This window comes from Pongo abelii, chromosome 8 (assembly GCF_028885655.2).
Source record: "Pongo abelii isolate AG06213 chromosome 8, NHGRI_mPonAbe1-v2.0_pri, whole genome shotgun sequence".
Lineage (NCBI taxonomy): Eukaryota > Metazoa > Chordata > Mammalia > Primates > Hominidae > Pongo > Pongo abelii.
The window spans coordinates 108,286,044-108,519,682 of NC_071993.2; the positions used below are offsets into that span (position 1 = coordinate 108,286,044).

The 233,639-nt window shown below is 40.6% G+C and overlaps 1 protein-coding gene and 2 non-coding genes across 20 annotated transcripts; 1 reads left to right on the plus strand and 2 right to left on the minus strand.

Moving 5' to 3' along the window:
* Nucleotides 1-11,881: 11,881 nt before the first annotated feature.
* BTRC (beta-transducin repeat containing E3 ubiquitin protein ligase) lies at nucleotides 11,882-216,520 on the plus strand. Of its 18 annotated transcripts, none has more exons than XM_009245710.3 (15): nucleotides 11,882-12,044; nucleotides 89,944-90,051; nucleotides 121,550-121,627; nucleotides 139,014-139,103; nucleotides 183,641-183,872; nucleotides 187,971-188,157; nucleotides 193,634-193,730; nucleotides 194,710-194,847; nucleotides 195,440-195,558; nucleotides 197,131-197,380; nucleotides 197,821-197,939; nucleotides 199,021-199,131; nucleotides 200,771-200,849; nucleotides 212,996-213,188; nucleotides 215,453-216,520. In XM_009245710.3, exons 1-14 carry the CDS (start codon nucleotides 11,997-11,999, stop codon nucleotides 213,155-213,157), a joined length of 1,818 nt encoding a protein of 605 aa, XP_009243985.1. In that variant the 5' UTR covers nucleotides 11,882-11,996; the 3' UTR covers nucleotides 213,158-213,188; nucleotides 215,453-216,520.
* On the minus strand, nucleotides 22,673-22,863 carry LOC112135363 (U2 spliceosomal RNA). The gene has a single exon (XR_002916655.1). It is a non-coding gene; the product is annotated as a U2 spliceosomal RNA (small nuclear RNA).
* LOC112135352 (small nucleolar RNA U13) lies at nucleotides 29,527-29,625 on the minus strand. The gene has a single exon (XR_002916648.1). It is a non-coding gene; the product is annotated as a small nucleolar RNA U13 (small nucleolar RNA).
* Nucleotides 216,521-233,639: the final 17,119 nt, after the last annotated feature.

Sequence of the window (233,639 nt, forward strand, 5' to 3'; positions counted from 1 at the left end):
GCATTTTTAGGAGGGAAGGGGTATCCAACGAAATATAGCTGCAGATGATGTAAATGTCTGGGAAATTATAGCAGCCAGATAAAGGAAATCACCAGCTTGAAGACATGGTAGTGGGGGAGTCTGGACAAATGCCAGTTAAAGATAAAACAATCTGTTCAAACTTTGACTAAACTATACAAAATAAAGTATGTTAAACAATGTTGGTCAAAAAGTGTCTAAGAAATCCAGGCACAGAAAGCATGGGAAACATAACTTTGTCAGCACTGAAGACTAAAAACTGATTAATCTCCCAACCTGGGAAACATATGTAGCAAATATATGAAGTATATCTTTATAACCAAGGTGAATACTCTTTTTGTTTGTTTAGACATGAATTCCTGCTTTGGATACATGTGTTAGTAAATAAAAAACACTGTCACTGCATTTAAGATCTGGAGTTAGACAACCTGTAAAAGAACGCTGGTTCCATAAGATATTACAGAAATGATGGAAGGTGATGCCCAAGGCTAGGTTATACAAGATATTGTGGCTTCTGCCTCAGTCTGGGAAAAATTAGCCACCATGTTGTGAGGTCCCATAAGCAGCCCTATGGAGAGGTTCACATGACAAGGAACTAAAGTATTCTGCCATCAGTCACCCCCAAATTGCCAGCCACATGAGTGAGCCATATTGGAAGGAGATCCTCCAGCCCCAGTTAAACCTTCCGATGGCTAGAGCCCTGGCCAACACTGACTCCAATCTTGTGAGACACTGGGTAGAACACTCAGCTAAATCGTTCCTTAATTTCGAATGCATGTCAGATTTAAAAAGATGCTTATTATTGTTTTAAGCTGTTAACTTTCAGGGTTATTTGTTATGCAACAATAGATAACGAATACAGATGCATACCCTGGATCTAATGATGAAGAAACATCACAGCCAGGCACGGTGGCTCATGCCTGTAATCCCAGCAATTTAGGAGACCGAGGCGGGCAGATCACCTGAGATCAGGAGGTTGATATCAGTCTGGCCAACATGGTGAAACCGTGTCTGTACGAAAAATACAAAAATTAGCCAGGCTCAATGGTGGGTGCCTGTAATCTCAGCTACTCAGGAGGCTGAGGCAGGAGAATTGCTTGAACCCGGGAGGTGGAGGTTGCAGTGTGCTGAGATTGGGCCACTGCACTCCAGCCTGGGCAACAAGAGTGAGACTTCATCTCAAAAAAAAAAAAAAAGGAAACATCAGATAAATCAAAATTAAGGAACATTCTACAAAATAACTGGCCTGTAAGCTTCAAAAGTGTCATGAAAGTTAAAGAAGAGATGAAGGAATTGTTTCATATTGAAGGAGACCAAAGCTATATGACAGCTAAATATAATTTGTGATTCTGAACTAGATCCTTCTGCAATAAAGGACATTATTGGGACAACTGGCAAAACTTGAGTGGAATCTGAGGATTAGATGGTAGGTATGTATCGATGTCAATTTCCCAGTTTTGGCGGTTGTATACTAGTAACATAGAATGTATTCGTGTGTAAGAAATACTAAAGTAGGCCAGGCGCGGTGGCTCATGCCTGTAATCCCAACACTTTGGGAGGCCGAGGCAGGTGGCTCACGAGGTCAGGAGATCAAGACCATCCTGGCTAACACAGTGAAACCCCGTCTCTACTAAAATAAATAAATAAATAAATAAAATAAAAATTAGCCGGGCGTGGCAGCGTGCTCCTGTAGTCCCAGCTACTCCGGAGGCTGAGGCAGGATAATGGCGTGAACCCGGGAGGAGGAGCTTGCAGTGAGCCGAGATCGCGCCACTGCACTCCAGCCTGGGCGACAGAACGAGACTCCGTCTCAAAAAAAAAAAATAGCCGGGCGCGGTGGCTCACGCCTGTAATCCCAGCACTTTGGGAGGCCGAGGCGGGCGGATCACGAGGTTAGGAGATCGAGACCATCTTGGCTAACACGGTGAAACCCCGTCTCTACTAAAAATACAAAAAATTAGCCGGGCGCGGTGACGAGTGCCTGTAATCCCGGCTACTCAGGAGGCTGAGGCAGGAGAACGGCATCGACCCGGGAGGCGGAGCTTGCAGTGAGCCGAGATCGCGCCACTGCAGTCCGGCCTGGGTGAAAGAGCGAGACTCCGTCTCAAAATAAATAAATAAATAAATTAATTAATTAAAATAAAATAAATAAAAGAAATGCTGACCGGGCGCGGTGGCTCACGCCTGTAATCCCAGCACTTTGGGAGGCAGAGGCGGGCGGATCATGAGGTCAGGAAATCGAGACCATCCTGGCTAACACGGTGAAACCCCGCCTCTACTAAAGATACAAAAAATTAGCCGGGCGTGGTGGCGTGAGCCTGTGGTCCCAGCTACTCGGGAGGCTGAGGCAGGAGAATGGCGTGAACCCGGGAGGCGGAGCTTGCAGTGAGCTGAGATTGCGCCACTGCACTCCAGCCTCGGCGACAGAGCGAGACTCCATCTCAAAAAAAAAAAAAGAAAGAAATCCATTTCTCACAATCTCCCCCGCCTGCACTTCTTTTTTGAGACGGACTTTCACTCTTGTTGCCCCAGCTGGAGTGCAATGGTGCAATCTCGGCTCACAGCAACCTCTGCCTCCCGGGTTCAAGCGATTCTCCTGCCTCAGTCTCCCGAGTAGCTGGGATTACAGGCATGCACCACCACGCCCGGCTAATTTTGCATTTTTAGTAGAGACGCTCTATGTTGGTCAGGCTGGTCTTGAACTCCCTACCTCAGGTGATCCGCCGGCCTCGCCTCCCAAAGTGCTGGGACTACAGGCATGAGCCATCGCACCCGGCCCCCTGCCTGCATTTCTTTACCCCATGGAAGGAAGTGCAGGTGATGACGTTTGACAGGCCTCTGTGCAGACCAGACTGTACCTTCAGTAACTTCTCATGTACTTGCATTTCTTTTTCTTTTTTTTTTTTTTTTTTGAGACAGGGTCTCACTCTGTCACCCGGGCTGGAGTGCAGTGGATCATAGCTTACTGCAGCCTCGACCTCTGAGGCTCAAGCAATCCTCCTGCCTTAGCCTCCCGAGTAGCTGGGACTGCAGGGATGTGCCACCATGCGTGGTTAACTATTTTTGTATTTTTTTGTAGAGATGAGGTCTTGCTATGTTGCCTACCTAGGCTAGTCTTGATCTCCTTAGCTCAAGTGATCATCCTGCCTCTCTGCCTTCCAAAGTTCTGGGATTACAAGTGTGAGCCACTGCGTCCAGCTGCATTTCTCTTTTTATTTGTTTGTTTTGAGATGGAGTTTCGCTTTTGTGGCCCAGGCCAGAGTGCAATGATGCCATCTTGGCTCACTACAACCTCCGCCTCCCGGGATTCAAGCAATTCTCCTGCCTCAGCCTCCCGAGTAGCTGGGATTACAGGCGGCCACCACCACACCTGGCTAATTTTTGTATTTTTAGTAGAGAAGAGGTTTCACTATATTGGCCAGGCTGGTCTCGACCTCAGGTGATCTGCCTGCCTCGGCCTCCCAAAGTGCTGGGATTGTAGGCATGAGCCACCATGCCTGGCCATGGCCACACACTTCTTAATAATAGGCTGCCACACTAAAAACAAACAAAACAGGTGCTCACACCTATGAAGACAAAGTGTTAGCAAAGAAATAGTAAACAAAGTGTAATTAGTCTTTATCCTTTACAGTTCAGTTCAAATATTACTGCTTTTGTCTTTTCCTATTTCCCAAGCAGAGCTAGTTAACATCCTATTGGATGCTACCATAGCATTTCCCACACTCTTCACTCATAGCGATAATCACAACATATTGTAGTCTTGGTTTTTTTTTTTTCTTCCCAGTTTTCTCATAGACAGTGAGGAAGCAAATGTCTCTTGTTTCTCTGTGTACCCTTCATGGCAGAGAGTTAATCATTACAATAATAATGGTTAACACTTACTGAGTTCTTAGTATGTACCGATGCTCTAAGTGTGTTATGTTTGTAAATTGATTTCATTCTTAGAGCAATCCTATGAAGAGGTTACTGTTATAATCATTATTTTACAGATAAGGAAAATGACACACAGGAACAGAAGTCAGATTTGAACCTAAGTAGTCTGCCTCCAGAGCCCAATGCTGTTAAACACTGTCGTATATTGTACTGTATAAAATAAGTTTGTAGTGAATGGATAAATGAATGATGACTCATAATTACTCGTTTTGTTACTTAAAGTCACCTGGGGCATGAATAGAGTTATATTTGAGTTTCAATATACGATTAATAATATTTTGGACAGCCTTGGTTTAGAACAGGGTTTCTCAACTTCGGAGTTATTGACATTTTGGGCTGGACAATTCTTTGTTGTGGGGGGCTGTCCTGTGCATCATAAGATGTTCAGCAGCATCTCTGGTCTTTACCCACTAGATGCCAGTAGCAGCTCCCATTGTCCCTAGTTGTGACAACCAGAAATATCTCTAGACATTACTATATGTCTTCCAGGGAACAAAATTGCCCCCAGTTGAGAATTACTAGTCTAGAACAGCACTAATCTAAAAAAAGCTACTTGTTTGTTTGAGACGGAGTTTCACTCTTGTGGCCCAGGCTGGAGTGCAGTGGCGTGATCTTGGCTCACTGCAACCTCTGCCTCCTTGGTTCAGGAGATTCTCCTGCCTCAGCCTCCCAAATAGCTGGGATTACAGGCGCCCCCCACCATGCCCAGCTAATTTTTGTATTTTTAGTAGAGACGGGGTTTCATCACATTGGCCAGGCTGGTCTTGAACTCCTGACCTCTGGTGATCCACCCACCTCGGCCTCTGAAAGTGCTGGGATTATAGGCATGAGCCACTGCGCCTGGCTGGAAAGCTACTTTTGGATCCAGCAATCCCACTTCCCAAATGAATTGAAATCAGTGTGTCTGTCAAAGGAATATCTGCACTCCCATATTCCTTACAGTATTATTCATAATAGCCAAGATATGAAATCAACCTACGTATCCATCACCAGATGAATGGATAAAGAAAATGTGATTATATATACACACATATGTATATACATATACATACACACATATATACATATACATATATATATATTTTTTTTTTTTTTTGAGATAGAGTCTCGCTCTGTCACCCAGGCTGGAGTGCAGTGGCACTATCTTGTCTCACTGCAAACTCCGCTTCCACGTTCACACCATTCTCCTGCCTTAGCCTCCCGAGTAGCTGGGACTACAGGGGCCTGCCACCACGCCTGGCTAATTTTTTGTATTTTTAGTAGAGACGGGGTTTCACCACATTAGCCGTGATAGTCTAGATCTCCTGACCTCATGATCCACCAGCCTCGGCCTCCCAAAGTGCTGGGATTACAGGCGTGAGCCACCATGCCCGGCCCTTTTTTTTTTTTTTTTTTGAGACTGAGTCTCGCTCTGTCACCCAGGCTGGAGTGCAGTGGCATGATCTCAGCTCACTGCAACCCCCGCCTCCTGGGTTCAAGTGATTCTCCTGCCTCAGCCTCCCAAGAGGCTGGGACTACAGGCGCACACCACCATGCCCGGCTATTTTTTTTTTTTTTTTTTTTTTTTTTTGAGACGGAGTCTCGCTCTTTCACCCAGGCTGGAGTGCAGTGGCACGATCTCGGCTCACTGCAGGCTCCGCCCCCCGGGGTTCACGCCATTCTCCTGCCTCAGCCTCCCGCGTAGCTGGGACTACAGGCACCCGCCACCTCGCCCACCTAATTTTTTTTGTATTTCTAGTAGAGACGGGATTTCACCGTGTTAGCCAGGATGGTCTCGATCTCCTGACCTCGCGATCCTCCCGCCTCGGCCTCCCAAAGTGCTGGGATTACAGGCGTGAGCCACCGCGCCCGGCCAATTTTTTTGTATTTTTAGTAGAGACGGGGTTTCACCATGTTAGCCAGGATGGTCTCGATCTCCTGACCTTGTGATCCGCCTGCCTTGGCCTCCCAAAGTGCTGGGATTACAAACAGGCCAGCCAAATGTGGTATATATACACATTAAATACTATTCAGCCTTTAAAAAGAAGGAAATTCTGGCCGGGTTACATAGTAGGGTAACTATAGACAATAGTAATGTGTCGTATATTTCAAAATAACTAAGAGTAAATTTCACATGTCTCATCCCAAAAAAGGATAAGTAAGTGAGGTGATGGATATGTTAATTAGGTTAATTTAATCATTCCACATTCTATACATATATCAAAGCATCACATGGTACTCCATCAATGTATACAATTACGATCTCTCAATTTAAAACAATATTAATTTAAAAAGAAAAGCGACTTTTCCACTAATTGTGCTAATAGAAGAAAAGAGAAAAACATAATCCAGAAGAACAGAAAATACAAAAATTTCATTTCTTTGTATGGCAGAAATTGTTAGTTGCCTATTGCAACACCTATTAGAAGGGACTACCTCGGCCGGGCACAGTGGCTCATGCCTGTAATCCCAGCACTTTGGGAGGCTGAGGCAGGTGGATCACAAGGTCAGGAGTTTGAGAACAGCCTGACCAACATGGTGAAATCCCGTCTCTACTAAAACACAAAAATTAGCCATGCGTGATGGTGTGTTCCTGTAATCCCAGCTACACAGGAGGCTGAGGCAGGAGAATCGAACCAGGGAGGCAGAGGTTGCAGTGAGCAGAGATCGTGCCACTGCACTCCACTCCAGCCTGGGCAACAGAGCAAGACTCCATCTCAAAAAAAAAAAAAAAAAAAAAAAAAAAAAAAGGAAGGGACTACCTCAACCTTTCTCTGCCAATTCTAAACTTAACTGCATTTGTCCTCATACGCTCCTCCTCCTGTCTCTCAGAGGAGGCTAATCCCTCCATCTGTTCCTAGATCCCTTTCTGTCCTGTCTTCTCAGGAACTGTTGCCATCATTATCCTCTTTCTTTTATCCTTAGCCTTTCTCTAATGGACCCTTTCTATCAGCATTTAAATATGCTCAAGTATCTCACTTCACTTTATTCCCCTTGTTTAAATTTTGGAAAATTTCAAACCCTCAGAAAAGTTGCAAGAAGAGTACAACAAATTCCCACAATCCTTCACTTAGATCCATCAATTTTTTTTTTTTTTTTTTTTGAGACAGCGTCTCTCTTTGTTGCCCAGGCTGGAGTGCAGTGGTGCGATCTCGGCTCACTGCAACCTCCACCTCCCGGGTTCAAGGGGTTCTCCTGCTTCAGCCTTCCATGTAGCTGGGATTAGAGGCACACACCACCATGCCTGGCTAATTTTTTGTATTTTTAATAGAGACGCCATTTCACCTTGTTGGGCAGGCTGGTCTGGAACTCTTGACCTCAAGTGATCTGCCCACCTTGGCCTCCCAAAGTACTGGGATTATAAACGTGAGCCACCACACCCAGTCAGATCCATCAATTCTTAACATTTTGCCACATTTGCTTTAGTTGTCCCTCTCCCTCCCTTCCTCCTTCCCTCTTTCTCTCTCACTCCACATAGACACCTTTCTTATTTCCTAAACCAATTGAGAGTTAGCTGCAGGTATCATAACATTTCACCCTAAATACTTCAGCATGTATCGTCTAAGACATTCTCTGATTTTCTTATTCTCACAGTTATCACACTCAGAAAACTTAACATTGATAAAATACTGTTATCTAATACACAGCCCATATTCAGTTTTTCCCTGACTGTTGCACTAATGTCTTTATTTATTTAATTTTATTTTTTTAAGAGCTGGGCATGGGGCATGGTGGCTCACGCCTGTAATCCCAGCATTTTGGGAGGCCGAGGCGAGTGGATCACTTGAGGTCAGGAGTTCGAGACCAGCCTGGCCATCATGGTGAAACCCTGTCTCTACTAAAAATACAGGCTGGGCGCGGTGGCTCACGCCTGTAATCCCAGCACTTTGGGAGGCTGAGGCAGGTGGATCATGAGGTCAGGAGATAGAGACCATCCTGGCTAACACGGTGAAACCCTGTCTCTACTAAATATACAAAAAATTAGCCAGGCAAGGTGGCAGGTGCCTGTAGTCCCAGCTACTCGGGAGGCTGAGGCAGGAGAATGGCGTGAACCCGGGAGGCAGAGCTTGCAGTGAGCCGAGATCGCACCACTGTACTCCAGCCTGGGCAACAGAGCGAGACTCAGTCTCAAAAAAGAGAGAGAGAGAGACAAGGTCTTGCCAGGTTGCCAACCTGGTCTTGAACTTCTGGGCTCAAGAGATCCTCCTGCTTTGGCTTCCCACACCTGTGTGTGAGCCACCGCACCTGGCCCTATTAATGCATTTTATAGCTGTTTTCTCTGCTGTGTATCAGTGTCAGTATATGTGTGTTGTTCCTGTGTCCAATCAGGGATCATTCATTGCATTTAGTTGCCATGCCTCTTCAATTTCCTTTGAACTAAAATCTTCCTTCTTTCAAACAAAACAATGCTTTCCTTAGACTCTCAACTTCTACATCCCACCACTGTGCTAGCTTTTCTCTCCTTCCCTAGATAGCCACATGTTTTGTAAAGAAGAGACTCAGCAGTCTTCATATCCTCACCTCCCTCTTCAACATGCTGCAGTGTGGCATCTGTACCCCCTAACCCCTTCATGATCCTCACTCACCAGACTTTCCTGCTACCTCTCTGGTCACTTCTTGGGCTACTTTGTAGGCTCCTCTTCCTGTGCTCATCCTATAAATCTTACAGTTCTTCAGGACCCTGTCCTAGGCCTGTTGCTCTTTCCACTGTTTATGCTTTCCCTGGGTGATTTCTTTTCTTTCTTTATTTTATTTATTTATTTTTTTGAGACAGAGTCTTGCTCTGCCACCCAGGCTGGAGTGCAGTGGTGTGATCTTGGCTCACTGCAACTTCCACCTCCTGGGTTCAAGCGATTCTCCTGCATCAGCCTCCCAAGTAACTAGGACTACAGGTGAGCACCACCCCACCCAGCTAATTTTGTATTTTTCGTAGAGATGGGGTTTCACCATGTTGGCTAGGCTCGTCTCAAACTCCTGACCTCAGGTAATCCACCTGCCTCTGCCTCCCAAAGTGCTGGGATTTCCAGTGTGAGTCACCATGCCCAGCTCCCTGGGTGATTTCATTCTTTTTGGGGGAAGAAGCGGGAGTGGGGTTTCATTTACCACCTACATGCTGGAATCCCTATTTGTATCCCAGGTCTTTCTCTCCAACTTCAGTTTCAAATATCCAATGGCCTCCTCAACATCTGAATCCACTTAGAAATCTCACAGGCACCTTGAAGCAATATGTCCAAAAAGAGAACTGATTATCCTCCTACCACCTCTACTGTGCTTTCTGTCCAAATAAATAAATAAATAAATAAATAAATAAATAAATAAATAAATAAAAAATATATATATGGCATCCCTCATTCGTCACCTGAGCCAGATACGCAGAAGTCATCTTTGACACATCCTTTTTACATCATCCATGACACATCTAATCAATCACCACACTCCACTGATTCTATCTCCTTAGTATCTCTGGAATCCATCTACTTCTTTCTGTTCTCACCACCACATTCAGGCTGCCATCATCTCTCCCAGGAATATTTCAGCAACCTCATAATCCTTTCCCCAAGCTTCCAACTGTGCTCCATTTTAATCTCTCCTCCACCCTGGACTCTGAGTGATTTTCTGAAAATGCAAATCTGACCATTTTTAAAATTGTTCAGTTAGTTTCTCACAGCTCTCAGCATACAGTCTAAATGACTGAACTAGGCCTATAAGCTGGAGTGAAAGTCAAGGTATTTTATAGCTGGTAAGGTACAGGCCCTGATGCCAGTTTAGAAAGCATGTCAGCTGATTCATCTGACGAGTTTATGCCAGCTAAATAATGGCTTGCCTATAGAGTCCCATACTCTTCTACAGTCTCATGTAGGGCCACTCTTCCTCTAAAGTCCCACTGACCTTGTTTTGGTTCTCAGAATCAATCACCAAAAATGCAGTTACCTTTGCCTGGAATACTCTTTTCCAGTGGCTGCACCATCATCCCACCTTACCTTTTAGTTTATTTATTTATTTATTTATTTATTTTTTGTAACTCCATCCTGTTACTGCCTTAGTCCTCTGAAAACTTCCAGCTAGTTTTCATACGAATGCGTTTGAAGTCTTCTCCATTTTGCACTTGTGTAGAATTTTTTAAAAAATTCAAGAACAAAACTTTTTATTAACTGAAAGCCTATTATGTATTAAGTATCATGCTGAGTTTTGTGGACATAGGGGCTAGGACAAAGTATCAACAGGGTAAAAGTGTAAGCTCCGCAAGGAAATAACTGGGTCTGTCTTGTTCATTAATGAATCCCCATTTCTTTTTCTTTTTGCTTAATTAATTACTTTTATTTTTATTTCAATAGTTTTTGGGGTACAAGTGGTTTTTGGTTATACAGATGAATTGTATAGTGGTGAAGTCTGATATTTTAGCCACCCAAGTAGTGATGAATCCCTATTTCTTGAGATGATGTCTGCACATGGTTATATACTTACCATTTGTTGGATGACTGAGTGAATAAGATAGTTTAAAATGGAGATTTTTTTCCTATAAGTGAAAAAGTATTTTCCTAGTTCATTTATTTTATAAATTCAGATATTTTGTACAAGGCTGTCACAATCTAACTCACTTTTTTTTTTTTTTTTTTTTTTAGACAGAGTCTCGCTCTGTTGCCCAGCCTAGAGTGCAGTAGTGTGATCTCGGCTTACTGCAACTTCCGCCTCCCGGGTTCAAGCAATTCTCATGCCTCAGCCTTGAGAGTAGCTTGAATTACAGGCGTGTGCCACCAGGCCCGGCTAATTTTTGTATTTTTAGTAGGGATGGGGGTTTCTCCATGTTGGCCAGGCTCATCTCGAACTCCTGACCTCAGGTGATCCACCCGCCTTAGCCTCCCAAAGTGCTGGGATTACAAGCGTCAGTCACCGCGCCTGGCCCTAAATCACTTTTGTTGTTGTTATTGTTGTTGTTATATCGTTCTTTTTCATTGCTAAGTAATATTCCACTGTGCTACATATGGAATATGCTACAATTTGTTCATACAACCACCTGCTGAGGGGTATTTGGGTGTGTGTTAGTTTTTTAGGCTGTATATCCAAGTATCACAAACATAGCAGCTTAAAACAACCTAAATCACTTTTAACCGAACCCTAGTTTTCTCCTCCTAAGGTAGACCCAATTTCCAAAATAAACCCATATTGTACCTTTTCAGGCCAAAGAAAATATTTATATGCTTTATTTGCTGGAGGCCATTATATTCCACCGTTGAAGGACTTTTGTAAGTACCTGTTTGACCCTTAGTGCAGGGCTTACATCCCACAGTTAGCAATAGCAAGCTATGTGCTTTTTGAGCTCTAAACATTGAGAATTTCTTGAACCGAGTTCTATTCGGCCCTGACTTGCTGTGGGGGAGAAAAGATTCCTCGGGAGAAGTGTGGGTGGCGATAGCTTAGGAGGACCTTGAAATTCTGCATTTGTCTGTGAGCTGCTGCCAGGTGCCCATTGGCCCAGCTACTCTGGGTCGCAAACCTGCAGACGCCAGATACATGAAATTCGGGGACGTTCAGCTTCCTAAAACCACAGTTAGGCAGGTCCTAGGACCCGTGATTCTTGCCACAGTTTTTCTTAGTATTTGGGCTACAAGTGAGGCATTGGCCGCCATCTTGATATCAAATGCCAGGCAAGCCGCTACTGGCGTCGCTCGGTAACCACGGAGACACCCGTGCCCCCTCCCGTTTCTCATCCTTAGAGGCTGTAAACTACAATTCCCATCAGCCAATTTCCTCTGCTTAATGGCAAGTTATCTAAATCTGGCTTGTGGGCAACCGCAACGCTGCCGCAGTGAACTGTGGGAGTTGCGGTTCACGGCGTAGCCTCAGTTTTTTTCTGCAGGAAGTTTCAGAACTACAAATCCCGTGAGCCAGAGGGCTTTCGCCTGCGCACGGAGAAGCCGATTCTCCTTGGCCCCTCAGCCTGCGCCTGAAAGGTAAGAGAGGGCGGGGGAAAGAAAGAGGAGGCGGGATCCGGGCGCTGCGTTGGCTGCGGCCTGGCACCAAAGGGGCGGCCCCGGCGGAGAGCGGACCCAGTGGCCTCGGCGATTATGGACCCGGCCGAGGCGGTGCTGCAAGAGAAAGCACTCAAGTTTATGGTGAGGAGACGGTGGAGGCCGGGGAACGGCGGAGGCGCTGGCGTTGGCGGCGTCGTTGAGCTTGGGCCTGGGCCGCCAGCCCACTGCGGGACCGGGCAGCGGGACCCTGGGCCGAGGCTGGCTGCGGGGCGGCTGGAGGGAAGGGATGGGAGCTCCAGAAAGGAGGCTGGGGGTTGCGGAGCGGACCCAGGGGTGGGGGCAGCAGCTCCGCCATCTTGTGGATGAGAGGCCAAGTGACAGCGGGAGCTTAATCGAGGAGGGGGCTCCAGGCGGCGCGCGGGGCCCTGGAGGGAAAGGGGCGTGGGGACTGTTACTGAAAAGCGGAGGAAGCTCTCTGGAGAAACGCCGTGAGGCCGCTGGCGGGGCCTTCCTGGTGTCCGGGTTACCGGTAAGGCCCGGGAGAGGAGGTGCATTCACGACTGGGGAAGGGAGCGCGGGATAGAGTGAAGACAGATATGGTGGGTAGAGGGGAACGGGCAGGGCTGGATGCAGATGGATTTAAGGGTGGAGGAGGGAACGCTAGGGCTGGTGAGAGGCTTATAGTTTTGTAGAATGAGGAGGGAGGATAGCCTTTGCCTTGAGGGTGGAATCCCAGCTTGGCCAAACTACTGTTGACAAACTCTGGAAGGGAAGAGGCCTCACTAAAGAAGATAAGGACTGGGAATGAGGACCTAGGGCTATAATGACAGTCCCTGTGGGAGGGGAAAAGGGTGTTGACTGTAAGCTAGAATTACAAATGTGAGGGAGAGGGGTACATAACGCTACTTTGAAAGGAGAAGCTAAATACTGTAATAAGGACAAGGTGATGAAAAGTAAGAGCAGATTGTCAGGGAAACATGGGTACAGGAGACTGAGGCAAAATGAGTATCTAATAGGGTAAGCAAAACAAAATTTAAAGGTAAATTGTGCGACGGTAAAATGTGGAGGCCAGGTCCTTTGTATCATTTTCTGGGAAAGGAAAGGCCGTGGAGATGAGAGTTGCAAAGACCCATAAGAAGTTAGGAGATCAGTTGAGAAATTTAGGAGATAAAAAGGGTGGAGGTGGGTAGAGGGAAGTAAGGCAGGGATAAGTCAGGATTTGTGGTTACCCGTCAGTTTTAGGTTGAAGCACAGTGTGAGCAAAGATTGGATTTTGTGGGTGTGCTTAAACCCCTTGGAACATATTTCTTTAACTTTGTATCACGCTTTTCTTGTTGCTGTGCTTATATTTGGCAAACTTGTATAGTCTGATATTTGATGCTTTTAATCTGATGCTTTTTGTATTTCCTAGGTGTAAAACAAGACTTTGTGGTTACAACTAAAGAATGATGGAATGCATAGACTTTAAGCTTAACAGGTGGCCTTAGGGACATTGATATTATTTGCAGTCCAGTCTTGCTTTTTCAGAAGTTATTGTGACTTGTCACTCCAAATCTTACTCCTTTGCTTAAAAAAATAGTTATTTTGTATCTTTGCCTAAAATACCATAACAAATCCAGATAAACATGGATACTAACGAAACTGAATTTTAGGCTTTAAACGGCCCCATTTATAAGAATACTTTTTTGGAATCTAGTCAAATTCACTAAAAGTTTATCTTGCATTAGTGTTTTCGAAAACACCTAATTAAAGTTCAAGGGTATCATTAACAAAATTTCATTGAGCCTGAAGAAGGTTCTTGGATTTCTGCCCAACATTAAAATTCTAAATATGAAGAAGAGACCTTGAACTTTTACTGGACTTTAGAAGTAAGTGAAGGTTACTAGACTTAAGTTAGAAAACTGTTACTGCTTATTTTTGTTTTCCTACTTAGAGGGTTGACTCCTTTTTTTTTTCTTTTGAGATGGAGTCTCGCTTTGTCGCCCAGGCTGGAGTGCAGTGGTGCAGCCTCAGCTTCCTGGGTTCAAGCGATTCTCCTGCCTCAGCCTCCGGAGTAGCTAGAACTACAGGTGCAGGCCACCACACCTGTCTAATTTTTGTATATTTAGTAGAGTCGGGGTTTCACCATGTTGGCCAGGATGGTCTCATCTCCTGACCTCGTGATCTGCCCACCTTGGCCTCCCAGAGTGCTGGGATTTCAGGTGTGAGCCACAGCGCCCAGCAGAGGGTTGAATCTTAATCCTAATCCTGACACTTGTGTCAGATTTATGGAATAATGTGCTTTACAGATCATAAAGAGACATTATGAGATCATCCTTTTTACTCTCAGTTAGACTTCAGCCTAGTAACATTCTCAGCTACTTAATCTCTGCTTTGTACCAGTGAGTTATGTTTTAATAATGGCCTCGTGGTTGAGTTAAAGTGGACTTGGAGATGACCATGTAGTAGTTGCAGCTTTTAGGGCACCACACATTATTAAATCTTGAATCAGTTTCCATAGGGAGAAGCCAATTTTTTCTTTTAATTTTAGTTACTTTCATTATTGACCTTGCCTGCTGTTTTGGTTGCCATTTGAGAAAAGGTCAACTAGAAGAGGGTCACCAGAATGACACCTTAATAAAAGAAACAGAGAATGGAGAGTTTGAGATTGGGTATTCTCTTTCAGTGCAGTAACAGTCTTATGAATCTGAGTAAGTCACAACTTCCCTTTGGTGCCATTTACCCTGCTATAACGTGTCTGTTTATTCAGAGTCAGTTTTAAGAAAGGAAGATAGGCCGGGTGCGGTGGCTCATGCCTGTAATCCCAGGACTTTGGGAGGCCGAGGCAGGCGGATCACAAGGTCAGGAGATTGAGACCATCCTGGCTAACATGGTGAAACTCTGTCTCTACTAAAAACACAAAAAATTAGCCGGGTGTGGCAGCGTGCGCCTGTAGTCCCAGCTACTCGGGAGGCTGAGGCAGGAGAATGGCGTGAACCCGGGAGGCGGAGTTTGCAGTGAGCCGAGATTGCGCCACTGCTCTCCAGCCTGGGCGACAGAGCAAGACTCCGTCTGAAAAAAAAAAAAAGGAAGATATTGGCCGGGCGCGGTGGCTCATGCCTGTAATCCCAGCACTTTGGGAGGCTGAGGCAGGCGGAACACGAGTTTGAGACCATCCTGGCCAACATGGTGAAACCCCGTCTCTACTAAAAATACAAAAATTAGCCAGGCCTGGTGGCGTGCACCTGTAGTCCCAGCTACTCGGGAGGCTGAGGCAGTAGAATCACTTGAACCCAGGAGGCGGAGGTTGCAGTGAGCTGAGATCGTGCCATTACACTCCAGCCTGGATGACAGAGCAAGACTCTGTCTCAGAAAAAAAAAAAAAAAGGAAGCTATTTGAGCTAGCATCAAATAATTAGTGCACAGTACACATGGAAGAACTATCCTTTTAATCAAACGAACATTTTTATTACTATTTGGCTTTGTTCTGGTCTTAACCTTTCCCTCAATTGTGAATCGCTAATGACAACTTTTATACAGATGTCATGATTTCCATGGTTTAAACAAATGTAAAATTAGTTTAAAATGCCAGAATGAAATGGATACTCTCACAAATTTGCTCATTGCTATACTAATGTGCCTTGATAAAGAATTTTACAATAAAATCCTATTAATAAGACTGCTGATTCAGAGATGACCATAATTCACACGTGATCGAGACTTAACACTTATTGTTTTACTTGTGAAAAAATAGTTTAAGCAGAATGTTTAACTTTTAAAAACAAATAAATGACATTGAAAGCAACCGTTTACGTTAACTTATGTGCTAATGTCTCTCATTCAGCTTTAGCAGGTCCTCAAGGACCTTTCTTAATACTTTTTTGGTTAACAAAAGTATAAACGGAAACTTGAAGAGAACCTAAAAAGAGAAATGAAAATGATTGAGGGAATATAGACCCAAACACACAAACACACACACACACACATTTAAGATAGGGATTGAAAAGACATGCTGAGGAGGAATTTGAACCTTATTTTTGTTTTCACCTTTGAGACAAGGTCTCACTATGTTGCCCAGGCTAGAGTGCAGTCATTGCTTGCTGCAGCCTCAAACTCCCAGGCTCACATGATCCTCCTGCCTCGGCCTCTCAAGTGGCTACAGGCACACACCACTATGCTGGCTATTTTTTTTTCTTTTTTGTTTTTGTAGAGATAGGGGTCTCCCTTTGTTGACGGGTGGTTTTTGAACTCCTGGGCTCAAGGGGTCCTCCTGCCTTGGCCTCCCATTGTTGGGATTATAGGAGTGAGCCACCTTGCCAAGCCATGTTTATTTTTAAAAACAGGATAAATATATTCTTGTCCAGCCAATCCCAGAATCAAGTACAGTAGCTTGAAATGGATGAAATAATTTTAGAATGTATGTAAGTTTTATTTGTAGAGCTGATAGATAAATGAAACAGTATAAGGGGTAAATATTTGCTGTTTAACAGACAACCTCAAAACTTAGCTTAAAAAAAACAATTATTTTTCCCCTCAAATCTGATGGTTTTTCTGCTTCACTTGGTATTGGCTGAGGTGTGGGAAAGACCTTCACTTCTCCTCTATATGGGCCTTTCTCTACCTGGCTGCTTGGATTTCCTTAAAGTGTATGGTGGCAAGGTTCTAAGAAGGGGCATTCCAGGAGACAGGAAGTAGAGACTGCCAGTCTTCTAAATCCTAGATTTGGAAGTCTGAGAATGTCACTGTGGGTCAAAGCCAGTCAAGGCCAACTACAGAGGAAGGAGAAATAATCTCTACCTATTGATGGGAAGGGTGGCATGCATAAACAGGGGAGGGGGAATTGCTGGGGGCCACCTTTTGAGACTTGCTACTGTAGGTGCTATGCTAGTTGGATGTTCAGGCTAAAAATAAAAATGATATCAGCCAAGTTTGTGGGTCATAATGCTAGGAATGTTTAGGAGGCATCTCTTTTTTTGAGGTTAACTTGGGAAGGCACTAACATGATCTCCTGCATGACTTCCCTTAATGATGTCACTGTAGACATAATACTGGGTGAATTAATGTGATTCAGTAAGCTTGCTTACTTACTTCAGGAAACATAGGTATCTAAACACAGATTACATTTTAAAATAAATTGTCAGATGTTTCACTGTAATGGAATTTTCTTTACATCAGTGAAATTGATTACCAGGTAGTGGGATGAACATCTGAAACTAGTTCTTAGTTTAAGTTGTCAGAGTTTTTGTGTATACTTTACTTATTCCCAGTTTAAATTGGCTTTCAAACAGTTTCTTTTCTGGGTACTCTTATAGGTGTTGGGGTATGAAATTAGTGGTAATTCTTTTTGCTAATTTTCTTTTTTTTTGTCTGAGATACCCTGAGTCTCGCTCTGTTGCCCAGACTGGAGTGCAGTGGCACAATTTCGGCTCACTGCAACCTCCGCCTCCTGGGTTCAAGTGATTCTCCTGCCTCAGCCTCCTAAGTAGCTGGAATTACAGGCATGTACCACCTCGCCTGGCTAATTTTGTTTTTTTTTTTTTTTTTTTTTTTGAGATGGAGTTTCGCTCTTGTTGCCCAGGCTGGAGTGCAATGGTGCAATCTCAGTTCACTGCAACCTCTGCTTCTGAGGTTCAAGTGATTCTCCTTCCTCAGCCTCCCCTGTAGCTGGGATTACAGGCATGCACCACCACACCTGGCTAATTTTGTATTTTTGGTAGAGACAGGGCTTTTCCATGTTGGTCAGGCTGGTCTCGAACTCCCAACCTCAGGTGATCCGCCTGCCTTGGCCTCCCAAAGTGCTGAGATTACAGGCGTAAGCTGCCATGTCCGGCCTCTTTTTGCTAATTTTCTAAATTTATGTTTATAGTAGATTTTCATAAATTATCTAAAGTGAATTATTAGATGTGGAGTAAAAATTCAACTTTGAGTAGTTTTAGAAATTATTTATTGCTAAATTAGAAAATAAACTTTCAAAAGAGATCTCTTATTTTTTTAAAAAACTTAATTGAGACAGGTTCTCACTCTGTCACCCAGGCTGGAGTACAGTGGTGCAGCCTTGGCTCACTGCAGCCCCTGCCTCCTGGGTTCAAGCAATTCTTGTGCCTCAGCCTCCCAGATAGCTGGGACTACAGGCATGCGCCACCACGCCCAGCTAAATTTTGTGTTTTCAGTAGAGACGGGGTTTCACCGTGTTGCCTGGGCTGGTCTTGAATTCCTGACCTCAAGTGATCCGCCCACCTTGGCCTCCCAAAGTGCTGGGATTACAGGTGTGAGTCACTATGCCTGGCCTAGAGATGGGATCTGCTTTTTTTTTTTTTTTTTTTTTTGAGATGGAGTCTTGCTCTGTCACCCAGGCTGGAGTGCAATGGCACGATCTCAACTCACTGCAACCTCCACTTCCCGGGTTCAGGCAATTTTCCTGTCTCAGCCTCCTGAGTAGCTGGGATTACAGGCACCTGCCATCATCCCTGACTAATTTTTGTTTTTTTGTAGACGGGGTTTCACCATGTTGGCCAGGCTATTCTTGAACTCCTGACCTCAGGTGATCCGACGGCCTCGGCCTCCCAAAGTGCTGGGATTATAGGCATTAGCTACTGCATCTGGCCTCTAGAGATGGGATCTTGCTGGCTCTGTTGCCAGGCTGGCCTTGAACTCAGGCTAGGGTTAAGTGATCTTTCTGCCTCGGCCTCTCCAGTAGCTGGGACTACAGGTGCGTGCTACCACTCGCAGCCTAAAATACTTTTTAAATCTCACCTACTTTCTAGCAGTATTTTATTTTATTTGGGCGCAGCTCTGCCATCAGTAGGCTGAGCTCACTGCAGCCTCAAACTCCTGGACTGAAGCAATGCTCCTGCCTCAGCCTCCTGAGTAGCTGGGACTACAGGTTTGTGCCACCACACCTGGCTATATTTTTATTTTTTTGTAGAGATGGGGTCTTGCTGTGTTGCCGAGGCTGGTCTGGAACTCCCGGCCTCAAGTGATTCTCCTGCATCAGCCTTCCAAATTGCTGGGATTACAGGCTTGAGCCACCATGCCCAGCTCTAGCACTTTTTGTTTTGCGACGGAGTCTCGCTCTATTGCCCAAGCTGGAGTGCAGTGGTGCGATCTCAGCTCACTGCAACCTTAGCTTCCTGGGTTCAAACAGTTCTCCTGCCTCAGCCTCCCGAATAGCTGGGATTACAGGCACGTGCCACCATGCCTGGCTAATTTTTTGTATTTTTAGTAGAGATGGGGTTTCACCGTGTTAGCCAGGATGGTCTTGATCTCCTGACTTTGTGATCCACCCGCCTCGGCCTCCCTAAGTGCTGGGATTACAGGCATGTGCTACCGCACTTGGCCAGCAATATTTTAATATAGCACAGAAGTCCTTTCTAAATGTGTATAGTGAGAATCCATTGAGGATGAAATAGAAAATATTTACCAAAGTTTAACGGCTTAGTCAATAAAAATAAAACTTTCTCTTTCCATAATAAATCAATCTCAGCATTCTAAAATAGGCAATGGAGGGGGGAAGAAATCTCTATGGGAAGGGTCTACTGGATCTGAACAGTTTCAACTAGTGTTCCACAATATTTCCGCTGTACTTGGGGGGAATTTCTGGATAATTAGAATAGTCTGCGGCTTATTCCTTTTAGTTTCCCGTAGCCTGATTGAGATAGAGCTATAAGATCAGCTATAACATTGTACAGAAGACTCAGAGATAAACAAGTGAAAAAGATAACTGAGATTAATGTTGAACTAAGAATATGATTGTTCTCTGAGGCACTACCTGCTAGTTCCTGGATTACATTTATATGTGGCCAAGATGGGGATTGGGAAGCAAGGGAGCAAAAGCCCCAGAGCTAAGGGAGAGAGAATTTCTGCCTGCCTAAGATGAACCTTCTGAGTTGGATATTTTTTTTTCTTCCCCCTTGAGACAGAGTCTCACTCTGTCGCCAGACTGGAGTGCAGTGGCATGATCTCGGCTCACTGTAACCCCCGACTCCCTGGTTCAAATGATTCTCCTGCCTCAGCCTCCCGAGTAGCTGGGATTACAGGCACGCACCACCACACCCAGCTCATTTTTGTGTTTTTGGTAGGGGTGGGGTTTCACCATGTTGGCCAGGATGGTCTCGATCTCCTCCTCGTGATTCACCTGCCTTGGCCTCCCAAAGTGCTGGGATTATAGCTGTGAGCCACCGTGCCCGGCCTTGAGTTGGAATTTCTTTCTGAAGTCTTGCTCCTTTCTGTAGTTTGGCTTTCCTTTCAGGGTATCTAATTTTGCCTTCCTGCTCCTAGGCTTGTGACCTGACCTGGTGCTGTCAATTACAGGACAGTGCAGAGGTGCAAGAAATTTTTTTTTTTTTTGAGATGCAGTTTTGCTCTTGTTGCCCAGGTTGGGGTACAATGGCATGATCTTGGCTCACAGCAACCTCCGCCTCCCAGGTTCAAGCAATTCTCCTGCCTCAGCCTCCCGAGTAGCTGGGATTACAGGCATGCGCCACCACACCCAGCTAATTTTGTATTTTTTAGTAGAGACGGGGTTTTTCCATGTTGGTCAGGCTGGTCTCGAACTCTCGACCTTAGGTGATCCGCCCTCTTCTGCCTCCCAAAGTGCTGGGATTACAGGTGTGAGCCACCATGCCTGGCCAGAAGAAATTTTTTGTGTTTTGTTAATACAGTCAGCCACGAATAGCTAACAGCTCTTACAGCTGGCCCCTCATATTCGTGGGTTCCATATCTGCTACTTTAACCATTGATTGAAAGTATTCAGAAAAAGAGACCACAATAAAAAATAACAATATAACAATAAAAGTAGGAATTAAAAACAATATAGTATAACAACTACTTACATAACATTTACATTGTATTATTATATGTAACCTAGAGATGATTTAAAATATATGGGAGGATGTGTGTAGGTTATGTGCCATTTAATATGAGGCACTATAAGAGACTTTTGAGTTATCTGTGGATTTTGGTATCCGATGGGAGGATCCTGGAACCAGTTCCCTGCAGCTACGGAGTTTGACTATAATTATTTAGCATGTACTATTTGCTGTTCTAAATATACTGTTCTAAGCTCTTTATATATATATTATTTCATTTAATCCTCCCAGTAATCCTGTGAGATAGATTCAGTATTGTTATTATCCCCATTTCTCATTTAAGAAAAATTATTCCAGAGAGGTTAAGTAACTTGCTCAAAGTCATGCTAGCAGGTATCCTGAGATTAAATCCAGGCAGTCTGACTTGAGAGCCTTACTTCTGTGCAGTATACTTCATCTTTGAAGAGCAGGAAAACTGTGGGATATGGTGGCATGTTTCCTTAATATCTGTTAAGGCACACTTTGGTAAATGCTAAAATAGAAGCACAAAGTGCTGTAGAATTTAAGGGAGGGGAAGTTCGTTTTTGTTTTTGTTTTTTTTTTTGAGATGGAGTCTTACTCTGTCACCCAGGCTGGAGTGCAGTGGTGCAATCTCAGCTCGCTGCAACCTCCACCTCCCGGGTTCAAGCAATTCTCCTGCCTCAGCCTCCTGAGTAGCTGGGACTACAGGTGTGCATCACCACGCCTGGCTAAGTTTTGTATTTTTTAGTAGTGCTGGAATTACAGGTGTGAGCCACTGCGCCTGGCTGGGAAGTTCGTTTTAACTGAAGAGCTCTTTAGCAGCTTTGTAGAAAAAAGCTTCATATTAGATCTTGATGAATACATAGATTTTGACAGATATCTCTCTGAGGTAGGCAGTCAAGCAGTGGCCAGAGTGGAAGAATTACTGTCCAGATTTACATATAGGTTCCCTGATTATTTAAATTACTGAAGTGCGGTAAGACTCTACTTTTGTCACAGTATCATTTCAGTTAGCTATTGGCATTTAGAATCACAAAATACCAGCATCTTACAATGATAGGTATTTATTCTCTTGAAATTGTGGGTTTGCTAGGTAGTGGATGATCTAAACTTGGCTTACTCAAAGTCAAAAGCCCAAAGTCAAGCAGGGCAGGGAGTAACTTGCACAATACTACAGTGACAGTAATCTACTGCAATGATCTAGTACAGTTGATTTAGAGAAGAATGGTAAGTTGCTTATTATGACAACTATTGTGCTTTCTTCTTTCTGCTGTCCATTGTTGACACTATCCTGATAGCACTTTTTCATTTTGGTTGCTGAATAATACCTGTTGATTGGATACTCCTAGAATCACAATGTAATACAGCAGATTTCTTCTCTTCATGTTATGTAGAAAAAAAGCAATAATCAGAATCTTGACTATTCCACAGTGATGCCCTGAAAAGTTCAGCAATATCATGGTGCTATTCTTCTATCTTTGGGACTGATAAGCTTGATGTCACTGGAATGGCATTTGTAACAGAATTTGAACTGTAACAGAATTTGAACTGTAACAGAGTTTGCATCAAGGTCATACATAATAACCCAACAACTCCTTTGTTAACAGTTTTAAGAGCTTTTCCATCTCTTCACTGCACCTAAACTTAAAGTTGCAAAGATCGGGTGCTGATATATTTAGATGTCTGGAAAACTTTCATACTTTCACTGAAAAGTCATAGAGACAGATAACCAGGAATTATAGTATGTGGATAAATGTTTTTGTAGCACAGATTCATAAATCCTTGTATGTAGGAAGTACTACACCAAACTGTTAATGTGGTTATTTGTGAGTTGCTGGATTATGGGTAATATTTCAAAATATTTAATGGTATTCTGAAAATATACTAGTAAATACACAGAAAAGCATTATTTAGGTGATATTTCTTTTAATTCTTTTTTTTTTTTTTTTTTGGTATCCCCGGAGCGGGTGCACCATTCCTGGAGGTACTGCAATACCAGGTCGATGCGTGGAGTGGACGGAGCAAGCTCCTATTCCATCTCCTTGCTCCAAAAATCTATTTAATATATTGTCCTCGGATAGAGGACATATCAGATACTAAACTGATGAGAACAGATACTACACTTGATCTTAGCCAAAAGGCCGAGAAGCTATTTTAATTCTTTTTCTTTTTAAAATTTTTTAATTTTTATTTTGAGACGGAGTTTCGCTCTTGGTGCCCAGGCTGGAATACAATGGCGCGATCTCGGCTCACTGCAACCTCCACCTCCCGGGTTCAAGTGATTCTCCTGCCTTAGCTTCCTGAGTAGCTGGGATTACAGGCATGCACCACCACACCCAGCTAATTTTGTAGTTTTAGTAGAGACGGGGTTTCTCCATGTTGGCCAGGCTGGTCTTGAACTCCCGATCTCAGGTGATCCGCTTGCCTCGGCCTCCCAAAGTGCTGGGATTACTGGCGTGAGCCACCGCGCCTGGCCCTTTTTATTTTTTTAAATTTTTTTATTTTTTGAGACAGTCACACTCACTCTGTCACCCAGGCTGGGTGATATTTCTTTTCTTTAATTCTTTTTCTTTTTTTCTTTTTAAAATTTTTTAATTTTAATTTTAATTTTTTTTGAGACGGAATTTTGCTCTTGTTGCACAGGCTGGAGTGCAGTGGTGCAGTCTCGGCTCACTGCAACCTCTGCCTTCCAGGTTCAAGCGATTCTCCTGCCTCAGCTTCCCGAGTAGCTGGGACTACAGGTGTGCATCACCACACTTGGCTAATTTTTGTATTTTTATTAGAGACAGGGTTTCACCATGTTGGCCAGGCTGGTCTCATACTCCTGACCTCAAGTGATCCACCTGTCTTGGCCTCCCAAAGTGCCGGGATTACAGGCGTGAGCCACCATGCCCAGCCTTCTTTCAATTCTTTTATGTTTTACAGATTTTCTACAGCGAATATATATCATAATCGGAAAAAGTAAAATTTAGTATATTGAGTATATGCATTTATAAAACAAAATGATCATGGACTACATTGTAGCAAGTATACTGGCCAGTGGGCTGACAGTGGCTGCTTGAACAGACTCCTCACTCTGAGCTCCAGTTTTCTTAACCAGAAAATCGGCTATTGTTAATTTTACCTACTTAAAAAGGGTCTCTCTCTGTTTTTCCTTTCAATTCATGTTAATTTCTAAATTGCCATGTATAAGTAAGGGGTTCTCAATTTACACCATAAAACCCCTTTATATATCCAAGGTTTTCATAGGAAATTTAGGACTGTATGATCCTAAATTGTGCTGGAGTACCACATTTTCTGTTAAGTAGTACTTGGCAATAAAGTATAGGAAAAAAAAAATCAGTGGGTTGACAAAGAGAGGTCATGATAGTGTACCTGTAAAGTAATTTGATAAAAAATGTGAGCCTGAACTGATTGCAAAGCATTGTTACATATAGGGGAAGACATTATGGGAGCAGAGGGAAGTGAAGATACAAAGTTGAATAAAACTTCTCTAGAGCTTCACAATCTAATAAAATAGGCATTTATAAATATCTCTTAAGGTGCACTTTGTTAAGTGCTAAAATAGTGGTACAAAGTGCTATAGAATTTAAGAGAGGCAACAGAAAAAAAAGTAAATTGAGTTAAAGGAAGGAGAAATTAGTTTTAACAAGAGATTTTTTAGAAGCTTTAAAGAAGAAAGTTTTGTATTGGACCTCGAAGAGTAGATAGATTTTGACAGACTTCTGTCTGAGGTGGGCAGTTCCAAGAATAGGAAGTAGCTTGGGTAAAGGCCAGGAGATCAGAAGTTGGGCAGGTGCAGTGAGTTATAGGTGGGTAGATAGGTATAATTTGAGTATAGCAGATAAGGAAAATATAAATTGGAGGCCCAGGGAGTTTGGACTTAATCTAGTTTTATATATATATATATATATATATATTATATATAATATTATATATATATAATATATATAATATATATATTATATATATATATAATATATATAATATATATATATAATTATTATTATTTTTTTTTTTGAGATGGAGTCTCGCTCTGTTGCCCAGGCTGGAGTGCAGTGGCGCGATCTTGGCTCACTGCATCGTCTGCCTCCCAGGTTCAAGCCATTCGCCTACCTCAGCCTCCCGAGTGGCTGGGACTACATGCAGGCACCACCACGCCCAGCTAATTTTTGTATTTTTAGTAGAGACAGGGTTTCACCATGTTGGCCAGGATGGTCTCTGTTTCTTGACCTTGTGATCCGCCCGCCTCGGCCTCCCAAAGTGTTGGGATTACAGGCGTGAGCCACTGCGCCTGGCCTAGATCTATATTTAAGAAGAATGTTCTAGTGTACTTTATGTATGTGTTAATGTGAGCTTTTTTACTAAAGTAAAATATATATACAAATAGTTACATATTTTTAATATGTACAAATAATTATATATAGCTCAGTGAGTTTTTACCTAGTGAACATATCTTCGTAACCATTATCTAGATCAGGAATAGAACTTTGCCAGCACTCCACAAGTTGCCTTCATGCCCCCTTTAGTTACTAACTCCCTACTCCCAAGGGAAACCACTCTCTTATAATATCTGTAGATTAGTTTTACTGTTATTGGTATGTAAGCTCATCTAAATGGAATCATTCCAGGGTGTATTCTTTGGTGTCTGGTATCTTTTGTCCCACATTGTTTGTAAGATGATTCATTCAGGTTGTTGTGAGAGGTGTGGTGTGTTTATTCTTGTTAATGTATTCCACTGTGATTAATCCTTCAGATTAGTCATTCTATTTTTGATGGACACTTGGGTTATTTCCAGTTTTTGGCTACTTTAAATTGTGCTATTATAAATAATCTTGTACAGTCTTTCCTTAAACATATGTACATATTTCTGTTGGGTAGGTACCTGAGAATGGAATCGCTGGGTCACAGGGTGTGAAAATGTTTAGCTTTATGCTATGGTTTGAATATAGCTTGTTTGGCTCTGCCAAGTCTCATGTTGAAATTTGATCTCCAGTGTTGGAGGTGGGGCCTGGTGGGAGGTGTTTGGATTATGGAGATGCATTCCTCATGAAGGGCTTGGTGCCATCCTGTTGGAAATAAGTGTGTTCTCGCTCCATTAGTTCCTGCCAGAGCTGGTTGTTTAAGAGTCTGGCACCTCCCTCTTCTCTCTTTTGGTTTCTCTCTTGGCGTGTGATTTCTGCACATGCAGCTCCTATTCGCCCTCCACCATGAGTGGAAGCTGCTTGAGACCCTCACCAGGAGCAGATGCTAGCACCATGCTTCTTGTACAGCCTGCAGAACTGTGAGCCAAATAAACCTTTTTTTATTATGAATTACCCACCCTCAGGTATTCCATTATAGCAACATAAATGGACTAAGACACATTAGTGGAACCTATGCAACTGTTTTTCTTTTTCTTTTTTTTTTTTTAGAGACAGGATCTCACTCTGTTGCCCAGGCCGGAGTGCAGTGGCATGATCATGGGTCACTGCACCCTCGAACTGCTGGGTTCAAGCTGTCTTCCCATTTTAGCCTCCTGAGTAACTAGGACTACAGGCATGTGCCACCACACTCAGCTAATGTTTTTCATTTTATACGTTGTTTAGCAGTGTATGGGAGTCCCAGTTGCTGAACATTCTTGCAGTGCTCACTTAATATCATCTTTTTTGAGGCCGGGTATAGTGGCTTATGCCTCTAATCCCAGCACTTTGGGAGGCTGAGGCAGGTAGATCGCTTGAGGCCAGGAGTTCGAGTCTAGCCTGGCTAACATGGTGAAACCTCGCTTCTACTAAAGGTACAAAAGTTAGCTGGATGTGGTGGCGGGCACCTGTAATCCCAGCTACTCAGGAGGCTGACGCACGCGAATTGCTTGAACTTGGGAGGCGGAGGTTGCAGTGAGCTGAGATGGTACTACTGGACTCCAGCCTTGGTGACAGAGCGAGACTCCATCTTAAATAATAATAATAATAATAATAACAACATCGTCTTTTTTGTTGTAGCCACTGTAGTGGATGATGGTACTATCCCACCGTTTTAATTTGTGTTTCCTTAATGACTACTGTAAATAAGCACCTTTTTAGGTTTGTTGACTGTTTAGACATAGTCTTTTGTTGAAGTGTTTATTCAAGTCTTGGCCTTTTTTCCGGTATTGGAGTATTATTATTATTATTATTTTTTAAAGAGATGGGATCTTGCCCTCTTGTCCAGGCTCTGGAGTACACTGGGGTGATCATAGCTCACTGATCATAGCTCACTGCAGCCTCCAACTCCTGGGCTCAAACATCCTCCCACCTTGGCCTCCCAAAGCGCTGAGAGACATGAGCCTCATTATTTTTTGTGTGCCTGGCCTCATTATTTATTTTGATACTTGAATTGTTCCCTATTTGGCCAGTGGGACGTGCATTCAAACTGCTTCCTCTGTTTTTTGGTGTCACTGAGCATTTTCTTGTTTACTGAAAGATACTCCAGGCTCTTGTACTTTTTTTGCCCTTAGCCCTGGAATTGGTGATTTCTCCGAGAAGCTCTTTTAGAAGTTTCTTTTAGTAGAGAGTGACATGTAGAAGTCCAGATCTGGGTGTTAAGTGTGCTCATTGCTATTGGGGTGTCACTGCTCACAAGCCATCATACTGGACACACCACACACACAGGTGCACATTGCAAATTTACATTGTTATTTTATCTTACGTATTATTTAAAACCATGAGTTCACTCTGATATCCCCAATTCCAGTCTAATACCACAGGGTTCGTTCAATAATTTCATAATTGTAACTCCGTTTTCTGACAGTGAGTAACTTGGCTTTCGTTATCCTCAACATATTTTCTTAGTCAGTCAGCCCCTTTCTATGTGACCACTCTCATGTTGCTGCTGTTCCCCACACCCACTATATAGATGCCATCCTTGACTTACTTAGGCTCCAAAACCCCATGTCAGATTGCTGGTCTCCACCCTTCCATGAACACCCTTGTCGGATACCTGTGCTAGATTGCTTTTCACATCACATTTGGACTTCAACACTCTGTGCAGGGCTGCCATGTTGCCTGCCATATTTCTGTATGGACATATCCCTTATCCTGTTTTTTTGTTTGTTTTGAGACAGGGTCTCACTCTTTTGCCCAGGCTGCAGTGCAGTGGCACATTCACAGCTCACAGCAGCCTCACTCAACCTCCTGGGCTCAGGTGATCCTCCTGCCTCAGTCTCCTGAGCATCTGGGACTACAGGTGCTTGCCACCACGCCTGGCTAATTTTTTGTAGAGATGGGGTTTCCCCATGTTGCCCTGGCTGGTCTCAAACTCCTGGACTCAAGTGATCCTCTCGCCTCGGCCTCCCAAAGTGCTGGGATTACAGGTGTGAGCCATCGGGCCTGCCCCTTCTTCCTTATCCTGATGGTACTCTGTCATCCTGTACTAAGACCTCTGCTGATCCTGCAGATGTCTGTTTTGCCTGGCCCTGACAAAATGAGTAGAGGTTTATTGTAGTCAAAACGTAGTCAAGATTTTCAATTTTTTAATTTATGGTTAGCACTTTTTCTCTTTGCTTATCCCGAGATCATACAGATCCTTCCCTCCCTCCCTCCCTCCCTCCCTCCCTTTCTCCCATCTAGGCTCACTGCAGCCTTGACCTCCTGGGCTCAAGCGATCCTCCCACCTCAACCTTCCCGTAGCTGGGACTACAGGCATGTACCACCAAACATCGGCTAATTTTTTTGCATTTTTAGTGGAGATGAGGTTTCTCCATGTTGTCCAGGCTGGTCTCGAGCTCCTGGGCTCAAGTGATTCACCTGCCTCAGCCTCCCAAAGTGCTGGGATGCTGAGGTTACAGGTGTGCACCACTTCACTGGGCCAAGATGTTGATTTTATTTATCTACACACACAGACACACACACACAGACACACAGACACACAGACACATGTACATATATACATACACACACATATAAGCTTCATTTAAACATTTTTTATTGTGGTAAAATACATGTAAAAGTTACCATTTTAACTATTTAAAATGTGTAGTTCAGTAGTGTTAAGTATATTCACACTGTTGTGCATATATAATCTCTAGAACTTTTTTGTCTTGCAAAACTGAAACTCTATACCCATTAGATGAACTATCCATGTCTCCCTTATCCCAGCCACTGGCAACCACTATTCTTTTTTTTTGTTTGTTTGGTGTTTTTTTTTTTCCCCCGAGACGGAGTCTTGCTCTGTTGCCCAGACTTGAGTGCAATGGCGCCATCTTGGCTCACTGCAGACTCCGTCAAGCAATTCTTCTGCCTCAGCCTCCTGAGTAGCTGGGACTACAGGTGTGTGCCACCACGCCAGCTAATTTTTGTATTTTAGACGAAGTTCATCATGTTGGCCAGGCTGGTCTTGAACTCCTGATCTCAGGTGATCCACCCGCCTCAGCCTCCCAAAGTGCTGGGATTACAGGCATGAGCCACTGCACCCAGCCTTCTATTTTTTTTTTTTCCTATGAATTTGATTCCTCTAGGTACCTCATATAAGTAGAATCATACAGTGTTTGTCTTTTTGTGACTAGCTTATTTTACTTAATGTCCTCAGGTTTCATCCATGTTCTTCCTTTTTTAAGGCTGAATAACATTTAATTGTATGTATATACCACATTTTATTTGTTGTCAACGGACACTTGGGAAGCTTGTACGTTTTGACCTTTGTGAATAGTGCTGCAATTTGTATATGTTACAAGTACCTCTATCAAGTCCGTGAGAAGTTTTATTTACCATTTGCATTTAGCTCTGCAATCCATCTGGAATTAATTTTTGCATATGGTGTGAGGTAGAGGTCAGCATTCTTTTTTTTTTTTTCTTTCTCCATGCCAGAGAGGTAATGTGCCTGTGTAACAAGGTTTGAGGGAGGCACACCTCACACGAGGCTGAAAACCCAATCGTCATGCTTACAGACTACAAAAGGCTCAGAATTCTTTTTTTCCTTTTCTTTCTATAGCCAACTTATTCAGCACTATTTATTGAAAAGATTGTTCTTTTTCTATTGCAGGGTCATTTTTGTCATATTAATGTCTATATATATATATGTAGGCCTGCTTTTGGGATTTTCTCAGTAGCTCCATTGGTCTATTCTTGTGCCAATACCACACTGTCTTAATTTCTATATTTTTATATAATAACATTTCTTGATATCTGATAGTATATGCCCGTCAGCTTCCCCCTCCCCCAAGATTGCATTGGCTATCTTGGCCTTTTGCATTTTCTTTTTCTTTTTTTCTTTTTTTTTTTTTAAATGGAGTCTCGCTCTGTCATTCAGGCTGCAGTGCAGTGGCGCAGTCTTGGCTCACTGCAACATCCGCCTTCCAGGTTCAAGTGATTCTCCTGCCTCAGCCTCGAGTAGCTGGGATTACAGGCACACACCACCATGCCTGGCTAATTTTTGTATTTTTAGTAGAGACGGGGTTTCACCATGTTGGTCAGGCCGGTCTCTAACTCCTTGACCTCATGATCTGCCCGCCTCGGCCTCCCAACGTGTTGGGATTACAGGCGTGAGCCACTGTGCCCGGCCTGCATTTTCATGTGTATTAGAATTAGCTAGGCCGGTTGCAGTGCCTCATGCCTGTAATCCCAGCACTTTGGGAGGCTGAGGCGGGTGGATCACCTGAGGTCAGGAGTTGGAGACCAGCCTGACCAACATGGTGAAATCCCGTCTCTACTAAAAATACAAAAATTAGCCGGGCATGGTGGGGCATGCCTGTAATCCCAGGTACTCCAGGCTGAGGCAAGAGAATTGCTTGAACCTGGGAGGCAGAGGTTGCAGTGTGTGGAGGTCGTGCCACTGCACTGCAGGCTGGGCAACAGAGCAAGACTCCATTTCCAAAAAAATAAAAAAGAATTAGCTAGTCAGTTTCCACAAAACATACTTTTATGATTTTTATTGGAATTGCATTGAATCCATATGTAAGTTTTGGGAGAGCTGAGATCTTAACACTATTGAGTTTCATAGTCCACGAAAATGATGTGTCTTTCCATTTATTTAGGTTTTGAATTTCTCTGTTTAGAGGTCTTTATATATCTTTTGTTAAATTATTCCTAGGAATTAGATGTTTTTAGGTGTTATTTTAAAAATTCAATCCTCTTTGTTGCTGATAGTGCAGAGGTTTTAAATCTGAGGTCTGTGGCCCCTGTACAAGCTATAAACATGTGAATACTTTTTCCTGAAAGATCTGTAATTTACATTTGAATCTGATTCCCACTGGGGGCAATAACAACAAAGATGAAAGAGCACTTAGTGCTTTAGAGTGGATTAGGCTAGGGAGGGGTACCGGAGAGGCAGGGAGGCCATTTAAAGTATGTAATAGTCTAGGCAAGAGACTGGGCTTGAGCTAGGGCAGTAGGTATGGAAAAGGACAAAAAGACATTCAAGGATATTCTGGAGACAGAATGAAGAAGGTTGCTGAGAGTAGGGTAGAACAAATGAAGAAAAAGAGTAAAATATAGCTGACATCAGTCATGTTAAGGGCAATTAGAGGGTTATCAAAGCAGTAGGTAGGTAAGGGAAAATGAGTGTTTGGTGGGTGAAGATATTGGGATAGTCCCTAACTATAATAAGGAGACTTCGAATTTAAGATATATTCGTATAAATAAAGACAGGCAGGGCCGGGCGCGGTGGTTCACGCCTGTAATCCCAGCACTTTGGGAGGCCGAGGCGGGCGGATCACGAGGTCAGGAGATCGAGACCATCCTGGCTAACACGATGAAACTCAGTCTCTACTAAAAAATACAAAAAATTAGCTGGGCGTGGTGGTGGGCGCCTGTAGTCCCAGCTACTCGGGAGGCTGAGGCGGGAGAATGGCATGAACCAGGGAGGTGGAGTTTGCAATGAGCTGAGATCGCGCCACTGCACTCCTGCCTGGGCGACAGAGCGAGACTCTGTCTCCAAAACAAAACAAGACAGAAAAAAAAAAAAAGATGGGCAAAGTGATAGAATATATGAGATTTGGAAGGTGGAAAGCTGGGTGATGATTAGATGGAGATTATATATTATTCTGTACTTTTTTGTGTATTTAAAAGTATCTATAGTAAGAGGTTAAGAAAAGTTTATCCGCATAAAAAGTAGGCTGAACTGAAGATCTCTGGACCAGCTGTACTCAAATTGTTATGTGAGAGAAGTATCAGGATTTGGTTTTGAGTAATTGCATAACCACTGTCTATTGGGGACACAGTTTTATCAAGATCTGCCAGATAAGGAGGCACAAATCTACAGAGGCCAGGTGCTGTGGGGTGGCTAGGAGTTGGGGAAAAGAAATTGACTAGGTGTCTGTTGGCAACTCAACCAGGTGTGTGGACTCGGGAATTTAGCAAGGGAAGGTGATATGATTTGGCCCTGTACCCACCCAAATCTCATGTCTAATTATAATCCCCAGTGTTGGAGGTGGGGCCTGGTAGGAGGTGTTTGGATCATGGGGGTGGATTTCCGCCTTTGGTGCTGTTTTCGTGATAGAGTTCTCACAAGTTCTGGTTGTTTAAAAGTGTGTGGCACCTTCTCTGCCTCCCTCTCTTCCCCCCTCTCTTCTTCCTGCTTCGGCCATATAAGATGCACCTGCTTCCCCTTTGCCTTCTCCCGTGATTTTAAGTTTCCTGAGGCCTCCCCAGAAGCAGAAACCATCAGAAGCAGAATTCACTATGCTTCTTGTACAGCCTGCAGAACCGTGAGCCAATGAAACCTCTTTTCTTATAAATTACCCAGTCTCAGGCATTTCTTTATAGCAGTGCAAAAATGGACTCATATACAAGGGTATACGTTCAGCGGGAGAATAATGGCAGGGAGTCTGGGGCAGATATTCTGGGGAGATCAATAGGCAGAAAGCATCAGTGAATACTAGAAACAGGTGGCAAAGCATTGCTTCAAGCTTGAACTCAAAAGTGGAACTGGGAAACCCAGCAAGGAACTAAATAATTGATTCATTCAGCCTATACTGATTAGTGTCTATTGTAATAGTTCTACACTTTACCCTGTATAGGAATTATTTGGAATGCATGTTAAAATGTAGTACAGATTCTTAGTTCTTTTTTCCCCCTCTTCCCCTTTACTTGTTACGCCTAAAAAATTGGCATGTTCAACAAGCATATCAGATGTTTCTGATACTGGTGTTTCTCAGGATCATGCTTTGACAAAATATCTAGTCCACTGTATATCTGGCCAGTGTATCAACACAGGGGAAGTGGGGGAAATGATGTGGCTAGAACCAGAGTAAAAGGTGAGGCCTTGTACTTGGGAAACACAGCAGGAAGGAGCTGAATTAACTGGAATCAAAAGTGATGGCAGGCCAGTTGCAGTGGCTCACGCCTGTAATCCTAGCACTTTGGGAGGCTGAGGCAGGCGGATCACCTGAGGTCAGGAGTTTGAGACCAGTCTGGCCAACATGGTGAAACCCCGTCTCTACTAAAAATAAAAAATTTAGCCACGCATGGTGGCCCAGGCCTGTAGTCTCAGCTGCTTGGGTGGCTGAGGCCAGAGAATCGCTTGAAACTAGGAGGCGGAGGTTTCAGTGAGCCAAGATTATGCCACCGCACTGCAGCATGTGCAACAGAGCAAGACTCCGTCTGAACAACAAGAAGTGATGGCAGAAAGAGACAAATCTCATGGCAAAGGCTTGGATTCTCTGAATTCCAACTAGTTGGTTTCAGAAAACAGTTTACTTCTGTAAGCTGTTTGCAGCTAGAGAAATAGTGAACCATGGGAGTAGGAAAATAAGCAAGCTTTGACACTTAGAAGAGGTATATCTAGTGGAAGGACAATAGCAACGTCCCAGAATGTGGCCACTGAGGTACTACATTAAAATCACATCACAATAAAACTGGTAGTTCTTCCTAGTACTATGAACAGATTGTGTATCATCTTCATTTATTTTAAAGATGCTGTGGCTGGTCCCTCAGCTCATAATCACCATCAGCCATGGCATCTTTACATAGAGGAAAAAGATGTAATTCAGTACAATTAAATAAGGTAAATGTAAAGGTGCTTTGTAGGTCATAGGGTAAGGTGGTGGTGGTGGTGGTGCTTTTACAACAACATTCTAACACAAAGCAATTCATACAGACTCCCAAAGTTTATTGAATAGGTATTCCACTCTCATTCCATTTTACTCTTTAAATATATATTTATTCATGCCTGCTGTATGCAAATTTTTGATTCCAATATTTTTTTAATGAACATAACAGTAAAATGGATTTTTCTTAGTGTACACAGTTTTAGGAATTCTAATATGTGTCGATTCATGTAAACCACAATCAGGATAAGAACAATTGTATCATTCCCCCGCAAAAAACTCTTATACTGTTCCTCCACCTCTAACCCCCTCTTCCTCACTTCATTTTATGTTTTTGAGAATGTCATATAAATGGAACCGTGCAATATGAAATCTTCTGTTACTGACCTCTTCCGTTCAGCATAATGCCTTTGAGCTAGATTAATCCATGTTTTTGCATGTATCGGGAGTTCACGTCTTACTATTGTTGAGTAGTATTTTATTGAGTAGTGTACCAGACTTTGTTTATTCACTCCTGAAGGACATTTGGGTTGTTTCTGGTTTTGGTGATTATAAATAAAGCTGCTATAAATAAACACTTGTGTATAGATTTTGTGTGAACATTTTCATTTCTCTAAATACCTATGAGGGAGAATTGCGTGATAAATGTAGGTTTAACCTTTTTAGAAATTGCTATTTTCCAGAGTGATTGTACCAGTTGGCATTCCCACAAGCAATGGGTGAGAGTTCTAATTGATCTGCATCCATGTCAGCATTTGAGATTATCAGTATTTTTAATTTTAGCCATTCTAATAGGTGTATAGTGATATCCTATTGTGGTTTCAATTTGTATTTCCCTAATGCATTCCTCGATTCTTGATGCTTTTATTGATGGAGGATCCAACACAAAAGATAATGCATGGTCATGGGAACAAAATATTTGATATGCCTAACTTTAACATTCTATGAAAGATTCATGAATATTTTTAAAAAGGAGTTCGTACTATTGAATATTCATGGTTTTTCAGTGAAGTTTGAGGTACTCTGAAACCTATCTACAAAGTTTTAAGTAAGCCATGTGACAGTGTGGGTAAGAGAGTGACTTCAGAGCATTTTTTTTTTTTCTGGTGACCTTTGGTGTGTAGAACACTTGTGGCCTTTAATAAACTGAGGAGATAGGATGATAATTTTTTTTTATATGCCTATAATTTTTTTAAAGCAGAAATAAGTGAGAAATGCTTATGGACACTGTGATGAAGATCGTGAACAAGACCATGATATACATTTACTGATTTCATGTTCCTGGTAGCATAGATCAATGGTATGATTTTAATAACTCTTATTCAGGGAAGTAATTTAGATGGAGGCAAGGAAGGCTTTCCCTTGAGTAATATATTAATTTGGCTCCATCTATCTCTTCTCCCTTTGTAGATCATCCCAAGCAGCAGTCTGTATTATAAGAAGCAAACTAAATGATTGCTAATTAAATGTTTAGTGTTTTTTCTGAGTTGGTTATTAGTTTGAGGTTAAATTTGTTTAATGAGTGAATATGGAAGAATTATGTTTTTCACATTGGAATGCATACTTGCTGATCATTGGTATGTGACTCCCATTTTATGAAGCTGGAACATAATTTCCTTCTTTTTAATGATTTTGAGTTTTACAGTTATTGAATCTTTGTTTTGGTGGTGTTAGTCATGTCAGTACTTTATTTGCTACCGAGTTCTCAGTTAGGAAATAGGCTCCCAATTATAATTTTTTTTTTTTTGAGACGGAGTCTCACTCTGTCACCCAGGCTGGAGTGCAATGGAGCGATCTTGGCGCACTGCAACCCTCACCTCCCACGTTCAAGCGATTCTCCTGCCTCAGCCTCCCAAGTAGCTGGGACTACAGGAATGTGCCACCACGCCTGGCTAATTTTTGTATTTTTAGTGGAGATGGGGTTTCACCATGTTGGCCAGGCTGGTCTCGAACTCCTGACCTCAAGTGATCCGCCCACTTCGGCCTCCCAAAGTGCTAGGATTACAGGCATGAACCACTGTGCCCAGCCCCAATTATAACTTGTTTCCATGGGAAAACATCCGCTTTGAGGCAGTATTCAGTAATACATTGAAATGAGAAATAGGCGGTCAAGCAGTGATTCAGGTTTACTGTTCAGTGTAATTAAGAAAAGGTGACTTAAGTTGAAGAACATTGATGTATCTGTTTTTAAATTGCACCTAATTATAATGACAACTTACAAGATCTCTTTCCTTCCTTCTCTCTTGGAATGTTGACTATAAATTTCACATAATTTAAAAACAATTTAAAAGCTAGTCAAATTAATTGAGAAGAATCCTGCTTTATCAAATTTTGCCTGTAATCGTATCCAGACATGGCATTTTGAAAATCAGAAAGGATTGCTTCCACTTATATCAGAATTTGAAAGTAGAAACTCTTTTCATGTAGGTATGGGTCACCTTTGATTATATGGTAGTCTTCTGAATATGGTCCTCTTACCTGACACATATCCACCTCATCAATAAACTACATACAATTCTTAGGTTTATATGTGGTCATGTTACAAAGGATTTCTTAAGTACTCTTAAATGTGTGTTACTAATGTCTTGTGGAAAAATATAATCTTTTGAAAGCATTCATGTTAAAAAGAATTAGACATGTGATTTATCTCATTTGGACCTGTTCTTTTTCAATGTGTCTTTAAAATGTAGGTATAGTATATAAGAATTCATACTAAAGGATCAACCGAGACTTTGATTTAAATATGTTATAAATTATAATATGGAGGCCTGCGTAATATACTACGTATTTTTTTTTTCCTAAGAAGCTTATTTAAATGGTTCTGTTAAGTGTAGGAATGTTCTGATGATTATCTTTTTAATTAAAATGAGAAATCTTTGTTTAAAGTGGCACTCGTTTTTTTACGGCCTGTTACAGTCTCTGTAACAATCATTTCTTAAGTCTGAACGTTTTATTTCCAGGAATCCATTTATATAAAACTATGTTTAGACTTAATTAAGGAACGATTCTCACAAAGCTTGTAAATAGCCAGGAAAAAAGGGACCGAAAATAAAACTGACATTCACATTTAACAAAATGATTGTTACAAGGTATGTAATAAGCTATAAAAATACAATAAAGCCCTTTTTATAAGAGTTCATATTTTTTGATCCTTGTTTTCCAAGGTATTTAAGAAAAATATCAAAGCTTTGCAAAGTGACATCTGTTTGCTGAATGGATTAGTTATAACTTCTTTTGTTTATAACTGACAATACGGGACTTCTACCTGTTTTGTTAGTGTGTCTTCTTTGAAATACCTTATAATTAGTTTAGATTGGTAGGTAAATTTTACATTGTACCATAGTGAAAACAAGACCTGGTTTTCAGGTTCTGCTTCCTAGACATCATAGATATTGGGCATGTTGCTTAACCTCCTTGAGTCTCACTTTCCTCATATAGAAAGCAAAGATAATACCTACTTTTGTACCTCAAAGAGCTGTTATGAGGAGTAAATGAAATTATTATAAATACAGCAAATATTTTGGAAATTATAAAGGACTGTAAGCATCCAGATCATGTGTCTCTTAAAGATGAATTAGATTTAACAACCTCTCTTTTTTTTTTTTAATTAAAAAGTAAACTTTAATGTCAAAAATGCAAACTTGGGGAGGGCAGAAAGATCACACCGAAGGCTGTCCCTTCACACTTGGAGTGTTGCTCAGCAGCCGGGCAGAGGCACTCCTCACTTCCCAGACGGTGGGGCGGCTGGGCAGAGGCACTTCCCACTTCCCAGACAGGGCGGCGGCTGTTAACAACCTCTTTTAATTAGCAAACTTCCTTCTCTTGTTCATGCATTCTGTCATGTACATATATGTACATCCTTTTTGAAATGACACTTATTTTTCCATTTCCTTGTCTAAGTATAAGTGATTGAAACCACTATTGGCATAGTGGAAATTACACAAGAATTGGAGTCAGAAGACCTGGTTTCAAGTCCTGTCTTAACTACAGTCATGCATTGCTTAACAATACGTGATACATTATGAGAAATACATTGTTAGGTGATTAAGTGGTTGTGTGAACTTCACAGAGTGTACATAGACAAATCTAGATAGTATACTTTACTATACACAAATGCCATGTGATATAACCTGTTGCTTGTGCAGTTTGTTACTGTACACTGAATCCTGTAAGCCATTGTAACACAATGGTATTTATGTATCTAAACATAGAAAGGGTAAGGTAAAAATACAGTGTTATAATTTTATGAGACCACTGTTGTGTATCTGACCATACTTGACTGAAGTGTCATTAGGGGGCGCATAACTGTATTTTTACTTATTCTCTGACCTTATTCTTGGGTGGTGATAATAATAAAATAACAATAATAATGGCAGCCAACACTTGTAGCTCAGTATATACCATGCAGGATTCTAGAACTATATATATTAACTCACTTGATCCTCTCATCTTATTAGGTATGTATTATTAGTATCATCCTGATTTACAAATGTGGAAACTGAGGCACAGACAGGTCGTTACTTTTTCCAGATCAAACAGTTTGTGAATGGCACAGCTGGTATTCCAGCTCAGACATTCTAGCTCCAGAGTGAGTGTGGTTAATCATTGTGCTATACTAACCATGTTCCTTAATTTCCTCTTCTCTAAAATGAGAATAACAATAACTGTTCTATCTACTGGGTTGAAGATCCAGTAAGAGAGTACACATAAAAGCACTTTGACATCACAGTGTACCATAAATAGAAGTTGTATGTGAACTGTAGAATTAGCATGTACCTTAGAGTAGGTATTTTATAGTTTTTTGGTGGGTGAGGGATGTTATCTTTTGACTTATTTTTGAGAAATATAATTTTGAAGAGAGGTGTGGATGGTGTCATTCTTTTTTCAACTCCTCAGAAAAATTATGAGAAACACATAATGATAACTCATATATCCCTCACCTGAATTATCTAATTGTTAACATTTTGCCACATTTGACTTTTCCTAGTATATAGTTATACCTTCTTTCTAAATTATTTGAGAGTTGCAGACATGATATTTCACCTTCTGCATGTATTTTCTAAGAACAAGAGCATCCTCATTCCTTACCTCAATACAAGATCCCACTCAGGAAATTTAACACTGATCACTGATAACCTTTTATTATTTAATATACAGCTCATATCCAGAACCCCTAGTTATCCTAAGAATGTCTTTTTTTTTTTTTTTTTTTTTTTTTTTGAGATGGAGCCTTGCTCTGTTGCCTAGGCTGGAGTGCAGTGGCATCATCTCAGCTCACTGCAACCTTTGCCTCCCGGGTTCAAGTGATTCTCCTGCCTCAGCTTCCCGAATAGCTGTTATTACAGGCACCTGCCACCATGCCCGGCTAATTTTTGTATTTTTAGTAGAGATGGGGTTTCTCCATGCTGGCCAGGCTGGTCTCGAACTCCTGACCTCAGGTGATCCACCTGCCTCAGCCTCCCAAAGTGCTGGGATTACAGGCATGAGCCACCACGTCCGGCCCCTAAGAATGTCTTTTACATCTCTTTAAAAAAAAATCCAGGGTCCAATCATGTTATATATAATATCTCTTTAGTTTCCTTTAATTTACAGTAGTTCCCTCCTGGTTTTTATTCATGAAATTGACATTTTTGAAGAGTTTGAGGTAGTTTTACAGAATGTCCCTCATTTGTTTTTGTCTGATTGTTTTTCCATGACTAGATCAGGGTAAAAAAATTTGGCAGGAGTATAATATATGCTGTGTTTTTTTTTTCTTAGTGCACTACTACATCAGAAGGCATATAATGTCAGTTTGTTCCATTATTGGAGATATTGTTTGATCATTTATTAAGGTTGTATTCACTAGATTTCTCTGTTGTAAAGGTATATTTGTAAGTATTCAGAGGAGCAAACTTGGAGACTGTGTAAATATCTTATTTCACAACATTGTTTCACCCACATCCATTGGTGATTATTCTGTGGTAGTTGTAAAATCAACCTATTTATTTTTAGGTAGTTCTAAATAATTTTTTTCTTTCTCAATTTTGAAATGGTGACTGTTTCCTATTTTGGAAAGACATTATTACATGGGCTTTATCATCTTTATTTCACTTTTGAACTTAGACCAATTAAAGTGTACTTTTTACATTGTAAAAAAGATAAAGATAACTTTTATCTTTAGTGGAAAACACTACTAAAGCTGCTTAGAGAATTGAGTTAAGTTTTTAAGGGCTTTTTGTAACAAAAAGTACGTCTGAATTCCCTGGAGGACTTGTTGGGCCTTCCCCGGAGCTTTTTTTTTTTTTTTTTTTTTTTTTTTTCTGAGACAGGGTCTCACTCTTTCTCCCAGGTTGGAGTGCTGTGGTGCTATCACAGCTCACTGCAGCCTTGACCTCCCAGGCTCAAGTGATCCTCCCACCTCAGCCTCCTTAGTAGCTGGGACTACAGGCATGCACCACCACCACGCCTGGCTAATTTTTGTGTTTTTCATAGAGACGGGGTTTTGCCCATGCTGAGTTTGCCATTCTTTAGGCCTGGGTTGGGGCCTGAGAATTTGCATTTCTAACTAGTTTACAGGTGATGCTGCTGGTTCTGGGACTACACTTTGAGGACTGCTGTGGCTTCTGTAAGTCTTCTTTTTTTTTTTTTTTTTAAAGGCTAGTCAAGTTCTGAAGCAATTAGTTGTGAACACCTGCACTTGCCATTCGAGCAGATATTTTGCTCATGATTATTTGGGCCGTTTTCTTCCTTTCTTCTTTTCTTTCTTCCTTTCTTTCCTTCTTTCCAGGCTGGAGTGCAGTGGTTCGATCATAGCTTATTGCAACTTTGAACGCCTAGGCCCAGGGAGCCCTCTCGCCTCAGCCTCCTAAAGTGCTGGGGTTACAGGCATGAGCCACTGTGCTGACCTTGGGCTACTTTTCTACTTGTTTGCTTTCTTTAATAGATATGAGAATAATATGGATATAGTATAGCAGAGTAAGTTGAAGTTTGTATTAGGGGATTTTGATCAATTTTGGGAAAATTTTGGCAATTGGCTAAATTACTGAATAGGATCTCATTAACCTAGCTAATTCAAAATTATCTATGTTGTAATGAAAATGGTTATAGGGTATTTTATCCATCTATTTATTTGTTTTTTAGAGATAGAGTCTTGCTATGTTGCCCAGGCTGGACTCAAACTCCTGGGCTCAAAAGTGATTCTTCCGTCTCAGCTTCCCAAATAGTTGCCGGTACCACAGGCTTGTATCACCATGCCCTGTCTAGGTTATTGTAAAACATATTTGTAGCATTTATATTTGTTGAATCTTCTTTACTTCGCTCAATGAAGTAACCAAATTAGGTATCCATAGTGATCAGTTTGTGCTTTCAGTATTTAAGTAATCTCTGTTATACTTTAGCAACTGGTTTTGTTAAGTCTGTGCAATTAGTAAAGCAAGTGACAAATTTGTTACATTATAGAGATTATTTTCACTTTTACAGAAGTTGGCTATCAGCCCTCCTTCTTTGATTCCCCTATTAGAAATACTATAAACATCAGAGAGAAGAGGATGACCTTAATATTTGCTTCCCAGGCTAAATCACAGCCTTGAAGCAGCTATTTCTTTCCGAATAAAAATTTAATTTCACGCCCTGATTAGTGCCAGTACGTGCAGGTAGATACTTACATTATGTAGCTAAACTGATTTGCCTTTGCAAATTACTTGCCAGTCAGCAGAACTATAGTTTCTTATGAGTAGTTTATGGTAAATTATAGTTCTAGTTAGTAAGTTCTGTGTGTTTTTCTAAAGTGTGTATTTATGAAATACGAGTAGGAATCAGTCACTAAATTTTGGCCAGACTAGCAGTTGACTAACAGCTTTTTTCAAAGGCTCAGGTTTGGACTAACAGTCCAGCCAATTAGCAGTAGGAAAGCGTGAGATCTTATTTTCAGTTGATTTGAAAATGTACACAGGACCTAGAAAGAGTGGTTTCTGATGGAAAAGACCTAAGGAGAGATTATTTTTCTTATTGAGAAGTAAAATACATTGTAGTTAAAAATTGAGACCTTTGAGAGGCTTAAAAGATAGGAAGATCAACTGAGGACAAGACATAGAAGGTTTTGAAATCGTGGGACGCTACTTAACTGAATTTTTAATTGCTTAATTGAAACCATGGAGTTTTAAAAACTTTTAAGATGAACTGGGGCCAGGTTTGGTGGCACCTGTAGTCCCAGCTACTCAGGAGGCTGAGGCAGGAGAATGGCGTGAACCCGGGAGGTGGAGCTTGCAGTGAGCTGAAATCGCGCCACTGCACTTCAGCCTAGATGACAGAGCGAGACTCCATCTCAAAAAAAAAAAAAAAAAAAAAAAGTGAAACTGACTTTTTTTGAACTTGGATGAAGGATAGATGAGATGAATTAGAAGGAAGCAAAATACTACTTCCTTAATAAATGTATCATTTGCCTTATCTAAAATGTCACTAAATTTGCATGGAGTCATAGGATTTAAGAGTCTAGAAGGACCATCTAATTCAAGGCTTCTTTTTTTTTTAATTTAGTTTTTCTATTTTCTTTTGTTCTTTCTTTCTTTTTTTTTTTTTTCGCATGTTCTTCTACTTGATAATTCAAGGCTTCTTAACCTTTTTTTTGGTTATGGACTTCACTGAAAATCTTGTATCACAGGATCCTTCCTCTTCCCAGACACACACACACACACACATATGTTTTGTACAAAATTTCAGGAGGTTCAGAGATCCCTGAATCCTATCTATGGACCCTGGGTTAAGAACCCTGATCTAGCTTGTTTTTTGATTCTTGCATAGTATATTTTTATTTAAAAGGTTTTGCTGATAATTATTATTTTAATATAACTAAGTTGTGACCTGTTTTAATAAGGGTCTGACTGTAAAACCTGAGCTTCATCATAAAGTGCCTTTTTGAGAAGCTAATGAAATGTTGAGTATGTTGCCTAGTAGTGTCAGGAAAAATGGTACAGAGATGACTTGGCTGGTAGTTATCAAAAATCCTCCCAGAACATCCTGTTCTCATTCCCCTAGCTATTCAGGCAAGCAGCCACAATTAATCCCTGTCTATGATGATGTAATTTTACTTTTCAGGATATATGGACAGATACACTTAAATCCTTTGATTATTATTCTACTGATGTTTCCAGGACCTTTCTATTTTTATAAGTTTTATTAAAGATGTAGTATAATCAAGCAAATGCCCAGCAAGGTCAGTTTACTCTAGTAAGTACACTCTGCATCTAGAAGCATGTGGAATAAACTCTGTTCTGTCAAGGTCAGCCTTAAACATTGTCAACATGTTCACTTATTTATGCTCTGCAGTTCTGGGGAGGCCTGGGAAACATTTATCTTCTTTTCTTTTTCTTCATCCTCTTAAGGTATCAACACTGACAATGCTATCTATCTAATTAGCTCATTCAAGAAAGACTTTTTTGTGATAATTTTAGATCAGCAGTACACTTTGGCCAGAAAACCTGGTTTGGATTTTATCTTATGTTATCCCACATGCTACTTAGAAAAACAGTTTTTATGAGATATCAATAAAAAAGTATTGTGGTATACGTCTTCTTTTTAAAAATGAGCACATGAAGAACCAAAGACTTGTTTGACTTGCCAGTGTCACAATTGATGACAGCCTGAATTAGAGCCCACATTTCCTAAGTCCAAGTCTAGTTGGTGCTTTTCCGAGTCTTTGTTTTGTTTGTGGTTTAGCTCGTGTTTCTTCTACTGGATATGATTGATAGGTGAATTGATGGGGGGTGTTTTTAATTAGTACTTTTGTGATTTGTTTAAGAAAGCCTTCCCTACTTTAAGATCATGAAAATAGCCTCATATTTTCTACTAGAGACTTTTTGAGTTTTGGTTTTTACGTTTAGAATTTTAGTCTTTCTAGAATTGATTTTTGGGTTTGATGTGAGGAAGGGATTCCATTTCACTTTTTTCCATATGGATTTACAGTGGCCCCCAGCATCATTTATTGGAAGAGCATGCATTCTCCACCAATCTGCAGTGTTATCTCCCTCATAAATCATGTCATTACATGCATTGATCAGTTTTTGGACTCATTCTGTTCTATTGTTCATTTATTTATATCAGTGCCATACTATCTTATTCATATAGCTTGTTTTTGGCAAATCTTTTCTATTTTAAAAAATTCATTAAAAATTTAACATAATAAGTACATATTTATGGGGTGTATAGTGATATTGTTATACATATGGTGATCAGATTAGTAATTAGCATATGTATCTCAATCATTTATTTTTTTTTGTATTGGGAACATTCAATATTCTCCTTCTAGCCATTTGAACTATATAATATTTTATTGTTAATTATTGTCATTCTATAGTGCTATAGAACACTAGGACTTATTCCTCCTATATAGCTCACACTGCTTTATAATACACCTTTTTTATGGTAGTTAAGGTCTCATACCTTATTTTCTTGGCTATTTGTGGCTTTTTATACCTTCATGGGACATTTTTTTTTTTTTTTTTTTTTTGAGATAGCCTCACTCTGTCGCCCAGGCTGGAGTGCAATGGTGCGATCTTGGCTCACTGCAACCTCTGCCTCCTGGGTTCAAGCGATTCTCCTGCCTCACCGTCCCGAGTTGTTGGGATTATGGGTGCCCACCACCACACCCAGCTAATTTTTTTTTTCTTGAGATGGAGTCTTGCTCTGTCGCCCAGGCTGAAGTACAGTGGCGCAAACTCTGCTCACTGCAACCTCTGCCTCCCAGGTTCAAGCGATTCTCCTGCCTCAGCCTCCTGAGTAGCTGGGATTACAGGTGCGTGCCACCATGCCCAGCTAATTTTTGTATTTTTAGTAGAGATGGGGCTTTGCCATGTTGGTCAGGCTGGTCTTGAACTCCTGACCTCAGGTGATCTGCCTGCCTCGGCCTCCCAAAGTGCTGGGATTTCAGGTGTGAGCCACCATGCCCAGCCTTTGGAAATTTTTATAGCTAGCTTGTCAAGTTCAAAAGCAACAAATATCTAAAGGTAAAAATATACTAAACCTACTGGGATTCAAGTTAGTTGATTCTTGATAGAAACCAAAGTATGGAGTTACTTCAAAATTAAAAACTAAAATTTGAGAACTTTTAGCTAGGAAAGATGGCTTTCTTTTGTTTTGTTTAGAGGAGAATCTTGCTGTGTTGCCCAGGCTAGAGGGTAGTGGTGCAATCATAGCTCGTAACATCAACCTCCTGGGCTCAAGTGATCCTCCTGCCTCAGCCTTCCAAGTAGCTAGGACTACAGGTAACACCACACCACACCCAGCTAATTTTTATTTTATTTTATTTATTTATTTTTTTGTAGAGACAGGGTCTCTCTCTGTTGCCCAGCTGTTCTCGAACTCTTGGCCTGAAACAATCTTCCTGCTGTGTCCTCCCAAAGTGCTGGGATTACAGGCATGTGCCACCGCCCCGCCTGTGTTTATTGATTGATTGAGACAGGGTCTCATTCTGTTGCCCAGGCTGGAGTGCAGTGGCATGATCTCAGCTCACTGCCACCTCGACCTCCTGGGTTCAAATGATCCTCCCACCTCAGCCTCCTGAGGAGCTGGGAGTATGGGTGCCCACCACCACACTTGGCTAACTTTTTTGCATTTTTGTGGAGGTGGGGTTTTGCCATGTTGCCTAGGCTGGTCTTGAACTCCTGGCCTCAAGCAATCTGCCCACCTCAGCCTCTCAAAGTGCTGGGATTACAGGCATGAGCCACTGCACCCAGCCCAGCCTGTTTTATTCTTAATGTTAAGAGATAGTTGGATATGATGAAAGAGCACTTTATTGAGCCAGATCACTTAATAAGCATTTGACCTTTAGACAAGTCTTTTATTTATGTTAGAGTTTCTTAGCCCTTGGGCCTTGGCCCTCTTCTCTTTCCTGTCTACACTTTGTTCCTAGATGATCATCTGTTCCTTTTGCTTTGAAATACCATCTGTGGGCTGATGATTTCTAATGGGCTAATAGTCTCTAACCCATCCTTTTACTGTGACTTCTACCTTTATGTATTCAACTGATTATCCACTTGAATGTTGCATAATTATGATTTTTTGTGTTTTGTTTTTTTTTTTTTTTTTTTGGAGACAGGGTCTTTCTCTGTTGCCCAGGCTGGAGTGCCATGGAATAAACACAGCACAGCTCACTGCAGTCTTGACCTCCTGAGCTCAAGTGATCCTCATGCCTCAGCCTCTGGAGTATCTGAGACCACAGGTGCACGCCACCATGCCTGGCTAATTTTTAAATTTTTTGTACAGACGGGGTCTCACTATGTTGCCCAGCCTTGTCTTGACCTCTTGGGTTCAAGCGATCGGTCTATCTCAGCCTTCCAAAGTGTTGAGATTATAGGTGTGAGCTAAATTTGCCAAACTCTTGCAAGACCACTATAAGGCCTTTGCATTGGCTGTTTTCTCCAACTCTGACTTTTTGCTTGAGTCCTTCGTTTATCCTTTATATCTCAGTTCTAATCACCTACTTAAAGCCTACCGTATCTAAAGTAAATGCCCCTTTCCTTATTTGTCTATTATTTCTACTAGAAAAGAAAATAAAGCCCATAATAGTAAAATTTTGTGTTTTACTCTTGAGTATATCCCAGTGCATGACATGTGGTAGACAATAAATACTTGTGAAGTCACTCACTTTCTTTTTTTTCATTTTGTAAAATGGAAGCTGATGATAAACTGCCCATCCTGCTTCCTGGAGTCATTGTAGGGAATAAATCAAACAATGTTTATGGGAATAAATCAAACAATGTTTATCAGTTTTGATGTCCTGGTATGATTTTTTTTTTGAGACAGAGTCTCGCTTTGTTCCCCAGGCTGGAGTGCAGTGGTGCAATCTCTGCTCACTGCAAGCTTCGCCTCCCGGGTTCACGCCATTCTCCTGCCTCAGCCTCCTGAGTAGCTGGGACTACAGGCGCCCGTCACCACACCCGGCTAATTTTTTGTATTTTAGTAGAGACGGGGTTTCACCATGTTAGCCAGGATGGTCTCGACCTCCTGACCTCGTGATCCACCCGCCTCGGTCTCCCAAAGTGCTAGGATTACAGGCGTGAGCCACTGCGCCCGGCCTGGTATGATAATTTTTGATAAATGAGCTTTAGTTTTTTAGAAGACATTAGAGCGAATTTGAGAAAGTACAAAATAAAAAAAAGCACCCTGCCATCCCACACAACCACTTTTGTTTAACTTTGTCTTAAAAAAAAAAAAAAAAAACACACACACAACTTTTAAGGGTGAATGTACTGTCCAGCACTCTCTTCTTTCTAACTTTCCTGTCCCAAGCAGCTTCCAAACACTTTAAGGATGTGCATCAGTTAAGATAGATTAATTTTATACTTTTTAAGACTTGTAGGGAATTCATTTATGTATTTTGAAACTTGCGTGGAAAGAAGTAAATACAAATGGTTCTTTCTCAAATTTAGAAATTTTACTCTTGATAATTAAAGTTTTTATAAGAATTTTGCCTAAAGAACTTTTCTTGAAACTAGCCTGTATATAATCAGGTTTTCTTGATATGGAATACAATCTGATTTGTCTTTTAAAACAACTTGTACAGGTTACTATTTATCCCGTGTGGTAACTACTGCTCCTGCTGTGATTCAAATATTTCAGCCCTTAAGCAGTTATATTAGGCTTGGGGAATAATGTAATTTGAAGCCCTTGGAACATCTCTTTGAATTAGAAAAGCAATTCTCAAAATAAATGTATTCAACTGGGAGAACTACTTTTTTGAAATTTATTACTTTGGAATATATAAAGTTTGGTCATCTTTGGAAATAAGAGATCTAATTTACCAGCAAATGGAGTTTATAATACTAAAATATAGTATCGTTTGCAAATAAAATTCTTTGTTTTTGTGTCTTAGGTTAATAAATTGTCTCTGAGTCAATTGTTACAACAAATACCAAATGGAAAAATTGCTTTCATTTCTTAGCATAGGCACAACCTTCGTAGTTCATCCTTCCCAAAATGCTGTTTGTTCATCTGGTGTATGTTGGAGCTGATTCAGAGACTCTTTATAAAAATGGCAATGTTGACATGTACCTTAATTTGCTATGTTCTTTTAAAAATAAATTTGAGAAATTTGCTGTCTAGAACAGTAGCCTCCTAACCCATCAGAAACATTTTAAGGACTTAACCTAAATATTTTTACTTCTAAATTTGCAAATTGCAAATTGTACTCATGCCCTGCCATTGTTAGCTACTATATTAAGGCACAATATATACACTTAGGGTAAATAAATATCAGTAAGTAAATATACATGTGTAAATTGTGTCCAGATAGTTGTAATGATAATGTCTTTGGTTTATTCACGTGTGGTTAGTTCAATATTATTTTTACCTTGTAAAGTGGCTAATGAAGGGCTTGTGTAAAGAATTAGAGAAGAGTCAAATGACAGTTTACTTAAAACTAACTAATATTCTTTTTTTTTTTTTTTTTTTTGAGATGGAGGCTTGCTCTGTCACTCAGGCTGGAGTGCAGTGGCACTATCTCAGCTCACTGCAACTTCCGCTTTCCAGGTTCAAGTGATTCTCTTGCCTAAGCCTCCCATGTAGCTGGGATTACTGGCACGTGCCACCACGCCTGGCTAACTTTTGTATTTTTGATAGCAAGACTGGGTTTCACCATGTTGGTCAGGCTGGTCTCAAACTCTTGACCTTGTGATCTGCCCGCCTTGGCCTCCCAAACTGCTGGGATTACAGGCGTGAGCCACTGCGCCCAGTGAAAATATTCTTAAATTCTGAGCACACTTCAGTTTTTTGCAATATGCCCAAAGAGAATGAATGAGGAAAGAAACCATTGGCAACTCCTTTGTGTTGTGGAATTCCCAATCGTCAGTAAGTGACATTTAACCATCTAACATCAGATTAGGGGAACACATATCAAAAAAAATTTTAAAGGTTATTTTTTAAACTAAAAATTAATTAAAAGTTTTTTTTTTGTTGTTGTTGTTTTCTTTTTGAGACAGAGTTTGTTCTTGTTGCCCAGGCTGGAGTGCAGTGGCGGCACGGTCTTGGCTCACTACAACCTCCGCCTCCCAGGTTCAAGCGATTCTCGTACTTCAGCCTCCCAAGTAGCTGGGATTACGGGTGCCCACCACCACATCTGGCTAATTTTTTTGTAGTTTTAGTAGAGACAGGGTTTCATCATAGTAGAGACAGGGTTTCACCATGTTGGCCAGACTGGTCTCGAACTCCTGACCTCAGGTGATCCACCTGCCTCGGCCTCCCAAAGTGCTGGAATTATAGGTGTAAGCTACTGCGCCCGACCAATTAAAAGTTTTAATATTCCCCCTATGGTGTTATATATGTATACATAGGTTTTCATCCATGGTCCTGGTTCATAACTCGCATATCCCTTTTTATGGTCTTTTGTTAATAATGTTGAGTGTGTTAGGCCTCAGCCGCAGACCTCGGGAAATAGTCTGTCTCCTGCCCTTCTTTCACCTGCCCCAGGGTAGGACTCTAATCTCCCCCCACCTCCTTTCTGATGTGGATCTTAAGACCCTCCACTGAGAGGGTCCCACCTCATACCCTCGTGGGAGGAAGGAATGCTTCCATAAAAACTCAAGAGGACTGGATTTGGAAAGCTTCTGGATAGCTGAACACATGGAGATCCCTGGAGGGTGGTGAGCCCAGGGAGTCATGGCAGCACTGAGCGCCTTCCCCCATACCTTGTTCTATGGGTCTCTTCATCTGTATTCTTTGCAATATCCTTCATAATAAACCAGCAGATATAAGTAAGTGTTTCCCTGAGTTCTGTGAACCACTTCAGCAAATTAATTGAACCCACAGAGGGGATCATGATAACCCCAACTTGAAGCCAGTCAGTCAGAAGCTCCAGAGGTCCAGAGTTGTGACTGATATCTAGGGATATGGGGGACAATCTTGGAGCTCTCAAGATGAGGCCCGAGGCTCTCTTTTAAGGGGTGTTCTGGATAAGTCGTAGCAGTTAACAAGAATGCTAGGACATACAGGGACACATAATTCATCAGTCCTGTCAAAGTACATCACAAAAATCCAGTATCATGATTCCAACAGCATTTCAGTCTTGGGGTTAGGGTTGAAGTTAGACAAAACAAAAACAAAAACAACCCACATTTGTTCACAGAGAAGTCTTCTGTGTTGATGATTATTGTAGTGTGAGAGTAGTGGAAAAACACAAGGTTGGAAAGAGTCTTTCCTTACACACTCCCCCACCCTGGAGGATCATCTTGCCTACCTCCTGGCATGTGTACACCCTTCTTTGGAAACCACCTTGCCTCACACAAGGGATGAAAATGCATTGTGGCAGAATTGAGTTCTTTGTCTTTTCTCATTTTCTCTCCAGATTTCATATATTGTTGAAAAGCAGTTGAATGAGAAAACTAATCTTTCAAATAAGCATAGCCAGTGTAATGCAGACTTCGTAGACTGTAGAGCATGTCCCTCTAAAACTGAGTGTATAATTGATTCTGTGCCTAGGACTTCCAGGGCTTTTAGTAATTAAATGATAGATTTTATAGAACGCAGACATTGTTTAGCTAAAAAGAGATATTTCCATCTCAATTCTATTTAGAAGATATTATGGAGCTAGAGGTGGAGATCTATGACTAAGGGTATGTTGAATTTTTTTATGAAAGAAGGGGACTCTGGTAGTTTATTTTTTATGATAATGCATTCTTTCAATTTGGAAATGGTTGGAGTAGAAACTCAATTATTTTCAAATATAAATTTTGGAAACGGGATATTTTTAGATCTAATTGCCAATGACTAATATAATGAATCGTTATAAAAATACTATTTTGTATCCTGGAGGTTGGGGGACATATAGATGTCCCTTAAAATCATTGAAAATGTACTCTTTTTGCAGCATCCTGCTTGCCTGGCTTGTGGATTTCACCTTGTTTCTGTTGGGGATATTAGTTTGTTTCTTAAATAAGGATTTTGTCTATTTAAAGACTCAGTTGTCTAGTTTCAAAGGTAAAGCTTAAAGCAGGTCCTTCTTCTGCTTCCCCACTCCACAAAATACATAGTCACAGACTGACTAGTTATAAGTAAAACAAAAGCAAACTGCCTCTTAATCTAGGAACAGAGAAGAAATAAAGAAGTCCCTATTTCAGAGAGAGTAAGGGTTAAAATTCTTACCAGTCTGGGCGGGATATAACACTCTTGAGAAGAGTGATAAGGGCTTTCCCAGTAGCCTGCAGTTCCCTGTAGAGTAGTACATGGCTGGACTTGTCAGATTAGGGCAAGAATAGCAATTTGACCAGTGAGTTCCAGCAGGTGTAACAGCAAAAGCACAGATTTCTTACACATACATGTAATGCATGTCTGCTTGTAGCGGACAGCCCTTGAGATGAGGCCTGAGGTGTTCTCGATGAGTCATAGCAGTTACCAAGAATGCTAGGACATGCATGCACAGATAATTCACCAATCTTGTCAACGTGCATCACAAAAATCCAGTCTCACATGATTCCAACAGCAGTAGCGCCTAAATTCATGTTATTGCACTGTAACAAAATTGTATCTTGTGTATAGCCTAGAATCTGCTGGCTTCAGCTAATGTAGAAGTCATTATCACTAGGTGGCATTTGCTTGGGGAGTTGAGGCCTCACACAGAGGGATTTTCCTGAGGTTTCCTACCAATACAGCAAACTAAGGAAAGAAGAAGGTAGGGTTGGAGAGAGATGGGGTTTGGTATATTATTTCAGCCCATTCTGTTGGTTTAATTTTCGTGTGAGAGTCTAGCCAGGCAGGCTAGAATTGGAAATTATTTTGTCTGACTCTTTGCCCCCCTTTTTTCCCAACACCCTCTGTGCTGCTGTTCTTCCTCCCTTGACTGTAAGTAGTGTAACCCTCCCTTTTGCTCCAGCTGCTTTATTTTCATTATCATTATCTATGAGTTCCTCATTTTCCTGAGTGTGGAAAAGATTCTAAAGAAAAGACCTTGATCCAGTAATTAATTTTTCTCTTAACATTTACAGACCCTTCCTCTCCTTAATATAAATGGCTAAAATACAAATTGTTAAATTGTTATTTCAGAATTTGAAATAACAGTGGATTTTTTTCTTTAAAAAATAAACAAGAAAATGATCATGCTATGAAAGATCTTAGATTTATTTTTGATTCTCTGATTTGGTTAATAAATTATATTTTTCAGTTCATTGCATACTGCAAAATTTATTAAATTATCTCAGCTGTGATTAAAATGTATCGTGTTACATTAGTATGTGAAAATTAGTTCTGTCCTGTAAAAATACTACCATATTATGAATAATCTTTTACATGCCTGTAGGGGACTAATGGGAAATTCAGTAATATTTGCATATTTTTTCCTTAAATAGTAGTAATATTTCCATGTTTTGTTTGTAAGCAACAAATATGTGTATATATATTCATAGGTATTTTTTATATGATGGGAGAAGGTTTTGTATTTTTGTTTTTTGCCTCAGCTTTCTCAGCTGTAGGGAGAGGTTTTTAATATATCTTTGTTAGTTGATCAAAGTTATAAGGGATCTGAACTTACTGATTTAAGCTATTAAAGATAACCTTTTGCATACACAAAGTTCTGTTATAGCGAATACTGGTACAACAAAGAGTCATAACAGTAGAGTTCTTTAAAAAACACACTGTCTTTGCTCTCATTTCCCAACATGATGGACCTAGTAATGGATATGGTGATCTAGTAGCCAGAATATTTTAAAATTTTTATACTGCCAATTAGAATAATGCTTTTCTTTAATTTTTGTCAATGAATGTGAGTTTTTATAAATGCTCATTTTATACTGTAAAAGTAGTTGAACTTTATGAATTTCTGCAAGATTCTGCCACTATGTGAAAACTTGAACGGGAGGTGAAGTTTTTTTTTTTTTTTTTTTGGTTAGAGACATGGTCTCACTGTGTTGCCCAGGCTGGTCTCGAGCGAGGTAAAGATTTTAAATGGAGTTCAGCTAGTATTAAGCCCACTACTCACTTGTTCTGTGGTACTCTTAACAAATAATGTTGGATTACGACAGCAAAATATATGGTATAGAACTATTTTCGTTTTTGATCTACTTAGGACAGGTATTAATAATGGACACTTTCTCATAGCTCATAATCATGTTGGTATTGCTATCTCTTGTTTGTGAAAGTCTGTGGAAACATCAGTCACTACTAACGGTAGACAGTCTTTAGATTTCAGCAGATATTCAGCAGGGTTTGTTGATGTTTGTTTTTACGTGATGAAAGTCCCTATCAAAGTAATTCTATCTCCAAAGTTGTGTTTTGTTTTGTTTTTTTTTGAGATGGTGTCTCACTCTGTCGCCCAGGCTGGAGTGCAGTGGCATGATCTTGGTTCACCGCAACCTCCACCTCCTGGATTCAAGCAATTCTCCTGCCTTAGCCTCCAAAGTAACTGGGATTACAGGCGTCTGCCACCATGCCTGGCTAATTTTTGTATTTTTAGTAGAGACGAGGTTCACCATGTTGGCCAGGTTGGTCTCAAAGTCCTGACCACAGGTGATCCACTCACCTCGGCCTCCCAGAGTGCTGAGATTACAGGCATGAGCCACTGCGCCCAGCCTCTCCAAAAGATTTTAAAGTTGGGTGTTATGTTATTGAAATAAAATTCTTATATAAATTCTCTTATTTACTTTGTTAGTGGGGAAATCCAGTATCCTTAAGAATACAATCCTAAAATAAAGTTGTTACATACTGGAGAAAGGCAGAGTGATTGTGTTGTTATGGCAACTCAAATGGGGAAAATGAAAACAGCACAGATAAGCTGCATCCTGTTGTCATGGCAACCATAGTTGTGGAAATGATTAAAGCTAGTCTAGAAAGGATGTATTGCAGCTTTAGTCTATTGAAAGTAAATAGTGTAAGAAAAGACAGGGAGAATTGGTTTTTGACAAAAGTTAAATCCCTCTGGTGCCACAAGTTGCTAGTACCACCATGTGTAGACAGATCTCTGTCCTTTCTAATTGTGTTTCAACTCAATTTTATTGCCTCAGATTGTAATTCTGCTACGAAGGAAAGAAATGTAATAACTATGAAAAGCTTGTGAATAATGATTATTTTTGGTAGCAAATTTAGAAAGCAAAGTTAGGAAATTTAATTATTGAAAATGACTTTTAAAAAGTAGAGTGTTTTCCTTTCCTCTTTCCCTCATTTCTCACCCAGTGCTTAATTTTCATTTTTTTCATACCCTCTTACTGTATCATTTTAGTCTTAAGTGTTGAATTGTAATGTAAATATCTAATACCGTGGCAATTGGTAAGGCATCACATGCAGCATTATGATTGCCTATGAACAGATGGATTTGATGATAAATGATAAACATCCTGTAAGTGTGAATAAATTTATTTTAGCTCTATCTTTCAAACTTTCTCTGTAATCAAAGCTTAAGTGTTTTTAAAAATGTCATTATTTCCTTCCCAAATTCCACTTGCTCATCATAGCAAGATATTTCATCCTAGTGGAGTGGAGACATGTTAGGAATAAACCTGATGAAAACTGTGGTCTTTGTTCAGCAGCTGGCTGCTTGCACAGGTTTTTGTGGTAATGGAATCGGCATCTCTGTATTAGAGTATTGATCTGCTGTTTGGTAGGTACTGTGTAAAATAAGTCTTCTAGTAAAGATGTATTAAAGTGGTTTAAGAGCAGTTTATATTACAAATAAGGTGGAAGAAGATGGAGTTCTGTAAGACTGGACACATGCTATAAATATCCATAAAACTAAGTATTTTATCTAAAAATGTGTGTTGAAATTTTCTTTTTTTCTTTTTCTTTTTTTTTTTTTGAGATGGAGTCTTGCTCTGTCGCTGGAGTATAGTGGCACGATCTCGGCTCGCTGCAAGCTCCGCCTTCCGGGTTCACACCATTCTCCTGCCTCAGCCTGCCGAGTAGCTGGGACTACAGGTGCTCACCACCACACCTGGCTAATGTTTTGTATTTTTTAGTAGAGACTGGGTTTCATCGGTTAGCCAGGATGGTCTCAATCTCCTAACCTCGTGATCCGCCTGCCTTGGCCTCCCAAAGTGCTGGGATTACAGGCATGAGCCACTGCGCCCAGCCGAAATTTTCTTATTTCAATTCATATTTAATTGCACATAGTTGAACATTATCTGAGTGTGAGTTGCCTACACTAATAATACCATCATCCTTTGCCCTTTAGTGGAGAATTTTATATTTGATGTTCCGTGTTGTGGTTGAAAACTGCGTTGTGAACTTGTCAGTTATGAGAAATAATATTGACCATAGGAACAGTGTTTTAAAGTAATCCATTGAATATTTTCATGAAAATCCATGTTGATTTTGCCTGAGCATAAGTTGGTTTTCATCAATAACCTCTTCACTGTATGCATTGCCTGGTTTTGCCTGGCTAACCGAAATCTGGCCTTTCATGTACGTATAGAGAAGAAACCTTTTTTGGTTTTGTTTTTTTTTTTTTTTGAGATGGAGTCTCACTCTGTTGCCCAGACTGGAATGCAGTGGTGCGATCTTGGCTCACTGCAACGTCCGCCTCCTGGGCTCAAGCGATTCTCCTGCATTAGCCTCCTGAGTAACTGGGACTACAGGCATGCGCCACCATCCCCAGCTAATTTTTTTGTATTTTTAGTAGAGATGGGGTTTCACCATGTTGGCCAAGCTGGTCTTGAATTCCTGACCTCAAATGATCCACCCACCTCAGCCTCCCAAAGTGCTGGGGTTACAGGCGTGAACCATCATGCCTGTCCAGAAACCTATTTTTAAAAAGAAGAAAAAGATGGAGGAGGAGAAGGGAGGAACTATAACTAGAATCACCTTTTTTTTTTTTAGAATTTTTAGAAAGCTCATTCCTTTTTGCTGTTATTTAGTGGTAGCAGGTCATGTGTGTCTCATGACTTAGGTCATACAACTTAGGCTATTAAATGGTTCAGATACCCAGCAAACAGTTCAAAGATTGCATTAACAAGCTAGCTAACATTTTGTAAAGGAGTTCAAAATGAAAGACTGTCAGTACCTATATTCCATGTGCCTAGCTATTGTTGCCCCACTGGAATGTAACAATGCAAGGATGTGAATCTCCCTTTCTCCTAACAGAAGTTTTTAAAGCTAACAGATTTTAATAGATTTGCAAACAGAAGTTTGTAAGTCTGTTAAAATGTTTTACATTAAAGTTTGATGCACTGATTTTTAGATTGGTGTCTAAAGTAGGCAATATCATCAGGTTGTGCATTTGAGATTTACCAGTTTACATCTTGGCTTATGATAAATTGGATTGGAAGATCAGGTACTTTGTTTTCCTGGAAGAAAAAAAAATTAGGTATACTCATCACTCCCATTTCACAATTTCTTGTCATATCTCACTTGCTTCAGAAATATTCATTTTGGATCCTTCTTGTGAATATGTAACTCTTAATACTAATGTCCTGAGAGAAAGGAGAATTTCTTGTCTAACCTCAGTAATAACCATACCATCACAAAAAAAGGCCTCATAACATATCAGGCAATCAAATAGCCAATAACCTATTCTCCTGCTAAATTCTATAAACTGGATGGGGAGGGTAGATAATGTTCATTTTTGTTACTTACCGGGGAACATGACACTTGGTCTTTGTTATTTATTTCATATATTGTAGCTGCCAATCAATCAGTGATTTGCAAATAGCAAAGTAAATACCCTGCTGAAAATGAGTTTCTTCTTTGTGCTGATCTGTGGTGCCCGGGAAATCAGATGTAATATGGTTGCATTTATTTATGTAGGCATTTATTCTCTTTCTTAATGAGCAAGTAATTTTCTTTTCTCTACTCCTACACTAAAGTTAAATTAAAGAGTACCCAAGAGGGCTGGGAAACTTGGTTTGCAGTCATTGAAATACTGCTGAGTATCAGGGGATCCTTTCATGAGTGGAGTTTCCCTTTCCTTAAGAAGAAAGCTCCAGATAGCTCCCTTTTGAACTCATTGTTAGAGCAAACACATCTGTAGAGGAAGATGATCCTTAAGTCTAATGCTAAGGATTTGCCTCCTCTCCCTATCAATGAGAAGGGTTTGCCTCCTCTCCCTGTCAAAGGGTTTTACTCTGGCTTATTTGGCTGTTTTTGCTTGGGAAGTGAGGGGCAAGAGCTCTGATCTTTTCTATGATGGCCAGCCTGGCCTTAATATGTAGATTATTAACATGATACTAGCCTCGTTGAGTCATAGTAACTGCTATGAACAAACATGTAAATCCATCTAGGGGAAGAAAAGAGTGTTGCAAATGCCTTTCATCAAAGTGGGAAGACTACTTCAACTTCTATTTGCTCTTCTTGTTATAACCAAGCTTTTTCTTTTTTCATTTTCCTCTGCCTTCCTTTCCCTCCTTTTTTCCGTCCTCACTATCCTCCATCTCTCAGAAATATCAAAAGCTGAATCTTCCCACTGAACACTGCAATCATTTGAAATTTGTGTATAGGCCAGCTTCACATCATCAGAAATTGTGTAACCCCATGATTCCCAGGCCTCAGCTGGTAGCGTAGTTATTTCAAATAATATTTAACGCAGTAAATTCTATGGCAATAAAAGAATTGGGACAGTCCCTTCGAACTTATTGCAATGAGATTTGACTTGAATTTAATACAATGAAATTTCAGAATAGCCAAGTAATTTTTTTGTGGCATGATTTAAAGGGTATTTAAGTACAGGTATAGGTGATTGAGTTTGTAAAACCTAATCAGAGGTTAATTGCAGTTTCACTCTTATCACGTGAATGAGCATTCAAAAATACAGAAATTCTTTACTTAGCGTAAGGTGATTTTTAACAGTGTGGCAAAGAGTGTAAGTGAACATCCTTAACTTTTTGTTCTGCCAAGGGGAGAATAAAGATACCACCTGGCTGTATATATAAATTTGCTTACTAAGATGGTTGATTTCTTGTAGGTGGGTATTAAAAATGGCTTTTTTGGTATAGAAAACATGTAGCATCAAGGCATTGTTGTGATGCCCTGCTGTCTTCTGATGTTGAATATTTTATGGGATTAAAAACAATCGTTTTTATCTTACTCTTTCAGATTCAACAATCTTAAAGTAAAAGCAGCCATAGACCAAATATTTAGAATTTATTATGTTGATACAAATGAAAGAAACATAAAATACAAATATTGAGTAAATTAAGAAAAAGAGGCTGCGTGCAGTGGCTCACACGTGTAATCCCGGCACTTTTTGAGGCTGAATCGGGAGGATCTCTTGAGGCCAGGAATTTGAGGCTGCAGTGAGCTATGATCATGCCACTGCACTCCAGCCTGGGTGACAGAGCGAGACCTCATCTCAAAAAAAAAAAAAAAAAAAAAAGAAAAACAATGTTTCTTTCTAGAGTGCTTAGCAGGGCAAAAAAAGAAGGAAAAAAGAAAAACAAAATGTTGATGTTAGAAAAATTTGGTTATTGTCTTATGCTCTGGAGTTCTTACGTCAAGCCAGTGACTTTTAAGATCTTTTGTTTTCTGTACTGAAGCAGAATAGTGAAAATGTTTTTATAGGAAGTTATGAAAAAAAGTCTGTATTAATTTGCTTTGGGTCATTCTAGTCTCTCTGGTAAATTCATAATTAGGAAGGCCTTTTTAAGGCTGTATGCTAGTCTCACAGGTATACAGCTACTTCATATCTGATAAATCTAAATTCATATGTGAGGAGGTTATGTTTTTTTAAAGCATATTATTTACACAATTCACTGGAATGGCTCCTTTGGAAGTTGGGTGGCTCTCTTATGTAATTATGTACTTAGTAACCCTGTTATACAAAGCAGTAGAAATTCAAGTAAGAATAATTTACTGCTTATGCATAGTTATTAGAATTTTAAAGCATTTGTTTGTTCAAAATTCTAGTTTATCAGTGTTATATTTGACTAATTGCCTACTTAATAAATAATAATATAATTTATTTTAGAAGGCACCCAACTTTTAACAATTGTAAATAAACATTAGGAGCTGCTCCCCCTCTTCACTTTCTTATTTAAAGGGATTCTCATCCCTTTAGTCCAAATTTTGTGGAGAAAATAATTCCTATTTTAAAAATTCTGTATTAGAAGTATTATAGATGGACTTAAATTACAGAATTGTGGAATTTTATTGCTGTAAGGTAGTTAGAAATATCTTATTCTATCCATTTTACCAGCAAAGAAGGTGAAGTGTATAGAAATTAAGTGAACTTCTCAAAGTCATACAGTTGGTTTGAGGACAAGTCTGTTCCACAACCTGATATGTCATGCCTTCTCAGTTGTCATGATAATTCAGCAGTTCATTTCACCAGGGATTCCTTGAACACTGCTATGTGTACAACAGTGAGCTAAGCATCCAGAGGTTATAACAATAGTGTGAGTTTATATGGTCTAACAATAATGATATCAGACTAGTAATGTTTTACATTTGAATCTCAGTTTTATCTGGTGTTTTCTAATGTTTATAAATGTTAACATGTGGTGGCTAAACCTTTAAATCTCTTTTTCTCTACTAGATTATAACCTCTTTAAAAGCAGGGACTCATTTAGCTTTTGTAAAGTCAATCCAGTTTCATTTTTAAAGACGTAAATTAAAATTTCTAAGCATTGATGGCATTGTTGGAATAAGTGTAGCTTCCTGAGGTGTCTTCTCTGGGGACGATACACATTTTAAAATTGTATTTCTGTCTTCATCAAGTACTTTTCATTTCAAGTAACAGATTGCTTCATTCCCCCTTTAAGCAAGAAGGGAAAGTATTTTAAAGGTACAGAGATAGCTCATGGAACTAAAGGGAAAAAGATGTCCAGTAAGGCCCCATAAGGACTTGCAGGCAGGCATTGGAATACCTTTAGGACACAAGGCAGCCGCCCTTGCATTCCTAAGATAAATCCTACTTAGTCATGGTGTATATTCCTTTTTCTGTGTTGCTGGATTTTATTTGCCATTATTTTGTTGGGGATTTTTGCCTATATGGCCATAAGGGATACTGGTCTGTAATTTCCATTCTGCTATTGAGACCATCCAGTGAGTTTAAAAATTTTATTTTCAGTTTTCACGTTCCCATTTAGTTCTTCCCCTGACCCCCTTTTATTACTTCCCCACTTTGAGACAGGTCTAGCTCTGTTACCCAAACCAGAGTGCAGTAGCTCTGCAGCCTCGACCTCTCACTGCATGGCTCACTGCAGCCTCGACCTCTCAGGCTCAAGAGATCTTCCCACCTCAGCCCCTCAAGTAGCTGGGACTACAGGAATGTGCCACCAGGCTTGGCTAATTTTGTTAGAAATTTTCTGTAGAGACAGGGTCTTGCCCTGTTGTTCAGGCTCGTCTGGAACTCCTGGGCTGAAGCAGTCCTCCTGCCTTGGCCTCCCAAAGTGCTGGGATTATAGGCGTGAGCCACTGCACCTGGCCCATTTAGTTCTTTATGTCTATTGTTTCTTTGCTGATACTCTCTTTCTTTCAAGAGTGTTTTTAGTTATTGGAACATTTTAATCCTAGCTATGTGTGTATATGTGTGTGTGTGTGTGTGTATATATATATATATATATATATATTTTTTTTTTTTTTTTTTTTTGAGTCAGAGTCTCGCTCTGTCACCCAGGCTGGAGTGCAGTGGCGCATCTCAGCTCACTGCAAGCTCCGCCTACCGGGTTCACGCCATTCTCCTGCCTCAGCCTCTCGAGTAGCTGGGACTACAGGCACCCGCCATCATGCCCGACTAATTTTTTGTATTTTTGGTAGAAACGGGGTTTCACCGTGTTAGCCAGGAGGGTCTCAATCTCCTGACGTTATGATCCACCCTCCTCGGCCTCCCAAAGTGCTGGGATTACAGGTGTGAGCCACCGCGCCCAGCCAATCCTAGCTATATTATAGTCTTTGCCTTTAAAGTTAATTTCAACATCTATGCCATCTTGATATTGGCATCTATTGATACCAGTTGAACTTTTCCCCTTTTTAGTATGCCAAGTAATTTTGGGGTTATATCCTTGGCTTTTTTAATATTATGCAACTCAGTTTTGTTTAAATTGTATTGAAAATGTTGATATTTTTGTCAGGCATTCAACCCAGTTGGCTTCAGTCTACAAGTTCAGATTTCTGTAGGATGGTGGTTTCAATGTCTGTTACATTTTGAAAGCCTTTGCAGTTCTATTGAGATATATTCCGTGTGTGCCACTTGATGGCCATGGAATCTGGATGATAGTCCATCTCGTAGTTCAGTTCTCAAAGTCTATGCCTGGCCAGGCACGGTGGCTCACACCTGTAATCCCAGCACTTTGGGAGGCCGAGGCGGGCGGACCACGAGGTCAGGAGATCGAGACCATCCTGGCTAATATGGTGAAACTCCATCTCTACTAAAAATACAAAAAATTAGCCGGGCGTGGTGGCAGGCGCCTGTAGTTCCAGCTACTCGGGAGGCTGAGGTAGGAGAATGGCATGAACCCGGGAGACAGAGCTTGCAGTGAGCTGAGATGGTGCCACTGCACTCCAGCCTGGGTGACAGAGCTAGACTCCGTCTTAAAAAAAAAAAAAAAAAGCCTATGCCTTACTGTTTTGGGTTATATCCACCCATGTGCAGCTTGGGGGTGAACATAGGAGTTCATTAACCACTTTATGAGGCCATTTTCCTGAGTTCCTCCCTCTGCACAATCTCCCCAGTACTATCTGGTTCCCTGGGGCCCCCTTTTTCAGTCCTCCAGCCAGAAAGCTAGGACTTTATTTAATCCTGCATCTGTTACTGCATATGGGGCTACACGATGGGAGGCTAGAGGAAAAAAAAAAGCAATGAGGTTTTGTCTCACTCTTTTAAGATCACAACTCCTCTGATTGGAGAGGAAGGTTTCCTTACTTCAGAGTTTTAGGCTTCTTTGGGTCTTTGCTTCTGCTGTGGCTTTCCTCATGGAAATGCTTTGAGAGAATAACAAGAACTGTAAAGAAAAATGGGAGATTTTTGCCATTCTCTCTGAGTGTTAGGATACTCCTTCTGCACTCCTTAAGCTAGAACTAGAGGGCTTTTCCGGGAGCTCTCTTTACTGACACCAATACCCACTTTTGGGTTTCAGGCAGCAGTCCAGGCTGGTGGATACTGGAGGAGTAATAAAAAGATAAATTCATTATTGGTTCAGTGTTATGTAAAAGTCTTCTCCAATTACTTGCTAGTATTTAATTTTTTGAGTCTTCAAATAGTTGTTCTATATGTTCTGTCCATTTCTTAGTGGTTGCCTTCAGTGGGAAATACAGGATGGAGTGCACTTACTCCATCTTACATGGAACTAAAACCCCTTCTAGTTAATTATCCTTTTGATATTGATTTCTGCTAGTCAACAACATACACTGCAAGTTCAGTCCTTTGAACTTCCTTCATGGCCCATCTTAAGGTCTGTTTCGGTAAAGTGTAGCAAGTGTGCTTGAAAAGAATGTGTGTGTATACTGCAGTTGTTGGGTGAAGTGTTCTAGATAAATCATTACATCAAGTTTATTATTACTGTGCTTGTCACTTCTTTGTTGCTTATTCTGTCAATAGCTGAGAGTTATGTTAGACTCTCAAACTATGTAGATTTGTGTATTTTCCCTTTAGTTCTGAGTTTTTTGCTTATTTTGAAATTTTGTTAGTAGTAGTACATATACTTTTAGGATTATTCTCAATGAATTAACCTTTTTATAATTATGAAATAGTCGTCTTTATTACTGCTTATACTCTTTTTTTTTTTTTTTTTGAGACGGAGTCTCGCTCTGTCACCCAGGCTGGAGTGCAGTGGCGCAATCTTGGCTCACTGCAAGCTCCGCCTCCCGGATTCATGCCATTCTCCTGCCTCAGCCTCCCGAGTAGCTGGGACTACAGGCGCCTGCCGCTATGCCCGGCTAACTTTTTGTGTTTTTAGTAGAGACGGGGTTTCACCGTGGTCTCGATCTCCTGACCTCGTGATCCGCCCGCCTCGGCCTCCCAAAGTGCTGGGATTACAGGCGTGAGCCACCGCGCCCGGCCTACTGCTTATACTTTTTGTTCCGAGGTGAACTTTCATGTTAACATAGCCATCTCAGCTTTCTTTTTTTTTTTTTTTTTTTTTGAGACGGAGTCTCACTCTTTCACCCAGGCTGGAGTGCAGTGGTGTGATCTTGGCTCACTGCACCACCACCTCCTGGGTTCAAGAGATTCTCCTGCCACAGCCTCCCAAGTAGCTGGGGTTACAGGCACGTGCCATCACAGCTAGCTGATTTTTGTGTTTTTAATATAGACAGGGTTTCGCCATGTTGGCCAGGCTGGTCTTGAACTCCTGACCTCAGGTGATCTACCCACCTCAGCCTCCCAAAGTGCTGGGATTATAGGCGTGAGCCACCATGCCCGGCCTCAGCTTTCTTATGACTGTTTTTATGATACAGCTTCTTTAAGCTTTTTACTTTTAAATTATTGGTATACATTAATAGATAATTATGTCTGGTTTTTAAATTAATCATCTGTCCTGATCATCTGTCCTTCTTTGTTTGTACTTGCATTGTTCAATAGAAATGTTTAGCACAGATGCCAACCAAGTATATACTTTTAAGTTTTCTTGTAGCCACATTGAAAATGTAAAATGAAGCTGGGCAAGGTGGCTCATGCTTGTAATCCCAGCGTTTTAGGAGGCTGAGGTGGGAGGATCACTTGAGGCCAGGAGTATGAGACCAGCCTGGGTAATATAGCAAGACCTCGTCTCTACCAAAAAAAAAAAAAAAAAATTAGGTGTAGTGGTATACACCTGTAGTCCCATCTACTTGGAAGGCTGAGGCAGGAGGATCTCTTGAGCTCAGGAATTTGAGGTTCCAGTGAGCTGTGATCATACCACTGCACTCCATCCTGGTTGACAATGAGACCATGTCTCTTACAAAAAAGTGAAAAGAAAGTTGAAATTTTCATAATGTATTTTATTTAACACACTAATTTTTTATTTTTGTTTTTATTTTTTTGGAGACAGTCTCGCTTTGTTGCCCAGGCTGGAGTGAAGTGGTGTGATCTTGGCTCACTGAAAACTCCGCCTCTGGCTTCAAGTGATTCTCGTGCCTCAGCCTCTGGAGTAGTTGGGACTACAGGTGTGCGCCACTACACCCGGCTAATTTCTGTATTTTTAGTAGAGATGGGGTTTTGCCATGTTGCCCAGGCTGGTCTTGAACTCCCGAGCTCAGGCAATCCGCCCACCTTGTCCTCCCAAAGTGCAAGATGACAGGCCTGAGCCACCGTGCTCAGCCTAACACAGTGTAGTTTAAACATTAATTTTTTTCTTTTTCTTTTTTTTTTTTTTGTGAGACAGAGTCTCGTTCTGTCGCCAGGCTGGAGTGCAGTGGCGCAATCTCAGCTCATTGCAACCTCCACCTCCCAGGTTCAAGCAATTTTCCTGCCTCAGCCTCCCAAGAAGCTGGGACTACAGGTGCGCACCACCACGCCCAGCTAATTTTTTGTATTTTTAGTAGAGACAGGGTTTTACCATGTTGGCCAGGATGGTCTCGATCTCTTGACCTCGTGATCCACCCACCTCGGCCTCCCAAAGTGCTGGGATTACAGGCGTGAGCCACTGCGCCCGGCCTAAACATTATTTCAAAATATAATTAATATAGAGTTATGAATTAGATATTTTACTTTTTTGTATTAAGTTTTTAAAAATCAATGGGTATTTTAAAGTTATAACATATTTCAATTTGGACTAGCCACCATTCAAGTGCTCAGTAGCCGTATATGACTAGTGGTTATTGTATTGGAGAGTATGTTTAGACCATACGTTTAGTGTAGTGATCAGTATGGTTAAATTTAAATTGATCATTTTGCTATTTGTTTGTTTTTTCCCATCTGTTCTTTTTCTCCTTTTTTAAAAATTTATTTTCCTTTTCTGAGGCAGGGTCTCACTCTGTCACCCAGGCTGAAATGCAGTGGAGTGATCTCTGTTCACTGCAGCCTTGACCTCCCAGCCTCAAGTGATCTCTCATCTCAGCCTCCTGAGTAGCTGGGACTATAGACATGCGCCACTATGCCTGGCTAATTTTATTAGCCGGGCGTGGTGGTGGGCGCATGAAATCCCAGCTATTTGAGAGGCTGAGGCAGGGCAATCGCTTGAACCGGGGAGGCGGAGGTTGCAGTGAACCAAGATTGTGCCACTGCACTCCAGCCTGGGAGACAAGAGCAAAACTCCATCTCAAAAAAAACAAAAACAAAAACAAAAACAAAACACACAAAACATTGAGGTAAAGTTCACATAATATAAAATTAACCATTTTAAAGTGAACAATTCTGTGTAGTTTAGCAACTACTACATCTATCTAGTTGAAAGACATTTACATCATTCCAAGTAAAAGCTTTTATCCAGTAAGCAGTTTCTTTCCATTCCCTTCCTTCAGCCCTTGGCAATCACCAATCTGCATTCTGCCCATATGAATTTATCTATTCTGGACATTTCATATAAATGGAAGCATACAATATGCGACTTTTTGTGTATGACTTCTTTCACTTAACATATTTTTGAGGTTTAGTCATGTTATAGCATATATTAGTACTTTATTTTTATGGCTGAATAATATTCCATTGTATGTACATACAGTCATGTGTCACTTGATGGGGATACATTCTGAGAAATGTGCCATTAGGTGATTTCAACATTGTGTGAACATCATCTAGTGTACTTACACAAACCTAGGTAGTGTAGCCTACTATACACCTAGGCTATATGTTATAGCTTGTTGCTCCCAGGCTACCTGGACAGCATGTTACTGTACTGAATATTGTAGGCAGTTGTTACACAATAGGGAGTATTTGTGTATCTAAACATACTTAGACTAGACAAGATGTAGTTAAAATGTTGGTATTATCATCTGTGGGACCACCATGGTATATGCAGTTCATTGTTGACTAAAAATGTCGTTATGCAGTGCATGAGTTACCAGAATTTGTTTATCTGTTTATTCATTGATAAGTATTTTTGGGCTGTTTTCAACCTTTTGCCAATTTTGAATAATGCTACTATGAACATGTGTATACATGTATTTGTTTACCTGTTTTTAATTCTTTGGATATATACCTAGAAGTAGGTTTATACCAAAATTGCTATCGTAGTTCTATGTTTTATTTTTTGAGACACTGCCAAATTGTTTCCCATGGTTACTGAACTATTTTAAATTCCCACCAGCAATATATGAAGGTTCCAGTTTCTCCACATCCTTGTCAGCACTTGTTGTTTTCTTGTTTTAATTGTAACTTCAAAAGCTTTTGAGACTGGACAGGAGTTTACTGATAAAGCTTCTTCTAGTACATCTGGATTTCCTGGTATGCTTCTCTCCTAATATATCTGGATGGCTGCTTTTTAGCTTTCTTTGGTTCTTTTTTTAAAATTACCATACTAGTGGGTGTGAAGGGTACATTATTGTGGTTTTGATTTTCATTTTCCTAATGACCGCTGATGTCAAGGAGAGTACCCTGGCTGCGCAGGGTGGCTCACACCTGTAATTCCAGCACTTTTGGAGGCCAAAGTGGGCGGATCATGAGGTCAGGAGTTGGAGACCAGCCTGGCCAACATGGTGAAACCCCGTCTCTACTAAAAATACAAATATTAGCCGGGCACGATGATGCGTGCCTGTAATCCCAGCTACTTGGAGGCTGAGGCGGGAGAATTGCTTGAATCCGGGAGTCGGAGGTTGCAGTGAGCCGAGATCATGCCACTGCACTCCAACCTGGGTGACAGAGCAAGACTGTATCTTGGAAAAAAAAAAAGAAAGTACCCTTTTAATGTGCTGTTGAGAGCAATATCTTTTCAGTTCATTTGCCCATTTTTTGAGTTGTCTTTTTTTTATTTTTTATTTTTTTGAGTTGTAAAAGTATATTCTGGATAGTCAACTGTTCTTAGAGATATGATTTACAAAACAATATGCATCTTTAACTTAACACAGCCTGGAAATATTTCGCTTCACATATACTGTATTTTCAGTTTTCTACATTCCTATCCTTTGTGTTATTATTGTCATACGTTTTGTTTTCACATATAGTATGAACACTGTAACTTATTATTTTTGCTTAAATTGCTTACTTTTTAAAAAAATTTTAAATGAAATAATTTTTAAAATATTGACATATTTGTATTTCTGGCACTTTTTTTTTTTGAGACCGTCTCACTCTGTCGCCCAGGCTAGAGTGCATTGGCGCAATCTCAGCTCACTGCAACCTCCGCCTCCTGGGTTCAAGCAATTCTCCTGCTTCAGCCCCCTGAGTAGCTGGTATTACAGGTGCAGGCCCCTACACCTGGCTATTTTGTTTTTTCAGTAGAGACGGGGTTTCGCCATGTTGGCCAGGCTGGTCTCGAACTCCTGACCTCAAGAAATCTACCTGCCTCGGCCTCCCCAAGTGCTGGGATTACAGGCATGAGCCACTGCACCTGGCCATTTCTGGCACTTTTTATAGTTTTGTATAGGTTGTGTCTATCATCATTCTTCAGATATATTTGGAAATATGCATTTTCCAAATATATTTTCTGCTTCTGCCCATCCCTTTTCTCTAATTTTCTTTTGAGACACCAGATATACATATGTTAGACCACTTACAATTTCCTATAGGTTACTGAAGCTTTGTTCAGTTTGTTTCCTCAGTCTTTTTTCTCTTAGTGCTTTATTTTTGCTTCCTTGGGTTCACTGATCTTCTACAGAGTTTAAATCTGCTGCTAGTCCTATTTCATGAAATTATCATTTCAAACATTGTATTTTTCATTCTGGAACTTTTTATTTCATTCTTTTTTTATACCCTACATCAGTATGTTCATGTTATTATAGCTGTTTTAATTTTTAGGTCTGCTAATTTCATTGTCTCTGTCAGTTTTTTTTTCTGGGTCTGCTTCCATTGACTGATAGTCCTCCTAGTTATGAATCATATTTTGTGCCTCTTGTCTTGTAAATTTAGATTTAGTTGTAGACATTGTGATATTACGTTATTGAATATTTGTATTTTTAAAATCTTTTTAAAAGGATGTTGAGTTTATTTTGGTGCTCTTAAGTTTTTTGCAGATCAACTTGATGCTCTTGTGGCTGATTTTAAGCTTTATTGTGATAGTTTTAGTGTAGCTTTTATTCTAGTGTAGTTCATCCCAGCAACTGAGATGTGAGCTTTCTAAGGCTCCTAGAGAATGTCATAAGTATTCATTAGGCTTCTGAAATCTGACCAGTCAGAACAGAAATGTGCCCCAGGTCTGTATAGTTTCTAGTTGTTGAGCTTATAGTTCTGTTGTAGTTTTTTGCCTAGTGTTGTGGAATTTCACTGTATGCATACAGGACTTAGTATTCAGGAACTGAATCAGGGGTGTCCTCTTCAGCTATATGGAACCTTTTTCTACATAATTCATTCTTCAGTATTCTGCCTAATTCTTTTTAGCCTTCATATATTTTGTTTCCTCAAGTAAGTGGTCCCATTGTACTCTGTTTGAGTTCCGCTTTCTTGTGCAGCAGCCTGGACAGTACCTTCAGGTAGAAGACTAGGATAATTTTAAGGGTCACCTTATTTGTTTCCTGTCATTCAGGGATTACATTCTGGCATTGTTTGTTGTTCAGTGTCTTGAAATATATGTTTCACATATTTTGTTCAGTTTCTTGATGGTAGGAGGATAAGTTTGATACCAATTATTGCCTTATGGTAGAATCTAAAGTCTAGTGCTTGTTTTTACTTAAGAGTTTAATTTTATTTAAACTTAATGTACTAGAAGTCCTCATGTTACGTATTTCTAATGTGCATAAATTTCAGTTAGTACAGTTTAGTTAAATGACACTAGTCACCCAACACCATGGTTCCAATTTCTGTTACCATAGTATATTAACTATGAGTAACTATGTAAAGTACAAACTTCATTGCTAGTACTCCAGTCCACACATGACTATGTGAAAAACGTACACATTAGTCTGTTTATTTCAAGGTCTGTTGGCGATTAAGTTTATATACAGACAATAAAGTGTCTAGTTGTATTATCTTTCCCAATGTTAAGCCCACATGATATTTTATAGAAATAGATAATCAAAAGTGGAAATTGGCCAACAGATATGAAACAAAGTAGCAAAAAATGATAACACTTTCATTGAAATTTGAGAGAAATGTAAATGAAGTTATAGAAGACATAGTTGACCATAGGAAAATTGACACTGTCACCATTTGATAGACTCTAGATATGCAGCCAGAGGAACTTACTGAAGGTGAACTTATTAACATAAATGAGGGAAGTGGTTTTTTTGTTTGTTTGTTTTTTGTTTGTTTTTGAGATGGAGTCTTGCTCTGTCGCCCAGGCTAGAGTGCAGTGTGCAATCTCGGCTCACTGCAACCTCTGCCTCCTGGGTTCAGGCAATTCTCCTGCCTCAGCCTCCTGAGTAGCTGGGATTATAGGTGCCCGCCACCATGCCTGGCTAATTTTTGTTTTGTTTTGTTTTGTTTTTTTGACAGAGTCTCGCTCTGTTGCCCAGGCTGGAGTGCAGTGGCGCAATCTCAGCTCACTGCAAGCTCCGCCTCCTGGCTTTACGCCATTCTCCTAGCTCAGCCTCTCGAGTAGCTGGGACTACAGGCGCCCGCCACCACGCCTGGCTAATTTTTGTATTTTTAGTAGAGATGGGGTTTCACCATCTTGGCCAGGCTGGTCTCAAACTCCTGGCCTCAGGTGATCCACCCGCCTTGACCTCCCAAAGTACTGGGATTACAGGTGTGAGCCACTGCGCCCAGCCTGAGGGAAGTGGTTTTGATGCAAAAGATGAAGATGTCCCAGAGGAAATCTTTACATTAAAGGAAAAAAAACTTTACATTAAAAGATCTTGAGATATTTCACAAAATTGAAAGTACAAAGGATAAAATGTTAGAATGTGATCTTGCTTTGTTTCTAATCTTCTCTTAAACCAATCTAATGAATTCTTAATTTCAACTTTTGTATTTTTTTATATACAGGATTTTCATGTTATATATTTTAAATTTTAGATTCCAATTTTCTGGTGTAACTTTTAAATCTATTTTGTTGAATATCTTAAATATGGTTATTTTAAAGTCTGTGATTACTTATCACATTGGGGGCTGTTGTTTTTAACTGTGTTAATATGTACATACCATAAAACTGACCATGTTAACCATTTTTAAGTGTACAATTCAGTAGTTTTAGCACATTCACATTATTGTGCAACCAGTCTTCAGAACTTTTTCCTCTTGCAAAACTGAAATTCTATACTCATTAAATAACAACTCCCCGTTACCCATCACCTCTCAGCTCCTGGCAACCACCATCCTACTTTCTGAATTTGACTACTCTAGGTAACTCATATAAGTCGATTTATACAGTACAGGCATGCACTGTATAATGACATTTCAGTCAGTGATGGACTGTGTACACGATGGTGGTCCCTTGAGATTATAATGGAGCTGAAAAATTCCTATCGCCTAGTGACATTGTAGCCAATGTAACGTCATATAATGCAAGGCATTATTCAGGTGTTTGTGGTGATACTGGTGTAAATGAACCTGCTGCACTGCTAGTCATAAAAAAGTGTAGTACGTACTAGTATGTACAGTACATAACACTTGATAATAAACAACTATGTTACTGGTTTATGTACTTACTATACAGTATTTTTTATTGTTATTTTAGAGTGGGCTACTTCTACTTATTAAAAAAAAATTAACCGTAAAACAGCCTTAGGCAGGTCCTTCAGGAGGTATTCCAAAAAAAGGCATTGATGTCATAGGAGATGACAGGTCCGTAGATGTTAATTGCCCCCAAAGACCTTCCAGTGCCATAAGCTGTGAAGGTAGAAGACAGTGATATTTATGATCCTTACCCTGTGTAGGCCTAGGCTAATGTAATGTGTGTGTTCATGTGTTGGTTTTTAACAAAGATGTTTAAATAATATATATAATATGTATTTTTTAAATAGGAAACTTATAAAGATGTAAGGAAAAATATTTTTGTACTGCTGTATAATATGTTTGTGTTTTGAGCTAAATGTTATTACAAAAGAGTCAAAAAGTTTTTAAAAATTAAACAAATTTATAAAGTGAAAAAGTCACAGTAAGCTAAGTTTATTACTAAAGAGACAAAAGTATGTTTTAATAAATTTAGTCTAGCCTAAGTGCACAGAGTTTATTGGCCATCTTAACCGTTATGAAGTCTATAGTAGTGTACAATAATGTCCTAGGCCTTCATGTTTATTGACCACTCATTCAGTGACTCACCCAGAGCAACTTGCAATCCTGCAACCTCCATTCATGGTTAAGTGCCCTATATAGGTGTACCATTTTTTATCTTTTTGCCCTTTTTTTTTTTTTGAGACAAGGTCTTCTGTTGCCTGGGCTGGAGTGCAGTGGTGAGATCTCGGCTTACTTCAGCCTCCACATTCCAGGCTCAAATGATCCTCCTGCTGCAGTCTCCCGAGTAGCTGGGACTACAGGCATGTGCCACCATGCCTGGCTAATTTAAGTATTTTTTGTAGAGATGGGGTTTCACCATGTTGCCCAGGCTGGTCTTGAACTCCTGGACTCAAGGGATCAGCCCACCTTAGCCTCCCAAAGCCACCACACCCAGCCACCATTTTTATTTTATGTTATGTTATGTTATGTTATGTTATGTTATGTTATGTTATGTTATGTTAATTTGAGACAGAGTTTCAGTCTTGTTGCCCAGGCTGGAGTGCAATGGCGTGATCTCGGCTCACTGCAACCTCTGCCTCCTGAGTTCAAGCGATTCTCCTGCCTCAGACTTCCGAGTAGCTGGGATTACAGGCATGCGCCACCATGCCTGGCTAATTTTGTATTTTTAGTAGAGACAGGGTTTCATCATGTTGGCCAGGCTGGTCTAGAACTCCTGACCTCAGGCGATCTGCCTGCCTCAGCCTCCCCAAGTGCTGGGATTACAGGCATGAGCCACTTCTCCTGGTCCTTTTAATCTTTTATACTGTATTTTTACTGTACTTTTTCTGTTTAGATACACAAATCTTTCCACTATATTGCAGTTGCCTGCAGTATTCAGTACAGTAACATGCTGTCCCTGCTTGTAGCGCAGGAGCAATATGCTCTACTTATAGTCTAGGCATGTAGTAGATTATACCTTCTAGATTTGTTTAAGTACACTGTGATCACACAGCTGAGAAATCACCTAGTGATGCATTTGTTAGAATGTATCCCCTTTGTTAAGTGTCACATGACTGTATTTGTCTTTTTGTGACTGGCTTATTTCACTCAGCATAATGTCCTCAAGGTTCATCTATGTTGCAGCATGTGTCAGATTTTCCATCCTTTATTAGGCTGAATAATATTCCATTGTATGCATATACTAGATTTTAGTTATCTACCCATCTGTTGATGGCCATTTGAATCTGTCTACTTTATTGTTTGCCTTTTCCCCTGGTTTTTGTTTGTTTTTTAATTTGGCCATTTGATCCCTTTGCTTTGAATGCTTCATAATTATTCACTGAGAGCTAGATATTTTTTAATGAAAATGTTAGAGACTCTGAAATCATTTTTCACAGGGTGTTGAATATTCTTTTCACAGACATATCCCTTTGGTTCAGTTGAGGCATCTCTGTTTTTGGTGCCCTTAATTGTTCTGGTTCATGTAACTCTTCCATGGTGTCAATTGAAAGCCTGAGTTTTTGTTGTTGTTGTTGTTTTTTACCAGCGTACCTTGTGCTATATGCACCCTATACTCCAATCTTTGGCTCCACAGCATCATGAGACTGCTGAAATACACTTCAGACTTGGTTTTTCAGCATCTTACTCTCTGCGTGTAAAATTTAGGAGTCAGCAAATGCTGTAGGGGAAAAATTATACCCAGAATATCAGGTTAACCATAATGCATTTCCCTTCTGCCTAGGATCTTTGCCCCTAAAGTTTTGGCTGTATTAGTTGTTCTGTCTCTCATGCCTTCCATTTTCTATATTTTATTTAGCTTCTGTAATTTTCTGCATGAAATTTAGTCTGATAATAATTACTACATTATGACCAAAAGCAAAATCCCAGTATGTATTTTTATTAATTAATATTCCATGTTTTATTTTTTTATTTTTATTTCTTTTTATCATTATTATTATTATTATACTTTAGGCTCTATGGTACATGTGCGCAACGTGCAGGTAAGTTACATATGTATACATGTGCCATGCTGGTGCACTGCACCCACCAACTCGTCGTCTAGCATTAGGTATATCTCCCAATGCTATCCCTCCCCCCTCCCCCGACCCCACAACAGTCCCCAGAGTGTGATGTTCCCCTTCCTGTGTCCATGTGTTCTCATTGTTCAATTCCCACCTATGAGTGAGAATATGTGGTGTTTGGTTTTTTGTTCTTGCGATAGTTTACTGAGAATGATGATTTCCAATTTCATCCATGTCCCTACAAAGGACGTGAACTCATCATTTTTTATGGCTGCATAGTATTCCATGGTGTATATGTGCCACATTTTCTTAATCCAGTCTATCATTGTTGGACATTTGGGTTGGTTCCAAGTCTTTGCTATTGTGAATAATGCCGCAATAAACATACGTGTGCATGTATCTTTATAGCAGCATGATTTATAGTCCTTTGGGTATATACCCAGTAATGGGATGGCTGGGTCAAATGGAATTTCTAGTTCTAGATCCCTGAGGAATCGCCACACTGACTTCCACAAGGGTTAAACTAGTTTACAGTCCCACCAACAGTGTAAAAGTGTTCCTATTTCTCCACATCCTCTCCAGCACCTGTTGTTTCCTGACTTTTTAATGATTGCCATTCTAACTGGTGTGAGATGGTATCTCATTGTGGTTTTGATTTGCATTTCTCTGATGGCCAGTGATGGTGAGCATTTTTTCATGTGTTTTTTGGCTGCATAAATGTCTTCTTTTGAGAAGTGTCTGTTCATGTCCTTTGCCCACTTTTTGATGGGGTTGTTTGTTTTTTTCTTGTAAATTTGTTTGAGTTCATTGTAGATTCTGGATATTAGCCCTTTGTCAGATGAGTAGGTTGCGAAAATTTTCTCCCATTTTGTAGGTTGCCTGTTCACTCTGATGATAGTTTCGTTTGCTGTGCAGAAGCTCTTTAGTTTAATTAGATCCCATTTGTCAATTTTGGCTTTTGTTGCCATTGCTTTTGGTGTTTTAGACATGAAGTCCTTGCCCATGCCTATGTCCTGAATGGTGTTGCCTAGGTTTTCTTCTAGGGTTTTTATGGTTTTAGGTCTAACATTTAAGTCTTTAATCCATCTTGAATTGATTTTTGTATAAGGTGTAAGGAAGGGAACCAGTTTCAGCTTTCTCCATATGGCTAGCCAGTTTTCCCAGCACCATTTATTAAATAGGGAATCCTTTCCCCATTTCTTGTTTTTGTCAGGTTTGTCAAAGATCAGATAGTTGTAGATATGTGGCATTATTTCTGAGGTCTCTGTTCTGTTTCCATTGGTCTATATCTCTGTTTTGGTACCAGTACCATGCTGTTTTGGTTACTGTAGCCTTGTATAGTTTGAAGTCAGGTAGCGTGATGCCTCCAGCTTTGTTCTTTTGGCTTAGGATTGACTTGGCGATGCGGGCTCTTTTTTGGTTCCATATGAACTTTAAAGTAGTTTTTTCCAATTCTGTGAAGAAAGTCATTGGTAACTTGATGGGGATGGCATTGAATCTGTAAATTACCTTGGGAAGGATGGCCATTTTCATGATATTGATTCTTCCTACCCATGAGCATGGAATGTTCTTCCATTTGTTTGTATCCTCTTTTATTTCCTTGAGCAGTGGTTTGTAGTTCTCCTTGAAGAGGTCCTTCACATCCCTTGTAAGTTGGATTCCTAGGTATTTTTTTCTCTTTGAAGCAATTGTGAATGGGAGTTCACTCATGTTTTGGCTCTCTGTTTGTCTGTTATTGATGTATAAGAATGCTTGTGATTTTTGTACATTGATTTTGTATCCTAAGACTTTGCTGAAGTTGCTTATCAGCTTAAGGAGATTTTGGGCTGAGACAATGGGGTTTTCTAGATGTACTATCATGTCATCTGCAAACAGGGACAATTTGACTTCCTCTTTTCCTAATTGAATACCCTTGATTTCCTTCTCTTGCCTAATTGCCCTGGCCAGAACTTCCAACACTATGTTGAATAGAAGTGGTGAGAGAGGGCATCCCTGTCTTGTGCCAGTTTTCAAAGAGAATGCTTCCAGTTTTTGCCCATTCAGTATGATATTGGCTGTGGGTTTGTCATAAATAGCTCTTATTATTTTGAGATACGTCCCATCAATACCTAATTTATTGAGAGTTTTTAGCATGAAGGGTTGTTGAATTTTGTCAAAGGCCTTTTCTGCGTCTATTGAGATAATCATGTGGTTTTTGACTTTGGTTCTGTTTATATGCTGGATTACATTTATTGATTTGCGTATATTGAACCAGCCTTGCATCCCAGGGATGAAGCCCACTTGATCATGGTGGATAAGCTTTTTGATGTGCTGTTGGATTCTGTTTGCCAGTATTTTATTGAGGATTTTTGCATCAATGTTCATCAAGGATATTGGTCTAAAATTCTCTTTTTTTGTTGTGTCTCTGCTAGGCTTTGGTATCAGGATGATGCTGGCCTCATAAAATGAGTTAGGGAGGATTCCCTCTTTTTCTGTTGATTGGAATAGTTTCAGAAGGAATGGTACCAGCTCCTCCTTGTACCTCTGGTAGAATTCGGCTGTGAACCCATCTGGTCCTGGACTTTTTTTGGTTGGTAAGCTATTGATTATTGCCACAATTTCAGCTCCTGTTATTGGTCTATTCAGAGATTCAACTTCTTCCTGGTTTAGTCTTGGGAGGGTGTATGTGTTGAGGAATTTATCCATTTCTTCTAGATTTTCTAGTTTATTTGTGTAGAGGTGTTTGTAATATTCTCTGATGGTAGTTTGTATTTCTGTGGGATTGGTGGTGATATCCCCTTTATCATTTTTTATTGCATCTATTTGATTCTTCTCTCTTTTTTTCTTTATTAATCTTGCTAGCGGTCTATCAGTTTTGTTGATCCTTTCAAAAAACCAGCTCCTGGATTCATTTATTTTTTGAAGGGTTTTTTGTGTCTCTATTTCCTTCAGTTCTGCTCTGATTTTAGTTATTTCTTGCCTTCTGCTAGCTTTTGAATGTGTTTGCTCTTGCTTTTCTAGTTCTTTTAATTGTGATGTTAGGGTGTCAATTTTGGATCTTTCCTGCTTTCTCTTGTGGGCATTTAGTGCTATAAATTTCCCTCTACACACTGCTTTGAATGCATCCCATAGATTCTGGTATGTTGTGTCTTGGTTCTCGTTGGTTTCAAAGAACATCTTTATTTCTGCCTTCATTTGGTTATGTACCCAGTAGTCATTCAGGAGCAGGTTGTTCAGTTTCCACGTAGTTGAGCGGTTTTGAGTGAGATTCTTAATCCTGAGTTCTAGCTTGATTGCACTGTGATCTGAGAGATAGTTTGTTATAATTTCTGTTCTTTTACATTTATTGAGGAGAGCTTTACTTCCAAGTATATGGTCAATTTTGGAATAGGTGTGGTGTGGTGCTGAAAAAAATGTATATTCTGTTGATTTGGGGTGGAGAGTTCTGTAGATGTCTATTAGGTCTGCTTGGTGCAGAGCTGAGTTCAATTCCTGGGTATCCTTGTTGATTTTCTGTTTCATTGATCTGCCTAATGTTGACAGTGGGGTGTTAAAGTCTCCCATTATTAATGTGTGGGAGTCTAAGTCTCTTTGTAGGTCACTCAGGACTTGCTTTATGAATCTGGGTGCTCCTGTATTGGGTGCATATATATTTAGGATAGTTAGCTCTTCTTGTTGAATTAATCCCTTTACCATTATGTAATGGCCTTCTTTGTCTCTTTTGATCTTTGTTGGTTTAAAGTCTGTTTTATCAGAGACTAGGCTTGCAACCCCTGCCTTTTTTTGTTTTCCATTTGCTTGGAATGTTAATTTTTAAACATTCTCAAAGTACAGAAGAGTTGCAAGTAAAATGCAAATTATGTTTTTTTTCCATAAACCACTTGAGAATAAGATTCTGACATGATGTCCCATCAGCTCTGAATTCTCTGTGTATTTCCTGCAAACCAGAACATTCTCCCATATGACCCAATAACAACCATCAGTATTAAGGAAATTATTATTGGCATATTATTTTGTCATCTAATCCACAGACCCCATTCAAGTTTCTCTAGTAATCTCAATCAATGTCCTTTATATAATAGCATAAACATCTAGTTCAGGATCACATGGTACATTTAGTAGTCATACCTCTTTAGTCTCGTTTACTCTGGGACAGTTCTTCAGTCTTTCCTTGGCTTTCATAACATTGACATTTTCGAGGATTACACGCCAGTATTTTGCAGAACATTTTTCAAATTGGGGTTTTCTGATGTATTCTCATGATAAGATCCAGATTAGGTATCTTCGACAGGAATATCACAGAGGTCATGTTGTGTTTTTATTGAATAGTATCAGGTGACACATAATGTGAATTTCTTCCAATATTGGTGATATTAATGTTGATTACTTGATTAAGATACCAGGGTTTTTTTTCCCACTATAGAATTAACTTTATATTTTTCCAATTAAAATGAAGTAGTATTTTGTGGGGAGGTATTTTAAGACTATTTAAGTATCCTCCTCCTTATCAAACTTACAATTTATTTTGTTTCGTTTTATTTCATTTTAGAGATAGAGTCTTGTTCTTTCACTCAGGGTGGAGTGCAGTGGCGTGATCCTCATTGTAGCACCTGGGCTCAAGTGATCTTCCTGCCTCAGTCTCCCAAGTAGCTGGAACTACAGATGCATGTCACCATGCCTTCTTTTTTTCCCCTTAATTCTTTTTGTAGAGGCAGGATCTCAAAATGTTGCTCTGACTGGTCTCTAATTCCTGGCCTCAAGCAATCTGCTGGGTTACAGGTGTGACCTACCATGCTTGTCCCCAGTTTATTTTTTATATCATTAATGGAGTCATAGATTTCAACTTTATTCAGTGGCTTATTTTATTAGTTATCTATTATTACATAACAAATTACCTCAAATTGAGTGGCTTATAATAACACACACATTTAGGCTGGGCGCAGTGGCTCACACCAGTAATCCCAGCACTTTGAGAGGCCGAGGCAGGTGGGTCATTTGAGGCCAGGAATTCAAGACCAGACTGGCCAATATGGTGAAACCCCATCTCTACTAAAAATACAAAAAATTAGCTGGGTGTGGTGGCGGGTGCCTGTAGTCCCAGCTACTCAGGAGGCTGAGGCAGGAGAATCGCTTGAACCTGAGAGGCGGAGGTTGCAGTGAGCCAATATTGTGCCACTGCACTCCAGCCTGGGTGACAGAGCAAGACTCTGTCTCAAAAAAAAAAAAAAAACAAGTATACAGACATTTATATTTTGGGGGGGGGGGCGATTTACAAGTGAGTTGTATTTAAACTTTAAATGGCGAATAGTTATTACAGTATTAAATTTTTCAAAAATATATAGAAAAATGAAAACTTAATACTTATTTTCAATAAATTTTTATGAGCTCCAATATTTCAGAGTGCCACCTCCCAAATTGACAGCATGATATACCTTGGCAATAGTTTAGACCTCTTCTAGAATTTTCTCACATCTGCTTTTTTTTGCCAAACATATATATGTTCATATTTTTTCTCCCTGGCTGTATTGCTGTATAATTGGCAAACAAAAATTATTTTTTATTTTATTTTTTTTTTATGTTCTCAGTACATGTGCAGGATGTGCAGGTTTGTTACGTAGGTAAACATATGCCACGGTGGTTTGCTGCACCTATTAACCCATCACCTAGGTATCAAGCCCAGCATGCATCAGCTCTTTCCCCTAATGCTCTCCCCTGACCCGCCCTCCTGGCAAACAAAAATTATATTTAAGGTGTACAACATGATGTTTTCATATACATATTCATTGTAAAATGCTTGTCTCAGTCAAGCTAATTAACGTATCTGTAACCTAGCATACATGTAATACCTCACAGTTTCTTTCTTTCTTTCTTTCTTTCTTTTTTTTTTTTTATACGGAGTGTTGCTCTGTCGCCCAGGCTGGAGTGCAGTGATGCAATCTTGGCTCACTGCAACCTCTGCCTCCCAGGTTCTGGCAATTCTCCTGCCTCAGCCTCTGGAGTAGCTGGGATTACAGGCACACACCACCATGCCTGGCTAATTTTTTTTTTTAGTGGAGACAGGGTTTCACCATGTTGACCAGGCTGGTCTCGAACTCCTGACCTCAGGTGATCCATGCGTGTCGGCCTCCCAAAGTGCTGGGATTACAGGTGTGAACCACTGCATCTGGCCAATACCTCACAGTTTCTTTCAATCAGGAGTCTGGGCACAGCTGACCTGGGCCTTCTGCTTTAGAATCTCTCTCACAAGGCCATAATCAAGGTGGTGTGCAGGGCTCAGGTCTCATTTGAAGGTTTTATTTCGAGAAAAAGCCACTTCCAAGCTTACTGTTGTTGGTGGTGGTGGAATTCTTTTCTTCAAGGGCTGTTGGACTGAGCCTCAATTCTTAGTTGTTTGTTGACTGGGTCACCGCCAGGTCTGTGCCATGGGGACATCTACAGTATGACTGCTTGTTTCATCAAAGCATGCAAGCCAAGAAGGCAATAGAGTCTGTTAGCAAGATGGAAGTTGCAGTCTTAACCTAATTAGGAAAATGGCATCCCATCACCTTTACCAAGGGCATGCATACCAAGCGGTGGGAAATATAGGGGGGCATGTTAGAGTTTGCCTGCCACCATTATCCATTATTATCATTATTTAGTTTGATATTCCAATTTTCTCAGATGTAGCCTGCCTTAGCCTTTCACTCTGGCCCCTGTATTATTTTGACATCTCTGTCATTCATTGAGCACCTCAAGAAGATATTCCAAGCTCCTCTTAAACTTTCCTGTCCAAGCCCTCGCATTGCTCTAAGGAGCTCTGGTTCCTTTTAGTGGAGAGTGATATTTTGAATCATTAAATGTGTTTGTTGCTATTAGGTTGCTCCTAGACCCTCTCAGTTGGTAGTCAGTCTGTGTGTGTCTGTGGGTATATGTGTACATATATATATCATAAATATATTATTTACCTAGGAATTTCTTGGTGTAATACATTGTAAGCTTTCAGCTTACAACAACATCCTCAATTCTAGTTCAGCAATGTAATATTCATTCTAGTTTTCTTCCTTTCTGTACTTGTAACTTGTTTTTCTGATTATGAGAAACTAGCTCTTATTAATTATCCTTTGTATTTGATCTGCCACCTTTATTTGATCAGTCTTCCTGTATAATCCATCTCCTGTTGCTGACATATCTCTGGCTCCATTTCTCACCGCATACTTCATATGCACGCCTTCCTCACCCTTTTGGGATCCGACAGCTTGCACTTACTTGGCTGCCCCTTCCACCCTCCTCACTCCACTGGGTCTGAAACTCACTGCTGGACCACTGCCTCTCCCTCTGTTAATGCATGCCTTCCTCTGCCGACATGGGGAACCCTCACTGCCATCCCCCTACCCTCCACTGCCCTGTGTGGATGTGGACATCCTCATCATTCTGCTCACTGCTGTTACAGTTCCTACATGGTAGCCTTCCTTGTTCCATTAGGGCTCTATCACCTCATGCTGGGTCCCCCTCCCAGCAGATTTTTTCCTATCACTCTGCTTAGGCCCTGAAACTCTGTGCCCCGTCCTTTTCCCTCTCAGGAATACCCTTCTCTTACCACTTGGACTCCAAAAGCCTGTTTTGGGCCACTGTAGTCAACTCTCTGCCACTTAGCTTGATGCCTCCTTTGCCTGTACTCACCTAATGGCTATTGAACTGTTCAGGTAGGAAAGGAGAAGAGGGAGAGGTATCAGTTAAATTTTATTTTTGAAAAACTCATTGGTATTTTTACCACAAGTGCTTTTAACTTTGTTTGTTATTACTTACATAGAATTCAGTTACTCCCATATCTCTGTAATCGCTACAGGTTTATACTCATATTTTCATGCCATATTTTTCTTACATACTAGATAGAGGTTTACTATCACATCAGATTCATGATTTCTGAACTTGGTTACTCCCTGCACTCTCCAAACGAGTTTCAGTTTACCAATGTCTGTCACTACCACTACTATTCTTCTAGTCATTCAAGTTAGAAATGTTGAGGTTAATTCATTTTTCCTTATAATCAGTTATCCAGTCCTGTTGATCCTTCTTTTGATGTACATTATCTTCTCCATGGCCATTACTTTAATGAATATAATAACCTCTTGGGTGCGATTTCTTTCTTTAGTTTGTGTAGTCATTCCTGTGCCCCTAAACCATCTTGGCTTCCCATTTCTTAATGAGTGAGGTAACTCCATGTTTAACTTTTAAAGTGCCGTTTTAATGTAACACTATTCTAGATAGTCAGAATATCTAGTTTTGACTCCCATGTTTGCTACTTACTAACTACTCATCAACGTGTAATTTATTTAACCTCCCTGGGTCTGTTTATTTTTATTTTTATTTTATTATACTTTAAGTTCTAGGGTACATGTGCACAACGTGCAGGTTTGTTACATATGTATACATGTGCCATATTGGGGTCCTGCACCCACTAACTCGTCATTTACATTAGGTATATCTCCTAATGCTATCCCTCCCCCGTCCCCCCACCCCACAACAGGCTGCAGTGTGTGATGTCCCCTTCCTGTGTCCGAGTGTTCTCATTGTTCAATTCCCACCAAGAGTGAGAACATGCAGTGTTTGGTTTTTTGTCCTTGCAATAGTTTGCTGAGAATGCAAACTATCCCTACAAAGTTCATGTCCCTACAAAGGACATGAACTCATCCTTTTTTATGGCTGCATAGTATTCCATGGTGTATATATGCCACATTTTCTTAATCCAGTCTATCATTGTTGGACATTTGGGTTGGTTCCAAGTCTTTGCTATTGTGAATAGTGCCACAATAAACATACGTGTGCATGTGTCTTTAGAGCAGCATGATTTATAATCCTTTGGGTATATACCCAGTGGGAGGGCTGGGTCAAATGGTATTTCTAGTTCTAGATCCCTGAGGAATCGCCACACTGTCTTCCACAATGGTTGAACTAGTTTACAGCCCCACCAACAGTGTAAAAGTTCCTATTCTCCACATCCTCTGCAGCACCTGTTGTTTCCTGACTTTTTAATGTTCACCATTCTAACTGGCGTGAGATGGTATCTCATTGTGGTTTTGATTTGCATTTCTCTGATGGCCAGTGATGATGAGCATTTTTTCATGTGTCTTTTGGCTGCATAAATGTCTTCTTTTGAGAAGTGTCTGTTCATATCCTTTGCCTGCTTGTTGATGGGGTTGTTTGTTTTTTTCTTGTAAATTTGTTTGAGTTCATTGTAGATTCTGGATATTAACCCTTTGTCAGAGGAGTAGATTGCAAAAATTTTCTTCCATTCTGTAGGTTGCCTGTTCACTGTGATGGTGGTTTCTTTTGCTGTGCAGAAGCTCTTTAGTTTAATTAGATCCCATTTGTCAATTTTGGCTTTTGTTGCCATTGCTTTTGGTGTTTCAGACATGAAGTCCTTGCCCATGCCTATGTCCTGAATGGTGTTGCCTAGGTTTTCTTCTAGGGTTTTTATGGTTTTAGGTCTAACATTTAAGTCTTTAATCCACCTTGAATTAATTTTTGTGCAAGGTGTAAGGAAGAGATCCAGTTTCAGCTTTCTACATATGGCTAGCCAGTTTTCCCAGCACCATTTATTAAATAGGGAATCCTTTCCCCATTTCTTGTTTTTGTCAGGTTTGTCAAAGATCAGATAGTTGTAGATGTGTGGTATTATTTCTGAGGGCTCTGTTCTGTTCCATTGGTCTATATCTCTGTTTTGGTACCAGTACCATGCTGTTTTGGTTACTGTTGCCTTGTAGTATAGTTTGAAGTCAGGTAGCATGATGCCTCCAGCTTTGTTCTTTTGGCTTAGGATTGACTTGGCAATGCAGGCTCTTTTTTGGTTCCATATGAACTTTAAAGTAGTTTTTTCCAATTCTGTGAAGAAAGTCATTGGTATTGATATTGATTCTTCCTATCCATGAGTTTTTTTTAATTAAGTTAAATTTTTTTATTTTACAATTTTTAATAAAAATAGAGGTGGGGTCTAGTTATGTTGACCAGGCTGGTCTTGAACTCCTGGTCTCAAGCAGTCCTCCCACCTTGGCCTCTCAAAGTGGTGGGATTATACACATGAGCCACCTTGCCTGACCCTCTCTGGGTCTTATTTACCTTACTAGTTTGTTATGCAGGTGAATGAATTGCGGAAGAGCTTGTTCCACAATCATTGCCAAACAATGAATTGTTAGACTGACAAAGCTAACTAACAAAGCTTGTTAGTTTGTTATACAGAGAATGTTATACAGATGCAGCTTGTTAGTTTGTTATACATATAGTAACAAGTGCTACAATAAAATTAAAGTCTGTGACTGAGCTTTTCTAAATATTTGAAAATTTACCTAAACTTATAGTAGCTGTTGTTTAATGCAATTTAGTACATTGTTAAATTTTTCCTTGTAGTTACTATTTGTTAGTAATTTATCTCCTTGAAATAGAGTGTAAACTACTTGAGTCTGTGGATTTGTGGAGACAAACACATTTGAGTATTATTTCTGCCATTGTCATTTAGGCACTATAACTTCGCTGAACTTGAGTGTACTCTCTTGTTAAGGCGAAAGTACTCATAATTCTTTGACAAGAAGGTAATGCTTAAATGAAATAATGTACTTAAGGGATCTAGTACAATGCCTGGCGGACAGTTTATTCCCAGTAAACTTTACTTATCCTCTTTTTGTACTCTACCTGTGCCCACTTTGGTAATGAAAAAATAAATGGCTTCCCAGAACACTTTGAAATGCAAGTGGCATTCACAGAAGCCTATTCCTGGTGATGATGCCATTTATATTTTTTCCTTTTGCACTTTGCAGCTTTTAGAATCCTTATTTTAGCCGGGTGAGGTGGCTCATGCCTGTAATCCCAGCACTTTGGGAGGCCAAGGCAGGTGGATCATCTGAGTTCAGGGGTTCGAGACCAGCCTGGCTAACATGGAGAAACCCCGCCTGTCTCTACTAAAAATACAAAAATTAGCCAGGCGTGGTGGTGCATGCCGGTAGTTCCAGCTATTCGGGAGGCTTAGTCAGGAAAATCACTTGAACCTGGGAGGCGGAGGTTGCAGTGAGCCGAGATCATGCCATTGCACTCCAACCTGGGCAACAAAAGTAAAACTCCGTCTCAAAGAAAAAAAAAGAATCCTTGTTTTAGTTTTACCACAGCCTTGTGCAATAAGGCTGGGCAGATATGATTATCCTATCTGACAGGTGGGAGTTTTGTTTTTGGAGTGAACTAAATTGGGATTCTTAAGAGGCAATCATTGGATTTGTAGGTAAAGTCTGAATGTATTACATGATTATGGAATACTGCATTTCTCTGAATTTCTTAGTTGTTATAGTAGTGAAAAGGGAATTCTTCTATTCCATGGCTTAAGGATACGTAAACTCTCAGTACAGCAATCTTTTTATTGTTGATTATTATAGCTTCTGTTACTCCTAGAAGTTGACCAACAGGGACCTTAATTTAGGAGATTTTGTCATTCGGCTTTCATATAGTAAATGCTGAGGCTAGCCCTTTGCCTGCAGGGCTATCAGTGAAGAGGATCTGTGACATTACTCCAGACAGCCAAGTGTAGGGGGAAGAGTTGAGATTTTCAGTGTTCTCTGTGTAAATTAATTGTGCCATTAAACCTGATGGGCACTAGATACTATATTCTTCTTGAAGCACCGGAGGCCCTTCATTGCAATCTTGTTTTTTCAACTTTTATTTTAAAATTGGGGTATATGTGCAGGTTTGTTACAGAAGTATACTGCACGATGCTGAGGTTTGGAGTCTGAGTGAATCTCACCCAGGTAGAGAGCGCAAAGTACCCATAGGTAGTTTTTTCAAGCTTTACCCCCTTTGTCCTCCCACCTTTTGTATTCCTCAGTGTCTGTTCCCTTCTTTATGTCCATGTGTACTCAAGGTTTTGTTCCTATGTATAAGTGAGAATATGTGGCATTTGGTTTTCTGTTTCTGCATTAGTTCGCTTAGGATAATGGCTTCCAGCTGCATCCATGTTCTGCAGAGGACATGTTTTCATTATTTTTTATGGCTACTTAGTATTCCATGGTATATGTGTACTGCATTTTCTTTATCCAGTCTTCCATTGATGGGTACCTGGGTTGATTCTATGTCTTTACTATCGCTTTGCGACATTTTGATTTTTTTTCTGATTCAGGTAGTAGAAAACATGTTCAGTCTTATTTTTTTCTGTGCTGTGTATGCTTTTTAAAGGCTAGTGAAGTCATTCAGTTGGATAACAACAATTGTAATACATTGTATGCTCTTCAACTTTCTTTGATTTTGCAAAGGAGAGTCAATTGGGGTGAGGTTAGGTGGGAACTGAGCTGAAGAAACTAATATGTGCTGTGCAGGGCTGGATTTGTGTAGGATGCAGTCATTATCTGTTAACTTTGTCATAGCTTTTGAGACTGCATGTAAGGAGTAGGTGATTTGCAAGTTATTTAACAGTTAACAAAAGTTAAATATTTAAACAGGAGAATGCATAGTTGCTGCTTAGTTTAGAACCTGCTTTTTTTTTTTTTTTTTTAATTAAAAAAAATGTTTTTTAGCCAGGCGTGGTGGTGCATGCCTGTAGTCCCAGCTACTGGGCAGGCTGAGGCAGAAGGATTGCTTAAGCCCAGGAGTTCAAGGGTGCAGTGAGCTGTGATCGTGCCACTGCACTCCAGCCTGGGCAAGAGAGTGAGACTCTGTCTCAATAAAAGGAAAGAAAGGAAAAAAAAATATTAAGTATAGAAAGAAAATTTTAGGAATTTAAATATAATTTGCGAGGAAAAATAACAAAAACAGTCCAAACTTTCAGTAGAAAACTATGTGCTTTTCAGGTATTTTAAAGGTAAATTTTAAAGGGCATTATTTATTAAATGTTGAAGGACAGAAAACGTCTTACATATCTGTCAGAAACTGACCAATCAGAATGGCCCTGAAATGTATAGAATTAATAAGATTAGTAACCAAAATAGCAGTCCTTTCCACTCTGTTCCTCATTGCCCAAATTTCCTATTTTCTCCTTCTTTTACAAAATGCTTCTAAATGTGAAGATAGAAGGGAAAGAGGTAGAGTAAAAGTTATAGCCCACTCCATTTATTTTGTAATAATATTTTTTTCTCAGTGTTAAGTGGCATTTACCAGTATGGATAAGATTAATTGTTACAATACAAACCAATTTGAAGATTAGTTTTTAAATTGAGCCATAATATATAAAAATCTTATGGTAATGTGCAGATCTGACTATATTCAAGTGCAGTTTTCATACCCATACCAATTGTCTTGTAATAATCGGGAATGCATCCTCTGTGTGGTGTTTGCAAGTTAATGCTATTTTGGAAATCACACCGGTATATCTAGTGGCTTTCCTGGGTGTATGTGGCTCATTATTGATTATAATTTTCTTTGGGAATTTTAGTTTAAGGGAATGGGGTAAGCACTTTCAAATTCTTCGTTGTTAGTAGTTTTGATGGAGGGTAGGGATAAATGAATGAGGAAGAGTGTTAGAAAAAGTAAGTAAACTCAGATAATTTATCAAGTACATACTACAAAAATAACACAGATTTTTATGTAAAATGGAGGAGACAAATCATTCACAAGAGGAAAGCCTTAAAAACTTACCAAGGAACATTCACAAAAATAAATATGTATATTTTAATTTAAAAAAGAGCCCCAAGTCTGTGAATGAAAGGGTTCTGGTTGGTTTCTAGACCCAGTTGGGTTTGCTGTATGTCATGCAGGTGGCTTTAGTATGGTTAAAAGTGTCGCCTGCCCTCTTGTGAAGGGAAGCAGGAGAAGTGACAAGCTATCTTCCAGTGCCTCCTCGATTTTCTTCCACTATTTCCTTTGTCCTTTTCCTGTGTTTTCATGCTCTTTTTATTTACACCCACTTCTGACTTCTTTTTTCTCAGATTCAATCTTTCCTTCTGAATGACTGTGAGATTTTTTTCTACCCAGCATACACAGAAACTTAACCAATTGCATATTTACAGCATTTCCATTTCTTTTTTCTTTCTTTCTTTTTTTTTTTTTTTTTTTGAGACAGAGTCTTGTTCTGTCGCCAGGCTGGAGTGCAGTGGCACAATCTCAGCTCACTGTAACCTCCGCCTTCCAGATTCAAGTGATTCTCCTGCCTCAGCCTCCTGAGTAGCTGGGACTACAGGCCTGCACCACCATGCCCAACTAATTTTTGTATTTTTAGTAGAGACGGGGTTTCACCATGTTGGCCAGGATGGTCTTGATCTCTTGACCTTGTGTTCCACCCACCTCGGCCTCCCAAAGTGCTGGGATTACAGGCGTGAGCCACCGTGCCCAACCTGTGTACAGCATTTCTTGTAACAATGAGTTACTTTTATGTTAAGGTTTTTTTTTTTTTGAGATGAGTCGCTTCCTTCCTTCCTTCTTCTCTTTCTTCTCTTACTTTCTTCTCTTTCTTCTTTCTTTCGACAGGGTCTTGCTTTGTTGCCCAGGCTGGTGTGCAGTGGCATGATCACCACTCATTGCTGCCCTGATATCCCTGGCTCAAGTAGTCCTCCCATCTCAGCCTCCCCAAGTAGCTGGGACCACAGGCATGTGCCACCATGCCTAGCTATTTTTTAAATTTTTTCTAGAGATGGGGTCTCTCACATTGCTGAGGCCTCTCACATTGCTGAGGCTGGTCTTGAACTTCTAGGCTCAAGGGATCCACCTGCCTCGCCCTCCCAAAGTGCTGGGATTATAGGATTGAGCCACCAACCACATTTGGCCCCAGGACAGTGTCTACTACCAGAAAAGCATTTAATAAGTATTTATTGAATAAATGATTAAAATATTAGCCTTAAGAAAATTTTAATATCATTTACTTACAAAAATTAGCAAAGTATTCTTAATACTTATAGGGAAGTAATATGAGTAGAATGTGATTCTCAGCAGCAAGGAAGCTTTTTTTACACTATTTTCTCCATTCTCTTTCTGTTGTCTTCTCCTTCCAATATGAGAATCTCTGCTATTAAGAACCACTGGCAGAGACTGAAATTAGTATACATATAATTCTAAGGAGATATTGATGTAAATGGTCGATATGGATTGGCAGGATGACAGGGAGAAGGAAATTATAAGTTTAAAGACGTAGGGGTGAGATGAGTATTTGAACAAAATATCAAGGTAGGTAGTTAGCTAGAGTGCCAGGGCCAATTAGAAGATTAGAGAAGGTGAGTTGATGTTGGCAGTGGGGGAAACGCCAGATTGATAGAGTGCTTGGATTTCATACAGTAGATATAGGGAGCCCTTATGAATTATTGATGAGAGTGACATGACAACAAAGTGAAGACAATTATTTTTCTATTTAGCTGCTGTTTATAAAATGGATCATAGCTTGAGGTGAGGAAACATTGGAAACAGTGAACAAAGTTCGGAGATTGTTGGAGTAATTCAAAGCAGTTTAGCTGTTATGCTTGGTATGTTATCTAGTGATGCCTTTAGCAGATACCCTTCTTTTGAAGCCCAGTGTCCACTTTAAGACCGAGGGATGGATGGAGGCAGGAGGAAGAGTTCTGCACTAGAAAGCAACAGGCCAAGATTCTAGTCTCTACTTCCCTACTTTGTAAATTCATAATCATGGATAAATACTTAATTTTTCCTGGGCATCAGTCACCTTACCTATAAAATGAGGATAATGTATTAAGCGTAGTCCTATGGGTGGTAAATAAAATGAGGATAATGATCTAAAAGCAGGGGATCTATATAGATGTCCTTTGGATTTATTTGCAGCCCATTATCTATCTATCTTTATTTAGATAAGAGACAGGATCTTGCTGTGCTGCCCAGGCTGGATTTGAACTCCTGGGCTCAAGCGATCCACCCATCTCAGTCTTCTGAGTAGCTTGGACCACAGGCACAAACCCCTTGCATGGCTCTCATTGTCCTTTTATCAATTTTAGATGGTGTAAACAGTGAATACCATATTTTGCTTCCCAATATTACTTTCTACAACTATATTGTTTTAAGGAGAAAAAAGTCTATGACAATATAAAATATTTCAAAGTCTGTAATTTTAAGGTTTAATGTTACCTGTATCGACTACTATATTTTAAAATATGTATCCCTGTTTTTATATGTGCCATGATTATGTATTTAGTTTTTTAATTATTATTAGACTGTAATAGCACTCAACTTGATGGATAAAACTTCATCCTGGGATACTTTTAGAGAAACATGAAGAATATAAAAATAGTTTTGAAAAGTATGGTTTCTTACAAAGCTATAGGTGCAATAATACTAATGTCAGTTACTTAGAGCTACTAGAAATGTGTAATTTCTACCTTTGACTACTGTATACACCATATATATTATATATATGTACATTCTTAGGTATTTTGTTTGTTTGTTTAGAAGGTTTTAATACCAACAGCTTTCTAGATGTCTCTTCTTCCTCTTCCTCTTCCTTTCCCCTCCGCCCTCCCCTCCCTCCCCTCCTCCTCCTCCTCCTTTTTCTTCTTCTTCTTCTCTCTCTCTCTCCTTTCTCTCTCTTCTTTTCTCTCTCCTTTCTCTCTGTCTCTCCTTTCTCTCTGTGTGTGTCCCTGTCTCTCTTTGTTGTTATTTTCCCTTCTGTTTGGGTTTTTTCTTCTTCCCACCTTACACCCCCCACCCCCCACAGACCCCAATCCATCTGGAAAGATGAAGAGGCAGCTGCTATGGTAACTGTGCATTTTGGTTAATGAATAGCAGACTAACAAGATACATAAAACATACGCAAACTGTGCAGAGTTTGTTGCTGTTAAAGCCGTAGGGATACAATACTGTTTCTTTTCCTTCTTTAAAAAAAAACAAAAACAAAAACAAAAAAACCCTCTTAACTGTGGTGTTTTGTTTTCTAATTTACCATTCCTAATATTGTAATGTTTCTGAGAACTCCTCCTCTTTCTGCTTAGTCTGCACAGTATTACACCCTGTGGTGAGTTTATGGGAGCTGAGTTGAGATGCATAGAGGAAAATAATCGATCAACTGGATTAAGAAGTAAATTTCCTTTAGACTGATACATAGAAGAATAGGGACAACATTTTTTTGACTAAATGTTTGGTTTTTTGAACGATAACTTCTTTTTTTACCTCCTTGCCTTTTGGCCACTACTGCCCCTTTTGGGTTTCTCTCTGGGGTTAAAACCAGTAAGCAGTGTGTTTCTTAAAGATGTTTCTATCATAAATGTCAGCTGCAACTGGAATATTGCATTCAGCCAAGCCTAAAAAATTCCTGTAATCTGTGCCATCCTGTCTCATACTGTCCCATCTCATAGTTGTCCTCTCTCTGCAGTGCTCTATGCCCAGGTCTCTGTGGCTGGGCTGCTCCAGCCTGGCGGACAGCATGCCTTCGCTGCGATGCCTGTATAACCCAGGGACTGGCGCACTCACAGCTTTCCAGGTACTTTCTCTGTCTCTGTGGGTTATTTGCGGGCATTAGTGTATGTGTCTAATTCATTAGTATGTGCCTCCTCCTTTCCCATGCTTTACTTATATTCATCTTTTCTCCTTCATATTGCCTGTATCTCACATCACTCAGTACTCCTTTAATGATTAGTTTATAATGTAGATCCAGACTGATCCACTCTTAAGACATTTTCATCATGATTGGTTACAAAAATTGACATAGTACAAGCTTGACTGTTGGCTTTCAGATCAAGTAGAACTATGATAGTGAGTTATCTCAATAAATAGCAGTTCAATATGTAATATTTGCCTGGACCTACATAAAGCCAATTAGTATAATCAATCAATTAATTACAATCAGTTTCCTGAACATTTTCTTATTTTTTTTTAAATGATTACTCAAAGTATAAAGTGCTCTCTTCAGAGTATCTTCTGGTAATTATACTACTAAGTATATATTTTTTATAACTGTTTTATTTATATCTTGATTAACGTTTCTAATTTCTAGGTGGAAAAACATTTGAGACCTTTAGGTACAGTATTCACCTTGAGACAGTCTAGCTAGTGTTACATGAATTAACAGATTCCAGTTCCCCTCAGCCTTTCTTTCTTTTTTTTTTTTGTTGTTGTTGAGATGGAGTCTTGCTTCATGGCGCAAGCTGGAGTGCAGTGGCGTGATCTCAGCTCACTGCATCCTCCGCCTCCCGGGTTCAAGCAGTTCTCCTGCCTCAGCCTCCTGAGTAGTTGGGATTACAGTTATGTGCCACCACGCCTGGCTAATTTTTGTATTTTTAGTAGAGACGGGGTTTCACCATGTTGGCCAGGCTGGTCTTGAACTCCTGACCTCAGGTAATCCACCCACCCTGGCCTCCCAAAGTGCTGGAATTACAGGGAAGAACCACCGCACACAGACCCCGTCAGCCTTTCTTAGAAGCCAGGATGTCAGTTCCAGGATGTGCGAGAAACTTATAGAGAAATAATGTGGAAAATTGTAGACAAAAACGTAGGAAAGAGTTTGGTGCTCATTGCTTACAGATTAGGGTACCATACATGATTGTTTTCTTGGCTGAGTCTTATCTACGTACCTCAGGTATTTGGAATTTGTGTTTAGCATTTTATAGTAATACACGACAAATTAGTTTTTATATTAATATTTGCCTGCTTTTAACCTCTTGTTCATATCTATTTAGAAGAATTTCAAAGATAGGCTATAAGTGTCAGAATGCTTGTGACTAAATTTTAGCTAAAAGAGGGGAACTTAGGTTTTCCACATTCCTATCCTATGCTAAGAGTTAATTTTTAATGATACTATTTAGTGATCATAAAGCTGGAGATTTTCATTTTTCCTTTACAAAATTTAATATCTTAAGATTTTCAGTTTTCCTTTACAAAATTTAATATTAAACTTCCTTGGCTTATACTATGAGATACAATATAGTGTAAAGCATGCAGGTTCTAAAATTAGCTAAATCAAGTCTGAATACTGTCTTTGTCACTAGTGGTATGATCCTGAACTTATTTCCTTATCTGTAAATGGATACTATAGTAAGGGCATGCAGTGATGGTTGCTGCTTTTATCATGATCGTTATAAACATTATTGCTATTATTGGAGAGTAATTGATATCCTGAGACTGCTTATTTATTTCAAAGCGAAATATCTTTTTTTTTCTTTTTTTTTTTTTTGAGACAGTCTTGCTCTGTTGTCCAGGCTAGAGTGCAGTGGCAGAATCTCGGCTCACAACAACCTCTGCCTACTGGGCTCTAGTTATCCTCCCACCTCAAACTTCCGGGTAGCTGAGACTACAGGCACACGACCACACTTGGCTCATTTTTGTATTTTTTTTGTAGAGATAGGGTTTCACCATGTTGTCTAGGCTGGTATTGAACTCCCCAGCTCAAGTGATCTGCCTGCCTCAGCCTCCCAAAGTGCTGGGATTACAGATGTGAGCCACTGTACTTGGCTATATCTTATATTTTTAACTACATATCATACTGACAAGGTTCTGCCATTGAAGAATCCATAGTCTAGTTTGTTTTTTTTTTTTTTTTTTTTTTAACCTTTTCGGTGTTGCAGTTAGTTTAGGCGATCTGCAAAGTCTGAGGGAATTGTAGTGCCTAAAAGGCTGCTCCTACTTCAGAAACTAGTTTCATGTTTAGAGGCCCCCACAACCACTCTTAGGTTTGATAACTTGCTAGAAAGGACTTAGAACTCACTGAAAACAATTATACTCACGGTTTATTACAGGGAAAGGACACAGGTTAAAATTAGCCAAAAGAAGAGACACATAGGGCAGAATCTGGGAAGGATCCAATTGTAGAACTTCCTGTCATCCTCTCCCCGTGGAGTCATGGATGGCATTACTGCCTCCCAGCCACAGTGTGTGACAATACTCACAGAGTATTACCAGCCATGAAATTTACCTGAGGCTTTGGTGTCCAGGTATTCACTGGGGCTCTATCACATACTGCTCACATGGCAGACCTCTAGTCTCTTATTTCCTCCTGGTGTTGCAACTTACAGGTATGGTTTAGTGCCCCCAACATGAATCACATTGGTCCAGTTGCTAAATCTCTCAGGCAAGCAGAGATACTCTCACCAGACAAGAAGTTCCAGGGGCCCAGAGACCGCTTTCCAGTAGCCAAGAGCAAAGGCCATTCCTTTCTGTGGTGAAGAGTAATTCTTCACTACACAGGGGTCATGGATCTCTTTGGGAATCTGATGAGAACTATTGATCTTGGGTATTTGGCAACATTGTGTTGAATACTTTACATGCGTATATAGATGTTTATTATATTTCTATTTTGTGAAATGATTGAGAGCTATTAAATCACATAATTCTAAAAGTGTAATCTCCCAAGCTGATAAATTCTAGGAAGGGAATGTTCAAGGAGCTGTAAGAATATATAAAAGAGGGACCCAATCTAACCTGAAGTTTGAGGTAAAGAAGATCAGATAATCAATGTTTAAGAGCTGAAGGATGAATAGGAATTAACTCGATAACAGGGAGGAATGGAGGAGAAGGAGGACATTTCAGGCCTAAGGAAGAGTCATTGCAAAGGCCCCAAGAGCCAGTGAGGCTTGGTGCATTTAAGGACCCTACTGAAAACAAGACTGTTGTTTCAGAGAATAAAGAGAAAGGGGAAAATAGAGTGAGAAAAGACTGGGGAAGCTTGATCACTCAGGTCTTATGGGCCATTCAAAGTATGTAGTTTAGTCTTGACTCTAAGAATAGTAAGTCACTGAAAGGATTTAAGCACAAGTTTTACCTGATCTGATTTGCATTACTCTGGCTATAAGAAGATGCATTTAGATATGTTACTCTGGCTATAAAAAGGATAATTTCAGTAGTTGAAGAGAGAGATGATGGCAGCTTGGTTTTGGACCCAGGATCTTTAAATTCTTAAAAAATTATTGAGGACCCCAGAGTGCTTTTGTTTGTATGGCTTATATCTATTGATATTCACTATATTTGTAATAGGAATTAAGAAAAAAATTTAAATATGCTTTAATTCACCTAAAGACTATAATAAACCTGTGGCATATAATGCAAATAACATTTTTATGAAAAATATATTTTTCAAAAAAATTAAGACTACTGTATTACATTTTTATGAATCTCTTTAATGTCTGGATTAAGAAAAGACAGCTGGATTCTCATGTCTGCTTCTGCACACAGTCTATTGTGGTTTGTTATTTTGGTTGACATATGTGAGTAATATCTGACCTGGCATAGGTATATAGTTTGAAAGGGAAAGATATTTTAATACCATTTTCAGGTAGTTGCAGTTTCTTGAAGATTAGTTGCAGTATAGTATCTGAAGCCTTATCAATGAACTTCCTCTGTTATTGTATTAAAATCCATTGGTCTCAGTTTTTTTCAACAAATTGTGCTGGAACAATTGGATATCCTTGTGCAAAACAATGAACCTCAACGGTTATACTGCACTATATACATAAATTAATTTGAAATGGATCATAGACCTAAATGTGAGTTAAAATGTATAAAACTAATAGAAAATGATTAACAAAAATAATCATTGTGACTTTGGGTTAGGCAGAGATTTCTTAGCTAAGACACAAAAAATATGAACCATAAAAGAAATAACTGATAAATTGGACTTCATCACTGTTTAAAAATTCTGTTTTTCAAAAGACACTTTAAAAAAATGAGCAGGAACCAGGTACAGTAGTGCATGCCTGTAGTCCCAGCTACTCAGGAAGCTGAGGCGGGAGGATTGCTTAAGCCCAGGAGTTCAGGGCTATATTGCCTGTGAAAAACCACTGCTTAAGAACAGCCTGACCAACATGGCTGAAACCCCGTCTCTACTAAATTTGCGTTTTTAGTAGAGATGGGGTTTCAGCCATGTTGGCCAAGCTGTTCTTAAACTCCTGTCTTCAGGTGATCTGCCCATCTCGGCCTCCTAAAGTGCTGGAATTACTGGCACGAGCCACTGCACCCGGCCTCAACAAGATTATTATTATGTCTTACGTAGCAAAAATGGGCTTATGTACTGGTTTTATCCTATCAATTCAATAATTTGTTCTCTGTCAGGTTCAGCACACGCAGGTGCTTGATAATGCTGGCTGACTAATAGGCAGAAACTGGATTTGAATCTAGTATCTTCTGTGCCCACCTACTGGAATTACAGCAGTCCTAGTGCATTTGCATCCTTCTGGTTTAGGTTTTCTTTTATTTACCTAGGTTTTTATTTAGGTAAATTATTTACTTAGATTTTTATTTAGATAAAATTTACATACAGTGAGATACATAGATCATAAGTGTACTCTTAGGTGAGTTTTGACAAATATATACTTTTGTGTAACCTTCAATTTCAAGATACACAACAGTTTCATAATCTGAGAGAGTTTCCTCATACTCCTTTCCAGTCTGTACCCATCCCCCATATGCAATTACTGTTCTGATTTGTCACCAAGAATTAGTGTTGCCTATTCTTGAACTTCATATAAATGCCGTCGTATAGTATATATTCTTTGTGTCTGTTTTCTTTCAATCAGTATGATGTTTTTAAGATTTATCCATGTTACGTATATCAGTAGTTCTCTTTTATTGTTAAATATATTTCATTATATTAGTACACCACAATTTGTTTATCCATTCATTTATTGATAGGTATTTGGATTGTTTCCAATTTTGGCCTATTATGAATAAAGCTACTATAAACAGTTTTGTATAAGTCTTTTTTTGGCATGTATTTTTATTTCTCTTAGGTACATGTCTAAGAATGGAATTTGTTGGGTCATAGAGTAAGTGTATTTTTAACTTTAAAAGAGACAGTGAAGCAATTCTTCAAAGTGGTTGTCACAGTAGGAATACCCATTTTTACTAATATTGACAAACATGTTTAATGAAATGTCTCATTTAATGTAATGGCTTCATGGCTTTTTTTTTTTTTTTAATCATTGGATTCTTTTAGTAAGTTTGAAGCATCTTAAGTCAAAATTCTTACGGCAATAAAGAAGAAGGAGCTATGGAGTCATTGCTGAATTTGTCGGATTATTCCTAGTAGCTCAAATTGAAACCACAGCATTGAGATGGTTTGAAAACTAGTGACAGGGAAGATGCTGAAAAAAGTTGTTAGAATAAATTCTATGGGATTATGTTTAGTTTGAAGATATTTTTATTTTCATCATTCCATTGATTTATCCTGGAAAGTGTATGAGTGATTAGAAGATTTCTGTTGATTACCAGTAGATATATTTGATGGAATCATTTGCTCATTCCCAGCAAATGGTGATCCTATAATCTATAATATTAAATGAGAATGAGCAATAGAGTTAAAGTAATTAAAAACAGCTGAGTAATTAAGATTCTTTATTTTGCTTTAGATATTGAAAGAGAAGAGAAATGAAATTCTGACTGTAAGAATATAAGTAAGGGGCCGGGCACAGTGATGCACGCTTGTAATCTCAGCACTTTGGAAGGCCAGGGCTGGCGGATCACCTGAGCCCAGGAGTTCGAGACCAGCCTGGGCAACATAGTGAGATCCTGTCTCTACAAAAAATTAGCTGGGTGTGGTGGTACTCACCTGTCCCAGCTATCTGGAACGCCAAGGTGGGAGGTCAAGGCTGCAGTGAGCCATGATTGCAACACTGCATTCCAGCCTGGGTGACAGAGTGAGACCCTGTGTCAATTAAAAAAAAAAAAATCTATCTATCTATCTATATATATAGATTTATATGGCCCTAGAATACTTTAGGTATCAAGTATAACTAGTAATTTTAGGAAAATCTTGAGCTAAGTGAAATATTAGCTAGGGTTCCATGTCAAAGGTTGAAATTATATTGAATTCAGGAGAGATGTTGTATTTTATTACTTAAAAATGCTTACAAGTCTACTGAATTTTACCATGTACAAAGTGAAATGTTAAAATGGAACAATACTAGGAAAATTAAGCATTATTCATTATATATGGAAAACTTAATTTTACATTTGAGATTTTAGAGGAATATGGATTATCAAATTGAATATACATTAACACCCAAATTCTATTACAAAACAATACTATAAGGAAAATTATCCTGTGACAGAAATGCTTCTCATTCTGTAGCTGATACCCCCTCTATTGTATATGAATAATTTCAGTGTAGCACAATTTCTGTATAATAAATGTAGTTATTTTTATGTATGTGTTAACATTTGACTTGTATTTATCCCAGCTACACCCTTCACCTTAGGGGTTTGCAGGGAATGACAAATCAAACATGTTTTTATTTGTTTGTGCAGAAATTTTTTGTTCTCCTAATAAAATGAATTATTGTTTATTATGCAATATATACGTCATTTGGTAAATATATAAACAAGAGTATCACCCACATGCCTTCCACTTTAAGATAATTATTGCTAAATTAACATGTTAGTGTCCTTTGATCTGGAATGACTTATCCATCCATGTGTGCCTGTGCGTGCACACACACACATGCCCAAATAATGGTTTCGTTTTTAAGTATTTTTATTACCATTTAATTAAATTAGGAGATATACAATTAAAACATTTAATATTCATTGTAGAAAGTACAGAGAAGTAGAAAGAAGGAAGGATTTTAAATGTCCTCCCAGAGATTACCATTTCAGTGATACTAGTAATTTCTGAATTTCACCTATATCATATTGCTCAAATTCTACATTCATCATCTGGTAATACTGATTTTGGTCACTGTTTATCTCATAGATAGCTGCTCACATCTTTTTGAATTGAACAAAGTTTGAATTTGGCTTATATCTGACCACCACCTCCCTCTCATGTAATTGTTAGTCATTTCAAATTTTGCAGTTCCCCAAAGGTGCAGTGTTCTTTTATATATCTGTGTCTTTGCATATACCATTCTGCTTACCTGAAAAACCCCTCCACAAACACCTGTTGTCCCTTACCCACTCTCTGCCTTTGTCTACCTAATCTTCAAGATTCAGCTCAAGCTGAGCTAGAATTAAAGTCTTCCCTGATCTTTATCTTCTCTCTCTTAAACTAGTCAGAGGATCTGTGCCCAGAGCATGCATGGAATTCTGTGCCCTGTAAAATTGACGTGAAGAAAAGGAGTATTCATTTTCGTACTTGATTCTTTAACAAAAAATTCCTGATTGGGTCTAACTTTTTACGTGTGTTGGATTAGATGGTCATATACAGAAGGGAAAGAATAGCAATATAAGTCTTCTCACGCCTGTAATCCCAGCACTTTGGGAGGCCAAGGAGGGCGGATCACAAAGTCAGGAGATTGAGACTATCCTGGCTAACGCGGTGAAACCCCTTTTTACTAAAAATACAAAAATTAGCCAGGCGTGGTAGCGGGCGCCTGTAGTCCCAGCTCCTCGGGAGGCTGAGACAGGAGAATGGCATGAACCCAGGAGGCGGAGCTTGCAGTGAGCCGAGATCACGCCACTGCACTCCAGCCTGGGCGACAGAGCAAGACTCCGTCTCAAAAAAATAAATAAAAATAAAAAAAGTCTTCTCATTAGCAATATAAGTAATCTAATTTTATGTTTTTATGTCTCACACATACACATACATATATACTACATTATGTCAAATTAGTAAGTACAAAGCTTTTGTATATGAATTTAAGTTTTCTATTTAAAAGAAAGTACATAATTAGTTTTACCAAAATATAGTTGCTACTGTTCATTGTAGCTTCTACCCTTTATATGAGCCATTGTTTGGGGGAGTACTTGTTTTGTTACTGGTAATAAACTACAAGGGAAATTTGTAATATAATATTAGTATATTTCCCCTAGATTTTTAAAAAGCAGGTCATTATTTTTTTAAGCATTTCAGCTGCGGCACAGTGCAATCTTTTGGGGAGAATTGGTAAAATGAGGATAACATGAGTACAGGATTCCAGCAGCTTGAAAATAACACAATATTTGACCAAAATCTCTTTTGTATTCCCTACTCTGGTTCAATTCCAGTAGTCCTGGAAATGTGCCTATGGACTATTTACAGTGAGATTATAAAACTGAATCATGATTTTGGTGAATAGAAGCCAGAGCATGTGGCTACAGCACCCCAGCTGGCAGTAAGCTCTCCCTAGGTTTATGAATGTAGTTAGATGGTCCCCAACTGTTTACAAGACAGCAGAGGTGAGATCTTTGATTGACAAGTCAGAAATGCATTAGATCATTCTCTCTGCCAGTCTCTGGTTCATGCTGTTAAAAATGTCAGCCTCCAAGTTTGAATGGCAGCCTGAGGGCCTTAGAAGCTTTTTGTTTTCTGAGATGGAAACACAAATTGGATGTGCGCCTGAGTGCTTCATCCTGGGCTGTAATTTCATCTTTTAGCTAAGAACCACAAGGTACACGAGCAAAGCACCCTGTAAACAATAATACTGTGGAAAAAAAATAAACAAGGTCGTGTTTCTGGTACGTTGATCCGATGGTGTCCTGACCTCTATCACGTTGAACATCTCCACTCTGATTGTTGTTCCCTTTGGCATTACAATGAGAGAAAGAGAGACTGACATAGGAAGAAAAGATTTAAAGTTGCAGTGTCGTTGCACATTCCTTGTATTGGCTATGAAATATTGAACTGTCAGAATGTGACACTTGGTTTTTTAAGCAACCTTTCTTGTTTGAGGTGTTTGCAGTTCATTCCTTTCTCCCCCATTTGTCTGCTTTCGTTGATAGGGTTGGAAGTAGTTGCCTTAAATGCATGAAAAGGGACAGTGTTAAAGAGAAGTGGTGCTGATGGAGCCAAACAAACTTAACACTGGAAAATAAATGCAGGCTGTGGGGCAAAGGAGATAAAGTTGGGTTAGTGTATTATTAGTAGTGGAATTTATGGAACACCCTATTGTAAGGAAGAATCAGGTTAGGTCCCAGTTCTGTTTTTGTGGAGGCAAGAAGTTGGGAAGATGGTGTTGGGTAAAGAGATTCAGTGACATAGTTTGTTAAACTGATAGCCTACTATATGGCAGTATTGCCAGGCCAATCAAAATTCACCCAGCTATTTTATTTACTGCTCTTATTATCCAGTGTCTTTAACAAGTGGTCAAATTATAGAAGACTTTAAAATTTGGGGAAGAAAAATATTTTTTTTAATGTGGAAAACGTGTATTTATAGTAAGAAAGCTCATTAGGTAATGTGGAAGAAACATTATGCTTATATTAGTCCAGCTTATGCCAAATGAATGGAAAATCTTCCTTGTAAAAGCCACCATATATTTCTTGGAAAATATTTTGTAGTAATAAAATGAATTTTCTATTATGTTTTAAATTACATCTTTTTTTCAAGCTATGAGTAGGAGTTTATAAATTACAATACATCTTAAAACAACATATATTTTTTTAAAAACTTTTTTCTTCTAAGGAAGCACTATTGATGTATGCTTTCATTTTCATCCATTTTGGGGCATTGAATTTACAAGTAAAGTTTTAACTGAGAATGAATGGCCTTTTGCATTTCTTCTGGAGTATGGAAAAGAGTTTGTATTGAAAGTTCCTCAATGGCTGGGCACTGTGGCTCATACCTATAGTCTCAATACTTCGGGAGGCTGAGGTGGGTGGATCACTTGAGCTCAGAAGTTCGAGACCAGCCTGGGAAACATGGTGAAACCCCATCTTTACCAAAAATACAAAAAATTAGCCAGTCATGGTGGTGCCAGTCTGTGGTCCCAGCTACTCGGGAGGCTGAGGTGGGAGGATCACTTAAGCCTTGGAGGTGGTGGTTGCAGTGAGCCGAAATCATATCACTACACTCCAGCCTGGGTTGACAGAGAGAGACTCCATCTAAAAAAGAAAAAAAAAAAAGGCAACTATTTAGCTTAGCCCTCTCCTCTGAAAATGTGAAAGGCAAGAGCTGTTCTGCATCAGTCCAGTGAAATGCACTGGAAAAATGGTGTTGGTAATTCCTGCTTTGAGGTCATGCTAGAAAGAGAGAAGATAATACTTGTAAAATATAAGTCCTGCTCGTTTGTAGCCAGATTTTTGTCCTTACTTAAAAATATTGTGCTCAGAAAGTAATACCAAAAGGAGAGATGTTAAGAACTAGTTATTGTTGTTTTTAAGTATTGCTCTGAATTTTTAAAGCATAAACATTGATGTAGATTTGCATTTAAGCTATGAGAACCCACTGTCTTGACTCAGTGGGGGAGTTTTCAAAAATCATTCTTGTAGAAATTGATTTCTCATTGGCTGATTTCTACAGGATGAATGAAGACAAACCATTTTTTGCAGTCTTACAAGAATAAGAGGAATGCAAGTGTTTAAGAAATGAGACTGAAATGTGCTTTTATGGAGTTCTCTAAATCTAGTACAAAGAAACTACAAAATTTCTTCTTGGTGTATTATGCATCAATACAGTGAAAATGCCTCACAGCTTATGGGCTTTTTACAACCACACCTTCACAATTAATGATTAGCTTTATTATTTAAACTCCAGGCTTGCCTCATGAGCAAACATCAGTGTATTCATAGAACCACAGAATTTCAGCATTGGACCAGACATCAGAGGCCATCTAGTCACATACGTCTCATAATATAGAAATCCTTTATGAAATGTGTTTGGAAGGGAGTCATCTAATCTCTCCCTGATCACCACCACTATTGGTGAATCAAACTTCTTGAAGCATTTTGCTTTTACTTTGTTGGTTCTACTAGAAAGTTTTTTCTTGGCCGGGCGTGGTGGCTCATGCCTATAATCGCAGCACTTTGGGAGGCTGAGGCGGGCGGATTGCCTGAGCTCACGAATTTGAGACCAGCCTGGGCAGCATGGTGAAACCCACTCTCTACTAAAAATCCAAAAAATTAGCCAGGCGTGGTGGTACATGCCTGTAACCCCAGCTACTTGGGAGGCTAAGGCACGCGAATCGCTGGAACCTGGGAGGCGGAGATAGCAGTGAGCCGAGATCACGCCCACCGCACTGCAGCCTGGGCGACAGAGTGAGACTGTCTCAAAAAAAAAAATAAGTGTAATAAGTCAGAATACAGTGTAGACACTTGTTTTGAACACACATGTTTTGAACACAATTTAAATAATGTAATTTAATTACTGCCTAAGATTGCATATACTTCTTTGTTTTGAATGATGGAAAAATTTCTAGGAACTTAGCCTGGGTTTGTTTCCTCATCTTTTCTTTGAAGCCAGAAAAGCATAGAAAAGCATATGTAAGCACTTTGACAAATGACATAATGTAGTGGCATATCAGAGTGGCACAGGTATTTTAAACCTAGCTCCAGTTCCTGAAGATGGTGAACATCTGCTTAGAGGTACTGTAGAGCTCCACAATGCACTAATTGAATTACTCTTTTCTGGAGTTGCCGACTGCACTAATTGAATTAGAATCTCTCTCTGTGTGTGTGTGTGTGTGTGTGTGTGTGTGTGTGTAAATGAGATAATTCCAACCTTAACAGGAGAGACTATGAGAGTCATGACTGATGGTGTGTACTGTGCTGCTATCTAATGGCAGCCTATGGAACTACTACATGGTCTCCAGGGAAGAGAAAATATAGTATGACCTCAGTCTAACCCCATCCAGTTTAGTTCAGAAGGTCCCAGGATGTAATTTTGTAATTCTAAATTGAAAAGGAAAGAATGTGATAAATTTCTTTATTAAAAATTAAGATATATTTTATTAGGCCTAAAGTTTTTAAGTACTAAGTTACAAATATTCAACTGAATTAAAAATTTCCTTTAACTGGTGAAAAAAAATTGAGTTGGTGGGTCATCTTTTTTCTCATTTTGCCCTTCAGTGACATAAACCTAAAAAGGAATTAACGTTTTTGAAATGTCTTAGCATCATAGAAAGGATAAATGATATAGGGCTTGTTCATATTTTTAAATACAATTTTTTTCCTGGTTGTCAGAAATAAGGTGTTACCAGATTTTGCTTATATATGATTATGCTTATATTAATTATAGCAGTATCAAAGTAAGTTGTACAGATCTCACTTGTTCTTGTTCTTTTTTTTTTTTTTTTTTTTTCTTGAGACGGAGTCTCGCTCTGCCATCTCGGCTCACTGCAAGCTCTGTCTCCCGGGTTCACGCCATTCCCCTGCCTCAGCCTCCCGAGTAGCTGGGACTACAGGCACCCGCCACCATGCCCGGCTAATTTTTTTGTATTTTTAGTAGAGACGGGGTTTCATCATGTTAGCCAGGATGGTCTGGATCTCCTGACCTCGTGATCCGCCCGCCTCGGCCTCCCAAAGTGCTGGGATTACAAGCATGAGCCACCATGCCTGGCCTCTGCTGTTCTACTTAATAGTTTAAAAATTAACTTTACCACAAATTTCGGCAAGTTTTAAACCCTCCTAAGTGAAGTCAGTTATTTTGTTCCTTTAAAAGAAAACAAGAATCTTAGTCACAATTTACTGATTTTTGTAAAACATCATGCAAATGTAGTCCTGCGCAACATTAAAAGCAAATACACTGAGGACAACTCAACATGAAATATATTTTGATTCAGTTTAATTCTAGGCATTCTAACTTGTAAAAATGACCCTTACAGAAAAATACATATGTATAATCACTTGATTTATAGAATGTGTATGTGTGCATACAAAACCACTTCAGTAATAGAAAAGTGCTGTTGGTTACCATTCTGAGCATTTAAAATGATCATTTCCATTTGATCATATTAAAGATATAGAAACAAGTATATAGCATAGAAAAGTTTTAATTCTATGTAATCTTCATTATTAAAATGTTTGAATATGCCATTATTTTGTAGGCTAATTTGTTCTTCATTGTGAGATTGAGGTACTTAGATTTCTTGTATGAATAGCTCTCACTAAAATGACTATAATTTGTACTTTTTATATTGTCCTTAGGGACATTTTACTGATTTAGAAAATCCTTTTGACGTCAAGTAGATGTAAGGCTTTACAAATAACATGGCCATTCACAACTAGCCACAACTCCGATTCGATTCACATAGAGTACCTTTTATTTGCCAATTACTGTACAAAGTCTTGGGCATAAATTAAGATTCAGAACCTATCCTCAAGGAGCTTATAGTTATTTATTATACATGTATTAAGTACTTATATACCAGTCACTATGCATATAACTACTAGTGTTAACCATTAGTTATATGTATTTTTTTCTGATTTATTGAGCTAGAGGTCTGGCTTAGTAGCAGTCCTAAGGAAGTGGTATACTTATGTTCATATCAGATATATCTCATCTCAGCAAAAAAGTGATAATGTATATTTCAGACTAGTCTGTGTCTTAAATGGTTTTCTCTCTGCCTTTACATACCTTCTAAGGGAACAGTGATGTTTGTGATAGCTGTACATGTAGCTTAAAAAGAGATGATAATATTTGTTACAATGCCTCCTACTGGTTGATCGTAGATTTTCAATCCTTGTTGTCTTCAGAACTGGTAGTTCCCCCTGGTGATTTGATAGTTAGTTTGGGGCTTCTACTGAGGCTATAACTGAGAAAGAGTCTATTGCATACAAGGTATAAAGTGCTTCTTTAAACAATCTGTTTCTAGAACCTAAATTGTCCTGGGACCAGCTCTTGATATAAAAATTCATAGAAACCTGTTTTTCACAGAGTGTGGTAACTCCTTGCCATAGTGCTGTAGTGTTAAAATTCACATTGGCCAGGTTGTTCTGTAAATTAAACACTGACAGCTACCCTCAGGGGAACAGCCAATGTATTTATGATGATGTGCTGATTACACAAAATACACTGCAAGCAGAAAACAGCTGCAGAGAATAAACCTCTTAAAAAGAATACAATTACAAATAGCACCCTCAGTATTTCTAGTGGTGAGTGTAGAATACAGCATGCTAATGCAAGTTTCTTACTTAGTCCTCCTGAAAACAAAAAATCTGAAGGAGATAAGTTAAATTATGGTTGAATGCACATGCGGTGCCAGCATAGCAGTGAACAAATTTCCTTTTTCAAGAGCATGGCTGTAAGTGCAAAGATTTCAGGCGTGGAGTAGTCTAACCACCCTCCCTCATTTTGTTAGTAGGTTTTATTAGTGGTTTTCTCATATATAGTAGGGCATGGCCTTGAGGTTATAGGGGTTCTAGACATTTGAAAGATATTACACAATGAATGGGGCAGGAAGGTAACTAAATTGTGGTTACAAATTTCTGGTAGAAACTCGATATGTTAGGGTTTAGTTATCGACATTTCATTTGAAGATACAACTATATATTTTCAGTGTTATTAATGGCATTGAAAATGGTGCCCTTGGAATTAATAAAAGGAGTCATGACTCTGTGGTAAGATCTTGCTGATTTCTTAGATTCTGTTTTTCAAGAATAATGATGTTTTAGGACATTGGAATAGCTGATTGTCTATTTGTAGGCGTATCAGCTCTCAAATATGTCCCTTTTCATTCCTGCATCTTACTGGTCACATGCATACAGGTAAGAAGATTAGAAAAAAATTTTAGTTTTCCCTATTTGAGATTCTCTCTGTTAGAGCTTAGGGTCAGTATCTATAAAATATATTTCAACTGCTGGGCATGCTAGCTTCTGTTTAAATCAGTAGAAAATATGTTGATCTTTCAAGACATAAATTTACTCAAGCCACAGCTGTAAGGTATAGCGCAGGGACATAGTGATTGGAAACAGTTCACTTCACCCGCCTGAAACTAAGAATCAACTCTTCAGTATATGGATCACTGGTATGTAATAATCGACTATTATCGGTCTGTCTGTTGGTCTCTTTTTAAATCAGTTTGGAACCTCCTGGAGTTATTTTCTTGCTCTACTGACATCAATCCCATGTGGCAGAGGAGTTGTGTATAATCGCTTTGGTTTAATCAATAGAATAATTGATAAACCAGATAAGATTTAAACTGATTATAGCCCCAGCAGAATTCCCCAGAGGCCTTGGACTCGCTTAATTTTGACATGTGTGTTGTGTACCCTGAGGATGAAGTGCAGTTTGAATTATCTGCTTTTATTTGCTTAATGATGGGGAGGGTGTTAAAGTCAAATGTTTAATTAACCCAGCAATGGGCTGCGTTGTCACTTACACACAGCTGATTGAGATATCTCATGGAGAATACTCAATAGGAATGATAATGTGGCACTGGGACGGAAGATTGCTTTTTCAATCCATTTGCTGGGTCACTGCTTTGAATGTCTTATTGGATGAAAGGCATTCAGCCTGGAGAAAAAATTCAGCATTTAAGTACATTTTGTTCTCTTTCCCCCCCACCCCCCCAACCCCCTCCCTGCTCAGAAGTTAACTAAAACAGTTATGTTCTAGGTTTAATAAGCCATCCATGTACTAGTAAGAGATCAGGATAGCAAGTAGCCTCAAGCTACATAATTTCCTGTGGAAACGGAAGAATCCTACTAGCCTCTAAGGTATTCTAAATGTGAGCTCTTTTGTCCCTCACATCCTGTGTCCCTTGCCATTATTGTGAGGTTGTCTTTGGTTACTTGTCTCTTGCCTTTTTCTGTAGTGTTTGCTAGATGTGCAGCTACCTCTAGGGCCAAAGGCAGACCTTTTCCTCCCAAAGAAGCAAATGAATCCAGTACATTTTTTGCTATTTGATATACCTGGCTTCTATTTGGTTGTGATTGTGACTGAGAATTATAGTGAGACTGTTGAACTATTCAGAGAGATGAAAATTTGAGGCATTACAGATTCTTGCTTTTTTGGCTACTGCTATTATAAAAACAGTTGATGCTGTGTATATTTCATTTTGTTGAGAGGCACTTTGCTTTCTGTATGGACTGAAAAATTAGGCCAGGAAAGATTGCAGTATTCAACACCATCAAAAATGCATTCTAGGCAACTGGAGTTATAATGACTTGCTGCCCACAAAAAAATCCCTGACTGGCTTTATAATGGAATGTAAAAATTCATTGAAGGCATATGAGCAAAACTTTAAAAAAAAAAATTAACCATGACTTTCCTTCTCTGTAGTTCTTATGTTTCTTCCCTCTATCCCCCAAAGATCTAAACCAGGAATTTACTAATTTTTTTCTTTGCTTTAGTCATTTGTATTCCAGAGAGCACAATAGGGAGAAGGATACAAGATTGATTTTTTATGTGTGTCCTCTTGAAAGCAGAGTCTGGGGCATGAATACTGTGGGGCCGGTGGGGGGCCGGTTACAAAGCAATAGAAGCATGCAGCTAGTGTTCGCGTGCAGGTTGGACTTTTGCAGGTCAAGGCAGACCAGACGAGTAGCTTATCTTGAGGGACACAAGTAATAGACCAAATATAGAGCAGCTATTTCAGGAATCATGTAGGTCATTTAATTATCCATTATGATTGAGTGGCTAATGCTCTTTTGGCAATTACATGACCTCTGTTATTCTTGAAACCTATCCAGGCCGTCGTGGGTCGAGTGACCCACAAGTCAGTGCTCTCAGACTTGATTCCACTCAGAAGGAAAGGAGATGTTGGGAACCACTGGCGTTTAGAAATGACCATGCTTTCTTTACTGACCACTACCCAGAATGTCCTTTGTACAGCAGTGATAGGCAACTGGTTTTGAAGTCAACTATTCCTTCATTGTATATAGGAGCAAAAGATGCATGACACATTGGTTTCCACAAGAGGGTATTTTGGCAGGAGATACTTTAATACCACAATTAGCTGTTATGGTATTCACTAATTCTGTACTGTGAGAACAACTACTATGATATTAAAATTAATGTTTGATATCTGTCAAACCAATTATCTATTACCAAACTCTGTAGTGGTATTTTCCATTCCATAATGCAACAAGTGCTATTGATGATAGCTAATAACAGATATTAGTATATTATTAATTACTAATAGTAATTATAGTAACAGAGATTAGTAATAATAAAATGCCATTGATGATAGCTAATAACAGATTTTAAAATATCATTCATTAAAATTAGCCCAATTTGAATTTCAGTGCTACAATGATTATTAAATTAAAAGACCACTTTAAAATTAGGTTCTGGTCAAAGACAGAATGATTTGGAAACATCTTGATTGTTTATCACTTATTTTTTTCTTTAAATCAACCAAGTATTATTAATATTTCCCAAAAAAAATTTCTGCGAAATGATAGTAAAATGTTCTATAATTTAGTGACTTGTGGGATAATTTTGAGAAAAGAAAATGTACATTTCTTGTGATTCTTTAAATCGAAGATAGTTACGGTGTGGAAAGTAATGGCAGCATAATCAAATGAATTGTGGGATTTGTCAGAAATGCACAAAATTCTGTATAGTTAGCAAAATGGTAGATTAGAGGTATACAGCCATTCTCCAGCATTCCAATAACTTAAGACCTTAGGCTTAAGAGAAATAATTTTGGTATTCTTTAAGTAGAAACTATTTGCATTGCTATAGAAAAAGGCAGTTCCTTCTATTGGAGAAAAAACATCTTTTAAAAATTTGTTACTTACACATCAAAGAGCATTGCTTTAAAACAACAACAACAAAAACCCAACAAGGTTGTTTATCCCTGGAGCAGTAAAATTAGCCATCCTTCCCAATAAATTTATTAAATTACCCCTGGTAGAACTCCAAGCTAATCTGTTTTGGTTTTATTTTCATTTTGTTGTTTGGTGATGTTAACAAATGAAAAATTGAAGACATGAATTGGTGTTTATAACCTTTGACCCTTCAGAAATAGAAGACTTCTCACTCAAATTTTAAATCCTTAGGCCAATACTACCTTAGGGTCTGGCTACTTAGAGACCCATGAGAATGCAGTTAATCTGAGTTATATTTGCTGTTTTCTGTTTAAAAACATATTTTCTCTCATTCTAGTTTTTTCATTTCTGTAGTAGAGATGAACAGAAAATGGAAAGCAGGATTTACAGCAGAAGTTACAGATTAAACTCAAGTATCCCAAATAAGGAGTATAATTAGTCTACTTACCATTTTAAGAGGAAAGCAAGGGATATAATGTATGGTATATGATTTTTTTTTTTCTCCCTATATGTTACTTTTCTTTAAGGCATACCCTTCAATATCTATGCTGAGACATGTTTTTCAGCCTTGGGAACCAAACATTTATGGAAATAGGTGAGAGGAATGGTATTTGTAATTTTAAAGACCCGAAGAGACATTAAGGCAGTATCATTAGTGGGGAAGGACACAGTACAATAATAAGCCTATATAATAATTTCTTAATTAGGAAAAAAAATAATGATTAAACAAGACCAGTCCATATTAGAGACATACACCTAAACACAGATCTTAATCTAGCCCAGTCTAGCTTTCAGAAATGTAGTTTATTTACTTGGGATGGTTTTACATCTCAGGATATTAGCTTTTATCAAGTTTAAAGGAATCTTAAATTTCTTTCAAGATATTGTTGAATTGTAATAAAATGGTAACACCAAAGCAAGGAAGATATCCAAGGGGATGAAAGTCATTTAGCAAAAAGAAACAAAAAACCAGGAAACAAGGATGACAGAAAAAAAAAATTCATCAGAGAGAAAGAATTTTGTCATACATCCTAAGGGTTCTATAGTTCTCAGTCCTATTTTGATCAAAAAAAAAAAACTACATAAGAAAATCTACAGAGGTCTTTGAGTTACAAAAATAACCAGATGTGCTTATTAGTAGAAGCAAATGTTTGCCTCTTAATTTACACAAAACTATATGCAGAGGATCTCTGGATGAAATATTTTTGTGAATATGGCAGCAAAGAAAATCATGGCACAAAAAAATCTGTCCAAAACACATAATCGTGAAGGTAATGTCTTAAAGAGGAAAGCAGTTTTTTAAAAGATTCCTATAGATTTAAAGGGAAAAGGTAAGTTAAGCTAGTTATATTTTGGTTTACATGGTACGTATTCTTGGCTTTTTATTATGTATGTCTTTCTATCTCAAATTCCCCTGGTGAATTTTAATTCATTTTGCCTTGCTTATTTCTCTACTTTGTACATTGTTGTTGCATTTTGAACAGTGTAAACGTATGTGTGAATTGCTTTTTTTTTCCCTGAAAGAATGGTTGTCCTTTTAGTTCCGTCACGAAAAACACAACCTACAGTAGTATAAGATGTCTGCTTTGCAAGCCTGTTTGGGATTTTAAAATATTAACCCACATTTTAATAAATAAATGTAGTTTTGTAATTGCATTCATACATTAAGCAGGATAAAAATGTAAAAAAAAAAAAAAAAAACTACTTGAAAGGGTAAGGTAGGAAGTGTTTTTTTTGTTTGTTTTTAAATCAAGGCTTTAGAGCCAAAAAAAAACCTTTAAAATTTAAGTGGACTATTACTTCTGATGTGGAGCATATTAACATAATTACAAACTCTTTTATATACTCATAGTCATTGCTAAGTTGATGTTCAAACCTTTGATTAACAAGTCACAAAGCTGACTGTGTTCAGACAGCTATGTAATATCGCTCCTATTCACAAAAGAGATAACTGTTTTAGCCCCCCCTTTTTTGGTCCCCATATTTATTGCTACAAATTTGTCTTTCTCCTATAGCTAGACTTTTAATTAATGGTGAAACATTAAAATGTTGTATTGTGATATTTTCGGTGACTTGAAAGTTAACAGAAAGCAACCCTGCTCATTCATGCCCTTGCATTGTCACTCCCTGGTGCAGTTCATCTCTTCTATCCTTCTTATCAGAGTATCTCAGTGCTTAGTTGAGCTTGTTTATCTTAAAAGAGCAGGAGGCAGGCTTTTAGGGAGTAAGCTACATGTTCCAGTATAACAGGCACCAATGCTGTTTGACTTGAAAAACACTTGATCTCTTACATTAACAGCCCATGTCACTGTAATAGGTACTACAGCCGGGTTGTTCAGTTTTCTATTATTTTAGCTTTGAAATAACTGTTAGTGCTGCCCCAAAATCTTCGTGTATAAAATTGTATATTGGCTGTCCCCCCAGGACTCGTAAGTAAACAAGGTGATATGTGTGGCCAGAGGGAGGATATTTGTTGGCTTTGTTTTAGATAATAACTGATCCTATCTAAAGATGTTTTCTGTCTGATCCCTGATAGTGGGTGCTGCATGACATTGTGTAAATTCGCAGACCTAGCAATATTTTAAGGCAGATTTCTGTTTGTTACTAATATATGTGCTCAGTAACTATTAATTATGAACTTTCATTTTTTCTCTGATAATGAAACGTTTAGTTTTTATGAAGCTTAATGTCAAAGATCCTGCACAATTTTCCTAAGTATAGCAGGTTGCACAGCAGTTGTTGAAAATGGGCAAGCAAGAATTTAAAGGCAATGTTTGTTAGACTTAAAATATTACTTTATTTAAAAATAATTCAGTTGTGGATATAATTTCTGTGCCAGGAACAGTTTGACAGTTGTAATCAGGTAGCAGTATTAAAAGAACAGAAAACAAAATTCGTGTAATCAGGTTGATGTTTTCTTCCTCTTTAAGAGTGCTTCTCCTTTTAATAGTGGTAGAATGGCAGCAAATAATTTTAATCCTTCCTTTCTTCCTTCCTCTATTTTCAAGAATCTGATTTTTCTCATTCTTATTTTTTTCTGTTACAGCATTACCAGGCCACCCAGTTACTTTCTTCGAATTTAACCTAAATTAGATACATCAGCCAGAACAAGCATAATTGGTTGAAAGGCAGCCATCTATCTAGGGAGTTCTTCTAAATACTGAATGTGTCATGCGCTTTGACATGACATATCTGTAATCTCTGAATACAGAAAGCACTTTCTGTGTTAGCTGTAGGTGTTAAAGCAGTAGTGTGTTTTAAGAATGTGTGCTGTGCAAATTCTGGCTTGTAAGGTAATGACAAGTGTTTGCCTGCATAGACAATATATTTTTTCCCCCTGAGGTCCCCACACACCTAGTTTCCCTCAAGCTCATCATCTCTGTCAGGTTAATCAATAGGCACCGTATGGCAGAGGGTCAGTAATCAGTGTCATCGTGCCTTTAAATCGTGTTGAAAATTTGCTTAAAGCCTGGGCCAATTAACATCGAGATGATGAATGGATGGGAAGATGGGAAGAGCCTGCCGCTCAGGGGCTTTGTGAGGAGGAGATGCTCAGCTGTTGAGCAGCAGACACCAGCGAATAAAATCAGCCATTCATGTGAGCTCAGTCCACCCACTCTTAATGATAATGTCAATCTAGCAAAATATATACACATTGGAGTTGTCACGAGTTCATAAATCAAAGGAGTTTGTCAAAGGCATTCAGATTAACGAGGCAGCAGCAATAACAAGTCAAATTTGCATAGAGAATTGCTCGAATCTCAGTAAATTATGATCCTGTTTTTCATTTGATTATTTGCTAATGTCTCAAGAGGGAGAATGATTATATTAGCATGCAAAATCTACTCCAGAAGTAGAAATCTGAGGTATAGAAGACCAGTGCACTATGACAATTAATCAGTTTCTGCATACTAGCATAAATGCACAAGGCCCAGAAATGAACTTCTTTTTTATTATTATTTCTCCTTGCTACTGATCCAAATGGTTCAGCTTGACAGAGACTTTATATTGCTTTAACAGTGTTCTGAATTGTGCCTGCAGGCAAGACATAGTTATGCAGCTATAACCAACCTATCCATCTGCCAACCAGATTGGAATTCTCCTATCCAAGGCTTCCATTAACCCCCACTGACAGCTCCAAACAGGATTAAGAATTTGGAAGCATAAAAAATAGTTGTTCTTTGCAAATATACACAATCCCTCTGCATTTTGAGAAAGGATGCATCTGTAGTGTTTTATGATTAGTGTTGGACAGTGTGGCGGGGAAAAAGCCTGCTTGGCAGTTTTTTGACTTCTGTCACGGGGAGTAAGGCAGTGCTAATGGAAGTCCTCTTTGGTTGTCCCAGAGAATGTTGTCCATTCTATCTGGTTGTTAGCACTGTGCTTGGAATTGGTATATTACTAGAAAAGAGCACTCCTTGAAAGCCTTAACTGGTGGATCTGTTGAGTTTAGCAGTATAGGGAGGCCTTGATGTGGTTGTGGTTTAATAGAGTATGTCAAATGATAAACATGCTGGAGAAGCAATGTGCATGAAAACATGCCAGAGAATATCTTAGGAGGACACTTTAGGTCCTCCCTAAAATGAGTCCTTGAATAGGATTTTCCGAACAGCTTCTGAACTTAAATGACCTAAGTTTTCCCTGTTGTATCCTAAAAGGATTAATTAAAATTCGTTTAAACACACACACAGTGTTTTTTAATGTCACCTTTCATAGAAGAGTTTGAGTGATTTTGTCCATGTAGCTAAAATATCCGTTAACCTTGTAAAATAATAATTTATGTTTTTGTAAATTGTAAATGTATATTTGGAGGCTAAATTAGCTCCAAGTCACATAATAAGTTAATGGGAAAAAGTATTAATCCAATTACTAATTTACCATTGAAGTTCACTATACTGTGTTTGCAATTAATTACTAGAAATTGGTCTCAAGATTTTTTCCTTCATGTGGGTTGTCATTCTACACGATGATGAGCAGATGATTTCATTTTTAAAATGTGTTCAAAATCAGAGTTATAATCCACCACAATTTACCTGCTTTGCCAAAATGATAGAATTATCCCAGTTACAGAGTCCTTCGAATCCTCCCAGTGAAGTATGTGGCATTGGTGGGAAATGTTAGCTTGTAGCTTTGGAGCTGGTTATTTTATTTATAACAGATGTCTCTTCAAACAGGCTCAGGCTCTATTGCACCATCCAGCCTTGAGCAAGATGCTTACTCAAAGATTACTGTAAGTCATTATGAGTGGCTTGACTTTTCATCACTGTGTAAATTAGTTTAATTTTTTATTTGATTATATAATCAACTCTTAATTATCCATTTTATCAGGAGTTGTGTGTTCAAATAGATAACTGAAAATAGTAAATAAGCCACTTACTAGGTCATGGGGAATATTGCCCCAGCTATGAACCTGCTGTGTGCTGCCATCAAAACATCTTTACTTCTTGAATTGGGCAGTCAAAAATACAAACAACCTCAAAATTAGGAATGCTTTGGTTAAGTAAGGGTTGCCAAACTTTGTCTGTAAAGGGACAGATAATAAACATTTGAGGCTTTGTGGGAAATAGGATCTTTCTTGTGGCCGCTTACCTCTTCCATTGTAGTGTGAAAGCAGCCACAGACGAATTGTAAATGGATGGGCATGGCTATGGGCCAGTTAAACTTTGTTTGCAAAAATATGTGTCAGGCCAGAGCTTGTAACTGCTGTTAACTGATCATACTGGCATTATAAGTATCGGGACAGTAGGACTGCAGTTGGGCTGCCACTGAAGTTCCTCTGCTATTAAAAACAAAACAAAACTTTTTTTTAAGCTAGCTGGACAGCCTGGGTTTAGGGTTTCAATTATTCATTGAGCATCTATTATCTGTATACTTACGTAATGTGTTAGTGGGTAGAGGGAGCTACAAAGACTTTTCCCAGTAATCTTTCAATCTTATTGGTTAGTCAAAAGTAACAATGCAGACATTTATCTAATTAAGTGCCAGTTGTGTGGATCAAGATTAAAATTTAGTTAGGAAATTTCCAGTAGAGTAAGGTGGAGTAGTTTTATGGTTTCTTAGAGAAGATGACAGTTAAACCTCATTTTAAGAATGTGTAAGACTTGAATAGATGAGATAATCTTGTGTTTATAATTGTTGAGTGAACTAGACTGGAGTTAAGAATCCTTCCAGGCCAGGCTCTGTAGCTCATGCCTGTAATCCCAGCACTTTGGGAGACGGAGGCGGGAGGATTGCTTGAGGCTGTGAGTTTGAGACCAGCTGGGTAATATAGTGAGAACCCCTGTCTCTACAAAAAACAGAAAAATTAGCCTGGTGTAGTGGCGTACACCTGTAGTCTTAGCTGGTAAGGAGCCTGAGGCAGAAGGATTACTTGAGCCCAGGAGTTGGGGGTTACAAGGAGCTATGATCATGTCATTGCACTCCAGCCTGATGTGATAGAGCAAGACCCTGTCTTTAAAAAAGAATCCTTTCAACCCCGAAATTTCAAGATCATATCACCTGTTGGTGAGACTATGAAGAAACTTGCTTAACTGGGGCAGAAAAGATGTGTTGTGGAAAATAACTTGGTGTAATATAGTAGGGAATTCTGGACGGTCCTGAAAACCAGGCCTAGAACTTCATATTTGATTTCATAGAAATAAAGAGCCACTAAAAATATTTTAGGGAAAGACTATTATGACAGTAGCAGTGTTAAGAAAGATTAACCTGGCAATAATATTCAATCCAAGAAATTTTTTTTTTTTCTTTGAGACAGGGTCTCACTCTGTCATCCAGGCTAGAGCACAATGGCATGATTACACCCCAAACTCCTGGGCTTAAGCGATCCTCCTGCCTTAGCCTCCTGAGTAGCTAGGACTACAAGCATGTGCCACTGTGCCCAGCTAATTTTTTTTTTTTTTTTGTAGAGGTAGGGTCTTGCTATGTTACCCAGGCTGGTCTTGAACTCCTGGCCCCAGGCAATCCTCCTGCCTCTACATCCCAACAAGAAAACACTTTAAAATTCACATTGTATTCTCTAGCTTTGTGCTGAACCTCTGAAATATAAGATGAAACAGAAACCGGCCCTGCCTTGAAGGAATTTACAGTGTAGCGTGGGGTGGGAAGCATGTTCATGTAGAGATATAAAGAGATATAAAGAATGAAGTGCCAATTGGAAGTGAAGTTTTTCTTCGGAGTAATTAATTCTAACTGCAGGTTAGGCATAAGGGGATAAACAAAGGCTTCTCAGAGAAGGTATCATTTTAGCTGACTCTTGAATCGGGATTTTTAGTAGATGAAGAGATTGGGAAAGAAGCCTGTTACATGTTGAGGGACTAGGATTAACAAAAACACAGAGATGAAGGAGTGGTTTCCTTATTTTGGTGAATGATAAATAATGTCATGTAAATGGTACAGAGACTTTGATGGAGTGTTAAGTTGGCTGTCTTATGGATGCTGTACTAAGAAGTTTGGGTTTATCCTGTTATTGCCAAAAAGCTATAAAAGGCTTTTCAAAAGGAAAGTAACCTTTTTAGAATGATGATTCTAATGGCCGGGCATGGTGGCTCACTCCTGTAATCCCAGGACTTTGGGAGGCCAAGGTGGGTGGATCACTTGAGGTCAGGAGTTCGAGGCTAGCCTGGCCAACGTGGTGAAACACCGTCTCTACTAAAAACACACACACACACACAAAAAATTAGCTGGGCATGGTGGCGCATGCCTGTAATCCCAGCTACTCGGGAGGCTGAGGCAGGAGAATCACTTGAACTCAGGAGGCAGAAGTTGTAGTGAGCCGAGGTCGCCACTGCACTCCAGCCTGGGTGACAGAACGAGACTCTGTCTCAAAAAAAAAAAAAAAAAAGAAAGAAAGAAAAAGAATGATGATTGCCACTCTAGTGTATAGAATATATCAGATATAGATTTAGGCAAGGATGTCAGAAGGCGGTCTCAATAGTAATAGCACTGGTAAGAGGTGTTGTGGGTCTGGACTAGAGTAGAAGCAGTAGAAATGCAAAAGTAGGGTCAGATGTATTAAAATAGATGATTCAAAGAAAAAGTTTGTAGACCGGAAATTAGCTAGATATGTTCAAAGAAAAAAAAGGAATGAGTAAAAACTGACTCTGAGGATTTAAGTCTAGGATAAAAAGAAAAGTTGGGAGGAAAAGAGCTGACCTAGAAATGAGTGAAGATGGTGAAATAGTGCTTTAAATTTTGATGTGTTGATTTTGAGACAGTTTAAGCTTATCACCTGAATACTTTTTTAATATAATTACTTTCTTTTTTATTCACCCAGGTTGGTTGTGGAAACATCCACAATGCATCCCTGAGGTCTAATGCAAGAGCTTTAGCAGTATTTCCTTTATTGACCTGTTCCTACCCAAATCTCTGTTACTGTATCTGCAGGTGTTACAGCCCAAATGCATCTAGTTTGAAGTTAAATTCAAAGTTGACACGGAGACTTTTATTCTGCCCTTTCAATTCTAAGCTAGTAAGCACTGAGCTAAGAAATAAATATTTGAGTTAATATAAAAGGTAACAAGTTGTGCACTGCGCTAAGAAATAAATACTTGAGTTAATATAAAAGGTAACAAGTTGTGTACAATCTTTTACAGAAATATTTTAATATACTATAGTCCCCACTTATTCATAGGGGATATGTTCCCCAGTGGATGCCTAAACCACAGATAGTTCTGAACTCCATGTATACAACGTTTTTTCCTATGGACACATACCTATGATAAAGTTTAATTTATAAATTAGGCATAGTAAGAGATTAACAACAATAAGAATAAAATAGAACAGTTATAACTACACTGTAATAAAATTAACATGAATGTGCTCTCTCAAAATATCTTACTGTACTGTACTCACCCTTCTTATGATGATGTGAGACAATAAAATGTCTATGTGATGAGATGAAGTGAGGTAAATGACTTAGGCATTGTGACACAGCATTAGGTTACTACTGACCCTTTGACAGCATGCTACCTGCTTCAGGTGATCCTGGATTATTGAGCCGTGAAGATGCTGGTGGTGGGATGTCAGGAGCAGACAATGTCAATGACTCATGGTCGAGTAGCATGTACAGTGTGGATACACTGGACCAAGGGATAATTCACATCCTGGGCAGGACAGAGCTACCAGAAAGGCGCACAATTGAAAACTATTTCTAAAAATTTCCATTCAATATTTTAGGACCTCAGTTGACTGTAGTAACTGAAATTGTGTGAGTGAAACTGTGGATGAGGGAGGACTACTGTAATGCTATTCATAGACTATTATTACTCAAGGACTACAAACACATTCTGCAATTTATTTACTGTAATGAAACTTCCCATCTGAGTATTGGGAATCTGTTGTTCTGAGCAGTCAGGTTTGCTTAGGGTTGGTTTAAAGTTAAGCAGTGGAATATAACGTTAATTACATTTGATGGAATTTTCCCCCTAAAATTTATTTTTCACTTAACTTTTCTCCCATTTCTAAACATTTTATTATGGATTTAATTAATTAATTTTTTATTTTGACATAACTTCAGATTTATAGACAAATGAAAAGAATAGCACAAAGAATCTCCTTACACCCTTTCACATAGATTACCTAATGTTAACATGTTACCACATTTGTATTATATCTGCTTATAAATACATATACACACACACATCCATTTATGTATTGTTTTTTCTGAACAATTTGAAAGTTACAGACGTAATGTTCCATCTCGCTAAATGTTTCAGTGCATGTTTCCAGAAGAACAAAGACATTTTAATAAAAAATAATCACAGTACAAATTATCAAAATCAGGAAATTGAATGGATAAACAAAACTGTGGCACATCCATACAGTAGATAATACTACTTGGCAATAAAAGGAAAAGAAATACTGGTATTTGCAACAACATGAGTAGATCTCAGATATTTTATGCTAAGTGATAAAAGCCAGATTCAAAGGTTACATACAATATAATTCCATTTATATGACATTCTGAAAACGGCAAAAATTATTGAGCCAACAAATCAGTAATTTTCAGTGGGGAGAGGGTTGACTATTAAGGAGAACTTCAAGAGAATTTTGGGAGTGGTGGAATTTTTCGTTTTTTAATGGTGGTGTTATACAACTGTATGTTTTTGTCAAAACTTACAGAGCTATATACCAAAAAGGGTGAATTTTTCTGTATGTAAATTTTAATGGTGGGGAAATAATCAGGAAATTAATATTGATACAGTGTTATTAGTTCACCTACAGAACTTTACTAAAAAGTTCCCAGTTGCCTCAACAGTGTGTGCTATACCTCTTTAGTTTCCTTTAATCTGAAACAATTCCTTAGTCTGTTTCATGGCCTTGACATTTCTTAGGTACAAACTAGTAACTTTATGGAATGAAATACTCATTTTTGGGTTAGCCTGATGTTTTCTTAAAAGTAGATTTAAGTTTTGTGGTTTTGACAAGGCTACCTCACAAGTGATGTGCTGTTTTCAGTACATCATATTAAAAGGCACATAATGTTAAGGTGGCGTCTGCTGGATTTCTCCACTGTGAGGTTACTCTTTTTTCATTGTAACTATCAAGTATCTTATAGAAAAAATATTTTGAGATTATGTGACCATCCTGTTAACTTGTCAAACTTTCACTCATTTATTCTAGTTTTAAATTTTTCTTAGGTTTTTGAGATGGTGTCTTGCTGTGATGCCCACGCTGCTCTCAAACTCCTGGACTCAAGCAGTCCCTCTGCCTCCACCTCCTGAGCAGCTGGGATTACACACACATGCCACAGTACTAGGCTCACTTGCTAATTTTAGGACCCAATGATGATTCTTACTTATATTAATCACTTATCCTTAAATAGAATTTATTGGATATAATTTAGCCTGATGATCTAGGAAAATTATGCACATAGCTTATTGGGAATCCTCATAGATAAAGATCCAAGAAATAACTGTGTTGCTGAGCTCTCCTGGGTTATGTTGGACAGGCTTTGAGAACTATTGAGGTGACTACTTAGGTATACGTGGCTATTTCATCATTACCCCTTACCCTCAAGACTGTAGACCTAGTCATCTCATTCACTGGCATTCTGCTTCTACTCTTTAGTATTAGGAGGGTTCCTAATCCTTGTTCCTGATATCATGACTGTTTAATGTCCCTACCTCTGTTTTTCTGTAACAACATTATACGTTGGATTTTTTGTTTGATTTGATTTCTCATGATGGATGGCCCAGAGTAAAAGTGTTGGGTTAATCTGTATTAAAAGAACATACCAATGTTTATGGGTTTCCCCCATTTTTTGTTTAAGAGTTATTTTTAACAATACCATTTAAATATTCTTTGCCCTAGTGGGATAGAAAGGGGAAAGGAACTCCTAAGGAGCTCTGTGTTCTATGTTATGTTAGTAACACCTTTTAAGCTCCCTTTGTGTTTTCATTCTTTAGACATTTTCATAATGCCCACCCAGTAGTTATCCATCTAAATCTGATAAAATAGAGGGTCTGTAAAAAGAAAATTGTGAATATGGGCTAGTCACTACTCAGGCTGTTAGGTTGAGATGACTATTTTTCACTTTATAATTCAGTCTGGAAGAGTTTGCCAGCAATTGTGTACCAGCCCAGTATAAGAAAAATGTGATTTATAGTATCTTTGGTATGACAAACTTCCAGCAAAAAGTAATTAGGCTTCCAAGTTATATGATAACATTTCAAAAAACATAATTAATTTTGAAATACAGGATCTTACACTGAATTAAACAAGTTTAGTTTATCTGATCTTTTTTTTTTTGTTTATTTAAAGGAGGAATTTCATGACCTGAAAGAGAGTTACTTGCAAATTCTAAGTTTATAATTGGATACTGGCTTAAGCTTCTGTTATATAAGGCATTTAATTTTGGTGTTTAAAACATTGATCTTTACATTTTAAAAAAAAGTTAAATATACAACTTGATGTTATGGGGTAAATGTTGACCTTTCCCTTTCTTTGTTTGATACTCTTACATAGCATGTATTGCCAGTTGCCTCATTTGTCAAGCTTTGTAGTCACTAATTCAATTATATCCTTCCTCCATTTTTTGGTAGATGGTCTCCGTTCCTTTTTTTCCCAAACAGGGAGGAAAAGAAGTTAGAACTCTGAAGTTTTTGAGTCTCTGTCCCTTTCTTTGTAATATAGCATGCTTTTTCTTTAATTTTAGGGACTTTTACAAGGGATCATGACAAATGTAAAATATCAAGTTAAACCTCATAAGATATTTCTGCCCAAAAGAAACACATTAGGGTATGGCCTGTCAGGGTTACTAAAGGTGACACATGACTAAAGGTGACACACAGGTGTTAGCCACAGAGGTGAAAGGGCCTCAGAATGACACAGTATATTTTTTATCTCTCAGTATCTTTCAAAATGTAATATCTAATACAAACCAAAAAAGTGAAACTTACATGTAGGTTTAGAACACAGTAATGATTGTTTATTAATAATTTCATGCTTGTATGAAAATTTTCAGATGAACTCTCATGTTAGAAATAATTTCTGAACCTACAAATAAACTAACTCTCCTGTTAGAATGTTATGACTATATGTAATGTAAAGAATATATTAACTGTAAGTTTTTTATTGTTGTTGTTTTGAGATGGAGCCTTGCTCTGTCACTCAGGCTGGAGTGCAGTGGCGTGATCTCGGCTCACTGCAACCTCGGCCTCCTGGGTTCAGGCGATTCTCCTGCCTCAGACTCCCGAGTAGCTGGGATTATAGGCACCCACCACCCACACCTGGCTAATTTTGTATTTTTAGTAGAGACACAGTTTCAGCATGTTGGGCAGGCTGGTCTCAAACTCCTGACCTCAGATGATCTGCCCGCCTTAGCCTCCCAAAGTGCTGAGATTACAAGTGTGAGCCACTGCACCCAGCACAACTGCAGGGTTTTAAATGTTAATGTTATTAATGTTACTAATGTTGTTGCTGAAAATGGAACTCAAATAATATGTAATTTGGATTTGCTGTATTTTGCCTTGTAGATAGTGATTTACATATATTGACTAGCAGATTTTTAGTACTTATGAACTCATTTTCAATTGGATTGTTGTTTTTTCCCCCTCCTAAGTATATAAAAACCCCACTGACATTTTAGGGCCTCTAGCTGCTGTTTGAGGTGACAGTGCCAAGGAATGGACTCTAATCCTAAACTACTGAGTAAATGTTTTTTTAAGTCCTATGCTACTTTTATCAAAGAAAATAAAATCAAATCTGAGAAGAGGGGGAAGAGAAATAACTATCTTTAGGACCTAGACTTGGAGATCTGTGCCAGTCAAACATTTACTATAATCGAGAGAAGGTAATAATCATGGTTTTAGTTGTCATCAGCTAAGTGTGGGCTGGAACTTTCTTGTATCCAGTGTCAACCTGTGTCAAAGTGCAAGCTAGAGATCTAATGAATATGATCTCCTACACAATGCTTAAAGATACATGAAATACTTCCCATCTAAATCCTTACGTAATTTATTTATATACATGGGCATATGTTTTCTTTTACATGTGTGTATATCTGTATGTATACAAATCTTCAAGTGAATAATTATATAAATAGATGTATGTTCTAACTTACAGAATTAGAAATGTAATTCAGTTTACTCCCAAAGAATAAGATTGAAGATAATGAGAACTGAATTAAAGCTTACTTTCTTTCACAGAATTCCTCAGAGAGAGAAGACTGTAATAATGGCGAACCCCCTAGGAAGATAATACCAGAGAAGAATTCACTTAGACAGGTATGAAATTCAGCCTTACTTAAAATAAAAAGCTACCAACAACAAAACAAAAGACAGGAAACCCTTGATTTGCCATTCTTTAAGCACTGGAGCTTATATTAAGAGTACTGTGACATTGGCCTGGCCATAGCCATCACTTTCAATCAGGTGACATGGTTTTCCCAGTTATTTAAAAAACATTCTAGGTATACATGTACAGGACAGCTGGTTACATGTAGTGAATACAAAAATCAAAAGAGTTCTTATTCAGGAAAAGTAACTTTAAATGCTTCTTAAGTGTAGATGGTAGAATAGTTGACTTTAACCCCTATTTTCCTGTTAAGATTCTTCAGGCATTTTTTAAAAAGTATAAAAACAGATCTGCCTGTAATAAAGTTAGCCCTTTTAGTATGAGCAATATTTTGTTTGCTTTTTCTAGAAGGAAAGGCCATTATTAATAATAACTTAAAAAAACAGCAGCCAGGCAAGGTGGCTCACGCCTATAATCCTACCACTTTGGGAGGCTGAGGCAGGCGAATACCTGAAGTTGGGAGTTGGAGACCAGCCTGACCAACATGGAGAAACCCAGTCTCTACTAAAAATACAAAAATTTGCTGGGCGTGGTGGTGCATGTCTGTAATCCCAGCTACTCAGGAGGCTGAGGCAGGGAATCTCTTGAACCCCAGATGCAGAGGTTGCGGTGAGCTGAGATCGCGCCATTGCACTCCAGCCTGGACAACAAAAGCAAAACTCCGTCTCAAAAAAAAAAAAAAAAAAATTGCTCACCACTGTGCCCCAATAGAAGGTAACACATTTTACTTGTGAAAGTTGAATACCATTGTGTTCTTGTAAAAATTAGAATGTCCTTGGCAAAAACAAAAAACACAAGTTCTTATGATGTTGCCAGAGAATAAGTGTGCCACCTATTCATTTTTATTTATTTTATTTTATTTTTATTTTTGAGACAAAGCCTCACTCTGTCGCCCAGGCTGGAGTGCAGTGGCGTGATCTCGGCTCACTGCAACCTCCACCTTCTGGGTTCAAGCAATTCTCCTGCCTCAGCCTCCTAAGTAGCTGGAATTACAGGCACCTGCCACCATGCCTGGCTAATTTTTGTATTTTTGGGTTTTTTTTTTTTTGAGACAGAGTCTTGCCCTATCACCCAGGCTGGAGTGCAGTGGTGTGATCTTGGCTCACCGCAACCTCCACCTCCAGGGTTCAAGCGACTCTTCTGCCTCAGCCTCCTGAGTAACTGGGACTACAGGTGCCCGCTACCACACCTGGCTAATTTTTGTATTTTTAGTAGAAACGGGGTTTCACCATGTTGGCCAGGCTGGTCGCAAACTCTTGACCTCGTGATCTGCCCACCTCAGCCTCCCAAAGTGCTGGGATTACAGGCATGAGCCTCTGTTCCCGACCTAATTTTTGTATTTTTAGTAGAGACAGGGTTTCACCATGTTGGCCAGGCTGTTCTCAGACTCCTGACCTCAGGTCATCTGCCCAGCTTGGCCTCCCAAAGTGCTGGGATTACAGACATGAGCCACCACACCTGGCCCTGTATTCATTTTTAATATAAAATTGGATACAATGAGCCTGAGCAGCAGTAAAAATAATTCTAATTTACTTGCATTTACGTCATTGTTCTAGGAAATAGGAGATCTAATATTTGTTGAGCACCCACCGTGATACATGATGCTTATTTGATTTAACCCTCACAATAACTCTGTAAAGTTTTTAGATATGATGTGATTTCCAGTTTATAGATGAAGAAAATGGAGGGTTAGAGAGGTTAGATGACTTGTCTAGCTAATTAGTGATTTGATATAAGATCTCAGTGTTTCCAAAGCGTTTCTACTTGTGCCTTCTGACTTCAGTTTATATACAGTGTTTAGAGGGAAAGTACTTGAAACTGTGACATTCATTTTTTAATTTACTATATGTTAAATGTTTTTTGGATGAACACTTCTTTTTTTTTATAAAAATAATTGTTTAGTAAATAGAATTGAATCATCCAGGAAGCTTTTAAAAAAAACAAACAAAAATCCACAAATGATCAGTAATTGATGTTGAGACAGTTACAATTTTAGCTGTTTGGAGAATCAACACCTGATCTGTTCATCTAAATCAGTAGGACAATACTGAATAAGATAAATTGGGAAGTAGGAACACTCTGCCCACTATACAGAAACAACTGTCAGAAAACAATGACACAACAAAAAGTTTTGGCAACTTTATTTAAGCTAACAAACGAATTTTCTCTCTGCAAAGTTATAAATTAATTTTAATAGGCTGATCCAGATGGTCCATTTGGAAAATGGATAGGCTGATCTGTTGAAAATTAAACTAAATTTATCTCTCTCATACTTCAAACTGAAAGAAGAGAGAGAATCATGTCTATTAAGTCCAGCACATACAGATGGACCAGCAGGTCACACATGGGACTAATCTGATTCATTTTAGAAATAAATGCATACATTATTGAATCATTTTCTACTTGCAAGATCTGTTATGTGCAGTATTCGAAAGAGATTTAATGTTGTTTTTTTTCATTGCTGTTTTAGCAGGTTCTCTTCCCCACTCCCCCTGCCCACTTTAACAACCTTTTTTTCCCCCCCTCATGGTGCTCTGAAATGATTTTTCTAATATCTGTCATTCAGTGTTGAGATCCAAGCTCTGGAGATTAATTAGGTCATGAGGCATTTTCTCCTCCCTTCTTTGTAAAGGGTTTTATCTCCATTCTCTTTGTGAAGAGCATGAACTCAATGTTCTTGGAAAGAGAAATGGCCTTTAGAAACAGGGAAGTAGGAGATCCTCCTGGGGCCCTCAGAGTCTTTTAGCTTCTGGGTGTTTTAGCAGCCCCATGAATGCAGATTTGTAAATTTATTGCAGTGCCATCTGGTTTTTTGGTCGAACCAGATTACTGTTGGCTTGTGTCTGTCTATTGTGGTGGTCACTCCCTAGGAGCTTGCCCTGTCTATCTTAGGGAAGAGTGATGAATAGCAGGGGTCAATAGAAGCGGGTCACAGGGCAGCTGTCCAGGACAGCCCTGAACTTGATTACCCCATTGCTGATTTTTTTTTAAGGTAGGACATAGTATATAAGCTGTTTAAACTCCCTCTTTTCTCTATTGCATATGACAATAATGAAGTCCCATTTGCTATTTTGTTTTTTTGTTTTTGTTTTGTTTTGTTTTTCCTGTAGTCAACTTCTGTAGACAAAAAAATGTCAAGGCCACCTTATACCTAGTGTTGATACAAGTAGGATTTGCATCTCATTAACTTGAGATTCTTTTGCAGATATTTCTAACGGGATTTCAGAAACTCTTGATTATAAAAAGTTCAGTTATCTTCTAGCAATTTAGCATTGTTTTTAACTAATATTATAGTTGACATATATTATTCAAAAATAGTGTTTTGCCATTGTTGATAGGACATAACTACTACATGTTAATTTGGAGAGCTATCTAAATATTGGAGGAGCAAACAACTTTATACCAAAAATTTGGCAAGTTGAACAAATTCCTTGAAAAATACAACTTACCAAAACTCAACGCAGGGTGAAGCAAAATTTGAATAGCCCGATGTCTATTAAATAAATTTAATTAATCATCAGAAGGGACATGTGGTTTTACTGGTGAATTCAACAAATATTTAAGGAAGAAATGATACGAATTTTATGCCAGACCTTTTCACAGAATAGAGAAGGAAAGAACACTTCTTGACTTATAAATCCACCATAACAGTAATTCGAAAACCCGACAAAGATATTACCAGAACAAGAAATAATGAAGGTGGAAATTAAGAGACACTGTTCCCTGTGTCTGTCACCAAGTCATTTTGTATACCTGCTTTTTCGTTTCATTTCCAGCATCTGAAGGTGGAAGAGTTTGGGGTAGGGAGAGGAAGTAGAGCAGTATATCCTTGTAAAGAAAGTTAGTTTTCTTAGTTTCAGAATAATCTCATTTCTTGGCATTAAATATGAACTTTTATCTAAAGGATGTACAAAATAGCTACAATTTTTGTTTTACTCCTAAAAATGTGAATTCAAGGAAAGGATAGCCACTGTTTTCCTACCTTTTATTCCTATCTGAAATCAAGGGCAAAGGCCTGGGAGGATACATGAAAGTACTCATTACTTTTTGAAAATGTGGCATTACAACGTTCAGCTCTTTGCTTCTCATTGGTGCTAATAGGATCTGTCAGCCCTGCCTTTCTCTGTAATTGAGTAAATTGTGACTGTTGTCTAATCCCTCTCCCATCCCCCATTTCCTTTGTGTATGTGTCCGCTTACCATCCTGAGAACGTGGGCAGTGATAAATAAAGCATTGAGTAGAGCTCTCTCAACTCTTTGAAAGCAGCATGGTGCCAGCCCTCTAGTTATATTTCTTTAAGTATTTACGTTTTTCTGTATTCTTTCTCTTGTGTAGCTGGAACCCTGGGGATGCAAAGCCATGAGAGAGGCCAAGAAGCTAACAAAGTAGCTGTCTCCCTTGTTAGCTTGTTCCTTTATTCTTTAAAAACAAGATAAAAACCATCTGGCTCAGGGCATTACATTTTCCTCCCCCATGCACCTCTATAGATGGAGACTTCACCTGCAGTGAGGGTTTACATTGATTAGGGAGGGAGCAGTAATTCAAGCTTCCATCCTCTTCAAGGATACTTTGCAGTCTTTAAAGGTGCTGACCCACTGAGTTAAACTGTCAAGGGAGGATAAAAAAGTATCTTCATCCCAGGAGGTAACAGCTGCCAGGTTTTCAACACCTTACACGCTGCTGGAAAAATGTCGCAATTGTCAGCTGAAAGAAAAGTGACTGTGTTGTCATCTTCTGTTAATGACTGGGCCTTATAAAAGGAACTACGTAAGTCTTTTAGAAGGAATAAGTAGCTGTTTTCCTTTTCTACCATATTCCCCTCCCCTGAAAAAATTCCTGCGTTCTAAACATTGCCTTGGAGTAGATCCACAAAAAGCAGCAGTGAAGAACTTAAATCAGCCAGTATAAGCATGGAAGTCTGATGGGCATAGCTCCTTTATACAGTTGGATGAGTAGGAGGAAAAAGCACATCACTGACACAGAAAATGACATAGTGTGTATTAACAAAACAACAACAACAACAAAAAGTCATTCATAAGCCAGTGAACTGAGAGAAAACATACTGTATTTCTGTTCTTTGGAGGACAATTTATTTTCAAGCAGCATCCAGATGGGTAAATACCAAGACATTTCTTTCTTCAAGAGAGCTCCTTTTCTTCCTTTAAAAAAAAAAAAAACACAGAATTTGCTTCCTTTAATAGCTCTGTAATGTTCATATATGATGGCATTCCCTTCTTTCTGATTTGATTGATGAGGGAAAAAGGTTTAATGAAGTCGCTGATATCAGGCAGGCAGGGTTTTTTTTTTTTCTTTATTTGTTTTAGGTTAGTCACTTTAATTGTATTGAGTAATTAGAAGGTACACACAGCCAAGGGAGCTTTGTTCTGATAATTGCTCAAGAAAACCCATTGCCTATCTGCCGTTGCTTTGTGTTAAGACATTTCTCCCTCTAGTGGCAATAGTAAGCACTTTGGCTTGGCAGTAGGCAAGGTGTAATTGCAATATGACAAACTATGCTTAAGGGACTGTCTTGTAAATACTTTCGTTTGGGGTTTGGCATTATTTTATTATATATGTGTGGTTGTTTGTTGTTGTTGTTGTTTTTTACTCTATAAAACTTGCTACCTCTTTTTGCCCCCCTAAAGTGCTTTGGGCTTTGGGTAAAAAAAAAAAAATTGCCTGAGATGTTTATTAATAAAAAAATCACAATGCATTCTGGGTAATGTTTTGCAGCTTGACTTAATTTTAGTCATCTGTTTTAATTACCTATTTTATAAAAACGCTTTTGCATTTGTAAACATTATTTAATACTTTGGAAGAAGCACCTCATTTGAAATAAATAAATAAATTGTACTTATTTTAAATAGTCCATGTAAAAGATCTTAAAGGTAATTAATGTAGGTCTCTTAAGTAAGACAAAAGTGATCTTTCCAAATCTGATGAAGTGATTTGTTTATATAACTTCCCACTTCTGTTGAATCCTTTAGAGTCTAATAACTTTTTTAAGAAAACACGGTTTGGCAATTTGTGCCTAGCTACAAAAACACTTCTTCAAAAAGGAGCAATTTAATAACCGGCTTTCTTAAAATTACTTTGAGGAAGGAAGACCATGTAGGGGGTTGGTGCTTTGTTTTATTTGTATTTTAATATAATCATTCTTTGATAAATTGTGTAATCACTGACTTAGTAGAAAAAATATTATTGAACTCCTGGGTTGCAATGACCATAAAGAGTGTATTTTCATATAGAGAGTTGTGATACTGGGAATAAATTATAAAGGAAACAGTTTATATGCTGGTCAAAGTCCATATGGGCCCAATTCATTTTGTTTTCAGTGCTTACTCTGGATGTACCATTAAAAAAGGCGGGGGGATGGGTGGGAGGAAGCCTGTTGTGCTCATCTGCATGAGCCCTAAAAAAAAATCTGCCCTAAAAACAACATGGAATGATAGCAGATACAGCTTTGCATCTATTGAACAAGATTCAGTAGCATCTGTGTGGCATTTTTAAAACCCACTTCCAGCTTCCTTAGATGTCGCTTTTTGGTTTGCTTTTTCTATACCATATTCTTGTGTGGGACATGATTTGATGTTACCATATATCTGGAAGTCCCTGTCTTCCTATACCCCCACTCCCAGTCACTAACGATTTTCATTATACTATATCTTGTTATGCTATAGGGCTGCTGAACACATTTCTTAAGCAGCTTTTTGCAAGGTTAAAACAATGCAGCCCAGTAACAAGTATGTGTCATTTTAAATATATACCTTCTAGTAAATAAGGGCATGTCTGGCAATCAATCCCTTTTAGTGTGTTATATGTTTCACCTGACAACTAAACCTTCTATTGATTAGCCATTACTTTGTTAGATAATCCTATGTCATTGAATCCATTGTAAAAAATTAAAGTCTTTAAAATGTTTTACCCTAGCAGCAGTGTGAAAATTGAAAACTTGTTCAGAATTACAGCCTGCTTTCACAAAGAAGGTAGTTTTCAGCAAGGCATCTTACTAGTTTATGCTTATGTGCTTTATATGCGATATAAAAATGTATTAAAGTACTCCAGTGCAAAACTCTCTGCCTCTGGTTCAGCAATGAAGCTACCTTTTCAAGTGTTGCATGGGGACAGAACCTGTCTTGCCTGTGGCTATTATGTTCACTAGTTGGATTTCAAACTGGAGAGAGTCTTACAGGAAAATATTGGATGGAAAATATTGAATGTTTTAGCCTTTTAATTGCAGAGTGTGGTAAAGGAACTATGACAAATTTTAGTTTCTTAATCTGTGTTACTTCCTTGGGAGATAAGCAAAGTCATTTACCCATTTTACAGATGGAATGTCTAGAAAATGAAGTCCTATATATAGCCCTACTCTGGAAACTCCCTCAGGCCTGGCACAGAGTTTCTGAATCTGTCTAATGTTCCCCTAAATATGTTATTACGTATTCATTCATGAAGGGAAAAGAGGGTAGTTTTGAAGGAAAACAAATTTTCTTTTTGTAACAGTATTTTCAGAAAAATAGCATGATACATTTATTGATGACTGGACAAACCTCTGTAAAAAATTTACTCCTAAAATACTTTTACTGGAAGTTTTTGTACAGTGAATTTTACAGATATTAATTGTATAAGTCTGAATTTTTGATAAATCTAACCACCTGTGTAACCACCACCCTAATTAAACTATAGAATATTTTCATAACCTAGGAATGTCTCTTGTTCTCCTTTATACTTATTTTCCGCACCACCAATGGGTCAAGTACTGATCAGCTTACTGTCACTATAATTTTGCCTTTTCTAGAATTTTGTGTAATGGAATTCTACATTTTTGAGGTCTGACATTCACTTTGCATAATGTTTGTGAGATTCCTCTATGTTTCTGTGTATATCAGTAGTTTATTCTCTTTCATTGAGTTGAATAAGTATATTGTAGTTTGTTTTCTGTCTCCTTTTGGTGGGTATCTGAGCCATTTCCATCATTATAAGTGAAGTTACTATGAACGTTCTTCTATAAAGGTTTTTGGTGAGCATATGTTAAGTACTTTTTCATGTGCTGATTGGTTATTCAGACATTTTCTTTGTGAAGTATCTTTTAAGTTTTTAGCCATTTTTAAAAATTGCATTGTTTGCCTTTTTTATTATTGAGTTGTAGACTCAACTATATTGAATTCTGGATACCATTCATTTGTCAGATATATGTACTCTGATTATATCTCACAGTCTATGGCTTGCCTGTTTACGGTGTGTTTTGATGAGAAGTTTCTAATATTTGGATGAAATCCAGTTTACCAATTTTTTCTTTCTTTTTTTTTTTTTGAGACGGAGTCTCGCTGTGTCGCCCAGGCTGGAGTGCAGTGACACGATCTCGGCTCACTGCAACATTTGCCTCCCTGGTTCAAGCAATTCTTGTGCTTCAGCCTCCTGAGTAGATGGGATTACAAGCATGCGCCACCATGCGCTAATTTTTGTATTTTTAGTAGAGACGGGGTTTCACCATGTTGGCCAGGCTGGTCTCGAACTCCAGACCTCAGGTGATCTGACCGCCTCAGCCTCCCAAAGTGCTGGGATTACAGGCATGAGCCACCGCGCCTAGCCGGTTTTTTCTTTTAGAAGGGATACTTCCTTTGGTCCTACCTAAGAAATCTTCTTTGTCTACCCCATGATTGTGAAGATATTCTTCTAAGTTTTCTTCTGGGAGCTTTATAAGTTTACTATTTATACTTAATTCTGTGATCCATCTCAAATTAATTCTTATACATGCCATGAAGTAGAGTTTGGGCTTCATTATTTTTGCCATAATTTCATTCAGTTGTTTCAGCACCATTGTTGAAAAGACTTCCTTTTCCCCCATTGAATTACATGAATTCATTTGTCCAAACCATTTAGTTATATAAGAGTTATATTCTCGAACCTCCTGAAGAAAATGTTGCTGCTGGACCCAGAGCAGTGGGTGACAGTGCCTAAGGCACTGACCCATCCCTATTTTATGTCCCTGTAGACAAGGAGGACAAGAAAAATGATAGGTGTCTATCCTTGCACCAAATACCATAGTGTCTTGATTATTGTCGTTTTATATGATGGGCCATGAAATCAGGTAGTGTGAGTTCTTTAGATTTGTTGTTTTATTTTTTGTTATTCCAGATAGTCACATTTCTGTGTAAATTTTAGAATCAACCTAGCACTTTCTATTGAAAAGAAGTCTGTGAGGGGCTGGGTGTGGTGGCTCACACCTGTAATCCCAACACTTTGGGAGGCCAAAGTGGGAAGATCGCTGGAGCCCACTGAGTTGGAGGCTGCAGTGAGTTATGATCACACCACTGCACTCCAGCCTGGGCAACAGAATGAGAAACTGTCTCCAAAAATAGACAGACAGATAGATAACTACTTTTTTTTTTCATCTGAGATATATCATATAGGATTTTGCCCCCTTTATTCTGTTAATACAACAAATTACCTTGATTTTTGTTAAGAGTTTTTGTGTCTGTTTCATGTGAGGTACTGGTTTGCAGTTTTCTTTTTTAAGTGTTTGCCAGGTTTTGGTATCAGGGTTATGCTGGTCTCGTAAAATGAATTGGGAAATCTTCCTTCCATCCTCCTCTGTTTTCTAAAAGCACTTGTGTATAATCCTGGTGGTTTCTTCCTTCAGATTTCATAGAATTCACGAGTGAAACCACTTGGGCCTGTAGTTTTCTTTGTGAAAGATTTTTTAAACTTATTATTTAAATTTATGTGGCAAGATTTTTTAGAGCAATTTAAATTTCTTTTAGAGGTATAGAGCTGTTCAGATTTTCTGTTTCATGTGTCAATTTTGGTAATTTGTGTTTTTGAAGAAATGTTTCCTGTTTATTCAACAGATTATAATATGTTAATATCTTTTATTTTAATACTGTGATTGTTTCATATTGGGCTACTGAAAGCCTCTTTAGGCAGGCTTCCATGCCCCCTTTGACATATCTTCATCATTCTCTGAGTATTTCCATCTTATAGTTTCCCTGGTCAGTCCTGGAGTCAACCATATTTCCATGAATGTATGATTCCCTTTAGTGCAGAATGGTATTTAGAAGTCAAGATTCAAACACAGACTTTTCTTTTACATCTATATTTATATACTTTGAGAACCATTAGTTCACATTGATAACTCCAATTCTAATTCAACCCCACAGGGTTTGTTCTAGATTTCTTTCTTTCCATATTTCGTTTTTCTCCCTTCCTTCCTTCCTTCCCCTTCCTTCCTTTTTCTTTTCTTTTCTTCTCCTCTCCTCTCCCCTCCCCTCCCCTCCCTCTTCTTTCTTTCTTGTTTTTGGTAGAGATGGGGTCTCTCCCTATGTTGTCCAGGCTGGTCTTGAACTCCAGAGCTCAAGCAATCCTCCTGCACTGGCTTCCCAAAATGTTGGGATTATAGGCATGAGCCACCCCACCCCTTTCCTAACATAGGAAACCTGGTTTAAGATTTATTTCCTTTCAGCACTTTAAAAATATTGTTCCAAGCTGGGCGTGGTGGCTCATGCCTATAATCCCAGCACTTTGGGAGGCCAAGGTTGGGTGGATCACCTGAGGTCAGGAGTTCGAGACCAGCCTGGCCAATATGGTGAAACCGTGTCTCTACTAAAAATACAAAAATTATCTGGGCATGGTGGCGCACACCTGTAGTCCCAGCTACTTGGGAGGCTGAGGCAGGAGAATTGCTTGAACCCGGGAGACGGAGGTTGCAGTGAAATAAAGATATTATTCGCTTGTCTCTTAGCCTTCATTTTTTTATGAAAAGCCTGACATTATTTATATCATTACTCCTAGATACATAACATCCCCTTTTTCCTTGGCTGCATTCAAGGTTTTATCTTTGTCACTCGTTTTCAGCAGTTCTGACTGTGATGGGCCTATATGTGGTGTTTTCTTTGTATTTTTAATATGACTGGGGTTTCCTGATCTTAAATCAGAAAGCCACTAGTTTTCACAAAATTTGGGGAAGTATTTGATCACTATTTTTATAACTTCTTTGCTGTACCGTTCTCTTCTCCCTTTCTTGGACTCCAGCCACACATATATTCTAGATAACCCAGAATTGTCCCACATAGTGACTAAGACCGATCTTTTTTTTTTTTTCTTTTCTTAGTCTCCTTTTTTTCTCTCTGTTCTTCAGTTTATATGATTTCAGTTTATCTGTCTTTTTTTTTTTTTTTTCGGTTTATCTGTCTTCATTGGCCTTTTCTTCTGTCACTTCCAGTCTGCTTTTTAAGCCTCTCCAGTAAATTTTTTGATTTTTTTGAGACAGGGTCTCACTCTGTTGCTCAGGCTGAAGTGCAGTGGCATGAACATGGCTCATTGCAGCCTTGACCTTCTGGGCTCAAGCAGCCGCCCACCCCAGCCTCCTGAGTAGCTGGGACTACAGGTGTGCACTACCACGCCCAACTAATTTTTCTTTTTTTTCTTTTTTTCTTTTTCTTTTTTTTTGAGACAGAATCTCAATCTGTTGCCCAGGCTGGAGTACAGTGGTGCAATCTCAGCTTACTGCAACCTCCGCCTCCCAGGTTCAAGCGATTCTCCTCCCTCTGCCTCCCAAGTAGCTGAGATTACAGGCATGTGCCACCGTGCCCAGCTAATTTTTGTATTTTTGGTAGAGATGGGGTTTCGCCATGTTTGCCAGGCTGGTCTCAAACTCTTGACCTCAGGTGATCTGCCTGCCTCGGCCTCCAAAGTGCTAGGTGTAAGTCACTGGGCCTGGCCAATTTTTTCTATTTTTTGTAGAGATAGGATCTCACTACATTGCCCAGGCTGGTCCTGAACTCCTGGGCTCAAGCTATCCTCCTGCCTCGGCTTCCCAAAGTGCTGGGATTACAGGCATGAGCCACCATGCCCAGCCTGAATTTTTCATTTCAGATAATGTACTTTTCAGTTCTAGAATTTCTATTTAGTTTATTTTTGGTTTTTCATTTTCTGGTAGAATTTTTCTTCTGTTTATTCATTGTGATCATATCTTTTATTGCTATGTTGAAGTTTGAACATATCTATTATAGCTTCTTTAGAGCTATAATATGTGCCAATTTCTACAACTAGGTCTTCTCAGGGTTGATTTTTGGTTCATTTTTCTCTTGACAGTGGATCCCATTTATCTCCTTTTTCTCATTTTTAGTAATTTTTGATCATATAACCAACATTATAAATGGTACATTGCAGAAACTCTGAATTCATTTTTTCTTCCTCTGATTAAATTACTGGCTGATCACTATGACCTTGTGGAGGCTTGGTTTTGTATTTGTTAAGGTCAGGTGTATTTTGGTTTTGCCCTTAGTCCTAAGACATACTCTTGAATCTAAACTCATGGTCTCTTTGAATTTTCAATGGAAAGCGTAAGATGTTATTACGTCCCTCTAACTTGATAGAAGTCAAACTCTAAACTCTTTCTCCCCTCATGAGCAGCAGCTGGAATATCTATCTGCACAGGCCTTTCAACCCTCCAGCTGTTGGTCTCCATTGAAATCCTTGGAATCTCCCCTTCATGTATGTAGTTTGGGGGTTAGCCATAGATTTGAGGGGAATTTATATGTAATTTTTTAGTCTTCCTCCTTCCCCTGTGGTTCTCTTTCATTTCTGGGATTTCTGTTCTCTGTTGCCAGCCACTATGGCAATTTTGAACTCTATCACTTGATATCTCAAGCCAATAGACTGTGGCTTTCAGATTGAATTCTAGTCACCCTGCACCAAGTGGACTCGTGAGTGCCTTCAGGGGAAAAGCACATAAACACACATCTCACCCAGTGTGGTTCTCTTCTTTCAAGATCAGGCCACTCCTTCCCCATTTTCCGCCTATTTTAAGTCAATCTCCAGTGCCTTTACGTAGCTTTAAAATGTTTTTCCTATCTGCAGGAGGGTTAATCTGATACAAACATTTCTGCCATTACTGGAAGCAGAACTCTTTGAGTCAGGTTATATTTTTTTTAGCAAATACTGATTACTTCATAAATTTATCTTTAAAACATAGTGAATTTTATTTTAAAAATATTTATGTTGTGTGTGTATGAATAGTAAATTTTATGGAATTAGACAACCCAAAAGAAATAACAAACCTAGAGCCCAGAATTTACATGCACCAATATTTAAATCTGTACACTAATTTCTAATGCTCTATTTTTCATATATATTTTGAAATAATTTTTACTTAAATTATAAGAATAAAACAAGTTGGTAAATTTTTTAAGGTTTAGCCTGTTTAAAAGAAAAACAGCTGGGCGTGGTGGCTCACGCCTGCAATCCCAGCACTTTGGGAGGCCAAGGCAGGCAGATCAGTTAAGGTCAGGAGTTCAAGACCAGCCTGGCCAACATGGTAAAACCCTGTCTCTACTAAAAATACAAAAATTAGCCGGGCATGGTGGCACATGTCTGTAATCCCAGCTACTTGGTAGGCTGAGGCAGGAGAATCACTTGAACCTGGGAGGTGCAGGTTACAGTGAGCCGAGATTGCGCCACTGCACTCCAGCCTGGGAGACAGAGTGAGACTCCATCCAAAACAAAAAAACAAAAACAAAACTGACTTTATAATATCGACGGGGAGTTACATATCTCTACTATTTTCCCCATTTTTCTTAAATTTTATCTATTTTCTTTCGAAAGAATGATAGTTGACCAAAATCAGATTCTTTAAAATATCTGTTCGTGCTGATATAAATAAACAAATGAGTAAATAAATAAATGAGGGATGAAATCACATCTTTTCCTTACAGAAGAATTCCAGTTAATGTGGAAGGAAAAACAAAAATAATAAATTCACTATTAGAATACACAGTAAAAATTACCATAGGCATGATTAGCACCCAATGGATGCTAAAATTAGCAAGCTGAGATGCAAGTAGAAACAGAATATTTGCATAGTCTCCAAGTATTTTGCCATATATATATACATATTCAGTAATTCCTAAGGGGAAAATAATGTGTATACTGGAGAATCTTGGCAAACATGTCCTTAGCGATATAATCAAGGCTAACATCACCAGAAATACCAACATACCTTCTGATTTGATGCAGTGAGAAGGGCACATCACCTCTAAAGTATCTTTCCCCAAAATAACCTCAATCTGATCATGAGAAAACATCAGACAAACCCAACTTGAGGCACAGTCTGTAGATGAACTGATCAGTGCTGTTTAGCAGTGTCAGTCATGAAAGACAAGGAAAGACTGAGGGATTGTTGAAAATAAGAGGAGCCCTAAGAGACATGACAAATAAATGCCATGTGGGATCCTAGATTAGATGCTGAACAGAAAAAGTACGTTAGTGGAAAAACTGGTGAAACCTGAGTAAGTTCTGTACTTTATATAGTACCAAATTAATTTCTTAGTTTTGATAAATGTTCTGTGATTATGTAAGACATTAACATATGGAGAAGCTGGGTGACAAGTATATAGGAAATCTTTACTTTTTCTTTCTTTCTTTTTTTAAAGAGATGGTGTCTTGATTTGTTGCCTAGGCTGGAGTGCAGTGGCATAATCATAGCTCCCTGCAGTCTTCAACTCCTGGGCTCAGTCAGTCCTCCTGAGTAGCCAGGACTACAGGCCTGTGCTGCCACGCCCAGTTAATTTTTTTTTTTTTTAATAGAAATGTGGGCTTGTATGGAACTCCTGGTTTCAAGTAACCCTCCTGCCTCTACCTCCCAAAGTGCTGGGATTATAAGCATGAGCTACTGTGCTTGAACTTTACTGTTTGTGTACTTGTTCTGTAAATCTAAAATTATCTCAAAATGTTAAAAAATTGAATTCTTTCTTACTGTTGGTTTTGAGTGTCTTAAGATTTTTCTTCTTAAATCCAACACAAATATTTATAGCAATGGTTCTCGAAGAGTGTTCCTGGATCAGCAGCACTAATGTCAACTGGGGCCTTGTTAAAAATGCAAATGTTCAGAAGTTCTGGGGATGGAACCTAGCAATCTGTGTTTGTTTTGTTTTGAGACAGAGTCTTGCTCTGTCACCCACGCTGGAGTGCAGTGGCACGATCTAGGCTTACTGCAGCCTCTGCCTCCCGGGTTCAAGCGATTCTTCTGCCTCAGCCTCCCGAGTAGCTGGGATTACAGGCACGCGCCACCACGCCTGGCTAATTTTTTTTATTTTTTTTATTTTTTTTTTTGTATTTTTAGTAGAGACAGGGTTTCACCATGTTGGCCAGGCTGGTCTCAAACTTCTGATCTCAAGTGATCCTCCTGCCTTCGCCTCCCAAAGTGCTGGGATTACAGGTGTTAGCCACCAGGCCCCACCGTGATCTGTGTTTTAACAAGCCCTCCTTCCAGATGATTCTGATGCACACTAAAGTTTGATAAACATAATTTATACCATCAGTAAAAACTTAAGACTAAAAGGAAACATTTCTGTTAATATATTGTCCAGTAATTAATAAGTTTGCTTTTCATAAAGTATAACTATAGTATTACCAATGTTTTGTTTTGTTTTTGGTAGAGACAGGGCCTCGCTGTGCTCCCCAGGCTGATCTCAAACTCCTAGGCTCAAGTGATTCCCCTGCCTCGGCCTCCCAAAGTGCTGGGATCACAGGCATGAGCCACTGTGCCCAGCTATCACCAATTTTTAAAATCCATTTCCTGTGATTTTTTTCTTTCATTTTTATTTGGAGACAATGTCTTGCTCTGTTGCCCAGGCTGGAGTGCAGTGGCGTGATCTCGGCTCACTACAACCTCCATCTCCTGGGCTCAAGCTATTCTTGTGCCTCAGCCTCCTGAGTAGCTGGAACTACAGGCACCCACCACCATGCCCGGCTAATTTTTTGTATTTTAGTAGAGGGTTTTACCATGTTTTACCATGTTGCCCAGGGTGGCCTCAAACTCCTGAGCTCAGGCAATCTTCCCACCTCGGCTTCTCAAAGTGTTAGGATTACAGCTATGAGCCACCGCACCTGGCCTGATTTTTCTATTTTATCTCCTCAACGTTACCAGATGTACTTAAGGGATAACTTCTAAGGTCTAGATAGGCCCAGTGAGGCTGCTCATGCCTGTAATCCCAGCACTTTGGGAGGCTGAGGTGGGTGGGTCACCTGAGGTCAGTTGTTCAAGACCAGCCTGGCCAACATGATGAAACCCCATCTCTACTAAAAATACAAAAAATTAGCTGGGCGTGGTGGCAGGCGCCTGTAAGCCCAGCTACTCGGGAGACTCAGGCGGGAGAATCGCTTGAACCTGGGAGGCGGAGGTTGTAGTGAGCCGAGATTGTGCCACTGCACTCCAGCCTGGGCAACAGAGCAAGACTCCATCTCAAAAAAAAAAAAGAAAGATTAGGTAAATGTTGGTTTATCTTTTTTCAATGTTCTTTCAATTTTGGTTTATTTCTTTTTTCTTTTTAAAGCCAAAAGTCAAAGCTTGTACTGAGATTCTTTTATAAAAATATTTCATGATTGGTTTTAAAATAATTTTTTTTTCTGGATAGTTTAAAATTTTTTCATTTATTGTTATGAATAAGAAACATGTCAGCTAAGCACAATGGCTCGTCTCTGTAATCCCAGCACATTAGAAGGCTGAGGCAGGAGGATCATTTGAGCTCAGGAGTTCAAGACCAGCTTAGGCAACATGACAAAACCCCATCTCTACAAAAAATACAAAAAATTAGCTGGGCGTGGTAGCGTGTCCCTATAGTCCCCCACCTACTCCAGAGGATCACTTGAGTCCCAGAGGCGTAGATTGCAGAGAGCCAAGATCTCACCGCTGTATTTCCAGCTGGGGTGACAGAGTAAGACCCTATCTCAAAAAAAAAAAAAAAAAAAAAAGAAAAGAAAAAAAAGAGAAAGAAACATGTCCTCTGTGGGAGGCTGAGGCAGGAGAATCGCTTGAACCCCGGAGGCGGAGGTTGTAGTGAGCCAAGATCACGCCAGTGCACCCCAGCCTGGGCGACAGAGCAAGACTCCATCTGGGGGGAAAAAAAAGAAGCATGCCCTCTAACTGCTTTCAAATCTTGATGGTTTTGAAAGTTTAGAAGGAAAAACAACAAAAATAAATCTTTTCTCAGAACGGTAACTGCTGTTCTAAACAGAACTAAGCTGTTCAGATTTGCATTTTAAAATGCTACATAATCAGTACCCCCACCTTCCATTAATCATTAATACAATGAAGCCACTGCTGCTTACATACTTGTTCATGGGCACATCAGTGGCTTTTGTAGCCTCTATCTTTGCCCTCCTCCTTTTCTAACTTACCTCTCAGTTCCCAGAAGTCTTAATTTATAGATAAAATCTATTTGTGTTTTGACTTGAGAAATAGAGCAGAATTTGAAAACAGGATATGGCCGTATTTCAATATTTTAAAAACCTGTTTCCAACAAATTCTCTTTACAGACGTACAACAGCTGTGCCAGACTCTGCTTAAACCAAGAAACAGTATGTTTAGCAAGCACTGCTATGAAGACTGAGAATTGTGTGGCCAAAGTAAGTAATATTGCTCATCAATGTATATTATACCACACCATAACAGTGCCATATCTGTGGGCATCTTTACTCAGTATTGCTTAAGGATTATTATAGGATTATATAGTTAAGAAAAAAATACAAACAGGCATCATTTTATCTAGAACAGATTGCAAGTTAGATTCTCCACCTCTTAATTGCAACAGAATCTTTTGCTTATGAATTCTGGTCACCTTTTAGACTGATTCACATTTGTTCCTGACACTAGTTGTAGATTATCACATATCAGTAGGATTTGTATAAGATAATGTACAATTGTTTTGATAAGTTTGTGGTTTTTAAATGCAGTTATTTGTAGAGTACATCACATCATTGCAAGGACTGTGAAATATGCTATAGACAACCAAATTATTGTATCACTATTATTATTTATTGAGTGGCTAATGTTAGAAATGCTGCTTTTGATGATCTTGATCCACATGGACAAGTATGTTTAGTCATGTCTATGGGTTACCTCTTTTTCATGTATATATGTCATCTCTATAGCCTAGAAGTAAAATTAATCTTAAATATTAGAGATCTGATGCTTTTTATATCTATCATAACTCACATTTTCCAAATATCTGTAATTACTGAGGAATTTTGACTTAAATTCAAGTGTCAGTCATTTTAGGAATAAGTACTATTAAGTATGGGCTTTGTTTCTTTTACTTGAATTATCTGCAAAAATATTGCCTTTATATCTATTCATAGATTTGCTACTGTTACAACATTCCCAACTTGAACTATTTTAGTTTAACCTATTTTATTATAGACCCAGGCCCTCAGTTCCTTACTATTATTATTAGAGCCAGGACTGGTGTCATGTCATTGCTATCCTTTGCTACAAAAAGCTAATGACAGTTGTCTTAGTCCATGTGGGCTGCTATAACAAAAATACTGTAAGCTGGGTGGCTTATAAACAAAACTAATTTTTTTCTTATAGGGGCTGAGAAGTCCAAGATGAGAGCACTAGCAGATTCAGTGTCTGGTGAGGGCTTGCTCTCTGCCTCATAGATGGTGCCTTCTCACTGCATCCTCACATGATAGAAGAGACTAGCTAGATATCCGATGTCTCTTTTTTATAAGGGCACTAATCCCATTTACAAGGGGTCTGCGTTCATGAATTTTGGAGAACACAAACGTTCAGACCATAGCAAAAGCAGAGTTTTTGTTTATTTTTCCTTAAAACATGCAGTAGTCTCTGGGCCTGCTCTATCAACTGGAAATATATCACACAAAATATAACCATTGAAATCATACATATAAGAAATACCAGAATTTATTTAAAATTACAATTTAAAAAGGTAGAGTTCATCAGTTAAATGTCTCTTAAATTCAAATATGTTAATATTTTGCTACAAAATGTAATTATAAATTACATATTTATTTTTTCAGTCATTTAGTCACAACTAACAAGTGCTAACTGACCCTATTTTATTTTGTTTTGTTTTATTTTATTTTTAGAGACAGGGTCTTGCTCTGTCGCCCAGGGTAGAGTGCAATGGCACAATCCTAGCTCAATGCAGCCTTTACCTCCTGGGCTCAAGCCCTGATCTTCCTGCCTCAGCCTCCCGAGTAGCTGAGAACATGGGTGCATGCCACCACACCCAGCTAATTTTTGGTTTTTGGTTTTTTAGAGTTGTTTTGTTTTGTAGAGATGAGGTGTCGCTGTATTGCCTAGGCTGGTCTCGAACTCCTGGCCTTGAGTGATCCTCCCCACTAGGCCTGCCAAAGAGTTGGGATTACAAGCGTGAGCCACTGCACCCAGCCCAAGTCTACTTTATATCCTGCTTTTGTGCATGGAAACAGGGATACACAGTTATTTGGGCCTTTAAAAATATACTTTCTTTCTTTCTTTTTTTTTTTTTTTTTGGCCATGCTGCTCTTAGTTTCATCACAAGTGGGTGACTTCTGGCTAAATAAGGTAAAATTTTAGCATGAGCACCAATCCAAGGACAGGGTGACGATTTTAATGAGTTTCATTGAGAGCTGGCCAAGTGAGCATCTGTTCCTTTTGTTTTCTCCATACTTTGTAAGCCAGGATCTCTAATCTAAATAGGTTGGTGTGTGTCTATATGATGTGGAGTTTTTTTTTTTATTGTTTTTTTCTCCCACCCTCTGCTTTATTGGTACATGGTTAAAAATCTTCTGCCATCTAGCACAATTATGTAATTTCTTCCATGCTTTTGGGTCTTGAGTGAGAAAGTAAGTTTGGGGCTGCTCATCAGTGTGTTTCACTTGCTCCCAAGTGGTGACCTTCTCATTGCATTGTTGCTTATTTTAACATTATTCTGACACCTATATCTTTTCATCATCCTCTTAAATAATCTAATTTAATAATGATGTCTATCATTTCCTATTGGAACCTAGTTAAATCACTGGTTCCTTTTATTGGCCCACATCCTGTCTTCTGGTTCATTGCTTCAGATTTGAGCCAAATAATCAGTTGGTCAATGTCAAATAAAAACACATAGCTGAAAAATTTTCTTTCTTGCAACAGTCTCCAGTGAGGTACCCATAGCATGAGAATACTGAAAAAGGTTTTCCCTTTTTTTGCGAGATGGAGTCTCACTTTGTCACCCAGGCTGGAGTGCAGTGGTGCCATCTTGGCTCACTACAACCTCCACCTCCTGGGTTCAAGCCATTCTCCTGCCTCAGCCTCCCGAGTGGCTGGGATTACAGAAGTGTGTCACCACAAGCTAATTTTTGTATTTTTTAGTAGAGACAGGGTTTCGCCATGTTGGCCAGGCTGGTCTTGAGCTTCTGACCTCAGGTGATCTCCCTGCCTCAGCCTCCCAAAGTGCTGGGATTACAGGTGTGAGCCACTGCACCTGGCCAAGTTTTTTCTTTTTTATTTACATGTGTTTTGTGTGTCTCATGATCCCTGTTTCTTTTTTTTTTTTTTTTTTTTTTTTTTTTTTTTTGGAGACAGAGTCTTGCTCTGTCGCCCAGGCTGGAGTGCAGTGGCATGATCTCGGCTCACTGCAAGCTCCACCTCCCGGGTTTGCGCCATTTTCCTGCCTCAGCCTCCCAAGTAGCTGGGACTACAGGCGCCTGCCACCACGCCTGGCTAATTTTTTGTATTTTTAGTAGAGACAGGGTTTCACCGCGTTAGCCAGGATGGTCTTGATCTCCTGACCTCGTGATCCACCTGCCTCAGCCTCCCAAAGCGCTGGGATTACAGGCGTGAGCCGCCGCGCCTGGCCAACTGTTTCTATTGGCCTCTATTGCTTGACCTTTGAATGGAATGACTTGTCATTATTTTTGTTGGTCTGCAAGATTGTCCCTATTTCCTGTTCTTCACCTTTAGCCCTCAACTGAATAGTTTCATCTGCTGCATTGATATGGCTGCAGTGTTTTCTCAACTTGGTACAAGTGTCTGTTGTTAATTCAGATTGTACTCCATTGTGGCCTGAATCTGTAACCATTTCCATGTGAGAACAACTATAATATTATGATATCAACCATTTTTGTCCTTTAGTTCAAAGAGTGACTTTGGCTTGGCTAGAGATACTAATTATAGTCCAAAACCTTATTATTGAATATGGTTCATGTAAGTTTTAGAGAAGACATTAATACCATTTATTTCCCTAAAAGCAGCAATGGTATTATGTTTGGACCCCTATAATACCTTGATTGTAACTCTTTTCCAGAAATATTGTAGTCTTACGATAGATAGCTCTATATGAAGGGTACCAATTAGTCCTCTGTAGAATACAAGAAACAAAGCTGTAAAACAAATTACAACCACCCTAAGTTGGCAATAATCTTGTTAGTCTTTAACTTGAAGAAAGAGGCCTAAGAAAAAATTTAAAACTAAAAATGGCCGGGCGCAGTGGCTCACGCCTGTAATCCCAGTACTTTGGGAGGCCAAGACGGGTGGATCACGAGGACAGGAGTTCGAGACCAGCCCGACCAACATGGTGAAACCCTGTCTCTACTAAAAGTATAAAAATTAGCTGGGCGTGGTGGCACACGCCTATAATCCCAGCTACTCAGGAGGCTGAGGCAGGAGAATCGCTTGAACCCGGGAGGCAGAGGTTGCAGTGAGCCAAGATCGTGCCACAGCACTCCAGCCTGGGTGACAGAGCGAGACTCAGTCTCAAAAAAAAAAACTAAAAATGAAGGAGAGTCTATTTCATCACTATAACTTAATCCAAGTAATATTTGGAGGCATTGAGATACCTTTTTATTTTTTTTCCAGAATTCTTTCTCCTGGTTATGGCCCTGTGTTTCATGAGATTTGTGTTTGGAGCATGATGAGCTCTGTGTTTATTGTAGCTTTAAATGGACAGTCATTATTAACAGTCAACTTAGTCTTTAAAATCCATAATCACATTGTGCTTATTACTTGTCAACCTTCATGATTTTTTTTAATTGGTAAAGAAAACTAACTGGAAGGCTGAAAAGCATGACTTTTTTATGTTATCTTGCTATTGGCTTTATTAAACTATTACTGCAAATTTTGGTCTTAGGTTTTTTTCCTAATTTACCCTTACCCACACCCACAGATACACAAATACATGCAGTTAAAATTGAATTGTTTGAATACATCTATCCAGATTCCTGGCCCAGATTAGAGAAGTTTTTCCTCTTTATGTTTGGGAAATAAACCCCTTCAGTAGCCCTTTGTGGATGTTCTGTATTTTAGCTGTTGTTGGTTGTTGTCACTGTTTTGTTATTTGAGACTAATAATCTGTTTGAAACTGACTGAGACAGAAAAATGTGATGTTCCTTTCCACTCACTCCAGATTTTGATAGAAGACTTGTTTTATTTATTTCCAAAATTATATCCGCAGGAAACAAGCTGTTTAAATTCAGATTATGCTGAAGCAAAATGGTCCTGGTATGAGAAGCAACGTGCTGTTTTACGAGCACAGAGTCCCTTTTCTCATAACTGATTGATAGTAAATATTTTCCTGAAGAATTATTGCCAACCATGAACAGTGCAACTGTTTCACTTTTTTTCCGTGCTACTTGCTGTACCAGCCATTGTCGGTAATTAAGATCTACAATTCACAATGCAGACGTTTGCACTTCCTCTGGGTCTGTGCTATTTATAAGGCATTTCAGCTGTTCAGAGTTTCTTTTGAGTTTTAAACTACATGTTAACAGGCTTCTTTAAGATACTGTTCCACAAGTAGCATGTCATATGGTCCGTTCTTCACACAGGCGCCTTTGTCAGGTCTAAACATTAGCTTTACAGAGAACATACTAAGATATAACCTTGTCATTGAGGCTGATGTGGTTGGAAAAACTGGAGTATAATGTGTTACACCTTGGGCTTATTGCTCTTTCAAAAAGACAGGAATGAACTTCAGATGTAATATTCTTTTTGAAAATCTTAATATTCATATGAGCTTAATGTGTTAATTGGGTTACAGAGATATACATAGTTAAATGAGTTTTCCAAGTTCACTTTGCATTAATAAGAGAAGCCAGGACCCCTCTTATAGACAAGAGTTTGTGTGTTTGTCAGATTAAGGATGTAAGAATACATTTTCTTCTAGATGTGCATGCCGTTTAAGAAAAATACAGACATGGGGCACCAAAACGGATCAGCAGATTGACTGCACATTTGTTGTGTAATCAGCTTCAGGAACCCTAAGTAGCATATGCCATTGGTTGAGGAAAGTGTAAACAGGAATTTTGGTCTGTGTTAAAGTTGGTAAAATTTAAACCGTTTTCAACCAAAAAGAGATTTAAAAAAAAAAAGTCCAGACCCCAGCCCAGAATCTTTATGAATTATGCCCTAAAATAAGAGTAATTGCTTGTGCAGTCTTCTTGCTACCGGCACACATTGTTAAACATACAAGAAAAAGAAACAAGAAACTGAAAGCTGTCAACAAAATGTGTTTAAAACTTTGCCCCGAGTGGGCATCAGACTGGCTGTTTTTAAGCCTGAAGTCCAGCTGCATTGATTATGCACGTTGGCCATCAGCATCTTCCAGCAGAGCAGATCTGCAGAGAAAGGCAGGACCCAGGTTTTAGTGCTGATTCTGGATGGCCCTTGAATATAGACAGAATATAGACAGCTTATAACAAAGCCATTCCAAGGCAGTTTTATTTTACAAATCTGAAACTTTCTGTAGTTCTTTTGAACTACCGTGTTTCTGTACATTTCTTCAGTGAACTCTATGAACCTTTTTTTTTTTTTTTTAAATAGCAGCGGTTCAGCTGTTGGGAACCACTGATATATCTGACTGAGGCACTTCAAGATGCTAGAACCTATTCATATTTCTGTCTAGCCAGGGAGCTAATAAGCTCGAGCTTGTCTTTGTAGATTGATCTAGATTAGCATGAAATGAGCCCAGTCAGTGTCTTCCTCAGTGAAAAGGGAGAGGATGGGGGAAAGAGGGATGAAAGAAGAAAGTTCTTCATCAAGAATTGACTGCAGTATTGCCTGCTGATGCATGTCGGATCACCCGCACAGAGAGATCACATGGCTTCTCCAAAAGTCAAACGATCAATTCGCCTCGTTTTGGCTCTGTACTTAATGCACAAACAGTGCGATCTGCGGGGCTGTAATTGCATTGTTAGGGCCAAGGAACAAGCCTGTGCCTTTTCAGCAGACAGCTGGCAGGGAGAGAGGCATGTTGTTAGGAAAGAGAGAGGCAAGGCAAATAAAATTACTGCTAACGCTCAGAGATCGGCAGGAGTCCTACTTGCCTAATCTTACCGGTGGGAGCAAGCGGCTGTTGTAATCCAATTATAGCAGCATAAGCAATTTGTTAGACACTCCGCATAATGTAACAATTTCCCAATAAACTCTGACTTGTAATAACGTCGGCAAGAGTCCGCATAAATCTGCCCGAATGGTGGGGGCTGGAGCATTCGGCTGGGGGCTTGTAATTGGCGCCATCAGCACGTTTTGCGGAGTGCAGTATGGTGCAGTCTTTTAGTGCAGGAATTTTAAGGAGAAAAGCATGGCACACGTTTCTCAGGGAAAAAAAAAAAGTGGCCATTAAAAGGGGAACAGCAAGAAGGGTATACTCTTGCCTTCACATTACCTAGGAATCTTAGTGTAGAAAGAAAACAGGAGGAAGCCATGTTTCCTCCTAATACTAAAGAGGGGAGGTGGGGAAAAGAGTGTGTGAATTAGTTAAATTCCTTTATTTAAAAGGCATCGGTTTCTATTATTTATACCTTCATTTCCAGCCCCCTAAAATGCTGTTCAGGCAGCATTTAGCTAACATTTTTATAAAATGGTCATACTCAAGACAAGCCTAGAAATGCCAAGTTTAAATCTGTTTTCTTCTGGAGTTAGCATTTTCTTTACAACATGAAAATATATATTCTTTATGACCAGGACAAATCTTTTAAAGATATTATCTCACTGAATATCAGACCTTTCTATGGTGTTCTGACTTCTGCTTTAAGAAACTGTCACTTACTGAAGGGTTTAAATCTCAGCTTGTTTGCTTAGCTGCACTGCTTATTTTCTCATTCTGAAACATATTGTGAATATATATGATACTAGGATTAGTAATCAATCTTATTGAAACATTACATTTTATAAGAACATAGTATTTAAATTTATACTTGTGTGATCATTATAGAAATAATTTTGATTCCTAAGTAATAAAATTTCTGTTTTGGAAAAAAATTTGTTGTTATATGGGACAAAATAAAATCACCCTTATTAATTGATTAGCATTTGTAGACACAGAATAGGGTTGCTTATTATATAAGGTATAGGAGGCGAAGCCTGCTTATGGATTTGAGTTAATAGATTTTCATGCTACTCAATGTTTATTAAATGTTACCTACTTTCTTATGCCAACCCATTTCTTCATTGCTATATAATTTGTGTCAAAACCAACTGTATGAAGAACAGGATTTTTCAAAATATCCTGTTGCTGTGGGTATTACCACAATAAATACTTACTTGCAGTCTTAAACATTTCCTTCTGCTGAAACAAATGCAGCCTTCTTTGACTGGAGCTACATCAATAAACTGCAGTGCCTCTAATAAAGCCACTCAGTGTCTGGGTTTAACTAATGGCTGATTTTCATGGCTTTGACAGTGAGCTGTGTGCGTTATTTTCTCCTGATATTGTAAAAATAATGAGAGCAAATTAGAACAATCAGTTTACACAGATAGCTCCTGATTGGAGGCGATGGGCAATATGGCAGCAGGTAATCCATCTTTGGATTCCTGTCACATTAACTTCAACAGTGTGAAAAGATCAGGTGGGGTAAGCAGGGATCCTACCCAATCGGAACACCGAAATTAATGAGAAGAACAGTGTTCTGTGATCAACCTTTTAATTAGCAAGAGTGGAAACAGAGGGAATGATGAAGGCAGCACCACAGCTGCACAATGCCAGGCTCAGTTTCTGAAAAGGAAAGAAAAAAAAAATCTGTGTTTTATGTTACTTTTTTTCTTGCTGTATACAGCCATTATCTTTCCATTCTAGAGCTGGTTGCAGGCTTAAGAAATACTGCCTACTTTCCAAAGTAATGCCACAAATATGGTTGATATATTAATAATCTATAGACTAATTCTGTCAGGAGTCATTTGATTTTGACTCCTCTTTCTTTGGCAATTTCTTTGGCATTGTACTCTGGGTTTTAGGCTTGATTTTTCTAAAAATCAGGTAACCAGAGGAATTACATTTTTTAAAGTTCTGCCTTGTCAGCCTCCTCTCTCCTCATCACTCCAATTTAGAGTTTTCCTTGCAAGTAACATGAGAGTTTTCTGGTTTGGAGCATTTCTGTCACTTTGGGTTATTTAAAAGAGGAGCAAAATCCAGGCAGCCAGCTATGGCATATTTAAATTATATTCCTTTCCTGATTCTGTTTATTAGAAATTTGCTGTTTTGTTTTTCTATTACCTGTGCTATTGACTTCTCAGTGTTGGGCTGTGTTATTTCAATTTATATAATTGAGAACTGAATATCAATCAAGTAAGATGTTTATAGGAGAAAGAGGGAGAAAATCTAGGTATTAACTGAGACTAAAGGCTGATTCATCCATTCAAAGCTCAGATATACTAAAATTGTAACCTTGTTAATCAAATGGTATAAGGCTATAGAAGACATAAATGAGCAAAATTTCCTGAGCCAAATCAGCTTCTGTTTCCTAGACCTCTTTGGAAGGCTTTAATTTTGGGAAAGTATATGAGGCCATCATGATTTGCAGCGTGTTAGTCTTTATATATTAGACTTAGTGGCATACTATAAAAGTAAGTAATATGTTATAGGCTATGTAAATGAATTCAGATATCTTCCAAAGATACACAAAATAGTTTTTTCTTGATACTAATAATTAGGCATTTATTTGAAGTACTAATATGCAAAAGCTGGTTACCAGGTACCCACCTGAGTACAGAATTGGTAGGCAAGAGCCTAAAGTTAGTGTGAAATATTTAGGTTAGGTATGAGGTGATATTTTCTCATAGGACTTTTTTTCACAATATTTATAACTAATGTAGATTATATGTATCATAATATGTATAACTGTCTAGGCTTTCAGTGCTGAGATACTGCATTTACAGAAACTTAAGTCTCTAATATTATGCCTCTACATAAAACTCATCGTACAAAAGTACCTCACTTCCCCCTAGTACCATCTCCCTACCCTCTTCCCTGAAAAAACTTAGGATTCTGTTAGAACAGAAATCTGATTTTTTGTCATGTTTTATTTTGAGTGATAGTGAGCTTTTCCTGAAAACATTCATTTAGACTTGTATGTACCAATATTTTAGAATCAGTGATGTAATACCAAATAGTATCTAGGACTCCCCCCAGACAACTCTTTTTTTTTCTTTCCCAGAATCAAGAATAAAAGCAACCCAGATAACTCTTTAATAGTCTGATGCTACTGTGCATATTAATATTTAAAGTCCACTTATTATTTTGCGGATCCTTTTCTGCATTCCTTAATCTGAAAGAGAGATTTTTATTCTTAATACTTGTATGGATTTTTGTGGCTTTTTATGGGTGTAAATATTCTCCTCCCTCGTTTGACAGTTTCAAAAGCCTAGGTTCATAAGCTCTCCATGAATAAATATGTTCTTAGTCATATGGTGTAAAAAGATCGCTTACAAAGCTTGTGAAACCTGAGCCTTCCTTTTGAACCTTTTACTACCCATGAGCTCAGGAACCATACATGTAAAATTTTATTCTTGCGTCGTGACTTCAGCTTATGAGGGAAATGAGCTATGAATTTAAATGACTCTTCTACTCTATACCAAGTTTCTATGAAAATAAAATTGTATTTTTTCCTTTTTCCTAAAAGGAAAGTTTCATCTGACTAGTGTTTCTGCCGATATTTGTTCCCATTGTTAAAAGATTTGTTTCTTAAGATTAGCATTAAAATAGACGTCCTGTTTTTGAAGGCATCTGTTTTTGTTTATACTGTAATCCCAAAAATGTCCAACTGGCTGAATGGCCAAGAAACTCCCTTTTAATTTCCTAATAGAGCTAAAGTTAACAAGTCACCTTAAAGTCTACTAATTCCAATTAAGTTCACCTTGGAGAAATTTTCATTAGTCTAGTCCTTTGGCACTTACCCAGTACACCCTTAATTAAAGTTCTTATGCATGGGACCAGTTGTATCTATTATAAAGGTTATCATAATTCTAAGTTTTCTCTCCCACCCCCATTTTTTTTCAGGGTGTGTTTCCATATAAAGATCGAAAAAGTCCATTTTCTTTTCATGTGTCTTCAAGATGAAAGATCTTTTCCTTCCCTTCCTCCCTCCCTCTCTTCTTCCCTCCCTCACTCCCTCCCTCCCTTCCTTCCTTTCTTCTTCCTTCCTTCCTTTTCAGTTTTATACTACTCAGAAGTTTGAGGAGGAGAGAGAATACATTAAAATGTATTGAGCCCCAGTGTTCAGGCACTATATAGTGCTAGCTGTGTGTTACTTATTTGGATTCTCATGTGAACCTGGTGAGATGGACAGGATCCCACTTTACAAACGAGGAACGAGAAGCTTAGATAAGTTAAACCTTTTCCAAATTTTCACATCTTTAAATGATAGAGTCAAGTTTTGAACTAAGATCTGACTTCAGAGTTCTTGCTCACTAGATTGCCTTTCAGGTAGTATTTGGAGGCCTCTGCACCTCTCCTACCAGGATGCTTCCCCCGTCGCATTGTGTAGCACCTATAGCTTTTCTCCATTTGATTTGTATAGCACTTTGACATCTAGCAAACGTTATTTTCTCGTCTTTCTCCACTTCCTATCTCTTGCTGCTTGTATAAATATCTTGTTCAGGCTGAACTGAGAGAAGTAGTGTATTCAGAAAACTTACTATCTCTTTTCGGCTGGGTGTGGTGCCTCACACCTGTAATCCCAGCACTTTGGGAGGCCTAGGTGGGCGGATCACTTGAGGTCAGGAGTTCAAGACCAGCCTGGCCAACATGATGAAACCCTGTCTCTACTAAAAATACAAAAATTAGGTGGATGTGGTGGCTGCACCTGTGGTCCCAGCTACTCAGGAGGCTGAGGTAAGGAGAATCACTTGAACCTGGGAGGCAGAGGTTGCAGTGGGCCAAGATTACGCCACTGCACTCCAGCCTGGGTAAAGGAGCAAGACACTGTCTCAAAAAAAAAAAAAAAAAAAGAACTCTCTCTTTTCTGGGTTACCTAGTCGGTAATTCCATGCAGCTTAAATAGTCACCTGCCTTATTAACATAGTATACAGATCTTTCAAGGATCTAAGATGACTTCTTGGCTCCATATTACATTGTTTTGTATATAAAATGACCGAGATAATATTAGACAACTGGTTCAGGGTGGTGAATTACTTTAGTAATTGTTTTAGAAGTTGTTTCGGAATACAGATCTTATCCTGTTGTCTGTGTCACAATTTGTAGTGTAAGCATGCACTGGCAGTCCTTTCATACCAACACATTTGTTTTTCCCACTTAAACTTGGTTATTAATTTTGTCAATTAAAAATGTGTCCCTTGGCCTGGTGTGGCTCGCACTTGTAATCCCAGTACTTTGGGAGGCTGAGGTGGGAGGAACACCTGAGGTCAGGAGTTCAAAACCAGCCTGGCCAATGTGCTGAAACCCCGTTTCTACTAAAAATACAAAAAAATTAGTTGGGTGTGGTGGCAGGTGCCTATAAGCCCAGCTACTCAGGAGGCTGAGGCAGGAGAATTGCTTGAACCCAGGAGGCAGAGGTTGCAGTGAGCCAAGATCACGCCACTGCACTCCAGCCTGGGTGACAGAGTAAGACTCTATCTAAAAAAAAAAAAAAAAGTTTCTTAAGGCTTCAGGTCTGTCTGATTACACTTCAGTAAATATTTTTATATTTTGATTCATGCTTCTAGATGGTTCGGTGATTGTGAAGACATGATGAGGTTATGAGAATTTAGCTGGACCTTGAAATCCTCTGTCTCAGAGAAAAGGCTTGGGACAGGGATGAGTGATTAGAAGAAATAGTTTTTTTTAAAGCAAATGAAAACAAAGCAGACAAACACCAATATTACTATTTTGTGTGTATGTGTAGTTGTTTTTTTTTGTTTTGTTTTGTTTTTTTAACTCCCTGGGTATTCTCTAATGGAAAGGTTAGAAATGCTTGACAGTTAAGGGTGGCATAAATTTTTCACACAGACTCATAAAAGTATGTAAGAAGCACTTGCTCAACATGGAGCACTAAGACCATGACAAGCAGGAACAGTAAAATATTTCTAGAAGAATGAACATAAATTTATGTTTTGTACCTCAAACATCACTTCTCTAATTTAATCCACATTTTCTAGGAATATCTAAGAGCATAAGAAATTTAATTATACAGTTTTGGGTTTGTTTGTTTGTTTCAGTGTGGAAGCAAGCCAAAAGGGAAATATAGAGAGAAAACCATGTTTAAAAAGAAATGGTTCCTGCAGTGTTAACTATGGAGTCTGTAGCGTGACTCTGTAATGGAATATCATGGCAGGGGGTATAATACTGTAAATAAGATGAATATGCCACTTGTGGATTAATGGGCAACCTAAAGAGTGCTTTTATTTACATCTATGTGTGACGTTCATTTTCAGCTTGTATATTTTTCTCTTATTCTTGTGATTATAGTATTTACAAATCTAACATTTTAATTACGGAACTTTCTACTGATTTTTAAAAAAATCTGTTTCCATGAATCTTGCTCCATATTTATTTTTGTAGTATTAATATATTGTCATTTTAGACTTTAAAATTGATAGATTGAAGGCATTTTCTTTAACCCTTTCTTTAGATAATGAGACGAGGTAGTTTCTGAAATGTATTGAATTCATAAAATACAGCTATTTTTAATTTTTTTCTTATGAAAGATGGAGTATAGATACCACGAGTGTCCAGATTATAGCAGATTCCATTTGCAGTGATAGTTTTGTGGATATGGTATGCTTTTCAAAGGTTTAGGTACTAATTAATGTAAACTTGAATACATCTAGCCTGGGACACTAGAGGAGCTACTGTCTCAACATTATAACATTATAACATGCAATAAAGGTAAGTACTAAGTGAGATTTTATAAAACTGATTTTTTAGTCAGCAGTTTAGGTTGCTGTTGATTGCAAATTACTAGTATTATTTAGTGCCCTTGAAACTTCTAAAGTTGGAGGTTTCATTGTTAGTTACTCCCTGCTTTCCTTCAATAGAAAATGTGTAGTAAAGGTTATTTATAAAAGACTAATTGTATCCAAAGCTAAATGGTCTTATTATAGAGTTTGTATAGGATTTATTTTCACTTGCACGGGTAGATTCTCAAAATGTATTTGAATGTGAATGACTTCAAACAAAAAAAAAGTAAAAAATTTTTAAAAAGTACTAAAATCCAAAGATTTTGTCATCAAATTTGACAGCCTTTTTGCACCATTACAGGTATTTATTGAATGTTTATGATGTAGTAGGCATATACATTTTCACTGAAATCATCACAGTAGTCTCATTGTGTTTACACACAAATGAAGTAGAATTCAGATTAAGTAATTTGCCCAAGGTCATACTGTATGTTGCAGCACTGGAATTTGAACCCAGACCATCTGGCCCCATGGCCTTGTGCTTTCAAACCACTGTGTTTGTGAATTTTAATACATAGAAATTAGGGTAGATGTAGCAAATGGGGGGATTATCTAAAACATTCTCTGTGGTGTCTGTTGAATGTTAACAATTTACTAACAACTAGCCAGGATTTGGAAATCGCAGAAGTATGCAAATTGGTTATATAAAATTATGATAGAGTAATACATCTTAGGTTTGTTGTTCTTCTCTTGCACTTATAGTATTTTCCTTTTTAGCATTCCATATGAGATGATAAAAATTAAAAATGCCTCAATTAGCAGCCACAAAAAAGTAAAGCTGTTAATTGAACCTTGTAATCTCTTACTGTCTGTTAGGCTTTTCTTTTCAAGCTTTGATTGTGTGTAATAAAACTGTGGCTTAATTAATGCCAGGATTCTGAAGCCTTTGGATGCCACAAAAGAGAGTGAAGTGGAGAAACCAAGGGGCAGCATCAAATAGCTTTTCTGTTGTGTTAATTTAGCCCTGTCGTTCTTGTTCTAGTTCATGATATACAGCTCCCACCAGATACTCACTTGGTGAATTGAAAGAGGAGCTGTAGTGAATACTGTCTTAGGAAAAACACAACTCTTGATTGAGGCTATCAGTAGGTTAATGAATAACTGTTTTCAGACAACATTTCACCCCTAGTTTGAGCTGCTCTTAGAATGAATGTGGCCAGGTTAATGTGACCAGCAGACATAATGCAAAACCAAACTAAGGTGGTAAATTGGCATCTTGGCTTTGTTGCACATGCAGGAAAGATCCAGGACTGGTGTCAGAGGTATACTGTCTTTGGCAGAAGAGTGCTTGTGCATAACCAGAGTACAAGAGAGGAAGTCATACTGATTTATATTATTCTTCATTTCATATGCTAAAAAACAAAATGGCAACCGTTTCTCTAGGAAATTGCTAAAGCTGACTTTATAGACATACTTTTTGAGGGATCCATATGCTTTAAAATAAATACGTTGATAGGAAATGTTTGCTATAACTCAAAAAATATTTTCTTAATTTTGAGAATGCGGAATATTGAATAAGACATAATTGTCTTCCCTAAAATGAATTTACTTTTAAGGTGACTCTGCATTTTCTTCTTTTTCTTTCTCTCATTTTCCCTCCTTGATTCAAGGAACTTATTAATTAGCTGGTTTTATACACGTATTGATTTTAACAAGTATATAGAAAAGCCATGTTTCTTTCAGGATGAGAAAGATTTGAAATCCAACCATGAAAAATGAAGCCCCTTGTATTTCTGGCTGCATTCCCAGAATAGTTGTGTAGTATAATTATTGAACTTTTAACACCTGCCCAAATTCTGTCTGGATTGCATAGGATTACAACATCACATCTAAATTATACTTTCTGATAATATTCAAATGTGAAATAGACATTGTTGTGTGGAGGCAGTGACATCGTAATTTTCAGTGTTTTAAAGTGTCAATGGTAAAGGGAGTTTACAAGCATAGGAAGAGAACACAGGCTTTATGTTGAAAAAGGTCTCTGTCGTCCAGGGGTTATTTAATGCTAATAAATACTTGTTTTGGAATGGAGGGAACTAGGTTAAGTGTTTACAGCCAAAACTTTCTATTTTCCTCCACCAAAGAGCAGGGTTCTCCTAATACTGACCCACTTTACTCTTAGACAATACTACAGGTACAGTGGTTATACAGCCATGAAGAGAAAAATAAATGAGACCAGAAAGATTTTTTAGTAGGAAGTGTTTGGTAGCATGTTGCTTTGTTGGTGGAACATAATGTTGCCACAAACCATGAATAAATATTCTGAATTATCTAATATTATAGCAGTTATAACCATTTTTAAGCCTCCTTTCTAAGTAGGTATTTCTCTCCTGGCTTTCTGTGCTGTGAACTTTACAAAACTGGCATAGGCAGCCTATTAATTATTCATATCATAGCAACAATTAAAGCAAATTAAAAATAAAAATCACCATATTGCATTTAACTGTGGGCAGCACCAAACTGTGTCAGCTCTGTAAGGGCCTGTGGTGTTTCCTTAGTTAAAAGTGCTAGAGGGAGCTCTAACCTTGTTCAGAGTGGCGGCATATGGGAACAATTGTCTGTATGTGGCCATAGGTTTGCAAGTGAAGATATAGTCTCAGGCTCTTCTGTGGCAAAAATTTAAATCTTTTTTATTAGAAGTCCCTGTTTCCTTTATATCTGAAAATAAGGGCTAGGACAGTCTATCTATAGCCAAACAGAACTGTGTTAATCCTTATTGCCCTTTTTGTGAATATAATCATAGTGAATTTTCACGAAGTGAACATACCTGTGTGATTACCATCAGATTTTATTTTTATTTTTTAAAAATTCCAAATTAAGTTCACATCCACCCAGATTTTAATAGGAAAAGAGAAATAAAAAGACCGTTACTGGAGCCCACTACTACCCTCTGTAAGTCACTACCCTTCCAAGGGTAAACATTATCCTCACTTGTAACACCATACATTAGTTCTGCCTGGTTTTGAGCCTCATGTAAATGGAACCATATAGTATTTTTTTTACTGTCTGAATTATTTCACTGTTTTTGAGAGTCATTTATATTGTTATATATAGTTATAATTTGTTATTGATATGTAATATTTCATTATACATATATGCCATAATTTATCCATTTTACTGTAAGTGAACATTGGGTTTCTTTCAGATTTTCATAACTACAAAAAATTATTTTATGTATATTTTCATGAATATATACAATCAGTGTATTTGAATGGGTATATTAACCAGCAGAGGAATTGGAATTTCCAAACTAGCACCAATTTTTATACAGCGTGAATAAAAGTTCCATCATTCCTTTTTCTCACCAACCAACACTTGGTGTTGTCTGCCTTTTTCATTGTAGCATTCTGGTGATACGTAGTAGTGTTATGTATGACATTTTGGATTTTTTTTTTAATTTTTATTTTAGAGGCATGGCTTCACTCTGTCACCCAGGCTGGAGTGCATCGACACAATCATAGCTCACTGTAACCTTGAGCTACTGGCCTCAGGCAGTCCTCTTGCCTCAGCCTCCCAAAGTGCTGGAATTACTGACTTTTTTAAAAATTGCAATTTAAAAAATAATAATAATATAAAATTTATCATCTTACTATTTTTAAGTATACAGTTTATTAGCTTTGAGTATATTCACATTGTTGTCACATTGTTTTTCATTCAAATTTCTCTGAACACTATTAAAATAGAGCATATTTTTATATGTTGATTGGCCATTTGGATGTGAAGTTCTTGTTCAACTCTTTTCCCATTTTTTTCTGTTGGATTTTATGTATTTTTCTTAAAGATTTATAAGAATTCTTTATAAATTCTGGATACAGTTAATTTGTCTATATGTACTGCATATGTTTCTCCTAAACTGTGACTTGCCTTTTCACTTTTTAAATGATGTCTGTGATGAACAGAGGTTCTTAATTTAAGAGTCCAATTTATGGATCTTTGCATTTTACAGTTAGTGTTTTTACATTCTACTTAAGAAATCTGCCTATCCCAATGTCTTAAAGACATTGTTTTCTCTAGTTTTTATGGTTTTATGTTTCATGTTTAGATCTATAATTCGTTTGATTTTTGTGTATGATGCGTGGTAGAGGTGAGAATTCTTTGTTTTCCAGTGTGATAACCAGTTGACCTAACACCATTTATTAAAATGTGTAGTTCCCATTATACTGGATTGTTTTCTTTGACCATATGCCTATAGGTCTTTATCAAAATCTTGAACTCTGATAGTAAGTGCCCTAGCTTTGTTGTTACTCTTCAAGATTATCTTGGTCATTCTTGGTTATTTTCATTTCCATATAAATTTTAGAATCGCCAATATTTACCAGCTGTGTGATCCACGCCTTGTGAACTACAGCACTTGAACATGGAACAGTCTTCATATATTTGTTTAAATATTAATATATTAAAGCTGGGCATGGTAGTTCATGCCTGTAATCCTGGCACTTTGGGATGCCCAGGTGGGAGGATTGAGCCTAGGAGTTTGAGACCAGCCTGGTCAACAAAGTGAGACCACTGTCTCTACAAATAAAAAATTAAAAAAAAAATTTATCCAGGCATGGTGGTGCGCACCTGTAGTCCCAGCTATTCAGGAGGCTGAAGTGAGAAGATCATTTGAGCTTGGGAGGTTGAGGCTGCAGTGAACCGTGATCATGCCACTGCACTCCAGGCTGGGTGATAGAGTGAGACCCTGTCTATCAATCAATCAACCCATAATAAATAAACGGAGTTGGCTGGGTGTGATGACTCATGCCTGTAATCCCAGCACTTTGGGAGGCCAACATGGGCAGGTCACAAGGTCAAGAGATCGAGAACATATTGGCCAACATGGTGAAACCCCATCTCTACTAAAAATACAAAAATTAACTGGGCATGGTGGCACGTGCCTGTAGTCCCAGCTACTCGGGAGGCTGAGGCAGGAGAATTGCTTGAACCCGGGAGGCAGAGCTTGCAGTGAGCCGTGATCGTTCCACTTCACTCCAGCCTGGTGACAGAGTGAGACTCCGTCTCTTAATTAATTAATTTAATTAATTAAAGTTGAGATATACATTGACATATACAGAGAGAGTACACACAAAACTCTGTACTCTGTATATTGACATATACAGAGAGAGTACACACAACTCTGTACACACAAAAATTCCCTAAGTTGTAGTTTCTTCTGATTTTGCCCAGACCCTTTTAACCTGGCTTTCTTAAGCTGCTTTTTTTGAGATGGAGTCTCATCCTGTCGCTCAGGCTGGAGTGTGGTGGCGTGATCTCAGCTCACTGCAACCTCTGCTTCCTGGGTTCAAGCAATTCCCCTGCCTCAGCCTCCCTAGTAGATGGGACCACAGACATGTGCCACCACGCACAGCTAATTTTTGTATTTTTAGTGGAGATGGGGTTTCACTATTTTGGCCAGGCTGGTCTTGAACTCCTGAACTCAGGTGATCTGCCCGCCTTGGCCTCCCAAAATGCTGGGATTACAGGTGTGAGCCACCACGCCCGGCCTCCTAAGCTGCTGTTACAATCTAAATCACATCATAACTCTTTTTTCTTTTCTTCACAATTCTGTCCTCAGTCCCATAAGCTAATGGTGGCCACACAAGTTAGCACATTTTAAAAGTATTTTAGTCATGATTCCTCTACTGGGGAATTTGGCATTAAGTTTCTATTAAAACTACAGTTTTAAAGTTTAGTGGGCAGGTCCTAATACAGCCTTAATTGTTGAGATGGTTTCTTGGTGCTAGAAAATAATAATAGCAGGCCAGCCGCGGTGGTTCACGCCTGTAATCCCACCACTTTGGGAAGCCGAGGCAGGCAGATCACCTGAGGTCAGGAGTTCGAGACCAGCCTGACCAACATGGTGAAACCACGTCTCTACTAAAAATACAAAAAAAGTAGCTGGGTGTAGTGGTGCGCGCCTGTAATCCCAGCTACTCAGGAGGCTGAGGCAGGAGAATCACTTAAACACAGGAGGCGGAGGTTGCAGTGAGCTGAGATCATGCCATTGCACTCCAGCCTGGGCAACAAGGGCGAGACTCTGTCTCAAAAAAAAAGGAAAAAGAAAATAATAGCCACCTTTAGTAACCATGTACGTGCTAGATCCTGTTCCAAGTATTTCATATACATAATCTGTTATTTCATATGACAATTCTAGGAAGTAGGTGGTATTAGTTTCGTTTACAGGGGGAAAAAGTGAAGCTTAAAGAAGGCAACTAACTTGTTCAGGTCTGTATAGCTTGTACATGGCAGACACTTGGCCTGTACCTGGGCTTGTCTGACTCTATGCAGTACTACCTTTTTTTTTGAGACCAGAGTCTCGTTCTGTTGGGCTGGAGTGCAGTGGTGTGATCTGGGCTCACTGCAACCTCCGCCTTCTGGGCTCAAGCAATTCTTATGAGTAGCCAGGATTATAGGCATGCACCACCATGCCCAGCTAAATTTTTTTTGTATTTTTAGTAGAAATGGGGTTTCACCATGTTGCCCAGGCTGCTGTCAAACTCCTGGCCTCAAAGTGATCTGCCCACCTCAGCCTCCCAAAGTGCTAGGATTACAGGCGTGAACCACCGCGGCTGGCCTGCTATTATTATTTTCTAGCACCAATGAGCCACCATGCTTGGCCACTATGCAGTACTACCTTTTAAATAATTATGTATCTTACCACCTCCATAAATAAAGCCCTGGGTCCTTCATATTATATTTAAGAATATACCCTCCAAAATGTCTTGATTCTGTCTTTGTCACACCCCTAACCCCCATTCTCACTGCTGTTCTCCTAGTTCATGTCTATTCTGATATCAGCCCACTCTTCCATCCTTACTTACTATGTAGGCCTACCAGATTGCTTGCTATCAAGAAATGCTATCACCACAGAAAGATGATGTTACAAATTCTGCTTCTACCTTCCAATGAAACTTAATTCTTTCAAATGGAAATCAAGCCTCAGTGCTTGTCCATATTCATTTAGTTATTACAATAGCTAATATGCCACCTTGGTCTTGAGGGCACTTGATGGACTTTGGAATCTGAAAGAAAAAGCTCTCTGCAATACAGCATGCTATGGACTATAATGCTGAACATACAACTGGCAAAGAACAGTAGCCATCTGATCGTGAGCACTTATCTTAATAAAGCTTTGAGAGGATTCCAACGGGTTTTTTATTTCTAGTTGCAGACTTTTCTTGTGGCCCTACTGTGGTTGTGCACTGCTTAATGATGGGGATATGTATGAAAATGTGTCATTAGGCAATTTTGTCATATTGCAAACATTATAGAGTGTACTTCTGCAAATCTAAATGGTATAGCCTCCTATACACCTAGGCTATATGGTATACCTATTACTCCTAGGCAACAAACCTGTACACCATGTCAGCATACTGAATACTCTATGCATCATAACATGATGGTGTTTGTGTATCTAAACATTTCTAAACATAGAAAAGGTATAGTAAGAATATAATACTATAATCTTAGGGACCATAGTTGTATATGCAGTTATTGACTAAAATATCATCACATGGTGCATGACTGTACTTTGATTTGGCCCTAAGGGAGACCAGTTGGTGTATATAACTTTTTGCCTTCTTATGAAGCAAAGGGATTATTAATAAAGAGATACATTCATTTATAGACAGTTTTCTAGAAAGCCTTTATTAAATACTGGAAACTGTGGGGAGGGGTAGTTGGGGAAATTAGAAGAGTTGATGTGAAAGAAATGAGGCATATTGAGACAGAAAACTTCAAGAAGGCATTACTAGGGCTTCAGATCCTAGTGTCAGCCATGAAGAAGGCTAAAACCTTAAAGCTTTTAAGGTTTTAAATTAATTTTAGAGTCAGCATGTAGAAAAGTCAGAGAATAATAGTATTACCTGTGTACCTGTCACTCAGAATGATAGCATTTCTTTGCATTAAAAACTCAATTGTTTAAGAAAAGTTTGACCTGTTCTTGGGATTACAGAATATCTTGCTTGCCCAAATAATATTGTGAAAAATGTTTTTTAAAATTCGAGGGCCAGGCACAGTGGCTCAAGTCTGTAATCCCAGCACTTTGGGAGGCCAAGGCAGGTGGATCACCTGAGGTCAGGAGTTCAAGACAAGCCTGGCCAACATAGCGAAACCCCACCTCTACTAAAAATACAAAAAATTAGCCAGGCATGGTGGCACACGCCTGTAGTCCCAGCTACTCAGGAGGCTGAGGCAGAATTGCCTGAACCTGGGGGGCAGAGGTTGCAGTGAGTGGAGTACACTGCACTCCAGCGTGGGCAACAGAGTGAGACTCCGTCTCAAAAAAAAAAAGGAGGTGTATGCTTAAACGCCAATATGATGGGTTTTAAGTAAGAACATGTGAAGAATGAATCTCTATTTTTAAATTTATGTACGCAATTTTAACTTACAGTAGAACTGGATTATAGACTCAAAGTTTAAGAGCCAGACTGAGCTTCAGATAATCCCATCCACTCACTCATGTTACAGATGAGCTCCCATGCCAGTAGATACTTCCCCCAGGTTATATGGCTAATTAGTGATTTAGACTGGGCCTAAATCTCTTTAGCATCATGTTGCCTCACTTTTGCTTTCAGGCTACATTAAAAACATTTATGTCAACTATAAGAAAACTTTTTGATGAATGATATGTTTCCAGAGCATCAAATTTCAGTATGTATTCCTTAAATGGAAAATAGAAATAAACTACAGTGTTTGATACATAGAAAAATTCCATGGGAAAGAGTTATTAGTACCCTTGAGCCTCGTATTTATAGTGCTCCATATGAACTTAAACCACTCCCAGGTAAAATAAAAAGGTTAGGTAGTAAACCAGAAAATGTCTTTATAGAAACTATTTCGTGCTCTAAGAAAAGCCAAGTTCTTCAAAGAAAGGATACAAGTCCTATTTTTAAATCAAGTGCATAAATTTTATGGAGGTGACTGTCTTCCTGATTTTCATTTTCTTATTACAACCCCTCTTCCCGGAAAACACCTACACAAAACCCCTGGTGGGCGTTTGTCCCATTCTAGGTTAAACAAACAAACCATTTTTAGTGACCCTCAAAATTCTATGTCTTTTTCACAGAAAGACCAAAAATCTGCAATCTCTGGTCTATGAAACCCCATTAAAAATGGTGCCCATGTAGGGGACATATAAATAACCTCCAAAGTTACAAGGTAGTAGAGTTTTTCTGCTTATTTCTGAAAGAAAGGAAAGTGGATGCTGACAACAGCCAGAATTTTAGTCTGGTTTCTGCCCTGGCTCTTGTCTTTGCTGATTCTAAAACAATGCCACAAATCAGTAGGAAGCAAAATGTACTCTGTGCCCTACAGGATGTTAGCTCTTTGGTAGAAATTGTTCAAGTGGATTTTAAAAATTAGAGTAATGCACTGAGAGTCTTGTTACCATTCTGATAATTTCCTTACTGTTCTTCGTTCCCTGAAGTTGGGTGTTATGGGAAAACTTTGTAGCAATAGCTCTGAAAGATTGAAAATGAAAAAAAAAATCAATGGCAAATATCTTTTATTCCATATTGTAGAAGATCTTTGAGGGCTTCCTTTTGCTCTTTTCTGTCTTCAATTATTAAGTTTCACGACACATTAACCTACTGTTAGTCTTCATTCCTTTTGGGAGTTCAGTTTTACTTTGGTTCTTAGATTTTTGCATACCAATCTTAGAAAATGGATTAGATTGCCAAATTTGAGTGCCTGTGGACAAAGCATCAATATAGTGATAGTAGCATCCTTCTTGGTGAGAGAAGGGGGACTCCAAGTATGTTTATACCACAACACATTTTACCATTGTACTCACACAAAACAATACCCACCTCCTCATTCGTTTAGATTAACAGTTCAGTTTATCAAATATTTTTGAGCTGCTGTTATATACATACTGAAAACTTTTGTGATAATCTATTTTAAAGTGAAAGTTTCTGGACATAATATTATTGTAAAAGCAAAGAAGAGTATATTTAAATATAGTGAAGCATTAAGCTAATTATAATAAGTAACTATGTAGATTACAATCCTTTCTAGTTAAAACTCATCACAACTTATGCCCTTACTATGTGCCAGGTACTCTTTCTGAATACCTTTATTTGTATTATTTTAATCTTAACATTAGCCCTTCTAGCTAAGTATTGTTAACTATCACCATTTTATAGATGAGGAATTTGAAGCCCAGAGAAGTTAATTAATTTACTCAAGATCACACTCCAGGTAAATAGTAGAGCTGGGATAGAATCAGTGCCAAATTATGATTTTTTTGTGATATTCTATTACATAAACTCCTTCAGAAAGACATTTAAGTTGGCTTCAGTGTGGCACTTTGAGTCTCAGTGCATATGTAAACCTCTTTTGGTTATAGAAATGCATTTATCCATCTATGCAAAGCAGTCCTGGTCTTCTACATTTAGTCATAGTCATTGACTTGGAGCTTCATTGTCATTGAAAAGAGGAAGAGGACCAGAATTTCATTTTAGAAAAACTGTTCAGCTTATATAATAACTGCATTTTGAAATCTGAACTTTACTAACTTGTGTGAATCTGAGCAAGTTATTTTGATCACCTGTGCTGAAAAAACAGATGCTGCATCTAAACTAAGCTTTTCCTGGATAAATTAAGAAAACAATTACCGAAGTATTCCAGAGAGAAATGTCTTTAGTCCCTTGATGTTCCCAGGGTTATTAAAGTTTTACCTGAAGATAACCAAGACTTCCAGAAATTACAAGTCGTTTACTTCATTCACTGCAGCTAAGAGAGGCTTGTGTTGCTGCCTCATAGGATTATTTCTTGCTGCATTTAACATGCATTAACAAGCATTTGAAAAGAGTTGAATTTCTTCTAGAAAGCTGAGTTGGCTTCTTGAGATCCTATCCAAAAAACTTTGTATTTTCCTAATCCCGGTTTTAGATAAAGCTTCTGAAAGGCTTTTCTCAGGAGCAAGTTTTACCAAGTTGTTGAGGCCTTTTTATAGAACACAGAAATTGAAGGATTAGAGCACAAAGAAGAGTAGGGTAGTTTTTTCCTTCTTTATTTAAACCCGACTGTATTTTTCCCATACACTTTTTAACTGTTTTACATGTGCCTCTGTGTTTTGCTCTGACATCTGATGCATTCCCTACTAATGTTAGAACTGAATTTTCTGATGCTAACTGAAGGGAGAAGGATGTTGGGGGTAAGTTGGGCAGAAGACTCTCAGTTTCAACTTTCAGCATCACAGAAATTTTATTCTGGTAATCTTAACATAATTCGACATCTAGGTGAACAACCTCCACCTGAGGAAGTTACACAAAAAGAACAACCAGATTCCAGACAATTAAACTTTATTACTCCGCCTGAAACATTAAGTAGTGGTTTTTAAAAATAGTTTTTCATCCCTTCTCCCTCTTGATGTTTATTGTGTGGGAGAGGATGTTTGTCCAACAAGCATATTGCTCCTCTTAGAGCAGGTGAGCTTGGTAGTGCTGGGTCCCTTTTGCATTTGGTTATATTCATTCTCCCCCTTCCCACCTATTTCTCACTTCATCTCTCCTGTAGCCATCTCCGTCCATCTTTTCCCCAGCTCATCATCTCTCCCCGTCCCCATCTTTCCCCTAGACCTGCTTATCCCTCTTCCTTCATCCTTTTCCCATCTCTCACCAACCCCACTGCCTAGTCTCCACTGTCCTTTCCCTAATCCTCAGTCACTTTTGTCATTCCTCTTCCTCTCCTACCCTCTTCTCTAGCCCTTGCCCTTCCTCTCCTTCCTTTCCTCCTTCTGCTTTCCTGTTTTCCCCCTTCCCCTTCCCTTTTCTTTCTCTCCTCACTTCCTCTCCCTTTGGCTCTCTTTCCTTTCTCCTCTTTCCTCCCCTCCTTTCAGCTCCCCTCATCACAATAACCTATAATTCTCTGTCCTCCAGGATCAGATCTTGACTTCTCTAACAGCAAAGATTAATTTTGCTTGCTCTGATCAATTTGATATTATGAACAAAGAATTCTCTAGATGGCACAGATATGCCCCCCTCCCCCACATTCTTCAAATATTTGACTAATAAATTTTTAAAAATTTTTGTTTTCTTTTTGAGACAAAGTCTTACTCTGTCACCCAGGCTGGAGTGCAGTGGTACAATCTCAGCTCACTGCAACTTCTGCCTCCCGTGTTCAAGCAATCCTCCTGCCTCAGCCTCCCAAGTAGCTGGGATTACAGGTGCGCACCACCACACCTGACTAATTTTTTTTTTTTTTTTTTTTTTTTTAAGTAGAGGTGAGGTTTCACCATGTTGGCCAGGCTGGTCTAAGACTCTTGACCTTAAATGATCTGCCTGCCTCAGCCTCCCAAAGTGCTGGGATTACAGGCATGAGCTACCATGCCTGGCCCTTGACTAATACATTTTTAAACAAACAGAAGGATGGCCGGGCGCGGTGGCTCACACCTGTAATCCCAGCACTTTGGGAGGCCGAGGCGGGCAGATCATGAGGTCAGGAGATCAAGACCATCCTGGTTAACACGGTGAAACCCCGTCTCTACTAAAAATTCAAAAAAATTAGCCAGGCGTGGTGGCGGGCGCCTGTAGTCCCAGCTACTCAGGAGGCTGAGGCAGGAGAATGGCGTGAACCCAGGAAGTGGAGCTTGCAGTGAGCAGAGATTGTGCCACTGCACTCCAACCTGGGCAACAGAGTGAGACCCCGTCTCAAAAATAAAATAAAATAAAAAAACAAAGATATATACCCACCAAAATATGAACATTATGTCTTTGTTGACAGTTGAAATTATGGGCAATTTCCATGTTTTTTGTGTATCTGAATTTTTCATATTTACTAAAATGTGTCTACTATAAATGCTATTTTTAGAAAATGAATTAAACATTCTTTGCTTGAGCCCCCCCCATAGATCTTTATTTAATGAAAGTGAAAACAAAATGACTCAGATTTGATCCTTTTTGAAGATGAATTTGGTTTGCTATTTTGATGTTCAGTTTTCCAATTTTTTTTTTTTGAGACAGAGTCTCGCTCTGTCGCCCAGGCTGGAGTGCAGTGGCACGATATTGGCTCACTGCAACCTCCGCCTCCCAGGTTCAAGCAATTCTCCTGCCTCAGCCTCCCATTAGCTGGGGCTACCGGTGCCAGCCACCACGCACTGCTAATTTTTGTATTTTTAGTAGATACGGGATTTCACCATGTTGGTCAGGCTGATCTCGAACTCCCAACCTCAGGTGATCTGCCTGCCTCAGCCTCCCAAAGTGCTGGGGTTACAGGCATGAGCCACTGCGCCTGGCTAGTTTTCCAATTTTTTTTACCTTTCAAAATGGGTGGCCCTTTGAACTGAAGCATGAAGCCACTAGCTCATTGGCACTATTGCAGCACATGGTGATTGTTAAATACAGTTGCTCAAGTTAGGCTTCAACTCTAAGTCCTATAAGACCTTTCCTGCCTTTCTCTGTCCTCCCAAAATTTAGTTCTTTTTTTTTGTAATATTTCAATATTAGAGTGCTCAGTCTGATAGACTTGGCAATTTTTATACAGATTTGTTTTCAGCCCTGTTATCAGTCTTGAGAGTGGGGAGGACAGGCATTGATGAGAAGTTCTGTTGTTATACACCTTGTTTATTGTCCTTGGTAGTGTTGGTTATAAAAAGTTTAACAGTCATGCTGTACCAAGCCAAGATGCCAGCTCTGCCATAGTTAAATGTTAAAATTCCAAGCTCAGATTCAAAATTGACTGAAAGGAAATCTTTCAGCAGACTATTTCAATCTCAGTTGACTAACCCTAGGTATGCAAGGTGGATGGCAAGGCTAGATGAAGTGCTCTAAACAACTGAAGTTTACTTATTTCCTAGCTATAGTGTACTCATTGTTTCACAAAGGGTTAAATCATGTAGTTAGTGAATGCTTTTCTAGCTGCAGGGGTTTTTGAAAAGAGATCTAGGAATTCTGCAGTTAATTGAATTCTTCAGCCATGGACTCAGGGTCTCTGAAAAAATTTGAATGAGCAAAATTCTCTCGCTTTCCTCCTAGATAGAGTTCATACCATGTCTTAGGAATCCAGAATTATTTTTTGAAGGATTTTATGCCTATATATGCTGATTGAACATTTAATAAGATAACCATGACATTTTTTTTTTTTTTTTTTTTTTTTTTTCTGAAGTATTTATTGATCATTCTTGGGTGTTTCTCGGAGAGGGGGATATAGCAGGGTCATAGGATAATAGTGGAGAGAAGGTCAGGAGATAAACACATGAACAAAGGTCTCTGGTTTTCCTAGGCAGAGGACCCTGCGGCCTTCTGCAGTGTTTGTGCCCCTGAGTACTTGAGATTAGGGAGTGGTGATGACTCTTAAAGAGCATGCTGCCTTCAAGCATCTGTTTAACAAAGCACATCTTGCACCACCCTTAATCCATTTAACCCTGAGTTGACACAGCACATGTTTCAGAGAGCAGGGGGCTGGGGGAAAGGCCATAGATCAACAGCATCCCAAGGCAGAAGAATTTCTCCTAGTCAGAACAAAATGGAGTCTCCTATGCCCACCTCTTTCTACACAGACACAGCAACAATCTGATCTCTCCTTCCTTTCCCCACACTTCCTCCCCTTCTCTTCAACAAAACCGCCATCGTCCTCATGGCCCGCTCCCGATGGTCGCTGTCTCTTCGGAGCTGTTGGGTACACCTCCCAGACAGGGCAGCCGGGCAGAGGCGCTCCTCACCTCCCAGACAGGGCGGCTGGGCAGAGGCGCCCCTCGCTTCCCAGATGGGGCCGCCCGGGCAGAGGCGCTCCTCTCCTCCCAGACGGGGCGGCCGGGCAGAGGCGCTCCTCACTTCCCCGACGGGGCCGCCCGGGCAGAGGCGCTCCTCGCTTCCCAGACGGGGCCACCCGGGCAGAGGCGCTCCTCAGTTCCTCCCAGACCGGGTGGCAGCCGGGCAGAGGCGCTCCTCACCTCCCAGACGGGGCGGCCGGGCAGAGGCGCTCCTCACTTCCCCGACGGGGCGGCCGAGCAGAGGCGCTCCTCACTTCCCAGAGGGGGCGGCCGGGCAGAGGCGCTCCTCACTTCCCAGATGGGGCGGCCGGGCAGAGACGCTCCTCACTTCCTCCCAGATGGGGTGGCGGCCAGTCAGAGGCGCTCCTCACTTCCCAGACTGGGCGGCCGGGCAGAGGCGCTCCTCACCTCCTAGACGGGGCGACCAGGCAGAGGCGCTCCTCACTTCCCAGACGGTGTGGCGGCTGGGCAGAGGTGCTCCTCCCTTCCCAGATGGGGCAGCCAGGCAGAGGCGCTCCTCACTTCCCAGACGGTGTGGCAGCCGGGCAGAGGTGCTCCTCCCTTCCCAGATGGGGCAGCCAGGCAGAGGCGCTCCTCACTTCCTCCCAGATGGGGTGGCAGCCAGGCAGAGGCGCTCCTCACTTCCCAGAGGGGGCGGCCGGGCAGAGGTGCTCCTCACTTCCTCCCAGATGGGGTGGCAGCCGGGCAGAGGCACTCCTCACCTCCCAGACGGGGCGGCCGGGCAGAGGTGCTCCTCATCTCCCAGACGGGGCGGCCGGGCAGAGGTGCTCCTCATCTCCCAGACGGGGCAGCCGGGCAGAGGTGCTCCTCACTTCCTCCCAGACGGGGTGACGGCCGGGCAGAGGCGCTCCTCACCTCCCAGACGGGGCGGCCGGGCAGAGGCGCTCCTCACCTCCCAGACGGAGTGGTCAGGCAGAGGCGCTCCTCACTTCCCATATGGGGTGGCGGCCGGGCAGAGGCGCTCCTCACTTCCCAGATGGGGCAGCCGGGCAGAGGTGCTCCTCACTTCCTCCCAGACGGGGTGGCAGCCGGGCAGAGGCGCTCCTCACCTCCCAGACGGGGTGGCCGGGCAGAGGCGCTCCTCCCTTCCCTGACGGAGTGGCCAGGCAGAGGCGCTCCTCACCTCCCAGAGTGGGCGGCCGGGCAGAGGTGCTCCTCACTTCCTCCCAGACGGGGTGGCAGCCAGGCAGAGGCGCTCCTCACCTCCCAGACGGGGCGGCCGGGCAGAGGCACTCCTCACCTCCCAGAGTGGGCGGCCGGGCAGAGGCGCTCCTCACTTCCCAGAGTGGGCGGCCGGGCAGAGGCGCTCCTCACTTCCCATAGGGGGTGGCAGCTGGGCAGAGGCGCTCCTCACTTCCCAGATGGGGCAGCTGGGCAGAGGTGCTCCTCACTTCCTCCCAGACGGGGTGGCGGCCAGGCAGAGGCGCTCCTCACCTCCCAGACGGGGCGGCCGGGCAGAGGCACTCCTCACCTCCCAGACGGGGCGGCTGGGCAGAGGCGCTCCTCACCTCCCAGAAGGGGCGGCTGGGCAGAGGCGCTCCTCACTTCCCATATGGGGTGGCAGCCGGGCAGAGGCGCTCCTCACTTCCCAGACGGGGTGGCGGCCAGGCAGAGGCGCTCCTCACTTCCCAGATAGGGCAACAGGGCAGAGGCGCTCCTCACTTCCTCCCAGACGGGGCGGCCGGGCAGAGGTGCTCCTCATCTCCCAGACGGGGCAGCCGGGCAGAGGCGCTCCTCATTTGCTCCCAGACGGGGTGGCAGCCGGGCAGAGGCGCTCCTCACATCCCAGATGATGGGCGGCCGGGCAGAGACGCTCCTCACTTCCTAGACGGGGTGGCGGTGGGGCAGAGGCTGTAATCTTAGCACTTTAAGAGGCCAAGGCAGGAGGCTGGTAGGTGGAGGTTGCAGAGAGCCGAGATCACACCACTGCACTCCAGCCTGAGCACCATTGAGCATTGAGTTAGCGAGACTCCGTCTGCAATCCCAGCACCTCAGGAGGCCGAGGCAAGCAGATCACTCGAGGCCAGGAGCTGGAGACCAGCCCGGTCAACACGGCGAAACCCCGTCTCCACCAAAAATACAAAAACCATTCAGGCGTGGCGGCGCGCGACTGCAATCCCAGGCACTCGGCAGGCCGAGGCAGGAGAGTCACAGGAGCCCGAGGCAGGGAGGTTGCAGCGAGCCGAGATCCCGGCAGTACAGTCCAGCTTCGGCAACAGAGGGAGACCGAAAAAAGAAGGAGAGGGAGACCGAAAGGGAGAGGGAGAGGGAGAGTATTTGTTCCCTTGCATTGCCCTTCTCCCTGTTTTTTCTTCTCTCACTTTCCCAAGTCGGTATCACTGGTGCTTTTTTCCCATTTTTTTCCTATCTTGTGAGCAAAGTTTTAACAGTACGTAGAAAGTTAACTGCCTGGAGTCTTTTAAATATAAGTAACACGCAACCAGTAATAAGCTGTCGGTTGATTTTTTGCTGTCTGCAAAGAAACATAAACACAGCGCTCATTTCTGGCAGGTTTTTACTGTCAGAGTTTCTCCTATTATATTTATCTTACAATTTGCCAGGGGGTGAAGTTATTAAGTTTTAGCAGCAGCCATCGATCAAGTTCACAAGTTAACACGATAAAGGCTCTGTGCCGCTCCGATCCGCGGAAATGATGATCCTCACTCGGTAATTAACTAAATGAGAAAGTTAAATCTTACTTGAGAGCTGGGAGAGATGAAAGAGAGGTGTTTGTCAGTTTCTCAGTGGAAATTAGAAGCAGTTTTCTGCAATTCCCTAAGCTGCTGCTCTGTCATATTTTACATAAGCACTGGGAAAACGTCTTGTAATTAGTGCTGTCATGGAAGATTTTTTTTTTGCTGAAGGATGTTGGAATAATTCATTAGATTATCAAGAAAGGCTTGTGTCCTGAAATGATTAGCACAGTGAAATTTAAACCATTAACGATAACAAGTTTAGAGCTTGCTGCAGTGCAGAGGCACCCGGGGTATGTCTGTGCCTATTTCAATCATTTCTTATAATTAAACATTATGTCCTTTTTTTTCCTCACCACTAGGACCCATCCAAAAATCCTTTTAAGGTGGCACTGTCTACATCAGTGGGTTTACCAGCCTTGGAGGTGTGTGTAGTTAGTAGCTATAATAATGCAGCAGTAAATTAAACTGCTGTGAATTTCTTGGTTTAGAACAAAAGCACCTATCACCCTGGAAGCTATAAAGTTGCATGAGGGGGCCAATAAAGAATCTAGAGTTTCAGTTTTGAAATCTAAAATTGTTAAATGACTATCCTGTCTGTTTAACTATGTCAGAAATTAGAAAATAATGAAAAACTGCTTTGTTCTGAATTTGATGAATTTTATATATGACTTTTCCTTTAGTTAGTAAATAGAAAAAAAAGATTGGCAAGTGTCTAGTCATTAAATAATCGTATATACTGGGCAATGTCAGTTCATTTCCTACTGGGTTTTATTTAAAGGAATTGGAATGACTGCAAGCTTTTTCTTGTTGGTTATTAGAAATCATTCAGATTCATAATGTGAACTTTCCCTCTGCTGACAAATCTGCCCCTTCCTGTCTTCCATGTTCACTAATCAGATCTGACATGTTTATGAGTTTACCTAATATGTAATCATATTTAGTAGAGGCTGTTAAAATATTAATACACTGAGAAATAATCCCACTGAGAAATAATGATGTTTACTTCTGTTGAAATGTGTGCCCCATTCTATATGTACCATTTTCTTTTCATTTGCACTCCCACTTCCCACCCTACTCCAAAAAAAGGAAAGGACTACTCCTTTGATCACTGAGAGTTATGAAGTTTAAGAACTAAAAGTAGGCTGGGCGTGGTGGCTCACGCCTGTAATCCCAGCACTTTGGGAGGCCGAGGCAGGTGGATCACGAGGTCGGGAGATCGAGACCATCCTGGCTAACACAGTGATACCCGGTCTCTACTAAAAATACAAAAAATTAGCCAGGTGTGGTGGTGGGCGCCTGTAGTCCCAGCTACTGGGGAGGCTGAGGCAGGAGAATGGCGTGAACCCAGGAGGCGGAGCTTGCAGTGAGCCAAGATTGTGCCACTGCACTGCAGTCTGGGCAACAATGCAAGACTCCATCTAAAAAAAAAAAAAAAACTAAAAGTAGAATGTTAAAAGTTATTATCTTACTTTTGAGCATTAATTTCCTTTTTTCTGCATGTTCAATTTGTGGCTAAATTCTTTCAGTTTATCTTGAAATCTCCTTGTAAAAGGATGCTCAGATGCCAATGGGCTCTATCCCTTCTGGGTTCCTTTTCTTTTCCATTCTAGCTCTTTAGAAATCTAGGTCTCCCTGCTATCACCATCTTCATCACTAGGTGTGCTTACTTATCTCTTTCCATTCTAATCAAAGTGTAAACAATCCTGTTTCCTCTCAATTCAAGCATGACAATGGCAATGTGGATTTTTTTTTTTTTTTTTTTTTGAGACAACATCTCTCTCTGTTGTTTAGGCTGAAGTGCAGTGGCATGACCACGGCTCACTGCAGGCTCAACCTCCCAGGCTCAAGTAATCCTCCCACCTCAGCCTCCCAAGTAACTGAGACTACAGGTGTGCACCACCACACACAGCTAATTTTTTTTTTTTTTTTTTTTTTGTAGAGGTGGAGTCTCACTATGCTGCCAAAGCTGGTCTCAAACTCCTGGCTTCAAGCAATCCTTCTGCCCTGGCATCCCAAAGTTCTGGGATTACAGGCATGAGCCACCATGCCTGACTGGCTTTTTTTTTTTAAGATGCTTTTGGTCGGGTGCGATGGCTCATGCCTGTAATCCCAGCACTTTGGGAGGACGAGGCAGGTGGATCACGAGATCAGGGTTTGAGACCAACCTAGCCAGCATGGTAAAACCCTGTCTCTACTAAAAACACAAAAATTAGCTGCGTGTGGTGTTGTGTGCCTATAATCCCAGCTACTTGGGAGGCTGAGGCATGAGAATCGCTTGAACCTGGGAGGCGGAGGCTGCAGTGAGCTGAGATGGCACCATTGCACTCCAGCCTAGGCGACAGGCAAGACTCTGTCTCAAAAAAAAAAAAAAAAAAAAGAAAAGATAAAGAAAGAAAGATGCTATTACAAAGAAATCAAAGGAAAATAATAGGCTTTATAAAATGTTTAAGAAAAAAAAAATAACCGGAAAAAGATCTTTAAAGTCAATGTTTTTGGCCGGGTGTGGTGGCTCACGCCTGTAATCCCAGCACTTTGGGAGGCAGAGGTGGGTGGATCACGAGGTCAGGAGATCAAGACCATCCTGGCTAACATGGTGGAACCCCGTCTCTACTAAAAATACAAAAAAATTTAGCCGGGCATGGTGGCGGGTGCCTGTAGTCCCAGCTACTCGGGAGGCTGAGGCAGGAGAATGGCGTGAACCCAGGAGTCGGAGCTTGCAGTGAGCTGAGATCGCGCCACTGCACTCCAACCTGGGCGACAGAGCGAGACTCCGTCTCACACACACACACACACACACACAAAAAGTCGTTGTTAGATGTTTATTTAACTAAAGCCTGACAACAGCCTCTAGAGAGTATAACATAGACTTTTAAAAAATCTCTTCCTTTCCCCCTCAAAATCCTTGTAAGTTTTGCCTTGTTTCTCCTGGCCACAGGAGCAAGAACACTGTTGAATCCCCATCCAGATTAATGTACCAGACTAAATATCTAAAGGATCAGCCTTAATGAGGTAGTAAAGTATTATACTAAAATAAATGTATATTATGACCCAGACTTACAATTCTCAACAGGGGATTTCTCCTCCTTCGGTTTCTCCTCCTTCATCCTCTGTCATGAGAGTTAAAATACCTTTCTTTTAAACATTTCCTAATCTGCCTAATCTAATCCTAGCCATAGTCACATTTTGCCTGGATTATTTTATCAGCCCTCTAGTTGATCTTTCTTCCTCTGCTTTTGCAACTTGCTCTTATTATCCCCTCCCCACCTTTCCAGCCCCTGCTCCATTCTCTGTGTGGCAGCTAGTATAAATATTTGTAAGGCACAAATCAGACAATGCCATATGTGACTATTTCAAAACCTCCAGGGGCTCTCCTTTACACTTCAGATGAAATCTAAACTCTGTAGGATGGCCTGGAAGGCCTTATATGATCTTAGCCCCAGCCACCTTAATTCCCACCATTTTTCCTTAATTCCCACCATTTTCTTATTCATTCTGCCCAGCCACATTGTCCTTCTATCTTTCACTTGAACATACCATTGCGCTAGCTCTTCCTTCTATCTAGAAGGATCTTCCCCAAGATCTTCACAAGACTGACATGTCATTAAAATCTCAGCTCAGGTGTCACTTCCTTTAGAGGCATTTCTTGACCACTCCAGTTAAAGTAGCCTGCACTCTTTACTTCTTTTCTTTTTTTTTTTTTTTTAAACATGATCTCACTCTGTTGCCAAGGCATTCAAGCAGTTCTCGTGCCTCAGACTCCCAAGTAGCTGGGACCACATGTGCGCACCACCATGCCCAGCTAATTTTTATATTTTGGGTGTTTTGTTTTGTTTTGTTTTGTTTTGTTTTGTTTTGTTTTGTGACAGAGTCTCACTCTGTTGCCCAGACTGGGGTGCAGTGGGCAATCTCAGGTCACTGTAACGTCTGCCTCCCGGGTTCAAGCAAGGGTTCACACACCATCAAGCCCAGCTAATTTTTGTATTTTTAATAGAGACAGGATTTCGCTATGTATGCCTGGCCAGGCTGGCCTTGAATTCCCGACCTCAAGTGATCCACCCACCTTGGCCTCCCAAAGTGCTGGGATTACAGGCGTGAGCCACCATGCTGGCTGTATTTTTAATAGAGACGAAGTTTCACTATGTTGACCAGGCTGGTCTCGAACTCCTAGCCTCAAGTGATCTGTCCGCCCCAGCCTCCCAAAGTGCTGTGATTACAGGCATGAGCTGCCACCATGCCTGCCTTTACTCCTTATTTTATCTTTCTTTGTTTTCTTCACAATCCTTACTGGTTTCTGAAATTAACATATTTATATATGTTCTTTCTCCACTCCTCCTCAGAGAAGGCAAAGACACTTTGTATGCCTGTCCACAGCAGTTTCCCTATTACCTGGTAAAGTGCCCAGCATAGAGTAGTCACTCAATAAACTGTTGTTGGTTGATTGATACCACTAAAGTTCCAGCTTTAGTCAAAATTCTTGTCCTGCCCCTCCTAGGCTACAGCCTTATCCCCTGCAAAACCCTTGCCTATTTTATTCTTAAATTAATTCAGCATTTAATCATTATATTCCCCTTCCCCCCATAGTTCTCAATGCCAGAGCCTTTCCTTAAAGCCTTTCTCGAAGCCAAATGGAATCCTTAGATATCTTTTATCATTTGTATCTTTCTTGTCATAAATACTTTCTTCATCTAGTCCTTGCAACCCCAGTACTAAAGAGTGTCCTATGTCTGGAATGTCTTTCTCTACTTACTACACCCTTCCTTTTGGTTAAAGCAGATTTGGATGCAAACTAGAAATACTTGTCATTTCACCATAAAGTTCAGTCAGTCCACTATGTATTTCCCAACCTATACATAATACAGTTAGTAAAGTCAGCATACTTATAGTATTACAGTGATAGTTGATGGTCAAGCCAGTTGGTATCTGCAAGTGTCTATTTTTCCTTCCTGGCCCAGGCTGCAGCTTCAGAGAAATTCATGGTAATTTTGAAAGTGGTACATGAAATATGTTTTTGAAGAGGAAACTAGCCCCTAGCTAGTTTTGAGAACTAAGCTGAAGGACAGTTCCAGAAATACTTAACTCCTTTCATTTTGTGTGCTTGTCACCTGACAGCTTCTTTCTTTCTTGTGGAGACAACTGTTCACTATAAACAGAAAAGAAGAGGGAGATGTGCAGGGGTGGCAGAAACTTAGTGTTACCATTAAGCTAAGGCTGTTTGTCAGCTTTCCAAGACACTTGAACAGTAGTGGTTGAGTCATCAGGCTTTTGTTGGGAAAGCCAAATCAATTCTACTGCAACCAGTAACCATTATATCTCCCATACACTCTAATATACAACCTTTTGATTTTTTAATAATTGAACTTTTTCATTGTGTTCTTGTAGATTTTCAGAAGTTCTCAAATTGGAATTTTGCTGCATTTACTTTAGATAATTGTAGAAAAATCTGTATTGGAGAATGGTAGAAGAAAGGGGCTTGACAACAAAGACCTTTATCTTTAGATTTCTCTACAAACATAATACCTTAGTTACAAATAAAATTCGTATTACAGTGGATTTATCAGTAGGAATACTCTACCCTTAGAAGTTTTGTTAAAATAACTTTATTGAAATATAATTTATATACAATAAAATACACCCATTTTAAGTACATAGTTCAATGAATCTTGGCGACTTGCGTAATAGTCAAGTTAGAGAACATTTTCATTGTCCCAAAAACATCCTTTGTACGCTTCCCCAGTCAGTCCCATCTCTACATCCAGCCTCAGGCAACCACTGATCTGTTTTTCTAACAATTAGAGTTACTGTTCCTAGAGTTTCATACGAGTAGAATCATAATGGACTCATTTGTACCTGGCTTCTTTGATTCAGCATGTTTTTGAGATTCGTCTTTACCATTTTGTGTGTCTGTAGTTTATTCTTTTTGTTGCTGAGTACTATTCCATTCTACAGCAACATCACAGTGTGTTTACCAGTTAATCTTTTGATGGACATTTGGATTATTACCGTTTTGGATTTTTATTAATATAGAAGCAAAAAACATTAATGTACCAGTATTTGTGTTGAACTGTGTTCCATTTTAAGGAGGTTAAGTACCTAAAGTGGAATTGCTGGGTTGTTTGGTAAGTATATGTTTAACTTTACAAAAAACTGTCAGCTTGTTTTCCAAAGTGGTTGTACCAGTAAACGTGACTGCCAACAATGTGTGAGAGACCCAGTTGTTCCTCATTCTTGTCCACACTTAGTATTGTCAGTCTTTTAAATTTTAGCCATTCTAGTAAGTGTGTTGTAATGTCTTGATATTTTAATTTGCATTTCTCTCATGACTAATGATGTTGAACATCTTTTCATATGCTTATTGGCATCTGTGGATCTTTTTTTATGAAGTATGTTCAAATCTTTTGCCTATTTAATAAAACAGGATTTTTTTTTAATTATTATTGAGTTCTAAGAGTTCTTTATAGATGCTGGATACAAGTCCTTTGTGAAGGACTTGTATCCATTACATTTATTGCAAATGTTAATAAAAATAACAAATCATTTTTGGAAATCATGTTTTGAACATGCCAATTTGACTTTTTTTCCTTTTATAATGTTTGCCTATTCCAAGAACGTCAAGGTTTTCTCCTGTGTTTTCTTTTAGAAGTTTTATAGTTTTAGCTCCTATATATAAATCTAGAATTAAGTTAATTTTTGTATATGGTATGAAGTTAGGAACAGACTTCATTTCCTCTATGGATATCCAATTGTTGAAAAGACAATCCTTTCCCTATTTAATTTTTTTTTTTTTTTTGAGAAGGCTCTGTCACCCAATCTAGAGTGCAGTGGCACAATCTAGGCTCACTATAACCTCCACCTCCCAGGTTCAAGTGATTCTTGTGTCTCAGCTGCCCTAGTAGCTAGGATTATAGGCGTGTGCCATGACGTCCAGCTAATTTTTGATTTTTAGTAGAGATGGGGTTTCACCATGTTGGCCAGGCTGGTCTTGATTTCCTGACCTCAGGTGATCTGCCTGCCTCAGCCTCCCAAAGTGCTGGGATTACAGGCCTGAGCCACCGTGCCTGGCCTCCCCATTGAATTATCTTGGCATCTTTCTTGAAAGTCAGTTGACTGTATGTATTTCTGGACTCACTATTCCTTTCCATTGATCTACACTTACACCAAAGCCACACTATCTTGATTACTATTACATATCTTGAAATTTATTAGTCGGAGTCTTCCATCCTTTTTCAAAGGGTTTTGTGGTTTTTTGGGGTTGGGTTTTGTTTTGTTTTGTTTTATTTTGTTTGAGACAGTTTTACTCTGTAATCCAGGCTGGAGTGCAGTGGCATGATCTTGGCTCACTGCAGCTTCCACCTCCCAGGTTCAAGCAATGCTCTTGCCTCAGCCTTCAGGGTAGCTGGGATTACATGCATGCACCACCAGACCCGGCTAATTTTTGTATTTTTAGTAGAGACAGGGTTTTACCCTGTCAGCCAGGCTGGTCTCAAACTCCTGACTTCAAGTAATCCACTCACCTCAGACTCCCAAAGTGCTGGGATTACAGGTGTGAGCCACCACACCCAACCGTTTTTTTTTATTTTCAGGAATATTTTGGTTAACTTTAGGTCCTTTGCTTTTCTTTACAAATTTTAGAATCAGCGAGTTAATTTGCCTGCTGAGACTTTGATATTGCACTAACTGTATAGGTTGATTTGGAAAGAATAAACATCTTAATAGATCCAATTTCTGAATATAGTGTATCTCTCCATTTATTTAAGTAAGTCTTTTTAAATTTCCCTCAGCAATGTTTTATAGTTTTCAATTTATAAGTATTACACAAATTTTATCAATTTTTTTTTTTGAGACGGAGTCTAGCTCTGTCTCCCAGGCTAGAGTGCAGTGGCGTGATCTCAGCTCACTGCAATCTCCACCTCCCGGGTTCAAGTGATTCTCCTGCCTCAGCCTCCAGAGTAGCTAGGGCTACAGGCGTGTACCACCACGCCTGGCTAATTTTTTGTACTTTTAGTAGAGACGGGGTTTCACCTTGTTAGCCAGGATGGTCTTGATCTCCTGACCTCGTGATCCGCCCGTCTCTGCCTCCCAAAGTGCTTGGATTATAGGCGTGAGCCACCGCTCCCAGGCTAAATTTTATCAAATTTATTTCTGAGAATTTTATGTTTTTATGGTACTACAAATTGTATAGGTGGATGGTTTTCAAAAAATGTATTCTTTTTTAATAGGTGTAGGAGTCACTCTCAGGGTGACTAGTGACCTGGAAAGGGACACAAAGGGGGCTAGTGAGTCTCGTGATGATCTGTTTCTTGATCTGGGTGTTGGTTATGTGGGTATGTTCACCTTGTGAAAATTAGTTGAGTACACTTAAGATTAAGCATTTTTTTATGTTATACTTTAATGAAAATTAAAATAGAAAAAATATATAGTGAAAAAGAAGAATGTACTTTCAAAAAGAGAGGGAAGGCTCAGCTCCAACAGTGTTATAAGCTCATTAAGAGTGTTGATTGGCGGAACACTTGACTGTGTGCTAGGTGGTGTGCTAAGCATGCTTTTCATGAGGGTTTTTTAATTTGTTCCTTACAAAAACCCAATGAAATAGAACCTATTATATTATTTTCCCTGTTTTATAGATGAGAGAATTAGACTCAGAAAGATCAAGTTATTTATTCCATGTCACACAGCTGCTAAATTGAGGAGCTAGAATTTGAAACCAGGTCTTTTTACTCCAGGGCCAAAGCTTTTAAAACAATACAGTATGGGGTAGTGGTTGAGAATAACCCATTTGTTAATGGATCTCAGGTATGTGTCTTTCTGCCTCATCAAAAAAATACTTGTTTTGAGGGATGGTGACTAAAATGTATACCAGCCAGAATATCCCAGAACAGTTGATAAATACATGAAATCTCAGTTTATACTTTATGTCTAATAACCAAATGTGATTCCCACTTATGACTTGATCATTGAAAGTATCACAAAGTCTTATCTTTAGCTTCTGCAGTAGGATACCCAGACTTTTTAAATCCTTAGGCAGTTTTACCTAACAGTCCAATAGCCACTGATCAAAGCATGACTCCTCATGATTATAGCAATATCTTGTTTATTTAATGTATAAGTGGAATAATTTCATTAAGTTGCTGATTGTTCTTCTCTGTTACTGGCATTCTGGTCTTTATCCAGAAAACAGTACTCCAGTAGCACCCAACTCAGTCCATTTCCACCTTTTAAAAGACAAAGGGTACATTTTAAAAGGCAAATATACAAAAAATGATAGAGTTTGGGAGGTTTTCGTTACTGAGATTAGACGTGGCATTTAGTCAAGCTTAAAAGCTTGCCTGTGTGTTAGTTCTCTAAATCTTCACATTTCATGAGTTTTCATTTCTGAGATACAAACTAATAACTTACACAAAAAGCAGCCCTAAAGTCCCCCAAGGCCTGTGTCCAACAAGGTTCTTAGTAATCATTTTTAGTCTGTATCATAGGCAACAGTGGCATTTATGCTAGAAAACATCCACCTCGACACACCAGGATTACAGGTGTCAGCTCCTTCTGTGTATATAAAATGGCCTAATGCCATTCTTGAAAATATGCTTTCAGCTGTGTATCTTTACTTTGTAAAGAGGCCTGTGTATAGGATTTAACATCTAGAAAATAAGCAAGCCTCAAGAGTTCAGGGCCGCAGTGAGCTGTGATCACACCACTGCACTCTAGCCTGATTGACAGAGCAAGACCCTGTTTCTAAAAATAAAAATAAATAAATAAAAGAAAATAAGGCAAGCCTGAGCCTTGAAATGAATTATCTAAATGTGGTACAGTTTTATAGCATGTTCCACATTGAGTATGTCTGAGCAGGGATGAACTCTGTGGTAACATGGGTCTTCCTGCCACATTTGGGTTGCCTTAAGTAAATATGCCAAAGGTCCATCAAATTACTTTGAAAAGTACCCACTTGTACCCATTTGTGATTATCCTTTAAAGAAAATCCTACTTTCTTCAGAGTAGCAAAAGTTTCTATTGATTTCTGAATCTTTTCCCAGTGTCCCCCAGCTTCAAACTTGGGTGTGATTTTGTCTCCTTTTTTCTCATACTCATATGCAGTCGATCAGCAAATTCAATAGGATCTGTCTTCAGAATATACACTGAATCCCAATTATTTCTCACCACCTCTATAGCTACCACTGTGGTCCAAGTGATTGTTCTGTCTTCCATGGACACATAGCAGTGGTCCTTTTAAACGGTGTCAGATTGTGTCGCTATTATGCTTCTGGGTGTTTGCCCATGTGGCCCCTCTGTATGGCTTCTCATCCTCCATACCTGTCTCTCTCTCAGATTAGCCTGAGTTTCTTACATGGTAGCTCAATGCTCTAAGGAGTAAGCAGAAGTTGCCTGGGCTTAGAAGTCCCAGAATGGAATGCACCTTTCTCCCCATTCTCTTAGTCAAAGCCCAGATTCACAGAATAGGACATAATCTCCGCCTTTTGATGGGAGGAGTAGCATTCATGTAGAGGGAGGGCTGGAGTTGCTGGGGCCAATCTGTGGAGATTAGTTACCACCACCGGAATGACCAGGGTGATTTGACCTAGGCTACTTCTCCAGCCTTAACTTTTCCTTGCTCACTCTGTTCCAGCCACACCAGGCCCTCTTGTTCCTTGAACATGCCAGGCCGACTGCCACCCAGGACCTAGGGTCTCAAAATTTCCATTGCCTAGACCATTCTTCCTCGCTGTCTAGTCCTCATTTCCTTCATGTCTGAGTTAAAATGTCACCTTTTTCAGGAAACGATCTCTAACCACTTAGACTTAAATAATCCTATTAGTTTTTTGTTAATTGCTGCCTAATCACCACAAACTTAGCAAGTTAAAACAACACGTATTTATTAATTCTGTGTATAGTTCTGAGGGTCAGAAGTGTGGCACATAGTGGCTGGGTTCTCTGCTGAGAGTATCTCAAGGCTTAAATCAATCAAGGTGTTGGGCTGGACTGAGTTCTCATCTGGAAGCTCGGAGGGAAAATCCTCTTCTCAGCTCTTTTTTTTTTTTTTTTTTTTTTTGAGATGGAGTTTCGCTCTTGTTGCCCAGGCTGGAGTGCAATGGCGTGATCTCAGCTCACTGCAGTCTCCACCTCCTGGGTTCAAGTGATTCTCCTGCCTCAGCCTCCCAAGTAGCTGGGATTACAGGCACCCGCCACCACACCTGGCTAATTTTTTGTATTTTTAGTAGAGATAGGGTTTCGCAACGTTGGCCAGGCTGATGTCAAACTCCTGACCTTAGGTGATCCACCCACCTCGGCCTCCCAAAGTGCTGGGATTACAGACGTGAGCCACCACACCCGGCACTCAGCTCATTCTTGTTGTTGGCAGAATTCAGTTCCTTGCCGTTGTAGGACTGAAGCCCCCATTTTCTTACTGGCTGTCGGCTGGGGGCTCCTTTCAGCAGCTAGAGACTGACCACATTCCTTGCCAGCTATCCCCCTTCCTCTTCTGCAACCCTTTGGAGCAAGCTCTGTGCTTTTAAAGCCTCATACGATTAGGTCAGATCCACCTGAGTAATCTCCTTATCTTAAGGTCAGCTGATTTGGATCCCTCTTTTAATCACAGCAATACCTACATTACTGTTTGAATAACTCAGAGAAGGTATGTGTACACCAGGAGCCAAGAATCTTGGGGACCAGCCGGGTGCAGTGGCTCACGCCTGTGATCCCAACACTTTGGGAGGCCAAGGCTGGCGGCTCACCTGAGGTTGGGAGTTTGAGAACAGCCTGACCAACATGGAGAAACCCCATCTTTACTAAAAATACAGAATTAGCTGGGCATGGGGTTGTGTGCCTGTAATCCCAGCTACTCGGGAGGCTGAAGCAGGAGAATCACTTGAACCCGGGAGTCAGAGGTTGCAGTGAGCCGAGATCGCACCATCGCACTCCAGTGCAGGCAACAAGACTGAAACTCTGTCTCAAAACAAACAAAAAAGAATCTTGGGGACCATCTTAGAATTTTGCCTACCACAATAACATATACTTTTTTCCTGTCCCCTTATCCTGCTTTATTTTTCTTCATAGCACTATCTACATTATATTTTCTAAGTATTTGCTTGTATTTTGTTTGTTTGTTTGTTTGTTTGTTTTGGGGGATAGAGTCTTGCCCTGTTGCCCAGGCTGGAGGGAAGTGGTGCAATCTCAGCTCACTGCAACCTCTGCCTCCCGGGTTCAAGCGATTCTCCTGCCTCAGCCTCCTGAGTAGCTGGGATTACAGGTGTGTTCTCCTCACCTTGACCTCCCAAAATGCTGGGATTACAGGTGTAAGCTACTGCACCTGGCTGCTTCTGTTTTTAATGTGCCTTTCACACTAAGAGTATATGTTAGTGATGTTAGAGACTGTCATTTTTGTTCATTGTTATATTCCTAGTACCAAGGACACAGTGTTTGGCACATTGTAGATGTTCAGTAAATACTTATTGAATGAATCAATTAATAAAAAAGACTTCATGGGAAATATGGAGTATTTTATGTTATGGAAAAAGGTAGATTGAGCATATGAGTGTTATTTTAGCTTTATGTCCAAAAAGGTACCACAGAGTCTCAGAATATTCACTGGTTTCTCTTTTCATGAAGGACTTCTTATTTGACGATTAAAAACCAAGTTGTTGGCCGGGCACGGTGGCTCACGCCTGTAATCCCAGGACTTTGGGAGGCTGAAGTGGGTGGATCATTTGAGGTCAGGAGTTCAAGACCAGCCTATCCAACATGATGAAACTCTGTCTCTACTAAAAATATAAAACTTAGCCAGGCGTGGTGGTGAGCACCTGTAGTCCCAATACTTGGGAGGCTGAGGCAGGGGAATCGCTTGATTCTCCGCCTGGGAGGTGGAAGTTGCAGTGAGCCAAGATCGTGCCAGTGCACTCCAGCCTGGGCAACAGAGCAAGACTCTGTCTCCAAAAAAAAAAAAAAAGTTGTGATGACGGGGCACAATGGCTCACACCTGTAATCCCAGCACTTTGGAAAGCCAAGGCAGGAAAATTGCTTGAAGCCAGGAATTTGAGACCAGCCTGGGCAACAAAAGAAGACTCCATCTCTACAAAAAAAATGTTAAAAATTAGCAGGACATGATAGTGTGTACCTATATAGTCCCAGCTACTCTGGAGGCTAAGGTGGGAGGATCACTTGAGCCCAGGAGCTGGAGGCTGCAGTGAGCTATGATCTCACCACTGCACTCCAGCCTGGGTGACAGAGTGAGACCTTGTCTCAAAAAAAAGTTGTGAGCAAGTAATTGTATAAATGTCCAACAACTGTTGTATACAAGAAAAAGCAAATTAGATTTTTGGCTTGCTAGTAATAACATGCTTTTAGCTTTCGGTTTTTATTTGTGTATCTTCAAATATTAAGAATGTCTTCTGCAAACTTTTGGAAATGGATGCTTAGTCTTCTGGCATTATAGCTGATTTACCAACTTTCTATGGTATTTCTGTGGTTTTCCACGTAATTGCTAATAGAATAACAGAGTGGGCTCAATTGTGTAGACATAATATAGCATGCCGTACCAGAAAATCATATATATTTCCGTCATTTTCAATACTAATCATTTTATGTTTCTTTTAACCCCCTTCTACAGACAAAACTTGCCAATGGCACTTCCAGTATGATTGTGCCCAAGCAACGGAAACTCTCAGCAAGCTATGAAAAGGAAAAGGAACTGTGTGTCAAATACTTTGAGCAGTGGTCAGAGTCAGATCAAGTGGAATTTGTGGAACATCTTATATCCCAAATGTGTCATTACCAACATGGGCACATAAACTCGTATCTTAAACCTATGTTGCAGAGAGATTTCATAACTGCTCTGCCAGGTATGTCTACAAGTGTTTGTAAACCATTAATTTGCTATGATGATAACAGAACTAGATCTCCAGCTATATATCTCTCTTTAAAAGTCTTTATTGGCTTGACTTTTACAAATTAAGTTCCTTAACTGTACCTTGGTATAAAGCTTTTTTTTTTTTTTTTTTTTTTGAGATGGAGTCTTGCCCTGTCTCCCAGGCTGGAATGCAGTGGTGTGATCTCGGCTCACTGCAACACTGCAAGCTCCGCCTCCTGGCTTAATGCCGTTCTCCTGCCTCAGCCTCTCCAGTAGCTGGGACTACAGGTGCCCGCCACCACGCCGGGCTAATTTTTTGTATTTTTAGTAGAGACGGGGTTTCACCATGTTAGCCAGGATGGTCTTGATCTCCTGACCTCATGATCCACCTGCCTCGGCCTCCCAAAGTGCTGGGATTACAGGCATGAGCCACCATGCCCAGCTGGTATAAAGCTTTTTAAAAAAACAAACTCTAGAGATAAAGACTCCTTTTTTTTTTTTTTTTTGAGACAAAGTCTCACTCTGTCACCCAGGCTGGAGTGCAGTGGCGCGATCTCGGCTCATTGCAACCTCTGCCTCCCAGATTCAAGCGATTCTCCTGCCTCAGCCTCCCGAGTAGCTGGGACTACAGGCACCTACCACCATGCCTGGCTAATTTTTGTATTTTTAGTAGAGGTGGGGTTTCACCATATTGGCCAGGCTGGTCTCAAACTCTTGACCTCAAATAATTCACCCGCCTCAGCCTCCCAAAGTGTTGGGATTACAGGTGTGAGCCACCGCGCCCAGCCAAGACTCCTTTTACCTATCTTCTTACTCATGCCCTTCTATTCAACCTATTTTTACCCATACATAGGTCCAAATAAAATCTTTTCTGAGGTGTTACCTGGTGAAAGATGTGTCTTTTATAATAACATGTCTTAGTTTCAAGATATGTTTATGTACTTGGATTTGTATTTCTATGAGAATATATCAGCAGAATGTTTAAATTCTACAGATGGGATGGGCACGGTGGCTCACACCTGTAATTCCAGCACTTTGGGAGGCCAAAATGGGTGGATAACGAGGTCAAGAGTTCGAGACCAGCCTGACCAACATGGTGAAGCCCTGTCTCTACTAAAAATACAAAAATTAGCTGGGCGTAGTGGCACACACCTGTTATCCCAGCTACTTGGGAGGCTGGGGCAGGAGAATCACTTGAACCCAGGAGGCGGAGGTTGCAGTCAGCTGAGATCACACCCCTGCATTCCAGGCTGGGCGACAGGGCAAGACTCCATCTCAGAAAATAAATAAATAAATAAACAGATAAATAAGTTCTACAGATGAATAAGAAACATTTTTAGTTGAAGTTTTTAGAAAGAAGGATATCTCATAAACCTTGTTGTGGTGTTAAATAAATAAATATAAAATGATATTTAAAATCCCTTTTTTGGAGGATGCTGTGGTTTTTCTGAATGCTTAAGGGCAGACAAGAACACTGCCAAGGTGTCAGTATTTGGGGGGAATGCTATTTCAGGAAAATAGGAGTCCTGTGTATTCAAAGTTTATTTTAAGAGAAAAAAATCATACCAACATGAATGAATCTTATCTTAAATATCTTCACCTTGTTAGGGGAGGGAGTGTTGGTTGTTGTTTTCCAATTATAGAAGTTATAGGAAACTTAGAAAATATTTAAAAACATTTCCTAGAACCCCACCATTCAGAAAGAACTATTGATTTGCTAAGTTATTAATATTTTGGCAGGTAGCCTGTTTTCTCTAGGTATGTGTATTTGCCTGTAAAGCTTGGATCATAAATGTTTTGAGACCATTTTTTCTTAATACATTCTCTTAGTGTATTTTTCTAAATGTGTGTTCTCTTAAAACATACTTTTCAGTTGTTGCATAATATTCTTCACAATGGTTGAAGCACATATTATTTAACCCCTTTATTGAACATTTATGTAGTTTCAAAATTTTTTCATATTATAAACCATATGATGATGAATTTTTATACATTAATCTTGTGGGAATCCTAGGGGAAAAAATACAGACATAGAATCGCTATATATTAAGGAATATGAACATTTTGAGGCTTTTAATACATGGTGCCAAACTATCCCCTAATAAAAATATACCAGCTCATAGCCTCCCAACTATTAATACTACTTTGTTTTATATTTGCCAATTATACCTTTTTAAAATTTTTGTTTTTCTAAACTAAGAATTTAAGTTGCTGTTTAAAACAAAAGAAGTACCTATTTATATCTTAGGAATAACCACTATAAAAACTGAATTTTACCTATATCTTTTGTTAAATAGAATAGATTTTTGGCCCCTCTTTACTCATTGGATTTTGTTTTAGCCATAGGCAAACAGTTTTCTTTGTACAAAACAGTCTGTGTGTACCTCATTACTTTGTTCTCCCCAATCACTGAGACATGTTACTATCTCAAGCTTATACCACTAAGAATTGAACAGGAGTTGATTAGACCTGTGTATCCTTTACCTAATATTGATCCCTGGTTTGTATCCACTGACCACTCTATGAGGTATTAAATCATCAATCTAATGCTTTATGGCCATTTAAACTTATACACCTATACCATCTGGCTATGTTTAGTAAACCAAACTACTTCAAAAAGTGCCTGTAGTCTATTAATGTAATGGGTTTGTTTGGAGTGTTAGGTGAAATTACTTCCAAAGACTTATTATAGGTACATGGTGAAATGATCAGGAGCAATTTGATGGCACCCATTAAAAACACAGGACTGCATTTTGGAAATTTCTGATGGTGTAGAAAGTTTTAATATAAATTGTACCATTACTGTATTTTACATGAAGAACTAATTATTATATCTTTAATTGGCTTTTGTTCATGTTCCTTTAATAAGAATTGGGTAATGCATGTCTCCATCTGCTTATGCTTACATACGAACATGTGATGCCAGCGAAACAAAATCCATTTAATGCTTTCTTTCTCAAGTCTGCTGAAAAGTGTGACTGATATCCATATAATCTTGATAATTAAAATGATATGATTCAGAGGAAAGGCCCAAAATGAAATGCCATGTTCTCTTTCTTGTTAAGTTTGTGCCTACGGGAGTGAGAGTATGAGGGAATCCTTCTGAACTATTTAAGTCTATAGAAAACCTCTGATATGTACTTTGTAAACAGAAATAACTTTGAATGTTTTTATCTCAGTTGTAAAGGTAGAACAGCAGGCAAAAGAATTTCTTTTAGTGAGATCATCCTATTTTTATAGGATCTTTTCTTCTGAGACCACAGTACAGATTTGGGTGGTGGAGAACTTTAACTGGGAAGCCCTTCTGGTTTAAACTCCCCAAGATCTATTCTCCATTGTTTTCCTCTGCACCTCCTACAAAATATTCTCTGAAATGCTAACCAAGTTATCTTTTGGTCTGGAATTTTTTTTCATTTTTGCTCAACTGTCATTTAGGTTTTATAGCAGCAGCTACTCTCAAATATAGTTTTTTTAAATCTGAAATTAAACTCATTCTTGAACTTAAACATACATCTCTGTCTTTCTCTTGGGATATTTCCATGCCATTCTGTATTTCCTTCTTCTCTCCTTTCTGCATGCCCAAAATTCTATAACCCAGCACATTCTGACTTAGTGCCTCTCCCCTAGTACATTTAAAGGATATTTCTTTTACCGAACAGCTTTGGAACTACAGCAGTAATAGAAACAGAATGAGAAATGGACCTAATATAGAGATTTGGGGGGGTCTGAATCATAGAGTTTGAGATGCCATCCATAGAACATCCCCTAGTGCTGAAATCCATATAGATAGATGTGAATTGTTTTCTGGAATCCTTTTTATTTTTAATGTCTTGGGGGTTTGCTGGTTGTTAGCTTTAACTTCCTTATCTAAAGGAAGATGGAAAATACTGTTCATTTCTGTAACCTTATGGAAAAATTATTGACACTCATTTTACCCAAGCCTCTGTTTGAAAAAGAAACTGGACTACACTAGGGACAATGATATGCCTTCATAGCAGAACAAATGTTGTTCTGTTTTAAAGGACCTTTTGTAAAAAATCATTCACCACCTTCTGTGTTCTTTTTCTTTGCCTCCTCCCCCTGCTGAAAGCTCGGGGTTTGGATCATATTGCTGAGAACATTCTGTCATACCTGGATGCCAAATCACTATGTGCTGCTGAACTTGTGTGCAAGGAATGGTACCGAGTGACCTCTGATGGCATGCTGTGGAGGAAGCTCATCGAGAGAATGGTCAGGACAGATTCTCTGTGGAGAGGCCTGGCAGAACGAAGAGGATGGTGAGCCTTTAACTTTTCTTACTCTTGTACAGCTTCAGGACCTGGCCATTCACAGTCACTGAAAGATTTTTGGGGAGCCAGTGAGACCACTTCTCATTTAATATGGTGATTTTGTTGATTTGTAGCTTAAAATGTAACAGAGAACAAATGTTCAGGTACTCAGCAGTTTTTCTTCTTACCTGTCACTCACAAAATGACATATTGTATTAATACTGCTTTGCAAAAAAATAATGGAAAGCTGACCAGCCCTGCTGTTTAAAACATTCTGTTATCTGGGCAGAAGTTGTATCCTGCGGCTGGGCACAGTGGGTTCACGCCTGTAATCCCAGCACTTTCAGAGGCCAAGGTGGGCAGATCACTCGAGGCCAGGAGTTTGAGACCAGCCTGGCCAACATGGCGAAACCCCGTCTCTACTAAAAATACAAAATTTAGCCGAGTGTGGTGGCGTGCACCTGTAATCCCAGCTACTGTAGAGGCTGAGGCAGGAGAATCACATGAACTCCGGCGGTGGACATTGCAGTGAGCGGAGGTTAAGCCATTACACTCCAGCCTAGGTGACAGAGCATGACTTTGTCTCAAAAAAAAAAAAAAAGCTGGTATCCTGCAAAAGGACTGATGGGCAATTTATGAGGCAAAAAAAAAGTAGATGACTTTGAATCACATAGAAACCATCCAGTATAGCTTTCCCCTAAAATAATCCAGGACAAATGCTTTTATTTTCTTTCAGAAAATTTCTTGCCTTTATCTTATGCCTCGGGTGTTTTGTCACCTTTGTAATCAAAAATTATTTTTATGCCCAAGTGGAATAAGAACTCTAGCCATCAGAAAAAGTGAAAATGAAATTAAGTATAAATCATTGTTTCTTCTTAAGACTTCTGTTTTTCAAGATTTTCTGACTTAATTCCGAATTCCCCAAAGCATCATACAGTTAGCAGTCGAAGAGACTTTACTAATTTTTTTGTTGTTCTCTTAACAGTACCATTTCATTAGAACTTCTGAAAGATATCTTTCTTTAAATAATTTTCTCTCAGAGTATGTCTCTAGAATGTCACTATAGGAAAGCTACGTAGTAATAGTTCACAAATAAAGGTGACATATTAAATATTCTCATTGACAGAAAAAATTATAATAGGCATGTGTGTGCTTAATGATGTCCTTCCAAATTAATTTTATCAGTTGTTTATCTTGGATCATAAAGAGGAAAACAGTTAAAAATAGAGAACACTTTTAAAATATAAATATTCATGGGCCAGCTTTCCTTCGAATTTTCATGAAAAAGTTGTTGGCTCTCTTTCTTTTTTTCTATCTTTGAAATTTATTAACACATAATAAATACAATGACCTATAAATAGTATACCAAATGCCTCAGAGATTTTTATCATTCTGGCTATTAGGAAGACTGTTTAAATTTTTCTCTCAAATTGAATTAAAGGAACAAAAAAACTAGACAATTTTTAGGCTGTGTAACAAAGAATATTGTTGGCCAGGCGGGGTGGCTTACGCCTGTAATCCCAACAGTTTTGGAGGCCAAGGCAAGAGGATCGTTTGAGCCCAGGAGTTTGATACCAGGCTGGGCAACATAGTGAGACCTCATCTCTACAAAAAAATCAAAAAATTAGCTGGGCCTGGTGGCGCATGCCCTGTAATCCCAGCTACTCAGGAGGCTAAGGCGGGAGGATGGCTTGAGCCTGGGAAGTTGAGGCTGCAGTGAGCTGTGATCATGCCAGTGTACTCCAGCCTGGGCAACAGAGCAAGACCCTGTCTCTCTCTCTGTCTCTCTCTCTCACATACACACACACACACACACACACACACACACACGAATATTATTACTACTTCTCAAATATGTTTTTTAATTCTCACTTATTTCACTACATAGAAAAATAGAAATCTTTCATAACCTACTTCATACTTTGGAAATAAACTCTTTAGTAGTACAACAAAGCAAATAAAAATGGAGTTATATGGTATTCGGGGTCCATCATTTTGCTAAGAGTGCTGGGACCAGCCTTGGGGATACAGCAGGCAATTGCTTACATGAGAAAATTTTAGGGCAGCTGAGAAGATTTCTGTATCCCTCAGAAAAAAAGAATCTCTTCTCCAAATAACTCCTGAAATTTCAGTTAAGGAGATTCATTCCTTTAGCTATAAAGGTTCTGTTACCTGTTAAAATACATTGTGTTCCTATTTGGACTGTAAATGACAGTAAACCTTCATCAGACATTGGGAGTTTACTGAGTCCTTTTTTGAAGGCAGAAAGATCAAGAAGTAAGTGGGCAGTTCTTGGCAGATGGATGTGAAAATGCCAAAGGTAAAAGTCTCCACAGTTTTGCTTGGAATTGGCACTAAATGGCAAGATCTTTTATGTTAGTTACAAAGAAAAAACAATCATTGAGAAGATGGCTTTTGAGCCTTTCTAAAGGGTAGGTGAAATAATCCAGGATCCAGCACTAATTACCACTTTTTTCCCCTATCTCTTTATCCACAGAAACCCATTCCCGCTCTTTTGAGTATCCTTCAGAGTTCTGACTATATCCCCTTGTCTTTGGGCATGTTTATCCTCTTAATCCCATGATACACCCATGAAATTCCAAATACTTACACATCCCGTGTCGACTTCCTCTATTATTCCCTCGACTTTCTTGTTGCTGCTTCTATTTGTACATGTTGACTTTATTCCTATGTCAGTTGTCCTCCCTTTTTTAAAAAAAAATTTACTCCATCAGTTTCTCATTTTCTTCTTTCAAGTTGTCTTACCAAGCCTAATACGTCAATAAAGTCTTTCTGTGTTATACTTTTCCCCATATGTTAGCTTTGAAAGGTTCTTCCATTTCTACTAACCAAAAATAGTAAGTAAATACAGTTTTCTAATAAAGCTTTGTATCTCTTAAGTTTTAACTTGATATTTGATGTTGTATTTTATATCTAGATGGATTTGACAGTCTTCCCCTGGGACATGAACTCTGTAGTTTTCTCTCTTGAATAATACTGAATATGCTGTCTGCTCAGTAATGGTAACTCTTAAAAGTATAATAAAAGACCATTTGGGAAGAGTCCATTTTCTTAATCAGCAGATCACATTTTATGGTAACATTCTGAATTTAATATTTAATGTTTATCATGTACTCACATTCTTGGAGGTACTAGGCATTTCACGTAGAAGTAGTCCCTGTTGTCAAAGATCTTCCATCATAAAAGGTTTTGACTTAAAACATAAAGACAGAAGCCAGTTTTCAGTACCTAGCCACCCCTTTCTGTAACACTTTGATTTGAAGAAATTCAGATACTTTACCAAGACATGGTAAATGCGGTGAGGTGGAAAACAAGATCAGAAGCTTATATGAATTCTCTTTCCTTAGAATGTAGGTAGTATCATTGCATAGGAAGAAAGTCTTGGAGTGCTACACCAGCATGGCACATGTATACATATGTAACTAACCTGCACATTGTGCACATGTACCCTAAAACTTAAAGTATAATAATAATAAAATAAAATTTAAAAAAAGAAAATCAACATCTTGATTAGAGGAGTAAAACTGGGTGCCTATCACGCAGATGAATTCTGATGACTTATTAAACACCTGAAATGCTTTCAAAAAAAAAAAAAAAGTCTTGGAGTGCTAGAGATTAAAAGAAGACAGGAATCTCAGGAATGGTGGGCATTGAGAAACAGTAAAGTAGTTAAGAATGTGGGTGGGCTCAGGAGTCAGACTTAAAATCTTCACATTCAAAATCTATTATTTGCCTGCAAAGTGTTTGTAGAATAATATTGTAAAGAGAAATGTACCATTAATCTGGAACTCTTTCATAATGCATCTTGTTTCCCCTTTTGTTTATGCTGGTGTATCATGTTTCATTAATCCCCCTTTTTATAAGTATTATTTTCACTTCTCTATTTCAGATTTTCTTTTCTGTATTAACACAGAAGTTAGAGCCAGCTACCTTCCTGATAGGAAATTTTCTCAACTAATTTTCAAGGTGTATAATAGGGAGAGGGCAGGGAAGAAACACTCCTGGAGACATCAAACAATTAATTATATTGTAATGGAGCTATAGAGGGAGGGGTGGATGACTGGCCCAGAGAAAACTGATTTCTCTGGTGCCAGGATTACACTCAGAGGCATTTCTGCCTATCTCCACTTTGCAAGGCACGGTGCCAGTGAGAACAGCAGTTAGTACACCCATAGTGGGGTTTACTAGCTTCCACACCGTGTTTGGTGGGTTCTTAACTTCAGGATGAGGAATTAAATTTTTTACCCAGCAGGAAGTGATTGCCATTTACTGATTTTTTTTTTGTAGCAAAGATCTAGCTTGGGATACCAGTATTCCAGAGATGTGCTGTCATAAGGAAGGAGATACTAACAAATGTTGCTCACTGGAATCAGGGAAGGCAGTTAAGTACATGTATGTATGTACACAGCCAGGAACACACCTGTGAAAGTCAGTTTCATGCCTTAGACTTGACAGCAGTGCTCTTAGGCATTTCTTTTTTTTCTTCTTCCCTAGCTGCTGCTGGACACACCTGTGATCCTTTTGTTTTCTGTTGAAATGAACTGAATTGCTCCTTTCAAAGCATAGTTGCACTGATTAGCAGCAGCCTGGGTGACTGAGCAGCCACCACACCTTACCCCGCACAAATAAAGACCTAGAAAAAGTGATCTCCATGCCAGAGCATTGCTGCTGTCTACAATGCTGGGGACCACTGACACAGTAAAAAGGAAAAAAAAAAAAAAAAAACCCATAGGGCATATGCTAGTTCAAAGGTAATAGTTACCATTACTAACAAAGTTTCCAAAAGATGAGGCCAGTGAATCTAAGCAGTAGTCTTAATAGACCAATAGACCAATAGATGAATTCTGATTATACATATTCCATTTGTTTACTGATATTATAATATTCCTAAAGGCTTGGTACTCCAATGTTCTACACTGGAAATAATCATGTTTTACCCAAAAGCAAATCAGTGCTGGTCAGATTTCTTAGAGCCCAGAAGGTTACTCTTTGACATGGAACTCCTGAAATCAGGCTTACCTTTGCTCCTCCGCAGGCAGCTATGGAGAGTATATGGAATGGTAACCATGAAAACACTTTTAAAATATATGAAGTTCCTTATAAATATATAATGTTGGCCGGGTGTGATGGCTCATGCCTGTAATCCCAGCACTTTGGGAGGCCGAGCAGGCAGGCGGGTCATTTGAGGCCAGGAGTTCAAGACCAGCCTGACCAACATGGTGAAACCCTGTCTCTACTAAAATACAAAAATTAGCCAGCGTGGTGGCAGATGCCTGTAATCGCAGCTACTCAGGAGGCTGAGGCAGGAGAATCACTTGAACCCAGGAAGCGGAGGTTGCAGTGAGCCAGCATCGCACTGCTGCACTCCAGCCTGGGCAACAGAGCGAGACTCTGTTTTAAAATATATATGTATTTAAATATATAATGTCATAATTTTCATTGGGAAATATTTGTTATTTTTTAGGGGACAGTATTTATTCAAAAACAAACCTCCTGACGGGAATGCTGCTCCCAACTCTTTTTATAGAGCACTTTATCCTAAAATTATACAAGACATTGAGGTAAGAATCTATGTATTTTGGGGTATTGCCCAAGGGCACAGAATTATCAGCATTCTTCAGTCACAGTATGGTTACAGCAAGCCCATTAAGGTTTACTGACATGAGTTGGGAATCAATCTCTTAGCTGGCCGTGGTGGCTCACACCTGTAATCCCAGCACTTTTGGAGGCTGAGGTCAGGGGTTTGAGACCAGCCTGGCTAACATGGTGAGACCCCTGTCTCTACTAAAAATACAAAAATTAGCCAGGCATGGTGGCACCCACCTGTAATTCCAGCTACTCAGGAGGCTGAGGTAGGAGAATCACTTGAACCTGGGAGGCACATGTTGCAATGAGCCAAGATCGCGCCACTGCACTCCCTCCTGAACGACAGAGCGAGACTCCATCAAAAAACAAAAAAGAAAGAAAAGGAAAAGAAAATCAATCTCTTTACAGGCGAGTAGGGTAGGTAAAATAAATTGCTAGGCAAAATTTTAAAGCTTTAAAAAATTGTTTACTAATAAGTAGATGAGAGAGTTAAAGAGATTGATCCTTCATACAATAGCAGTGTGACTGGTAAACTTGTACTCATAAGCTCATATTTAAATATCTTCTGAATTGAACCTCCTTAGAAGTTCATCAGTAGCAATCAGTAGCAATCAGTAGTAATGGCCATCACATATGTAAGAGCACTGAGTGTATAACCTCACATAGTTCGTAGCTTTTCTTCTCTTGGTGAGTAGTCTCTTTCCACCAGATTTATTATTTAATTGAACAAATTATAGGCAGGGGAGTTCTAGGAAACAACCTTTAATTACCTTGCAAAAGGAAAAATATTTTATAAATGTAGATAGTAGCCTTTTAAAGACATTTTTTAGTTTTCCCTAAGTTGTGTATATCCCATAGAGTAAAGCATTGAGCCATTGATTGTCATTAAAGCCTAAAAAGAGTTTGATTCTAGGTGTTTCCTAACACTGCCTCTTTCCCATTCCTTCTTCTCAGACAATAGAATCTAATTGGAGATGTGGAAGACATAGTTTACAGAGAATTCACTGCCGAAGTGAAACAAGCAAAGGAGTTTACTGTTTACAGTATGATGATCAGAAAATAGTGAGCGGCCTTCGAGACAACACAATCAAGGTGAGGTCTATTCAGTTGTAGAAAGGTAGCGGAGGGAGCAAGAGTGACCACATTCATAGCGCAGTCTAAAGCATAAACTCTAAGCATTATTTCTAGAAAATAAGTGAAGATTTTAGATTGTTTCCAGTCCCAAAGCCAAAATCGTTTCCTTAAAGGACAGACATCAGCTTCCCCCAGAACACTTTACAAATGGGTAGTCCTAGGGTTAAATTCTCTTCTTGAAATGCACTGAATGGGCTGTTACTCCTTTGGCCCTCACATAATTATAGACTACCCTGTTCCTTAATGAAAAGGATAAAAGTTTGCATTAGTACTGAAGCCGTGTGTGTGTGTGTGTGTGTGTGTGTGTGTGTGTGTGTGTGTGTGTGTGTGTGTGTGTGTGTGTGTGTGTGTGTGTGTGTGTGTGTGTGTGTGTGTGTGTGTGTGTGTGTGTGTGTGTGTGTGCGTGCTTAGCTATACCTATAGAAAAGAATGCATTCCACACTACTCTGGGCTTTGATTATTTTGGGGGATCAGACACGTAATAGAACCAACAAGTCTCCACAGCACCCCATCATCACATTGATCAAAAGGATCTTATTTGCCATCCTAGATCTGGGATAAAAACACATTGGAATGCAAGCGAATTCTCACAGGCCATACAGGTTCAGTCCTCTGTCTCCAGTATGATGAGAGAGTGATCATAACGGGATCATCGGATTCCACAGTCAGGTAGAAAATTTCAGATGCTTTTTTGAACTCTGAAATATCAGCTCTGCTCTGTTCTTTGTCATAGATAGTAATTTTGTATATATCGGCACAGTTCTGAAACTAAACCACCGGGTCCCCATCATTTCTGTCAGTCTAGAACTAGAAAACTTGATTTAGAAATGCTTGAGGTAAGTTTACATTTTTGCACATTTAAGGAACTACACATTCTATTTTAATTTGGAGGATCGTCTATTACAGAAACTTTTCTTATCCTTATGGTAAACTTTGCATTCCTTACAAAAACCACCTCACAGGGGAATGATATGAATGCAATGAAGCCTTCCTTTCAGGTAGTGGTAACTGTAGTGCAGGTCTGTATTATCTCCTTTGAAACATGCACAGGTGAGCTGTGCTCTCTTTGCCAGCCCCTCCCCTGCCATCCCTGCAGTTTTTAATTGCAAGCTTCACTCAGGGAGGGGCCCTCAATTTCCAGAGGCATTAGTGATTTGATGACACAGCCATTATACTGCTGGAGTCCAGGATAGCTTTGGGTTCTGGGTACCAGCAGCACTGCTGGGAACCTTTGTTAGGAATTTAGCCTTAAGCTAAAGGATTTAGCAAACATAATGCATCAAAAGTAACTTAAAAAAAAATAGACCTAGGAAAAAAGCAGTTAAGTGCATTGTTAGATACTCTGAAGTTAAATGTTTACCATTCCAAGTTATCCTCTGTGAATAGAAAAGACTGTTCCTGTTTTTTGTCTTTTGACTTAAAGGCATAGCAAGGCATAGCAAACTTGGCCCTTGTAGTTACTGACATTTAACATTTATTGGTGCTTGTGGAGTGAGTGCCCCACAGAATCTAAAACACTGCAGATGCTAACATCATTTATAAGATAAAGAAAAAATGATATTCTATAAAAGGGGGCTAAACGGGAAAAAAGGAAATAACATGTTATAAAACCCTAAGTAAATACACAAAAATAGAATAATCAAAATATATAATCACACAAAATTCTCAAGCTATCCAAGGGCCCCACACTCTGCTGTGAAGCCCATATTTACAATAGGGGGGCTATTTTAAACCCCTACCCACTTCAAAACACAGAAATGGGGGCTTAGAATTAGAGTCGTGGTTATCTTGGCCTTTGACCTTTATGATAAAACCTGAGATCCAGGGTAATCAAACTCAAATTCACATTACTAAGTATGTGACAGAAGCATCTTGGCCTATTTCATTTCTGAGGGCTATCACTGGAATGGGCACTAATGCTATTGTTATTAATCAGATTCCTCATTTAAAATGTATCTTACTAATGGTATCAAATTGAATGTGAGAAGTTTTACAGTCTTCAAGTCTGGGCCAAATTATTAGGTGACAGTGGCTGCCACCTCATCCTTGCCCTCCACAACTTGCCCATATTTCAAGCAGTATGTCTTAAGGACACACTGGCAGCATCCCATCCCCTTCCTTCTCCCACTCTCCCAGTCCGGCCCTCTCTCTAAATATAAGGGGTGGAAGGGCGCATGATGGTGAAATATAGGTAACAGATTGTAGCTTGAGTACCATCTAAATCTCATCTATCACTTCCAGAGTATGGGATGTAAATACAGGTGAAATGCTAAACACTTTGATTCACCATTGTGAAGCAGTTCTGCACTTGCGTTTCAATAATGGCATGATGGTGACCTGCTCCAAAGATCGTTCCATTGCTGTATGGGATATGGCCTCCCCAACTGACATTACCCTCCGGAGGGTGCTGGTCGGACACCGAGCTGCTGTCAATGTTGTAGACTTTGATGACAAGTACATCGTTTCTGCATCTGGGGATAGAACTATAAAGGTAATAAGGCATTTTTCAGTAAGTTTCCAACTTAGAATGGGGGAATTTATATGAAAATTTGATCAAGGGCAATTTCATATTTAAACGTTGCTACAGAAAAATGTAATATTTAATTCAGAGACTAGTCTACAAGTGAAAAATAATAAGTGAGACGTTGTGTGACAATTTGGCCTAGATATTTTATTCCTATAAATAGTGGTGAGTATGAGAGGAGACTAACCCTAGAAGAGTAAATCAATTTGAGGAATTCTCATGTGATAACAGCCAACTGCAAATTAGCCTCTATTACCATGAATTTAAATTGTCCTTTGTTTTATTTGTTTGAGAAGACTTCCCTCTAATGGTTCAGTCCTGTTTTCTGCTTCTTTAAGACTCCAGTTGCCATAGATTTTACCAATAAAAGCACCAAATCAACTGCTCAATGCCATTTTCTTTTTCAGGTGTGGAACACAAGTACTTGTGAATTTGTAAGGACCTTAAATGGGCACAAACGAGGCATTGCCTGTTTGCAGTACAGGGACAGGCTGGTAGTGAGTGGCTCATCTGACAACACTATCAGGTGAGCAGCAAGTGCCTTGTATCATAAGGGATCAATATTATGCTCCCATTCATTATTAATGCACAGATCATACAAGTCTTCAATTTTGTTATGTTTATAATCAACTGTTTTTCCTTTCTGTAGCTTCTTACAGGTCAGAAGTTTGCCCCAAGCAGAGAAGCAGCACAGCAAAGCCTTTTGTTGCCCTTCTTTTTAAATTTCTACTGTCTACAGTTGAAAAGTGCTAATAAACAGCTAACAGCCTTTTCTTTGCCATTGTTTTTGAGAAATGAAAAGAAAGATTTGTTTCCTTACTAGAAATTATGTAATTTTTGTCTTAGCATTACATAATTGGCCAGAGAGTTACCTGTCTTCGAAATTATGAAGATTTCACAGTTGGAAGTCCTTTTTGGGGTTTTCCCTTCACAAAGATGAATGACATAGATATGATTAGAATTTGGAAGATTTATCCATCCTCTCCCTTCAGTAAAGTACTAAAAGGATGAAAAAGCCATTAAAAAAAACAACAGATAGAGCTACTGTTTGTTATATCTAAGGAAATTATTCCTAGATATCACTTGAATTGCTATGAAAACATACAGTTTTTAAAATTAGTACACAAAAGTTTTTGAGAACTGACTTTGCATTTCCATTCTCTGAGAAGAGCTGTCCTGGACAGTGGTGAAAGAAGTGTCCACCGTGGCAGAGGGGGAGGTGCTTTGTGAGAACAGGACATCACTGATAATCTGTATCTCTTTCAGTTTGGTGACTTCAGGAAACTACTTTCTTAGCTTGGTCATTTCTTTCTCAGGCAACTGTGTGCATTGAATTCGTTTTTATGCCTGGAAGAACCTGTTTACAGAATTATGTAAAGCACTGTGCTTTGAAAATACATTTTACGTTTGAACTTAAACCTACATTTTTCTGTGTGAGTTATATAGGAGAAAGGAAATAAATTACACTGAAAGCAGTACATATCTGTGTGGGTGGTGATTGATTTTATTTTATGAATTTTTAGAAGGCATATGAAATGTATTATTATAACATTCCAGGCTTAGAAAAGAATACGTGAAAATTCACTTGACTTAATTTTCTCTTCCAGATTATGGGACATAGAATGTGGTGCATGTTTACGAGTGTTAGAAGGCCATGAGGAATTGGTGCGTTGTATTCGATTTGATAACAAGAGGATAGTCAGTGGGGCCTATGATGGGTGAGTGTGCTAACAGAGTGTAAAAAAGAGAAAATCTACGTCTTAATCCTTCCTTATGTTTATGGTGTTAAACATAACCATTCCTTGTTTCTAAAAGCTTATAGATTTTACGCAAAATATCTGATACCATATTTCTTTAATCCGTGTATTTACCTCTCCTTGGTTTAGTGTCCTGAAATATTCTTTCCATTCATTTTATTATACTTGTTTGCACATGGTTGTCATTCATATTTTGGTTATTTGGTTATGTATTTGACTGTTTTGCCCTGTAAAGCAAAGAACAAGAAAAACCCAGTGTTAACAGGCTACCCATGTAAAAGGGTAACCTGTTAACAAAACAGAAACACTAGAGGGCAGTATTTGGGGACTTAGTGTGGTAAGATCTTGAATTTTGATCTCTTGGGTTTTTTATCTCTTTGAGTAATTTTTAAGAGTACAGTTCTCTTGTCATCACTTGTCATCCCAGCATTTCATTTATGAGTTTAGTCATCTTTATTTTCTTCTAATTTCTAGTGGTTATGGAATCCATTAATTTTGTGAATGGACCCCATGTCCACCAATCCTAAACACAGAGTAAATTCAAACAAAAGTAGGCTGGGCACAGTGGCTCATGCATTTAATCCCAGCACTTTGGGAGACCAAGACAGGTGGATCACTTGAGGTCAGGAGTTCGAGACCAGCCTGGCCAACATGCCAAAACCCAGTCTCTACTAAAAGTACAAAAATTAGCCAGGTGTGGTTGCGGGCGCCTGTAATCCCAGCTACTCAGGAGGCTGAGGCAGGAGAATTGCTTGAACCAGGGAGGCAGAGGTTGCAGTGAGCCAAGATTACGCCACCGCACTCCAGCCTGGGCAACAGAGCGAGACGCCGTCTCAAAAAAAGAAAAAAAAATAGTTATTCACTTAGGAAGGACTCTTATCATTTCTTTTTGTCAATCTGCCTGATTTTGGCAGCTTTTTAAATATCAGAAACTAACAACATTATTTTAGTTCATGAGCTAACTATACTGATACATTCATTAGCCAATGCAAGCAGCAGGAAGTGTAGACTGCTCACTTCTTCTGCTTTGGGACAGCCATCACTGTTACAACCTTGGGAAATTGTTCAGAGTGTGATGACATGTTCCAGTTTGGTCAAGACAATATTTTTTTATTGCCCTGGCTTTGATCCGTACCCACCTGTCTTGGAATTTGTCTGCTATGTACCTTGAGGAAACATGGGCTATTAAAAGATTTTTGGAAGAGCTACACTTATCTTATTTAAATCAAAAGATGAGGGCTTGCTTATATAAACTCCATTGCTCTGACATGGACCCCAGTCCCTCAGTACATGTGACCTGGGCCACTCTTAGAAGTGACCAGGAAGAGGATGTTTCAGAGTTGTAGATTTCTAGGTCTGTGTAATATCATTAAGAGGTCTAATGTACAAGATCTCCTCTTGATCCCAAAGTATGGTATAACTTTACTATTAACTGTCTTCAGTTTGGTTAAAGCTAGCCTGTTTCTCATTTGCAGGTTAATCACGTATATTTAAACTATACTCACCATCCATATTTATTGCCATGAATTTCTGCTGTTCTTCCCTGCCTTCTCTTACGTTTGCTTTTAACTAACATTTTTGTCCCCTTTTTGATCTTTAGAAAAATTAAAGTGTGGGATCTTGTGGCTGCTTTGGACCCCCGTGCTCCTGCAGGGACACTCTGTCTACGGACCCTTGTGGTAAGAGCCTTGCTGTTTAGAGAGCATTGGAGAGCAGGTGGGGGAAGAAATTAAACGTTGATGTGCTATGGAATATGGATTTGAATTTAATAGTTACAACCTCACAAAACCTACAACTAAGTGGTAAGGCAACCAGTACATGACAATAAAATATGTTTATATAATTCCTTTCATCCAAAAATGCTTTAGAGACTATATATGGAGAGAAATGTGGCAGCTGTTTAACAGCTGCACAGCAACTCTACACAACAGTTTAGTGCAGGGAGTGAATAAGAATTCTGTATCCACGAGAAACAGCAGGGGGTACTAAGGGAGAGAGAATATAATTATTCAAATTGGAACCTGTCCAAAATCTGAGGACCTGTACACCTGTGCCTTCAAAAAGTACCCCGGGGGCTGGGTGCAGTGGCTCATACCTATTATCCCAGCACTTTGGGAGGTCAAGGTAGATGGATCACCCGAGATCAGGAGTTCAAGACCAGCTTGACCAACACGGTGAAACCCCATCTCTACTAAAAATAAAAAAAAAATTAGCCAAGCATGGTGGCAGGCGCCTGTAATCCCAGCTACTCAGGAGGCTGAGGCAGGAGAATCACTTGAACCTGAGAAGCGGAGGTTGCAGTGAACCAAGATCATGCTTGCACTCCAGCCTGGGCAACAAGAGCGAAACTCTGTCTTAAAAAAAAAAAAAAAAAGTGCCCTGGGAATCTGCATGAATCCCCCTGGTCAGCCCCTTAGTTCTGCAGCCTATTCATGAGCTAGTGCCTCCAGCAACTTGAGCCCATCTTTTTTATTCCCCATATACCCCCTTTTGACATTTGGGGAAAAAAGTGATTCAAAAGGAGGAATATCACCTTCAGAAGCACTAAATTATTTATCATGTTATTAGCCAAGGGCCCAGATTGATAAATGCTGCTTCCATTAGAAAATTAGTTGGAGCAACAGGGTGGACAGACACCACTCGGAGAAAAGATGAGAGCAAGCATTTGAAGCCCAGTGTTCTAAATCCTGACTGTCAACATTTAGGCATTCTTGGTTCTGGAGAAGAGAAAGAGGTTACATTTCTTGTCTTCCTTGTTGGATTTATGTGTGTATGTATAAGACAGGGTCTTCCTCTGTCACCCAGGCTATAGTGAAGTGGCACTACATGTTGTTGATGTATATCAATATTTCATTTCTTTTGAAAATTTGCTGAGTAGTATTCTATTGTATGGTTATACCCATTCACTGATTGTTTCTCATTTTTGGCTATTAACAAATAAAGTTTCTATAAACATTTATGTAGAAGTCTTGGGATGAGTGTATGCTTTTTGCTTTTATTTCTCTGAGGTAAATACCTAGGAGCAGATGACTAGGTCATATGGTAAGTGTATGTTTAAAATTTTTAGAAACTGCCAAACTGTTTTTCAAAGTGGTTTACCATTTTACATTATAGTATAGCAGTATATGAGAGTTCCAGTTACTCCACATTCTTGCCAGTACTGAGCACAGTCTTTAATTTAGTCATTCTCATTGTGGTTTAATTCGTGTATCTCTAATGATTAATAATGTCGAGCATCTATTCTTTGCCATCTGTATATCTACTTTGGTGAAGTGTGTTCAAATCTTTTCCCATTTTTTAACTGAGTGGTTATTGAGTTTTGAGATTCTTTTATATATTCTAAGTTACAAATGCTTTATCAGATGTAATTCACAAATATTTTCTCCACATTCATAATTGGTTTCTTTGTTTTCTTAAAAGTGTCTTTCAAAAAGCAGTTATTAATTTTAAGTCTACTGCATTGACTTTTTGTATTATGGCGTATGTTACTTGCTGTTGTATCTCAAAAAAATCCTTTGACTAATCCAAAGTCACAAGGATTTTTCCCTGTGTTTTCTTCTCTAAGTTTTATAATTTTCAGTTTGTATTTTGGTCTGTGGTCCATTTTGAGTTAATCTTTGCATATGGTACAAGGTATAGATCAAAGGGTTGGGCTTTTTTACACATGAATATCCAGTTGTTCCAGCACCATTTATTCAAAAGACTGTCCTTTCAAAATGCTTTTGCAGCTTTGTCAAAAATGAATTGACCATATATGTGTGAGTCTTCTTTGGGACTCTGTTCTGTTCCATTCCATTGATTTTTGTCTGTCTTGATTCCAGTATAATTTTATTTTGATTACTACAGCTTTTTACCAACTCTTGAAGTCAAGTAATGTGAGTCCTTCAGCTTTGTCTTTTTCAAAGTTTTTTGGGGCCTTTGATTTTTCATGTTAATTTTAAAATCAGTTTGCCAATTTCAACCAAAAAAAAAAGTCTGCTGGGAATGTTTTTTAATTTTTTAATAAATAAATAGGTACGGGGTCTCAGTGTGTTGCCCAGACTGGTCTCAAACTCCTGGCCTCAAATAGTACTCCTACCTCAGACTTCCAAAGTGCTTGGATTATAGGCCTGAGCCACTCCATCTGCTGAGATTTTTGTTGGACTTGTGTTGACTATAGATCAGTTTGGAGAATATTGACTTCTGAACAATATTCAGTCTTTATCTCTCCATTTGTTTAGGTCTTTTTAAATTTCTCAGCCATGTTGTAGCTTTTAGTGTAAAGGTTTTGCACATCTTTGTATCACATTTATCCCTAAATATTTTGTATTTTTAATGCTATTGGAAAAGGTATTTTTAAACCTTGGTTTCTGATTGTTCATTGCAAATACATAGAAGTATACTTTTACTTATTTCCCAATCTGTGTATCTTTTATTTCTCTCTCCCTCTTTTTTTTTTTTTTTAATTGCACTGGCTAAGACCTCCAGTACAATGTTAAAAACAATTGGTAAGAGTGAATGTCCCTTTCTTGTTCATGATCTTAGGCGAAAGGCATTCAGTCTTTCACCGTTTCACATATGTGTATATATAGATATATGTCAGCTATAGGGTTTTTCTTTTCTTTTTTTTTTTTTTTTTTTTTTTTTTGAGACAGAGTCTTGCTCTTTCACCCAGGCTGGAGTGCAGTGGCGTGATCTCGGCTCACTGCAAGCTCTGCCTCCTGGGTTCACGCCATTCTCCTGCCTCAGCTTTCCGAGTAGCTGGGACTACAGGCACGTGCCACCAAGCCCGGCTGATTTTTTGTATTGTTTAGTAGAGACGGAGTTTCATCATGTTAGCCAGGATAGTCTCGATCTCCTGACCTCGTGATCCACCCGCCTCAGCCTCCCAAAGTGCTGGGATTACAGGCGTGAGCCACCGCGCCCGGCCTAGGGTTTTTCACAGTGACCCATTATCAGGGGATTAGGCAGTTCCCTTCTGTTCCTAGATTGCTGAGAGTTTTAATGAGGAACGCATGTTGGATTTTGTGAAATGCTTTATCTACATCCATTGAGATAATCATATGGTTTTTCACTTTTATTCTGTTAATTGGTATATTACATTGAATTTTTTTAGCTTTAAATCCTTTGCATTGCTGGTATAAACCCCACTTGTTCATGAGGTATAATCCTTTTTATGTGTTGTTGGATTCACCTTGCTAATATCTTTTTAAGGATTTTTGTGTGTGTGTGTATCTGTGTTTTTAAGGGGTATTGGTTTGTTGCTTTATTTTCTATGTCTCTGGTTGACTGTCATGATAATGTTGGCCTTATAAAATAATTTTTGAAGTGTTCCCTCATCTGTTTTCTAAGAGTTTGCATATGTGATATTATGCTTCTTTAAATGCTTGATAGAATTCACTAGTGAAGCATCTAGACTTGAAATTTTGTGGAAAGTTTTAATTACAACTTCAGTTGCTTTAATAAATACAGCACTCTTCAGATTTAATATTTCTTTTGAAGTCCACTTTAATACTTTGTCTTCCAGGCAGTTTGACCGTTTTATCTAAATTATGAAATTTATTGAAATAAAGTTATTCATCATATTCCCTTATTATCCTTTTAATGCCTGTAGGAGCACAGTCCTGTTTCCTTTTTCGGTTTCATTGATTTTTTTTTATTATTATTTTTCTAGCTTCTTAAGGTAAAAAACTAAGATCATTGACTTTGAACCTTTTTTTAAATATAATCAGTTGAAGCTATAAATGTTATTAGAAGTAATTCTAATCACTACTTTAGCTACATCCCAAAAAATGTCAGTTTAGTCAAGTTGGTTTATAATATTCAGGTCTTCTGTATCCTTAGTGATTTTTCTATTCGTCCCTACCAATTATTGAGAGAGGAATTTTTATGTCTCCCACTATAGTTTTGAATTTGTCTATTTCTCCTTATAGTTGTGACAGCTTTTGCTTCATGATTTTTGTTTGAGACAGGGTATCACTATGTCGCCCAGGCTGGAATGCAGTGGCACACCCATGACTCACTGCAGCCTCAACCTCCCAGGCTCTATCAATCCACCCACCTGAGCCTCCTGAGTAGCTGGGACCACAGGCGTGCGCCATCACGTCCGGCTAATTTTTTTGTATTTTTTTTTTAGAGATGGGGTTTTGCCACATTGCCCAGGCTAGTCTGGAACTCCTGGGCTCAACCTCAACAAAGTACTGGGATCATAGGCATGAGCCATGGCACCTGGCCTGCTTCATGGTTTTTTGTTGTTGTTGTCATTGTTTTTGAGATGGAGTTTCTCTCTTGTCACCCAGGCTGGAGTGCAGTGGCACGATCTCAGTTCACTGCAACCTCTGCCTCCCGGGTTCAAGCCATTCTTCTGCCTCAACCTCCCAAGTAGCTAGGATTACAGGCGCCTGCCACCACGCCCGGCTAATTTTTTGTATTTTCAGTAGAGACAGGATTTTGCCATGTTGGGCAGGCTGGTCTCAAACTCCTGACCTCAGGTGATCCACCTGCCTCGGCCTCCCAAAGTGTTGGGATTACAGGCGTGAGCCACCACGCCCGGCCTCTTTATGTATTTTTAAGCTCTATTATTGGGTACCTGCGTGCTTAGGATTTTTGTCTTAGTGATTAACTGACTTTTTAACATTATGAAATGTCCTTGTTTGATGTTTATGGTATTCTTTGTTTTGGGAAATTAATACTTTGATATTATATGTAAACATTCTGCTTTTTTATGATCAGTGTCTGTGTGGTATATCTTATTATATTCTTTTACTTTTAGTATGCCTATGTCTTTATATTTAAAATGAATTTCTCATATTCAGCATATAGTTGGGCCTTGTTTTTGTTTGTTTGTTTTTTGTTTTTTCTTAATCCAGCCTGACCATCTCTGCCTATGTCATGTTTAGACCATTTATGTAATTTTTGTATGTTTGGATTTAAATCTATCATGTTGCTATTTATTTTCTATTTTTTCCTTTTGTTTATTACCTCCTGTTTTCATGCTCTTTTTTTTTTCTTTTTTTATCTCAGTTTAGCTCCTATTATGGGTTCTTAGTTGTATCTCACTAATTTGGTGAGGAGGGACCTAGGGTTTACAATAGTTATCTCTAATTTATTGCAGTCTTCTATCAGATGATATTGTACCACTTCATGTATAATGTAGGAAACTTAAAACACTAGAGTTCATTTTTCACCCCCATCCTTTATGCTGTTGTTGCTATAGATTTTACTTCTAAATATGTTATAATCCCCACAGCACTTGTTATTTTTGCTTTAAACAATCAACCACCTTTTAAGATTTTTTGTTTGTTTGTTTGTTTGTTTGTTTGAGACGGAGTCTTGCTCTGTCACCCACGCTGGAGTGCACTGGCGTGATCTTGGCTCACTGCAACCTCCGCCTCCTGGGTTCAAGCAATTCTCCTGCCTCAGCCTCCTGAGTAGCTGGGACTACAGGCACCCGCCACCACACCCAGCTAATTTTTTGTAGTTTTAATAGAGACAGGATTTCACCATGTTAGCCAAGATGGTCTCGATCTCCTGACCTTGTTATCCGCCCGCCTCAGGCTCCCAAAGTGCTAGTATTACAGGCATGAGCCACCACGGCTGGCCTTTTAAAGAAATTTTTTAATGGAAAAAAGAAAGTTTATTTTTACCCACACTTTTACGTTTTCTGTTGCCTCCCATTTCTTTGTATAAATTCTATTTCCATCTGATACATTTTCCTTCTGCTTAAAGAACTTACTTTAACATTTCATATATGCAGGTACACTGGTGACAAATACTTTCACTTGTTATTTACTTAGGAAAGTTTTTTTTTTTTTTTTTTTTTTTTTTTTTTTTTTTTTTTAAGGGATGGGGTCTCATTCTATAGCCCAGGCTGGAATGCAGTGGCATCATCATAGCTCACTGCAGCCTTGGACTCCTAGTCTCAAGCAATCCTCCTGACAGCCTCTCACATAGCTGACTACAGGCTTGTGCCACCATATCTAGCTAATTTTCTTTATTTTTTTAGAGATAGGGTCTCATTGTGTTGCCCAGACTAGTCTTGAACTCCTGGCCTCACATAATCCTCTTGCTTCACAACCTCCTGAGTAGCTGAGATTATTACAGGTGCAAGCCACTGCGCCCAGCTCTGAAAAAGTTTTCATTTTGCCTTCATTTTTGAAAGATATTTTTGCTGGCTAAATAATTCTATATAGGCCAGGCATGGTGTCTCACACCTGCAATCCCAGCACTTTGGGAGTCTGAGGCGGGTGGATTGCTTGAACTCAGGAGTTCAAGACCAGCCTGGCAACATGGAAACCCCTTCTCTTCAAAAATACAAAGATTAGCTGGGCATGGTGGCACGTGCCTGTAGTCCCAACAACTTTTGGGAGGCTGAGGTGTGAGAATCATATGAGTCCGGGAGATTGAGGCTGCAGTAAGCCACGAACGTGCCACTGCCGTCCAGCTTGGGTGAGAATGAGACCCTGTCTCAAAAAAAAAGAAAAAAAGCTAGATTGACAGTGTCTTTCAGCACTTTAATGATGTCATTCCATTTTCTTCTGGCTTGGTTTCTGACTAGAAGTTGGAAGTCACTCATCTCCATTCTGTATCTTTTTCCTCTGGCTGCTTTTAAGATTTTCTCTTTATCATTAGTTTTCAGCAATTTGCTTATGATGTGTCTTGGTGTGGTTTTGTTTGTATTTTTCCTACTTCACATTAAAAAAATAGAAATTGTCAGAGCAATTTGAAGAAGGCTAAACTATATGTTGTCTACAAGAAAGCTACTTTATAAAGACACATACACCTTAAAAGTAAATGGTTAGCGAAAGATATAACACATGTTATGGCTGAATTGTGTTCCCCTAAAATTTATGTGATGTCTTAACCACCAGTACCTCAGAATGTGACTGTATTTGGAGTTATAGGAGCTTTCAAGAGGTAAATAAGGTTAAATGAAGTCATTGAAGTAGGCCCTAATCCAATATGACTGGTATCCTTATAACAAGAGGAGATTGGGACACACAGAGACCATGTGAAGATAAAGGGAGAAGATGACCATCTACAAGTCAAAGGAAGAAGCATCAGAATGAAACCAACCCTGCCAACACTTTGATCTTGGAATTCTAGTCTCCAGACTGTAGGGAAATGAATTTCTATTTTTTGAGCCCCCTAGTGTGTGCCATACTTTGTTATGGCACCCCTAGCCCTGATGGACCATTCTAACACTAGTCAGAAGAAAGTTGGGGTAGCTGTATTAATTAGAGAGAGAGCAAACCTCAGAGCAAGGAGTATTATCAGGGATAAAGAGAAGTGTTGTGTAAGGATAAAGGGGCCAGTTCTCCAAGAAGACCTAACAATCCTTAACGTGTACACACCTAACAACAGAACATCAAAACATATGAGGCAAAAAACCATAGAACTACAAGGAAAAAATAGATGCATCCACTATTATAGTTGGAGACTTCAGCACCCCCTATCAGTAATGGACAGATCTGGCAGGCAGCCAATTCAGTAAGAACATAGTTGAATTTAGCAGTACCATCAATCAAGTGGATATAATTGACATCTATAGAATGCTTCATCCAACAGCAGCAGAATACACATTCTTCTCAAGCTCCCAAGGAAATTACACCAAGGCAGACCACAGTCAGGGCCATAAAATGTACCTTAAAAAATTTACAAGAGTAGAAATCATACGGCATATGCTCTCAGATTACAGTGGTATTCAGTAATGGAAAGATAGCTGGAAAATCCCAAAGTATGTGGAGATTAAACAACACACTTCTAAATAACATGTAGATCAAGAAGAAATTGCAAGATAAATTGAAATGTATTTTTTTTAATTTTTACTTTTCATTTTTGTGGGTACATAGTAGGTCTATATATTTATAGGGAACATGTGATGTTTTGAAAAGTATTTTGAAGTAAATAAAAATGAAAACACAGCTATCAAAATTTGTGGGATGCAGTGAAAGCAGTGCTTAGAGGGAAATTTATAGCACTGAATGCATATCTTAGAAAAGATCTAAAATCAATAGTCTAAGCTTCTACTAGAGCCAACTAAGAGAAGAGCAAATTAAATTCAAAGTAAGTAGAAGAAAAGAAATAATAAAAACTAGACCAGAAATCAGTGAAATTGAAAACAGGAAATCAATGGATTACATCAAGACCAAAAGCTAGTTCTTTGAAGGATCAATAAAATGGATGAGTCTCTAGCCAGACTGTGAAAAACAAAGAAGACATAATTTGCTAATATCAGAAATGAAAGAGATCCCAGGTCTTCACAGAATCGATACTTAATAATTGTCTTTCCAAACAGAGAAACTAAGCCCAGGCAGATTCACTGGTGAATTCTACCAAACATTTGAAGAGGTTATATCAATGTTCTGTCATCTCTTCTATAAGATAAAAACAGAATGAATAACTTGCTAACTCATCCTATGAAGCATTACCCTAAAACCAAAACCAGACAAACACAACATAGGAAAAGAAAAATACAAACTAATAATGGCTAAGCTATGAAATTCAATAGGTTAGGCAGATCAAATGCATTTTCAGCTTAGGATAGTTTCAGTTACAACAGGTTCATCAGGATGTAACCCATTGTAATTTGAGGAGCATCTGTATTTTAAACTATTTGATTCATGCTTGAACCCGGGAGGCGGAGGTTGCTGTGAGCCAAGATCGCACCATTTCTAGCCTGGGTGACAAGAACGAAACTCCGTCTCAAAATAAATAAGTAAATACATGGTTTTTCTTTTTCTTTTCTTCTTTTTTTTTTTTTTTTTTTGAGACGGAGTCTTACTCTTGTTACCCAGGCTGGAGTAGTGCAATGGCGCAATCTCGGCTCACTGCAACCTCCGCCTCCTGGGTGCAAGCTATTCTCCTTCCACAGCCTCCCGAGTAGCTGGGATTACAGGTGCCTGCCACCACACTCAGCTGATTTTTGTATTTTTAGTAGAGACTGGGTTTCTCCTTGTTGGCCAGGCTGGTCTCAAACTCCAGACCTCATGATCCGCCTGCCTCAGCCTCCCAAAGATCTGGGATTATAGGCGTGAGCCACTGCACCCAGCCATGTATGCTCTTATTATTGTCCTTACGTTTAGCAATTTCATGATTTCTAAAATATTTTAAAATGTAATAATGTGCCAATAAAATGTAGGAACTCTGAAATTAAAAAAAAATCCTTGACAAAATATTAGCAAATTAAATCCAACAATGTATAAAAAGAATTATACACTGTGACCAAGTGAGATTTATGCCAGGTATGCAAGGCTGTTTCAGCATTCAGAAATCAATCAGTGTAATCCATCACATCAGGGGGCTATAGAAGACAAATCACATGCTTATATCAATGGATGCAGTAAAAGCATTTGACAAAATCCAACACCCGTTCATGATAAAAACTCTCAGCAAACAAGGGATAGAGAGGCTTTTCCTCAACTTCATAAAGAAAAATGCAAATTAAAATTATAATAAAATACTACTACAAACCTACCAAAATAAATGCAAAAGATTGGCAATATCGATTTTTGGTGAAGATGTGGAGTAACGAACTCTGATAAACTGTTGGTGTGAGTATACATTGGCATGACTTTTAAAAAATTGTTTCATAGTATCTTCTAAAGCCAAACATACACCTACCCCATGGCCCAGCAAGTCTACTCCTAGTTGAAATGGGTGCATATATTCAGCAAAAAACACGTACGTAAATGTTCCTAGCAGCTTTGTTTTATAATAGCCATAAACTATAATCAGTCCCTATGTCCACCAAGAGAATAGATGGATTGTAGTATATTCATACAGTGGAATATCAACCAATAATAAAAAAGAATGAACTACTGTTTTACATGCAGCAATATAGAAGAATGTTATAATGTTGACTAAAAGAGGGCAGGCATGGGCTGGGCTCAGTGGCTCATGCCTGTAATCCCAGCACTTTGGGAGGCCAAGGTGGGCAGATCGTGAGGTCAGGAAATCGAGACCATCCTGGCCAACATGGTGAAACCCTGTCTCTACTAAAAATACAAAAATTAGCTGGGTGTGGTGGTGCGTGCCTGTAATCCCAGGTACTCGGGAGGCTGAGGCAGGAGAACCGCTTGAACCCAGGAGGCGGAGGTTGCAGTGAGCCAAGATCGCGCCTCTGCACTCCACCCTGGGCAACAGAGCGAGACTCTGTCTCAAAAAAAAAAAAAAGCCAGGCACAAAAGAATGCATACTATATGATTATATTTATATGAAATTCAATAAGAGACTAAACAAATTAATAACAATAACAACATTGGGCCAGGCACAGTGGCCCACACCTATAATCTCAGAGCTTTGGAAGGCCAAGGCAGAAGGACTGCTTGGTCTTGAGTTCAAGACCAGCCTGGGCAACAAAAAGACCTGATCTCTACAAAAAAAAAAAAAAGCCAGGTGTGGTGGCATGCGCCTATAGTCCTCACTACTTGGGAGGCTTAAGCAGGAAAATCACTTGAGCCCAGGAGTTTGAGGTTACAGTGAGCTATGATCACACTACCGCATTCTAGCCTAGGCGACAAAGCGAGACCCTGTCTCTAAAAAAAATGATGATGATGATGATGATGACGCCTGTAATCCCAGCACTTTGGGAGGCCGAGGCGGGTGGATCACGAGGTCAGGAGATCAAGACCATCCTGGCTAACACGATGAAACCCTGTCTCTACTAAAAACACAAAAAATTAGCCGAGTGTGGTGGCGGGCGCCTGTAGTCCCAGCTACTGGGAGGCCGAGGCAGGAGAATGGCGTGAACCCGGGAGGCAGAGCTTGCGGTGAGCCGAGATGGCACCACTGCGCTCCAGCATGGGCGACAGAGTGAGACTCTGCCTCAAAAAAAAAAAAAAAAAAAAAGATGATGAAGATGATGATGATAAAATTGGAGTGGAGGTAACATTGTTTAGTAAGGGGTGTGAGATTGTTTTCCAGTATGCTGGGAACATTCTACATCTTCATCAGGGTGGTAATTGCCAGTGGCGTGCTAGAACAGGCTCATACTCACTTATGAGAGCCAACTGTTAAGTATTCATGAATTTTGCAAGCTGGTTGACTATGACTAGCTTATACTTGGCCATGGTAGGAGTTTTTAATGCTGTGGAAATCTACCGATGGTTTTACAAAGTAGCAAAGTTTGGTTGATAAACATTTATCAGCATACTGCTTCTTATTGCTCACTAATCCTTGACCTCTGACTGTAGAAGGAACTTAGAAGATAAAAACCAGGGAGGTAGTAAGGAATGCTCTCATCCACCCTAAGCCAAAAAGGGTTGGCCATGAGAAACTATTAATAGCATGCTATTTAGCATGTCTTGGCCAAAGAGTATTACTTTGTTTACAGCTGCCTAGTATTTGACTTTTCCATGCTGCCTTTAGCCAAAGTAAATTTTCTCTATTTTTCTAATTTATTTATTTATTTAATTTTTTTTTTTTTAGACGGAGTCTCACTCTGTTGCCCAGGCTGGAGTGCAGTGGTGTGATCTCGGCTCACTGCAACCTCCGCCTCCCAGGTTCAAGCAATTCTCCTGCCTCAGCCTCCCAGGTAGCTGGAACTACAGGCACATGCTACCAGCCCGGCTAATTTTTTGTATTTTTAGTAGAGATGGGGTTTCACCGTGTTAGCCAGGATGGTCTCGATCTCCTGACCTCGTGATCTGCCCGCCTCAGGCTCCCAAAGTGCTGGGATTACAGGTGTGAGCCACTGCGCCCGGCATCTTTATTTTTAAAAACAACTTAATGGTAGAAAATTTAACAGCAAACCATAGCCTTTCCATAGACTCCTTTTGACATGTTGCTGAATTTATGTCCTATTGATTTTGAGTAGTTCATACCCTTTTTGTTTCTACTTCTTTAGGAGCATTCCGGAAGAGTTTTTCGACTCCAGTTTGATGAATTCCAGATTGTCAGTAGTTCACATGATGACACAATCCTCATCTGGGACTTCTTAAATGATCCAGCTGCCCAAGCTGAACCCCCCCATTCCCCTTCTCGAACATACACCTACATCTCCAGATAAATAACCATACACTGACCTCATACTTGCCCAGGTATCAAAATCTATTATGTACATAACACTGTGGGTAGGAGACAGGATACTAGCTGTAAGGTGTTGCTAGTTCATGGAGCTTTCTCCTGCCGTTTGGGTCACCAACTCCTGTAAAGCCGAGGAATCAGACAATGTGAGACAGGGCTGAAGCTGCCACAGTGTGGACAGTGCCTTTCACCAAGGTAGCCAGCCTCAGTTCTAGATGATTCTAGGGTCCTACTTCTGTGGTAAGCCTAGTCATTCCTGCCCTAGTTATCTAGTAGTACTGTTATGAAAATAAAAGGAGATTTGAATCAGTTTGAAAACTAAGTACTGTAATGACCCAAAGGCCTGTGATGTTTAAGTTCCCAGATCAAACAATCCCTACAATAGAGACCTTTCAAGCCAAGTGAACACTCTGATGTCTAATGTGTGAATGGAAACATCTCTTGGTGAAAGTTCACACTGACATATAAATAAAAGGGCAGATTTTAAAAGGAATATAAAAAGTAGCTTTTATATCCCTATCCCCATTCCTCAATCCTCCAAAAAGAGGACCTGTCTTTTGACCTCTGACGTTGGTGACAACTCCACATGTCCTCTCACTCAAGTCTCCAACCTCTCTCTCAGGCAGGGGAAGATCCTAAAATACCCAGGTGGTCCATACATATTGTGGTATATTCAGATCATACGTGGTGTTCTAACCAGTTCGAATACACTAGGTTGTTGCCAGTTTGAGAAGGCTGCCCTAGTTGCTGAGGAGCATTGCTGTCGTTAGGATTTGCCACGTGTGCCTCAGTTCTCGTGGCGGAAGTACATGTTCGCTACACGTTTCTGCATCTCTCTTTGCAGTGTTCCGCTAAGGGCAGTGATTCACGCCCAACTGGGCTTGCCTCAACGCCTCTTTCTCTCACAGAGGACACGGTTCGTCGTTCCTCAGCCAAGTCACACAGGCTGTGTGCCCTTAAGACAAGTAACTTCCCAGAGCCTGAATCTCTTGATGAGTAACATGAGGGGCAGCACTCACCTCACGGAACCCTGTGAAGGCTGCATGGAGATACTGTATGGAAAATTCCTAGTGCTTAGCACAGTGCTGAATACATGATATGTCCTCAGGAAAAACTGGTCATGAGTATTAATATTGCAATCTCCATATACCTACCCCCTCCTTTTGCCCAAAATTTTCTCTTCCTTAGACTTCCGTGTTACTTTGCCAGTTTTAATATTCTTCCTGACTCTCTGATTATTTGTGCCTCTTTCCCCCTCACTCCTAAGAGTCTGTTTCTGGCTTTTCTTATTATTTTTATTTTATTTTATTTTATTTTATTTTATTTTATTTTATTTCTTGAGACAGGGCTTCACTCCTGTCACCCAAGCTGGAGTGCAGTGGCACAATGTCATCTTACCGCAACCTCCACCTCCTGGGCTCAAGTGATTCTCCTGCCTCAGCCTCCTGAGTACCGCAGGCACACAACACCATGCCCAGCTAATTGTTTGTATTTTTTTTTTTTTGGAGAGATGGGGTTTCACCGTGTTGCCCAGGCTGGTCTCGAACTCCTGAGCTCAAGTGATCCACCTCCCTTGGCCTCCCAAAGTTACTGGGATTACAGGTGTGAGCCACCGCGCCTGGCCTGTCTCTGGCTTTTCTTAAGTTTCTTCTTAGGCTGTCTCCTCTATTCCCAAGGCTTCAGATCTCATCTCACTGTAGAAGACTCAAATTTCTGTCTCCAGTCCAAGCCTCTGCCTTAATCTCCAGGCCACATTTCCAGCTGCCATCCACACAGCTGTCCTTGAAGATAGCAAGAGCACTTCTAGTGCTCACATCCTCAACTACACTGTCCCCTCCTTTACACTGCTGGTACCCTGCAGCCACATAGCCAGGCCAGCTTTCCTTGATTCCCCCACTTCTGTTAGTGGCACCGCCATGCTCATGGCCACTCAAAAGGCAGGGCCCACAGACCACCCCCCACCCCTGCCCTGCCATTCTACAGGGCAGGTGAAAGCTATGACCAACCATGGTCACTCTCAGCCTCAAGACATCAGAGTCACTCTGCTTGAACACCACAGCCCTGAGCATGTCAGCAAGCCCTGCCTTTAGTATAACTTCCCCCATCAGGCCAGGTCACCTTTGACAGAAGCTCCTGCGTGGCATAGGCAGAGAGCAGGCATTAGGAAGGACCCCTAAGCCTTTTCCCCGTTGGCAGCTAAGTGAATGCTCTTTTCTCTTCAAGCAAGTAAGAAATATCGAAAAAGGGTCTAATGACTATTTGCTCTGTTTTCACACAGGACCCATTAAAGTTGCGGTATTTAACGTATCTGCCAATACCAGGATGAGCAACAACAGTAACAATCAAACTACTGCCCAGTTTCCCCGGACTAGCCGAGGAGCAGGGCTTTGAGACTCCTGTTGGGACACAGTTGGTCTGCAGTCAGCCCAGGACGGTCTACTCAGCACAGCTGACTGCTTCAGTGCTGCTATCAGAAGATGTCTTCTATCTTTTGTGAATGATTGGAACTTTTAAACCTCCCCTCCTTTCCTCCTTTCACCTCTGCACCTAGTTTTTTCCCATTGGTTCCAGACAAAGGTGACTTATAAATATATTTAGTGTTTTGCCAGAATCTCTCTTGCTTTGCCATTAAGCAGAAGAACTAGTTTCCCTGTATAGCCTGCTGGGAGAGACCCACTTCTAGGGGATGGGGGATGCAGCTTCAAGCCAGACAGTGCCCAGTGTCTCCCTGTTAACTGCAGGAATGCCAAGCACCTGGCCAGAGCAGCTCAGCCCCAATATGCTTAGGAGGAGACAGAGCTCCCTCTGTATAGCCTCTGGGGCAAGAAAACACACAAGAATGTATACACTGGAAGATTTGGGCCTCCTGCCTACCTTCTCTTTGTTTCTGTTCCTCTTCCCATCTACTCCCCTATGCCCCTTCGACCTTTTTTCTCTGTCTGCTTCACCTGAGAAGAAAGTGTATAAAGAGAGTGTCCTCCTCTAGCATGAGCCAGATCAGCCAGAAAATGCAACACTTGGAAGAGTTAAATGCTGTTCAGTGAAGATTTCAGCCCCAGGCCTTTGCTGCAAGTGACCCTGTGGCAACAGTGGATTCTCAGACATGATACTCTCATCATATTTGCAACTCTTCTCTCTCTCTCCCCCACACCCAAGAGGAGGACTGGCAGTGGGGGGGCAGGCAGAAGGGGTGGGGAGAAGTTTCCTGGGCTCCATCAGTGGCTGCGTCTTTTCTGGACTCAGCAGTCTCCTTGATTCCATGTAGAGTGTGGAAAGGAGTTGCTGATTGCATTTCCTCTCATTAACAATTAGGTGTGTAATAAAAAGCATTGTACTTCATCTTAAATCACTGGTAAGGCTCAGCCTACAGAAAGATTTGAAATGGCCAGAGCCAATCGCTTGGTGCGTTCTGCGTAATGGTTTCCATCTCCGATTTCCTCATCAGGGCTTGTGAATACCCAGATGCCTGTATCTTTGCCAAGACCGTGATCAAGGTAGCTTAAGAGAGATGGTCAGGAGAAAACACTGTTTTTGTTTTTTTGTTGTTGTGGTTTTGTTTTGTTTTAGCCAGTTAAATATCATCTCTCAAAAATTGATCTCACCGTGTCAACCTTGCATTGCAGAACCTTCCTTCTGCTTCTCCCACACCCAGTATTTGCAGAAGGGTAAAGCTGCCTAAGAGAGAGGATCAGGGTGAAGTTTGGCACACAGGTTTATTAATGGGGCAAAAACTGCCTTTTCTTCCTCCTCCTGACCTTATTTTGCTCTTCACTGTCCCCAGCCAGTAAAATGTCTGTGGCGATTGGTGAACAGCATAAACGGCTGGATCTCGGCAAGGGTCAGGCAAACCCAGTCACTCGGAAGGCAGCTGTGTGAGCTGCCAAGCTAGTGGGCTTCAGGTGCAAGGGTACCTGTGCCACACCAACCTGGGAGCACACAGAATACTATTAATGTGCACCCAGCTGGTCTCCCCAGGCAAGAAGGTATCCTCTTCCCAAGGTGTACCCACACTGAATGTTGTTACTACGTATTGAGAGTCAGTTTATGCATATGCATTCTACCTTTCCTGCTTTATTTTTAAGCTTTTAGTTCAAGGTTATATTCAGAAAATATTTCTCAGTATAATGATACATCGTAGCCTAGGAAATATTTTCTCAATGTAATTCCCTTCCCAGCTACCCAAATGCTACAGAGAAATATTTTCTACTTGGCCACTATCAGGGTTCGTCATCTATTGTGTTGACTATTAATGGCTTTTTGATTGGGTAAGGATTTTGCTATAGATGAAGGTAGAGGGCTGTCAGCCCTGAAAAAGACACAGGTCAGACATTTAAAAGGCATGGGTTTCGAGCTGTCTCAAAATATTGCCCAATAGCCATAATTTTACCAGCCCTTCTGTCATATGCTGCTATTACAAAGTGGAAGCTGTTGAATGTTTATTGGTGCCCAGGGTTTTGCTCTCCAATCTAGGTTCAGTTGAAGGAATATTGTTTCTAAGACTGTTTTGAAACATGTCCAGTACATCACAAAGGAGATTGGGGCGAACCCTGCAGATGTGGAGCCATTAGCCCAGTTGAGGATATTCTCCAAGTTGTCCTCTCTGCTGCTGATGGAAATGGGAATGAAGTTAAGTGGTCTGAAAAACTTGAATCGTTCACATTTCTCAGCTCTGGGGGTCATTTACCAGTTCATTGTAGAAGAAATAATCAGGTAAGTAAAAGTTCATTTCCAGAGAAGGTAGACCCCACTTACCATCTCTGCATGATTTCAGTGGGAATTGATTATCACTAATCCCCAACTGGGCTAGAATAAATGTAAAGTTTGACCTTTTTAAAACGAAAAGAGAGACAAAGTCTCAACACATTCCAAGGAGTGGTAGAAACAGAGCTGAAGGTGTCCCCATTGTAGATTAGTCTCTTCTCACTAAAATTTACTTTCCAACGTAGGGCCTAAAGGAAACCTTTCTTAAAGACAGGCTGAAACCCCTTTGAAGGCAGATGAGGAGGTACAGACACGTGACCTTTTGGTGCACACTGGGGCTACTTGGACAAGACCAGCATGCCTTGCTGCACGTGTGTGTATTTCACTGCTGAGAACATCCTTTAACTTGGTGTGCAATTTGAAAGGATGTGAATCATGGATGGAAGGCCATTTGTACATGTCCCTTGGCAAAATTCTTTCTGGTGTCTCCTAACTTCAGAGACAGGGACTCTTTTTGGATCTCTATTCACAAGTAATAAGGTCTGGCCCTCATAGCTTGTTTCCGAACTAGAAAAGACTGTAAGACCCCTACCTACATCGTTCTGGGTTTTTTTGCTTGAGTAAGAACAATCCTTTTTTATTTTTCTTCTGTACAGTCTAAAGCTACAGAGAAAAAAAATGCACTCTTCCCTTGCTGGCTCCTGGTACCATTGGTCTGAACAGCTGTAGTTGGTCTACTCCTTACTTAGCACTTGATTGTGTGGGGAAACAAAGGTGGGAGGGGTGAGGAATACTGGAAATAATCAGGGCAATGTTTTTCTTTCCCATAATTGGACTAAATACCTTGGTACTGTTGACCTTCTCAGCATCTCCCTTTTGCCTTAGATGGCAACACCCTCCAGTCTGAAGCAGAGCAGTCCAACCCAGATTAGTGCAGCCCTGAGGCTTAGGGTGCAGCCTCCCTGGTCTTCCTCCACACAGTTGGTCACCAACAGACCAGACCTCCTTTAACCACAATGTCAACATAGTGTTGGAAAGAGAGCCATTTCTTAGGGGAATAAAACTGAGTTTCGCTTCTTTACCTTTAGCTCATCTGTGGTGTCAGAATCCTTGGAGCTGAAGAGAGAAATCAAAAGAGCATGATGATGGCTGCCTGGTTTCAGGTGGAACTTAATGCATTGATCTTTAGAAGCCCCTTCTGTTGGAAGTTGAGTACCTGTGATCTAAAATGTCCTGGAGGCAGATGACATCTAAAATAATGTGCTTTCCAACCAGCACAGCTGGCGCTCTTAGCTCCTGATTGGTTGTGTGTGTGTTTTATTAAGGATCAGTGCAGTAAGTCGTATTTTAAAGTGTTACCTCCCCTCCTAACCCTTCCCCTTCTTGGACACTGAAGGAAAAGGCCAACTAGGATGTTAGCCCTCTGGGCACCAAGGAAACTAACAGCTTTCTCAAAGCAGTGACCATTCAGGCCAGCCCAGACAAATCTGAGGGATGGCCAGTGCACTCCAACGATGGGACAGGCCTAGCAACACCCGAGAGCTTTCAGCTGGTTCACCTCTTTGTTCTCTAGACTCTTAAGTACTGACTGCTTTGACTTTTGTGATTATGTTATGGTGATGTGTAGTCAGTGTACCAATATGTTCACAACCTAGGATCATGATAATAGAGTGTGTTTTGGTTTTTTTTAACTGTTCAGAAAAAAAGTAAATTACAAATATAAGGTTGAAGTGAATTTTTTAAGCGTCTTGTCTCCTTGTCCCAACATCCAGAAGGACAATACACTTTTCAGTATACAGACTGAGGGAGTGCAGAGATAGAATACCTTTGCAGATAATCTGACATGAGAAAACAAGATTGAGAGAAAGCAAAGCTGGACGTTGTGGATGAGTGTGGGGTCCCTGGCTTACGCCTACTGTTCATGTTGAGTTAAATTGAAGCCAAAGTCATGTCTCATTTGTGAATTGGTCACCTTAGCCAACCACAGCCCAACCTGAATGCAGAATTTACATTTTTCTCTGCCCCTCAGCGGTGAAAAGACTTGAGTTTCCCCTACATCCCATTTGATCAGTTTATAGGCAAGCAAGCTCACATCTGGGAGCAATTTCCAGAGGGACTCCAGCAAGCTGTAAGAATGAAGGCACCCTTGACTATCTGGGATATGACATTGCAGTTCTTGAGTGAAACCCCCCTTCCCTCCTTCAGCCAAACCTAGAGAGGTACAAGGTTGCAGGCAGTGGCCAAATGGGACTGTCTCTCCCCGTTGGCCCTGTTCCCCTCCCCTCTCTAGTGTCACAAACAGGATCCTTGTCGAAATTGACCCATCCTTCTTTTAGATCTATGGGCTTTTTGTATTAATAACCCTTCCATATGACCAAGGCTCCCTGGCTTCCATCAGCCTTGTAGTCTCATTGTCTTGTCTGGACTGACCACTGGCCATGAGCAATTTCAGACTGTGGTCAACATCAGGGCCGCTGTGCAGAACCCTCCCTACTAGAGCTGGAAGAATGTCAGAGCATCAGGTCCACCCAACCCTTGGCAGATGAGGAAACTGAGGAACAAGAAAAGGGACCCACATTGCCCAAAACTACACTGAAGAATCCTCCCTAACTAAGGGCAGGCAGCACCCAAGAGAGAAGGAAGGGAGGGAGGTGTCAGAGGAACCACTGTGGGGCCACTGGTATCTGCTCAGTTAATGTTCCTCACCAGCTGGGCTCCTGAGCAGAGGCTGAGCCTAAGAGTTTGTGGACCTCACCCTCAAACTGTGTCAGATCTCTTCCCCAGGAAGGGTGGGGTCTAGGGCCTGCCCTAGGAAGTCTCAACCCTATAGCCGTGGTTTCCTACTGCCAGGCTGGGCCAGGAATCCCTCCCCACTTTAAACCTATAGCTGTGCCACCATCAGCAATGATTAAGGGGAGGAGACCTCTCTTCTTCCTGATTGGCTGTTGCCAATTAAGAGCATTTTATTAGGCTGCTAATTAAAGGCACTTCGTTAGCAGCAGGAGAGGCCAAGTGGGTGCCTGGTGAGACGGAGCTGAAACCGGGAGAAATTGTTTTCCTCCCTCAGTGGAAGCAGAGCCTCTCAGGGAACTCTCTCAGTCCCCACCCTCTCCCGCTGCGCCTACTACACCCCTTGCTTTCAATTAGCAACTCTGAGGGGAGCAAGGTCATTACCAAACCCAGGCTGGAGCCCCCACCACCATCAGCACCACCTCAGGCTGCATGCGGTCCTCAGGGGCTGGCCAGACCCCCAGGCACCTCTTGAGCCTGGGCCCAGGGAAGGAGAGGCTGGGCAGCCCAGTGGGGAGTGTGCTCTCCCCACTAAGGAATGGGGCATGACTCCCCAAGCAGCTCAGGTGAATGTCACCTGGTCCTCATCATTGGGGCCATCCCTAGCAGTCACTGGGTGACCAGTCACTTGTTCACATTAGTGTGAATCCCCATGCTCCTTTCCTCAACAAACGCTCATGATTTCATGGAGGAAATGTGCCCTTCCCACCCGTGAGGGACAGTCCCTGGTCGTTTAACAAGAGCACAGCCCACATAGACCCTGAATGGGTCTAGGAGGAGAGGGGGCTGACAGTTTTACAATCCTGGCCATGCAGACTCTTGAGCGACTCCTGTCCCTGAGCTCATGTCGAATGTGAGGCGCTTCCCCTGGATGGTCCGAATGAGCCCCCTGCAAGAGAGGAGAGCCTGGCTATGACCTAGCACGTGGGGGCTGGCATGCAGGGACACCCCCTCTCCAGAGCCCTGCCTGTCCCATCTTGTGCCCACCTCACCCCTCAGTTAACTGCAGAATTAGCACCAGCCCGTGAGGGCAGATTTATGACTCGGCCTGCCTCCCTCCACTTAACCCGAGGCCGGCCCGGGCTCCAGACACTAAATTAGATTTTTGACAATTAGAGAGACTAATGGGCACATAGCCATCCCCAGAGCCAGATATCCAGATCCAGCAAGGCCATTCTTTAATATCCACCACCAGCCAGCCCAACCCTCCCCTGGCTGCCCCCTTCTCCCTCCCGTGGGTGGGCATTTCTCTCTCCCCAGCCCCTGTCTGTCTCTGCCCTGGCTCTACATGCACTCCCGAGCTGTCTCTGGTTCCCCTTCCCTGTCTCACCTACTCTTGCCTTCCAGCCCCTTGCCCAGTACCAGCCTGGCTCTAGAACTCTGTCCCTCTCCTTGCCTTCAGCTTCCTTTTTGTACTTTGAACACTTCCATCTTAAGCCACCCTTTCCCCAGGGCCCATCTATCTGTAATCTTCCATCTGCCCTGAGGAGATTGCAAGCCCCTTGAGGGCAGGGGCTTAGGCTCTCTCTGGATCCTAAATGCTCCGCGCCCAGTCGGTGTTTACTGTTTGTTGTTTCCTGAGACTCAGACTCTTTCCTCCCCCTTCCTCTGAGCTGCTGGGTCTACAAGGCCCGCCCACCTTGCCCTCTTGGTCCCAGGCCCACCCTGGCTCTGGCCTGGCTCTGCTTGGCTTGGGTGGCTCCCCCTTCCCTGCAGCCCCACAGCTCTGGCCAGTCTTGAGTTGGCCGGGTAATGAGATTGCAGTAAGTAGTGGAGGGAGCTGCTCACATTCACTCAGGCGGACTCATAGCTCTGTCAGGCTGATTGGTCCTGAGTGGAGGCACAAACGGCCCCCCATGGACACACTGCGATTGGTTATAAAATTACAAGCATTTGTCCTGCTGTCAGGGGCCTTCCTCCCGCCCCTCTGCCTGCCTGCCTGGGCTCCCACCGTTCCCCACCCATTCCTCTCCCCAATGGGGTTGGCCCACACACCCCAAAGGACCTGGCCAGGGGCTACCACAGCAGGTAGAGCTAAGAGGCTGAGGCCACCAAGCTCCCAAGGGGCAGGTTTTCATGCCTTGGCCCTGGAGTGATTCACAGTGCAGGCTGGCCTCAGAGTGACCTGACCCTGTGCTCAGTGTTTCCTGTCCCCTGAGGGTAAGTGGGGGTGGGGGCCCCAGGGCAAACAGGCCTTGGGATCCTCAGGAGAGGAAGAAATGTCCTGAGCCCCAGGCCTCCCAAGGACAACCAATGCCTGCAACTTTAGATGTGGTCCCAGGCTGGAGCTCTGGAACAAGGGGTGGCTGGAGGCCTGCCCTGCTGAAGGGGAGAGCAGCAGAAGCCAGGTCGGTCACAGGAGCCCATCTCTCCTCCCTCCAGGTGGCCAGACCCTTGCCCTGTATCCTGACCCCCAGCTAAGGACAAATCAGCCCTCAGGAGAGTCTCTGAAGCCTAGGCCAGAACAAAAAGCCAGTATGGCACACCAGAGCCTTGCTATGGTTACTGGTCTGCAGGCTGAGTCCTCTAGGCCTGGCTCTTAGACACCCCCACCCCAGGCCTTGGCAAGGGCCCAGTTACCCCCGAGCATGAGTGCCTTGAAATCCCACCTAGTGCTCTCTTATGCTTACACAGAAACACCCACTTCTTCCTGGCTGAGACCCAGGCATCAGCCCAGGCCCTCTCACCCCAGCTGCACGGCCTCCTTCCCCCTCTCATTTCTCCAGCCAGGCCCCACACCCCAGCCCCTGACCAGCCCCTAGCTCCAACCTCAGTCCTTCCTCTCTGGAGGCACTAGGGCACCCTATAATCTGCTTGGAGGGATGCTGAGGGAAGGATTCCCCAGCTTGGAGAGGGGAGCGTTAGGGGAGCAGCATCTCCTGGCTGTGGGCCACAAGGTGCCTTCCTGCCATCCGTCACTCATTCGCAGCCCAGAATGTATTTGCTGTAATTACATCTTTAATTAGGGTGGTGATGGCTGATTGTTCACCAACAATGATGGACGGGTCCTCCTGCTTGCCATCCTCCCTGTCCAGCACCCTCCAGGTCAGCTCTCCCCCAGCTTTGGGACTAGGAAGGATACATGAGCACAGGCTCTTCTCCCACCGAGTCCCAGGCCCTGAGGCCTAGGAGCAGCCGTGAGCTCTACCCTAAGGGTGATGATGTCCTTCTGGGCCCCTGGGGGCTCCCAAGGGACTCGACACATACTGATACCTTCACCCAGGGCTCCCTGCAGCAAGGCTGCATATCTCCTCACAGCCACCAGATGTCTCCTTGGTCCAAACTGGCCAGGCTGGGGGGTAACCTGACATTGCCTCATTCCCACCCACCACACACATGCCACACACATCACCACACCCAGACTGGTCCCTGGGCCACACGCTTGTCATCACAGGAGCTGACAGGTGCAGAAAGAAAGGCTTGCGGTTCACAAGCTGGAGGGTGAGTGGGCAGCCTTAACTCCAAGCTCCCCTGTGAATGAAATGGGGTCTCTGACCAAGGCGAGGCCTCCTCTCCCCCACATGCCTACGTGCACCCAGGCCGTATGCCCAGGCCCAGAGCTGCAGGTGGTGGATGTTTGGTGACTCCATGAGCAAATGGATCCATCAGTGAGAGGAAATCCATGCACCTGTTTGGAGATCATGGGCTGGTTGGGGCCTATCGTAAGCAGAGGGGCCGGGACAGGCCATGGAGGCCCAGGAGGCTTGTGGAGGTGAGAACCCTAATCTGGGTTAAAGCCCCAAGTGGCATGCTCCTGGCTGTATGACCTGGGTGTGTCCCCTAACCTCTAAGTGTTCCCTCATTTATAAGAGGGGGATGAGAACAGAACTCCCCAACAAGAGATGGCTGCCTGGATTTTCACTGCAACACTGCATGCCAAGTGAACAGAGCAGGCCAAGGTGGGAGCCCCAAGGGGAGGGGGTGCAGGGCAGCTGAGGCCACAAGGAGCTGGGAGAGGGACCTCACACTTTGGTGTGAAAAAGACCTCAACAACTGCAAGCTTTGTTGGGCACAGAATGGGAGGAGGGGGTGGCAGGGCTGTGACAAGGGTGGCGTAGGATTGGGTGCACAGTAGTTGCACGGGACATACTTGTTGATAGGAATTGCGGCAGGGGCCTCCTTTCAGAAGCTGAGGAAGCTCTTCCCAGCATGGGCATGATCTGGTCAGGGCAGAGCCCTGGTGAGGGAGGCTGCCATGGGGATATAGGGATAATATCTTCTTCATAGGATGGTCATGAGTACACTGGGAGAGGTGAATGGATTAGAAGTGTTCAGGGGCCAGGGCACAGTGGCTCACGCCTGTAATCCCAACACTTTGGGAGCACAGATCACCTGAGGTCAGGAGTTCAAGACCAGCCTAGCCAACATGGTCTACTAAAAATACAAAAAAATTAGCCGGGCGTGGTGGCATGTGCTTGTAATCCCAGCTACCTGGTAGGCTGAGGCAGGAGAATCTCTTGAACCCGAGAGTAGGAGGTTTCGGTGAGCCAAGGTCATGCCACTGCACTCCAGCCTGGGCAACAGAGTGAGACTCTCTGGAAAAAAAAAAAAAAATCATCAGGGGTCCGGGCACAGTGGCTCATGCTTGCAATCCCAGCATGTTGGGAGGACCCAGGAGGGCGAGTTGCTTAAGTCCAGGAGTTCCAGCCTGGCACAGAGGGAAGGGTGTTGGAGAGACAGTTTTGAATGCCAGCAGGGGCGTGGAGCCCGTGGACTGCATCTCTTTTGTGTCAGTGTTTATGGATACGTGGTCGTTGTAGTACCTTTAAGGTACTAGCCTTGGAGACAGCAGGGCAGGCGAGCACAAGTGGCTTCAGGAAGGGTAGCTGGCAGGAGGAGATGCAGATGGTATGTGCCCTCTGCCCTTTCTACTTCCAGCTCTACAGTTCTGTGACTCCCATCCCTCCATGGGGCCTGTCATTTCCTGTGGAGCCTCTCTACTCCCAGGGATGGCCTTTCAGCATCCCCACTCTTCCCCAGCAACCCTCTGCACCCCGCAGGGACCCCCTTCCCAGGGTGCAAGCCCAGGCTGGAAGGAACAGTCATACCTAGCGGTAAGTATGCGCAACATTACATATGTATATTGGAGAGTAAATAACCCCAAAAAGCGCCTTGTAAATAGACTCCGAGTTTATCCTTTATTAATGAGGCACTGAGTGCCCTGCTGTTTTAGAGCAGCGAGACTTTCATAATATCAAAACCTAAATTACACTTGCGTCTCTCATCCCAGGGACGAGCATCTTTCAGCCCCGTTTGCAGAGTGAGTAAGCAGGAATCCCTCCTTGCCTGCCTGGGAGTTGGCACCTTTCTTCTGGCTGGAGTGAGGGTGGATGTGGACACACACACCCCAAGTCCCCGGAGAGCTCCGTGTCTAAGGCCTCAGGGTCCCATGGATGAGGGCTGCCTGGGATGCCGGCCTCCGTTCCTTGCACAGAGTTTACCAGATCCAGGGGCTGCCCCAGGCTCTGAGGTTTACTCTTTCAACATAAGGCAGTGGACACTTACAAGCTTTGTGATCAAGTTACTCCCCGTCTCTCAGCTTCAGTTTATAAATGTGTAAAACAGGGATAATATCTTCATAGGATGGCTGTGGGGATGCCGGGAGAGGTGAATGGATTAGAAGTTCTGGGGGGTGAGGGGGCCTGCGTGCACTGGCTCATGCCTTGCAATCCCAGCACGTTGGAGGCTAAGGCAGACAGATTGCTTGAACCCAGGAGTTCCAGACCAGCCTGGTCAACAAAATAAGAACCTGTCTCTACAAAAAATACAAAAATTAGCTGGGTCTGGTGGCATGTATCTGTAGTCCTGGCTACTCGGGAGGCTGAGATGGGAGGATCACCTGAGCCCAGGAAGGTGGAAGCTGCAGTGAGCCGTGATTGTGCCACTGCACTCCAGCCTGGGCAACAGAGTGAGATCCTGTCTCAAAAAAAAAAAAAGTGCTCGGGGGTGGTGCTTGGCAAATGTGAGTGGTGATGATGATAGTGACAACAATGACTAATTCCCCTCTTTGGGATGGGACATCATTGTCTTCTGTTCAATTCCTGGAATGGACCATGTTGGGGGGGCCCCAAGCTCCAGCCCCATCCTGGCATCAAGGCGCTGTGCTGAGGTTGGGATGCCAGGACCCCTCTCACCCCAGCATGTTCAGGATCTGACTTTGCTGTGTCCCCCAACTCTGGGGCAGAACCCAGACCCTCTTGGCCCCCTCGATTCCCCAGGTCCAAGACCCCTCTCAGGCTCCCTGGGGATTGCATCTGTCCTGCCCTGGGCCTGGGCCAGGCTGGCTAGGCAGGCAGGTGGGCAGGCGGGCGTGGTGTGGTCAGGATTTACAGCTTGGCCAGCCAGGTTTCTGGTGCTCCGGTGGGCGTCATGTTGAGTCTGTCCCATTATATGGACAGTTAAGTTTAATAGTCATTGTGTGCTCACTCGGAGCCCAGCAAACATCGCGGGGCGACACCCCCTCCACGCGAGCCGCCCGCTCCCCAGCCACACGGCCCATCCATACAGTAAATTAAAAATATGAATCACTTCTCCCCACTGCCTCCCCAAACGCTCATCTTGTCAGCCTCTATGTTGCCTTCATTTGTATTACCTTAATTTAATGTTAATTATGGTCTTCATTTACAAGGAACAAGCGAGCCCTGCTCCGCCAGGGGAACTTCCCCCCAGCCCTCCCCCCTCAGCCCAGGAGGGAGAGGCTGGGGGAGAAGGGGAATTTGGGGGACTGCAGGAGTGAAAAGGGGAGTTAGGGAGAGGGCGTGAGATGAGATCTTGGCCATCAGGGGCTGGTGGCCATTCTGGGAGGGGCTAGGAGGACCTCCCACCTCTCCCATACACTCTGTCTTCAATCATTTATTCATTCCACAGCTATTTATTGAGCATATAATATGTGCCAAACAATCAGGAACCAGAGAGGTGGGGGCAAGTGTCTCTCTCTAATAAGCGCTAATGGAGTCCCCTCTGCAATCCTGAAGTGAATGTGGATCGGAAAGACATATCCGTGTGCCAAGTGGGCTGGCCCCTGACCCAGCCTAGAGGGCATAGGACACAGACAAGTGTGGGAGGTTCCTTCCCTTCCAAGCTTCCCTGGACTACCAGTGTTACCCTGTCCCAATCTGCCTCACACTGCTTCCAGGCAGGAAGTTCTTTCTGGAGTCTTTCCTAAGTCCCTCTTGCTGCAGATCAGCCTGGGCTCAGAGCCTGAATGGGGCCAGGAGTGGAAGTGACTCCCATGGCACACTGTCTCTGGAGGGGTGGGAGGAAGGCATTGTGGGGATCAGTCATCCCCACTACCCACCACCCAGCACCCATCATGCCCCCACCTCATTACCACCCCCCAGCCAGCCATGCAGACTCCACCAACATCCTTGTATCTGAGAGTCCTGGGAGCCCTGATTGTGACTTTTTTTTTTTTGAGATGGGAGTCTCGTACTGTCACCTGGGCTGGAGTGCAATGGTGCGATCTCGGTTCACTGCAACCTCCGCCTCCCAGGTTCACGCGATTCTCCTGCCTCAGCCTCCCAAGTACCTGGGATTACAGGCGCACACCACCATGCCCAGCTAATATTTTTTTGTATTTTTAGTAGAGACAGGTTTTCACTATGTTGGCCAGGCTGGTCTCAAACTCCTGACCTCGTGATCTGCCTGCCTCGGCCTCCCAAAATGCTGGGATTACAGGCGTGAGTGAGCCACCGCGCCCTGCCTGATTGTGACTCTCTGGCTGTCCCTGTGCTGCCAATGGAACACACAGTCACATTCAGGCCTGTACAGCCTGTGGGGAGCGCAGTAAATGTTGGTGGCTGATGTCACACGTGTGCACACGGAGCTGGCAGAGGGCCACCTGCATGCAAGCTGCCATTAACCAGGAACATCCTCCCCCTGCCCCCCCTCTACATAGAGCTCTTCCACTTGGGAAGAGGATCTCCAGCTGGGAATATCTTCTTGACAGATGAGGCTGTTGTGAGTGTGTGTCTGCATGTGTGTCCTCTCCAGGGAACCTTGATCCCTGCATAGGGACATGTGTCCCCCAGGATCGGCGTGTCTCTCAGGTTCCGCGTGCATGTGTGTGTGTGCGCGAGCATGTGTCCAGCAGGCCCATGTGCATGTGTGCTCGCCTGTGCTCATGCACACCTCCCCTACCGCTGTCAGCCGCGCTGATGACATTGGCGCAGAGGAAAGTGATGACAAATGCCCGTTATCAGCGAACGAGGCCGATGACAAATGGGCGGGCGCCCGAGCAGCCCCATTACGCTGTAATAACAGAAGATGGATGGCCTGGCGCCCCCGCCCACCCCCACCCCGTGCCGGTAACGGGAGCCGATCCTGCTCCGCCCGCCCGAGAGGGAGCCCAGCCGCTGCCGCGGGGCCGCCAATCACCGCGGGGCCCAAGATGCCCAGACCCAGGAGCCGTGAAACCACGCGGCCCTCCTCGGCAGAGGAACAAAGCCCTGCGCTCAGTGGCCGCAGGGGGCTCACCGAGCGTCTGACCTGCCTGCAGCCAGGACATGCAGCTGTGCACACACATGGCCTGCACACGCGCCAGGCGCCTATGTCCTTGTACGGTGCACCTGCAGCACTTGTTCAGGCACAACCCTGACCTCCTGGGACCATGCACACATCCTTTTGTGTCATGCACACACATACATCTGCCACCAGACCTGGGTATACACCCACCAGTGTAAATCCATGCACACACCACCGTGCACACCCGTGTACCTTCAATTCTTACACATGCCTACAGAAACCACTATGTCCATACACATGTATGCACCTAACATGATTGCTCATGCATAGATATGGAAATGTGTATACATATAAGCAGAAATGCTTGCACATGAACACAAGCCCTACACACTGCTCTGTGCACACAATTCAGGGTGTCTAAACACCCACACACATGTAAAAGATGCCCACAGCTGCATCAACAAGTATTGACTGAGTCCCTACCATGCACCTGTCAGTTAGGTGCTGGGGCAGTTGTAATGATGAACATAACACCATCCCTGTCTTCTAGAATCTTAAGTTTATGGGAGGGGGCAGACAAATGGCTGTGAGTGAAGGCACAAGGTTGCTATGTGCTTTGACCCAAATAGTTTGTGATATAAGATTTACAACTGGAAAATCAGGACAGTCTTCCTGGAGGAGGTGGCTAAAGGAACAGTGAATTTTTTAGAGGAACTGAATTCTGAACAAAAGGTATGGAAACGGGGAAATGTAGGGAGTGTTTGAGGACAAGAAGTCTAAGAGGACAGGAATCCAGGTGAATGGCATTGGGTGAGTGTGGTGGGAATGAGACTTCTCAGGCAGACTGGGACTGGGAGGCTGGAAGCCAGGAGGCAATCGAGGAAGGTGGAGCCCGTCCACCTGACAGACCCGTGAGGCCTGGGCTAGCCTAAGACATAGAAAGGAAAGGAGAGGATCAGGAAGTCAATGAACCGGAGAGTAAGCTGGTGGGAGGCGCCAGGCAGGCTGACTTAATAGGACCCTGCACTTACACGAGCCCCATGCCTGATTGTACATTCTACTATCTCTGTCTTGAAATTCTGAATTTTTATTAAGAAGCTCCTTGTTTTCATTTGCACCAGGCCTTGAAGATTATGTTGACCGTCCTGGATCCTGAGGTTTCCAGGCTGAGCTAGTAAGACAGGCCAGCAGGAGTAGGTTTGGGAGAGGAGCTGGTGAGTTTGGTTTGGGACGGGGGTATGTGAGAGGCTGGAAGTGGAATGGGGGTTGAGGAGACGGGGAAAGATTCCATGTCTCCATCCACAAAGTGAGAATTGCTGCCTCGCATCTGCCAGTGCCCAAGTCCACTTCTATTCTGCAGTGAGTCCGCGCCCCACCACCAGAGCCCTCAGACATACCTATCCTGTGCATGCGCCCCTTGCTAGAATACAGCACTCACAAGCTCCCAGTGTTGTCCCTGCATTCCCAGGGCCTGACACATGGTAGCCACTCAGTACCTGTTTGTTGAATGAATAACTGTATTCATAAATACATGCGCACATATGAATCCACATACATACTCACGGGGCATCCATTGTCCCACCACGAAGGGTACCTGCAGGACCGAATATCTTCCCCTATCCCACTGTCACTGCCCCACACTTCCTCCAAGACTTTTCTGTTACCCTGTGTCTAACCTGGGGGCGGAATGCCCTTGTCTCAGTGGCCCTCTCATTGGGCGTCTCCTTTGCAGGCAGAGTTGGGCAGGAGTTAAGGAGGAGCAGAGAGCGGGAGAAGCCCAAGACCTGGGGGAAGGTGGGACAGGGTAGAGGCTATGACTGAATTCCAGTCTCGGCTCCTCTCTGGCTTCTCTCAGCTCAAACTTCTTCATCTGCAAAATGGGGATGGCAGACAGAAAGGCATTCACACGGACACCTGGCTGCTGACACCAAGGTAGAGTAAATCGAGGCAGGCTTTGAGAAGGCTGCTTCCCTACCCCCAACTCTGGGTTCTCTGCAGTGTTGAAAGTGGATGAGGGGCCCAGGGGATGACCCAGGTGACCTCAAACAGGGGGAGGGAGGCTGGCACTCCTGAGAGGAGGAGTGGTCCACTCCCAGTAGAAACCAGATGATACAGGAACTGAGACCCCAACCAGTGCCTTGTACAACCCACATTTTACAAGCAGGCACAGAAATGAAGTGGCCCCCAAAGACTACAGTAAACACTCTGACCTCAGGTAGCTTGGGGTGGGAGGAGGCAGAGGACACCAGAGAGAGGGGCCTGGGGAAAGAGCCTGGTGGAGGGGGGTGGGGGGCACCAGGGTTCCTCTGGGAGGGTACCCTGCCTTCCACCGGCAGGGACTGCTCCCTCCCCCCTCAATCAATGCTGGCTTCCCAATATGAGAATGGAAAAGGCCTGTGTTCCCAGGAACCCCCACCACCCCCACCTGTCTCCTTCACCTTCCTGTGACCCATTTTTGGGTCTCTCCAGTGTGTTCCGGTCCCGCCTCTACCCCAGCCCCCACCTCCATTGCAGCGGTGTTAAGCATCACCTCTCAGACCTGTCAGGAGGCCCCTGGGAAGCCCCCAGCAAGGGGACTGCAGTGAAAGGCACCAGGATGAGAGGGGAGATGCCGACAGGCAGGGGATGGGCCGGCTAATGGGCCTCGTCCCTCCTCCCCTCACCAGTTCACTTTTTCTGTAGCGTTATTGACCCGTCATTAGTTATCCGTCCAAGGTCGACGGGCCTGGCCCAGCCATAAATCACGGCGGCTGGAGGTGGGCTACAGGCGGAGCCATGGTCCCTGGGATGCAGTCCAGAGCTCAGCCCCCAGCTCAGCCCGGGAGGAGGGGCAGACGGCCTCAGCAAGTCTCGGAAGAGCTTCCCCGGGGGAGCTGGGCCCGCCTTCGTGTCCATTCATCCCGGCCCTCCTCCGCGAACCTTCTCAACTTCCCCACGCTGCTCCAGGCAGCCCCTCCCTCCGTCTCTCACGCCTTTCTCCTCTCCCCATCTCTTTCTTCTCTCAGGCTCTGCGTTCAAGGTGGGGTGGGGACCTGGGGAGGTGCTGGTTCCCGCCCACTCGGTGTTCTCACCCCACCTGGTCTCCCAGTTTAGAACATCCAGGATCAAGGACAGAACACACCCACGGGGAAACTGAGGCTCAGAGCCCTGACCAGGGTTGAGTGTGGGGAAGGGGGTCCCACCAGATTCAGCACCAAAGTTACCAGTCCCAGCTCTGCTGTCTCAGCTCCCGGCGGGGTGATGGGAAGGCTCTACCCACTTCGAAGGGCACGCCAGGCCCCATCGGGCCGCCTCCTGCAGAGAGGAGCGGGGGATCGCGCTGCAGCAGCGCAGTGGGGACCCTTTCGCCCCACCCCACTCCACCCCACTCCACTCCCACGCCCGAGATCGGAGAGAAGCCCGGCCGCGGGTCTCCTGCCCCGCACCCACCGCACCCTCAACCACACCCCACCCGGGCCTTCCCGCGCGGCCGGGCCTCTTCTCCGGTCCTCGCGCGCCCTCTGCTGGCAGCTTCCGGGAAGCGCGCCCGTGGCCCCAATACCCGCCCCGCCCCCAGCCCGGCCCCGCAGCCCAGCAGGCCCCGCACCCGTCCTCGAGGACGCCCCACGGAGCACTCCCCATCCCGCCATCCCCCTGTTTCAGTGCGGCCGCTCCCATTTCGGATCCCAGAGGCCTGTTTGTTCCCAGAGGGTGGAGGGTGTTAGGATCAGGAAGGCACAGCCTGAAGCTAGAGTGGCAAGTGAGGCTCCTCCCAGCGGAGCCCGAGGGGCATCTGCAGCCCGAATTTATTCTTCGCAGGGAGGTAGAGAGGGGACATCTCCTTGCAGACCGCCCGTCCGCTTGGTGGTCCTGCGGCTCCCATGGGCACAGGGTAAGGGAGGGCCAAGGAGGCCCTCAGGTGGGTGGACCCTGGTTCTCAGAGGCTCTGAGGTGGGAAGCTGGCGCTCAGGACTGTTGCCGGCAGGAAGAGGAAGAGCATGGCCTCTGGGTTCTCCTCTGGGGCCACGCCCGAGGGTCCTCGGCTCCCTCCCCGTTAGGCAGCTCGGGAGGAAGGGGAACAGGTCGGGGGATGATCCCCTTACAAGGTGCTGTCTGGCTGGCAGGTAGGGAGGGTAGCTCGACCAGAGGCTCTGCTCAAACTGGCCCCAAAGTGCTCCACAGAATGCTGAGTCCAAAGTCAGGATGATGAGCAAGGATTCCTCAGCGGACGCCTGGAGCTGTGGGGAGGGGACATCTCAGGCCAGGCGAGGCCCCCATCAGGCCCTGTGGTGGAGTTGGCATGGGGACAAGTGAGGCATGTGTGGGCTGTGGGGCCGGGCTGGGTGTGTGCAGGGACATGAGGCCAAGGGCTGAGGGGAAAGGGTCAGGTGTGTGCAGGCCCGCTGGGGCCATGGAGGACAGGGTGGGAACGTAGGGATATCTGTGAGCTACAGAGCCCAGACCCCCGCCTCCAGCAGGGCTGGAGCTTAGGAGTGCTCAGGCATTGGAGTCCCCGACACCACTAATCCCAA

Coding starts and splice junctions, on each gene's coding strand:
- BTRC (XM_054521405.2), top strand. CDS start 12,190: ATGGGAGCTCCAGAAAGGAGGCTGGGGGTTGCGGAGCGGACCCAGGGG. Junction 90,052..121,549: donor GCGCACTCACAGCTTTCCAG/GTACTTTCTCTG, acceptor TTTCTTTCACAG/AATTCCTCAGAGAGAGAAGA. Junction 183,873..187,970: donor TTTCATAACTGCTCTGCCAG/GTATGTCTACAA, acceptor CCCTGCTGAAAG/CTCGGGGTTTGGATCATATT.